This window comes from Sparus aurata, chromosome 21, assembly GCF_900880675.1.
Source record: "Sparus aurata chromosome 21, fSpaAur1.1, whole genome shotgun sequence".
NCBI classification, from domain to species: domain Eukaryota; kingdom Metazoa; phylum Chordata; class Actinopteri; order Spariformes; family Sparidae; genus Sparus; species Sparus aurata.
Window position 1 is genome coordinate 4,042,629 of NC_044207.1, and position 245,527 is coordinate 4,288,155.

Genomic DNA, 245,527 nt, shown 5'->3' on the forward strand with positions numbered 1-245,527 from the left:
AGCAGAGGTTAGATGCCCCAGACTATGTGCTGAGACTCCATTTGTACTGTTGCTGAAGTTTGGTGCTGTTCTGAGCATTATTTGTGGCTTTTTGGTGGCGGTTTATATTTGGATCCATTTACTGTAGTGTATTGTTGTCGTGCGGTCGTTTCTGAGGTTGATAAAACTCCGTAAATTAGCGGTCTGCTAACTTGATCTCTCGAGAGGGAGTCTAACACAGTTTAACGGTGTGTTAGACCATGGATTAAATTTACACCGGAATATCCCTTTAATGCTTTGAAAATCATGACTTTGAATGTCATGCAGGATATTATTAATTATGTGTTAGTTTATGACCAAATTACCTGAAAGCCAATGCATTGACATTAAACTAAGATGAAATTCTGACCTGATGATGCTGTGCTGTATCATCCACATGCCTTACCTTGACCTCTGTTCCTATACTGCCCCTGCCTCCTTTGGTTTTTATGCCCATGTCCATTCATGCCAAATCCTTCAGCCTTACCACCATTTGCCCTCTTCGTATCTATGAGAGAGATAACAGTTACAGCACAACACAATTTTTCTCAAGAGACAAAGACGACAGCAAGCGTTCATCACTGTAAATTATAAATCAGATCACCTGGATTTTTAAAAGGAGGTCTCGTGTCTGGTTCCTTGTGGCATTCAGGCTGCTTACATGTCTTACAGTCCTGTAAGTTAGTACACTGGACGCCAGATTCCACCAAATGTCCCTTTGACAGAGACACTTGGGTCATTGTTTGATCAATCGGGACACATAGTTGCTCATTTCTCAGCTGGCCGACTTCATTCCCACATGTTCCATTCTCCACCTCCATGTCCACTCCATTTTGGAGCATCAGCTGATCTGAAGGTGAAATTCTCTCTCCTGCCACTGGGTTCAAGAGGAGTGCATGTTCCTGCTCAGGAGAGCAAGGGCTTTTCTCCTGCTGCTCAATTACAGATTCCTGGTTTGGGCTTCGATTAGCCTCAGGTTCAGAAGACCCATTTTCATCCATGTCCTCTTCAGTGGGGATGGATACAATTACTTTACTCCGCAGGGCAGTTGGAGAAACTAAGGGATCCTTTTCTGAAGGAGCTGCACTCAGGCATTGCTGTGGTCCCCCATCTTCAGAGACATCAATTTCACACTGCATTTCTGGCTTCTTTGACGAACTCAGTTTCTCAGTTGGGGTACTATAAATGAGCCAACTGTCCGACATTGGACCAGCTTCAGAAAAGGAAAACCTTTGAGACAGCCTCCTTCTACAAGACTTGACAATAAGGTTGTCACTTGGAGTCGACAGTCCACCATTTTCAGCTTCCTCTGTCATCTCAATTATTATTTCAGGCTCAAATGTGCCTTTCTGCAGCATCCACTCCTTAGGGGGGATAAAGGGCATGAGAGACTCCACAGACCAAACGGACTCATTCATTCTTCTCTTCATCGGATTACTGTTTGAAGACATTTGATAAGGATTGATCTCTGTAGTGTCTTCATGTGGATTTGACCCCTTGCCATTTTCTTGCTCATTGTCAGGGAGCATATTGGATGTGTTTGGGGAATGCAGCATTTCATCTTTGTAGGTTAGGCACTGCCTTACAGAGCCAACAGTTCCCACAAGCTCACCTTCTCTTCTGGATGAGGGAAGATCATGGAGAGCAAAAGGCAGTTTAACATTCTTGGAAAGTGTTTCACTGTCCTTACAACTTAAGACATTGTCAGCATCATCACCAACTTCAGTGCCATCAGCCACAACAGGACCACTCTTGGACTCAGTTGGACTGTGGTAAAGTGACTTTTCAGTCTCAACTTCGGTTTCATAAGAAGGCAGCTGCTGGTCATTCCTATGTAGTCCCTTGTCAGCAATTTTCAGCACCACTGCCTGTGGCGTGCTGCCTCCCCAACTCATCAGAATGTCAGGAACAGAGGCACGCCTCTCTTTAACAAGCTCATCCTCTTGCTGCGAAGAGCTGCACACAGGGACTATACTATCTGGAGAACTCACTGACCACATGTTGCAGTGACCCTTTCTGAAAGGGGGAATATTCTCCTGACCAACACTGTCCATATGGCACTTCTGTGGTTCTCCAGGTGCTCTGATACATGACTGAACAGCCTTTGTTCCTTTAGGATGAGGGTTGTTCGAGTCATGTCTGACTGTGCCATTTGTGCTGGTCCCATACACCTGTTCATCTTTTGCATTACAGGTGGGTAGGCCATAGTTCTCAACCTCGACAGAGCCTTGTTTTTGGGAGCTGCAGCTTGAGGAGGATGGAGAAAGCGAGGCAGTTCCATGACCAGAATCTGATCTGGTATGTGGGTTCCCATCACTATAACCACCCACACCTCTATGTGTGGGTTCCGTTTGGACCGCAGAGTTGACAGTTTCTCGGGGGACAGTACAGGGCTGGCGAATTCGCCGTGGCTGGTTTGGGTTATGGTAGGGTGCGCTGGGAACCTGGACCTGGGGGTGAAGCAAGCGTCTGTAGTCGACTGGTTGGATGTGAGGGTGGGGCAAAATGTAAGCTGGAGTCTCCATGTAAGGGGGAGGAGGGAGTGGGGGCATGACCATACCATAGCCTGGGAGGCAGAAATTAAGATGTTAGATGAGGTTTTTAAATATTTGCAATGAAGCCAAGTATTAGTTTAGAATGTAAGAACAGGGGTTGTAATGGATTAGTCATACAAGCGTACGACTACAAATTTCACATGTACACATTTTATTCCACTTCAGTCAGAGCATGTGCTATTGCCATTAATTTAGCAGTTAGAGTGAAGAATCTTTTTAAAACAATTCTTGTTCCTTTACACCCGCCGCCCAATAATTAGTAAAACTACTTTCAACTTTGAGTATCCAATTACATTTCTCCAAATAATAATAAAAAAAAATTCCACAACACTCACCCATGCCTGGGAAGCCAGCAAAGGGATTATAGGGAAAGGGTACGGGCCATTGGTACTGGAGGAAAGGGGCTGGAGGTGGAGCAGGGACGTAGAAGACAGGCTGGGTAGAGACGTGGTGTTGGGGATGGAAGGGAGGTCCGGGGTCCTGGCTGGTGCCATTCAGTCCTGGATGTTGCTGTCCAGCATTTGGCAAGCCACTGTAAGAGGGGAGGTTTCCAACATTTGGTCCTGGATGAGCTGGTGGAGGTCTGTTTGCAGAGGCTGTTGCTGCCATATTCAACCTATACAGAGTTGGAGAAACAAGGAGTGTCATTTGAGCAACCACACTGTAGTGATTGGAGCAGCTTATGTCTTATTAAAGGGCAACTCCTCCAATTTTACACATTCAAGTGTGTTTAGAGGTCTTGGGGTATATTATTGCATGAAAAAAGTACCGTACAGCCCTTTCCTCCTCCAGAGGAGGCTGCATGTAATATGATAAATTGTCTATAGTGACATCACTGTCTCATTTACATTGTGGTTAATGTAGCCACCAGGTGTTTGAAAACAGTCCACTGGTTTAGCATTGCACTCATTATGGATATTTCAGATTGATTCTGATCATTTGTTTTTAATATGTAAAATTGTTGCAGTTATCCTATAATGAAATAAAACATTTATAGAATTTCTGCATCACTAAAGTTCTTAACGCGTTTGACTTTTGACAGGAAGCTTCATCCACCAAGGGCGTTCACACCAAGGACGGAAATACTGGTAAACTCCTACACACCAAGATCTACATTCCATATTCAACACATGCTAGAGGAAATGCATTACATACCATATACATTTTGACTGCAAAATATATTTAGCCATTTGAATCAACTTTGGACTCCACTGGCTCTACTCTCTGGCTCTGTTCATTTGTTTGGCAGAAGGCTGGTGTATGTGGGATTGAGCCACAGCTACCGGTCATAACAGCCTATACAACTTTTCAGAGCAGACATGCAGGAAATCTACAGGGGGACTATAAACAATAGCTGCAGATGACTAGCAGATAATTCAACTGATTTAGATTGTCAAGTGTGACATTACTCAGCCTTGCATGAAAAAAAGAGAACATTTTTTAAATTTAATTGGCTTTGCTTCCAGAAGCTGTTGGAATGTTTACACACCAAGCATGAGTTTAGTCATTGATGTACTTAGTGTTGATTAATGGTTGATCAGCATTTCAAGAATGCAACTTTCTGACTCCTTTGTTTCCTTGACATGTCAAACTGTGCTATGCTGTATAGAAAATTAAAAAGCGATATGAATGCCAATATAGATATGAGGAGCAGTTAATGACATTAAATCAACTGCAATATGAAAATTAAAGCGAGAGACAAACTTCAATACAAATCCTGAGCTGAGTCACTAAAGGGGGAATTATTTTAAACACTGCACTTCATCTCAAAAATCATGCATCCAAATCTTCTGTCTGCATTTCCCCTGCTTCATATTGTATTAAGAACAAAGTAGGGTCTCCTTACCTTGTTGAGAACTGCAATAAATAGAAACCAGAGCAACACTCAAAGTGATTCAAACTGAGGAGCAGGCACACCTGGGTTTAAGTAGCTGCTGATCAGACAAGTGTGTGCACCATCAGCTGATATGGAGTTTAGGGGCCCCCTGCAGGACTGAATGTGAGTGTGCCATCAGAACTCTAGATGGAGACAGACTCCAGTCAGACAATGAAGTTTTCAGCTGGCTGTTCTAAAACTTCAATCTTCTCACAGTTTCCTTTATGGGCTTTGTGCTTCCATCTATTCAACAGTGCTCAGGGCCAGCTTCACAGGACAATATTAGGATCAAGTCTAACATACTTTGCATGGAATCGGTTCCACTGAAGTGATTAAACAATTTAGCAGTAATGTAATTGCACCAAAACTAAAACTAAGCAAAAAATAATTTAAAAACATCATATGTAAGAATTCTGGATGAAAATTTCTTAAAATAAAAATTACATTTGTTACATATGGTTATATATTAACATTATCCCAAATGTTTCTAACAATGTACAAACCCAGAGAACCCAGAGTTTACTCAAGCAAACGGGACCTTTTTATTTGGTTGCCGTTGCTACTTTTTGGATAAGGAAGTTGGCAGTCTAGACTACATTTAAGGTGTATAAAACTTTACATTACATGACCTCATCTGCGAACATTTGTGTCTGAATCACGTTAGACAGATTTTCATCAGCAGTGTTGGTTGTTTGATGGTGTAAACATCAACAATGTGTCAAGTTTGACAGCAGGATCATTTATTTATTTGTGTTCAATCAGTGTTTATCTGCCTAACAGCCAATTACTTTACTGTACCCTAGCCATACGATAACGTTAGTGAGCAATGGCAGACAGACAGTGTGTGTGTCTGTGCAATTCAGACAACTCCCAGTGATTTCAGTAGCCTACTCACTAGAGACTGGTACTCTTGCTCCTCTTCCCGCCTCCCCCAGCTCTGGCCAGCACTCAAAATAAAGACCCAAAAATCCATCTGTCCGTATACAAAGTGACCCCAGCACTCTGTAAAAATCCTTAGTTTGGTTTTAATAAAGACCCCCTGGCTGCAGAAGTTACATATTGTACCTTTTACCATAATTACATGTGCATTCTATTTACCTATTCAAATTCTGAATTTAATATAACAATTTTAAAATAGTTCATTTCAAAAAGCCTTAAAAAAAAGCCACAGACAGAAGCTGTAGCCCTGCAGCCTCATGTTCTTGTGCAAATTTAGTCTGAAAGCAAATAAAACATATTTTTAATACTATCTTTCTTTTTAAACTGATAATTGACAGGATCTTTCATGTTTAAAATTGAATTTATGAATCTAACTTACAGACTTTGGGTTCTCACGCGTTAACATCCTTTGAATAGTTTACTAATGCAACAGAAACTGTATTTTATATTGTTCAGAGGAAAAAGAAAAACTTATAGTTAGTTAGTTAGTCAGTTTGTTTGTTAGTTTGGTAATTCTTTGTAGATACAGTTTCCCCTGGCCTTTGAGAGCCTGCATATCTACTGGGTAAATCTTTTTTTTTCCTGAAGAGATTTACAGTACAGTCTAGGAGTCTTGTGATGTCTGGTATGTTTGTGTTGTTATATTATCTAAGTGTCAATATTGGCACTGTAAACATATTCAGAAGGACAAAGATTGTGTCTTTAGTTTAAACTTTTGGAATGTGCCTGAGCCAAGACAGAAACCGCATCAAAGAGTTCTACATCATGGAAAAGTGTAACACAGCAGTTTTCAGCACTTTAAATAGAGTTACTGTATTTAGATCACGTTGTTAATAGAAATGTGTCCAGGCATCTTAAATAACAGCTGTGTACATTATAGATTGTCTCTTTTTTGGAACAGTAGAAGTAACTGTTGCTATGGATAACGTCAATTTATAAGGATGCACTTAGAAGCGGTGACAACGGTGATTGGTTGTTGAGTGACAGGGCAGCCCATTGAAAAGTCATTTATGCTACGCAATGCATGAAGTGAAAATAAGGAAGTTGCCTACAAGCCCATGACAAAGCCTATGAAAAGATATTGGATAAAGAAATGTATTTATGAAGAGAATTAACTTCAGAATTAACTTAGCTCGATTATCTAAAGGAAACCGGATAAACTGATGGATTATATAGGGTCTACAGGGCGCGTTGATGGTTTGGTAGATAGAGCGGCTTACTGTTAGCGGTGATATCCCTAAATTATCCACGTTGCAGAACTGCATTTTCTCCGTAGCCATATACCGGAGTGTTGCCAAACATTTTAACTCCTGCGTTATTGGATTGTTTCGGTTGGTTGGGGACGTTATTGTGTCCCTCACCAACTCAACCACAACTTCAATCCCTTCGCAGTCCATCCGACATTGTTTTAATAATTCCCTGTCATTCAGCGTCTCCAAAACATTCGGCTGTAACTAGGTGAGTTAGGAGTCCTCTGGACTACTTCTAAGGTCTCCCAGACTTAGGTGCTACTTTTAGGCCTAAAATGTTTTGTGAATAACTCTTATTTTCAAAAATTAGGAGTCGTAAAGTTTCGACTGACACGGCCATTATTTTTTGGAGTTGCTCCTAAATTCGCCTGTTAGGAGCTACTTTTAGCCTTAAGATTCTTTGTGAATACGGGCCCAGGTCTATTTGTATGATGTTCTAAAAAACTGTGGCTTGGTGAGATAGCAGTATTGTGGCTGTACCAGGGCCTTAATTACATGTGTGGTGAGTTACAAATTAGTATTTCAAGGCTACAATCGCTTCTAGTGTCATGCTGTATTGCAGTTCTGTGCGTGGTTTGTCCAGTTAGTGTTGCCATACCCCAGCAGAATTGCTTAACTGCTGTTGGAATCCTGAGGCTGAGAAGAACAAATATACTCCACTTTCCCCTGTATTGACATTTGCCTCCTGTCCCACTTTGCCTCCTGTCCCACTTGCTCGTCCCCTTGCCTCCTCTCTGCAAACTGTAGTCCTGCATCATACACATTCTCAGAATATTCGCACTGAAAGATCATTTTTGGGATATAATTTTGAGGGTTTTGACTTTCGTGAAGTAGGTGAATTGCAAACAGCCTGACATCGTTACAAACTCAGATGACCAGCCAGATAGTCTCTGTGGAAGTGGGGTGCAAGAAAAATGGTCAAAAAAAAAATGGCATAAAATTATGCAAACAAAGGTCATACATAGGGCTTTATTACACCTGGCATGGTTGTGACGGGATTGGTATTGTCATACATTTGCTGTGGTCCTGTCCAATGGTAGAACATTTTTGGACTGAAATAATTCATGTTAATGAATGTTAATATTCCTTAATGTCCTGATGTTTGTATACTTAGTATGATGGAAGATATATAGGAAAAAATTACACAATGAGGCATTTCTAAATCAGATTAGATACATAATCTGTCCAGCCTGTTCTGGGTCTTTCCCACTACCTCCAAGAAGGAGGCCCCCAGAAAGGATCCTAATCAGATGCTCAAACCACTTCAACTGCATTCAGTGCAAAGGCACAGCAGCTCTACTCTAAGCTCCATTCACATGTCTGTGTTCCTATCAATAATGGTGAACCCAGCCATCGAAAGGACGAAACTCAATGTTTCCTTTAAAGTACAGATTTTGTTTTCAAGTTTTCTAATCTTGTAAACTTCAGGGGAAACTTTAGTCCTTTTCAATTGAGATGCATTAAAAGATTGTTCAAGGTTATTATTATTATTATTATCATTATTATTATTATTATTATTAACATTATTATTAGGGCTGGGACGACGTGTCGACATAGTCGACGTAATCAACAACATAAATTCGTCGACATGAATAAATTGCGTTGACGCGTCATCCCAAACAGCATGTGGTAGTACCTGCGGAGGCTGAGAAAAGTCCCTCTCACCCCTAATTTCCACTGGATACGTCTCCGCTGCGTTGCGTCTCCGCCACTCCAGCGGAGCAGATATGTTTCACTTTAGTCAATGTGTACACGTACGGTACACGTCATGATGATGACGTCGGGGTGTTTCCCAGGTGTCCCCCCTGTCAATCTAAACCCGCGGACCATTTATAATGTGTAGTGATTGAGATCCCAGCCCCTTAAACATCCTGGAAGGTGAAAGAGTTACGTTTTTCGCGCTAAACTACATTATTACATAATTGCCATCAGTAAACAGGTTGCTGCGTGACTGGGGGAAAGTTCACTGAAGTCTCGGTCGGGAGGGCTGACCATCTCGGTGATTTCTATCAACACAACCACTTGAGTGAGTTAAAGGTTTTTGCTGGTGACAGACGCTGTTTTTCGGGCAGAAATGTGACAAAGAGTTGATAGGACAGGCGGGAGGACAGACCCTGCTCCGCCTACAACTGCGGTATTTTTTTCCTCATATAAGTTACCAACGACAGTTACTGTTACTACGTTACTTTTGTTTGGTCATTTAACGTTAAATTAATCGCTAGATTAGTCGACTAATCGAAAAAATAATTGCTAGATTAATCTTTTGAAAAATAATCCTTTGGGACAGCTCTAATTATTATCATTATTATTATTATTATTATTATTATTATTATTATTATTATTATTGTTTTATTAGACAGGTTGATTTTTTTTTTATTCCATTGTTCTCTTCTCATCTGATGCACCTTCCTCAGAACAGGTCAGCCACAGTGCCAAACTGATTAAAGGTCAGCATCCTACATAGACACATCTTACAAAGGCCAGCAGATACATAATAGATCAACCCATTTTTACCTCCCGGTAAAATCATTTATGAATGTGCATTTACATATTCCACACATTAAAAAATGACACCAATGGCTTTCACAGTAGCAGATAGAACTATGAATCAAGCTGAGGGGATACAAAATGACTGCACTGTTTACAATTTGAGGAGAGGCTGCAGAATTGCCGGAAAATGGTTAGTCAGAGTCATTGGCTGTAGACTGTGGGTATATGCCTGCCATGCACGTGTTGTTGCTGTTATCAACAACAACCTACAAGATAACAACCTACATGCTGAAAATGGCAATTTACCTTAACCCTAACGTGGTAGCTGACGGTACAAATGTAACAAAAGTTACCTTTTTGAGTGAAGGGAGGCAGGAAGGCTATAATTGAGCGGGACTCTTTTTGCCCTTTGACTCTGATGGATTTGTTTCTCTGATGGGAGGTGACAAGAAAGTGCCAGTGAAAATACTGCATGATACTGCTGCTTCTGACTCCTTCATCCAGTTATTAGTGTTGCCATTTTTAAAAGAAAGTGATACAGGTTGTTTGGTTCCTCTGTTGGGTATGGGCATGAAGATTTTGCAGGTGCACACAAGTGGCTGTTGGCGTGCGTCCAACATTGCCAATTGAGGCCATTACATTTGTGTTGGGAAATGGCTTTGCAGGAGGTCACGTCTGGGCTGAAGTTCTGCTGCCGGCCCAGCAGCCCACCCAAAGAATAGTCAGTTAAAAGTGCTGGTGGGTTTTGTGTTTCCCTGTGATTCTAGGAGCTATGTTGTCAGGAGCAATTGCTCCTTGTAGGGTCTCCCAAGGCAAACTGGTCTCAGGGAGAGACCAGACCAAGAGCAATTCAAAGATCTCATGACTCAGCAACATAAGGGAAAATTGACTTCAGCCAGTTAGGGGGGCTCCTCCTGGAGCTGGCTGAGCACCATAGTTTTAGAGTTCTCCCAGAGGACTGAGAGGGTTGCCTCTGTGTGACTGAAAGTCACTGGGGGGAAGGCTCTGACTGTTGTTTGTGCTTACACACGGAATGACAGTTGGAAAACCTAGCCTTCTTGGAGTCCTCTGGTGGTGTCCTGGAAATGGCGCCATCTAGGAACTCCCATTTCTTCTTGTGGACTTCAATGTCCGTATGGGCAGGAGAGACCTGGGGGGGACATTAACTGGTGCTTTGTTATTGGAGTCTGTGCTAGTCATTGATTGGCCATAAAGAACACCATGTTTGGTCCATAGGCAAACTTGGTACCAGGCCACTGTAGGTTGACGATTGACTTTGTTGTGATATCATCTGATTTATAGCCATATGTTTCGGACATTCAGGTGAAGAAAGAAGCAGAGCGTTCAACTGATCACCACCTGCTGGTCAGTAGGATCAGATGGCTGGGGAAGCTGCCAGACTGACCAACCCTGACCAACCAGTCTACATGCATTTGGACTTTGAGAAGGCCTACAACCATGTCCCCTTGAGTCCTGTGGTGAGTCCTGCAGGAGTATGGGTCACTGGGCCCACTGCTACGGGCTATCCGGTCCCTGTACAACCAAAGTGAGAGCTATGCCCATATACTCTGCACAGGAAAGTCAAGCACGTTTCTGGTAGATATTGCACCAGGGTTGTCCCTTGTCTCTAATCCTGTTTTTGATATTCATGGACAGGATCTCAAGGTCTTGCCATGGGGGAGGAAAGCGTCTAGTTTGGGAACCTCAAAATTACATCTCTGCTCTTTGAAGATGATGTGGTTCTGCTGGCTGATTTGCAGCCGAGTGTGAAGCAGTCGAGGTGAGGGTCAATACCTTTAAGTTTGAGGCCATGGATCTCTGCCTGCAGTTAGGGAGTGAGCTCCTGCCCCAAGCAAAGAAGTTAAATTTCTCTGGGCCTGATGGCAAAAATTAATGTTGGAGGGACAGGCGGTTTGGTATGGTGTCAGCAGCACTGAGGGTGCTGTGCCAGACTGTCGTGGAGAAGAGGGAGCTCAGCCAGAAGGTGAAGCTCTTGACTTACCAGTCCATCTACATTCCGACCTTCACCCCTCATGGCCACGAGCTGTGGGTAGTGACTGGAAGAACAAGATCTTGGATACAAGCAGCCAAAATGAGTTTCTTCAATGTCTGGACTCAGCCTTATAGAGACGGTAAGGTGTAGAGCCACTGCTCCTACGTGTTGAAAGGAGCCAGCCGAGGTGGTTAGGGCATCTGGTTAGGATGCCTCCTGGACACCTCCACTTGGGGCAATCTTGTGTAATTCCCCAGTTTTGGCAACCCCATGGTTTGACTGTCCGACCTCTCTGCAGGTGGATGCTGGTCACTGTCTTTATGAATGTTTGATTTACAACAGCCTTCTAAATTTAGGTGACTGTTATATATCAAACATTCACAAAAAAATAATATATTTAGATGAACCTGCTGCAAGTGAGAGAATTTTCTCCACTGCTGGTGATAATATTAATGTAAACTGCTCTCGACTTGCTGCAGACAATGTTGACAAGCTGATCTTTTTACAGAGGAAACCTCACAATACAGGAATAGATATATAACAAACTACCATACACATTTTTATTTTAAATAAGGTCCCATGGAGCAAACCAGTCGGGGCGTGACTTCGGCTCTCTATTGAGTCTGGTACTGCTCCAAGGTTTTGGCATTTTAAAAAGCTGATTCTTCTTGCCACTGTCACCAAGAGTTTTCTCTTTGGGGAAATGTTTGGTCTCTGTAAATAAATTAATCAATGAGTATGGTTTAGACCTGCTCAAACAGGAAAGTGTCATTAGATGACTTTTGTTGTGAATTTGCTCTATACACATGAAGATTGATTGATTGAAAGCAGTTAGATGGTTTAAAATATATTGAATACAGTATTTCTTCAGTTTATCATTGTTGTCATTAATCCCATGTGGTTTTACATGGTCAAAATACATATCTAGCTATAATATTTGCCATTTAAATCTTATGTAGGCTATATCGACAGTAATTAGCTCTTTTAATTGTGCACGGCCATTTTGGACTCATCATTGAATTCACCGAGTGATTTGGAAACACCACCCTTGCTGCAAGCAAAGCTCTTCAACGATTTGACAAGACTGCAGAAAGAATCATCCGCGCTGACCTCCCCTCCATGGAAACACTGTAGACACGGTGCTGCTCAGGGAAAGCACAGAGCATCCTCAGGGACAAACACCACCCAGCTCACTCTGTGTTCAGGTGAAAGAACTCAGGATACAGTCTTAGACACCACAGACAAGAGAGCATCTTCAAAACACAGTCTCACAACAGCTTCTTTCCAGCCACTTCAGACTTGTAACAACGGACATTAAGGCTGGAAGAAATTGCCACATCCCCCACCTTATTCACACGATATTTTTATATAACTCTTAGTATGTACTTCATGAAGTGAATATCTTTCTAGTTTTGTGTGTTAGGGGTGGGTAAAAAAGGTGATTCACACACTAAAAGGTAATTCAGGGGACATCTTACCACCACTTAATTAAATGCATGGTTGCAAAGTACAAGTATCAATCTGTTGATTTTGATACAGCTTTTAATAGAAAACATAATGTTGATGAGTTGTGAGAACTTATTAATGTTGATGATAACATTGACCTAATATTGTATGTGATGTAAACTTACATTTCTGTGTTAATTGGTTTCAAACAAAATTCAAATTGTAGTAACTCATTCAAATTGGCTCAGTAACTTAATTCTTCTCCACCTCCAAGACAAGATTTCCCCTAGCTATTAATCATGCCTGGGCAAATTCAGACAGTTAACATCTAACCGTGCGTTCGATGGCCTGGCTGAACAGATACAATACCAAGGACGTGTTGATGATTGTTCTCAGTCATCCAGGTCATGTTAATTCCAAGGCGTGAGGGCCAATGGTGAGTCGTTGACCCAACCAGCCTTCATAATGACTCTGTAACTCAGAGTTTACACGTGTAAGAATCAGAATCAGAAATCCTTTAATGTTCAGTGTCAAACGGGGAAATTTGTTTTTCCCAGCAGCCAAAGGACAGAATATTACACAAGACAAAACCAATAGCAAAAATAAACAATATAATTAAAAAGGTAAGAAATAGAGGAGATGTATACATATAAACATGATATTGTACAAAATTAACAGCAGTACTTACCAACCCTGTAAGGACATACCAACATAAGGTTTAAAGCCTACAAACTCGCTTCCAGTAAGTTAGAACTGAAGAAGCTTCTTTAAAGAAAGGTGAAACGTCTTAAAGTGAAACTCCCGCCAAAATGCAACCTAGGGTCTTTTTGTCAATGGAAAGTAAGTTGGAACGCTACTGTCGTCCGGCAGCAACTATCCACATGAGATCTCACATGACTTTTCCAGCTTTTGATTTTAGTATTGTTTCTTATATGAGGCTCCTTTTGCAACTTCAAGGTCAATACAGTTTTTTGCTAACGACAGCGACAGTTACATTGTCTTGAGAGCAGTCCCAGATGTGGTGTGGCACTTCAATCTAGCTATGCATTTTTTCTAGCAAGCCAATGGTTCCCATCTCAGCTTTGTTATGCACTGATTCACACAGAATTATTTCTAAGGCTATGTACCCCTGTACCCCCATGTGCGGCCCATGAGCCGCCACAGTTCATTTACAGATCAACACACTGCTCAAGTCAGCCTGCAAACTGTTTCATTGAAAAACTGTTTCTATAAATCCTTTTCTATATTTTATGATATGAACGTGCAGCTGCCATGGTTACTGTTGTCACTCAGCCGTGGAGAGAGTATGTTACTGTGGGACGGGGGAGGGGTGGTTGTAGTGCCAGGAAGTTGGTGGCTGAACCCTTTCATTATGTAATATTTGGAGTTAACACAGGATTAGTCATGCATCTATCCATCAAAGCAGAGCAGAATCTGTAGGGCAGCAGATTAACAAAAATAATGTTTGCAATCACAACACAGCCTTTATATTCATAAATCTCAAACCATCTTCAGTGATGATTCCATTTCTCTCTCCCCTCTCTCTATGTTTTTGGCTCTCTCTACAAAACAGTGACCTAGTCTATGGAGCAGAGAGCCCATTCAGATTCATCAAAGCCCCTTTCATAACCTGACAGCCACGATGCACATGCATAAACGCAAACACACACACACACACACGCACAAACACACACACACACACACACACACACACACGCACGCACACACACACACACACCCCCCTCCAGTTTGTCTTTGAGGGGGACATAGCTTTGTAAGCTATTTTTCGTAGCTCTGTGGTGCTTTTGCCAAGTCAGGGTCATCTGCCCTCTCATTAATACCCTTCCCAGATTTCATAGGAGGCAGTGGACAAAGACATGAAAGACTGGAGGGATGATGGGCCATAAACGGGACCAGACCAACACTATTGCAAGTTTAAGTATAATCTGTGTTTAAATAAATTTTGTCGTTTTGCCCAACAGTTTTATCATAGAGGCGAGTCGGGGCCAATTTGGGGAAAAAAAAAAATCTGAGAAATTAGAGTGAAGACAAAGTCATAATAACACCCTTGTAATAATACTGTATATACAAATCAGAAAGATGCAATCATTTGCAGTTAAACAGTTTATTGACAACAACGTCTTGAAATTTTCCTGGGCCATGTAGTATTCTCCTGTATACAATTATGTATTTGACAAGGTAGTTAATCTTGTCCCACCCTTGCTTGTGAACAACTGAGCCTTTCGAGGATGCCTCTTCATACCCAGTCATGATACTGTTGGGACCTAACCACATGGTTCTAACAAAAGACCGACCTGCATATAGACCAAAGCCTAACAAAATCCCTTCTCCCATTGGTTTGTCCATCGTAACATGTTGCTGGAACTATAAGCTTTCACCTGCACAGCTGTTACTACAACGGAGCAACCAAACGTTTGGATTTTACCTTTGCCTAGGCCACATTCTTTAACCTCCCTGGACGTTGTGTTTGTGTGGAATGTGTTTACCAATCCTGTTCCAGATCCAGAGGATGCTACTCAACCCAGCCTTTCTCATCCCTGCAGAAGGAGGATTTCCCCTCAGAAAGCAGCCCGCTTTGTCCTGTTTTCTTCGCACACGACGACTCAGCTGTTTCCTCCACTACAACGCTCAGAACAGCCACCATCAGCTGGGTCACAGGACGCTGTAGCCGGTCAACTCCATATATTCACGCCAAGGAAATGAGCTGAATTAAGGAGGCGGACAGACACAATACAGGCACGAGTGTGGAAACAAGTGAGGCTATTTAGTGTCTGGGCAGATATTAGAAATTGGTGTGTATTGTTTCCTTTTTTTGTATTTGTGAGTGTTTGTGGACCTGCTTAAGACCTTTTACACTGTAAAGCACTGTGCTTGTTGCTTGTTTTCTTTGTGCTCATCACAAGCTGATTCGAGCCTCCCCACTACATGAAGCTAAATGTTAGCTTTGGCGCTGTGTGAGCGTACAATAAGCCACGCTTTAATCAAGGAGTTTGCTCAACGGCTCCTGAGTGACTGGAAGGTGAGTATTATCTCTCCACGACTGTTCATCCTCCTTTTCTCTTTCTTTTCCTCTACTAACCCACACGTACACACACACACTCATACGTTCGGGTAAACGCACACAGATAGTCTCATGAGCAGCTTGACGACCCCGCTATATCATCAGACACGTGTGTCGCAGTACAGCCTGCACCAAAGTCAGATCATCAGAGTCTAGATCTGTCCAAACCACACTGTGATTAGAGGCACATGTTAGAGGCCAGCGGACACTGTTCCACCATTGTTTGTTCAAGCATTGCACGGTCACCTCCACTGAGGTGAGTATTCCACATCTTCCCCAGTGTTTTGTTGTCCCCATCCCAATTTGTTTGAGACGCGCTGTTGCCATCATTTTGAGAATAAGCATATATTTACAAAAAATAATGAACCTGATGATGTGAAACATTCAATACATTGTCTTTGCACTGATATCAATTGAGTATATGTCAAAAAGGATGATGTACAATTAACGTGTACTGGAGTGTTTCTTTAATAGCAGATTGAGACTACAATACATGCATTCAACCGTGAGGATACAAACAACAACTGCAAAGATCTTGATCAAATATGCTGAACTGCTTTAAGTGCTACGTTCAGAAACGGTAAGGTAACAAAACGGTAATGGTTTTGTATTTGTTTCGGTTCGATCAGCTTTGCACCTCCAACACTATTACAGTAATATTACAGTCATGTACTGGTAGACAGTTTGTATTTCTTACTGCTGGCATAACTTTATGATTATTTTAAGACAACATGGAGCATAAAGAATCAGTAATCTGTTATCTACAGGATCCGGGTTGCCTTATTTAGTCAGTGAGTTGAGTGAGTACAATATGTTAACAGTAATCATTGGACTAGTTTTTTAGAAGGAATGCTGGACAGCATGCAATATATCCTTTTTTATTGCAGTTTTTTTTGCACTAATGAAAAAAAACACTGTTGCACTTATTTATATTGATACATTATGCTGTATCCATTGTATCTAGAAATATATATATTGCCCGGGGGACACTGGGCAATATATATATTTCTAGATACAATGGAGAGTGTTGAGAGACCAAAGGTAGGGCAGGTGTGTTTATTAGAAATTGATGATTAATAATACTAATAGTAATTACTAATAGTAAAAGGGGGTTTTAAGTTTTCTACCTTTTGAGCAAAACAAAATACAACAGCCCCTTCTCTCTGTTTTCTCTGGTCATGAAGTGCTCATTTCAAAACTATTACTGCTGCATAGACAGCCCAGTTATTGCAAAGGCCATCTCTCCAGCAAGGAAATACTTCTTTAACTGTAGTTCACTTTGTTTAGCCTTGATCCTCCAGGCTTGCAGTAGTGCCAAAACTATGCTGCTTTGTTTGGGCTCAGATGCAGCACTTCCTCTTATCAATGCTTCATTAACAAAGACTACTGTGTACCAGTGATCTTCACTTCTCCTGCTATTTTTTTCAGTTATTATGCTTGTCTTCATCTCAAATAACTTCAGAACTTGAGTGTACTCGAACAGTTTCAATGTATCGTCACATTACTCTAAAAGCTGTAAATCAGAAAAATAAAAATCTTGTGCTTTTTTTATCGCTGTAATTCAGTTTTTTTCTAAAGCTCCGATATCATCTCCCCCTCCTGTCCATCACTTCAGCTGAGATACTGAAAGAGACAGACACAAAGTGACTGTTTAATGGCCAACTGTCCAACAAAGAGCATCAAGCTAATGGTTTGTGATGATGACAACGCTAACAAAGAGGGCATGGAGAAATGAGCCAAACAGTGTTACGTAAGGCCATCACTCACCCATTCTCTGTCAAATCCAGGGGATGACTTTATGGTTTGGTCATATAGTTATAACATTGTGTTGTATGTATTTTAAAGTCTGCATTATGTTAAGTCTTACTTTGAACTGTGTTAATTATTACCCCAAATCACAGCACAGCATCAAAACTCCCTCATTCAGTGTTTGTAATACAAACACTGAATGAGGCAAAACTCTGCTTTCATTTGTAAACACTGGCAAAAATATTATAATCCAAGGAAGAGATGACAGTAAACCCTAAAAGGCATCTTCAGAAAGTAAACTAATGTATACTGCATGTTAAATTACAACTAAGCAACTTGCAAAGCAAGTTCACAGTGACAGTATTAACATGCTGATTTTTTTGTTAAGCAAATGTTTAATGTATTAACACACAATATGGTATTTCTGTTGCTAGGGGACTCTATCATAACAAACCAAAAACTTTTCCGAAGTAAAGTATGGGGAGAGAGGGGGGTAGAGTGGATGCTCAGAGCTGTGAGCTAACTTTTGGAATAAAAAAATGGATTCATCTTCACTCCTGTTTATCAACCTGACTGCAGCAGTGATCGATGTCAGGTGCTAAATGTTCTGTTATGTTGAAAGCAAACGGGAGCTGGCGGGGTAGATATTTGCAGACAATAGAGGGGAAATAGAAAAGAAAGAACCACAGTCTTTGGTGAGTGCTGAGTTTAATTAGAGGTTGACCTGAATGTTTACAATGTGGCGATTTCAGGTGAATAAACATAAACGTAATTTAACACAAATGATCCCCTGTTCAAACTAGCTTCACTGGTGGTGAATACATCATTAAACACCACTGTGGATAAACATCTATCTGAGGTAATGTTTTAGTCGTATTCATATTTTGTTTAGTCTCATTTGCCAACATCCTTCCACACACTCTGACTCTCCCCTGGAAGTAATAACAACAGTTGAACCAAATGCATTGGCAGCATGATGGGGCAGTGGTAGCAATGGTCCTGGCTTTGAATCCCTCGGGGGCAGGGCTTTTCTGTGTGGAGTTTGCATGTTCTCCCCTGTGCTTGTGTAAGTTTCCTCTAGGTATTCCAGTTTGCCCCACCATTAAAACATGAATATTTGGTTGATTTTCCAGTCAGTTCCTTTGACCAAGGCACTGGCTAAAATCTGGAGTTGGTCCCCAGACAGGTATGTTGCCAACAGCTCCCCCCAGATGGGTTAAATGCGGAGTATCAGTTTTATTATGTTGTACATTGTATAATATGTGATCAGATAAAGATTAATCTTCTTCTGATACCTTGTGTAAACTTGTGGATATCTCTGGTTTAAATCACTGTTGGAAAGATTAGGGATAATCAAAGTAAACAGCTCAACAAAATAATTAACTAGTTGTCCAGTAGTCTAGTTGTTTATAGACATTTAAATGCTGAATTCTTATAAATTATATCCATATCTAAATGTAGCATGTTTGCATGCTTATTTAATATTGAACACTAAACACACTAAACAATAGCAGCTGAGGCTGTTAAGTATATTTTTAGTTTTGCAGGTTTTTCATCGTAAACATATATTAAAACATTTAAAAAACCTGCTCTGGTAAAGGACCAGAAGAAGAGTCAGACGATCACCAACGGTACTACAATGCATCATCAGATACTACAAACTACGTGGCAAATTCATCAGTTAAGACATTTCACTCAAAGCTGTAAATGTCAACCTCATGGTGGCACTGGAGAAGCAGTAGGGAAATTGCCTTACGTCAAGTTTTTGTGCCAATATTTATGATCCTGAAGTTAAATGGCAACATCTTTAGTAGTTGTTGAAATGTTTCATTATGGGCCAAATTGGTGGAATAGGAGAGCCACTGAAATCACAGTTGACAACATCACTAGCATGCAAAATGTGTAACCAAAAAAACACTCTTTGTTGAGTTATTCTGAAGTCTGACTATCAAATCAATGCTAAATAGTGAGAAAAGAGGGATGTTGGAGACATTTGTGAATTAGATTTTTTATTGATACAAATCTTTCAATGACATGACAGATTCACACAATGCGTTTCCATTCGTAATTTGACAGCAGTTTTAGATGAAACACATTAAAGGCTTACATTTGTTTCACAATAACCACACAGGGATTTTTTTAATAACATTTAATTTTGTATTACATTGATATAAAAGCTAAAAAGTCACATTGCGCTGGTCTCTTCTGAATACCTGCCATTGATTTCGGTTAATGACTGTAGACATTGCAGACAAAGTACACTGATTTAATAAAAACTTAAATGACCTATGTTAATACATTAGCTTGTGTTAATGTTTAGTCATAAATAACAGCTCTTTATAAAACTAGTCTCGAGGACAATGTATAATGCACTGTGGTGATAGGTAGTTCAGTTGTTATAGTTGTATTATGAAGGGATTGACACTTGTAGAGAGTCACTGGTGGTATGGGCTGGCTAGATGCAGATGTGTCAGTTGGCTTCTGATTTTGCTGATTTTTATGGAGGCTTAATTTACCCAGAATGGATTGAAACCCAGCAAAGAGAAAAATACTACACATGAACATGGACATGGCATCATGCTGCGCTATCAGCCAAAACTGGGTAAGACTGTCCTTCACAATATACTGGATCCATAACATAACTTTCATGAGTCCATCATATGTCTAAAAATCTACTTGCATAGAAGTGCTCATCGACGGGATGAGCTGTGGCCACAGTATGCCCTGAAAAATGTCAAGTCCAAGCTTAGTATGAGCATTTTGTCTAAAACTGACCAAATCCGGCATCCATTAAAACATTGGCTTTCACAATCTAATCAGTTGTCTACAGCACAATTCACAAGTCAATGAAATGCACTGAAAGGAGCATTATTTTTTAATATATTAGGATAAGAAAAAAAAAATAGAATTTAGGCCTACATTTACCCTGAGATGGGCTAGGTGTGCTTGTCAAGTGCAGTTTATGACAGAAGGATAACTTCTACTTTTACAATATTTAAAGTTCTATTTTCAGTTCATTTTGTCTATGATGAAGCAGTCTTGGCAGAGTAGCCGAAAAACATGGAATATGTAACATGTTATGGCCAAAATGAAAAATGAGGGGCCAGAAGTTTTACCAGATTTTAGCAGGAGTAACAATTTTGCTCCATGATTTGTCTCTTTTTACATGTGTGAGCACAGATCACATTTTTTAGGCAACCTTTGTCTATGAGTGGAAAATGTATACGCCATATAGGCATTTTATGCTTGCACACCCTATGGACAATTGAAATGACAAGAATAAACAGGGCCTATGTCAAAGCGTAAAAAGTTATTTTATTCAAGATACATCCAGTTAGTCTATGTGGTAAAACGTGTAAGACGATGGGCTTTTATTCAACTTTTCAAGTTAATGTCAACAGGGCTAATATATGCTGAATAAGAACTGCATTTGGAGAACAACGGGGGTTAGTAGGTAAGTGGGAAAGCAGGCAAGAACAAGCCAAGGGGAAAGAAAGCTATGAAAATGAAGGGGGTTTATTTGAAGGAGGCGCGGACCTGGCGGCCCTTCAGAGGCTGAGGAGGCCGGTAGTTGTCCACCATGCAGCATGGAGATTCTCCCTCTCCAGTGAACAGGAGGCTGCGGAACTTATCCATCTAACGAGTAAAGAGAGACAGGGAAAAACGGTGAAAGATAATCAAGATCTGACTTATATCGACTGAGTAACTAAAAATACCATGGGTTGTTTCCAACATATACTGTATAAATCCATTATGACCTCTGCAAGCACAGCAGTATTACCAAATGAGACAATGCTATTTCAATGATCTATTTAATTATGCTAACAGACATAGTTAGGGAAGACAGGCTGGTCTGTGTAAATGGCTCTAGCCACCCAAGTGGCCCGCATAAAATGTTGGCAGTTAAGATTCCTGCAAACTTCTGATACATTCGTATGTCATGATCCCTTGTAAAAATGTCCAGTGGTTTTACACTTACAAATGTTGAAATAGTCTTGAACTTTGGTCGGCAAAATTGCAGCCTTCTCGTCTGCAACTCCATCACTATCCCCTTTACTTCCAAATATGAATGTGTAATGTGAACATAATATGACATATGTCACCTTGCCAATGACATATACAGTACATAAGTGAAATAATCAGTGGTTTGCAGAAACGTTTAACTGACATTATTTAATCCTGGCAACTGGGCTGATTTAAAGGCAACTCGCATCCAAATCTAATCTAAATCTAAAATGTGCTACACATCACCACTAAAATTCGAGCCACATGATTGCTCTTATGTGGCTGTGCCTCTCTGAACCAACTGTGTTCAGTTTGAATTTTTTAAGAGTGAGGGTATTTCCACAAACTATTAACAGTAGGGCTGCACAACATGATAAAATGCTGTTTGTCATATAGTTCAACTTCATAAAAAAATTGCTTGACCATATTTTGATTTTGATTATATTTCGTTATATTTGCCTCAAGGGTCTTGTGTACACGACAACATGTAGTATGTTTTTGAGGAGGCAAGGCAGTGTGGGCCCATAAGGGACGCTGTTTGACCACCACAAAGAAAAACATAGACAACAAAATGCATTTCTTGATTGTTGGCAGCCAGAACCCAGCTGCCAGAGTCAGACTCTCTGTCAGTAAGTTTCCATGCACACTTAAGTCGAGCGATGGTCATAGCTCGACAAGGCCATTTAATTGGTCTACTGCCATTGTCCCAGTATACAAGCACCAGGGGAGAATCGATTTATTGATGGGAATATGTCTGATTCCATGAGTGATATGCACCGTTTCAGCTAGTTGCTACTGAACCTTCATCCAGTTGACCTATCATGTCACACACCTAAGGAGTGAAGCAGTAGCAAAGGTTGGGTCAGCTGCTCTCCCGGTGAGAGTGTGTCTTTGAGGAAAGGCCAGTGCACAGTTGTAGCCCTGCTGTTTATCATGGCGAACATTCAGCATAGCTATCAGAAGGGCCATGTGTAGGGAGGGGCTGGAAAATTCACTAGAACTGACTTTTCAAATCCAGAGATACACCCAGGAGAATCACATCTATCATCTACTGTAAAATAATAGGCTATATCTTCAAGAATCTATGATTATGCGCTATCAACATGTACATCTTTCCATTTATCCAACTTGCCTTCAAATCAAAAAAACATTTTCTCTGGTTATAAATCCATTTCTCAAATGCAAATGGAACACAGAGTGTGTGTTGCTTGGGAACCACAATGACGAAACCTACCTATGAGCTCTTGCATCCTCAGTTGGCAAAATCAAAATGCGCTTTGATTTGCATAAGACAAAACAGGTCCTGAGACTAGAGTAAAACGGTGACTACCTGGGTGAAGTTAAAAAATTAGCCCCCAGCAGATATGTGATATTTAACAGAATCAGCTGCTTCACTTGCTTCTGCCACATCACACCCTCCTGCTGCGTCAATTATCTTGCCTGTGCACGAGGTGATACAAAACACAGCCCTCCCAACAGTAGCATTGAGCTGGATGGAGAGTTCTACAATTGTGACAGCCTTCAATTACCTCTGCAGAACAGGCCACATCTGAGCTACTGGAACCTAGAGCACATGTTAGGGGCAAAGATCTGTCTCTCTCTCTGTGTGCATGTGTTTCTGTGTGTGTATGTGTGCGCACACACGCGAAACGACTAAAGCGGCAGTGTGGCATAAACAACAGCTCCTCTGGGAGCCATTTAGCCTTTAGCTAGCTGATGAGCTTGGATTTAATTTTCCTCAGCAGGCTCACTCAGCAGTGCCAGAGAACAAAGCTGTCCTTGAGTGCATTAGTGTATTTATTTCTACATCAAGCTAATGTGTACATCTCAGCTTTACTCAAGGAGGAGTGAAGTCTGTTGCCTACTGTACTATGTGGGTCATATGTCACATGAAGATACATTGAGGCAGCATGAATTATGTAAAGAGATAGTGTGCAAACTGCACAGTGGAGATACCAGCAGCCAGTGCAATCTCGGTGAAACACAAGGCACCCATGGCGCAGACCCACCCTGCTCTAAATTATGGTATGACTGCCTACACTCATGACCTTGACAATGTTAGGTCCAACAGACCTTGCAGCTCCTTGGACCATGCATGAGAAGTTTGCCAAGGGTTAGGGTTAGTGCCTATGAGGCGATTTGAAAATACTGTAAACAGCCAGTTCTTTTCTTCTAAAAAATGTAATTTCAAGACATTATCTACTGATGGGAAGTTGGGTGAAGATTTATAGTCCACAAAATGTTTCTGGAGCTTCACAGCAAAAAAGTGTTGCATTCTTCTAAAACCGAAGTAGCTGGAGACATAAAAAATCAAAAACCAAAAACCAAAAATCAGCATAAAAGCTCAATACAGCTCATCAGGTGTAACCCGAGATCCCAAATTGATTTGAAAAGGCATTTTTTTACACCCATTTTAAGGCTGAAATCTTAACTGTAGCTGCTAAAAGCTAAAGCATGGGTGCCATTGACATATAATGAGAACTGGAAACAGTGTCAGAGGCAGAGCCCTGTTCAGTCCAATGAAAGCTGCACAGTGGCATATGAAACCATAAAAGTTCGATTTTGTGTGTATAAAATGACTACTGGCCAGGATTTATCCCCTGGCTAACTTGAATTGGAATAAAACAGGTTAATTGAATCACCTGGGTCCTCAAGACTTTCCAAATTGATCAAATTATGAGACAAGTCATTTCACAGGGGGTAGGGCCTATGAAGCTCAAAAAAATGTCTCCACCATTTTACAGCTGCTTCTTTCACAATTTAAGCTTATGAAAAGAAATGTGTGTGGGGCCAATTGCAACATGGGACAATGTATTTACACATTATGCCAAATTGGCTTCAAAGCCTAATGTCTTTTAAGCTCACTTTAAGTTGAATACTTGAGCTGAACCAGCTTCAACTGGAGAATCCAGAAGCCGTCACACCAGACTACATGATTGGACCCACAAACCACTAGTTGGACTGCCAAGAGAAATGTCTGTATTTATCACAGCCACAACTACACACAGGCTCTTGGAGCATGTTATTGCACATAGACACACTTGCACTGAAACACCCATACCCATATGACCTTTCAGCTATATTTGAATTATATCTAGTGTGTAATCGAGCTGTGGCTTCGGTTCAGTTGATTGGCTCTTGAACTTAAGTACTTTTAGTATTACATTTATTTGTACATGTATTTCGTTGTACGGATCAGACCAACCTTCCTATCTAAATACAGTGATAGCTAAAACAAATGTCATTGTGTCCTCAAGTAGTTCAAGGGCTTTTGTCCTTATCCTTCTACAGGTAAAATGTACTGTTCCAGACACAGGGCTTTAATGTTTCCTTGCTCTGTTTCGTTGTCATCAATCTTTATGATATAACCAATAAACAGAGATGACAATATTTTTGACAGTGAGCAAATCCTTCAGATATGTAACTGACACATTTATATCTCACACAATGAAGCTCCACAGCCCTGCTTTCACTTCAGCTGCTTGTGCTTTGCCAAATGTTTGTGTGTTTTTTCTTACTCAGTTTGATTTTATTTAGGTAAAGCAAGTCATTATATGTGAAGCAAGTTAAGTACCTGTGCAGGGTTGACACTGATTGGCTCCTTGAGGACGATCCAGGTGACACTCTCCAAGAGGGGAGGTGTGGTCAGAGAGCCATCATAGGTCCAATAATCCAGAGAAGCAGGAAGGAGAGTCATTGGGTCAAAGTTATCAAAGGTGGTCTGTTTTCCCTGGGACAACCGAATAAAGGAAAGACAGAAGGAAAGCAGTTGTTTCTCATTGTAAACCATGACGATGGAGTTGGTAGTTTCCCAAGTTTCTAAATTGTATTAAGCAGAGAAAAAAAATCCACTTCTAAAGAACACTTATAAAGACTGAATTCATGTGTCATGTGTCAACATTTACAGAGGAGCAATGGAGAGTATGCTGACTATAAACATGAATAACTGGCATGAACATCATTGGTGCCCATCCACAGAGCATCGGTGATGTCGGTGAAGTGACATGTTCACCCTGCTATCATCTGGCTATTGATACAGAAGTATCTGCTGCCTACTCCAGAGCAGCTTCATTCCTCAGGCTGTGAGACTCCCTGATTCCTCCTCAACACTCCGCCATGAGGACTTCATTTTTCAGACTTGATAATTATTCATGAATTAGTCTGTATAGTTTTTTTTTTTTTAATAGTTTGTGTGTATGTAGTTTATGAGATTGCAACAAGGAATGTATGATACAATCTTGTACTGCATAATGATAAATTATTCTTAAATCTACTTTGATATATTCAGTCATTGTTGAATTTTGAGAATTCTGGGACAGATGTTACCTTAGTCTTGATGGCATCAAAGGAATCCAAAACTTTCTGAATCCTGGGGTTGGCAGCACCAATCTAAAGCACAATACAGATGCACATACTATTTAATTTGTAACACTTTTTTTTTTCCAAATACAGTTTTCATTATTTGGCTTTTCTTTTAACCTCACACAGTTCCGTGCAGGGCATGAAAACTTAAAGCACCTTCCCACGTCTAGTGCAGTCACAGACAGATGGATTGTTCGTGATCTGTCACTAATGACTCACCTTGAGAAAGACTCCAACCACAGCGAGTCCATCAGGCTGACTGGCCGCCTCTCCAAAGCTCGGGTACTTAGTGTTCCAGTGCACCAGGTGAAGCTAACAAGGAAGAGAGGTCAAATTTTTACATCTTATCCAAAACCTAACATGAGAAACAGTGTGGATATATTACACATAATGACACTGGATCTAAAGAGCCAGTCAATAGCAGGTGTTTAAGTAGGGCTTTATCTTTCCTGCTGTTTTAATCACTCCATGACAAGGCGAAAAATCGAATTGTCGTGGAGGGGCGGGGATCCTCCTTGTCCAAAGATCCCCTCCTCTAAAGAAAATCTTGAACTTTTTCTCATACCGTATTTTCAATTCACAGTTTCAGCTGTTTATCTGTAAATTCAATTTCCATATGACACTGCAATGAATCAAATTGTAGTTGGGGGGGTAACTATATTATTATTTTTTTTTTTTTTCCACGCTACTGGGATTTAAAAAATGTTGTAAATTAAAAATCAAAAGAACCATTGGTAACCATTAGTAAAAAAGAACATCAGCAATAAATGGTACATTTATAGTTAATTAAATTTGACAAACAATGAAGTGCTTTAAAAAATCATATATTAAGCAATTCTGAGGGTTTATCAGATTTAACTGTAATGACCATCCAAATAATGTTAATAGATCAACTACACAGTATTTATTATCCATTTAGTGTTATAAACATCAGTTGACACTTGATTTTTGTTTAATAAATGGTTTATTAAGCATTTCATTGTCTGTTAACAGTTACATAACTATTAACAGATGTCTAATTCACTATAAAGTTACCATTTATTAATGACTGTTATTAGAAAGTGCCATTAAGAACAGATTGGTCACTTTTAGAATTGTTTTTTTTTTTTAATCAAAAGTCTATTGTCAAAGACATGGCAGAGCCAACATTAACACCATAACATGTATTGAGGATCTGTATGTGGTAGCTGTAAGCATCTTTAAATCTACATTCAGGTAACTATAGCAGCTTCAGTACCTCACAGGGGAACTTGATGCCGTTGACAGTGTGCTCAGAGCCTCTGTCATCACTGGCTCCCCAGTGGAAATGAAACTGCCTCAAACGGTATGTTCCAGAAATAGGGCCTCCGGTCAGGGCTGGTTAAGGCACAACAACAGAATCATTACAGATACACTCAGGAATTAATGCTTTTCAACAAGCCTTACAATATTCAACATCTTTCATACATGATTGGTACAATTCATCTTTCAAAATCAGCAATGCAGTTTAGCGTCCACGTTTCAACAGCCAGCAATGACAATTGCATGCACATTATCATAGACAGTAATGGCATGTTGGGATTTGTGTGTATATGTTCCTATTAACTCCACTGGTTTATTTTTCATTGTAATGCCTTTACTGTTTAAATTTAATTCAAAATGTTATCCTTTTGTTGCTGTGGACCGGTTCCTTCAAATAAATCGGAATGCCTTCACAAGTTTTCTTAGTTGCAGAATACAAAGAACCATGTTCTGTCTAGACTTTAGATTTTAAGGTTAAAAGGAGGGCTAGTACTATGTATGTGTCATATCACACATTACACATACTGCATATAATTGTTTTGATAAATACATCTAAAGTTTCAACATATTTATGCTACATTGATTTATTGGGCTTAGTGTTAATATGATAATGTACTACATGTGTGATTTATTACAGGAGACATAATAACCTATTTGAAATCAATTACTTTTATAAGCACATCAAGAATAATAAGCACTTAAATAACACATAATGTTTATGTAGAAGTACCCTTTAGTAGAACTTTATATGTAATAATTGACTTAACACATAAAGTTTATGTAGACATCCTCATTCATCTAATTTATTCAGATGAAGTCATGTTATGTATTCACACTTACTCAACATGACAGACAAACCTTGCATTAAATGTGACACTTTGGCAACATTGAATTTATGTAATAAAATAAGATTGATATCTTTTAAATCACTCACTTTAATTTGATTGTAACTTGATAGTTACTCTGTTGCAGCTTTCATTGTCTGTCCTGTCATCATACTTATTCATTGTAACTGGCTGTTCATGCTAACTTCTGGTTTCCTAAATCATAAGGGTTGGGCCAGTATTTGGAGCCCTAATTAACTTAGAGAGTGTACATTTTATAAATTGATTCTTCATAAATAAAGGCTATTTTCAGATGTATTTATTTAATCCAGACTAATATGCTTTTGATCAATTGCACTGCTGGAGTAATGTTGAATAAACAGTGTCAGCGCAGCAGAGTGAGGCGGTGCAGATGTCCTGTTGACCTCCAGATAACGATGAGGCTTATCAGGGTGGACTGACATCATCAGAGGCTCTTATCTGCTACAGTCAGTGAATACAGCAGGGTGGAGGCATAAACAAGACAGCCAGATAAACTTTACTAAAAGTAATACTGAAACATGAATTATATTCTATTAATATTTGCTTTTGAATAAAAAAAACATGCTTACTGGAACTGTCTGTGTCGTCCACAAAGTCCACCTGGAAGGAGTGTCCATTGTTGAGAATGCCCTTGGAGTTGGAGGGGTCATAACTCAGCTTGAGAGCCTTCAGAGAGGAGTCATATACGGCCTCATTTGGGACAATGTCGATAGGAGACTGCCTGGGCCCATTGGCTACAGGATACTCATCTCCCCATTTGTCAGGTCCTACAAATACATATTCAAGTGATAAAAAGTGTTAATACCACTCTTGGTGTTCCGTCCCATTCTATTATTTTCTATGCATGGAGCACTTCCACAGTAACCTAAAAGTTTTGTGACTAAAACTTCTAATTTCCCTTTTTCATCCCCTCGCTTATGTTGTGTTGCTTGCTGTCATATCAAGTGTAAAGAAGTATTCAGATACTTCACATGATACCATAACAGAAAAATAATAAGGTAACCCTTTTTAACCATCATTAATGAACATTTATACTATACTTCATATTTGACCGTTAAACCATGAAATACTTAATAAAAAATGTATTAAGCAATTGCTTATTGTAAAGTTGCAAGAGGCTTTAGCAACCTTTACAATTGCTTAAAAACTGGATTCCATATCTACTCAGCTTTACTTAGCAGCAGTGTGATATTCAGATTAGATACTTGAAATGCAAAAACAATAACAACAACAACAACAACAAAAGAACTCACTAGAAGTAAGTAAAAGTACAGAAATATGATCAGAAACATATACTGAAAGTATGAAAAGTTCATGCCATCAATATGCAGATTATCCTTTTTAGTATGACGGTCTCCTATTAAATTAGTTTTTACTGCAGTAATGCGTAGGCAACCTTATTAAAAAACCTAACAATATGAAGTAAAATAGAAGTATAGAAGTACTAGTAAAGTGCAAGTATCTCACATTTTACCAAAGATTATAATCTGTTCAGTTGACTTCTTAGAAGCTATTTTCAGATCATTCACATGATGCTTCAATTAAATATTTATAATGCATATAATCCATTAATACTGAAGGGACACATTAACAAACGCCTACACTGATGCATTAATGTAAAGCATCTTAATGCTGGAGCCAGTCCAGAAGTTTGCCATGTGTTTCAGATGTAGCTTCGGACCGGGCTGCAGCCAACAGAACACTCTGCTGTAATTTAAAAGATGCAATGTTTCCTGTATAATGCAGTGGAGTCCATCAGAAACTGAGTGGATCTGTTAAATTATCCTTAAGTTAAGTAGCAGCCTGCAGTAGTGAAGATTATTTAATGACAGTGTTATTGAGGAATGGTCAACCAGTGACTACAGCAGCCCATACTGACTGCACAGTGTGGCAGCTTGCTCTTGACCTGTTACATAGAAACCGGGCTGGATGCTGTGAGATCCTCACCGTTTGTCGGTCCGTATCCCCATCCGTGAGACATATCTGCTGCTTCTGTATGCTATCCTGAAAACACAAAGGAACGGTTAATCCAGGTCAGTTTGCAGATCGAAAAGCTGCAGGAGAGGCAGATGAGGATGGTGTGATGACAGACAGCCGCTGGTCGGCGTTATATAGGCTGTGTCGGTCCTCACAGCGGTGGGTTTGGCTTGCCGGTCCTTCAGCGGGCCGGTCAGTCAGGAGGACAGTGCAGACTGCCATCCAGAGATGCGATAGTATCGTCCACCTCTCCTCCCCTCCACTGCCTCCCTGCCCTCCAGTTCCCCTTCGGAATATTCAGAGATTTTTGAAGAGATGCGGGGGTGACTTCGAGCCCGGAGTCTATCCTCTCCTAGCAGAGATGGATTAGTCCCTGCTGCGTGCACATTACCTTCACACATCCATCCTATCCATCCTCACACGCTGCTCTCAGGTCTGTTCCAGGATCAGAGCGGTTTCAGGGTCTGAAGCTTCATCGCTGCGAGGATTTCTAGCGCAATATACTGAAAGCCACATTTTCTTTTCACCTCTTGCCAGCCTTCATTCATCGCGGCTCTGCATACGGCACGGTATGTGCATGCCTGTGGCTCACTGCAGGGCCGTACCAAGCCTTTCTGGGGTCTGAAGCAGAGCCCTCAAACGCACCCCCAGCCCTGACTCTCAGTGTCACACGCGCGCGCGCACACACACACACACACACACACTACTACATCATTAGCAGGGCCAGTGTAAAAAATCAGGACCCTTCTTTTCAGTAAGCTAGCCTCTGTCATAACTCAAACCGTCAAACCAGAAAGCACAGATAATAACACAAAATACTGGTGGATTCAGTAGGACTCACTCGTTCAAATGATGTTTCTGCTGATGTCTGTCGTGGGTAATTTCTCTAGATAATCTAATCTGTTGCCTCAGAGTAAACAAAATAAGACACTTTCTTCACTATTCCGGTATCCAGTTGATTGTATCCATGGTAACAGAACAGTAACCGTTAGCGGCTCACACTCTCCTTGACCCATTCAAGTACAAATATTTATCACTTGAAAAACAATTGAATACAGTTTTGTTGGGACCGTCAACATGGTTCTGACATCGGTGCGGTCCCATCTCCCATTCTCTGAGAGCGCACCTGAATGCATCGGCAGTTCCGCAAAGATCGGATGAACGGAGAAAATACAGAGTAACTGCTCGCACGTTCAACGCCTGTCCCAGAGCTACGTGCTGCTGGAAGCGTCAGCGCAACCGTTACTCAAAGGGGGCAACCAGACGTTTGGATTTCAACCGCCAACGGCCAACGGCCGCAGTGTTCCACCTCGCTGGACGAGTCAAACTTGACCGTGTTAGCAAACACACTCCGGATCCAGAATAGTAGCCGTCCAACCAGCCTCTTTCACCGCCTGCAGAGGGAGGATTTTCCCCAGAAAACGCCGCTTTGCCCGTTTTCTTAATGCCCATGTCGACCCCACTGTTCTAACAGCCAACGCAGGATGCTGCAACCGCCTTTAATCCACATCTCTCTCTCTCTCAAGAGCCAGGCAGGGCTAGCTGGTTAGCATGCTAACCTCATTAGACTTGTCTGCATAGTTTTTTCTTTACTTTCCTCACTGACTGTAGGTTAATTTAAATGTTTTACACTTAATTATTGCCATTTAATTCAATTAGCCCCTTTGAATATGCTGTTGATGAATTGTTATATTGTGTATGTGAGCAAGAATTAATTGCTAATCAACAACATTTTCAAGGCAAGGAATCATCAGTTTCATGTTCTCTTTTCACCAAACATTACGTTACAGTTGTTCAAAGCCACTCTCAACAAACTCATGCAATCACAATATTCAGATAGAAAACATTATGTGTGATCTCTTGTTCATTAGCAGGGCCAGTGTAAAAAATCAGGACCCTTCTTTTCAGTAAGCTAGCCTCTGTCATAACTTAAACCGTCAAACCAGAAAGCACAGATAATAACACAAAATACTGGTGGATTCAGTAGGACTCACTCGTTCAAATGATGTTTCTGCTGATGTCTGTCGTGGGTAATTTCTCTAGATAATCTAATCTGTTGCCTCAGAGTAAACAAAATAAGACACTTTCTTCACTATTCCGGTATCCAGTTGATTGTATCCATGGTAACAGAACAGTAACCGTTAGCGGCTCATACTCTCCTTGACCCATTCAAGTACAAATATTTTTCACTGGAAAAACAATTGAATACAGTTTTGTTGGGACCGTCAACATGGTTCTGACATCGGAGCGGCCTGTGTGTAGCCCACAGCTCATATGCGGGCACATCTGCACTAACAAAGCCTGACAGACATTGGAAAGTGCATCGACCCTAACGTCCAGTAGGTTGCGCCCTCCTGTACACAGTCAGCCCCTGGTTTTGCAAATCCCATCTCCCATTGTGTGAGAGCGCACCTGAATGCTTCGTCAGTTCAGCAAAGATCGGATGAACGGAGAAAATACAGAGTAACTGCTCGCACGTTCAACGCCTGTCCCAGAGCTACGTGCTGCTGGAAGCGTCAGCGCAACCGTTACTCAAAGGGGGCAACCAGACGTTTGGATTTCAACCGCCAACGGCCAACGGCCGCAGTGTTCCACCTCGCTGGACGAGTCAAACTTGACCGTGTTAGCAAACACACTCCGGATCCAGAATAGTAGCCATCCAACCAGCCTCTTTCACCGCCTGCAGAGGGAGGATTTTCCCCAGAAAACGCCACTTTGCCCGTTTTCTTAATGCCCATGTCGACCCCACTGTCCTAACAGCCAACGCAGGATGCTGCAACCGCCTTTAATCCACATCTTTCTCTCTCAACACACATTTTATGAGGACTCCTTGGAGACTTATAATAATAATAATGATAATAATAATAACATAATTAAGGTTAATAACCTAGCTATAACATTTGATATTGTGTACCTTGTGGGAACCCCCTTTCATATGATATATATGCCTCTTTTAGTACTTCTATGCAAATGAAAATTGCGGAAGAAGAATTAAAGGCATGGTAATTGTTAGCACTCCCAGATTTCAAGATTTGCGCCCAATTTCTGAGGCCTTGAAACTCCACACTGCACAGGTGGTTCCCAGTAAACCAACTGACATTTAATTAATTGTGTTAATTTATTACACTGAAAGTAACATTTTCTTTCTTTCTTTCTTTTTTTTTTTTTTTTTTTTTTTATAAAAAAGCTTGTCAAATGCAATGAATTTGCTGCTGTAATAGAAGACTGTTACCCATCTGAAACTATGGGCTTTCTACTATTGGACTACAACTTACAAAGTGGTACTGCAGGACAGAACAGGCAGGGCTAGCTGGTTAGCATGCTAACCTCATTAGACTTGTCTGCATAGTTTTTTCTTTACTTTCCTCACTGACTGTAGGTTAATTTAAATGTTTTACACTTAATTATTGCCATTTCATTCAAAAAGCCTCATTGAAGATGCTGTTGATGACTTGTTATAACGTGTATTTGAGTAAGAATTAGGCTAATTGCTAATCAACAAAATGTTCAAGGCAAGGAATCATCAGTTTCATGTTCTCTTTTCACCAAACATTACATTTGTTCAAAGCCACTCTCAACAAACTCATGCCATCACAATATTCAGATAGAAAACATTATGTGTGATCTCTTGTTCATTAGCAGGGCCAGTGTAAAAAATCAGGACCCTTCTTTTCAGTAAGCTAGCCTCTGTCATAACTTAAACCGTCAAACCAGAAAGCACAGATAATAACACAAAATACTGGTGGATTCAGTAGGACTCACTCGTTCAAATGATGTTTCTGCTGATGTCTGTCGTGGGTAATTTCTCTAGATAATCTAATCTGTTGCCTCAGAGTAAACAAAATAAGACACTTTCTTCACTATTCCGGTATCCAGTTGATTGTATCCATGGTAACAGAACAGTAACCGTTAGCGGCTCATACTCTCCTTGACCCATTCAAGTACAAATATTTATCACTTGAAAAACAATTGAATACAGTTTTGTTGGGACCGTCAACATGGTTCTGACATCGATGCGGTCCCATCTCCCATTGTCTGAGAGCGCACCTGAATGCATCGGCAGTTCAGCAAAGATCGGATGAACGGAGAAAATACAGAGTAACTGCTCGCACGTTCAACGCCTGTCCCAGAGCTACGTGCTGCTGGAAGCGTCAGCGCAACCGTTACTCAAAGGGGGCAACCAGACGTTTGGATTTCAACCGCCAACGGCCAACGGCCGCAGTGTTCCACCTCGCTGGACGAGTCAAACTTGACCGTGTTAGCAACACACTCCGGATCCAGAATAGTAGCAGCCAACCAGCCTCTTTCACCGCCTGCAGAGGGAGGATTTTCCCTCAGAAAACGCCGCTTTGCCCGTTTTCTTAATGCCCATGTCGACCCCACTGTTCTAACAGCCAAGGCAGGATGCTGCAACCGCCTTTAATCCACATCTCTCTCTCTCAACACACATTTTATGAGGACTCCTTGGAGACTTATAACAATAATAATAATAATGATAATAATGATAATTAAGGTTAATAACCTAGCTATAACATTTGATATTGTGTACCTTGTGGGAACCCCCTTTCATATGATATATATGCCTCTTTTAGTACTTCTATGCAAATGAAAATAGTGGAAGAAGAATTAAAGGCATGGTAATTGTTAGCACTCCCAGATTTCAAGATTTGCGCCCAATTTCTGAGGCCTTGAAACTCCACACTGCACAGGTGGTTCCCAGTAAACCAACTGACATTTAATTAATTTTGTTCATTTATTACACTGAAAGTAACATTTTCTTTTTTTCTTTTTATAAAAAAGCTTGTCAAATGCAATGAATTTGCTGCTGTAATAGAAGACTGTTACCCATCTGAAACTATGGGCTTTCTACTATTGGACTACAACTTACAAAGTGGTACTGCAGGACAGAACAGGCAGGGCTAGCTGGTTAGCATGCTAACCTCATTAGACTTGTCTGCATAGTTTTTTCTTTACTTTCCTCACTGACTGTAGGTTAATTTAAATGTTTTACACTTAATTATTGCCATTTCATCCAATAAGCCCCTTTGAAGATGCTGTTGATGAATTGTTATAACGTGTATTTGAGTAAGAATTAATTGCTAATCAACAAAATGTTCAAAGTAAGGAATCATCAGTTTCATGTTCTCTTTTCACCAAACATTACATTTGTTCAAAGCCACTCTCAACAAACTCATGCCATCACAATATTCAGATAGAAAACATTATGTGTGATCTCTTGTTCATTAGCAGGGTCAGTGTAAAAAATCAGGACCCTTCTTTTCAGTAAGCTAGCCTCTGTCATAACTTAAGCCGTCAAACCAGAAAGCACAGATAATAACACAAAATACTGGTGGATTCAGTAGGACTCACTCGTTCAAATGATGTTTCTGCTGATGTCTGTCGTGGGTAATTTCTCTAGATAATCTAATCTGTTGCCTCAGAGTAAACAAAATAAGACACTTTCTTCACTATTCCGGTATCCAGTTGATTGTATCCATGGTAACAGAACAGTAACCGTTAGCGGCTCATACTCTCCTTGACCCATTCAAGTACAAATATTTTTCACTGGAAAAACAATTGAATACAGTTTTGTTGGGACCGTCAACATGGTTCTGACATCGGTGCGGTCCCATCTCCCATTCTCTGAGAGCGCACCTGAATGCATCGGCAGTTCCGCAAAGATCGGATGAACGGAGAAAATACAGAGTAACTGCTCGCACGTTCAACGCCTGTCCCAGAGCTACGTGCTGCTGGAAGCGTCAGCGCAACCGTTACTCAAAGGGGGCAACCAGACGTTTGGATTTCAACCGCCAACGGCCAACGGCCGCAGTGTTCCACCTCGCTGGACGAGTCAAACTTGACCGTGTTAGCAAACACACTCCGGATCCAGAATAGTAGCCGTCCAACCAGCCTCTTTCACCGCCTGCAGAGGGAGGATTTTCCCCAGAAAACGCCGCTTAGCCCGTTTTCTTAATGCCCATGTCGACCCCACTGTTCTAACAGCCAACGCAGGATGCTGCAACCGCCTTTAATCCACATCTCTCAGTTTTCAATTTCAATTTCAGTGTGCTTTATTGGCATGAATGTCCAAAGCTTCAAGGATTATACAATTCATTGAAGTAGAATAACATAGATACATAAATAAAAAGAAAAAAATGGCAGAATGGCATAGAAGTAATTAACGTTTGTTTAGAATCAATAAAGAAAGAAACAATTAACAACAATATATTAATACAATATGGTAGAAGTCAAATGTAAAAAAAAAGAAAAACAACAAAGAAACAGATCAAGAACAAAAACCCCAAACAAACAAACAAACAAACAAAAAGCCCACATGGAGTAGAGTAACAGTAGAGGAGGTGATTGGTGAGTGAGGAGACAAACTGCTGTCATGTGTTGTTGTGCTGCTCGTCTCTCAGGCTGTGACAGCCTCTCACATATCCAGCTGCTTCTATGGCGCTGACACTGTTTTCTCCAAGTACATGTTGCATTTTTATCTGGTCAGAGAGTGAATCAAAATCATTCAATTTGTGTAAAGAACTTTGTTCTAATGTCTTGATATGCGCTACACTGTAGCAGGAAATGTGTCTCAGTCTCCAGCTGTCTGTGTGGACAGAACCGACACAGCCGGTCCTCTCTGGGCAGCCAGGTCTGCCGGTGTCGGCCCGTCTCTATGGCCAGGCTGTGGTCACTGAGTCTGTACATGGTTAAAGTCTTTCTCAGTTTCCCATCAGTCACGGTGGTCAGGTACTCTGCCAGCGTGTACTGTCTGTTTAGATCTGAATATTATTGAAGTTTGCTTTGTTTTTGTGGTGGATGTCCAATAGTTAATGTAATTTTCTTTTTCTTTAGCTATAATTTGGTTGGTCCAGATTGTGTGGGGGCGGTCCTGAGGCCTGGTGCTGTTAGAGGAGGTGAGCCTCAGGACCAGCTGGCTGAGGGGACTCCTCTCTATCTGCTCCTCTTGGAGATGGAGAGCTTTGTAGTGGTAGGAGTTTGGGTCACTTGCTTTTAGGTGTTTGTAGAATTTGATTGCTCTTTTTTTTATCGTAAATAGAAGAGGAAATTGGCCGAGTTCAGCTCTGCATCCATAGTTGGGGGTGTTCCTGTGGACTCTGAGGATGCTCTTACAGATCTCAGTGTGCAGGGTTTCCATTGGGTTTTTGTCCCACAAGTCTTGGTTTACAAGAGGACCCCACACTTCCCTACCATAAAGTAGGATTGGTTCAATTATAGATTTAAATATTTTCAGCCAGATTCTAACAGGTATATCAATGTTTGAAGACTTCTTTATAGCGTAAAAAGCCCTTCTTCCTTTGTCTCTGAGATCATTAACGGCCAGATTGAAATTCCCTGTTGAAGTAATTTTTAGTCCTAAATATGTGTAGCTGTGTGTGTGTTCTATGTCAGTGGAGCCCAAACCTGTCTGGGTTTCTCTCTCTCTCAACACAGATGTACACATACACACACATTATATGCAGACACATATAAATCTTATGAGTGACCCCTTGGAGTCATGGGTAACAGCCTAGCTATAACATTTGATACGTATGCCTTGTGGGAACCCATTTTCATATCATCTATGCCTTGTGGTAGCACAGTCTACCTTTTTTGGAACAATATCTTTTGTGTGTATTCAAATGTGCACATGAAGCCAACGGTGTTGTAACCATCGCCGCTGTTCAAATCCCGCGCGTTCGTTCCATAGGTGACGTACTCATGTCCGCCATTTTTGAATTCGAGATTCACGATTAAGCAAAACCAGAATCATAACTTCCAAATGTGTGTTCGTGCGTGACTTCTCCAAACCACGTCCAGCCATTCTTGTAGTCTTTAGAACACAACTTCCCCAAGTCATGGTTTTTCGTAGTCCTTTCACAGAACACTGCGTGACATTTCCTTCCAAGAGTTTGTGACCGCCAGTTTGGTTCTCCGCCATCATCCTTTGACTACGTCTGCCATTTTGGCTTTTTCTTTGTCCCGCCGACAGAAAAATAGAATTCATGGAAAATAAAAACAAATAAGATAAATGTAGAGAACTGTATATAGGATGAATATATATAAATAAAGATACATTTATTGGACTGTATATGGCATTGTGTTGTTATACAGTGGATAAATGACAGTAGCAGAAATTAGCAGTTAAATTAAATTAAATTATTGCATTTAAGTGGTGGATCAAATAGTAGATGATTAATGCACAGTGCTACCACTCCTTCCCTTCTGTCCTCTTTATCCTATTTCCTATGTTTCCCCTACCCCCGAGTGAGGAGGACAAAGGAGTTCTTGAGTCTGTTGGTCCTACTCTTTGGAAGGAGCATCCTTTCACTGAACGACTCCTCTGGTGCTGATGAAGGTGTGCAGGGGCAGGCTGGCTGGCATTGTCAGTAATGTCCAGCAGTCTGTCCAGTGTCCTCCTCTCTGCCACCGTCACCAGTGAGTCCAGCTTCATCCCGACCACAGAGCTAGTCAAGTGATCGATTTTGTTTATTGAAAATATTATTGATTCCATGTGTGCTTATTTCAATAAATTCTGTTATATTGTACATGACAGTTTTCAGTGTTCTGTGATTATTTTGTGCGTGTGTTTTGTGATAATTCCTGGTTGTGATGGTCAGTGCTCGGAGTCATTTACTTCACTGTTGCTTTAATTGTTAACTTACAAATGTGTGGTTGAGGGAAGTAGTTCCACAGCAAAGGGCTGTCTGATGTTTTAGGTGCACCTTTATTAAGGTGTCTAAAATACATCTTGCTGTACCCTTTAGCAGAAGCTCTGCTTCTCTGTTGGTGCTGTGCGCTGCTTCTGTATGCAGGGGAGAGCTGACCGGATGAGAACCTCATATAACCCTTTAATCCTAACCGTTCAATAGACAGTACAGTAAATGCCATGGTGGCTGAAGCTCCTGGCAAGCAATCTTTATCATCATCACCACCAGACTCTCGTGGCAGAAAGCACACCAAAGAAAAGACTATGTGTATGTGTGGACCAAATCATTTATTGAATACACCAGGTATTTGCTGCCATCTTGTGGCTCGATAGGAGACAGTATTGACACTCACTGCTACTAATTTCTATTAATCTGGCATAGATAATTGCATAATTCTGCACATCTGGTATTCCAGATATTTTTTTTTTTTTTTTTTTCTTTTTTTTTTTTTTTACAGTCACTGATATACAAGTCCATTGGTTGTCAGGCATTTATTGACATACATCTTCATTAATCCTTGCTCCGGGGGCCGGTTCTTCTCGATGTTGGCATGGTGAGCAGAGGAATTGAATCCATTTATCGGTATCTGATTATGTTTCACTCCTCCTTGAACCGGCACCTTATCGTGGTGGAGGGGTTTGAGCACCCGAATGATCCTAGGAGCTATGTTGTCCGGGGCTTAATGCCCCTGGTAGGGTCTCCCAAGGCAAACAGGTCCTAGGTGACAGGTCAGACTAAGATCGGTTCACTCGCCCCTGATGAATATAACAAGACCAAGGACGTGCACGTCGCCCGGATCGGCGTCACCGGGGCCCCACCCTGGAGCCAGGCCTGGGGTTGGGGCTCGCAGGCGAGCGCCTGGTGGCCGGGTCTCTGCCCACGGGACCCGGCCGGGCGCAGCCCGAACGAGCAACGTGGGCCCGCCCTCCCGTGGGCTCACCACTCGCGGGAGGGTTCAGAAGGGGCCGGTGCAGAGGGATATGGGTGGCGGTCGTGGGCGGGGGCCCCGGCGGCCCAATCCCCGGATGGTGACTCTAGCCATGGGGACATGGAATGTCACCTCACTGGGGGGGAAAGAGCCTGAGCTGGTGCGGGAGGTTGAGCGGTACCGGCTAGAAATAGTTGGGCTCGCCTCCACGCACAGCCTGGGCTCTGGAACCCAACTCCTTGAGAGAGGCTGGACTCTCTTCTACTCTGGAGTTGCCCGCGGCGAGAGGCGGCGAGCTGGTGTGGGCTTGCTTATAGCCCCCCAGCTCAGCCGCCATGTGTTGGAGTTCTCCCCGGTGAACGAGAGGGTCGTTTCCCTGCGCCTTCGGGTCGGGGATAGGACTCTCACCGTTGTCTCGGCTTATGGGCCGAACAGCGGTGCAGAGTACCCGGCCTTCTTGGAGTCCCTGGGAGGGGTACTGGAGAGTGCTCCAACCGGGGACTCCGTCGTTCTCCTGGGGGACTTCAACGCCCACGTGGGCGATGACAGTGTTACCTGGAGGGGTGTGATTGGGAGGAACGGCCTCCCCGATCTGAACCCGAGTGGTGTTTTGTTACTGGACTTCTGTGCTAGTCACAGTTTGTCCATAACAAACACCATGTTCAAGCATAAGGGTGTCCATATGTGCACGTGGCACCAGGACACCCTAGGCCGGAGATCAATGATCGACTTTGTGGTCGTGTCATCTGACCTCCGGCCGTATGTCTTGGACACTCGGGTGAAGAGAGGGGCTGAGCTGTCAACTGATCACCACCTGGTGGTGAGTTGGATCCGCTGGCGGGGGAGTAAGCTGGACAGACCTGGCAGACCCAAACGTATCGTGAGGGTCTGCTGGGAACGTCTGGCAGAACCCTCTGCCAGGGAGATCTTTAACTCCCACCTCCGGGAGAGCTTTGACCAGATCCCGAGGGAGGCTGGGGACATTGAGTCCGAATGGACCATGTTCTCCACCTCCATTGTTGACGCGGCTGTCCGGAGCTGTGGCCGTAAGGTCTCCGGTGCCTGTCGCGGCGGCAATCCCCGAACCCGGTGGTGGACCCCGGAAGTAAGGGTTGCTGTCAAGCTGAAGAAGGAGTCCTACCGGGCCTGGCTGGCCCGGGGGACTCCTGAGGCAGCTGACGGGTACCGGCAGGCCAAGCGTGCGGCAGCACGGGCAGTCTCGGAAGCAAAAACTCGGGTCTGGGAAGAGTTCGGGGAGGCCATGGAGGAGGACTACCGGTCGGCCTCGAAGAAATTCTGGCAAACCATCCGGCGCCTCAGGAGGGGGAAGCAGTCCTCCACCAACACTGTTTACAGTGGAGGTGGGGAGCTGTTGACCTCGACTGGGGACATCGTCGGGCGGTGGAAGGAATACTTCGAGGATCTCCTCAATCCCGCTGACACGCCTTCCATAGAGGAAGCAGAGGCTGGGGACTCAGAGGTTGACCCATCCATCACCCAAGCCGAAGTCACTGAGGTAGTCCGTAAGCTCCTCAGTGGCAAAGCACCGGGGGTGGATGAGATCCGCCCTGAGTACCTCAAGTCTCTGGATGTTGTGGGGCTGTCTTGGCTGACACGTCTCTGCAGCATCGCATGGCAGTCGGGGACAGTGCCTCTGGACTGGCAGACCGGGGTGGTGGTCCCCCTATTTAAAAAGGGGGACCGGAGGGTGTGTTCCAACTATCGGGGGATCACACTCCTCAGCCTCCCCGGGAAAGTCTATTCCAGGGTACTGGAGAGGAGAATTCGGCCGATAGTCGAACCTCGGATCCAGGAGGAACAATGCGGTTTTCGTCCTGGCCGTGGAACACTGGACCAGCTCTATACCCTCCGCAGGGTGCTCGAGGGTTCATGGGAGTTTGCCCAACCAGTCCACATGTGTTTTGTGGACTTGGAGAAGGCATTCGACCGTGTCCCTCGTGGCATACTGTGGGGGGTGCTCCGGGAGTACGGGGTCGGGGGCCCTCTGTTAAGGGCCGTACGGTCCCTGTACTGCCGGAGCAGGAGCTTGGTTCGCATTGCCGGCAGTAAGTCAGACCTGTTCCCAGTACATGTTGGACTCCGGCAGGGCTGCCCTTTGTCACCGGTTCTGTTCATTACTTTTATGGACAGAATTTCTAGGCGCAGCCACGGGCCGGAGGGGATCTGGTTCGGGAGCCAATGGATCTCATCTCTGCTTTTCGCGGATGATGTGGTCTTGTTGGCTCCTTCGAGCCGGGACCTCCAGCATGTCCTGGGGCGGTTTGCAGCCGAGTGCGAAGCGGCTGGGATGAGAATCAGCACCTCCAAATCCGAGGCCATGGTTCTCGACCGGAAAAAGGTGGCCTGCTCCCTCCAGGTGGGAGGAGAGTTCCTGCCTCAAGTGGAGGAGTTTAAGTATCTTGGGGTCTTGTTCACGAGTGAGGGAAGGATGGAGCGTGAGATTGACAGACGGATCGGTGCAGCGGCCGCAGTAATGCGGTCTTTGTATCGGTCCGTCGTGGTGAAGAGAGAGCTGAGCCGAAAGGCGAAGCTCTCGATTTACCAGTCAATCTACGTTCCGACCCTCACCTATGGCCATGAACTTTGGGTCATGACCGAAAGAATAAGATCCCGGATACAAGCGGCCGAAATGAGTTTCCTCCGCAGGGTGGCAGGGCGCTCCCTTAGAGATAGGGTGAAGAGCTCTGTCACCCGGGAGGAGCTCAGAGTAGAGCCGCTGCTCCTCCACATCGAGAGGAGCCAGCTGAGGTGGCTCGGGCATCTGTTTCGGATGCCCCCGGGACGCCTCCCTCGGGAGGTGTTCCTGGCATGTCCCTCCGGGAGGAGACCCCGAGGAAGACCCAGGACACGCTGGTGTGACTATGTCGCCCAGCTGGCCTGGGAACGCCTTGGGGTCCTCCCGGAAGAGCTGGAGGCAGTATCCGGGGAGAGGGAAGTCTGGGTGTCCCTGCTCAGGCAGCTGCCCCCGCGACCCGGCCCCGGATAAGCGGATGAAAATGGATGGATGGATGGATGATTATGTTTCAATTTAACACCATCTACACTGTGCATATTAAGGAGGACAAACAATTTATCTTTCAAACATCACTTTCAAAATATGAGTTTTAAAATATATAGGCCAGCAAATCCTACATGTCGTGGTAGAATTTTAGTAAATATGATCAAATGCCAGCTAGTATGCATATCATATCTGTCTGCATATACAGGAATGCAAATACATGCCATTTTACATACGAGAGAATATGTTAAGTTATATGCATGCAGATTGTAGACAGAGGGTCAGGAAGTTATTAAAGCTCCACTGATGCACCGATGATATAAGAAACGCTGCTGAAATATTTTCATCCAAAACAACAACAACAAAAAAACTTAACCTACAATCCACCTACTGTCTGTTTCCTGACTTTTCATCCACAACTCACAGCTTTCTTGACTGTCGCTTCTGTCTCTACTAAAAGACACTCTTGTCAGGTTGGTTGATGACCTCTGACCTCTTCAGAAGGTGTACTCCTTGCGGTCCCTGTCTGTGGACTTAATCGCCCTGGTTGCCCTTCAGACCTGCTGCGCCTTCCTCTTTCTGTCTTCTCCCTCACTGACAAGATGTTGTGCTCTGCGAAGGAAGCTCGTCACCACTGAACTGAAAAAGTGGTGGTAAGAGGTCAGGTTCAGATATTGGACTCTGTGTGAGTGTTCTTTACACACTAGTTGTCTTGCTCCTGTCAGCCTTGACATAACACAGGTGTGTTGGCCTGGCAGTTTACCCTTTTCTGTCTGCTCACAAGAGAAGTTGATGTGTAGGTTGATGTTCTGAGAAAGGACAGAAATATGGTTAAAAATCAGAAATAAAAATGCAGTCATTATCTACTTACCCTCATGCTGGTTGACAGTCAGGGGAAGTTTTGTAGTCTACAAAACAGTTTTTGGAGTTTTGCGACAAAACAGTGTCAAAGCCTTCTCCTGAACAACTGAAGTAGCTGGGGACTTTTAAAGATAAATAAAAACAACACTGATTGTTCCAGATGAGCTGTATGGAACTGTCGCATGTCGCTAAAATGTCGCATCTGCATCCACAAACTAGTTTAAATGTCAGAAACCTTCCTGCACTCACACATCTTAGTGCTTTAGTCTAAAAGGTTTCCAGTGATGGTCATCTCTGTTCATTTACTTTCTGTTGACCTTTTGACCATCTGAACAAAAAACATTTCAAATCAGAGATATCACATAGCTTTTGTTTTGTACGCCATGCACATAGTTTATTTACCTTTTTTGATAGTGTGTCAGGATCTATGTGTCTCACACATTTAGTTTGTATACAATTTGTGTGATTTGGCGCCCCCCACAGTTTTTGAGTGAAGTACCACTTTTTCAAATACAAATCCCAGGTCTGTAATAACTTGTCAGACATAACCTATGTGCTAAATACATATAAAACTCATCACGTCATAACAGTGTGATAGGATGTCTTTAGAACTTCTATCTTGAAGTGAACATGTGTACGTGAAATCCTACCCTCTCATGAAGTTACATTGCAGAAAACAAGTGACAAAGACACCGTTCAGCCTGTAGCAAGACACTGTTCCATCAAAATGATTTTCAAGCTGTTATCATAAGGTTAAAATGTTTTACATAATGTCACTTTGACTTCTATACAACTCATTCATTATTCTGAGTCAGGTTTATCTTAAGGTGTTCTACTTTCTATTTCTCCAGGTACCGATGCTGAGAGTGCCTCTGACTCGTAAGTATCTCATTCTGCAATTCAATAATGGACGCCAGACATTTAGGATCGGCATCGGAGCCTCCAGGGCTGTGTGCTCCACCCAATCCTGGTCACACTGTACACCAATGACTGTAGTCCCAGACATCAAGACAACTCTACTGTGAAGCATGCAGAGGGCACCACCATCATTGGCCACATCATAAACCATGATGAGAGTTCATATTTGGAGGAAATCCACAATAATGCAGAGTGGTGCACAGAAAACATCATACACACGCACACACACACACACACACACACACACACACAGTGAAGCTGAGCTGGAGCCTAATTTTTTCTGGCAAAGTTCTTGTTACCTTTTTATATGGAAGCAATAGAAGGTATTCTTATGTCTGATCAACCATTATATGTATATCCCTTTTCATTCTGTAAGTTCTGCTGCGTTGACCGTTTTCATGGGCCTAGAACTTGTGTTGCTTATTTTGTACATTTTTTTGTTTTTCATTTTGTGGTGTAAAAAAAACTTTCTGAACTTGTGTTTTTGAAATACAACCTGCGACTCCTCATGCCTGCCAGCTTGGTACCCTGTGTGCTGAAAAAGGAAAACAAAGAGATTTCACCCACCTGCCTTACTCAGATGGTACACGGCTTGTGCAGCAAATACTGCAAAGATCTCAGTAAAACCCCTCTGAGCCCTCACTAGATGAGCGGAATTTGGAACATGATGGGAAAAGCTTTTGACAAGCATGTAACAAACTTCATCTGCATACACTGCTTTGACGTGCTGTCAACTGAAGGAGCTTATGCAACAGATGGATGGACTCATTTCATGAGGAGTTGAGGATGAAGACATTTGATTCCTGATTGGCTATGCCATGTAATGTACAATATGACATGTAGGAATTTAGTGTGCTTTGGAAAGATATCTCGATTAGCATGATCCAACTGCTTTGAATCTAAATGTATACTAGTGCAGGTACATCTGTAATATAACTAGAGCTTTAAATGTAAGCTTTTTGCGGGGTTCCCTTTTAATGACAAAAAAGGTTTGTTTTGTTGTCCTTCAAACACATATAACACTCCATTTGCTGTCGAAGAGAATAAATTGGCTGAAAGCTCTGAAAAAGCAGGTAGGTGGACCTTGATTTGAGATCATTTTGCCACATACTGACCCCAAGGTCAAGAATGACTTTTAAGCCCACAAATGGAAATGTGTTATATTTATCAACACACAAATTTAGAGAAAGATAATTTCAGAACCTTCATGATACAATAATCAATAAAATCAGACCATAGTGTTGAGATTTGAGGAGAATAAATCCTGAATTCCAATGAGAATAGAGATTTATGGAATATTTCTAGGCAACATACAGTATAAAGGAAAATCAAAGTGACCTTTAAGAATGTTTGGACTACTAAGTTCTCCCTTTGGAGAGCAAAAAGGATGCTAAGAAAGCCAATCTGCCCCTTGATGCAAAGTGCGGATGTTTATGATGTAATTACTGTGCCATAAATACTTATTATTGGGAATTTCCCCTTTTGCAGTAGACACGCACATGAATACAACACATTACAAAAATTAATAACTTATTCCATTTCTGGTCTTACAAGCAACATGTCAAAGAAACGTCCTTCTCTCTCTCCATCTCTCTCTTAGTTGTAAGAATGCAAGAGTGAAGTCTATTGTAGTAACAATATTTCTAGTTCCGTGGTTTCTTCAAAATAAAGTTCTTAATTGCAGCTGAAACGTGAAGCACCAGAGTTGCTGAAATGAGTGATACATTTTTTAGATCTAGGCTGCATTACCAATTGTGCTAGTGCCCTAGACTATCAGGCCTCCTAGAGGCCCAAGGAAATTGATTTATTTTGAAACGTGTTCTGTGATATAGGACAATACAATATAAACTGTGGGGCCTCCTACATGGATGATCAGTTATGTATATTGGTCCTGTGTCAAACGTTATTGATGTACACATGTAGTATTTTACTTAATGTTGAGTTCACATTGAGTCTTTTACCAAATGGATGTTTTACCAAATGAGTCTAAATGGTCACAGTTAACCTGTTTAACCTGCGACTCGCAATGTGTCGCTTTATCATCCTCCTGAGGCGCACAGAGACATTAAGTTGGGTGACAACTTCGGCTTCTTGCATTTTTGTTACTTTCCATACGCCTTCATGTCGTACAGGAAACGGTTCTGTGCTTTTATTTTTTTGCGCAAAAATCCTTTTTTCCGGTGGCATTCCGTCTTATTTTGGTCAACTTGCCGCAATTCACGGACCGCAGGCTTGCGCCACTTGATGCCCCCGCATTCACACTCACGCGCGCGCGCGCGCACACACACACACACACACACACACACACACATTCCACCAGTGACTCTCTGTTGTGATCGCCTTGCTTCCAGAAAGGAAGGACGTGCTTTTGGATTTAGCAGCCGGTGCCTCCGTTCAGCGATGGTGTGAGGAGCTGCTACAGGTAAGCTGAGCTTTAAATCATGTATTGAGAGATTTTAGGTTCGAGCGGACTCAGGATTCAACAGCTTATCAGAACCACCGCTGCTTCTTCGCGAATGACTCACACCGGTAAGAAGGGCCACCGGTGCTGTCCAGTGTCTCTGTGCCGGTGCGCTGTTGTACCGTTCCAGCCGTCGTGCAGCGGCAGCCGTCCCTCCGCTGAGCCCGGGCTGCACCGGCGTTCATGGCAGCAGCCTGATAACCTGCGCTTCTCGCGCGTGGGGAGATTGACGCTGCTGTCGCTTTGCTAATTTAACCATTCAGCTGTAACGTCACGTCTTTTTTCATAAAATATGGCGGAAAATCTGCGAGTTAATCCTGATACATTTGTCAAAGATGAAGCTAATGCACAACGCGCCGTCCATTTCATGTCGGGGGAAAGTTTGTGGATTGATTGACGCGGTGGCACTTCACTGTCGCGCTGTTTGTGGGAGAAAACAGCGTTGACAGGAAGCCACAGCGTCACCTGGTCTTTGTATTGAGGTAAGAGGGTTTCTTGACGGAGGTCTTTAACTACCCCTTCTAACACAGGGCTTGGGTCGGGCGCTGTAAAAGCCTCACCGTATATGTTCGGAATTGTGAGGAGACATGTCACAGAGACAGCATAACAGGGGGGGTCCCCGACACAAGGCTGATCCGTCGAAGGGGATGTGGATGTGAAGACGGCGCTTGCACAGCTGGATGGATGTATGGTTGCTATGGAAGAAAGACACAGACGCTCACACGGTTGCTAAACTGCCTTGCACTGAGCCCCAGCCCGAGATGAAACATAAAAGGCTCGTGATTTCAGGAGAGCTGTGTGGTGCAGTGATGTTCGGCGGGGATGTGCGCCCTGTATCTTCCGCCTCACTGAGGGGCTGTGAGCGCAGAGGAGCTAGCTGTCGCCTGCGGTTGCTGAGGATGAGAGGATGAGAGGACGAGCAGATCCCAGTGTTTCTAATTCAAGAAGACCAACTGGTAATGATAACAGTGTGGGCAGAGTGTCAGCTCGGAAATTAGACTTTTTTTTTTAGTCCATTCCCACTCAACTTGGAAAGGTGAATCAGTGATACAGTATCACGTTTGATTTAGTTTTTCACGCAGGGTGGTGAAGTGGGTGCCACATATTCTTATCTTTATCTTCTGTGTTTATGTTTTCAACGTTAGAATAAAATGTCGCCTTCTTTTAATGCATTTTCTATAAAAAGAAAATGATATAAATAATAATAATGACTGTACATGGCAGCACTAAACTGGAAACAAGGACATGCTACGTAAAGGGAGGCAAGAAAAACCCACACTGTTAGGTCCAATGAAACCTGTCACAGTGAGGTCCGTCGATTATTCAAAGTAAGTGGAACATTTCCAGCGAAAGGCAAGCAGCTTTACAGTGTGTAAGTGCCTTTTTAGTGCTGCTGAGACAATGGCTGGATTGACAGCAATGTAATCACTTTTAATTTGATAATTTATACCGAGCAAATAGCCTTCAGTGGTTTCAGCTTCTCAAATCCAAGGACTGACGCTTCTCTCTATTGTATCGATGTAAATTGAATATATATGGGTTTATAAATATTGTACGGAAGAAATGTGTAATTTGAATGATTATCCAGTAGGCCCTGGGTAATACACTGCTTTACTTCACTTTTTTTTTAGAAATTAAGATTATTTTAAAGATGCTCAGATGTGTAAACAGTAAAAAAAAAAAAAGTGTCTCATGCCGACAACAGCAAGTGATAAAATCATAGGTAATCTGCGGTGGCACACTCACTTATGTTTGTCGTGCAGCCGAGAAATCCGATGATGGAACCACCACCATTCCAATTATTGGACGACAAAATCTACCTTCTTAGACACAGCTGCTTGAAGAAAATAAGGACCCAGTATTCTTATACCGTTGTGTAAAGTTTTTGATCTGCAACATTAATTAGTAGTTTATACATTTTAGTTAGTCCATTGTCAGTTTGTATAATTTCAAACATATGTATGTATGCCGATATATGTATATACACTGATAAGGCATATCATTATGACCACCTGCCTAATATTGTGTTGGTCCCCATTTTGCTGCCAAAACAGCCCTGACCCGTCGAGGCATGGACTCCACTAGAGCCCTGAAGGTGTGCTGTGGTATCTGGCACCAAGATGTTAGCAGCAGGTCCTTTAAGTCCTGTAAGTTACGAGGTTGGGCCTCCATGGATCAGACTTGTTTGTCCAGCACATCCCACAGATGCATGATTGGACTGAGATCTAGGGAATTTGGAGGCCAAGTCAACACCTCAAACTCGTTGTTGTGCTCCTCAAACCATTCCTGAACCATATTTGCTCTGTGACACGGCACATTATACTGCTAAAAGATCATCAGGGAATACCAATTCCATGAAGGGGTGTACATGGTCTTCAACAATGCTGAGGAAGGTGGTATGTGTCAGAGCAACATCCATATGAATGGCAGGACCCAAGGTTTCCCAGCAGAACATTGCCCAAAGCATCACACTGCCTCCGCCGCCTTTTCTTCTTCCCATAGTGCATCCTGGTGCCATGTGTTCCCCAGGTAAGCTACGTACACGCACCTGGCCATCCACGTGATGTAAAAGAAAACGTGATTCATCAAACCAGACCACCTTCTTCTATTGCTCCTTGGTCCAATTCCGATGCTCAGGTGCCCCTTGTTGGTGCTTTCGGCAGTGGACAGGGGTCAGCATGGGAACCCTGACTGGTCTGCGGCTTTGCTGTCCCATACGCAACAAACTGTGATGCACTGTGTATTCTGACACCTTTCTATCAGAAATAACAGTAGCTTGTCTGTTGGATTGGACTACATGGGCCAGCCTTCGCTCCCCATGTGCATCAATGAGCCTTGGCCACCCTTGACCCTGTTGCCGGTTCACCACTGTTCGTTCTTTGGATGACTTTTGATAGATACTGACCACTGCAGACCGGGAACACCCCATAAGAGCTGCAGTTGTGGAGATGCTCTAACCCAGTCATCTAGCCATCACAATTTGGCCCCTTGTCAAAATTGCTCGAATCCTTACGCTTGCCCATTTTTCCTGCTCTAACACATCAACTTTGAGGAAAGCATGTTCATTTGCTGCCTAATATATCCCACCCACTAACAGATGCCATGATGAAGAGATAATCAGTGTTACTCACTTCACCTGTCAGTGGTCATAATGTTATGCTTGATGGTGTATGTATATGAAGTCTAGAGCTAAAAATTATTAGCTGATTAGTTTATCAACAGAAAATTAATCTGCTACAGTCATTTTTGAAGCAAGCATTCTAATTTCTCAAATGTAATTTTCTTTTTTCTTTGATAATTGAATATCTCTGGATCTATCCGTTGAAGTATCTCTCCAGTAGTTGCATATCTAGGACAGAAAGCTGGATTTCCAGTGCAAAATAAGCAACACTGCAGAGAGCTTGGTAAAAAACACCATGAGTCGTCCAGCAGAAATGTTGAACTGGACACAGCTCGAAAAATGCTAGTTCCTGGTAGATCACTTTGTATACTAGGTTTCCGTCTGATAAAGCTCAGGCTAGACAAATACGACCAGGAAAAGCTTCTCCTCCATTTCCTTGGTTATCCTGTCGCTGACTACAGAGTCCCGTCTGATTGACTTCCTTAATCAAGTTACACGCCCCCACCAATGCAGCTCCTTGCATCATTTTAATGCAGAGTTGTTTAAGGTCTGACTCCTGCTTTATAAGCTTTGTATTCCTTTATACAAACCATTATTTCCCCCATACAAACATTCCTCTCAGTCGCTCTCGCTCTGGTTACTCCACTTTTTGGTTTCCCATGTCAAAAGTCCTCTCCTGTTCTCCTGTTAGTCAGCATGTCTCTAGTACTCATCTTTGCGGTCACTGCTTTGCAGTGATGATGCAATAGTTATTCCACAAAATGCCCTGAAGGCAGCAAACGTTTGCAGAGAGCTGTCTGAGCCTTTTTAAGCTTTTTCAGGTAGTGATAACACTTCCTGTCACCATTGAGATCCATTTCTTCTTACTGGAAAGAATGAAGGAGAGTGACAGAGATGCTGGGTTTTATTGTTTTATCAAAGTTGATGTGATTGAAATGTTCAAAGTGAAAAACTAAATCAAAAGAAATAGTCATACAAGTCAAAGAGTATCTATAACAGAAACAATTGTAACATGATGAAATTAAAGAGATTCATGATAATTATCACAGGTTGGTTTGCTATCCGCCACTAACATAGAGAAGATGAAGGAGAGAGGTGAAGGGGAGTAGAACGGTTGATGCTAGAATGGATGGTCCTGCTGCAACTGGTTGTTTCCTCATCAGTAGCTTACAGTGAACCAACTAATCACAGCAGCGTTAAAGAGTTTGTGACAGAAATTTCAGCATGAAGGATTACTACTGTATCTGACTGCACGCGCAATAATGAGATATTCTCTGGTTGTGTCTGTGGTTTTGTGGCGGCTGGTGTGTATGACAAACAGCAAGTGATGGAGGTGATACAGTGGACTGCCAGCCGTACTTTCCCCAGAAAACACACTGTCCTCTTTGGCTAGCCGAGCAAGCTCACAGCTGTGTCTTTGGGCTAGGCAGAGCGGACAGTGCTTGGTCGGAGGACGGATGCTAGAATCAAAAACGGAAAGTGGCTGCTCAGCATAGAAGCTGTCGCAGAATCGAAGCACAGAGTAGCGGGAGTCATATTTAACTAATCAAGAGATGAGTAAGGAGAGTTGACTGCAATTTGTTGCCAAAGCAAAAAGCAAATGCACATATTTGGCAATATTTTGGATGCTTACCATGGCTAACTGGGAGTTGGTTGATTCACTAAGAAGTTGGAAGTGTGCAGCCTGCAGCTCTTTGTCAAACAGCTCCATTTTGTTTCATTACTGTCACAAATTGTATAAACTGAAAGTGACTGTTGTCCTATTTTGAATGATAGCGGTAAGTGCTACACTCACTGATAAGCAGTTGCGTCTCCAGTGACTACCTCATAATAAAAGGCAACACATGTTTAACACCTGTTAAATTATTTCACTGAATCATTGCCTATATCTTACATACAGTGAAAATACTTGCGTGCGCTTAAACTAAATTGTAGTTCATGGGGTTAAGCATGCAAATATCAATGACAAAAACATCATGGTTCCAGAAACCATACCTCAAAAACTGTTTCCCACGCTTATATACTCTCACATCATATTGAAACAAAAATTAAACACGCGTCTGGTCACAAAAAAGGATCCATCAATTTTTGAGTGCTAGATATAATGTGCAGTTAGGTCATGTTTCTTATATGTTATCCATATAAATCTGTAATTCGCCTCGGGGATGCCTGTTTTTAGATTTATCAGATGGGAAAGATTCCACTGCTACTGTGAAGGAGAAAGTTCAGAGGAAGTAGCCGTGCTGATTAATGTGCTCTATGTGTAAGCTCTTCCGTTGCTTTTCTTGAGTGCAGTTTGAGAGAACAATTCGTCTCTAACCTTCACCAAACTATTTCAGTACATTAGCTCGTTGATGAGTCACCCATGGAGTGAATTCCTGTGGTACTTTCACAGTTCTTGGTTTTGATGTGCTGCCTAGACAACACATCTCGTGGGAACACAATGAGTGGCTCGACACTTGGAATATGACGTGACAAGTTCTTTCTGAACGGCCTGTTACTCCTCCTTTAGTTCTACTAAATGTGTGATCTGCGCTGCACTTGTGGCATTATCATGTGATGGAGTTTTTAGTTTCAGGCTTGGAGTTTCCTTCAACCTGACATTTTAACTTATTTAACTTCAAGCAAAGTCTTTTCACTACACCTGTAACTTACATCTCCTTCGGACAACTGGGGATGCATAGACAATACAATGCAGGGTTATCATGCACAATAGCACATTTTGAAATATGTGGCAAAGCTCAAAAATAAGAGGTGAAAAGAGAAAGGGTTAAATGTTTAGGAAAAGTATTTAACTTGGAAATTCAGTGTTCAGATCGTGTTGCACCTCTATCAACTTTAGGTGCATTTACACTTCATTTACATTAGTAACATTTCCAAATCAATTATTTATAACATCCAGGTCATATCCAGGTCTCATCTATTGAATATTCTGTTGAGTATTTTTCTTATTTTCAACACATTTGCCAAAAAAGACCAAAATAAAAAATGTGAGTTCATCCCTCAATACTTGCATCAAAATGAATTATATATAAATATATATATATATATATATATATATATATATATATATATATATATATATATATATCTATATATATATATATATATATATATATACATACATACATACATACATACATATATATATATATATATATATATGTGTATATATATATATATATACATACATATATATATATATATATATATATATATATATATATATATATATATATATATAAATATAAAAACAAGGTTGTCAAGCATGGTATTTCTGTAAGGAAACAGGCTGATAAGTTGAGCCTGCAGAGCAGTTACGATGGTTGCCCCTCTTCAAATAGCGTGCTGTTGTTCCAAGTCTTTGGAGATGACGGTTCCATAACTCCTCACAGAAACTTCTCAGGGAATTACAGAAGGACTCATGATTACTCATTACATACTTATGAGTACTCATGACTTCATCTGTGTAGTCTATAATAAGTACAGCAGTGGGCCCTCGCTGTGACTTCAGAGGAGCTTCAGGCTTCCTTGTTCTGATGTCACACTGCATTAGCTGTTCACAGTGAATATCAGAGCTGTCTTCTTGAAGTGCAGGCTATGCAGGGGGAAACTAATGTCTCCCAGTAAGTGAAACTATGTCTTCATACTTCCACCAGCGTGTGAAGCACTTAGTAACTGCCTGTGTAAGTTTTTCTATGGATTTTTATGATATGGTAACATCAGACTCAGAGTCACAAAACATACAATTTGCGATTGTATTGGCATTAACTATTTAATGCTAAATGGATGTTGTGTATAAATGGGGATACCCCACTCAAACACGATTCTACCTCTTTTCACTTTATTGACTATGTATGGGATTAGAAAGATTAAGGTTGAAGACATATGTTTTTATTGGCTTCAAATTGGAGGAAAAGATGAGGCCTTCTCATGTTTTGGGAGGAGTAGCCTGCCTGATAGTGTAGGTTAACCCTAAATATAATATGATTCATTCTCACAGTTAGACAAGCATTGCAAAATCAATGTCCTGGCAGAATGAGACACCGTATGTAAGTATTGGTTCTGATATAAGAGACCATTGTCCATTGTTGGAGAGATGGTAGAATGTAGTTCCTGTTGTTCTTTGATTGTTCCTAAAGCCCTTGCCATCATACAGTGAACTGCTGCCTCTCTGTTCCTCTGCGGCCACCTCGCTCACCTCCCCCAGTGCCACCCATGTCTTTGCTTAAGTGGGAATATTTTAGTGTACTTTAATAAATTATACATAACCTCTCGCTGTGTGGTCCTGCATTTTATATTCCTGTCATACTAAAGATGGACTGTTCTGCCCTCTCTGCCCAGAGCCTTTCTGCCACCCTGCTCTCTGTTACACTGGAGCTTTCACCCACCATTTTCCCCTCCTGTCTTTCATTAGGACAATTAAATCCCTGAAGCTTCAACAATACAGTTCTCATAATTTCTAGCAATTTCAGCTGCTAGCGATGATCTGCTGTCTAGAGAACTATATTTATATATATTTTTTTCCATTTGACTTCAACAATAATATATTTGCCTTGTTTCTGACTTTGTCTTCACACACAGGCCTTCACAATGTTTTTGTTCGTGTTTTTTTGGTAGTGAGATAGAAATAAAGAGCGAGTGGTGGTTACACATCCGGTCTGTCTCCTGATCGCTGTAATCATATGGTATGAATGCCACTGAATTCACCTTATAGAGTAGATGTTCCAAGGTACATATTTTTCTGTTTCTGTGTTAGAACTGAAAAGTCTGGTTTTCCACATGATAGGATGAAAGTTCCCCCTGAATGTTTATAGCAGAGGCACCGTTCATCTCAAGTGAACCATAAATTTGAGACTGTTATACACTCAAGTCATCACAGCTGGACACATGATTCCCCTTGTGGAAACAGTATTGTTCACACACCAATCACAACCCCAGGATGGATGGATTGATGGATGGGTCAATTCACATGTTTTGGCACACTAGATCTGACCTGAAGGCAGAGGTCATAGGAGAGGAGGTTAAAGATGAAAAGAATGATTATTGAAATCTTCCTGGGCATGGTGGTGGAATGAGTATGACCACAAACCTTGAGCAAAACCTCCTGGAGGCAATGGACGATAGGGCTGCCACTTTTTATTTAAATATCAGACATTTGTTTAAATGTGGGATGAGAAGTTCATATCGAGCTGTGATAATCAGTTTAAAATGTAAAGTCTTTCAGTGCATTAGGCTGAATGTTTGTTGTAGTCATTCAAATCCATTAGAACGAATTGCATGTTGTAGAAATTGGGGAAAGTGAGTTATTTAAGTGACGTAAATGGACTTAGTAACATAGTTAAACCCAAAGTATAATCATAATCATAACAAAGTAGTTTGGTGCCTGAACATAACTAAAATGTCACCATTTCAGAACGTTAACAACGGCCCAAAAGTTATATTATATCATAATACGTATAAGCCATTGCATCAGACATTGCATAATGTACAATTGCTAACTTGACTATCCCGCCCTTCTCTCGCAAACAGACAAGAGGGGCAGGTAAAGCTGAAGTCCTCATGGACAGGTCTTGCCACTTTGCAGTTATCTTGGCAAGCCCCTGGGTGGTCATAACTTCACTTTTACTGGTCACCTGAACATAAAAGCTGCATGTATAAAATTGTCACTCAAATCTGACACAAATTGCAAAAAAAAAATCCAAAGACTTTACCCCTGAATACATTTTAAAACACATTTTCCCCACAGTTTACTCTTATACTGTGTCCAAGCATGATTTCAAGACACCAACTTCTTTTACGCTCAATGCGGAGTGCCACAATGCGACAGTGTCAGCTCAACCCATCAACGCAACGCAACGCAACGCAACGCAATGCAACGCAATGCAACAAACTCTTGGGGGAAGGGGTGGTATGTGTGTCATACAATCACCATCTCTACAGTTACAGACTTTGCATTTCAGAATGCTTTAAGTGGGTTGTCTCCTCTATTAAGTCACTAGCATGCTGCCATATTTCAGAAGTTAGGAATGAGAATGGGTTGGAAATATGGCAGAAGTAGTCCTAAAGGACATGATATTATACTACTATACTGTGTTTCTGTCTGTAGTCTGCAGTTCCAGTGTTTTATAGTGTCCTCTATAATACTTGGATGAATGCAGTTGCTAAATTTCCTAATGCATTTTCTCAAATGCTTTGGTGTGATTGTGTGTGTGTGTGCGTGTGTGTGTGTGAGACAGTGTGTGCATATGGCAAACAATGAGCTAATCCTGCTTTGACTGTGTTATTGGAAAAGAGCCTACTACGGAAAGTGGGGCGAGTGAATCGTGGGGATAGCCCAGCCAGATGGAATCACTTTGATGGATGATAGTGCATTCTGTGTGTGTGTGTGTGTGTGTGTGTGTGTGTGTGTGTGTGTGTGTGTGAGTGAGAGGAGAGAGGGAGAGAGGGAGAGGAATCCCCATTTGTCAGCTGGTGCTTGTGTTTCCCACTGACCTTGGGGATAAGAGGAGTATCCCATCTGAAGAGCAGTCTGTCACATTGAGAAACAGTAACCATGCACTGATGATAACATATAAAGACATCCTTTAATACAATAAGCTGAGTTCATATTTACAAGAATGCTCAAGCCAGAACATGAAGCCATGAACAGGAAATAGGTTGATGTTTTCTGTATAGAAATAGCATTCATACATGCATGGGATGAGATGAGTGGGATATTTTTAGGTAAGTGAGAGTAGTGCGGATGTATCATGCTGTTTGTGTTTAAATGAGCTCCACTGCACCTGAGTGAAGAGACTAAGGGACTGCTGGTCCCACAGGGAGGACTGAGCCAGCAGCAGACAAGAGATGCAGGGAGGCTCAAGTTTTTCCTCTGGGATACATTTGTGTGTGTGTGTGTGTGTGTGTGTGTGTGTGTGTGTGTGTGTGCATGCGTGAGACAAATTTTAGACTGAAGACCAATTATTTGGGGATGGCTTGTCCAATTGTGGACAGTTGGAAAAAAGCTGATCTGGTCATGGTTAAATGTGTTAAAAGTAGTTCAGTGTTAAATGATAGTGGCAGTTGATATTGTTAGGGTGAGGTTAAGTCTCACGGAAATATATGCAAGTCTATGTGCATGTAGAGCAGGCCTCCAAATTCCCCAGATCCCAATCTTATCGAACGCAAGACTCTGCGACACTAATATACAAAATGAGACATGAGCTAACATACAACTCTTATCTTTAGTCTAACTATCATTTTGCTCCTGTATGAAAAGCAGGTGTTGTAAAAAATGTATTGTCATGATGGAAAAAGAGAACCTGGCTCCAGCAGGGGAATATCTGTATGTTGAGGTTGCGGATCTTACTGACTACACAGCCAGCAGAATAGGACACAGAGAAAATACTAGTCTCCTAAGGAGCAGTCGGTTGAAAGATTTTGCCTTCTCAGCACACAGCATACTAACACTTCTCGGAGGACATGTTGGATTGACAGTGAGCTCTCTGGATGATTACAGGAACACTCAGAACCTCACAGTTTCTCTCAATAAATAACTATACAAAAACTCCACACAACACTGACTGTTGCATACAAAGTCTTTTAGTATCTGTTTGTGAAGGGGAAGTCAAGAAGACTTGCTTATTTTGTCAGTCAGCAGAATGCAGCTTTAAACAAGCTGGCATGGTGAGCTGCTGTATGAGTGAGTAGGGAGCTTCAAGAAGAATGCTGAGCCTGAGCTTCATGCAAAATGCAAGTTTGTGTATTTTGATTTTTTGATTTTTTGATTTTTTTTAGTATGAAAATGTCATCAGTGACTCCTATAAGAGGAATTCACACAGGATGTTGGGGCTCCCGGCTACCTCTGACCCACTAGCACCGTATTGATAGGTGCCATCTCTGTGGCATTGGGTTTTATGCCCCATCTCAATGTTAAGCCCAAGTTGGTGCCAGGCTTGCTACTACACATAGATGGTTTACCATAGTCTGGCTGATGCTTAGTAGTTACCCTTTGCTTGGTGTTATTCCAGGATTCCACTGTTGTTTTGGGGGTTTTCTGCATTGCCGTCGCCACGGTTTTTTGCAATAAATGGTTAAACCTGTGAGGAGAGAGTTCATCCTTAACCCTCTTTTTTTCTAAACTTGCATCACCACAGTGTTGTGTTATCAACCAGCGCTAATTTACTTGAATATAATGTCGTGTTCAATGATAAAATAACTTACATTATACTTACAATCCAAGTGTTTTTTTTATTTCACAAGTCTGTGTTTCTCCACATATTACTATCAAATGACTGCATTTGCTTACATCACTGTTAGCCATTGCAGGACAGACTTTACCCTGTCAGTTATAAGACGGAGTCCTCTCTGTAACTAGGCTTACTACTGACGTGAAAAAGCTAAATAAGCTATAAGGCGTCCTATCTGTTGATACCCTGTATTCACAGTTGTGTTAATTGACCTAGATATGGAGTGTAAATTCATGTAGGCCTACCATTGGAGATAAAACACAGCCATCGCCTTCTTCTCTTCTCTTCTCTTCTCTTCTCTTCTCTTCTCTTTTAGTGAGGAAAAAAAAGAAGTAAAATACTAATCCAGCAGCGGCGGTCATGTTTCAGCAGCAGAGAAATACTGCAGCGTTTACATTGTTCCCTTCAACCCTGCGCTGTTAGCATTAGCAGTTATAAGCAGTAGTACAGCTTCGACATGGTAGTGATAGTGAACCGTAAACAGTAAGGCTGTTATCAATGATATACATTTTACGGATGTATGGATTACATACTGGGTCATTTCCTGTGAACCCCTCAGGCATGTGAAGGCAACTTAGATCCAATATGGGAATGGACGACTGTTCCACTGCCAATAAAAACTACTCTATATAAAGAAAGGTGCTGCATTAAAATCCATTGAATGACAGAATACTGTATGTAATGGCAGAATTGGATGTTCATTTCTTAAGTCTTAAGAAATAAAACTACTTATAAGTCACAGTTTTCTCCTGACCTTGAGGTTGTTGGAAAAATTCCCTCAATGTCTTTCAATCTCAAACATGTAAATACTCTATGTAATCCAGTATAGTAAAGCAGTCCCACCCATTGTTTGCACCAATGCCTACAATGGTTAAAGGGATCCAAAGATGTCAAATGATAGCTGTTGATGTAAAAGAATGTAATAGAATACATTACATTGAAGCAGATTTCTGCTGTCGTATATTGTACAGTATACTGTCATACTGCCCACTCCTTCATCTGACTGCATAAAATCCCTGCTAGACACCTTTATTAAGCAGTAGACAGATAGGAAATATGGGAGAGAGAGAGGGGGGATGTGACATGCAGCAAAGGACCTCCGGCCGGAATCGAACCGGGGTCGGCTGCGTTTATGGCATGCGCTCTAACCACTCGACCACCTGCGCGACCAGCAAGTCATTTTTAAACTCTTCCGCAAGTCTACATCCATGTTTAGCTGCTGAACTACCTGGGTAATGTATTTCTTGAATGAATGGGATTACGTTGGATGCATGGTGTCAGATAAACATGCAGTTTGGTATCTTGCAGCATGAAGTGAAGGTGATGAAGTTCTCATTTCTTGCACAAATTAGTGGTTGAGCTCAGCACTAGAACATTTTTTGTGTGTAATGTAATGCATCAATTAATGCAATAATAACAACAGTGAAGTAGAAAGGAAGTGTTGCTTAGATTAGTCCTGGTACCCGAGCGATTTTTTCGCCTCCATATGAAGAGCTTTGAGATCTCCCTGGAAACAGACCTTACGTGTCTGAAACAGGAGGTCACTCAGCAAATCAGTATTTACTTGGAAGCAACATTTCTCTGCATCTTATCAAAGGCTGCACAGTGTTGGAAAGAAATTACATTTTCACTGATACTGAGCTCTATAAATAATCAGTAGCTCTATATAAATAATGAGTAATACATTATTTAATTTTAAAATAATAATCAATCTTTCCAGAATGATTTTGGGGGATTTTGAAAGAGGAATGCATTTTATCAAAAAATCAAAGCAGGGCCTTGCATTGTATGGTAAAATAATCAAGGATGATTGTGATTGGTGGTTTTTCTGTATGCAGAGCCAGCATGTAACTCATAACGGTTGGAGGCATGATGAAGGGTGATGACATCCCCAGCAAAATTACCAAACTTCATCATGTACAACGGTCCTTACCTAGTAATGTTTTTTGTATTTGTATTGTATTATGACAGTATTCATTTTAGACTTGACTTCTATCATTATGGGCAGTTTGGAATTACTCAAAATAGTCATTTTGCTTGTCGCCCTTGTTAGCACCATGACTGAAATGCATCCCCTTTGTTACCTGCCATCCCCATTCTACATCCACTAGTAGAGAGAGGGCAGGGACAGAGGGGTTTTTTAAGACAAATATGTTAGTCAAGCCTCCCTGACTCATTCTTTATCTGACTTAAGGATAAACTTGATCTACGATTTAAACATTTTTTTCTCTCTCTTAAAAACAAACTACAAATGACAGAGAAATTATTCAAAGTATTGCTTTTATTCTAATGCTTTTATTGTTAACAAAATTGCCCTGCCATTGAATCTAGTGCACCTTCATACTCACTTGAAAAAATAAATTAAAGTGCCTCCTCTTGAAAAAAGAAATATGTGTCCCTAACCCTAACCCCTTTTGATAAAATGCTTTTGTAAACATAAATTGAACATGTCAGACTGCATGCTATTACAAAATCAGTTTCTCCTTTGGGATTGTGCAAACACAACTTTCATTATTCACATTTGGGAAACCCAATAGTACAGTGTATTGACATCATGTATGGCTACATGGTTCAGCTGGACCATAAGTCTCTGTTGCAGTGGAGTGAAACGATTCCCCCTCCTGCATTGTAGTGATGTTTTGTTTTCATGTGTCTGTTTTATTTGTAAATCCTTGGCAGGTGCTATACTGTATAGTTATGGCCTTACTTGGTTGATTAGTCTGATGCTAATTAAGTTACTTGAGTACCTGCCACACTTTAGGACACCGTGCAACCATGTGATGTCATGTTTGACTCATACCTCTGCATACCCCAACAGCTGGAGAAGATCTTGGGTGAACTAACCTCCTCTGCCAATGTTTGTGTGTGTGTGTGCACGCGCATGCGTGTATGTGTGTGCGCGTGTGTCTGTGTGTATACTTATGAAGAATGTAGCTTGAACTTTGCAAGATCCTCTCATTCAGTGCGTTTACAGGCACAGCTTAGTCGGATTACAGCCATAGTTCGACTATGCTACTCAACCAGACAACTGCAATTGTCCGAGTATACATGCCGGTGAGAAAATCAGATTATTGGCCGAAGCATGTCATACCCCGGTACGATAGGTGACGCTGTACCCATTTCAACTAGTGGTAACAGAAACACCTCCGCTGACCTCTTTACGTCACCAGCAACAACAAACTGCCTCGGCATTCGAGAAAGACGGCGTACAGAGAGCAAGACGAAGCTACATATTTTTACACTTCGTATATGGTGTACATGATAATTAACACAAACTAGATGCACAATGACGCTTTTGCTTGCGGTGATTTCAGAGGAAAGACGCTGCCCTCGCCGCCCTGCTACTTCCGGCTCACGGCCCGGGACAGAAATCTCGTGCCTGCGCAGAACGCAAAATCCGATCCGATCTGATAGAACGTATACATGCAGGAGTAATGCGATTATCAATCGAATAATCTAGGTGTTTTAATCTGACTATGAGAAATCTGATCGATTTTAGTCAGAATAAGGTGTATACATGCATCTTAAAAAACCGATCATAGTCGGATTAACCCAGTAATTCAGTTTTCTTGAGTGTCATGTAAACGCACTGAGTGTTGGCTTTTGATGAATTTCACACACAATATGACCATTAGAGACTAAAGATCATTTAGTTGGGCTATATTATTGTCAACATGAGGCTTTGTCCAAATTGCTTTAAATTGCACAATAAGATTGTGTTGAATAATGTTTAAGGAATTTTTAAGTGCCATTAATTTGGCAATTTCATCCATTTTATTTATAAGGTCTAAGTTGTCTTGGCAGCTGGGGTCATTCTGTGTACATTTACTCAACAAAAATGTGCAGGTCAGGTGGTCAGTTACCAGTAAATGTGTGACTGTGACTCATTTCTAACCTATTGTGTGCTAGGATAGGCTGTTGCCCTGCTTCATGGGAGTGTTTATTTTTTTAAGAGTTTTGTTTAAATATGAGGAAGGCTCTTTATTTGTGAGGTACACTTTATTGCCAAAAGTATTCGCTCATCTGTCTTTACTTGCATATGAACTTAAGAGACATCCCATTCTTAATCCATAGGGTTTAATATGACATCGGTCCACCCTTTTCAGCTATAACAGCTTCAACTCTTCTGGGAAGGCTTTCCACAAGGCTTAGGAGTGTGGTTATGGGAATTTTTGACCATTCTTCGAGAAGCACAATTGTGAGGTCACACAATGATGTTGGACGGGAAGGCCTGGCTCTCAGTCTCTGCTCTCATGCATCCCAAAGGTGTTTTATCAGGTTGAGGTCAGGACTCTGTGCAGGCCAGTCAAGTTCATCCAGACTCGTCCATCAGGTTGCCAGATGGAAAAGCGCGATTCGTCACTCCAGAGAACGCGTCTCCACTGCTCTAGAGTACAGTGGCGCCGTGCTTTACACCACTGCATCCGACGCTTTGCATTGCACTTGCTGATGTATGGCTTAGATGTAGCTGCTCGGCCATGGAAACCCATTCCATGAAGCTCTCTGTGCACTGTTCTTGAGCTAATCTGAAGGCCACATGAAGTTTGGAGGTCTGTAGCGATTGACTCTGCAGAAAGTTGCTGACCTCTGCACGCTATGCGCCTCAGCATCCGCTGACCCCGCTCCATCATTTTACGTGGCCTACCCTTTTGTGGCTGAGTTGCTGTTGTTCCCACTTTGCTTCCACTTTGTTATAATACCACTGACAGTTGACTGTGGAATATTTAGGAGCGAGGAAATTTCACGACTGGACTTGTTGCACAGGTGGCATCCTATCACAGTACCACGCTGGAATTCACTGAGCTCCTGAGAGGGAACCATTCTTTCACAAATGTTTGTAGAAACAGTCTGCATGCCTAGGTGCTGCTTTTATACACCTGTGGCCATGGAAGTGATTGGAACACCTGATTTCAATTATTTGGATGGGTGAGTGAATACTCTTGGCAATAAAGTGTATGTGATTGATTTAATTATGAATCAAAAACTGGCATGCAAAGCTGGTTATTTTATCCAGGAACACTTTCTGAGCTGAGTTTGAAAAAATGTACAATATTATGATATATGTATATATCAGGGTTTCCCACAGTATTACGACCAGGGCCTAGGGGAAACTCTGCCGCAACATGTAAATGAGACTCCCCTCTTCCTGTCCCCCAAGCACCTCCAGCAGCAAGGCAAAGGTTTCATTCAAAAACACAATCTAACATGCTGGCACTCTGGCTGACAGAGGAGAGCCCACAGGAACTGGGAGGAGTTGGCCCCAAAACTCCCGGCTTTAAGGCAGGAAGCAATCAGCTCCCTGGATAACCTGCAATCACTCAAACACACCTGCAACCAATCACACACGCTCACACTCAAGTAACAGAGGGGGTTATTCAAGGAGACAAGCACATACAGCACATACAGAAAACACAGGATCTCGTGAAACTGTAGTGAGTGGACCTTTGTCCCTCTGCAGGGGTCCAGGGGATGTGTTCCTCTGGAAGAAAAGTTTGCACATTTCTAAATGCATCAATCCGGTGCACTTGAGAGAAAAAATTAAGTCCTCTGTTGCTAAGTCGTAAATAAGGTTCATCCTATCCTATCCTGAGTAGTGATTTCCATTGCACTAGAATTGTATGTGGTAATGAGTGTTTTAGCTATTAGTCAAACTCTCGGGTGTTGCCAGGGAAACTGAGAGAGTGGCCTGTGAAAATGTTTAGATTTTAGTCACAAGTGCGGGCCTATTCTGGCCATGTTGGTCTGTTCTGGCCTCTGCATCATCCATGAATTCCTGATAATGGACAACTCTTCAGGCATAATCCCTCACTTGATGTGTGTTATCATGGCACAGGTATCACAAGAAAAAATTCTTAGTTTGGTCTTGGCCACTATTCTCAAACTGTGATATATGCACCACTGGAGGTATGCAAGCTCCCTCTATTGGTACTCCGGATGAATCCCAGAAATGCAATTCAGAATAAGTTTTTTTTAATCACAATGTTTTATTTTAGCCTTCTATGTAGTTGTAGCACAAAATAGCTGAATTGAGTGTACCTATGCTACTGTATTTTAACCTCAGTCATAATTTAAAAAGTTGAACGTTTTGAGAAACACTGATCGTGGTGATTTAACTACCACTGAGCCTTAAGTAGCTGTACTATCTACTAACATGCTGCAACATACTAACATGCCGCAACATACCTGAATGCCAGGGTTGTCGGTCAATAAGCTTGGCCAACTCTTTCCTGTCCTTCCACTCTCTCTTCACTGCCAGTTGGGACCAGCCCTTCTCAGGTCAGCTCCACCCGAACTCTTATTGTGTTGACAGCTGTGTGCTGATCTAGGCGACGGCTTCAGTTCATTTAGGTTAACAAATCAAAGCAGACACAAACTAAACCAAAATTATTGAAGGGATGAAGGGATTTATTGTTAAAGGATTCAGGGATTTAAGTCTGATTATTTGTTACATGGAAGGAGATTCAAATTGAAATGTGCAGTAAAATGAAGGAGATGCTCAGTTACTGTGCAAGAACATCCAAGGGATTAACATAAAAACAGTAGATAAAAAAATGAGGTGTGTAGAATGAAGTAAAGTTAAAGTAGATGTAGTTGTAGAGTGCTAAAAAAGATAAAGAATGTATATAAATGTTTAGACAGCTATGTATTGGAGCTTAAACAATAGTTTAATAGATCGACTGGAAATTATTCAGACAGAGACTTCTTCAAAAATGTAAAGTTTGTGACATCCTAGCAAAAAGCTTTCTCTGTTATTTATTTGTTTTGGTATGTTAAATAAAGCTGAAGTATCTTTATTATGATTATTCTCATAACCAATTAATCTTATAATGTTGATGACCTAAGTTTTTTCTGTGTACTATTAGTAAATGTCCGTCGCAATTTCCTTGAAGACCGTATTTAGTTTTTGACTCTGTATAAAACAAAGATAATTAGTTTACAATTTTATAAAAACATGAAGAACCTTCCTCAACTGGTTTCCTGTCATCCAGGTTATGATAGTTGGTAAGTACTGCATCGTAGGCAACTTGACTTGTTATACTTTCTTGAAGATGCTTCAGCTCTCGTCCAAGAGGCTTCTTCAGTTCTAACTAACTGAAGGGGAGTTGCAGGCTTTTAAACACTAGCCGTTTTTAGACAGCCGCCAATTTGCCCATCCTTTTGGCGGCTAGGTCCGCGGTTTTAGACAGAGGCCGGCCAATTGGGGGTCTGTTTTGGTCCACCGATTTGTTGGCTCGGAGGGTACACTTATTTCTGCCTCGCTTGCTATCTAAATCTGAGGTGTTAATGTGCTGGCCTCTGCGTAAGAGGCAGAGGGGTCAATGACCTGCACTGTTGTGCGACCCACAGCTGGGGAGTTTTAAAACCAGGAAACAGCTGATCACAGCAGTCAGTCCATCACTTCATCCGCGGACTTTAAGTTGAGCAACTGGAGCTGGAGATGCTAGCGTCTACTCGGTCTCTGGAGCTTTTTGGTTGTGTCCGCTCGTTAGCTAGCGCCAAGCTAGGAACGGTCACTACTTTCAAATTAAAAGCCTCCCTTTAAGAACCCAGTTCTAAACTCTGATGGGGTGCAATGTAACGCTCTTATTTTGAAGTCAAATTCGTTGTCACTGTTCACAGCCCAACTTCGTGCTTCATGTCACATCACATGTTTACGCCTACCTCAGAGGCGGCTTTTGGAAAAGGAGGAATATTACACCTCTGTTTTAGAAGGACAGGCTGGCACATTGCCGCCCTTACCTTGGAGCAAATGTGCAGCCTTTTCTATCTAAAAAGGGCTTCTGTGTGGGAGTGTCCTTACAGAGTCATTAAGGACACGTGTGAGCTCTGAGTTTCAGAGTTGTTAGGGCCATTTGCGGGTCGTTGGTCAAACTGGCCTTCATGTAAGACCAGGTGGGAATAGTTATTAAGCTGTCTGGGGAGAGAGCTCAGTACTGTATTGTAGGTGGGTGATAAGTAATGTTGTAGGCCACCTCTTATGTTCAAAGACGGTTGTTCCAGTTTGACATAGATGGATTCTTTTCCTCCTCTTTCAAACCATCTGTCTTCTCAAGCAAATCAACTCCTTGTAGAAACTTCACCCAGAGAGTGGTTAGTTACTGCCTTCCATCTCTCCCTGTCCAAGTGAGTCAGTGTCTTGCTTGTCTGATTGCTGGGGAGAAGCTCTGTTTTAAAATGTCATAAACAAATTTGTATTCATTTTAAGGCCATCTTTTATGTATCCTTTATGCCTCACTTACTACTACTAGATACTTGCTATTTTACCTATAGGTTTTAATTTGGCGAAAGTTTTTTTCATATTAAGACCTTTGGATCTTTCGGTTTATGTTATCACTTACACTTGGGTGAGTGATACATTTTTCTTTTATGGTCCAAACAGCAACTGTGATCTGTGTGTGGTTCTGAGTGTGAATCCCACCACCTTACAGTTTTAAAGCTGAAGGATACATCACAGAGTTCAGAGAGAAAGACATACTCTTCCTGGAGTTTTCCATTGTTGCCTCGACACACTGATGACGCCAGGGGTGGGCATAAAAATTGATTCACATAAGAATCTCAATTCAAATCTCTCATGATTCAGAATCGATTCACAATTTAAAAGAAAAAATCAACCACTCAAGAAAAAACACTATTCTAAATGTTAATTTGTTGCATGATTTTGTCAACTAAAAAGGTAGAACTGAACTGCAAAGGGTAGTGCAGCACCCGGACAATTTACAGCCACACAAACTAGAGTTATCTTATACCTTATACCTTTGAGAGGCGACCATTAAACAGGCCACAGATTTGTGGATACTTTTTATGCCACCACAAGTAATGATGTAACATTAACAGATAAAAGCAGCAGTCAGCAGTAACAAACAACACCAGCTGACAACTGCTAACAAGCTAACAAACACACACCAAGGTATTCAACACTTTGATAAACTCTGTGATAAAGAAAATAACTCTGCTCTGTAGGTTTTACAACAAAAACTCTGCTTCTGCTCAGCGTTTTGTACATATATGATAACGCCCATTAACTCATGTTATCAGCAAATTTACTACTGTGACACATGCATGATATCCAGCTGTATGTGTCTTTAAGACTTGATAAGCTGACCATTTTATACAATTGTCTGCTGGCTGTAAACGACTGGGCGGCAAGCTTAACTCAGATAAGACTGAGGTCCTCATCATCACCAAGTTAGCTCAGTGTATTGGGTCCCTGACTTTTACTGTAAATTCTAGTATTAGGAAACATAGTGTGATATTTGACCAGGCCATGCATTTTGAAAACAATATCAGATCATTAAAGCACACATTTTTCATCCATTTGAGAAACATTGCCAAACTCAGGTCCACTGTTTTACAGCCTGAGCTAGAAATGACAATTCATGCTTTTATTTCCTCCCAGTTAGACTATTGCAGTTCTCTTTTTACCTGCCTCAACAAGTCATCCCTGGACTGTATTCAATCAGTTCAGAATGATACTGCAAGGCTATGGACCAGGTCCAGTGGAGGCCTCATATCACGCCGATATTATTTTCTTTACATTGGAAAAATGTAAGTTTGGTCTTGTCTTCTCATACAGAGCCATACATGGTCAGGCACCTGTGTATATTCAATTGCTCCACCCTTTTATCACCAGTAGGTCATATTGGTCCTCTGACCAGGGTTTCTTGGTTGTCCCCTGCACTAGACTGAGAACAAAAGGTGATCATGCCTTTGAAGTAGTGGCTCCGACACTGTGGAATGCCCTTCTTATTGGCCTACGTAATGCGGCCTCTGTTGATACCTTTAAAAGGTAACTGAAGACTTTTTTTTTCAAACTGTCATTTGTTTCACCTGCTGCCATCTAATGTTGGAATCTATATGAGCGTTTTTTTTTTTTATGATCTGCTGTTGCTGGTTTATTGTTTTGCTCATCTTTTTCTGTTTTTATGGTCTGGTACTTTTAAGTTCACCTGTTAAGCACTTTGTGCACTTTTGCACTTTATTTTATTATTCCTTTTTATATTATTAAATCAATGACTAGTAGTTGATTTAGTGACCAGTAATTTCAGCACTACACTGAAGAAAATATGTTTTGTCTCAGAAAGACAGAGGTGTATTCAGTGAATATGGTTTTATTTATGTATGATTTATGAGGGAACACTGCCTCATCGCCAGAACTGGCATCATTTAGCGCTAGTGATCATTTGAAAACCAAGGTTATCTATACCAACATTTTCTGATACCTTTTTAAATTTAACAAAATTAGCCAAATCTCTCAAATGTCTTAAACTGCCCCAAACATGTCAAAGAATAAGTGGAGTATGAATCTAAGCATTTAATGCCAGCTTCTACGACTCAACTGTTTTTTTTGAGTCTGTGACCAACAGACACTAAGGTTGGTACGAGGGAAATACTGAGATACATTACCCAGCCCTGACTCAATGGATGTAGGCTGTGGGCATTCTTCTCCCTGTTGCTATATGTTTTTTTTTATAACCGTATTGCTTAGCAAATGACAGTCTTGAGCTGGTATTACTATCACTGTCTAGCTACACATACGAGACATACGAGAAATATTATGCTTTAAAATCTGAAAGTCTCAGTATACTCACTATAGTTTTATTTCCCTGACACTACATAGCTATTGTGATAATACAAAAGATAACATAGCCCAAAAAAGCATTTTTATTCCTAGACTGCCATTATAAAAGACACTTCTGTAAAACTGATGACACCAAGAACTACAAACAGTCTCAATTTTGACTCTTTCTATCTTGAATTTTCATTTCATGGAGGTTTTATATTTGCAAAACTGCAAGTTGAGAAAAGCTATTTAAAAATCAGTGACATCACCCCGATGTTAGGTCTATGGGCCTTGCAGAGATTTAGACATGTTAATGCTATGCTCACCTCCTAATGTGCAAAGCAATTTCCTCGTTTTGAATCCTGGGTTCAGCACCGCCCAAGAACATTGCGATTAGTTTAGAAATACAAACAAGGCAGAGGATTTTTATTTATTCAGTCTCTACAAGAGTGAGAGCTGGTGTGGCACTATGGACACTGCAGGCTGTGGACTACACACTACAGCAATTGACCACCGGAATCTGCTGTAATATGATTTTTGTCATTTGTGTTTGTTCTAGTGTGCATCTCTCAGCCAAGATTTTATCAAAGCCTCAAATTAGAAGCATGACAGAAAATAAATGCAGGATCTTGCATATCCTGCAGGATAATAAAGTTCTTCATATGCTGTTCTTGTAGCTTTCAGACGACCTTGTTTAAGTCAAGTTGGCAGTGTTTTGCCTGTTTTGTGTTTCAGGCAGTTGAGCTCAATCTTTTTTGTGACATATTTTGTGTTGAGATGTTTTGGCTGAGGGCAGGGATTTAAATGGTTTAATGGATTATCATATTAAACCACTGAGATGATTAGCTCCCAAAAGCGCAGCAGTCCCCTACCTACTCATAAATAACACAAAACCCCCTGTTCACTGTCTGAAGCATATTCCTCTCTGCTACACCATAAACAAGCCTCTGACACCAAACACAAAAACAACTTCATCTGGAGCAAGGTCACAATTACTGAAAAACTGAGTGTCTATGTATAATGGTGTGTGTGTCATGTGGACTGCATTTAAGGCTTAACACTACTAGTACAGTGCACTGATTCGGGACCACCACACCATTATAAATAGGGCCTAGTTTTCTTTCATTTCTTTTCTCTCATTTTGTCTCAGCCAGGCAATACAAGGATATAATGAGTTGATATGAAATTGTCAGCCATCAGAGACTTTGCCTTTCTGTTCATGTCATGGTATCTCTCCCTAATATCTTCTATTATTCCCTTGTCTGCTGTGTTAAAAGTCACTGAGCAGGACTGTTGGATTTTTGTATTTGCATTCATTTGAAGAAGTTTGTTGATGTATCATAGAGCAGAGCAATTACTTGTTGATAAAAATGAAATTGTGATACAAATGGGTAACATTTTTAGATCATCAGTGCCACATTTTATTCTAACGACCTGAGAATAAGACTCAAAAGTCACCTACCTTGCTTCAGATTCACTTTAATGTTTTATAGTATTGCTTTCATTATCCAACTTGAAGCTGCTGTCCTTCCTTCCTGTCTGTTGTGCAGTTAGCAATCCCCTCTCTGCTCTCTACATCAACACACTTGCACAACTCCTTTCTCTTGTTTTGTCCAAAATGTAAATTGTCCACAAAATGAAATAAAAAAATGTTAAAACTCAAACTCACTCAAAGAACTTTTGACTTATCGCCTCACAGATAATGGTAGTATGGGTACCATTAGGGTCGGATGCCATTCACATTTGAACTGATACAAGTTCTGATACTGTTACCTAAAATTCATTGGTACCTTTTTTGTTACTTTAATCTCTCTGTCATTTCAGTTCTAACCAGTCAAATCATTAACTTCTAGAGACAATAAATCATGAGTCATATTCCCAGTCACAATACACATAACAGTCTTTCTACATTTTATTCTGCTAGCATCTTGCTATTTCTATAAAATGAAATACTTTATGAAGTAAACTGCTACATTACATCAATCTAGTGCTATAGGAATAAATATAATAGGTAACATGAAGATTTATATGTGCTGCCCTCTCCTGGCATGCAACGTCTCCACTATGGGGTGCTGTATTTTAAACCTATTAGGAATTTTTAGTTTGCGTTTTGACCCCTTGAGCTTGCTGTAGTGGCTCAGTGTTACAGTGCTACCGCAGCAGATTGAGCTGCTATTGTGAAGAAAGCAGTCATAAATTAATCTCAAGATCATATTTAAGATAGTGTATGCCTGTAAATATGAGCACACATATCACTGTATGTGAAGAATGTGAATTGAAGTAGATCACTTGTAAATATAATTTTGCTAACCACTGTTAACCACCATTTCAGGAATCAAAGAAAGCATGCTGTAATATTTTCTTGTAGACAGTATATAGTTCATATACTGTTGGTTTTCAGACATAGTATTAAACACAGTGTTTCAGTAAACTAAACAGAATGTTGGTAAGGTATTTCAGACACAGTCAGTGACTGAGTTTTGGGGAGACGTGTCATTCTGTCTTTTTTTACTATATGCACACGCAGGTACTAAAATTTGGCACTTATTGATTTAATGTGAACTGGTACTCGGTAATATTGATGTTATTCTGTCTGTAGCCTTAAAAGTACCAAGTTTGATACCCAAACCTGTGTACCTACAGTAGGTCTTTGTAAGTCTTATCTATGTTCTTGTTGGCTTGTGAGATGTTGTCAGTCATGGCCAAAATATCCTCCAAATTCAATGTCCACATTCAGTCAAGATCAGTATGAAGGCCCAGGGGCCTCATTTATAAAACGCTGCAGAGAATCCACACTAAACCTTTGCATATTTACAAATGAGGAAATGTACACCTACCAGTGTGAAATTTCCTTTGATAAATCTCTCATCAACTTTGACATGTGTGCATGTGGATCAACCCCTTGTCCTGCCCTCTCCAAACCCACATATAACCATAGATGGTCAATGCGCGTTATGAATGGTAATGCATGGAAAATTAGCTGATCGAGAAAACATGGCCACAACCAAGAGCAAGACAAGGAAAGTGATTTTTTTGACACAGAAAATGAGGTGTTTGTTGGTGAGGTGGAGGTTATAAAAGCCATGTTATTCATCTTCTCATTCACTCGTACTCTCGCAGTGCAAAGAAAGTAAAAGACTTAACACACAACTGGCACTGCAGTATTTAAAATTTTTTACTACAGATTTTTTCTTAATGGCTTTATTTCCAGGTTTCGCAAATGTTTATAATCCATATGTGCACCTGTATCTGCCTGACAGCACAGTCGTGCTCACTGCAGCGATTTTACACAAAGCAAACAATATGGAAAATATAAGTAGTATAAAATAATACTTGGTGATATATGTATAGTATTCATTCTTTAAACCTTATGAACACTTTGCCATCATTGTTGCCAATGCCACCCATGCCTCCAAAATTGTACGTACATTTGTATGGAGGACCAAACCTGACATAAGTATAAATAAATAAATAAATAAATAAATAGATAAATAAATGCATGAATAAATACATAAATAAATACATAAATGTATAAATAAATAAATGCATGAATAAATAAATGCTGAAATAAATGAATAAATAAATAAATGCTGAAATAAATATATAAATAAATAAACAAAAGTATAAATAAAAGAATAAATGCTTTTTATTTATTTCTACATTTTTGTTCACCTACATTTATTTATTTCTGTATTTCTGTTCACCCACATTTATTATTTCTTTATTTCTGTATTTCTGTTCACCTACATTTATTTATTTCTGTATTTCTGTGTCCATATGTAAATGAGGAGGTAGGAGGTCCTAACCTCAGTCAAGAGCATGATTGGTCAAATCGGAGAGCCAGACAAAAGCAAACGATTCCTGATCCCAAGCCTCGCTCTCTGTAACGTTGTAAAACAGCTCCAGTTAGCTTAATGGCCTCGACTAATGTGACAGGCTAACTGATGTTCATTTTAACTTGCGAGGGTCCCAGATGTGCTGGTGGTGTGGTTTGAGAATCCCGTCTGGAGAGAGAGGGGTCCTCAGCCATGTCCGCTAACCAGGAAAAACATTCTGCTCATCGCTCCAAGTCATGTATATGTGTATTTGTTTTGACGTGGCTTGAACACTTCTATCCACACGGAGATGCCGGGGCTGCTATTTGCAAACCATTGCTAGACGAGCGCTACAGAACACAATCGTCCAAAAGTGCATGTTGTCGGTCTCATATCTTTGTCGTGAATCTCTGTACTCTCAAACAACTCGTGTGGAACAGTATCAAGCATTTGTTCACACCGAGAGGCGTCGAGATCTGGGTGGGACAACACTGTTAATTTTTTTATGTTAGGTGTTAGCAGTTAGATGTTAGCTTTTAGCTGTGGCCTGCTCGCTGTAGCGCTGAGAGTGTAGCGTCCAGGTTAACTGTTGACACATGTTACCATCGAGAGTGAGATACATGTCTGGGCTTTCCTATGAAACATTGTCGCTACTGGTGTTTGTATCACAGGTTGATCTGGACGTCTCACGATTTGCCACAGCGGACTGACCACACGCTGAGCTCGGGCTGGATGTCAACATACTCTGCAGACTGTTTGACCAGCAGGCTGTATGACAGTGTACAGTTTTCACACTGACTTAACTTCAGCTTAATAACCATGTATGCGGCTCGGAACGATGGCTTTAAGTAACCATTTGAACGCAGTGCGGAATGAAAATACCCGATGGTAACCGGTGTCACAAGGTAACCTGGACGCTGCGCTACAGCGAGCAGCTAACAGCTAAGAGCTAACGGGGGTCTCCACGCCGCTCTCGAGCCGCTCGGCATGAACAAATGCCTCAGCCTGTTCCACTCATGAGTTATTTGAGAGTACAGACATTCACGACAAAGATATGAGACCGACAACATGCACTTTTGGACGATTTGTGCTCTGTAGCGCTCGTCTAGAACACACATATACATGACTTGGAGCGATGAGCAGAATGTCTTTCCCACTTAGCGGACATGGCTGAGGACCCCTCTCTCTCCAGACGGGATTCTCAAACCACACCACCAGCACACCTGGGATCCTCGCAAGTTAAAATGAACGCCAGTCAAATTCAACTAAACCAGAGCTCATGAACAAATGTCAACAACTGCAGCTAACAGTTAGCTGAGCGGGCTTGCTGGTAGCCAGCAACATTCCTTTACAGTGTACAGGAATCAGCTAGTAAGGCAGAAGTAGTAGACCCTCATCGAGCACACTCCTTTAACCAATCATGCTCTTGACTGAGGTTACGACCTCCTACCTCCTCATTTACATATGGACACAGAAATACAGAAATAAATAAATGTAGGTGAACAGAAATACAGAAATACAGAAATAAATAAATGTAGGTGAACAGAAATACAGAAATGAATAAATGTAGGTGAACAGAAATACAGAAATAAATAAATGTAGGTGAACAAAAATGTAGAAATAAATAAAAAGCATTTATTCTTTTATTTATACTTTTATTTATTTATTTATACATTTATTTCAGCATTTATTTCAGCATTTATTTATTTATGCATTTATTTATTTATTTATGCATTTATTTATTTATACATTTATTTATTTCAGCATTTATTTATGTATGTATGTATGTATGTATGTATGTATGTATTTATTTATTTATTTATTTATTTATTTATTTATTTATACTTATGTCAGGTTTGGTCCTCCATGCATTTGGGTCAAATTTTCCGTGAATGCACACACATTTCCAAGTCCAGTAGTTAAAAAAAAAATAAAAATCCCAGTGTATGCTTAGAAAGTGGCATACACAAATTCCAAGCCCTATTTGGTGCATGCAAGCTTCATAAATGAGGCTCCAGAAGAGTTCTTGCTCTGTCCATTTTATCTGGGATGCTTTAGAAGCTGAGTTGGTTCTGAACATGTGGTAGGCAAGTATCCCAACATGCATTTTTCTATCGACCAACGGTGAGGCAGAGGATATGTGCCGCGCTTATTACTGTTTTTGTTGATGTCCAGAGCCAATCTGAATGATCAGTAACCATATCAGGGTCAATTCAGGACTATTTCAAGATTGATAATAGATGATACAAATGTACCTAAATCAGATCTTTTCTCTTCTTTTCTGTGTGTATTTACTGAGCTGTACAGTCAGTTTTGCAGCTCTGCTCTCCTTAAGACAGCTAAGTCCTCACATTCAGCATTTGCTGCATATCCAGTTGAAAATGAGTGTATGTTAATGTGAGAAATGATTTGGCTGCACTGGTCCTTGATTCTGGGCACAGACACTAACGTTGGCAGAATACATGGATTTTTCCATAAGCACCAATATTAACAAATCCAATATCACACCTCTGTGTTTGTCATTAGAACAGAGCAGCGTGCTAAATATTCAGTTAGCGGCTTCTACTTTTCAGATTTTTCAAATTTTTATATCCCCGGTTAAAATCAGATACAACTGTCTCTTTTGCCAAGTGTCTGCACTCTAAGATCACTTGTGATGAAGGAAGCTCCATTCTGTTACTCCACTGGTCAGCCACAAGTTTTTCTGTAGATTAATGAGTCCAATGGAGGGATCTGTCTTCTAAATTTCAGGAGTTACATTCTCCTAGTTCATCTGTCAGTCAAATCATATTCAATTTAAACTTACTGACTTAATATTTTTGAACCAGGACCTTCGCAATGTGGCTCAAGATAAAAGTGTGTCAGATTTATTTTTTACAGATGTTGTTTTAATCCTTCAGATTTTGTACACATTACGTTACAGATAGATAAAGATCTCAGATCACATCAGTGCCCAATAAACTTGAACATCAAATTACAAATCTTATGAACCTAACTGTGTCTGGCTGCAACTCAAATTTATTTTAATTGTATATTAATCAGTCATTCGTTTTCTCCAATAGTTTTTTGGTCTACTAAATATGAGAAAATTGTGAAAATGTAGATCAGATGACGTCGCCAACTGTGTTTTGCTGTCTGCTACCCGAAGATTTTCAGTTTACTGTTAGGGAGAAAGAAATTAACCAGAAAATGTTCACATCATAAGATGCTGGAATTGGAGAATTTGCACTTTTCTTCTCCGAAAATCATAGTTGATAATTAATTTAACAGACAAGAGTTAATCAATAAACCTTTGAAGCTCTTAAATGTAGTTTCAAATGTTTAAGCACATGTATACATGTCTGTAAATGTTGGGCTATATCTGCAAGCAGAGCACCTGGTAAATAACTGGTAACTCTGCATGAGGGAATAAACCGTTTTTATCAAAGTATTTAAATAGAGCCTAGGTTGATATAAGAGCTTCAGTTCCTTCTTGGTAAATCCCACATTTACAGTATAGCAGTGTGTCTCTGCAGGGAGCAATTGAGGTTACTCATCCCAAGCCACCTTTGTCACATTGTCTGGATATTAGATAAATAATATGTAATTTGTAACAGAATATTGACAAGAATAAACATGAGGTCAACAGGGCAGCCATTGTCAAGACGTCCATCTCACACAACATAATGGGTTGATGCCTTAAGCCGTGGTGTGAATGCTCAGAAAAATCTAACTTATTCTGTGTGAAAGTACTCATGACCAAACCAGGTAACGAAAAAAAAGATATTGACGTGCAACTGTATCAATTAATTAGTGTGTAAAGGCCTTCAGAGTAGAAATACATTATAGCCAACTTGTCTGAAAGTAGTGTTTATGTTTTAATTACACTGCTGTGTTGTATATCAGTGCTGTGGACTTTTAGGTCCTTACAGATCTTTACAGATTACAGTAAACATTAATAAAAATATATAAATGAAACTGCGAGACAACCAAACAGTGACAGTGTGGTCTGTGATATTAGATGTTGTTTTATTGTAAATAATTATTACAGTGAGGTCATCGTGTGCATCTATTCCTGCTTCTCACAATCAATGCTGTTAAAGTGTGTTCTCCAGAGCCCAGCTGAGCTGCTGAGAACAATGCTGTCCCCAAAACAGACTGCATCATGTTCTCAACTCCTTACACCGGTTCAAATTTTCACTGAGGAAGGCCTCATGTTTCACATTGTAATGTTCTAACACCAGATCACAGGTCATACTTAAACCCTACTTGCAATAGATAAAAGCTCAAGAAAACCACTATGTATTTTTAAAATTGCAAAGCATGGCTTTAATGAGTAAATAAGCTGTTTAGGATGGAGCTAGCTTACAGTCGGCTGTTTGAAGTGTAGTAGCTCTGATCCTTTTTATCACACAGGATATGTGCCTATATACGTTTCCTGAACACATGTCTGCCATTCAAACAGCAAAAGCTGCCATTTTTAATGAGCCTGTTTCCAGGCAACAACTTCATCAGGTTTCCACCAGAGGAAAAAAGCTTTATAGGACCCCTGGGTGTCATTTCACATCATCAGCTGTGGGACAAATCTTAGACAGTTAACAAATTAATCTATGAAACACAGGAGCTAGGAATTGCTAATTTTTAGACAATTAAGCACCTGCTGTTTTCTTGTGTGTCTGTGTGCACATCTGTATGTTAACACTAAGGGGCTATGACTATGGCGCATGGTGAATGGAGGAGAGCCTTAGCCAGCACAGCCTCCTTAAAATTACTCAAATTAATCTATTCAAAAAGTTCTGACTGCTGACAGGTTCCCACTGCATTCCCAACTTTGCAGGTGCTGCTTAAATTGATTTAAATTGAAGGCAAGGTAAGCAAAATATGGAAGAAAAGGAACCAAGAGAGACTAAAATCCAAATTGAAAGATAATTGTTCAAACATGAATTAAAAGGCTTTAGTACTGAATGCAGAGTATTATAAAGGTACACAGTAAATGTATTATCATTTTTTAAATGGCGTGGGTAAAGAAGCTGCTCTGTAGTCTGGTGGTATGGCAGCAGATACTTCTGTATGTTTTCGGGTGGGTGTTGTCATTTAGTATCCTTTGGGCTTTGTTTAGACATCTCACTCAACTGATATCAGTATTGTAGGTCTGCGTTTCAGTCTTGTGTCACCCTTTTCTGCTGGATTTCCAGCTTTAGCTTCTTTAGCTAAATCCTGTGAAGTTTCTAGAGAGCTTGGTGATAAATAGAGTAGAGGACAGTAATACAGCCATGAACCCTGCGCAGGGCTCCAACTACCAATCATTGTCATTTATGTCGAAACTTTCTTTTAGAGGACCAGTCAAAGCATTGTCACAACATTGTGTACCTGAGATTTATATTTATATGAATGCTAACTTTATCTAAGATTTTTGGCTATATTGACAGAATAGTTGAAGATATGACAGTAAACAGGTTGAGAGAGAGGCTGAGTGACACACAGCAAAGGGCCCCAGGCCGGGACTCCAACCCAGGGCTGCTGCAGCGAGGACAGAGCCTCTGTGTATGGGATGCCTGCTCTACCCACTGAGCTAAATGCCCCATGCATACAAGTTCACAGGCAGCATTACAAATATTTTTTGTTATTTTCAGTAAATGGCTTAATCAGTAAGATGTAACAAACACTCATCATAATGTCCCAAAGTGTAAGGTCATGTCCAAATAGCAAATCCAAAATCCAGTGACATCAATTGTATGTCATTTGTAGTATAGAACACTGAAAAAACTAATTCCTAACATTCTGGATTTTTTGCTAACATTCTGCAACTTTTTCAATAGCCTCTTAGGCCCTGCATAACTGGGTAAGGAGGAAGTATTAACCACAGAATGTCATTAAGGATGCTAGTGGCAGGATGAGGTCAGTCAATGATTTTAATCTTCATTCAAATAAAATACAGCCTAGTATGACTGATTCATCACACTTCATCCACCTTGAAGGAGCACTATGTAGCTTTGGAGAAGAAATTCAAACTCAGATTTTTATTTGAACACAATTAGGTAATAATACAAACTCATGAATCTGTATTTTTTCTTCAAGTAAAACAAGCTGTTCTTGGGGGAAATTAAGGTCCCAGAACACTGTTTGAACAGGTGGCAGGGTCCGCCAAATATCAACAAAGTGAAACAGCGTAAATTGTGTTGTCCTTTAAGGTCAGTTTGTTTATTCAATCATGAAAGCAAAGAGAGTTTGATTATTAAGTTTATTTAAGCAGAAAAGTCAGTCAGTGAAGAGTGAATGAGTGACTATGGGTGTGGGGTATATAAAAATATTCTCCACTATACCTTATCATATAGTAATTCTTCATAAACTTGAATCTAGGCACTCCACAAGCTAGCTTAACACATTACCATTACATTGACACTAATTATCAAGAATGAGCTCAAGCTGGGTGATATGCACTCAATTTGTTTGGAATGAGAAACACAAAAAGGCAGAACAGGTACTGGAAGATCATGAACTGACCGAGTCCGTTCACCTTGACTGCCTGCCTGCCCCCTCTCAAGCAAACTGGCTAATTCATTATGGTAATTAGGGGTGCTGTGAACTGTCACATTTCGTAAGCACCGCATCATCCGCTTCTTGGTCCTGTCACTTTAGTACACAGCTGTTTTTGACAGTGTTTGACAAGGTGTAATTTCGGCCAACTGGCTTCTTATCCTCTGTAGCCCAGTGGTAATCTTTAAAGTGAATCAGACTTTGGTGATCCACCATGAGGTTGACATTTGTGGTTTTCAGTGAAGTGTGTTGCCATTCCATTTGGTTCACATATAAATGTTTCCCTTAAAATGAATTGTAAAAGCTTTTATGATCCTCTTACTTTTCTTCTAGCTAAGGGCTAAATAAGTCAATATATTTAGGCCATATTGTGATAAACATTGACTGTTGGTACTTTCACTAAATATTAACACAATGAGATTTTTGATGAATAATCATCAGTAATGTGGACACACAGTTATTAAGTGGGACAATTCAACTAGTAGAACAGTCAGAATATGAAATCACTTTACTGTAATGAGCCTTTAAAGATAGGAAAAGACAACATTTTTGACATGTCACCACAAACTTAAACCAAAATCTAATACCATATTGTCTAACATCATTATGATTATATAGCATTGATATACACCGATCAAGCATAACTTTATGACCACTGACAGGTGAAGTGAATAACACTGATTACCTCTTCATCATGGCGCCTGTTAGTGGGTGGGATTAGGTAGCAATTGAACATCGAGTGAACAAGTGTCAGGATTTGAGCGAGTTTGACAAGAGCCAAATTGTGATGGCTCGATGAATGGGTCAGAGCATCTCCAAAACTGCAGCTCTTGTGGGGTGTTCCCAGTCTGCAGTGGTCAGTAGTGGCCAGCGTCTTTGTCTACTTGGACAATATCCTCATCGCCAACACATCCAGAGTGGAACACATGTCCCACCTCCAGACTCGAATGGCTCAGCCGGCACTGTGCCAGTTTGGGCTGTCCACCATCGACTTCCTTGGACACCATGTCACTAATGACGGGGCTGTCCCCCTACTGGTAAAGGTGGACACCATCATGAACTCTCCACATACTCCCTCTCCTGGTCTATTGCAGGGGCCGTCCACTTAGGGATTGACTACACCAGCATGGCAACAGACCAAGCTGCTGAACAGGACATGCATGCCTTCAGGACATGCAGGCCTTCAGGACGTGCAGGCCTACAAGATGTGCAGGCCTTCAGGACGGCAGTCACCGGGCTGCAATTGGAGGACGTAGCCTGTGACGGAGCCAACACCACACTACTGTGTGACATTTTTACAGGTCAGCCACGGCCTGTCTTCCCCACTGGAAATTTATGAAGCTGTGTATAGCCTCTCTCACCCAGGCAAGCAACCTTCTCAAAGACTGGTGGCGGCTTTGTCTGGCATGACCTCAAGAAATGCGTAAGGGCCTTGGCTGACTCCTGCATGGACTGCCAATGCACTAAATTGAACCGCCACACCAAGGCCCACTTGGTTCTCCATGCCCGCGAGGAGGTTCACCCACATTAAGATAGACCTGGTGGGACCCCTGCCACCCTCCCATGGTTTCACACACCTCCTCATTATAGTGGACAGGACCACACGGTGGCTCAGAGCTGTCCCGCTGTCCTCAATGATGTCCTCTGAGGTAGCGTGGGCTTTTATTGCCACCCTGGTCGCCGGTTTGGCGCCCCATCTGACCTCTCTGACAGGGGCCCCAGTTCAAATCGGAGCTCTGGAACGCAGTCACAGGGGGCCTAGCAGTCAAACTCCACCTCACCACCACCTACCACCCACACCCCAATGGGCTGTGTGGGTTGTCGTACTTCTCCAGGTCACAGGGGATTTCGTCCCCAACACCACGACTCCTTAGTTGGCAGCACTACTTCACACAGCTGTAAGACCCCCACGGGTTCCCCAAAACCTGTTCTACAGAGCTGTTATGGAGCTGCCCTCGAACATGTTGATGTTATCACTTTATTCCTGTTAGGTGAATTCTGGGGAAGTATGTAGAGGACTTGACAGACATAATTCACCACAATCTGGGTAGTTTCCCTCTCTCTGACAACTCTCGACTGTTGGGCATGGACCCCTAGTTAGAGTCAATGTGTAACCATGACAACGGAGGGTTGGGAGGGGTGAGGTGTGTTAGCAGTTTTTCCACAGTTATAGTTCTTGTGTGTAAATAAATGGCTGAGAAGTGCCGTCAAAGAGAGAAGTTGTTCTGTAATCTCCTGTTATCCACAACTTCTACATATGTACTTTAATAAAACCTCTGTAAACGTTATTTTCATTGGTTAAACTCCTTTGGTTTATGGTGAGCATCTCATACTCTATAGGAGTGGTTCCCAACCTTTTTTCCTCGAAGCCCCCCTTGCCTGTGTCCAAGTTTTGACCAGAATAGGCCTACCTCATAAGGGTGTTGGTTTGGATTATACAGAGTTTTGATTATCCAGTTGGGTGTGTTATTGGGAATTTATACATTTAATGTGCACAAATATGATTTTGGTAACCTCACAACCTCAGAGCAGACAAAGTTGTGCGCACCACGTGCGATCTCCTGCACCCCCTAGGAGGGGCCTGGACCCCAGGCTGGGAGCCAATCAATATTTTGCGTATCAGACACAACATTAGGATGGCTGAAATGTAAAAGTATATAAAATTCAAGTTACAGGAACGGTCACCTTTCCAACTTCTCCTGCCCCGACAATCTTGTCTGTGGTAATATTGTTGGCACTGCTGTTGCAATGAGTGTTAGCAACATTGTTATTGTTAGCAGTGTGGCTACTGTCAAATGCAAAATCTAACTATAAGAATACAAATTTGACCTAGAAACACCGATCTCGAAGGCAGAGTAAAACACCCTCAACTCATCTTCTTCTGCTTTTCCGTGGGATGTTACCACATTTTACCCTTTTTCAAGGCGTCGCTGGGATTACTGGAGCCAATCCCAGTTTCTCTATGGGCGAAGGCAGGGTAGACAGGGGTTCAGTATCTTGCTCAAGGATACTTTGACATGTAGCTCAGTTCCGCCCTAGGGGAGCCGGGATTTGAACCAGCAACCTTCCGATCATTAGTCAACCAGCTTTAGCAATCGCACAACTGCAATTATCCGAGAATACATGCCGGTGAGAAAATCGAATTACTGCCGAAAGCATGTCATACCCCGGTACGCTAGGTGGCGCTGTGCCCATTTCAACTAGTGTTAACGGGGCTACCTCCAGCTGACCTCTTTATGTCACCAGCTGCCTCGGCATTCAAGAAAGATGGCGTACGAAGAGCGAGACGAAGCTACATCTTTGTACACTTCGTATATGGTGTACATGATAATTACACAAACTAGATGCACAATGGCGCTCTTTCTTGCGGTGATTTCGGAGGAAAGACGCCGCCACCGCCGTCCATCTACTTCTGGCTCACGGCCCCCGGGAAAAATCTCGCGCCTGCGCAGAACGCAAAATCCGATCTGATCCGCTGGAAACATATACATGCAGGAGTTAATGCGACTTTCAATCGAATAATCTACGTGGTGTAATTCGACTATGAGAAATCCGATCCGGTCCGATTTTAGTCAGACTAAGGTGTATACATGCATCTTAAAAATCCGATCATAGTCAGACTAACGCAGTAATTCGGTTTTCTTGAGTGTCATGTAAACGCACTGAATGAGGAACCAGACTTAAACACCAGAGCGCTCCCTATCGAGTGAATGCCTGTCCATACCTCAATTTTTTTCATTCTCCTTCTTTACCTTCTTTGCCTCCTCCTTCAGCAGGATTCTTTTATTTTTGAAGTGTAGAAATTCCACAGTTATGCCAGTTGTTCCACCCTAACCTGGGGATAGTGACAGGGTAAAACAATGCCTCTTAATGTTTTGGTTAAGCCAGTCTATATGTGGAAGGTGTTCTTTATGTACAGTATCTATCAGTAATTACTTCACAATGATAACTTAAACCAAAAAAGTTGCCTGTTGCCAGTTTAAGTGTTTAAAACCTATGGCAATCAACGTACCCCAGTTTTCTTCCCAGAGACTGCAATGTTCCTAATATTTCCAGAACAATGACCCAATTGGTCAGTCATTCAATGAACATGTTGACCTTGAGTGACAGTCTTCAAATGGAGGACTTTGTTGTTACCCTCAAATAAATCTTTGCAAAACCTTAACCATTACCATAATCGTTCCCAACCCTAGCAAAGTAGTTTTAGTCACATAAACTTAACTTCACCTCAGTCAAATCAGAGTACATGCCTACTATTTTTTGAATAACAGTAACACAGGTTAATGGACAACTAACTTTGTCTATTACCATTGTGTTTAAAGGACACTTTATCCGTATGGGTGGATGACAAGTCCTAACTAATTAAATAGCTGTAAGAGAAAACTTGTAGGATTTGATGTCCTTTTATTTTCTTTACACCTTACCTGTGCCTGACCAGACAGTGACAGATAGCAAAATTGTAGACACAAAAAAAACGTCCAAGTCAGGGCCACAGCTGATTCTATCCTAGTTGACTGGATCTGGACCAGACTTAGGCCAGTTCTGGTTTATTTGGTTTACTCTTGGCTGACCTCCGGCCATGCTTTGGCAGCTTGGGGGTGGCCATAGCATGGCCTGGAGTGGACTGCCCAAGTGCCATCATTCTATAAGGTAAATTTTGCTATCTGGGATGTGGTTGTGAGACTGTAAGAGGACAGCTCTGATCTGAAAAAACAGTAATTCATATATGTAACTGTCGTAACTGTGTGTCTGTGTGTTTCTGTGTTTGTGTGCACATTTTGTCTTTTCCTAGACAACTGGAGTTAATGTGAGACCAGTTTTACAGAGATGTCAATCCCTTCCAGTTAGCGACAACTCTGCAATGATGGGGATTTAAAGGAGGTGAGTGAGCATGGACTGTAACTCACTATCTAACTCTAAACTTGATTTCATTTCCACTACTTTCATGACATTTTTCTATTTAATCCATAGAAAAAACACTCCACTCTTGTTTTTCGTAATTTCCAATCCCTCTACATAATGTTTGATAGGAAGGGAAACAGCAGTATATGTCAAACAGCACATGGTACCAAAACCAACAATATATTATGTATTATGCCACAACTGTCCTTTGGTGATACAGAAATAAATATGCTATCTTTATGCTGGGTAAAGTTTTGGCTTCTCCTGGTTCAAGCAAAAGATACACTCTCATCTCTGATCTACACCAGGTCCTGCAGTCTTGCCTCCAAGCTCCATTTCAATTTTGCAACCAAGGTGGAGCACCGTGTGCTACTGATGGTATTGCCACAGACTCTCCCTTCACTTTTGACCTGCAGCTTGGACACAAGACATTGGAACTTTTTACCCCCAAATTCCACCTGATCTGTGTTCTGTCCATCCGTCTCAGATGTGGAGCTCAATATGTGTGTACTGCTGCATCACATATCTACTGCAGCTCTGGCACTCTAGACCCTTCCGCAGCAGATGCGCAAGACTTTTATTTTTGCCGGATACCAGAGCATGACGCATCAATTGAACCAGATTCGGCACATAGCAGACAGGAAGTAAGACACCAAAACAACATCAAAACACCACCCTTTTTTTAATGCTTTGGTTGGGAACACTAATCTTTTGTCTGTTTGTTTTTGTGTTTATAACATGTACATGCATAATTGCGATCGTGCGTGATTCTGTAATTATCACAGGAACTCCTCGGTCTAGCCACTCCAGCTGTCTGGCAGTGCTGCGCCGTGCTACACTCAAAACGGAGCCGGTGGGTGTTGATGGACGAGGCAGCACTGAGCCGTTCTATAACGCACATGCAGACATTGGAATTCTGGAGTTAGGGAGGAGCTGCAGACTTTATGAATGGTCAAACTTTAACCTGCACTGTACATATACTGCCACTAGACAACTTCACTACTAAACATTCCCTCTGCTCTAACACAATCATATGTGTAAGTGTTAACACAGAAGTTAACACATATCTAAACGCAAACTGAACACTGCACAGAAAGATTGGCTGCTGCTTGATGCTTTAAAAATCACAAACAAGAAGGATAAGGCTTCAGTGTCTTCCCTCCTTGCCCACAGGCTGTATCCACTTTCTTAGGTTGAACAAACTGTCACTTACACTGCTATCAGTTAAATAAAAAGCTAGCCATGTACATTTCTCATTTTTGTTTCTTATTTCCCACTGTTAGAACCTCGACACCCCTAATCAGGAGTCTGTCTGACTAGAGCCACTGACTGACCAAGCCACAGTCAAGGTTGGTTGACAGACTCATGATGATTAACACAATGTGTACTGGTATACTTTAGTGTGCCAGCACTGGGCAAGAGCTGAAGCTTCTGACTGAGTCTGTTAAGCACCCCCATCCAAATCCAAGTATACTAGTCATGAAAGTAACAGCCAGCATGCAGTGTTTTAGGAAGGTGTTGTTCCTCCACAATCCTCCAGAACAGCCTCAGTTCTGTTTGTTGGTGATTCTGTGTTCTTTTTGTTTCTACAATCAGTTATTTGGCTTTTTTCTGTAATTTGTTTCTGTAAATGAGTCTTTGTGGCCAGTTCTGGCTTACATTTAAACTGTGGATGTATTCTTAAGTCTTTTATTAACCCCTTAATTCATCTGAGATACATAAATGGCTCTAATATGAATGATTAGTTGATGCAGAAATACGGTAAAAATAACCCGGAAACATGCAGTCCAAAGTAATCTGTCTGTCATGTATTGTGAGGAATATGACAGGGGAAGATAGGCGTTAAAGATATGATTCATGCTTCTTTCACAGTCAGCTGGTCGTTTCGGTCCCCACCCCCTTCACACATCCCACCACTGAGCTGTTCCTTTCTATCTGTCTCTTTATTGCAGGCTTCACAGGCATGCACAAACCCAGGATTTAATTTCTGACTAAGATTGAGCAGCTCTGCGAGCTCTGCAGAAACGAAGCAGGTACCGAGATAGAGAGAGAGAGAGACACAGGGAGAAGCAGGTTAAGCCCACGCTCTTCTCTTCTCAAGCCTGCTCGAAAGGCTGAGTTGAATCATAACAGTCAGTGGGCGAAAAGAAAGAGAAAAAAAAAATCCTCTCCACGCAGATTCTGACGTACATCTCTAGTCGATTGGGGGTCGTATGGATGGGATGATGGGAGAAAAGGGAAGGAGTGAAAGATGGAGAGGGAGTTGTTGTTCGCCTCCAGCAGTGCTTAGTCTGTCCCTCTCCCTCTCTCTATGGGATTTTAATGGTTGTTTTGTTTCCTCATAAAATCTATCCAGCTGGATGAAATCCTCACGCCTTTCTTCAGTACAGAAGTACACACACAAGCTCAGATAGAAAGACTTACGTCAACGAATTGACGGTTTATAGCAATTTGCTCTCTAGTTAGATTTGTCGGTAAAGGAGAGAGCTTTCAAATAATCCAAGCAGCAAGATGGACAAACTAATCCCTCCAGCATTAGCTGGATAGCTGAAAACATACAGGACAGTACATGGACATTAAGTCAAAGTTGTCATTTAATAACACCATGGAATTCTGCAAAGCATCCTTGACTTTTCCTCCACACTTTGTCTGATGATCTTTTTACATGTGACAAGAGCAGTTCACTTAAGTAACTTTAATATCTGTTGCATTTAATTTCAGTAATCTTCCCCAGTTTGGAGTTTGTATGAGGATCTGTTAAAGAGAACCTTTCCTGTGATCTGCTATCGTGGTTGGTCACATGTCACGTACTTCACTAAGGATATGCTTGTGAAGATTCTCAGTCATCCAGGTCATGATATATCTAAGTGCTATATGGAGGCAACTGGACCAGCCATAGGTCCTTGGGGTGCATGGATGGCACCAGGATTTTTATCTCTTTCTAAAGTGGTGCTTGACCAATATGTGTGTGTGCAGTTGCTTTATCAAGAAGTATTCATCGTTTCAGTCAGAGCAAATATGGCACGCAACACATTCAAAATCAGTGTAGTTTATAATTAAATTTGACAAAAGGATATACAACAGAATATCTATAAGCCTAATATAAGTGTCCCCAAAGCGATGACAAAAACATCTTTAACGCACTGTAGTGAGAAAGGACTGGACAGTGCTCGTGCTGCTGCTATTTATAACAATTTATCTATTCAAATTAAAACAATAAAAAGTGCATTAATTCCATGTGTAAAATAAGACAACAATGCATTTGCAGTTATGTTTTAGATGTCGGATATCACAACGCCAGAAACAAAATCATTAATACCAATAGTGCAGCCACAACAAGAAATGGGTGCAATACTACTAATCTTTAATAAGGAAAGTCCAGCTTCTTCCATATAGCACTTCATTTAACCAGGGATGTTATAATCCTTGGTGACTTGAACACAACTTTCAAATTGTCATATCACAGTTATTGTAATTTTAACTTTCTATTATGTCAACATCTAAATTGTAATTAATTTCAATTAATGATACAACCATGAATTACTTGTGTCAGAGATGCTTGTTTACTAAAACAGAATCAGAATCAGCTGTATTGACACAAACAAGGAATTTGAATCCAGTTAAGATTGCTCTCAATGTACAGGGAATAGTACAGTATAATAAACATTACATCTAAAACAAAAACAAATAATTGAAAAATGTAGACTAATATGTACTAATAATTACAATATGTACAATTGTAAAGAGTGCACAATCTCCAACAGTATTTACAGGGGTTATTGCACAGTGGTTTGCTGACATGGACTGTTAAGTGTTCATCAGAGTGACAGCCTGGGGGAAGAAACTGTCTCTGTGTCTGGATGCTCTGTAATGCCTATCAGCGGGGAGGAGCTTGAACAGTTTATGAGGGGTCTGCAGAGATGTTACTTGCTAGGCTCCTGAACCTGGACCGGTACAAGTCCCGTATGGAGGGCAAGCCGGCTTTAACATTTGTTTCTGCAGACCTGATTGTCGGTTACAGTCTGTTCCTGTCCTGTTTGGTTGCAGATCCAAACCAGACAGTGATAGTAGCGCAGAGAACAGACTGAATGGTCTCAGTGTAGAACTGAATCAGCTCCTGAGGCAACTTGAACTTCCTGAGCTGTTGCAGAGTGGACAACCTCTGCTGGACAGAAAAAGATACAATTGTGATGTTGGTGTTAATCAAACTGCAATTGTTAAATGTCACTGGAATGACACCACCAATTGGAACCTTTCCAAGCTGTGAATAAGTCCTGTATTTCCTTTGAGCCTCTATAGAAGATAGTTTACATCAATAGCAAATTCGACTGTTATTTTTGACTACATGCTGGTTTGAGCCTACTTGATTTTGTCTTTTTTTTTTTTTTAACAGAGTAGATATTAAAAACCTGCTCAGAACCAGTTTGTAGTTTGGACACAGTGTTATGTGCTGGTTAGCAAATGTTAGTATGTTAACTGTTTTTCCAACTTTTTCTGTCAAAGTTTACTCCTCCCACAACACAATTTCTAAAATAAATACATATACATGTCAAAAAGATATACTGTATATAAACAATAATGGCAAACAACTAATATAAACAAGATCCATGTTGGATTTAAGTCAGGGGTCTGAAAGTCAATTTAGCTTGGGGCAACTGCTGGTATTGTCATCATATAGGAGGGCCACTACAGCTCTCAAGTACTACAAGAAAGTGCAATATTTTTGAAAATTTATTTTTTTTCCCCCCAATTATTAACACAATTATACAAAACTGCAAACAGCATTTTCTAAACATTTTCATATGATCAGTTTTTAAGTAAGTGCAGATGTTTTTTTCACAACTCTTAAATTGAGACTCTCGCCAAAAAGCAACCGAGGCTTTATTTGTGGTTGAATATGAGTCAAACCTTCCTGTAAAAGCATAATTACGATGAAAAAGGCACTTCAGTGGAGTGCTACGGGCACTTTTACGCTAGCATCAAAATATTTTTTGAACTATTTTTAAAACACTAAGAAGGCTCAACACAACATGAAACTTGACAACAACATGAAAAACACAGAGTTTACTAAAAAGAAGGTTTTTGGTCAACTCACGTTAGCAGTAGCATCTCTGGCGCACTGCCGTCATGGCAGAAAAAAAGTGTCGATCCCCGAGTGTGACCTAACAGGCAGGAGAGTAATGGTGGACCACTCCTCAAGCCTTCCTGTTTGGTCGCACTCGGGGAACGACACTTTTTGTCTGCCATGACAGCGGTGCGGTGGAGATACAGCTGCTAACGTGGAGAGTTAGCACCTATTTGGCAACATTTAAACTCAGTCATAATAGGGAAATCTGAGAAAATGAATGAGGGACGGGTCATTTACTGTGACGAATACTGCTTCTACGTTTAGTTTTTTAATGGAATCGCGTTTTTATTTCAATTGTATATGAAAGTGTAGTATAAATTAGTGTGAAACAACAAATATTATTTTGTTATAATATACATTGATTAATTTTCAGCTTGTCAGATCTTAAGTAAAGATTTCTTTCCAACTGACTCACAATTAAATTTAATTTAGGCAACCAGGGAAAATCCACATGTTCCCAGTTGGGGCTGGTTTTGTCCGCGTTGGTCAAATTTGTAATTCCATCCTTGTTTAATATTCCTGGAGGTTAATTAACTGCAGTGAAGATAAAGCAGTCCCTTAGCAGACTAGATTGACCAGTAGGGCATTGGGACCTGAAGATTTACATTGAAAGTTACGGAATGAGGCTTAGTATATTTTAGTAGATATGTTGCATAATGCAGCTGTAAGCCATCTCCTCTTCTTCATGTAAGCTGAATCTGACAAGTGAAGTACTAAGCAACCATGGCTCCTCCGTGGATCCACTTCACCTTGGCTTTCCTTTTTCATGTAAAGTGTCAGCATTCATAATGTTGTACACACTCTAAGTTCAGACCTTGTGAGAGATGTAGTGTTATAAATATCTGAGAGCAGATGTAGAGGATTCAGACAGCACCAACCGTCCTCCAATACAGCTGGTTACAATAGATATAGAGGCATTGATTCTGTCCTCCATTCAGTCAAACTCAAGTCACATTCAAAAGACCAATATTTGATATAGTACTTCATACTACTTCCACATACATAACTATAGTTAACACTTGATCTTCTTCAGAAGCCCATTTAAAGGGCATATACAGAAAAAGTGAACGGCACAAAAGCTTAGATCAAGTAAAGTAACTATCAGACACACCTGGTCTATCTTAGTGGAGCATTAAGTGGGTTTGTCAAAGGTTATACAGCAAAATAACTATTTGTTATCCAAAGATATAGCATCCTAAACAGAAAATGACTATCAGATCAGCAGATTAAGTGTTGGCAATGTAAGCAAACCACTTATAAGTTGAAACACTTAGCTTATAGTCTGGTTAGTTTTAGTCTCATAAACCACTTGGTTAGGGTTAAGAGAAGATCATGTTGTGGCTTAATATACCAGTCTTTGTCTCCACAAGCCTGGCTGAAATTTGTCCCGAGGTCTCCTTAAAAATATCCTGTGGTTTCTGGCTTACAGATGATAATAATGCCATTTGCGGTCACTGGTGTGAAAGTCTACTCACATGTCAGCATGTTTGCACTTCCTAATTTTCTTTTGTATATCAGCGCCTCCCTGGACACGAAAAGTACAGAAGTTCATCTAGAGAGAGTGCCCCTCTCTCCCTCTAACTAAGACCAAACTCAGATACAATTGTTAAACCAAGTGCTGATCAAATATGCATCAAGAATCTGTTCCAGATTGCATGTTTGTGTCCTAAAGTTCTTTCAAAAACATATTTCTGTGTACTGTTCACTGGTAATACAAGTAATATGTTACCAGCCAGCTACCATATAGTTTCCTGTTTCAAAAATGGATGGGCCAAAACCAATCACCGCCTAACTTGCATTATGTCAGCAGTCAGCAGGAGTGTGTGTTGGTCCAGTCTAGTGCATGTTTTGTAGGGAAAAGGGAAAGGGAATACTCCAGCCCTTTATCTCGATTTTCTCTGGTCATTTAGCACTGATTTCAAAATAATTTTCTTTCTCTACTTAAAAGACAGACAAGTTTTATGCAAGGGTCATCTTTCCAGTGATGAAACAGGTATTTGAACAGGATTTGAAGTTGGATCAACTCTTTTCTTCTGCATCAGTATCATGGCACATATTCAGACATCAAGTGTTTGTTAGGAAAAGCCACCTGCCTGTTCTGTTTAAAGACGGAGATTTCTGTGGTGCTGACTGAAAATACATTTTTAGCTTCCAAAGGACAATTCGTTCAGTGTGTGCATGTGAGTGTGTTTGTGTGTGCGTGTGTGTGTCTACGTAGGTGTAACTGGAAGGACAGCGCTAAATGATGCAGGAGGTATAATGAGTGTTCTCCATTTAACATTTCTGTTCTGTCATGTCTGTTTCACATACTGCTGTGGTTACCATGGCGATACATCCCTCTTCTTTTTGGCAATGTGTATGGCAAAGAGAGACAGAGAGAAAGAATTGAAAGGAAGAGAAAATGTACAGATCCAAGAAACATGTACACGCATGCACGAATACACACACACACACACACACACACACACACACACGCACACACACACACACACACGTAGTGCGTTTTAGTGGTCTTCATTCCCAGTCAGTTGTCATATGATGACCCATTTGCCTTATGATGCAATTAAGTGGGAATGATAAAAAAAAATAAAAAATAGATAAGACTAAACATTTGAATTATTGAGACAAAGTTTTATCCAATGTAAAATTATTAGATAGACTGGGCATATGAGCTTGAAGAGCTCTACACTCCAGCAGGATTGTATTGGTAGGTTCATTTACAGCATGTTTTACTATTGTGTTTACATTGCAATCTGCAGGGCCTGAAGAATGCAGGTCATTCCTTCTGTCCAGCCATCAAACACCAGATTAATGGTTCTCCAGATGACTTCAGGTGTTTTTGCTGACCCCTGACCTTTCCTGTAGTGCTGACCTGAGCTGCCACATTCTGATCTGAATCGTCATTGTGCAGCTCCACAATAGCAGTTAAGGTTAAGGGCCTTGCTCAAGGGCACATCATGGGTGGTAATGAGGTAGGGGCGGAAGCGCTGCCTTTCATTTCATTTTCTCCACCCAGTCTCAGGATTGAACCTTCAACCTTCTTGTCACAAGTTCAGTTCTCTAACCTTTATCCCAATACCACTGCCTAAGATTGTTAGTGAGCGAGTTGGATCAGCTACTTGTCACTTACACGAGAATAGCTGGTCCACCTTAAGGGTCATTCCACCTTAAGTGAGCCAGGGTCAAAGTTGTGCCTTACCCCCTTCACTTTCATCATTTGCAAATGAGACAAAGGAACTTGGCTTGAGCTTGAAGATTTTGAGTAGCATTATTCAATGACAAACAGCCTACCACATTACTGCAAACTTATTTCTACTTTTTCTTTTTCTTTCTTCTTTCTTTCTTTCATTATCTCAATGCGTCAACTCCACTTCTGGGGGTAATGTGTGATAAAGTAATTCATTACTGTAATTATATTACATTAGTTTGTAATGCAGTAATATGTAGTGCCTAAGTGTTACAAAATTCTGTAACATCAAAGTTTTTCAGCAATTTTGACTGCATATCTGCATATCGGATAGATAGACAATATCATCAAACATGCCGTTTCATGTAAGCTTGGCAACTACTGTTCCTTTTCTGATATCCATGAAATCCAACGCATTGTTAGACTCCTCCTCATTACGTATTAGCACTGCATTAGTGATAAACATGTCAAACAAGCTGAATTAGTGTATCATTGTCACCATACTGCTGTAGTGACTATTGTCTGGTGAGTCACTTGGTCGATTTTGTTTGAGTGTGTTTGGCCCTTTCCAAGCACTTCATATGCCATTCAAACATGTTTGTCCTGTCATCATCATTTTCCTCTCATCATTATCTATATATAGATATATTTCGCTGAGGCAAGTAATATTTGTAAGTAAGTAGTGTCATGCATTATTTCACAGGTTGTAAATAAATAAAGTGTATTGAGTTGATTTTTCTAAACAAGTAACAAGTGATCTGCAATATATTACTTGTTTGAGTAACTACTAAGAGAGAGCGATTAAATCGCAGTTTACCTGTTTATCAATACTGCAGAAAATTACTATTCAAACAGTTTCAAATATTCGGAATCGATGTTGATTGAAAAATCGTTGGACCGAAAGCAGGCCCATAGAGTTCCAGGCCATGAGTATAACAGAGGTGTTGTTGATGGTACTCTTTGATTTGATTGTCTTGCATCCTAGGACATAAACCTTTTCAAATATGTAACAAAACAAACCATTTAGCAAAACAACAAAACAAATATAGCGTATAGACATTACATCGGACAGTATGATTGGCTGCAGTATGTGACCGCAGAAACAGCAGCAGCAGTTTTGCAAAGCCAGTGTTAATGAGACCATAGTGCTGCAGCTAATTGAAAATACTGATGTGTGTGGGTTGTCACTCTATCAGTCACCTCAGCTACTGATATCATGTAACTCATCACAGTTTAACAAAAAATAATTTGTAACATTTCGGTTTATTGTCAGCCTCCACTCAAACAAATTACCTGAGGTCATCTGAGGAGACTATGACTAAAAACTTGTTTGTCCCACCAAAGTCCCTTGTTGTCAACCAATTCCATATCTTCGTGTGTAGTTGTGTACAAAAAACACAGCATCCATGTTGAATTCTTAATTGATCATAATATATGATATCTCTGTTATTACAGCAGTGGGGGCTGTGTTATCATATAGTGGGACCACATGCTACTACTTAATTTAGTTTATCAATTCACTATTTTGTAATCTTATATCCCTACAGTCAGTGCGTTTACATGCACAGCTTAGTCAGATTACAGCCATAGTTCGACTATGCTACTCAACCAGAAAACTGCAATTATCCAAGTATACATGCCAGTGAGAAAATAGGATTATTGGGCCGAAGCATGTCATACCCAGGTACGCTAGGTGGCGCTGTACCCATTTCAACTAGTGGTAACAGAAACTCCTCCGGCTGACCTCTTCACGTCACCAGCTGCCTCGGCATTCAAGAAAGATGGCGTACGAAGAGCAAGATGAAGCTACATCTTTGTACATTTCGTATATGGTGTACATGATAATTACACAAACTAGATGCACATTGGCGCTCTTTCTTGCGGTGATTTCGGAGGAAAGACGCCACCACCGTCCGTCTACTTCTGGCTCACAGCCCTGGGGAAAAAATCTCGCTCCTGCGCAGAGCGCAAAATCCGATCCGATCTAATGGAACGTATACATGCAGGAGTAATGCGACTATGAATCGAATAATCTGGGTGTGTTAATCCGACTATGAGAAATCTGATCCGGTCCGATTTTAGTCAGACTAAGGTGTATACATGCATCTTAAAGATCCGATCATAGTCAGACTAACCCAGTAATTCGGTTTTCTTGAGTGTCATGTAAACGCACTGATTGACACAGGACCTATCTAGTAGTTTCAGCAACTTTACACACTAAATATTCTTTTAACCCTAGAATTTCACCGGTTTTATGTGTGTTGCGGAATAGCTCTGCTGTGTATCTATTCTGTGCCTCCTCGTCCGTCCGACTGCTGGAATGGCGGACCGAAGAATTCCGGCGGTAATTACAGAATCAAGCATGATCTCAATTATACATGTGTGTGTTATAATCAGAACAACAAACAGACAAAAAGGTTAGTTTTCCCGACCAAAGGATTAGAAGAAGAGCTTGGATTTGTCTCTTTCTTTTAGATTTTTGTGTCAACACAGAGTGTTTTATTCAGAAAATTACCAGATGTTTTGATGTTGTTTTGGTGTCTGACTTCTGGTTTGCTATGTGTTAAATTAGGCTGAATTGCTTCGCAGTGCTCCGGCATCCAGCAAAAATAGAAGCCTTAGTGTATCAGCTGCGGAAGGGTTCAGACTGCCGGAGCTGCAGTAGATATGCAACGCAGCAGAGCCAGTGGAAGTACACACATAGACTAGAGTGAAACCATTCTAGTTCTGCTGCCATGGTGGATCAGAGATGGACTGAACACGGATCTGGTGGAATTTGGGGGTTCATCACTATAATCCCATGGAGAAATTGTTGTCTCAATATTGTATTTATATCTCATTACTTAATTCAAATTAATCTTAATTTTCTGTCTATAGCTACCGACAAGGGAGTTTATGATGTTTTTAATTTAAAAGTCATTGCCAGTAAATTATCAGTGAGAGCAGTAAATAGATTTGTTTGTAGTGAGCTGTTAGATTTGGCCATGCACTAAAACTGACACTGTAGGCAGATCATTCATAACAACCCCACTTCTAGACCCCTTTACCACACATGGCTGTGTGTAGCTGGGGAGTGTTTTAGTATAAACAGGTACAAGTGTCCGCACTCTTGGTTTGCCCTGGTCCAGTCTGTCCACCCTGCTGCCATCTGGTAAAATATACAGAGGTATTGCCTGCTATACCAGCAGCCCATGGAGCAGCATCTTTCCTCAGGCTGTGAGACTCCTGAACTGATCCTGTACACTACACCGTAAAAAGTAGTTTTTTTCTTTGGAGCATAAAGGGACTACAACTTGCATTTCGATGTACAACCCTGTGTTGTAGATGGACATATTAATGAACCTTGAACCTTGATCTGGCTTACTGAAGTGAAACTAGAGCCCTCTGTCTTGTTAGGTTCTGTTTGTATTTCCTTTTCTATCTTTGCTGATGGCTTGAATAATCAAATATGGCTCCAACGCAGGAAAGGCATAACTTCCCAGAGGGTAAACTGTTACCCACCCTGGCTATCCCTGGCTAATGACAAGGACATCCACACAAGACAATGATATAACACAAGACAAAAGCCATCAGGGTAAGGTTTGGGGGAAAATAGATTAAATCAGCAAAGAGAGATCAGAGGGAGAAAAATGTCCTCTTAGTGTTGTCCATGACTAGAGACTATTACACCATCCATTAAGTCCCATCCTGCTCAATTATAGCCTGAATCACACTGAGATGTGTCCTAATCTGGCCTGTGTGTGTGTGTGTGTGTGTGTGTGTGTGTGTGTGTGTGTGTGTGTGTGTGTGTTGCCCCCATAGGCTACTTTTTGGGACAAATTTGAGATTTTAGACCAGTAATTGGGGACAGCTTACTTGTGTCCATTTGTACCTCCAAAAAACGAAGAGAAGTGTAATATTGTTCATTTGCATATATAGTACAACCACTATTATAGTGTACAAAATAAGTTGTTAATTGGCAAGTTTAAGATACTTTTATTTATTGACTAACTATAACCATCAACCTGACCATTTATAGACATGGCTACCTCTTTAAAAATGAAATGGCAACATTTCTGATGGTTAACGAATACAGTATGTTATGGTATGTGTCTTCGAATCACCTGACCCTTCAGACCCCTTTTTTCTCTGCATGTAGTCATTTGATCATTTTTGCCTAGGACATGCTGAATTAGTTATTTACTGGATTCGTTATTGAGGTATCTCCCTTGTGCATGTGTGCCCTGCAATGGAAGAAAATGCCCGTCGGGCTACATTAAATGAGTATCCTGTCTGCCTCCGGTGCTGGTATCCACCCTCAGAGGGTGACTCAAAGGCTTTTTGTTCGCCTGCTTCCATTTAGCCCAAAATAACTTGATCTCAGCCCTATTTTCATTTCTCCTTCCGCCTACACACACAGCATCAACCCAGCCTGCCTGGCACATATGGCTCTTTGAAAAATGCAGCAGGAGGTGGTGGTAAAAGACTGGTGGGGGGGGTTCAGCTGTCAGTCTCTCATCGTTTTTTTTATTTCTTCTATATAACTTGTAGAGTTTGTTTCCATCTGCTGTGTTTCCTCCGTTGCTCTCCTCCCTTTCTCACAGAACTTCTCTTCTATTCTCCTCTCCTCCTAAAAAATGAACATCCAGTTGTGTCAGTTGTAGAAATAGCTATTCTCCAGTGCAGAGAATGATATGTTCTTGCATGTCCTGATTTACTTTGATTGTAGGTAAGCTTATTTAGAGCCTGCTGTGGAGCTGATAAGTAAATATTAGCCTAGGAAAAAACAATCATCACAATAACAGTCCGTTTTTTATGACAGCATAATCTTGTCTCGTTCTGATTAGAAGCTTCTTCCTGTTTGATTTTTTCAAATACTATGATCCCTCACCAGGTTTTCCACTTGAGAACGCTGCCAATTATGCTGAGAACTGAACATGAGTTCAATGGCCAACACCACAATAAGGCCTTTCTTTTATTGCTATCACAGAAGTCTGTGCATGACCGACTGGACCAAGTCATTTCTATGGTAGATGGTTGGTGTTGACAGTCTATAATGGAATTATAAGGTGTGTAGTTTCTAAAGATTCCAACTTTTGGCCAATGATCCAGTTCCAGTTTTGGGGAAAAAAGCTTTTTTTATTTGCCTGTCTAATGAGAGGTTCAGTATCAGATAACATTTCAAGATCAAGATTGCTAAAGATGAGTCTCAGTCCGGAAACTGACTGCTCATATCAGATTTTAAACCATCTATTGTGCCATTCACAATAAAACACACAACGACAACATCTACTCCTGAGCAAACGAAGTGCATCAGAGCAGCTGAGCAGAATCATGCCGCTCATAGCCGAGCGGCTAAAATAAACGGCTCCGTGACCTGACAGCGCGCTTGTTTGAAGGGCGAGATAACGCGTCTGTGCTGGAAAGCTGCGTCACCAGCATACAAAGTTACTGGCGCCCACTTCATTTGCAGGGTAACTGATGCAGATAAATTGGTGATGTCCACAAAAATCTCATCTGATCACTTGCAAATAACAGTGTTGATAGTTTGTCTTAAAGATCTGAATTAAGAAACAAATCTGATTTGCAGGCAGTGTGAGTTTTTGTGTTTGTGGCAGCTTTCAGACAAATAAACCTCAAAGACAAATATTTGATGACAGCATGCTCCACAACAACATCACCAACAATAAATATTTTAGTAAAACGAAATGCAAGCCACAACTCATATCACAAGCCATTCATTTAGTGGAATTATTCTGGAAGACATAAAGGATCTCTGGAAAGTCCACAAAGATGGTAGCCTGCACTGTACCTCCATCCTGGTAACAACTCATTCTCTGTATAAAGGTGATTAGTCACTTAGGATTCCCTGCCCTTTCTCTTCCATTTGGGACTCACAAAGCAGCATCATACCATGATGTTGTTGACCCCCAATCTTGCTTGACAGTTGACATAATTGATTTAATGTGATGTAATTTTAAGCAATAGCCTCACCAAGATGTCTGAAGCTCACTAATTTGGTTGTATATATATATATATATATATAGACCAAAAGATATATTTAAGAAAAGTTTTCATTGTCTTAAGGAAAGATGGACCTGCATGACTTCCTGAGATGTTATATGCCAATGTTGTCAGTAGTGGCCAGTGCCATCAAAGTAGGGGAAACATGTGGCCAAAGATCACCTTTCATTCAGAGGGAATACTTCCATTCAGAATCCTCCAGTTAGCTCAGATGATTTAATGAAATTGTATTTGATGTATGCTGCTATTAGAGAAAAAATAAATTCTGCTTCTATTCAAGCCCCTGTTATCTGAGTCCTTGAACAGTAATGTCTGACTTTCACTTGCATATCATTTGAATGAATCTCTTCCTCCTTTGATTCACTTCATTTTATTTTTAGACACAGTGCTGCGAGTACAATGCCTTTCCAGTGAGACATACTAATTTAGGACTTCCTCCTCATAATTGTCCATAGACAGCAAGTGTCCAATCCAGGAGGAATTAGACATTTCCAAAGCCTGTGGCCTCTATTTCCACAGTCTGTTTTTAAAAAGAGCTTACGGAGAAACAACAGCATTTTAAGAACTGTAGAATGCAAATTGCATGTTATCAATAATGACAAGGTTGAGGTATAGACTAAAAAAATGGGTCATTTACACACACACACACACACACACACACATACACATATAGAATACAATATATTTATGTAATGTTTTATGTTATGTCACACACTTCATTTTTTTAATTCAGACTGCTTTTGAATGTCTGCCTGACCATAAAAATCCTCTCAGAGTTTTGATTTACATGAATACATTTATATATGTTGTATACACAACAGCTCAATGCAAAAGATGATGTATTAGTAGTTTAGCTATTGAATTGATGATACATTTTCATGTCTATCAAAAAAAAATCCATGGTTGTGGTTTATTACCTCTGCCAAAGTGGTTATGTTTTCAGCCGTGTCAATTTGTCTGTTTGTTTGTTGGCCCAGAATAGACCTCATTAGCTTTTGGTTTTGATCCGGATAAGGGACGCATCCACTAATTTTTCACACTTTCTTTACCATTGCTAGTTAGGGTGTTTTTCTCCATTTTTGTTAATTTCTAAAGGAATAATTCACATATCTTTATTTTTTAATGTTTTAAATTAGGTTTATGGTATCTATGACTGAGTACAATTTCATGTGGGTCCTGATGAAAATCTGAATGGAGAGTATTTATTTATGTTTTCATAGAGGGTAGTCTTTTTCAGCAGCTTTACGCTAACAAGTAGTGATCAAAACCTGTAACTACCACAGATGTGCATCGGAGATTTGTAGTGTAAATTTGTTTCACTTTTTATCAACCTACTATACCGTCACAACACAGTTGTTTTGCTGTCTGAGTGTTGGCTGTCACAGATCTGGTGAGCTAAATTTAGAGTGCTACAGGGTTATAAAGTCTGATATTGGATTAGGCTTGATTGAATTAAAGGGGACTGTTTGGCCTTACCAGAGATATGTCCTCTTCTGAGTACCATTTTCATTTTTCCTATTTTCGGTACAATATCACATTGCAACCATATCATGTTTGAGGACAGGGACAAACCATGGTCCAAAAATGTTTCTTTAATATTAAATGTTGTAAATGGTCTGTGTCGAAATGAATAGAAGAAATAGAGCAGGAGGTTTAAACTGTCAAAGTACTCTCACTTATTAACATGGATATGATATCTGTGAGATTTATTTTCATTGAACTCTGAAAGGAGAATGGTGGTTCTACTCATCTGTGTGTGTGTGTGTGTGTGTGTGTGTGTGTGTGTGTGTGTGCCTTATCCCAGTTCCTTGCTTGTTAGCAGCCCCTCTACCAGTGGAGCTGTCAGGTTGTGTTAAGTAGTTGTGTCGCAGACCAAGTTGGACAGAGGAAACTCAAACGCACACACACACACGCACACGCACGCACACACACACACACGCACACCTATCCCACAACTGCAAGAGCAATTGCAAGTACACACACAGACCTGCATGTAGTATACACATCAACACTGTGGCCCTGCATGGCTGTTCATCGGTAATAAAACTGTCTTGCAAGGGGTCTGATCCTGGAGCCTTTTCCCATAGTCACCGGGGATGTAAACTCACTGTTATATAAGGTCAGAGAGAAGGGACTTCTTACAGAACTTTTACCTGCACTAAAAAGTTCAGGCTAAACGGATGTGTTTGAAAAAAGGAAAAGACAGGCCTTGAACTGGAGAAAATATACATACACTTTTAATGGCTATCATCCCTCTGCTGCCTGTGTTTATTATTTTATTTATTGGACTGAAATCAAAACAGTTTAGATAAATTGCTCCACAAATTTCTTGAATTTGGTCCAATCATTCAGAGGTTTGGTGTTTCCCAAAGCAACTTTTCAGCCTTTTTTGGACTGCCTCTGAGAGAATAAAGTTCATGATAATCAGACTTGCATTACAGAGTTAACGTATATTCAACTTTGTCCAATAGATAAACTGATGGAACTGATGAAAAATGGAGAAGTCAGTCTTCTGCCATCACCAAAATTAAAATGTTAAGCTGGTAGACTACACTCTGCAGTACTTATGAAAGAGTAATTTACAGTACCCTTAAGCCTCTAAGCAGTCACTCTTAACAATTGAGCTAATTCGAACATTTATGGGTAGGAGTAAGCTGTTAAGCAACAACTTTTTAGTTGGAGTAGGGTCCGAGGGACCAATCAGAGAGAATAAGCCAACAGGACCATTAACTCCACGGCTAACTGAGCTAGTTAACAGCAGCTATTGATACAGTTAGCAGATAGAGAACTTTGTAAATCAGCAAAGGTTCAGGCAGAACAGCTGGAGTACAACAGAGGGACAGCCACAAAATATTTTTTCATAAAATATGATCCATATCAGAGTCCTTGTCAGAGCTGCTATAAATTACGTCTTTACAAATAGAGAGGTGGAGAGTGTAGGTGGGCTCTTCGCAGTACATCTCAGGGTCATGTGTCTGGAGCGGATGACCAATAAAAGTGCTGACGACAAAATGCTGTAGTAGTATTTAAAGTAGTCTGAAACCAGAACTTTTTCGTCCCAGGGTTTACCTTTACATATGTTGACCTCATTATTTGAAACTTAAACCATGTTTAACGGTGTTGTTCATGTTGTTCAGTTGTACCCAGAGGAATGTTGTTGAGACTTTATTTGGGCCCTATCATTCCCATGATATAACTTGTTGTTACTGGACTTGGTTGCCTTTTATTAACTGCTTGTCTTCTTGCCCCTCTCTCTTCCCTGTTTTCCAGAGTCTGCAGCTCTCCTCTCAGGGACAGTCTTCTGCAGCCGTTCTCTGGTCACGGGCCTGCCTGGCATCTCTCATCCATATCATTACTCTTTCCATCCACCCATCCTTACCCCTGTCATGAAAGGCCTGTCCAGTAGTCGGAGTCACCATCATGTGGTCTCCTATGAGCCATCATATGATCCACTGGGTCACCATGTTGACCGCAAGCCATATTTGATCAGTCAGAATGACATACCTGTACCCATTCCCATGCCGCATCCAGCTGAGCTGTCCTACTACAATGCTCAGCGTACCTCGTACCCCTCTGACAGCAACAGCATCGTCCCATATGGAACCTTCCCAAGGAGGTGCCACTCCACCTCCTCATCTCACCATCCTGAGGTAAAGGATGAGTGTATGGCCATGGTACCATATGTAGGAGGAGGAGGGGGAGGAGGAGGTGGAGGAGGCTATGGAGGTAAAACGCCCACCCGGGTACCAGCAAACTTTGCGGACCCGTTTGAGCGTCAGCCGTCATTTTCCAGAGATGGCTACCACACACTGCAATACAAACGAGGAGTGTTGGCCCACAGTGGGGGGATGGGGGCCAACAACAACAACAATGACAGCCCAGGGAGAATTCGCCACCTGGTCCACTCAGTCCAGAAACTCTTTACCAAGTCACATTCATTGGAGGGCCCACACCACACACAGTCCTCCAAGGGGGCCAATGGGAGCGTTAATGGTGGTGGTGGTGGTGGTGGAGGAGGTGGTGGTGGTGGTTCAAGGGCCAGCCCAGAAGGTGAAACTCCACCAGTGGGAGTGCGCCACAGGAAGCGCAGCAAGAGCCGTGAGCGTTGTCGATCAGCAGAGCCCAAGCATCGAAGCCACCACCACCACCACCACCAGCTCCACGGCTCAGCATCTGCTCCGGGCTCCGGATATTGGAGCTCAGATGACAACCTGGAACGGGAGCTGTGTCTCTACCACCCTCACCACCACCAACCTCCACCCTCACCCTCACCCTCCATTTCCCCCTCACCCATCGCCATGACAATGGGCCGGTACCCCGGCAATAACCCTGACAAGTTCCCCCAGACTCCCCTTCCCAGTCTCTCCTCCTCGCAGTCCCAGCAGTACTTCATGATGGACCCTTACTCCACACTCAACGAACACACACACACCCACGCACACCATGGCCACACACACCACCATCCTGCACTCAAAGCCTCCCGGAGCAACAACGATGTGAAGTATGCGGCGTCGTCGGCATGTGTGCCAGTTAGTGGTAGCAGCAATAACAGCGGTGGCGGTATCGGTGGAGGAAGTGGCCCCTTGCTGCCACTGGGTCTTGTGGACGGGCCTCTTGTGAAGAAAGGGGCATGGTCGTCGAGCCTAACGGTGAGCAGGGCCCGAGAGGTCTACACCAACAACAGCAGCCACAACCAGCTACGAGCCAGCGCAGGATCCGGTAACCTAAACCTAGATAGAGCTCTAGTCAAATCTAAGGGCAGTCAGCAACAGGAGCGCTCTTGCCATTTCTTACAGGTAAATAATTCCTCCCCCGACTCCCATCCAAAACCAGTCGATTCACCCCTCTCCCCTCTGTTGCCTTCCTTTTCTCCACGACTTACTTTTCTCGCCCAATGTTTCCTCTAAGTCAGTGGTGTCCAGTCCTGTCAGACTTCTGGTTTTCATTCCTACTAAACACTACACTCTGGTTTCTCAATGAATGAGGAGAGTGGAAAGGTCAAGAAGTTAGAGATTTGTTCGAGATCTGTTTAGGATGAGCAGGGAAATGTAGGCCGTACGCACTACAATTAGTATCCACCCGTGACCGAAGGTTGTATTGAAGGCTGCAGTTGATAGGGTGGGGGAAATGGCATTCGTTTGGATTACCGGACACTCTAGGGAAACTGAATACCTCCAAATCTAGAGATAACACCTATCAAGTTATGTTGAGAGCTTAAGGGGGCCCTTATTATAAGTTTGCTGAAAAAGTCAGTATGGAGTAGGGCAGAAAACAATTAAGTCATATTACAAGTGAAATATATTATCTCCATTTGCCAAAACTTAGCAGTATTGTCTTTTGCATGACACTTGAAAAGAAGACTGTCGTAGTTAAAAAACAACAGGTTTGCAGAGGTCGGGGCTGTATGCAGGGCTGCTTAGAGGAAGCCATGCTTTTCTACATCAGCAGTCTCAGTCGATGCAGCTCTATATGACAGCTCTGCCAGGGGTCACTGGATCTACATCCCAGTTTTGTGAGCTCTCGGTCAAAGTCCAGGGTCCTGCATTGCTTAAGTGTTTGGTTGGAATGACAACTGCAGATTTATGCGGCTAGAAAAACTGACTGGATATAACTGTCTAAGGCTGTGGAAACACTAGAGCTGATTAGATTAGATTAATCAGTATTTCTATACATATTCAGGGTCCAATCACTCTCAGTGGTGTGGTCTAGGGTCATAGACTGCCAATGTACCCTTGTATCTCAGAAATTTTTCATGAAAGTGATTTTATAATTTTATGTATATGAATAATATATTTTATTATTTGTTCTAAAGTTATCTTGTGTGGATAGTGTATCATATTTGTGAGCATCAGGGGTGCATCGGACAATTATTTTGATTAAAGATTAATTGTTATGTTTATAAAATGTCAGAACACACAAAAAATTGCCCTTTACAATTTCTTTGTGGCCAAGTGATGTCATCAAATTGTGTCTTTGAATTTACGATCAAGTAATATCAGGAAAGCAACACATTTGGACACATGTTGCACAGGCTGGAAAAAGATGAGTGATGTAAAATATGTGGTATTCACATTTTATGTTGGTCCATTTCCAATTTTGTCTTTTTTCTGGTTGCTATTGCTGGTTCTCTAGAAAATACAGTCCAGACGTCAAAGTTAACTTTGGCATTAACTAACTGACAACTAGCTCAAGTGTCTTGTTTTGTGTTGCAGATTCTATGAGCACTGAAGCCAGTTTATCAGTATTATGATTTAGGTTAAACATTTTTTATTAATTTGATTTACATTTTTCATAAACAATCACTTAACCAGACTTTTTCATTTGGTTGGTCTGGTCCGATGTGCCAATAGAAATTACAACACCTTTGTCTCCCAAAGAATGTCATATATATATATTTTATCCATGTAATAATTTGGATTAAAAATAACTTGTAATAATAAGCCAACATTATGGAGAACTGGACATAATGCAACTAATTAGATGATTGTTTTGGATGAAGAAATATTTTAGTAACACCAGTAGTGGACAAAGTACACAACTCCATTACTAGAGTCAGTATAGATACTCCTGGTCAGTGGTGGAATTCAACCAAAGACATTTACTCGAGTACTGTATTTAAGTACAGTTTTGAGGTACTTGTACTTTAATTGAGTATATACATTTTTTGCTACAATGCACTTGTACCAAATGTTGCACTTTTTACTCCACTACATTTATTTGATTACCTTAGTTACTACTAACTTTTCAGATGCCACATCAAAACCAAAGTAGTGTATTTTTTTTAATAATGTATTTTTTCAGCATCATATTAAAAAGCACTGACTCTTTTAAAAAGAAAATGCTGAATATTTAAGCTAATTATCACAGAGGCAACTTCCCTATGCTATGGCCTCAAAAAAAGGAAGAAAAATTAGACCATTACTTTATATTTAGGTGGTTTTCAATCAAAATGTTTTTTTATGAGGAAAGAAGAGTTTGACTAATAGCTGGAACAATCATTCCATAAGGTTCTTATCCAATGGAAAAGTTGTCCACTTCCATACAAAAGCAGATGATAGTGCGTCTGGTTATTTTAGCAATCCTGACATTTCATACAGTCTTGGGTTTACTTACTTTTGGACTTAATAGTCAATCTGAATATAATCAGCAGTGGTGTAAGACAGTGCGATAATACAACAGGCAAACTCTCCAAACATCCCAGAATTCCCCTCTAACAAGGGTTAAATTACACTCTACAGTAGTCTAATGTTATAGATGAATTGTTAAATGTGTATTCAATGTCAGCTCATATCAATCGTTATAGTGCATCCACAGTCTTAGAGGGAACATTGCTCCCTACCACCAGTCTATTGCTCTGACCTCCCAAGAACCCCACTGCCACCTCCCCCCCTCCTCCCACCACTACTCCCCTCCTGCTGTTCCTCCACTCACCCAACTCACCCCCACAATTCTTCTCCACCCTACCCCCTTGCCACCCACCACCACCTCCTTTACTTCCTCTTGGTTTGGAGAGCCTTCCTCTTCCTTCTCCTCTTCCTCCTCTTTCCTCCTTTTGAGTTGAAGAGAGAAGTAAGTGCAGAGCCAGTAGCAGCCTTACTCTCTGAATGCTAGGTAATGACATGAACTCATGAGGAACAACATCCTTTCCTGTTTGTAGAATTCATTTTTAATTTAGTAGTGCTACCCTTTTTGCCTCGCTACCAGTTATCTCGCCTTTCCTCACTGTTGTTGTCTTGGTGGCTTGTTGTTGTGTCGTACTTTTCTTTGAAGTACTGTGTTAAACTGTGTTGGGGAGGCATCTAACTTCATGAAGGAAGTGGAAGAGTTTGATATCCTTGGCTGGTTCAGAGTAATCAAGTTTAAATCAATAAAACCTTTGAATGTGGTTTAAGTTTTCGATTTTCACTTTCTGGCGAGCCCAAATATGAAATCTGAGAAAAAAGTTCAAGACTGAGTCAACTTGGATGACATGACTTTCATCAAAACTTGTGAAGGACCCAAGCAGTTGTTTTGTATAAAGATCCCCTGTGGGGTTGTTGAACTTCAGTAGTGCAATAGATCTGTTTGTGTGGGTGGGTCCATGTGTTGTTTATCTCATGCACATGCACAAGGGCGCACATGCGTGCGGGTAATGCAATACATATTCCTACCAATAGAGTGCCTCAGAAATGAGTCCTAAAATTCGGATATAAGTTAGCTTTGTTGCACTTCTGTTTCCCTCATCTTTTGGGTTTTGGGTTAAATGCCTGAAATAAGGTCTTCGGTTACCACAGGCTGCAGAGATTTTCACATTTTGTTTTACAAAATAAAATACGTCATTAAAGTGAAACTCTCACCAAAATGCAACCTAGGCTTTCTTTGTGAATGTATATGAGTCAAACCTTCGTATAAAAGCATAATTATGATTAAAGAGGCACTTTTAAGATTTACAGTATTTTCGCTTTCGAGTCAAACTCATTTAAAATGGGAGTGCTTTGGGCAAATTAGTGATAGCATTGAAATCGCTATTTTTAAAGCACTAAGAAGGCTCGACACAACATAAAACTTTGCTCGTAGTATCATCAGACCAGGGTCTCTACACATGAACACGAGCATTGAGAACATTGTTTGTGTACACAGAGTTTACTAAAAAGAACGTTTTTGAACAACTCACCTTAGCAGTAGCTTGTTCAGCTAGCTGCCGTCATGGCAGCCGAGAATTATCGATCTCCAAATGCGACATAACCTGGAGGAGAGTTAAGGTGGACCGCTACTGTCTTTCGGCAACAACTATTTATGCGATATCTCACGTGACTTTTACGGCTTTTGATTTTAGCATTGTTTCTTATATGAGGCTCCTTTTTCAACTTCAAGGTCAATATTGTTTTTGATAAGGACAAAACAATGAATTATCTGTGCATTTATATGGAACTAAGTTTTAGGAGCGCCTTAACTGTCCTCCATGTTACGTCACATTCGGAGATTGACACTTCTCACTGGCAGGACGGAGGCGAGCGGAGGAAACATCTGCTAACGTGAGTTGTCCAAAAACTTTCTTTTTAGCAAACTCTGTGTACACAAACAATGTTCTCAATGCTCATGTTCATGTGTAGAGACCCTGGTGATACTACGAGCAAAGTTTCATGTTGTGTCGAGCCTTCTTAGTCTTTTATAAATAGCAATTTTGATGCTATCGCTAATTTGCCCCAAGCACTCCCATTTAAAATTAGTTTGACCCGAAAATGAAAATGGGGTAAATCTTAAAAGTGTCTCTTTTGTCGTAATTATGCTTTTACACGAAGGTTTGTCTCAAATACATTCACAAAAAAAAGCATTTTTCACTTTAAGTACCCCACTTGTGAATTTGGTGTGCTAAAAAGTGGAACGCCAAGACTCAGACAAGATCTACTCAGTCGTTTGTCTTTACAGTAGCTTAGTGGTGGCATTGAAGTCATGGTTTATAGTCAAATGTTAGCTTATTACTTCTGGTGATTGCTTTTCCACTTCAGAAGCCAAATGGGTGAAATTCATATATGAAGATTATCTATCTATACAGTTACTTTGCAAAAGGTTCCATTCTGTTTTTATTTAATTTTTGCACAGCCCCACCTTTTTTGGGATCAGGGTGCATGAGGAAGGAAATACATTCAATATGTTTGTTAGACCACAATCATACACTTAATCAATTCGTCAAGAAACATTGAATGTAGACATACGTTTTGTTTGTTGAAAAGAAAAACTCCACAGGGGACCTTTAAGCTAAATAGCTGCCTTGTAATTACTTGAATAACTCGCCTAACAGCCAAAAGATAGTAAGTCTAGTTAATGTGTGAAATATATATGGTGTCTATAATCGCACAAATTATGATTATTGCCAATATTTGGATTATGTAATAATATATGGAATGGACATTTAATATCTTATGTGTCACTTAATTTTCAGGTTATGAACAATTACTAGGCTGCTAGACCGTAATGTTAACTAAAATGTTAATATGCTCAACTGAACTTTAAGTTTTTTTAAACTGAATTTAAAAATGAACTATGAACCAAAATGGATTCCACCTGAAATTTTAAAGGGTTTGGATTGAACAAATGGATTCAATATTTGGTTCAGATCTGATAAATTGCTATTAAATCCCAAACATCAATTTGAACGAACTGGAAAAAAACAAAATCAACAGGACTACAGCTATCTGACAGTCCACAAGTCATTATTTAGCCAAATTTATTCACAGACAATCAACAATAAAAACAAAATGTGTTTTGTTATTCACCTTAAATAATTTATATATGTCTTATATACTGAGAAGCCAAGTGACTGAGGTAAGTCTCAATGTGTAATAACATGTAGCTGGAAAAGTTAAATGGCCTCCCCACCAGCTGCTGGTATTGGTTATTTGTGACATGTATTGTGGTGTATTGGATAATGTTGTGTTTGAATGTGAGTGAATGGTTAATAATTAATGTGCACAAGTGAGGTTGCATTGCAAAATTCATAATAATGACATACTTAAAAATTATAAACAATACTGAACATTCAAAAGACCAAAAATTAAACCAGGCCTTTATCTGTAGCATGTTTACAAGAGACACCCCAACAATTTCCTCTAATGTCCTCCTGATCTGCTCGAAATTAATTTAAGTTTTGACGCTGTTTGCTGTCAATGCACATTCAATGCTGTCCACCATAAATAGCTGTCGTATTGGATAATGTAAAGTATAATCAGTAAAAGTTATGCAATACCCATGCTGCAGCAATGTCTTTAGCCAACAGCATGGTGAGAAATCAGATTTCATTCTTCATATGCATTCCCCCATCACAGACAGAAATAAGCAACAAGTTAAAATTTACAGCACATTATACAGTCTTACTGTGTTCATCGCACAAACCAAAGCAGAGAAAGTAGGGGTGAATGACATAAACTTCCAAACTAATTTTATCTCCTTCTCCCACAGAACAGTCTGGGCTGAGGAAAATGCATGATATCAAAGTTGCCACAAGACACAGAAACCCTGTCCTTGGATGGGAATGTAGCATGGTTCATTTGAGGACAAAAACTAGTACTAGTACATTGTAAGATGTAAGTCACAATTGTAAAAATGAAATTTGATGTATTCACTCTAAACTACATTTTTCCAAAACGCCCATTACTTTGCAGTTCACACTTATTTCCGCTTACTTTGCCACCTTATCGGCATTAAGTTCCTGTCAATAAATGTGAACACGCATTGCACAGATATTCCACATAACAAACCTTCCAGCACCTCAATGGACATGGATAAACTGTTAGGGACACAGTGCATGTGCCAACACTGGTGTGCTGCAGCTTGATATTCCTGTCCTCAGAAATAATTGGTGACCAACTTTGATGAAGAACTAACCGTCCACAGCATTTCTAATACAACTGTTAAAGACTTGATTTCACTCTCACCAGAACATACATAAAGAACAACATATCAGTGATGATAATATGGCATCTTCATATTGAAAGCTCGACATCAGGCACACACTGTACTTTGTGGTTAAGCTCCAAGCTGCAATGATGTAAACAGTTTCCCTCTTCTCATCTTGCTGCTGTCAGTTCAGAACACGACAGTTTGATATGAGATGCTATGGTGGAGACAGGCCTCTGTAAAGATGTGGTTCAGTCACAGCAGTCTCTGATTTCCGGTTGTTTTGCCATTTCTTCTTCCTGCGACCAGATATTAGCCAGGAGCAGCCTTAAACCAAGATGGAATAGCATGGCTCTTATCCCACCTCTGTTCTGTCTCCCCACTGGGGCGGTCCGGCTGTTCAGGTCCAATCTTTAAAAAAATGCTATGGGCGGCAGCTGTCTCAAAGCCTTTCATTCCTTTCCAAAGCTGATGAATGGGTCACAGAGATGAGCTATTTAATAACAGTTAAAAGGCAAAAATGTTGGGAAATTTGAAGGAGCGACTATCTGTTGCATCTGAATGTGCCACTGTTGCCATTGTAAACAAAAATAAATACATATTTTTAAGTATATTGTACATACAATACAAATGCTTGCTGCTGTTCTGACTGTATTTCCACTACACGATAAAAAATGCTTTCAACCCCTTTGAGGTTTTTCAAACATGGCTGGCTGATTACCTTTTAGAGAAACCCTTGGCTACTTCTGTTAACCAGATGTATGCTGATATGTGAGAGGCACAGACTGATGGAGTGGATCAACAAAAGTGCTGTATATTTCAGGATCCAGTGGACCTGAGTGGGCAGGAGACAAAGAGATCATTTAGTGGCTCAGACTGTTGTTTCACATCCACTCTGCAATATCTCTCTATTTGCCTTCTATCAGTCTCAACAAGCAGCAGTGTGACTCATTTATGAACTGTGATACAGACATTTATTCAAAAATACTGACAGAAAGTGAAAACACAATTTCTGTTCAGTTTTAGTTTCTTCAGTTATTCTACAAAGAGTCATTGTGTTATAAAAGTGACCATATTCCACCTTTGTAAGGCGTTGATTGGGCAGTTTGACTCCTACCATTTGCCTCATGCAGTGTAGCACACAAATATATATCCTCACACAGCAAAAAAAGCAAACTTTTACGATATATCAATTTGATTAATGGAAGTGCATGCTTTACATACACATTATTTTATGAGAGTGATTGTATTAGTAAAATAAATCAATACCACAAAGTCATAATGCCTCAAGTAAAAAAGTGGTCAGAATAAGTCTAATTTCAGTCAGTTACAAAGCACCCCATATGAGCATTTTCTTGTGTGACCTCTGTCATTAAAGCCAGACTATAACTTTTTAAGGATGAAACATATTTCTTCTTACAAATGAAAGGTTAAGTAATTAAAGACACATATTACTTAATTCAATACACTCAATTCAGTATACAACACACTTGTTGTTAGAGTCTTATTTGGTCCAAATGACCTTCAGATACAAATTTTTGATAGATATTGCTGTATGATTGTTATTACTGAACCAGTTTGTAGACTTTACAGCTCCTCTCAAATTGTGAGATTAGCTGTTCAAAAACTGTTCATCTGTGTTTGATTGTAACATTATGTCATAGTTTTTATTGGTTGCCACAGTGACTGCTGTCCAGGGAAGACGGTCTCTATTTTGGAAGGTTAGGCAACAGTACTACACGGGTAAGAAAAGGGAAAGTTGGTGATCATGGTTTTAAGAAAGCAACACACCACTGTGTGGATTACATAGACACCTGCAGTCATTTGCTGGTGGATTAGAAAGTGGGAAAATCCTCCTTGAGTTCAAATACAAAACAAATCAAGATTTTGTAGTGATTGTCGCCAGAACTGCAGATTAGACAGCTCGTGAATTTGATTTTGTAAACATGAGAACAGCAATACAGTACAAACTCAAAGCTGAGCATGAAGAGAAAAAAAACCAAAAGAAAACACCTTTTCTCAAATAATAAAGTCTTCTTTGATTGTGGCAAATATGAGCTGCATGGAGCACATCAGAGCTGCTGTGTGAGTCATGTTAAGAGAAGCTGTCCCCATTCCCCTGGGCTATATATGTTCAATCTGCAAATTATTATCTTCAGCATCTCAACAGCACGGCTGCTGGCTGGACTGTTACAGTACCTGTTATTTCTAATGCTGCTGCCTCCAGCCATCTAAAGCCAAGTGTTGCCAAGGAAACCATCTACGGGCTCTAATATAGAATACACAGTAAATGCTCAGGACATATACTAACTGAGTCACTGTGCATGTAACATGGACAGACAGATCGAGTATTGATGGTATTGTTGAACCTAAAAATGCATCAAATCTTCCACAAACAGCATCTGCACTAATGACAGCGTAGTCCATAGAAAGCAGTGTTCCTCAGTAGAATGAGTGTTGAGCTGCAGTGGAAGTGAGGCCTGTGCGTGGGTGAGAGGCGCTGCTGATGCAACTGCAGCTGGTCCTTTCCCCGCATTCTCTTTTTATAGCCAAACTGCTCATTTGTGTCTCTTTGACGTCACACACACACACACACACACACACACACATATATATATATATACAGAGAGAGAGAGAGAGGCATCGAGCCCAGCAGATCTGTTCAGCCTCTTTTCCTCTGTGATTCATATGTAATTAGTCAGAGTAGCGGTGCAATTCTCCTGCTGTCTGTCTCAGTTATTGTCTGTCATATTCTCACATCCTGGCCTCGAGTCTGAAGGCAGTAAACTTTCACAGGTTGGACACATGATGCTGGAATCACAGTTGGCTTAAACACAAAAAGATGTGTCTTATTAAAAGTAATGATCTGTTGTCAGTTGTATATATATACCAACTATAGACTATAAGATGGACTTGCATCAAGGTTTAACATACTATTATCTGTAAAGTTTAACTTCAGCAGCCTTGTGTTATTTAGCAGTCTCCAGACAAAAACGCATGTACTGAAGCCAGGGACGCTGAGAGCAGGGGCACACCAGGTCTGTGATCCCGGGCCCTGGGTCATTGGAGGGCACAAAAGGTCCTTAAAATGATCTCTAACCATTGAAATAATCTGATGGAGGGGCTTTTGGGAATCATCCTCTCTTGGCTATCAGTGGCCCTGACTGTCAAAAATAGTGGATAAAAGGGGTGGGTAATGTGGGTGGTACCAGCCGTCGTCATGTTGGCAGTACCTGACTCCATCTAATGGGTTAATCCAGAAACGGGCAAAGAGGTGGAATGGGGATGTAGCTGAGGTGAGCCATATGAAGCCTCCCACGCTAACTAAGGCTAACGAGCTAGCTGTTTTCACACAGAAAGAGAAGCTCATTTGGTCTTGCTTTGTTCCTTTGAGATGGTTATTGGGTCATTTTATTATACTGCAGGTTTATGCACCCCAAACAGTAAGAACAAGTTACTGTACATTAGCTGTAAATTAATGAGCAACAGCAGGCACCGATGGAGCATGTTTCTTTGTCAGCCCTACAATTAACCACACACAAACCATATTATTTGCATTAAAAATCCTCTGAAAGGCTTCTAAACCACAGACACGGCCAAAAAATCAAGTTCAGTGACTGGCATTAGCTGAGGTGTAGCCCAGCAGACAGCTCATGGCTACCTGTCACTGAAGCGGTTACACCTAATTATGCATAACTTTAAGCCGTAATACTGTATAATTTAAAGAGTGGGTTTTATAAAAATTATCACCCATACTACAACTACTACTACTACTCTGAAACTACAGAAACCAAAAGCATGTTTAATTCTGCTGTAAAGCCATTCAAGTTTTTTTTTAACGCTGCAGTGGCAATAAATGATAATACCAGCAGTGCCACCAAGCTAATATGAGTTTAAGACCTCTGACTGAAATTGATGGCCTTACAGTTTCCCTTATATAATGGCAGCACAAAGGGGTTCAGTCAGAAATAACCATAGACCAAAATAATAAAATCAACATTTTTGGAAGAGGAAATTGAAGCCATGCAATGCACATCATTCAGGAGACTTAATGGCAAACAAATACAAACAGTCAACTAGGGACTGTGTTTGCTCTGTACATAAAAGTGAGTATGACTTCTGATTAAAGTGACATGAAGTGTTTATGAAAGTCTTGTGTATGGAGCCAGAACAGTCTCATAATGGATAAATGCACACATAAATGAATAAATGCATGAAAAAGGACTCACAAATGTATTTGGGGATTTGTATATATATATGACTCGATACATAAATACATTTTCAATGCACACACAAATATGCTTCAATCCATATATAAGTAAAAAAACAAAATTCACATATAAAGATAAGATTCGTAAACGTATTTGTGATGCGCACACAAATATTTCTTGTTTTAAATATGTGCAATAAAAATTCACAATTGTACAAATCGTCAGTTATTTGCAATTTTCAGCAAATACATATTTGGAAGTTGTTACATTAATATATGAATTGTCAAACGCGCATTTGTCTCAGTGCTTTTAATTTGTAAACCTCCCTGCATTTGTGTGCGGATTTTTGAGACTCATCTAGCGCGACTCCGATTCACTCCGGGGGTCGTCTGCAGCCAATCAGATGTCTCACTCCTTTACAGCCAATCTCATGAGTGCCTCCCCACGAGGGATTTTTAACTGATGTCATTACAGCGCGCAACGGATCTAGCCTATTGGGGCTGCTATGACAGATAACTACTTCCGCTGGCGGTGTTCTGTGTCCGCTTGCCTTGCAACTGCATGACTGACTGCTGCCGCTAAGCTAACCCTAAACAACTAGTGTTATGTCATAAATGCTAAATTGTTTTTAAAATGAGCTCAGGTACAACATGTGCTGTTGTTGGTTGACACAGCAATTCATGAAAATTGAAGGTTTTTTCAGAAACGTCTTGTGTAGAACATCAACAACTTCAACAAACATTTCCTGCGTCCTACACGCCATGCTGAGGAAGGAGGAACGGAGACTAGCGCGGCTCGCGGCTTTGACACTAAAATAAATATTTGGGTTTATGAATATCTTCCACAGAATAGCTGCTACATGACTACATGACTTCCCTAACCCGGCAATGCAAGAGCAGCCGCCTGTCTCCACGACTCTTCTTTCCTTTAGCATTATCCACGCTGTATGTTTAGCTTGATTGACGCTGTGGCTGGGCTCTACTGCTGCATTCAGAAATATAAACTTGCTGTGTTTCTTCAACAGTACTTTACCTATGTTGTTACTGTGCAGGTAGTTGTATGCTTCGGTGCTTTTGTAACTACGTAATTCTCCGCCGTCAACACCTTCAGAAAATATAAGATAATTAACTATGTCGATGTAGCTAACGTCGTGCCATTGCTTCATGTCATCTGCCCACTCCGTGAGAACTGATGGGTGAGAACTGTCCTCACGACTTTTTAAAACATCCGTACTGTGTATCCACCTCCGATTTTTGTCCATTTTGTCGCTTTCTTTGTGTTAAAAGCCGGTTTTTAGAGCAAGCATGACAGCTACGCTAGTGTAAACACTGAGTTCAACCAAAAGAGCAAAGCCGACTACCGCTATGAACCATGGGTAAACTCCTAGATCCACTGCGCGCTGTACTGACGTCAGTTAAAAATTCCTCATGGGGAGGCACTCATGTGATTGGCTGTAAAGGAGTGAGACATCTGATTGGCTGCAGACGACCCCCTTGTAGAAAAAAAGCATTTGTGAATCGGAGTCGCGCTAGATGAGTCTCAAAAATCTGCACACAAATGCAGGGAGGTTTACAAATTAAAAGCACACATGTGTGTTTGACAATTGGAACAACTTCCAAATATGTTTTTGATGAAAATTGCAAATAACTGACGATTTGTACATTTTGTGAATTTGTATTGCACATATTTAAAACAAGAAATACTTGTGTGCGCATCACAAATATGTTTACAATTTTTTTTTACTTATATATGGATTGAAGCATATTTGTGTGTGCATTGAAAATGCATTTGTGTATCAAGTCATATATATGCATATACAACTCCCCAAATACATTTATGAGTCCTTTTTCGTGCATTTATTCCTTTATGTGTGCATTTATCCATTATGAGACTGTTCTTGCTCCATACTTGTGAGCCCTCTGATGATTATAAATGACCTTTAACAGCAAACAAGACCATCAGCGAGGAGACTGCTATTTTTATACAGTTATTATCAATGCCTGTGCTCAGGTTTTGATATAGAAATATATATGTATATACACATATATCACATATAATATCACATATAGATTCATTACCTCATCGCAATCCATCCTGCTGTCTCTGTGTCATTCACTTCCAAAACAAATGCACGCTGCCAGCACCTGCTAACAACAGAAGTCTTTACAACAGAAGGTGCTGGTGTCATACTGCTTTTGTCAAAAGGGGTCGCTAGAATCAACAGAAAGTGAAAATTCCTCATAGTCAGTTTAAAGCTCAAGCAAAATGTACAGAATGCTTGGACACATACTGCTTGGACCAGCAGGAAAATCACTGATGTTAAGTTGAGACTGCTTAGGGATAAGGACATTTCATCATGCCAAAGTAAGGTTTATACATGGCTGCCTATTTGTGGCTTTCTGCTCAAGTTATACTTAAGATCAAAATGGATCCATAATCTGTTAAATAATACATATTATGATAAATCTATGTATGTATGTATGTATGTATAATAAATAAGGCCCCTGATATTAGCACAGCTAAGAGGAGTGGAGCATCATTACTGTTATTAGATCCACCTGTGCTTCTCCTTCTATGAGTCAACTTGTCCTCTGTGAGGGAGGGCTATGTAACTACAATAAATTATTCATGATGGTCTTTTTGAGTATCAGGAAGATTGTAGGGGGCGGGTGGTAATATTCTTTTCTTATTATAATCATGTTTTTTTACTCATATCTATCTCATGTTTGTGGTGCTTCTAACAGGACATTTCGTTGATACCCATGTCAAACTCAGAGAAAACAGTTAAAAGGGAGTCATCAGTCAATTGCACCAATTTAGCCATCCTAAAACTACACACGCCCCTGCTGGTGCTCTTTATTCATTCCTTGTACTTGTTGTATTCTCTGTCTTGTCTTCTGAGATATGGCCTTTTTTTATGTTTATTTAAAACATTCAACAAATGAAAAACTGTGTGAAGAAACATCAGTGTTGACAATATGTCCATGATGTCTATGTACTGAGTTGCAGAGATGTCTACGGAAGTCAGCATGCTAACCACAGAGCATGCTCACCTCTGCCACTTCATGCCCGTCCCTGCCTGCTGTGTCCTCTTGTCTCAAAAGTCATAGTCATGATCAGAGCGATACGGTATGCCCTGTATACAGACCTACATCTCTCTCTGAGACTGTGTTCAGTCTGAGGTCCAGCTGTGTTAACTTAAAACTGCTAAACCCGGTGGATCTGAGCCCCATTGCCTCTGGTGACTCCCCCTGTGATCCAGTGTCCAAGCTGTGAACTGTAGGCCCACTGGCTCCACAGCTATGAGCTATGAGCTAATTAGCTAACGGTAGTTGGCTAGAACTAAGGATAGCCACAAAAGAGCCGCAGTGTTGCTTACTCTGGTCATATGCTGGCTCTCTTGGTTTTTTTTTTTGAGCTACCTTTAAATTCTGGCCATATTTTACAATAACACCTTTAGTTTTCTTTGTGGTGTTATTACCAGTAAACAGGTCTTGCTCTAGTAACAAACAGACCCTCTGGTAAGATGAGTGCAGATGCATACTGTACACAGACAAACACACACTTCTTCTGTATTGACACAGTTTGTGAACCGAGCTGACTTCTGGGAACAGATGTATGAATTAGCCAGAGAGAAACTTCAGACCCTTGCACATACTGTTCATGCTAATTAGCCGACACAATGCACCACCATAGTGTAGGAGCTGTGTATGGATGCATGTGCTTGAGAGAGTGATGGATTAAGAAAAATGCCAGCCATCAGTTTAGTCCAGTCTGTGCATTTGGATGCTAGGTCTCTCTCTGTATTGTAATTATTGTTGTTCTGCATGTTAGCTCTTTGTTTATAGCTTCCATGTACCATCAGGACAGTTTAGTTAGCCAGTTTGGTGGCTGGGACTCAGACAGCAGCAGAGTGGATCCTCCTGACAGTGTTTCTCTATTCTTCCCACTGGATGGTCAGGTACCTCAGGACGAGTGGAGCGGCTTCTCTCCTTTGGGGAAGGAGGATGACATCCCATGTCGAAGGATGAGGAGCGGCAGCTACGTCAAAGCCATGGCTGAGGACGACAGTGGAGACTCAGACGGGAGTCCAAAACCTTCACCGAAGATTCAGGCACGCCGGGCCAGTTACCTGAAAGCCACACAGCCATCGCTCACTGAGATGACCACTCTACAGTAAGATTTCCTTGTGACTGTCTTTTTTCTAACATTATATATAGCCATGAACTTTTTATTTTTCCTTATCAGTTTGTTCTTACCCTTCATTAAAAAAATTTAATTGTAGACATTGTTAGAATAGCTTTTGGTATGGTGACTTAGGAAACAGAAGCTTTATACATTGTAACCTGCTTTTAATAAATGTAATAGAATCAGTTGATTTCATTATGTGATCCTCCACATTTGGTGTCTTTGTCACTGAATCTGTGTTACAATCATACAAAGCCTGGAGCAGGATGCAGTGTTCGCCTAAACAGTGCACTGATTAGCTAATTAAGAAACAGATGGGGATGGTTGGGATGAACTTAGATCAGTAAGAACCAGAGGTGGAACAGAAAGTTGCTGCTCATTATGATCATGAATCAGCTTTTATTTCTTTTTATTTGCATTACCTCGGCAGTGTATTGCATGGGAGGAGGGTTCACCAGGTTCACCAATGTACATTTCTGCCAACCACAGATAGGTTGAACTTCACGATTCTTCAGCTTGCATTGGTAGGTTTAGGCACAAAAAACACTTGGTGAGGGTAAGATAAACAGTGGTCATCCTGTCCCGTCCCCCAAAAATTGGACAGAATTATTTATGATAAGTAATCGTTGGACATTTGGAACCACACACATAGTAACAGCTACAATAAAGCATATATGCAATCATAATATAGATAAGTACAAACAATCAAAAGAACTAGTATAATAGAATAAAATATAAATAAAATAGATAATCAAATTTCTGAATTGCACAAGTCAGATGGTACCTGACTTGCTCCCCTGGAAACCAGTTGTGTTCGAATTCTCACAGTCAGAACTGAAGGCCAGTTAGCAGGTCAGTGGACAGTAGGCAGAGATTCTGCTCCAGGCATTTCTAAAGGAGAGCACAAGGGCATTAGTATACACACATTATTCACAGCGTTTATGGTGGTGGAACATCACACATACCTAGTAATAACAACATTAAAACTGTCTGCATAATGCTTTGCAGGGATACACACACACACACACACACACACACACACACACACATACAAACACAAACAAACGCGTGTACCCACGCACAAACACACACAGACATATCTGCACACAAACTCACCTGAAGAGTCTTGCTGGGGAGAAGTAGAGGTAAATGTGTCTTCATCCTCAGGATCAGACAGCATTTGTGGAGACATGTGTGGCTGAGGAGGTAGATGGCTCCTCAACCTGGCTAGTGCCAGAGGGTGCTCCAAAATATTAAAAAGTGCCCCTGGATTTGCATTAAAGTACAACATATATGATCAATGCATGAATAGCACAATTAAATAAACATGTTATTAAGCATAATTTATCCAACTTTTAGAATAGGAAACAAATAAATAACACAACCTCCTTGGTTAATGGCTAGTTATGTACGTGACACGCTCCAAATGACTCAGAAAGCTATATCACGAAATATCAGTGCAATATATGTCTTTTAAATTAGCTTACAGAATTGATAATTCACTTTACTGAGCAGCACAGGACCTAACGCAACGTTAAACTAACAGTATGTGAGCTAGTCATCGTTGAGTTACATACACATTATTAGGGTGAAATTAATTAGATATAATGTTTGCTAGTCAGTTGGACTGAAAACGGATGCTGTTGTCATCTACTATTATAGCTAGCAGTATAGCAAGAGACTAACAAACATACGAGTTAGCCTGTGCTAATGAACAAAGAGTAGATGACATGGCTCCATACCTTTATCTTTTGCTCATTACTCCTCTCCTTCTTTTCTCTTTTTCCTGAACTGGGCACCGGATGACTTTGACCTCTTCTTATCCATTTGTTTATTTGACACTCGAAAATCAACACATTACCCATCCCCCAACATTGTCACCCAAAAGTTAAGACTAAACCAATTCACCTCGTTTTGTAATATATTTCACTATTTAACCAAACCCCGAAAAATAGCATATGTGAAACAATGGGCTTTTATTCACAATATTATTATGACTGAAATGTGCTTTATGTGGAAGGAATTTGTGATGTGATTGACTTTATCCTTCTAATCGCCCCCCTTCTTCTACAAACTCTGTGTGAGACTCTCAGAAGCAGCAGACACGCCTTTATAAAACACGACAACATGACATCATTGACGCTGCATGTAAATGAGCAATACAAAAACCAGAGGAAATGAATGCAAACAAATAAAAAAAAAGAATTATATATATATATATATATATATATTTTTTTTTTATTTATTTATTTTTTTTTGCGGGCGCTCATGCCGCCCCTTCACAAATGACGCCCTAAGCGGCTGCCCATACTGCCCATATAAGAAACCGCCCCTGAAGATAAAGATCATCTTTTAGCGTAAAATACCTGTTTTGGTTGCTTTAAACACAGCTGGAAATGATCTAGAGGTCTTGTTAAAAACATACACAGATACACAAATTTCCCACTTACAAATGTTGAAACACAGTCGGGCGCTGCAGTCAGTGTCTTGACAGCCTTTGTGCCATAACTTCTGATCCCAATATAAAAGTCAGGTCATCAACACAGATGATGAGATAAGATATAACTTTAATAAGCCCACAGGAAATGAGTTTTCTACAATCACTGATATGAAAAGTGTTACAGATGAAGCATGAACAAAAGCTTTTATCTATAAACACAGATTGGTACCACCTTGGAGAACGTAAGTTGTAAAAGTGAATCCCAAACAGTTTTTTTATTAAGTATCCATGATTTCTTTCTCCTTTTAATGACACATTTGCTTTAATTGCAAAAATGTCACATTCCTGTATCTGTAAAAGCTCAGCTAGACTGGGTGTTTCTGTTCTCACTCTCAACAAAGGGATAACACTCACAGCAACAGAATGTAATCCCCTCATAACTCCTACATAAGAGATGTTTTCAATTTCTTTCTTTCCATTTGACTAAAACTGCACTTTGACCTGACTTTTTTTATGTACTGTATTATGTGGTTATTTTTATTTGGAAAAGGAACATCTGGCAAAAACAAAAGCCAACAAAGAAATGTGTGGGGAAAAAAATAATACTCAAACTATAACTCTGTAGAACAGATACAGGCGGCTTGAATAACTGGCTGTCATAATACATCATCATTAGTGATAAAAGCTAAATAATGACACACTGTAAACCTTACAGTAAGTAATAGGAAAGGCGTGTCATTTACAAAGCAAGATGAAGACAAATCTGACAGTGACCTGTTGCCCAACTGTCTTAACAATAGTGATATGTGTCCCAGCAACCCACAGTCAAACCGACCTGAAGAGTAAGGCAGTTCTGTTCCGCTCAAGTCAGATGTTCAGACAGCATACAGGCAGTGACGGTTTTAATGGAGCAACCCTGCCATCCCAAGAGGGAGGAGCTAAGCTTGCAGTGTATGTCAGAGAGTGCTGCCACTAGAGACCGAGAGAGCATCTGTTGTGGCCAGTTACCCCCGCCAGTTAGTGGATCAGGCTATAGCAGCTTTGATTTCAGCTCCAGACTGGGTGTACCAGACACTGAATGCTGCCATGTTGTCTTAGATGCACAGGGCCATGGCTTTTCAGGTGCACCTGGAAAACACAGGGACCATTCTTACTGTATCAGCGTAGGCTGATGAAGGAGCAGACAGAGGCAGCTAAGAAGGATATGGCTGCACTTTCTGGTTGTTCCAATCCAGGCTGCAGCAGAAGGATGGAGTGTATTTGGGGAAGCTTCCTGTAGAGCCATCAGCCATATTAGACCAGGAGGCTATGGCATTGCTCCAGTGTGCTAAAAAGACCCACCATTGTGCATAATAGGTTTCTGTTACTTCCGACTGCCACCGGGGTGGACACATATCAGCATCCCTCAGGCTGGAAGCCCTCAGTCAGAGACAGGCAGACTGCCTTCCTCCTGGTACCAGAGGGAGTACAGCCTCTGCATCTGCTTAACCTGTCACAGGGCCTGGGAAGCTTTGGGCGCACACCCCTGGTTGATTTCAGGCGGTTTCTGAGTTTTACTTGTGACAAAGTTTACACATTTCATGTCCTCTCCTTGGGATCTTGATGGCCCCACACACCCTCACAAAAAAGACAGGTGCATTGATGCTGTCCTTGGGCCTCTGCTAGAAGTATTGGGATTCTAAACTGCCAGGATGGTTGGCTGGTATGTACCTGAAGTTTCTGCCACACCTGCAAGGTCACCATATTCAGCTGAAGTCAGACACCATGGTTGCAACATCTTACATCCACAGACAGGGAGGCCTTGGCTCCCCTTGCCTTTGCAAACTGACACATGTACCGGGGGTGGGAACGTCTGTACACCTCATGTCCCTGAAGCTATAAAAGAAAACCATTGCTCCTATCTCAGGAGTAGGCACAGCCTGTGGTCCCCCAACAGCCAGCCCTGCTTTGGTAGCCTGTTTTGGGAGGTCACTTGAATCAGTCAGTTAGCATTGCATTTGGCAGGCTAGCTTGAGTGGCCCATTCACCCATGTAGTCATTAACCATGGAGTCTTGCAGGGCCAGTAAGGTGTTAGGTAGTGTCTCACATCTAAGCATACAGTGGCAGCATCAGGCTGTTATACCAACATAGGGCTTTGCACATCTTGGACATAGTTTGACTGTTGCATGGGTCTAAGCCCGTTGGGGTGTGTGAGGCGAAAGCACCCTTGATGGGTTTGTGTTTATCTCTGATGATCCATGGAGATCTGTGGTGGTCTGTATTGATCTGTGGAAATCTGTAGTGATTTCAAGTAATCTGTAGGGATCTGTGGTGATCCGTCAGATTTACTCGGTATGGCTCTACTAACCACAGTTGCTAATCTGCAGTGATCTGCGATGATCTGAAGTCAGTTATGGTTTTCTTTCTCTTGTGACATGTGGTGATCTGTATTGATCTGTGGTAATCTATCATGATTTGAAGTAATCTGCGATGACCTTTAGTGATCTGCAGTGATCTCTGATCATCTTTACTGCTCTGGGGTGACCTGAAGTGATGGAGATATAAAACAATGCAGTGGTGAGAAAACAGAGGAATGTATCAGAGTATTAGGACTAAATTTGAGATCAATAATTAATTTAAAATAACTCAGTTCTACTCTTATACCTAAGTGACAAGCATTATTACCAGAGCCGTTTCTTTCTATATGCAGACTATGCGGGTGCATAGGGCCCCTGCACCATTAGGGGACCCCCTCAAGTTGCAAGTCCGGCCTCAGTGTCTGAGGAGTGACCCGAGAGAAAAGGTGTGAAAAGTACCTGGCACTTTTATTTGTAGCACCTCCACTGAGGTTCAAGCGAGCCAAGGCGATACGTGTGCCCACTGATTGGTCAGATCTCGTCTCTACTGACTGGTCAGATCTGGTCTCTACTGCGCCACATTGCTATGATGACGAGTAATACAAAACGAGGAGAGGCGAGGCGAGTTGTGCTGAGCCGCCGGTACCAGTCATTCGCAGCATGAAAATAGAAAAAAGGAGAAACTAGATGAATAAAAACGCTCACAGGATAAAGGTAAGGCGTGTTTTCATGATGTGGGTGAAGTGGGAGCTTTGATGCCAAATTTTTAGCTATTTTAGCTTTGCTTTAGGAAAGGGTTAAAATAAAATGTACAGTTGAAACCAGAAGTTTACGTACACTATATAAAAAGACACATATGCTTTTTTTTCTCACTGTCTGACATGAAATCAGACATCACTTTTCCTGTTTTAGGTCCGTTAGGATTACCAAAATTATTTCTTTTTGCAAAATAGCAGAATAATGAGAGAAGGATTTTTTTAGACAATTTTTTATTACTTTCTTCAAAGTCAGAAGTTTACATACAGTAAGATTACTATGCCTTTAAACAATTTTGGAAAGCCCAGATGATGATGTCATGTCTTTTGAAGATTCTGATTTTATTGTTTATTGACAACATTTGAGTTAATTAGAGACACACCTGTGGATTTTAAGGCACACATGAAACACACTGCTTCTTTGTGTAACATCATGGGAAAGTCAAAAGAAATCAGCCAAGATATCAGGAAGAGAATTGTGGACTTGCACAAGTCTGGTTCATCCTTGGGTGCAATTTCCAGATGCCTGAAGGTGCCACGTTCATCTGTTCAAAAAATTATATGCAAGTATAAACACCGCTATACTCAGCTGGAGCTGCGGACCAGGAAGCAGCACGGCCGCATTCAGCACCAGCGGACCAGGATGTTTAAGTTTAAAAATGTTTTACGATTTCAAATAAACATTTTTGAGGAACACTGCATCAGTTTCAGTTATTGACCTATAGAGGATCCCAGTTGTTTACCTTTTATTATCATTTTCTATCAGTTGTTTGGGTGGGTCAACTTAAGATGTTTGATTTTAATTTGAGAGAGGTTCTCACGACTCTAGCCTGTTTTCCTCTTAAAATGTAATAGATTGTTGCATCTTTATGGATCACCTAAAAGGGTTAGGAATCTATCCATCGTAGTTTGACAAAATAGGGCCTCCAAACAGCATCTTGCATAGGGCCCCCAAAAAGACAGAGATGGCCCTGAGTATTACAGTAGCGTTTATACTAACTTATCTGTTGTTAGCCTGAATCTGGGTCAGATGTGTTCACAGCTATTAAAAACATTAGTTAAGAAATGTTTAGTGCACTATTCATTATCATCATTTTATCTTTCTTTTTTTTTTTTTCATTTTTGACACTGCCACAAGGAAACCATACATTAGACTGACACTTTTTGTTTTATAGAAAGATGCTTTTTAGTTGGTGCATGACTTGCTTGATCCGATACCTGGACATATTGACAAAACCATATACTAGAAACACACTGACTGAACCATCATACTACAACTGAAGACAAGGAGTTGCAAACCAATCTCTGAGAAAGGGCTTCACAGTCAGTTGAAACCTTATTGAAATTTCAATGTGGCAAAGTGCAATATTCAAATCACTGAAGCTGCAGATTTTTGATAAAGGTAGAATGCATGACAAAACGGCTTTATAATGAAGTACTGTTGTAGTGCAGAGATGTCCTGGCCTACAGATCTTGTTTGTCTTACAGATGTAAGAAAACACGTTTATGTAGTACATATACCAGCAAATGTCACATCATGATGATATAAATAGTTTTATTTTGTTTGTTTCAGTTAGTTTTGTGATGTAAAAATGATAATTGTCATTATGAGTCATACTGCAATTGTAATATCTGTCAAAATAATTGCCATATGATTTTCTGACCATAGATTAATCACATACCATGTATGATTTTTGCCCTAGCCTGAGTTGGTTGTATGTCATAGATTTACCACAGCAGAGATTCTGGCTGGCTCAGAAGCTGCTGTGGTTGATAGACCATTATCTTCATGTTTAAGGAATTCAGTAGCTGCATTACTGAACCACCATGTGCCTATGGTTGAATATTATGGTTTTCCATGTAACGTGGATGGTAACCACAATGTACACCGTGTGTATAACACTGCATCTCTGTTGTCTCTGTGTCAGGATTTCAACGGAGCATTCCCCCAAACTGCAGATCAGGAGCCACAGTTACCTGCGTGCGGTGAGTGAGGTTTCAATCAATAGAAGCCTGGATACCCTGGACCCCAAAACCCTCCTCGACCCCAAATCGCTGCTGTCCTCACCCCAATACCGCTCACGAAATGAAAGCTACATGAGAGCCATGAGCACCATCAGTCAGGTTGGTTGCCAACACTGCTGCCTTTATCTTTACAGTATGTCACACCTGATCATTTCCCCATGGATACAGATAGACTTGGATCGATATAATAGTATTTGACCTGTGAAAATTAAATATGTGGGGAGTGGTCTTTTTCAGACTGAAAAAATCCTCCCCTTTTTAACTCAATGACATTACTCTTTGGTATGACTTGTGCATCTGGGGGATCTGAGAGATAATACACAGTATGACAAGTTGTATTGCTCTCACGGTCTTGAAAGGACAGGTTCACAATTTTCCAACACAGACCTTATGTAAAATATGTACCATCATTTATAATTAGACACCACTCAATTTCACCATACCATCAGTTTTAAGACATTTCTACTGCATTTCCACGTAATCATTTGCTCTAGAGCTTTTGACCACATCACATGGCTATGTTATAAGGTTTTAACCCTTATGTTGTGTTCCGGTCAAATCTGTCCGATTTAAAAGTTTTATCTATGAAAAATGTATTTAATTTGATCAGACTGACCTAAGAGTCCATGACTTTGTCCACAAAGAGGATTTCAACACACAAAATAAATAGTATTTATTTGCATACAATTTTGTGTATTTTATTCAACTTTTGTACACTCTTGTGTTCCCGGTCAAAAATGACCAGTCATTAGAAATGAATGGGGGAGACTACAATTAGTGTAAAAAACTGATCTCAGGTACATCCTCATTTGTCATATGGACACACACACACACACACACACACACACACACACCACACACACACACATGCACACACACACACACACACACACACACACACACACACACACACACACACACACCTTGGTTCCCAGGCAACCACCACGGGAACCTTAGCCCAGTAGAGCCTCTCTCCCGCGGGAACAACACCTGTTCTCAGAAAGTTGTTGGAACATTGTTTCAATAACATTGAACTTTTCTCGCAGCTTTGGTAGCCTATATAAATGCTTTTTTCAGGCCTTGCTCACAGTTCATTGGGTGGCAGCACCATGGCACGTCGATAGACCATAAGTGAGGCTATTGATTACATATGTGATCACCACACTGGTGAGGAGGAGAGAGGCCAGGAAACTGACAGTGAGGATGGATTAGAGGAGGAAGTGTCAGAAGATGAAGACGACACAGAATATAATCCAGGCCAAGAATTAACTGATGGGAAGTAATCTAGTGATGAAGAGGATGGCCATGCTGAGGCTGCTGTCACATTCAGGTCAAAGAATGGGAACTTATCCTGGTCTTCATCCCCACCTGAGACCCACCTAACCCTCTGACCGGGAACACGACTAGTGTTACTTTATGTGACTGTATAAAAAAATTAAATGGTTTCAAAACAAATGTCCTTGGTAACTTTGACCCTAAGTAGTCTATGATAAATAATATACTATGTTTCATCTGATTATTTTTTATAGTCAAAATAATCCAGAAATGATGCTTTTTAGAACTCGAATTCAAGATGTATACGCTCAGATCAGTGAGGTATACAGGCCATAAATAACAAATAGAAGTTCAAAACTTGTAATGTTCACAAGAACTGAAGTTGATAAAAAGATCTAACACAACAAGTGGTGATAATATATGTATTATACAGTTTTTATGATGAGTTTAAATGGAACGGTCATTTTTGACCGGGAACACAAAATTGTTTAACATGAAACGAACACAACATGAGGGTTAAGGATTAAACTGCTTCAGAAGGCTATGTTTTAGAATCTGAACATATCAGTGAGGCTCTGTTATGTCCAGAAGAGCAGTGGTGAGAAGTTTGAAAGTATGGAGACAAAAACATTTTTGGAATATTTATCTAACTTAATGTTGGTTATGTTGGAAATAATTCATGAATGACAGCATTTTCATGACTACTTGACCATTAACAAAATGTAAGTATTGCTCAGTTATATTTGGAGGTAACATGCACTTAAAATGACAACATATTACTAAAGAATCCCACTGCAGCAGCTGTGAATGGCTCCCTCCTACTGCACATAGGATGAATGTATGTTACACCTTCTCCTGATAGTCTACTGTTTGAGCTTTACTTTAAAGCTACATCACACAAAATGATGCTGTTCCCAAGAAGCCTTCATTTGTCCCACCTTAACCTTACCTCGAACCTCCACTTGTATTACTCATCCAATTTCACACTGAATTGCCTTTAGTAACAATTTTAATTTCATCCTCTGCATGCATCTGCATGTGGCTAATGTCACCCCACCCTGCACAATATGCTTTTGTGTTGTAGTCGAGATCCATTCAGTTACAATTTATCTGCAATTTAAGCTTAGTGATTGGAGAAAAGAAAGATTAGGGGAATAAAAATGACAAATAGAATCCCAGTATGGGATGTTTCAGTGAGTATGCTATTGTTTCTCTGTTGCAGCGTTTTTTCAAAATATATGCTTCCACTCATTTAAAGGAGCAATTTGTAAGTTAAGGCCAGAATTTCAGTTTAAAACATAAAAAAACGATTTTAAAATGTCATTATTTTAAGATATTATTGTCACACCCACATGCCCCTGCAGCAAGGGTTTAGGAAAAATGGGGCTTGAGCTGAAGGTATTGTCTTAATGCAGCATGAAATGAGCCACGTTCAGTTAAGGGCAAATTCATATTTTTCTGAGCCAAAAAGCGTGCTGGTTGTGTTAGGTTGAACTGTTACCCTGGCCCAAAGCTTTTCCAATAAGCTTACATTATGAAGATGTGGCTGTAAAATGGTGGATATATTTTTTTTAGCATCACAGCCCCAGAATCAGAATTTGATCCATTCAGTCCAATAACATTTGGACAGTCTAGAAGAGCCACTGCATGAAGTTATTTCATTCCCATTCAAGTTAGTGGCACGCTTATAATGAAATTATCCACTCGGCCAGTGTAAAGCTCTAGTGACATGCTCTATGCGCCACGCCATCCACAACTGGATTGTCTGGAAGATCCAACACCACAACACGAAACCCAAAACTGGTACACTGATCCCACCTACTGTGATAAGAGCAACTTTTGCCATTTGTAGCAGATAAAGGCCAGACTCAAATGGAACAGCAGGATCTAGCCCCTATAGCAATGGAAGGCCCTGCCCACTTTGACAGCATCAAGCCTTCCAGGTGCATTTGATCTGCTCCATGTTGTGGCAGCAGGCTCCACCCCCCTACTGCAACCTTGTGTGCTGCTATCTAGATTCAGAGAGCTAAGAGCTAAGTTTCACCATACATGCTGATGACAGTGCCAAAAAAGAATAATGCAGTTGCCAACCCTCAATATCTTTTTGACCTGCACATCTAAAGTGTGCCATGCTGCAGGTTTTTCCTCACTCGAATCGAGGACTTAAGGACAGAGAATGTTGTTCACTTTACAGTTTGTTAAACCCATTGAAGCATGTTATTGTGATTTTGGCCTATATGAATAAACTTGATTTGATATGATTTAAAGAATGTATGATATTTTGGATAACAATGGTCTAGGAATTTCCCTAATGTGTCGTCCCTCTCCCTCTTTCTCTCCTCTCCTCTCCTCCTCCAGCTGAGTGAGGTGGAGGTGAATGGTCAGATTGAGCAAGTGTGTGAGCAGGTCTACAGTGAGATGCAGGCCCAGGCCATGGAGGCTGCCATGGACAGCATGGACACCATGGACACCCTGCCTATGCCAGGATGCTTCAGGATGCGAAGCCACAGCTACGTTAGGGCGATCGACCAGGGCTGTGCTGGGGAGGAGGAAGGAGAAGGGGGGAGGCCTCTGCTTCTGCTGCCATCCTCCCCACCACGCACATCTGCCACCACCGTCAGAACCATCCAGAGCAGCACAGGTATGGCGCTCTTTGGCAGGAATGGATGATAAGATGTTCCTTTATTGATACCCCTTTGGAGATTTTCACAGAGGCTATACGTGTTTGTATCTATCTTCTTTAACATTTAACACAGGTGTGGGCCTCATGGAGACAAAAAGTATAGTTCTGAACCACTGTTTTTTTAATTTAACCGACTGATCCGAGTCTGAGCACTTTTTACTTGTATTTTGTCATGATCAACCTTGAGTCGTCAGGCAGTGATTTTGCGGAGCAAGGAGAGTTTCATCTGCTGATAAAGGAGGTGTGGAATTATCCTCATCGCTTACAGGTGGTATTTTTAAATATCAGTTATCCAGTTTGATATGCTGTTAGGTACAGTGCTGTGAAAAAGTGTTTGCCCCCTTACAGATTTCTTTTGTTTTTGTTTTTTTTGTCACACGTAAATATTTAAGATCATCAAACTAATTTTAATATCAGGGAAATGAGCTATCCAAACCAAAGCACTGCAGGCTTCACTTGCCTCAGTTAAAGTTGTAGTCTGTAACAATTTTTTGTTATATATGCTAAAATTGTCATTATGATCTGACAGTAGAATAAGATACAGGTCAGCTGTGTAAAAACCCAATGTCTGTGGCTCCACCCAGTGGCTGTAATTTAATTTGCAGGAGTACGCTGCTCAGTACAACCAATCAGAGCCAAGGGGAGTGTCTGAGAAGTGTCAATCACTCTTGTGTATACCCTGCTGGCAGCCCCCCTCCCTTGAGCAGCGCACTGGGCAGTGCCCCTCCCCCGCACAGGCGCAGTATCTGTTCTCACCTGGTCAGATACTTTCAAGCCAAAATTGTAAACAATGGTGGAAACCAGACAACAACAACAACAGAGCCGAAAAATGCCCCACCATTGCCCACGTCAAAGAGAAGAAATACGAAGACTGAAGAATAAAAGCAGTGTAAAAAGAAAGAATTGGACAGAGCCTGAGATAAAACAAGGATAAATATCGGCGCATGATTTCAGAGGTGGAGGGAGCTGTGGGATTTGTAAGGACTCAAGAGCGACGCAGAGTTAGCGGCTTTTCATTCTACAGTATGTTTTAACCACAAGGCTATGGTAGAAGTGGTTACAGTAATACTTGCAATAGCGCATATGGCTGTACGATGTTGCAGTCGAGCTACGTAGCTTGTAGGTTGTATGCTAACTGTGGTGTTAAGCTCTGTCTTTATGGCTACTGGTTAGCAAAAGAGTCTTTAGAGTGACCGGGCAGTTATAATGTTAGTTTGTGTTCAGTACACTCTGAAGTGGTTGAATTGGTTTAGCGAAATAACGTTACTCTTGCTTCAGAAAGGCAGCATGGCATTGCACCAGGTATTGATTACTTGGTAACTTTGTCTACCACGATGTGAGGAATATTGTTTGTTACTCGGGATATCAACAGTGACTCGGCATGAGGCACTCGTCATTGTAATTTAGTTGTAATGGTCGGAAAGAGAACAATTGGGACTCAAAAAACAGTTACAGACCACAACTTTAAGGTCAGTGTTCATGATTCAACAATAAGAAAGAGACTGGGTAAAATGGCATCCATGGGAGAGTTTTTGTGCAGGAATTTAAGACAAAAGTTTTCAGAATTTTCATTTTACATGGCTGTCATCTTTGGCTTCCTTCTGAAAGTTATAAATCACCCATTTTACACAGGAATGTTGGCATTTGGGAAAATGGGGATTATTTCTCACAGGAAGTCACAGCATGTATGCCTGCAGTTGCGGCTCAACATGCCCAGTGAGATCAGCTTCAGGTCTAAGAGGTCTACCAACCACTCAGGCTTGCTCAGTTCAACAAGACTGTGACCTCTTTTCAACAAATGCCTTGCAACAGTCACACTGCTAAGCCAGAGCACATCAGAGTGGTATGTCCCCATAGTGTGTATCAATTTCTGTGTGGCTCAAAAGGATGAAGTGGAAAGGAAGTGTGGAAGGAGGTCAGCCAAAACACTAAATATAATGTGAATAAAACTTGAATTCAATCATGGGATGTTCATTAGTTACTCACACAAGTGTTTATCTTCCCTAATCAACCAAATTAATTTACTGTACGTTAGCTGTAAGTTAATGAGCAATGGCACACATCAAAGGTGTTAGTGTCTGTTTGTCTGAGCTGAGGTCAACCTCTCACCAGATTCTCTGTTTTTTCAACTGTGGCTCTGCCCTTGTGTGCCGCCTAGCATCTCTTGATTTGTTTTGACTGAGAGACACATTTTTTTTTTTTTACATCAGCCCAACCACAGGATTTCAGTTGTACAAAAGCATCAGGCACAGCTCCACCATTTTGAAAACAGTGATAATGTCATAAGACTCATCATTCATTATTTTCTAAATAAGCGTCATGTTTTCTTGGATTCCATATGCCTGACATCACTGTGAAACTCAGAGCTGATGCTGAGAAGGTCACTACTGGGGACGTCTAAGTTCACAAGATTCAGAGACGAACTTGCTGTTTATTAAATTCCAAATATCATTTGATTGGTTTGACAGGAGTCAAGTAGAATAACAGTCTTGCAAAACAGACACCTTCAATCAGTATATGAAATAAATACATTTCTTTTATGTTCTATTACTTCAACCTTCAAGGCTAATTTTTTTTCGCTACCCATTCCCTCTGTCCTTTTCTCCCTGACTAATCATTGTAACATGCACACTTGCTGCTGTAGTCCTGGAATAGTATTCAGATCTGTGATAATATGCAGAGCCAAATTAATCAGCTCCACAGTTCTCTCAAGAGAGCTGACAATTATCTGGCCTCCATTTTCTAAGTGACTTCTTTTGGTAGAGTCTCATGAGATAGACTGTTAGTTACATTTATCACCTGCATAATTACAAACATGGTAGTTCTGATATTTTTTTTTCTTTTTCAAAAAGATCTTTTCACTGGCCTTTGGATGTCAGTCAATAGTCGGTAGTCGGTACTCCCCACCCTCACTCTGCTCAGATTACAACACATAATAAAAAGGAAAGGGGAAAAAAAGAAAGGAAAACAGGGCAGTAGCAGTAGGGACAAAAGAGGACTTTAGAGCAAGACAAAATCGTGGTTAGCTTTAATGTTGAATCCTCTTCTGTGTCTAGTGAAATATAGGTTGGTGTACTCCAAGAATGAGTTTTAAGGTCTCTTGGAATGATTTCTTTGAATCTATCAAGGAGAATGAGGTTTCTCCAATTTGATATAATATAGGATGTCCTTAATCCATTGGTCATGTAAATGGAGCAAATGTGATTAAGTAAGATCAAACATCTGGCCAAGTTGAGAAGGCTAGGGCCTGCTGTATAAAAACAGAGAGGCCGGTGTCTCGTGGAGCACCTAAAAACAGCAGATAAAAACTTATGGGAGATGACCACATCGTCAAATCGTATAATGGATTCGATATAAAATGTTGTATTGAATTATCCCATGGTGGGCACAAATGAAAGAGAGCCCATGGTTTGACAAATTAATTGAGATGCCCTTCTTTTGTTTACAGTCCATATTCAGGAGAGAGTTGACCAAGGTTTGAGGGGTTTCAGCTGTATGTTGTCAAATTCTATAATTTGATTTAAATAAAACATGAGGGCTTATGTAAGGGATTGTAATAATAGTCACAATGCTATTGTTGAACCAAGTCTGTGCTTGAGGGTTTAAAAAGCTTGTTGTTGAGTACTGAAGCAAAGGAAATGGGCCTTTACTGGCCAAATTGCTTTCTAAATTGGATCCATATTTTCAGTGAGTTAGTCAGAACCGAGTCAGTGTTAATGAAAGTGATTGGAAGAGGAAGCTGAGACTATACAATGGAGTGAAAGGAGATTTGTGATGCCAGCAGGTAGACTGTCTGTATCACTGCCTATCGATAATGAATTTCTGAATGTTGGCATTTTTTTTCTGAAACTTTTTTTTTTCTTTATTAAATACTACATATTCCTAGATCATTGAGCTGATGGGAAGTTTCTCCACAAATTTGTTAAATAGTTAATATCTGGCTTACAGAGAATGTTTGTATCCAGTACTGTGTACTGAATGTTGTTTGACAAGCTTGTAGATACACATTGAGAGTAAAAGCTTTCAAAAACTGGTCTGACCTTGCAGTCAGTGGTTAAAGGTGTCATTTGGAAATATGGTCCAAATTAAAGGTAGGTCCACAAATATATGGGGCAGCATAACACCAGAGGTACTGACAACTGCTGCTATGATGATTGCATACATATTAACCCCCTTTAATGACTGACCTTATTCAAAAGAGGATATATATACTGATCAGGGGTGTACATGGTCTGCAACAATGCTGAGGTAGGTGGTACGTGTCAGAGTAACATCCACATGGATGGCAGGACCCAAGGTTTCCCTGCAGAACATTGGCCAAAGCATCACACTGCCTCTGCTGGCTTGCCTTCTTCCCATAGTGCATCCTGGTAACATGTGTCCCAGATAAGACATAAGACACACATGCACCCAGCCATCCATGTGATGTAAAAAAAAACGTGATTCATCAGACCAGGCCACCTTCTTCCATTGCTCCGTGGTCCAGTTCTGATGCTCACATGCCCATTGTTGGCGCTTTAGGCAGTGGACAGGGGTCAGCATGGGCACGCTGACTGGTCTGCGGCTCTGCAGCCCCATACACAACAAACTGTGATGCACTGTGTATTCTGACACCTTTCTGTCAGAACCAGCATCAACTTTGAGCAACAGTAGCCCTTCCGTTGGATTGGACCACTTGGGCCAGCCTTGGCTCCCCATGTGCATCAATGAGCCTTGGCCGCCCATGACCCTGTCGCCGGTTCACCAGAGCTCCTTCCTTGGACCACTTTTGATAGATACTGACTACTGCAGACCAGGAACACCCCACAAGAGCTGCAGTTTTGGAGAAGCTCTGACCCGGTCATCCAGCCATCGCAATTTGGTCCTTGTCAAATTTGCTTGAATCCTTACGCTTGTCCATTTTTCATATTTATACAGCATATTGAAGACAGTTGTTACAGTCAGGAGGTGATTTACAGCTAATCTGACTGCTGAGACGAGAACCCATGGCAGGCAGGGACAGAAGAGGCATGATGCATAAGAGGAGGGAGAGAGAGCAAGAGTGGGAATTTGGCATCAGCAGCTGTTCCCACATATTACCCATCTGCAAAACAAAGCATTATTTTATAGAAAACATGAACAAACAGGGTTCAACTTGAAACAATGTAGGCCACTAGTTTAACAGGGATCAAACCTCATTTTGGTAGTGTCTTCATTTTAATCTGAACTGCAGTTTTGTAGATTACATAAGTAGAAAACTGTTTGCTGCAGAGACCCCTTTGTGGAAAAGGCCACTCAGTTTTCTTCTTTCTTTCTTTTTTTTTTTTGTTGCTTGTTTGTGTCTAACGGCTATTGCAAATGGGCAGATGGAACTGGAAGATTATTGGAATATGAAAATATTGCGCAGCTTTGTGCTCTTTAAATGCCTAAACTGTATCATTTCAGGACATCACAGTGTAAACATGCACATTTTTAAATGTCTTTAAATGGTTTTGTTCAGTGATAAACTACATGTATACACTGGATCAGCCACAGTGCTGCTATGTGCTAAGAGGCAATTTGATGTAACTCACACTCTTATACAACACCATGTGATTACACACCTAACAGGAGAAAGGATTACACTGTAATCTGGCCTCAGGTTGCAGTTACATGCACAACTGCACTCTGCTGGACAGTCTTACAAAAAAGCAGAAATCTCATAGAGATAATCTTGTAAAAGCAAAAAAAGGCTGTCTTCATGCGTGATATTCAGATGAGAATATGCCAGAGTGGATGCCACAGGGGACTTAGCATAGTGTCGGCTGTTTGGTATTAGGATAGTCTTTATTTTCAAAGTGCTCAACTGGAGATGACCTACATTTGCAGCTCCTCTGGGAATTCTTATATAGTTACCCAAGAGGATACATGGACACACATGCAGATAAGCACAAATGTGTATGTATATATTATTCAGTCATGCACTCGCTCACACAGTGTCACACAACAGTACAGTAGATGGATGGCTCCACTTCCACATGACTGCACATTGTGCTGATAAATACTGGTCCAATGCCCACTGAACTGAATTATCCACCCAGGCTCATTGTACAACTGAATTATCAACACAGGACTTGAACAGCTTCATTGGCATGGCATTTAATTTAGTAGATTTGATGAACATGAGTTCTACTCCCCAACACAACAGGAATCATCCAGTCTGTGTGAACAGACAACCCACCAGATGACAGAACGTCCAGGTGTTTTTTTAATTTCTTTATTAGTTCTTCTTGGTGCTAAGAGTAAATGTCATCAACCAAGCAGCATTTAGTCTGCTGCAACACCATATACTGGTACTGTCAGTATACACACATGTAGTTGTTTTTCTAAAAAAACTTGTTTGGTGAGAGTCTGAAGTTTGATTCTATTAGATTTATTTTTAACAATAAGTTAGAAAAGTTAGCTTTTTCATGACTTTTAAAGGGAGTTTGGTACAGTGGCTTTGGAAATTCAATTAAAGCTGGGGTTGGTAAGACTGGAGAAACCAGCAAGATCCAGTTAAAATTTTGAAAGAATCTTACCAAAAAGATCCCATCACCTCCCATCAGGCATCACTCCAGAGCCACTCTTCCAAAATACACAAATATGTACTGCCTAAAGACACCAACACTAATTGTCCCATAGCTCTCACTGGCCAGCTGGGAGATGTGTGTTAGCTGGTAGTTAGCTACTTTCTTCAATCTTTTAGCTTCTTTAGTCAAATTAATACATAAATAAATCACTATGTTGAATATCAAAATCATATAAACCCAAGTAGTATAAGTATAATTATAACTAAAGTAATTTGGAAAATGTGCTTTCTTGCTCAAAGCTAATGCTCAGACTTGTACTACGCTCTTGTCTATACACTCTGACACTGTAGCCAGTAGCTGGTTATTTTAGCTCTCTAAAGCTCAATAATGTGTAAAAATAATTTGCCATTTATGCGCTGAACTGTTTATTTGCTGGCAGCATTAAGTTCTTGCAAAAAAAATTAAAACATTTTAATAATACATATTCTTCATCAGTGCAAAGAAGTCTCAACTTTTTGTACAGACAGACAGATGGATCAGAATCACAATGCCTTTATTTTCATTGTAAGGTCAGCATACAACAAAATGAAAAATACAGGTGAAAAACTGAGAAAGCAGAGTCAGAGGTTTAAATAGTAAAATACAACTTAAATGAGGTCAGTGTGAGTTAAGAAGCAGAGCAGGCTGATGAGCCATGTAAGCCCAGCTAATCACCTCCTGTCTTTTTGCTTCCTCACAGATCCAACTTTCCCACCAGCCCTCTCTGTGTTCTTCATTCAGTTGCTGAGGGCACACTTGACATTAGCCATATAACTGTCTCCATATCCACACAAAGAAAAGATACTGAGAGATTAGCATTCATGTAATACACTCGGAAGAGCCTTGGAATGCCTGCTCAGTGTGATCTCTGATCTGTGTTGTAGTCTCTCCAGTTTCTCTGAATTGTGCGCTGTCAGACGATGCCAAAAAAGTCAGAGAGAAACAAACACAGCAACACAAAATGCAGGCAGGTTTAGGGTGTGTCTATAATGACACAGACTGTAGAGATTAAAAAGGCTAATTTTTTACAGCAGTAGACCATATTGCACGTTGTCCCTCCAGGTTTTGCTGTTCAATCAGAAGGCAGTGAAATTATAACAATATGTCAGAGTCTCTAAGTTAATACAACTTTCAACCTGGAACCCAGCAGCATAACTTTATCCCAGAATCTGAGTTTCCCATCCTGAGCATAGCATGGCAGGAATATGGCTGCCATGTAAATCTGGTCTGGTCTGGCTTGTACTATGGCTCAGCAAACGCTGTAAGCTCTCCAGAACCTTCTTCTTCCACAAGGCTTAGTGGGAGCAGATCTACAGTCACCATTTTTTTGTGTGATTCTAGTGAATGAGGTCATACAAGATTGGATGTTAATTCGTCTCCACTGTTTTCTCCTTGAACGTGGTGAAAGGTGAAAATGGTTAATCGTCATGGCATTTGTTCATAACAATGATAAACAAGTTTAAAATCACATAGCAGGAAAATGTAGCCTATTGTGTAGTATGACCTAAGCCTGAGCTAGCCTTGCACAGAGCCATGGTTCCTGACATCCACCCATGCTTCAAGTCCCGTTTGATTGATTTTCAAATGTGTTGGAGGTGATTTCAGTGTTTCTGACACGAGAAAGATGAATATGTATACAGTGTATTGTATACTGTTGAAAAGGCTGTCATTTAAAACATCCTTGGTTCATCTCCAATCAGCTACAAGTAATTGAGCCTCAAAACCTTTACCAGGATCTACACAAAGCTGCATTTCAAGTGTTAATAGCGTGCATCAAATTAAACATCAGGCTGGTGATGGATACTTACCCGCAGATGGAAGTGGCAAAGTAGCCGACTTTGACCTGACATTGATGCTGGTGGTCATGCAGACCAGTTGAGCTGATGGCTTTTTGCCAAGTCTGAGATAAATGTATCTGATCAGTGAAGAGGCCAGGAAGTGGATCTTTTACAGATGGCATTATACAAGGTCATGACTCATACTGGGAGACTGGTGCAAATTAGAGAAGGAAAGGAGTTTTGCATAGTTTGATACAAAAATTCTAATTTAAGTAGATGCCCCATACAGGTATAGCCTGTACATATATATATATATATATGATATGTGAAGACAACAAGCTCACTCTCTTGTGTGGGAGCCGGGCAGAAGTTTTCACGGACTCCTGAAGGCTTATGAGGAAAGATGCAATGTGAAGTGATACTTTAAGTATCCAGGCTTAAGGAAATCAGGAGGTGGGGAGAAGCACTGCTGCAACTGAGAGCTGAGAATACTCCATGTAGTTCAGAGACCTGAGGCCTGTGCCACTAAGCAAGCTCAACATCCAATCACAATAAGCACACTAAGCAGTAACACAAAGGTAGTCCAATGCAAGCCATCAATGTGATCATATAATTGATAACAAATCATTAACTGTGTGAATACTTGAATTAATAGACTTAGAATATCACTGTGCCATCTTATGGGTACAGTTAGATCTAACTATACTTATATTTGTGGGTAGCACTTATAATTACAGCACTGTAATAACATGCTAATAGTGTGGTAATAATGAGGTAATAGGTAAGTAACACCATGTAATTACCTAATGTATTATAATTATGTATTATTATTATATAATGTTATAACCAGATAATAGCTCATGTTCCAAACAGGTATACCCATTGTTAATACCAAGCTATTATCTGATTATTACTTTGGTAATTACATGGTGTTACCTAACTATTGCCACACTACTAGCATGTTATTGTCATGTGCTGTAATGTAAAGTGTTCTTTTTATGACATGCGTATGGCAGTATTAGCTTTTTCTCCCACTTTGTGCTACCTCACCTGACTTTCTAATTTTGCTTATTACAACTTACAGTAGAGGTCTCTGCCTAACAAGTAATGTAAATATGGGTCCTGATAAGTTCCTTTTGCAGTTGACCTATATGGTTGTTTTTCTGATGAGGACAGGCTTCCTTTGACATACAAGCAGCCAAGCAGTTTCTCAACACTTAACATGTCAGTCAAAGGAGCTGACTGCTGAGAGTAAGAGCAAAAGATCCCCCTCTCAAAAGAAGCCCCAGTGAATGTTTAGCATTGTGTTGATGCATCAAAAACCAAGTGATGAGCTGCCCTGACCCTGTCCAAAAGCAACCCGCATATTGTGCTGAAACACTTGAATTACGACAAGCCAGCTCTGTCTGGAGACAAGCAAAGAGAGAAGCAATGGGTTCACCACTGAGGAAGACTGATTCAACAGATGGGAGGGACTCCACTCTCTCCTCCCTGTAACTTTAAAGGTTAAAAACCACCTTCTATGAGGATAATCCTCATATTTCTTGTTTAGCCCTTAGGCACCCTCACAGCCAACACTCAACGTTTGTTTTTAAGTTTCAGAATTACAGAAAGATGGAGGAGGCTCACAACAGATGTGAAATGCCAAGTTTGATGTATCTACAGAGAGGGGCTCTTGGTAATTACGGCACACTAACCCTGTCAACTACAAATTATGATATATATTGACAACTTGAAGAACAATTCACATTGAGACTAGATCATGCAACGCATTGTGGAAACAATTTAGTACTGTGTGAAAATAATCGTTCGAAGGCATGGTCCAGTTCACAGACAGTTCAGTCAGGAGAGACTCGTAGTTTTTTGAGTGAACATGAAGATTTATCGCCATGTGTGCAAAAGAGAAGGAGAAAGTCTTTGGCGGTTAGACTCCATTGCGATGAGGTAACGGGAGGTGATGAAGCGATGTGTACAATAGGAAACCCCGATGGAGTCTAGACACTGGTGGTGGGGGTGATGGAGGAGGAAAGATCCTGGAGATGATGATGATGATGGGGGAATCTGGCGAGTAGAACCTGGCTACTGGATGAAGAGCTAGAGGTGGATGTGGTGGAGGAGGCTACACGAATGCCTGTAATGACAGCTGACAGCAGAGAGAAGAGTGGTTTTAAGTTTGATAGCGGAGACATGATTGGCTGGTTGAACTTAAGCTGAGCTGTTACAGTTGACTGTCTTGTTTTCACTCCCATTTTTCATGAGTATCAGTATCAGTACAAATATCTCAATCTGAGAGACTCTAACTTTCAAATACACGCCTGTGGGGGCAGTGTTATGATCTGAGGTGGATTCAGTTGGTCGGGTCTAGGTTCAGCAACATTATGAACCCAAAAATGATCATTAATGAAATTAAGCTTATTAATGAGGAACACATTAAACTACCTGCACTGTAAGAAACAATAAAAGTGTGTCTTTTAAGTGTCTATTAAGAGAACTGTGTGCAATTACACTCGGGCACATCAATTTATATGATTATTTAAATCTCTCAGTGACTCTGTGTTGTAACTAAAAGAATATATAGATTATGGCATGTTTGGGGGCAATGTGCATACACAAATTAATCTGACCTCTCCACAGCTGTTAAAGCTGGCTGACAGCTGATCCAGCTGTGATCAGCTGCAGCCGTCATCAGAAACGATCACTTCACTTGAAACTGCAGAGGAATCCTCGGTGAGAGAGACTGAGACACGAGGAAAAGACACAAGTGAGGGAACTGTGGATGCAATTTAGGTTAAATTGGATGCACCCCCTGAGATGGCAGCTGTTTGACAGCTCATTGGAGCACATAGGAGCATCTATACCCTACCACAGCCAATGTGTGATCATGTAGACAAGTGATCTTTCTCCCCTCTCCGAGCAGGGTTTTGCCAGCCTCCAGATGATTGATGCATTCTGTAGCCAGTTACATTTCCAATCCAGCAAAATATAGTTTATATGAGCTTTTAAAGACCTAAATTTAAAAATATAGAAGTGTATGTAGTTTTATGCATTTTAATGACTGCAGAGTAAATTACAACCAACCACTGAACTGAGCTCTGTCTTATTATTCTATGCTGGATGTTGTTATTGAAGTTGTTATTTTCAGGATATTGCTCATGCTCACAGCTCTGCTGAAAATCCCAACTGAGACCGTCTTATTATTGTTGATATTTTGAGGTCTGAGGTTGAGTGCTGTACACACTCTTTCAACTCTTCAGTTAAAGGAGTAGCACAGGTTTACGGACACACAGCTGCAGTTTGAATATTTATATTGACTCTGGATTTAGTTTTTTAATGGTTGAGTTCAACACATTCCTACTTCACCAAAGACAGGGGCCAGAGACATTATCATCAGTACATTAAATTGCAGACTGTCATGTACTGATCAGCAAAAACAATTAGCTGGCTAGCTAGTTAGCTACCGAGGTGGTCCTTTTCGCGCCTAAAGTTGTGAAAAGGACGGTAATACATTGAAATTAAGTGTTCCTCTGTTTGGAAAATGTTCAACTTTTCAATCTGGTGTTAGATGTGAGTGGGAGACACTGCAGCAGTTGATTCAATGTATCAAAAAATATGCTTCAAATTTCTTTATTGACATTTGCCTTTGCTGTCTCACTTGCCCTCCCCCCTGCCTCCACTCTGCAGACTGTAGTTCTGCGTCATTATATCTTTCTTTTTGAAAGTCTACCTGACAATGATGTCTGCTCAACACACACACACACACACACACACACAGTGTTTGCTCTTGAATTTCAGGTGTAGCTTCTTCTTCTTCTTCTTCTTCTTCTAGTCAGGTATGCCTCAACACTCACCATAAACAATACTTTTTGTTTGGGTGTAGCTTAACGGGACCACAGCTTACAGTTTCTCTGACCATGTGTTGTTGAATGGTAAATAAGTTAATAATAACAAACAAATAAACCTTACACCTTGAGCTCTTTGGTCCTCTCAGTGTGCTGTGCACAGTGCTGTAGAGAACTAGTTTACTATATGAAACTTGGTTTCAGAGTCAGAGAGTTTTTACATTTGTTCTCTTCAGTGGTGACAGTTACGAGGTTAATATGTGTGTGTGATAGTGAGAGCCAGAGACAGTGTGTTGCAGCTGTATGTGGCTATGTACACCGCTCAAAAAAATTAAAGGAACACTTTGAAAACACATCAGATCTCAATGTGAACAAAAAAATACGTTGGATATCTATACAGATATGGACAAGGCAATGTCTTAGGAACGAAAGGATGCCACATCTTTTAATGGAAGTTTTCAGAGGGCTTGATTGTATAGACACCCTGAAGTGAAATAATGATGTGGCAGGATAGTCCATTTTGCCATGTAATTTCTGCAACTCAAAATGCTTCTCAATATCTTGTGTGGCCCCCATGTGCTTGTATGCATGCTTGACAACGTCGCGGCATGCTCCTAATGAGACGACGGATGGTGTCTTGTGGGATGTCCTCCCAGATATGTGTAAGGGCATCCCTGAGCTCCTGTAAAGTCTGAAGAGCAACCTGGTGGCGCCTGATGGACCGAAACATGATGTCCCAGAAGTGTTCTATCGGGTTTAAGTCAGGTGATCGTGAGGGCCATTCAATTGTATAATTTCCTTCATCCTGCTGGAGGTCAATCTATAGGGCACGGGCAGTGCTCAACCTGTTCCTCCTCACACAAAGGAGCAGATATCGGTCCTGCTGATGGGTTGAGGACCTTCTATGGACCTGTCCAGCTCTCCCAGGGTAACTGCCTGTCTCCTGAAATCTCCTCCATGTTCTGGACATTGTGCTGGGAGACACATTGAATCTCCTTGCTACGGCACGTGTGGATGTGCCATCCTGGAGGAGTTGGACAACCTGTGCAACTTCTGTAGGGTTAAGGAATTGCCTCATACTGCCAGTAGTGATAATGACTCTGGCCAAAACCAGCATTAGTGGAAAACCAGCCAAAAAAGATCTAGAGGGAGAAACTTCAAATGACCTCCACATTCAAAACTAGCCCTGTTTTGGGGGGTTTTCTCACTGTTGCCACTCTAGTGCCCCTGTTGTTAATTCCATCAACACCAATACAGCTAAAACTGATTAACAACGCCCTCTGCTATTTGACCGACCAGATCATTATCAGACAGGTTCAGTTGACCTCATGCCATACCCAATGAAAAAAAGCGTTCCTTTAATTTTTTTGAGCAGTGTATGTTTTTCTTCCTAGCTGGGCATTGATATTCAGATATTTATCAGCAGCTAGATGCAAAGCTAACAAGCAGGTTTGTTCCCCCCTCAGGGTGCATGTTATTTATGAACACACAAGCATGAATGAATGTCATTTCATGTCTATTTTTGAATTTTCTGGAGCCACCGGCTAAATAAGAATGCACATATGGATAAAATGAAATTTCTTGTTTACCCTGCAGTATGGAATAAGAAAGAAATGAATGTTAGTCTTAGTGAAAGCTCCACCAATGGACCTGCAAAGGACAGATTCCAGTTCAAAGCAACAAAGGCTTTGAGGTTTTTCACACTACAGAATACAGCCAACTATAGTTCAATTGAACCAGAGTAAAAAATCGTGAATCAACCTTTTAATACACTACTGTGTTTTAATAAAGTTATTTTATTTTATTTTATTTTACTTTATAATGCCAATTCTACAAAAGTTTTCTCAATAAACTTTTCAATTGGACCAGGTCTAGACCATATTGAGGTTTTAAAATGTAAAGTATCAGTTCTCCCAAAGTGTATTTAATTGAAACAGCAATGGCATGAAACATTCCTAACTAAATCAGTATTGAATTGAATCAAGTCAAATTGAATCAGACACAAACCTTGTGATTTGGAATGGAAATGATTTAGGAAGTCAGCTGCAATAAGCAGGTAATTCAACTCATATGGTTTAAATTTTTTATCAAAAACGTTCTTTTCTCCTTCTTATGTTTTCTTTCTTCATAGTTTCATCTTGCATCACCACCTATAAGAAAACTCCTCCACCAGTGCCACCCCGGACCTCTACCTGCTCAACAGCCTCCAAGCCCTACATCTCGATCACAGCACAGAGCAGCACAGAGTCAGCACAGGTACTGCACAAAGACTAATCTGCCCCTCATGTAGTTTTAGATCATGAGTACATCTATTGGTTAAATTATGTATCCAAAGAGTAAGGCCAAAACTACCTTTAGGACGTATAACTCAGCGCTGGAGGTTCAGACACCTGCTCCAAGATGCGTGTCCATTTCCAAAAATACAAAGACGAGAAAATTCTAAGTGCTGTATTGAGAACAAATGGAAGTGTTTCAGTATTTTTTTTTAAGATGTTTCACCTCTCATCCAAGGGGCTTCTTCAGTTCCAACTAACTAGAGGGGAGTTGCAGGCTTTTAAACTCTGTGTGGGAGTGTCCTTACAGTTCAATGATGGTCGTTCCAGTTTGAGATAGATGGATCACAAGATGTTCACATTGTTGTCCTTTAATGAAAGATTTTTCTCCTTCTCCTGTAAGTAGACAGCAGAGTCGTGACCTGAGGAGTTGGCCCTCCTGTGTTGGCCATTCATTTATGGAGAGGCAAGCTAGCGCTTAAAAAAAATCAAACAAGCTAGCTCTTAAAAAATTGTCTCTTATGAATGTAAAGTCTCCAGTTTTCAAAGTGCAATTCATTCTCACAGGGTTAAATACACAGCTATGTAGCAAATAATAAGATTGTGTCTTGAAAGCAATGTTCCATTTCCGAAACTGACCAGGATGCATACATGGAAGAGGAAGGACCGAGAGGTGACATGACCATCCAATCAGGGCTCAGTAACTCAACAGAAAGCATTGACAGCATGAAGGCATTGACAGCTGCCATAGAAGCTGCTAATGCACAGGTGAATGCTTTTCTTATTCCTTTTTTTAAATTGTGAAGTGTATTGTCAATGGACAGATCAACATTTGCTTTCTGCCACCCAAAATGTTTCTTTGTATATAAACATGTTTCATTGTTTTTCTGAATATTGTAATTATAATGGACTTAATATTTGGATTTGTGTAGGTCCATGGGCCTGCCAGCCAACATGTCAGTAACAGCACCATGACAGTCAGCACCCCTACCCCAATTTTGACAAGGAGGCCAGTTGTTGAGGACCACCGGGATGATTACAGGAAAGAAGCACTCAGGAAGGGCAAATGTCTCTCCATAGGCATCCAGGTAATTATGAGACAGCAGTGGAGATCAAGAGAAACAGAAGAAACGATGGGTTTCTTTTACAGTTTAATTTACATTTAACCCCAATTTGCTCCTGCTGACCGCCAGAGAAGAAATCTGGGCAGAGATCTTGGTCAGTCCCGAAGGTCCAACCAGATTATCTGGTAATGTGAGCAGTGTACTGATCTAGTCTTAAACCTCCAAAGTGCCCCAGATATCAGGGCCTAAGATTGCTCACCAATAAATATCAAATGTGTTTGATATCAAGGATTCAAAATCTGGGTGGCCGCGATTGTCATCATGTCAGTACTTTCACAATAACCAGTGAGAGAGATATCCTTCATATTCAGACCAATATTAGCTAGCATACTACTGTCGACAGATAATAAAACCAACAGCACCTCCTGTTCTCACTGAACGATAAACAGCCCATACTGGCAGTGTTCGACTGACCATTTTATCATCCGGACTCGTTTCATATGCTTTTCGTTTTTTCTCACTGAAAACTTTTAACGTTACTAGAGCAAGTTGTCCGTTTATTCACATTTGAGATCACATTAGAGAAATGGCATGATAATCTTAATAATATCCTGTAGTGTGTAATTCGCCATTATTTTTACATCTTGCAGTGTGTGCAGGTTCGAGATTAGAGAGAAGATTATCTGTGAAGATTCTCTTTATTTGCTAAGCAACCCAATTTCACTGTCCTATAGTATGAGCCCAGCTTTAGACATTATGTAGTCCCTGTGTATATGTTCCTGCATATTCACTTCTACTTACAAGTCACTATTCCCTCCGCAAATCAAGAATACTTTGAAAAAGCAAGACCTGGTGTTCACATTCACTCACCATCGAAAAACTCAATCCTCAAAAAATTAAAACCACTGACCATGAAATGAATGACATTGATCAATGATGAGTCCAAATGGACCAGGAAATGGGCCAGATGGATCCTGTTACTTGGTCCAACACTTCATGAAATATTAGTCTTCAGTGTAAACCTGAAGCGAGAAATGAGCTCAAAGAAGACCAGAAGAAGAGAGGTGCAGAGTCTGGTTCCTAAAAATTATGTAAAGGTGTGGTCAGAATCGTATGAAACTCTTTGCCCCCCCAAAGAAGTGCACTTATGGCTAGTGTGATCCTTCGACTATATGATTGATGGAAATCGATCAGTGCTGCCCTTCATATGATGTATCTGATTTAATCATGTAGTTGCAATTGGCACTCGCATTTCCACTTTAGACAAAAAGAAGCCAAACACAGTTTTTGATATTCAATACTTTGATTGTATTATTTGTCATAATTATGACAGATTTATACTGTCTCTTGTAGGTGGATGGACCAGAGGAGATTCCAGATCCAGAGGACCCATCCAAGTTCACCTCTGTAGGGGTGCAAGTGGAGGATGACAGAGGGTGAGGCACACTTGTGTCTTTATTTATCATCTTTTCTTTTTCTTTTGTGACCTTTAGTCCTGTATATACTTTAGCATTTGATATATAGAACACACGAACAAGGCTGGACATTTGGTTTCAGAGCAAGCAAGAAAAACACATATCTGTGAATGTAGCTACTGTAGCACATCTAAAGAATTACCATCCCTGCAGTGAATGGGCGTTCAGTTTGAATATTGACCCTCCTGTTCGGCTGTAGGACTGTTTGTATCTAAGCGCATTTCATCCATGCAAGACTTTGCCCAGTAGAAATTGGATGGAGTGAAAGACATCAATGTGTCTGCACTTCACTGCTAACCTGTTCTTCGGTAGCCTTGTTGCATTGGCAGCATGCTAAACAAAGTAGTCCAAATATCCCTCTTCTCAACAACATCTTCCAGCTCCTCCTGGGAGATCTGAAGAAATCCACAAGCTAAATGAGATATATAGTGTCTCCAGCTTGTTTTATCTCTCTTACTACTTGGCCTAGAAAACCTCCAATAAGATGCACCAAGGTGTCAAGCCGCTTGTATCCACTTTTTTTTCAGTCACTACTCAGATCTCAGGGACCATAGGTAAGTGTTGGAATGTAGATTGCTAAATCAAGAGCTTCATCTTTACACTCAGCTCTCCTTTCACCACAATGGTCCAGTACAACATGATGCTCCACCAATCTGCCTTTCAAACTCATGCTCTGTTGTACCCTCACTTATAAACAAGACCTTGAAATATTTCAAGGTATAACTAATTGGGTAACAACTCTCTCCCAACCTAGTGGGAGCAGTACTCATGGTGGACCTTTAGATGCAGATCACAAACAAATTCAGTAACAAAGGATGATCCTGCAACATTGGAAATCGTGTTTGACTTCGTGCCAAGGATATGGACACTCACTCAATTTCTATGCGGAATGAATGATTCATAGAAAAACCATACTCCTACAGCTCCCTGGACAGGGGTATAGTCGGAAAGATGGACTTTATTAACTTTATTTAACTTTATTAATCCATCCATTGTCTGTAACCGTCCGTAATTGTCTGTCCCTTTTATGGGCTCACTGGGTTTTTTGCTGGAGCCAATCCCGGCTGTCTTTGGGCGAGGGCAGGGTACATCCTGGACAACTCACCAGCTCATCACAGGGCCCTCACATATGGCAGAGACCGCATATCAGGAGCAATTTGGGGTTCAGTATCTTGCTCATGGATACTTCAACATGCAAGCCAAACTGCTCTACCCGCTGAGCTATAGCCTAATCCCAAAGGGGAAATAATGTTATCAAAGCAGTGAGTACATTAAGTACAAATACAATCAAAATACAAGGGCACATATCGAAACAATAAAGTACGATATACAATAAACTGTTTAACATTTAACCATACCTCATTTAATAAAATGCTGAGGTATGGTTGAGTAGAGATAAGATGGTTTAGGTGTTAACTCTGCATCCTCCACACAGTACATGCTGGTTGGATTCAGCACTTCTTCAAAGTGTTCTTTCCACTTCACCATAGTATCGCCAGTCAGGGTCTACAGTTCTCTGCTAGGATGTTTGGAGGACCCCAAACAGAGACTTGGAGAGGGTCATCATCACTGAAATATGAGTGTGCTACTAACAAATCCTTCAATCCTCATCTTGAAATTGTTGCATGAAAGCAAAGGAAAAAAATCTTGGTGTTAAGTATTTACTGTGAGTCTTCTCCTTCAGGTATCGTCGGTTCCAGCGCTCCAACAGTGTGACAGCAGCTGTACAGGTAAGCTCCACTGATGCTGTTTTGTTATCAAGTGACTCATCTAAAATCATTGCCTCTTCCAAGTGTTTTCCAAGTCTGTTTAATGTTAATTAATGGACAAAAGATTGGAAAGGAGATTTTTATACATCCAGTGTGGAACATTTAGGGACAGAATTGGAATGTCATATTCATTCATTCATTCAAATTTCCATTAATGTATAATCACCTAAAACTAAGAATTATATTTGTTTTGGTTAGAATCAACCTTTATCTACAGAGTGTGTCCTCTTTCACAGTGTCTGCCATGTTGCACTACCATGTTTCCATAGTAGCCCAGAACGGACAAACCACAAACAAAAAGTCACCTACTCTACAGAGCGTCTTAAGCCTTTTTTGTATTTTTTAGGGAAATTGAGATGAGGAGTGTTACGGCCCAGCTCGATAGGGGAAAAGGCAGCAACATAAAACCAGATGTAATTGGTAATTTAGAGTTATTTATTCGACAGAAGCGGGATCGTCAAAAAAAACACAACCAATAAGTGAAGGACAGAGGGCCTGCGAGTGCTGTTAAGTCAAAGAAACAAATATAACCAAAAGAGGACCTGTAAAACTGAGCTACTGTTTTAAAACAAAATGAAAATAAAACCTCTCTGTCTACTTCCTGATTACTCCAAACAAAAACACAGTCAAGACAGCACCCCTCTTCCTAGTGGATCTAACAAAGAAAACTACACGTGTGTATGATCAGTACTCTAATGTGGCTAAACCTGGCCCAGTCCGCAGACAATTAACAAGTGTCTCAATCACAGGGAATTCAAATGTCCGTAAAATTTCGGGAGACACAGTGGCGTGCTGCTCAATAGAAATCACAGCCGCCCCGACTGCCATGCTGGCCAGAAATGTATAGCCACTTCCGCGAATTGCTCCGTCCCGATTGGTGCGTCGTCCAGGTGCCGGTCCACTCAGAGTCCCTCAGGCCAAGAAGGGGGAGGAGCACCCACATTCTGAAACAACACCAAGAGACAGGCAAACACACACACACACACACACACACACACACAGAAAAACGGAGGCAGTGCTCGGCGTTGGCCGTAACAAGGAGTCGTCAGTTGTTTTCAATCTGCAACCACATTGTTAGATGTCACTAAATCCTACAAAATGGCCTCAGATTCTGTGGCAATTAGGCCTTGGGCCTTGGTTTAGTTTTACTGTGGATCCAGATCCAAGGTCAGTTTTTTAAGGGATTTATTAACATTGTGTAACAATTAAGAAATCCATTATCTCTTGACCTACTGCTTTGACTTTCATGGAAATATTTGGCGCATGTATCACATGATTGTACCTATATGTATTTTGAACTAAATCCAAAACCAGTAGCCAATAATAATAAAATAATTGATAATATTTTCTGTTGATAAATCATACTTGTTGATATCATTGTGCAACCTTGGTAGAAGTGTGCATGCCCAGATTTTTCTCTTGTATAAAATATATTTTCTTTGCAATATTAATTTTCTATTTTGGGTGTCTTTTGAGAGTTAACCACTGTGAGGGTCCCATCATATTAATGACTGAACCCAGCGGTGGAAATATTTTCCTTGTAAAGAGTTCAGACAATGTTTATGAAGCTGTGGTCAGTAAGGGAGCAACATTTGTATACAAAAGCCACAGAAAACTTAACAACAAGATTATTGGCTATCAGTCTCTGGATATCACGGAGTGGTCAAGTATTACTAATCAAATTTGTGTCCGTGCCTGTAGAAAGTAATTCCTTACACTGCATGTTACATTACTTTTGCATTACTCCGTAACGTCGCCTGAGAGACATTGGCACATTCATTTCCAGTTAATAATATCATTAAACCTTTCATATGTCTACATATCAGCACTAATCCCTATCCCTATAAGAAGGACATACACAAGATTTTTTGATTATCCTTTCTCATTATATATGATGGTGACAGGCTTAAAATGAAGAAAACACATTTAAATATCACAGGCGCTGCATGTGAGGGGCTGCACACGCTCAAGTTGCTCCCTTACCAAAGTGGCTATATAGAAGACTAATCGGGTTCAGCAGTGGTTATAACTCATGTAGAGGTGTCCCTCAAATTTTTGATCAGACTACCACTCAGACTACCTGTTATGAGCATCATCAGAGTAAGATTAAGATGTTAATATACGTCTGCATGATAAAACAAATAAAATAAAAATAAAATCCCTGAAGCATTGTCACTGCTTTTGTTCCTCTCCTGCTGCTCAGCAGGTGGCTATAATAAACCTACAGTTTTGTCAGTGTGCACGCCTAGCTAGCTAATTCAATGTAGCGAGGTGGCAGAGAGGACAGCATTAACTTGGTGAAGTTATTCACATTGTTTTGAATTTTTGGGCCAAAAGAACAAGAACAACATTACAGTGAAATTCAATTTGTGCCTGGAGGAGAAGTGCTTGTTGTCTTGTTTCCATTGAAACAGCTGTACCTAAAACTGTCTGCCTCTTCCCAGTTCACTGACAGATTGTTAGCAGAATAAAGATGTAAATGTTATATAGCATATGTCATTCCTATTATTAGGTTGCACACTTACCAACTGTGGGCTGTAAAGACTACACAATGACAGTAGAGTCAATACATTGGAAGGTACATGTACAGTCTGCTACACACCATATAACCAATATAACCCACATGCACAACAAGTTGCAAAGAGGTTTTGCTTTAATTTTTGTTAACTCCAAACTACTCTAACATGATACTCTTCTAAGCAGTAACATAACAAATTACTTTTTCATTGCAGTTGTCTTGTAATGTAATGAGTTACTTTTAAAAGCAATGGTACCTAACAGCAGCCATCAGAGCCACTTTTAATGCACTGCAATGCATCTGATCAGAATAGATAGTCTGCTTGGACGATTTGACTATAAAAACACAATGACCCACAGCCATGCAATGGAATTCTACCCGATCTAATTAAACTGAATATAATTCAGAGACGATGTAAACTTTTCAAAAACTCATCTGCTCATTCAGTCAGTTATTGACAATTATTTATTAATCCTTTCAGGCAGATCTGGACATGCCGGACATGCTGGACACCCCTCTAGACTCCCCGGACACTGACATGGAAGTCCTGTCATCTGGTGCCATCTCTCGGCAATATTCTCGCGATGCCACCACCTCCACCGTCAGCATCCAGGGCTCAGGGAACCACTACCACGCCTGTGCCTCTGATGAATATGAGGATGTAGGCTTTGACCCGTCCATCCTCCCCCCTCCAGACCCCTGGATAGACAGTGTATCAGATGACCCACTTGATGTCAACTTCAACAGCTCTTCTATTTTGGAGGTATGTGGGAGCTGATTCATTGACAGGTCTAAAGACTGTCAACAGCGTTCATTTCTTACAAATACAGTCATCATGCCAGAAATACTCACTTATTAATGGCACTCAGTTTCTGCTTTTTCATAATGCTAAGTTCTTGTTAAAGCTGCATTAATGAATATTCTTATGTTATAAGTGTAAGTTACAACACTGTTTAATGTGAAAGGGGTTGCTTGGAGACAGAACACTCATAAATCTGCAGTTCATCTCTATGGAGCCTTTTAAGCCTCTTTCAACACAATCAACCCAATTCTTACAAGATGTGGATCATCTACAATCAAAGCCTTAACATTTTATTTTAATCATCAAATCAAATGTGAAAAGTGTGCTTTGTAGCACAAGTGCAAACAAAAAGCTGAAGTTACAAAGCAGTTACGCTGCATGTTGCATCTTTCTAGTGGTTTTAAAGGTTGAAAAATGTTCAGCTCTACAGCACAAGGCATAGGAGTTGCACCTTGTTTCCCATTGATTACATATGATGGCTGGGTGCGCATGCAGCCACACTACACAGGCACTCAATGCTGTTTTTTTCAAAACAAGCCTTTCAGAGGGCTTTTTAAAGCGACCACACCTGCAGTGACTAGTCTCTGTGTGAATAGTCCCTAAAGCAACATGAAAAGTGGCTCCAGTGGTTTCAGTACTTACAATCATACAGTTGGTGCACTGAGCTGCTCCAGAGCGCTACAAGAATGAGAAATCCGGAAACAAGTTAGCATTTAGCTAAATCACAAGTCAATGGGTTTTCTACATGAGCTTTGTCAGATGCCCAAAATAAGGTCTGTGGTTAACACAGGCTTAGGAAAATTTCACATTAACATCAGAACAGGTTTTAGCTAGCAAGTTGCTAAATGAGACAACAGAAGTTGGGAAATCAAACGTCATCCTGACAAACATTAAGATTTATCTATTCATTAGCTGTCTTTACTTTAATGAGAGCCTCTGGAGACAGTAAAACTGTTGTCTTGACTCAGTCATGTGTTTGCGATAGCCTCTAAATGTAGGCTAATGCTATCTTAACTGTCAATTCTATGACTAAACTGCTAAAGTGAAGAATTACTTCTTCTTGCCTGTGTGTCAGTTACCTAACAGCTTCAGGTGCATTACCACCTCCTTCTGTAATGGAAGAGGCCAAACCTGATTTGCATGCAGTGGAGAAAACAAAGATGGTTTGCAATCAGATTTGTGAGCAGGCCAAGATGCATCTTCAGTACCTGCCTGAGTTTAAATCAAAGTGTCCATAATCTTATCTGGATTTTATGCCAATATGAGAACATGCAAAGGATCTGTTAACCTCTCATGATCACTTGTCATTTTTGGATACAATTTTTACTGTAACTGAGTAATCAAATTATGAAAAAGATTAATAATGGATCACACTTAATGATGATAAAATAATCTTTGTTGGTCTCTACTGTTGAGTTTGATGTGTTTTCAGGGATGTCATTTCTGTTAGAAATGTAGCTTATTCTCATCATTAACCCAATATGGTGTTGAAGATAAGGACTTAAATATTCCATTGCTCTTTTAATCACAGCATTATGAAAAAAAACAACCTGTGACCAGTATATCAATAGTGGGTTTTTATCTATGATGTATATACAAACATGTCTGAGGAATTAACAGAAATTAAATTCTTCATCAAAATAAAAAAAAAAATGAATATTGCTGAATTTTTTGTACATATAAGAGTTTTTTTTTTTTCTTGTGGAGTGGACACAGAGGCAAGCACATACATCACAGACTTGTTTGGCCATAGAATACACTGTATGTGTATTCTAAACCTCAACAACTGCTCATTTTTCACTGGATTGGGAGAGGCCCAAAGAAAATTTGGCAACATGTTTTAATTTAAATAGCTGTGATGTAAATAGTTACTAAATGGTTATAGTCATCAAATCATTTTTATTTTTTTATTTCTAATCAATAATAAGTCTTTTTATTTTTTTCCGGAACATAGAATCTGTCAATTTACCTCCACTAATTTTTACTTTCTTGCAACAAACTATGGATTCGGTCTAGTATTGAAATAGTTCTATCACATCTAGAAGTTATTTGGTCCTGTGAGTGCCACACATCCCGCAAAATATAGGTTCAGAGCAGAATAATCCACTTTATAAATATATTTTGACTTAGATTTTTCTAAAGTAAATGTTTATTCCGTTGAAACTTTTTTATGTGAATGTGTTAATATTTATTGCATTCATAAAAAAGATATTATATTTCTCATATACTCGTGCTGGCTTCCTCGGTATACAGTCTGTCTTTGTGTGATACCTACTGAGCCTGTTCATTGGGTTAGTTCCACAGCTTAATACACATAAACTACAGTATTGCATGGTTTCATACTTTCTGGACAAGTTTCTGACATCAACAACTCAATCAAACCTAAAATAAATAAATGAGAAAGTTTGCTTCTTCTTTTGGAATTTTTCATACTATCTCATCAAATTGCCTAATGATGAAATAAATAAATTACTTTACTTATAAAATTTATTTTCATTTTGCAGCGATTCATCCAAACCTGTTTCAAATGGGATTAGCCACATGGAATAGTGTCAGTCAGCCTTTTTGTTCTACTGACTCTCGTCACATTTCTGCCCGAAAAACGGCATCTGTCCCCTGCAGCAGAGCCAGGCAGCTTCCACAGTTGAATGGCGGTGATTATGTGATGGGATTCAGAGCAAAATGCTTTAACTCACCATGTCTTTGTTGCCTTCCACTATTGTGGATTACTGTTTCTGGCATCTCAATCAATGCAATAAACGCAATCACTGCAACGGTCAGCCTTCCCAACAGATACTTTAGTGAACTTTCCCCCAGAAAACAGCATCCCTCCCCGTGGTAAAACCTCTAGTCAAGTGTAGGCTTTTAAGAAGCGGTTTGATTGCAGCTACTTAAAAGGACTGTGGTACATGTCCTGTAAATGGGGACAGACTGATCATGTCGAGTATAGACGTGCAAAGTAAAGGTAGAGCTTCTTTAGTTGGGATCGGGTCTAACAGACACATTGATGGTTAAAGAGATAAAGAGATTATTGAAGGAAGTTGGTGAAGGTCAATGGTACAAAGAATTATAGATATATAAATTGGGTTTTACAGCTGATTTAAAGTATACATAAGTGTATACTGTAATAAAAGGCCAGATTTCTTGGAAAATTAAAAATGTACATAATTGTATTCTTTAAATGAAATAGTATAAATCTTAATTTCAGGAATTTTGATCTTGTAAATTGATATAACATTAATCACTACAGGTGACGTAGCATTAACTTTCAAGGCATATATGATGTTTAAGTTTTATCCACATAATTGGCTTTGTCATTGTAGTGTTTGTAGACAAACTACCTCTGCAGGTGTGTCTCTACATGTTGTGAACATCTGATTGTTTGAATGGCAGGTGGTGCAGCGGTCAGTGTGTCAGAGAGATGGACGCTGGTTTCTGAAGCTGCTGCAGGCAGAGACTGACCGACTGGAGGGATGGTGTCGACAGATGGAGCTCGACCAGCGAGAGAATGCCTTGCCTGAAGATAGTATGTATTTGTGTGTGTGTCTGTATTTGTCATGTGTAGGTTTGTGTATTGCGATGTAGGAAAGATATCATTTAATTACCTCTACAAATCTAAAGTTATAAGTCCTATTAAAATGTGTTGTGTCTTTAGCTGCTTCGTCACGTCAAGTAAACTTCTGGGGAAGAGGATGAGGGCCACTATGAAAAATGCATTCAAGTCCTTCTGTCAGAATTCTGTTTTGTGTGACAGGAATTCAAGCCAGCTGTATATCTACACTCATTAGGAAGCTGAAAAAACTTGGGGTTCCTGGGCTCTTCAGAAAAACTTTTGTCAGTTACCAAACAATTATGTTGTCACGTAAATCATGCATCAAGACCAACCGTAGATCATGGATTATACATCAACATAATATTTAGATGCTGTGTCCTTGGTAAGCAGGAAAACAAAATGTGCTGTAACAGTTGTGTGCACTTTCTCAAGAACTGTGTCTGTGCTTATAGTCCTCGGAAAGATGAGGAGTGCTATAGGAAGTGCTCAGCTCCTGATATCCCAGAAGTTCCAACAGTTCAGGGAGCTGTGTGAGGAGAATCTGGTGAGTCTGAAACACCCTCACTCATTTCTTTTTACCAGATGCCTATTTATATTTTTGATAATCATTTTTTTGACCGTCTAAATATCAAACACAAAGGCCCAATCCTACTACACCCTCACCCCTACCACTGGCAGCTTTAATCAAATTGTGGGTGACAGTGGTTGTTCAGTATGCTTGCTTACACAGACCTGTGTTTGCTACATCAATAGAATGAACTGGTCACAGAAATTTATATCAAAGTATACCTAAAAAGAGTTTTATTTCACACTTATTTGAAACAAAAGAATGCAATAATGCAACTGAGGGATAGTGAATATATGGGCAAATAAATACAAACATTAGAAATTATTTCCGTCTTTACTTGAATGAATGAATGAATTTGCATAGAAACAAATGAAACAGGTGGCTGGAAATTACAAATAGCTCCTCTGTTATCAGTGCAGAATGGCAGGTAAGGAGCACGGGTTGCAAATGTAAGCCTACAAAGCACCACTAGTTGCCAGGTAATGAAGCAGTGTTCTCTTTTATTTGATGACTTGATATGTACTATAATTGGCATGGTAACACAAGGGAAATCACCACAGCAGAAGATGGCATATTAGAAATGTCTTGTTGCATCATAAGCACAATCAACAATTGATGACGTATGAGGGTCCTGAACAGTTGTCCCATTTCATAGGGACATAAAAGATTTTATCGACTCTGTACTGAGGGGCAAGGGGGCACTAAATCTTTCTAAATATCTCAGCCATGCTAGCTGAAGGCTTTGTTGGACTGTTGGTAGGTCAGCCCAGACTGTCATATCTCCGTGACTGCTGGATGGTTGGATGGAATTTGTTACAGATATTCATGATCCCCAGAGGATACTGGTTTATCATGTTTCCCCGATTGCATATTGTGTGAAAAGCTATCTGAAGACATTAAAACATACTGAGTAGCAATATGAAATATACCCTTCAGGGGGGTAAGATAAAGTTGACACTTTTGAATCACCAGTAATTAAATATACATATTGTGTTTTGTATTCTATATTATTTTGCTAACATGTTTTTAACTGCTCTACAAACAAAGCTGAAGATGACCGAATATATAAAAATAATGTCATTCATTCTTCTGCTACCTGGCTTTTTTTCTTTCTCCACCTGTCTCTACTGTAATAGAACCCCAACGCCCACCCTCGACCTGTTTCCTCAGACCTGGCTGGATTCTGGGATATGCTTCAGCTTTCAATCGAGAACATAAGCCTCAAATTTGATGAGCTTCACCAGCTCAGAGCCAACAACTGGAGACCCTTGGATCCACCCGAGAGAAAGGTACAAACACAAGCATCCAGTATGATGTCTGGCTGACTGCATGACCATGATCTGAAAGGAACTTAGGCCAGAGGATACTCGATTTTGAGGGATGATGCCAGCTCAACAAGAATGTATTTTTCCTGACCGAACATTTTCTAACAATAAAGTGTCACAAAATTAGGATTCATTTCTCACAGTGTGCTTTGATTGCTGCTACATCCAGAAAGCAGATCAGAGAGTTGCAAAATCTGTGTGCCTTTCTGTTTTTAATCTGATGGTATTTCTGGTCCTCAGGCTTTCTTTCAGATCAACAACCATACTCAGAGACAGGTACTGATATTTTATATAGGTCCCACCCTATTGACATGTGTGATGGTGTTCAGACAATAATCTTCCACCACTAGGGTCAGAACAATCATGATGCCATGAGTGACTTCAAACTTTGAAAAAAAGACAAGATACAGCTAATGAAATTACTTCAAAAGTGAAAAGAAACACTGATTCTCACCACATGTTAAGATTCAAATGTAACAAATATTTTTGTAAATGCCCTCCCACATCTAATACAGTCAAAATACAGCATAACATGACAGAATAACTATGCCATATAATAATCAGCAAAAGACATATATTGTACAGTTCATGTATGTGGATACCACACTGGTTTCTATATGCCTGCTTGATGTCCATAGCTGGCTTTTTGCTGTATTTTCAAAGAATAATTTAGCTGGATGAAGCAAGTCATTTTATATTAACTGTTGATGACTGGTGACCCGTTTGACATGCCTCTAATTATAGTCTGACACAAATTGCGATCCCGCATTTTTACCTTTTTAAAAGTCGCATTTCCCCCTTTTTGATGGCATTTGTCACCGTAAATCCAAGTAAAGTCCAGCAGTGAAGTTGCTGCACTTGGTAACACTCCAGTGCAGACTGGAAGGGTAGGAGCATGGGTTGCTAATGTTAGTCTTTAAAGCAGTGGTAGTGGCCCAGTATTGAAGCAGTGTACTTTTTTACTTGATGACTTGATTAATAGTGTGAAATTGTCAATGAATTAGACTTGTGTCCATGCCTTAGCATCTCCATTGGATACATTTTAAGGATTTATTTATGTTGGATGTTGTGGGGTGACCTCCAGCAGGAAAGTGAGGAGAGATGGTCTAAAGAGTTAAAAGTCTGTAAGGGAGGAGGCCGGAGATGAACATTCAGGACAGTTGGGAAAGACTATGATATAAAAGACCACTTTCAGGTCCAATGTGAAACCATATGTCAACAGTGAGTCCTTTAAACTTACTAATGTAGTGAAGTCAAGTCATAAACATAATGTAATGTAAATTGCTTAGGTAATGTAGGTATGCTGTAGGTAAGTTACAAAGATAGCAACGCATTTTAACCCAAACTACAATGTTTTCCAAAGGCAAAAACAAGTAGTTTTGTTGCCTAAAGCTTACCAAACTGTGACTGAAGATGAAGGTCCAGTACGTTTGTCGCTGTTACGCAGGAATAGTTTCTGACACTCTACATATTCAGTTGTTTAGGTATGAGGATGTGTTGGATAAATGGCAAATGGCATTGTAATAATACCAAGGTTGCCACGGTAACTCAAGAGAAATTATCACAACTGAAAATGCCCAGTCGCATCTGTTTACATAAACACCATTGATGACAGCTGGTGATGTATGATGGATAGGGCAAAAATTGGAATGCACCATCTGACACAGTTTGGCTTTACATGAACTTGTAAGACTGGTATTATAAGGTAATGTGTGGGGGCCTTTACAGACCATGTTGTTGCTGAAGAATTCATATAAACTATTTCTTCTCCCTAAGAACAATTGTTTAACTTCAACACATGTCTTTTGCACTCTAAAGTTCTTTCTTAGCTAATAATTAGATTGTAGTTGTATCTGCTGTTACTGGAAGGAAGCCGTTCTTGTTTGACGTGCAATAGTGACAGCAGACAGTCTGACAGATCCGATCTGTACACAGTTTCCTTCAACTGCTTTTAAGTGGGGGTTTGGTGGTGAATTAATGTTGTAAGGAAACAAAAATAGACACACTCAATTTATACATGACCATGACGGAAGCAAAAAGCCTTTTTTTTTTATCCTACATTATCACTTCCTCTCATGGTAGAGTTCATGCATGCTTGTCTGGCTTGGTCTCTATGGTGTTACAGATACTCTTGCTTCTGCATATCTATAAGTGTATCTGTCAATCTCTTTCAGATGTCTTCTGCCTGCTCTCTTTCGGCAGTATGTGTTGTGGCTTTGCATCATTGTGAATACTGACTCTGCTGGCCTCCTCATTTGCTCTCATTGTTGTCTTTGTTCTTTCTTGTGCTTTTTTTTGTGTTGACAGTGAAGGCGCTTGCAAAAAGCCACGCATCAATCAGCATAACTGCAATGCCAACAACACCACAGGGCCTTGACACCTCTGGGCCTCCATGGATCCATCATGTCTGTCTTTCCATCCATCACTCCATGCTTCCTTCTGGCCTTCCTTCCTTCCTTCCTTCTTTCTGACGCCTGCAGCCGCCTTAATATGTGTGGCTTTTTGTTGTGTGTGTTGTAGCCACCAGTGTAAAGATAGAGAATGTTTCTTCTCTACAAATACATTTTTCAGCATGGAGCAGTTCACACAGAGCAGAGGAGATACAATCAGAGAGACATACATTAACACTGAAACAAACAGATTGGAAGGAAAATAAAACCAAATATGTCCAAAACAGTGATTTAAAAAAGTTATTGATGCATTTGAAAGCTTCAGATTGTTTAAGGTCATGTCACACACAAACACATTTGACAGTAATGTACAGTAGATTGCATATTAGCATACACTGATGTTGTTAAGCAGAGAAAATGGAAACAATCCTGTAGAACAACAATGTATGAATCAACACTTGAAGGGAAAGTTTCCAAAATCAGAGCATATGAAGTAGCTTCAGTATCATTGAAACAGTGTGTGATTCAGTATGTTAAGAAATCTAAAGATGATCAAAAATATTTATGTCAATTATGTCAAATTCAGCTTACCTCTTCTTTACTTAGAGTATTCATGGTCATGTACAAGTGCACAGGCATACATTGAAGCAAAAGCTTTCTGGGTAACACTTTGTAATAACCATCAGTAATAAATGGTGCGACTAAGTTTACTATGAAATGCTTTATAAACTAATTATCAGCTGTTGAAAATGTTTGTTAAAATATCAGCTGCAACTTCCCATTAAACAATGTATTTAGAAATGGTGTATAAAGCACTGCATTGTTTCAGTCAAATAACTATGAACTAAAGTTTAATCAACATTATATTTACTGTTTATTAATGATGGTTATTGTATGTTACCATCTACTGCATTAAAGGTGGCAGTACTAATGGGCATCACAGACATATGCACACACACACACACTCACAGAAATATAGGTCTGTCTTTTTCCTGAAATGTTCTCCCCTACTCCCCCCCACCGTCCTCTCCCACCAGGAGAGGCGTCTTCCACCTCCAGTGCCAAAAAAGCCACCCAAGGGCCCCCACCACCACCCGCCTCTGGCCAGAGATCGTTCACTGGAGAGCTCAGAGAAACAGCGGCAGGAGGCCAGGAAGCGCCTGATGGCTGCCAAAAGAGCTGCGTCCGTACGGCAAAACTCAGCCACGGAGAGCGCTGACAGCATTGAGATCTACATACCTGAGGCTCAGACACGGCTATGAGGACATTACCAGGGGCACACACAGGGCTGACAAGCAGTACTACACTAAACACAACACAACAAAAATGTATGGTTGTCCACACCAATGCACAGTAGGGGTGTAATTTAATTAAATTCCATATTTTCTCAGAACTTGAGTCTGAGCATGCTCATGATCATGATCAGAAGAGTTAAAGCAGCAACCTTGTTGCATCCTACTTGGTTAATGTTAGAGAAAGACTGCACTGGTTAGTGTTAAAGGGGCAATTTGTAAGATATGGACAGAATTTATCATTTATATATTAAAACATGTGAGTGTGAAACAGCAGTGTAGATGTTATGTCAAAAACATCTATGTACAATGATGTCTACTGAGGAGATGTCTGCAGGGATGTCTGCTGAAGTTAGCATGCTAACCAGCTAGCCCAATCCTCTCCTGTCTCCTAATACCATTTTGTTCCACAATTGGTGCCAGTCTGATGGCCCCTGTAGCACCAGCCGGGAGATGTAGGCGAGCGATGAGTTTGCTACTTATTCAAATAAGTAAACAAAATAATCTGTAAGATCTATGGCCTGAGCGGGAGAAACACTACTGCGCATATTCAGTGAGCCACATAACCACAAAGTAAACCCAGAATTTAAAACGTTTTTGGCAAGCATTTCTTATTGGACTGAATTGGCTATTTTTGGGTTCACTATCCAATAGTATTATGTCAGACTGCCATCAGCTAATAGGACCACTTAGCTCCATGGCTAACTGAGCTACTTTCTAAGAGCAGCTAGTCGCTACAGCCAAAATATAGCAACGGCAAAGAATATAGTGAGCATCAGGAAACGGTTATGCTCTCCCCTACAGTGTTTTAACTAGCTTCAGTTTCTGGCTATTTCTTACCAATTACCCCTTTACGGTATCAGTATGCTTAAAAGAAGGTCCTTGCTGGATCATCTATGAGTGTCTGAATACAAGATCAGGGGGGCAATGGGATGCACTAAGGAGAAAACTATTATGAACAGCGTGGAACAGTTAGAAGCACTTCAACATTAGACATGGTCACATAAGCTAGTTTGTTTAAAGATTTGAATGCTGGCAGTAGAGTAGATGTCATCCAGCAAGCCTCTGCTGTCCAAGATGTTTTGTGCATCTAAGAGTACGCAACAGTTTACATGTTGATATGCTGCAGAGAGGTGGAGGATTGTTATCAGGTTTGACTTTTGTAGATGCTGAAGGTTTTGTCTGTGGGTCTTGTAATTTTACACAAACATGTACATGTACAGGCGTGATGGACAACCTTACACACAAACAGACACACACACACACAGTAGTAGACACACAATCATTACCCTGTGTCATATGAAAACCCTCACATAAGTGTACTGCACACATCAGCACTCACAGGTAATTCTTTCAGGTCTTGTGGCTGTATGAACACTGCAGGCTGTTGTAATATAAAAACAGTGTTTCTCTCTTCCCTCTGGAGAAGAGAATGCCATGATCACTGTTTATCTTTCGTCCTCCTGTCCATCTCCACACTACATCAGCTCTTTATTGAACATATGAGCCCCCCCTGATCATTGTTATTATGATCACTTTTATGTTTCACAGCTCTATTATTGGCTCACAAAAACTCTTAAGGGACACCAAAAGGAGCCATCAGACAGGTTTTAACAGTGTTTTCTATTCTTGTTCCAAATCAAAATGGAGATTTGTTTTAAAACTGTCTGATGGCTCACGCCCTGTTTTTATTTTAACAATTCAGTATTCAATTACCAAAACTACAAAAATTACAGTTGTAAATAAACAGAATTGTAACCCTGCTTTTGTCACACAGAAAGCCATCAAGTGAATTATTAAGTGCTGATACTGTCAGAGACACTGTGTTATTGGGGAAACAATACCTGTCATGCTGGGAAATGGTCTGCTTTGGGTGTTTTGATGAACACCGTGCATAGGTCACACACTGGTTCTCCTCTTTGTTTTGATCCTAACGTCCCTTCTCCCTCTTAGATATCAAGATAATTCGTTTTACAGGGTACATTTACACTTAAGCAATACTTAGTTGAGATAGTGACTTTTAAATTAATGCTCAAAGATTTATTATATAACACAAGACCCAATGATTAATTGGATGGAATGAGACATCTCATGTCATCTCTGAAGTAGCTTCTCTAGTTGTATGATGAAAATATTTTTAATTTAATGATGTTTAAATGCAGTGTTTTTTCAATGGATAAACACACAGATAATAAGACAAGCCTTGTCTGTGAAGGACTGAAACTGCCTGAGACTCAAAATGAATAAATGGCTCAATAAATACATTTTATGCCAATAAATGCACCAAAGATTATATCAAAAATAAATGAAGGCATTACTTTATGAAATGTGACATTATAATTCTGTTTGAATTTGCTTGTGTATTTATTTATTTTTACTTTATTAGTATTATTTTGTTGTTATTGTTTTTTTTTAAACAAATGGGAAAATAAACATATATGGAATTTAATAAATAGATGAATAAATATGGCAGCAAATTGAAAAAGAAATATACATTTTTGGCTTTTTTGAATTAAGTAATCCCTACATTTATTGTTAGTAATATTTGTGGTGCAACTTATTAATTAAGACATTTTTTTTTATTTTCTTATTTGGGCAGTATCAGTCCTCCATGCTTTTATATTTAAAAAGATTGTAATTTGAAACTGGTGATAAGACAGATATGATCTTATGGCTGTTAAAAAAGAAATAAATATCAAAGCTGTTTGTCTCTTGTTGTTATAAAGCCATCAGACAAAAAGGGCTATAAATCTAGCCGTTAGTAGTAATCCAGTAGATGACAAACAAGAGCATAAAGGGACCTGGGGTTAATCCAAAGGTTTCTGAACAAAATGGCAAATTGAATGATTTTCAGAAGTGTTGTTTCAGTATTACCAATTACACAACAGACTACAGTGCATCTTTTGACCAGTTTTTAAATCTTACAGTAAAGTTGGGATGATATCATGATGTCTGAAACAGCCTGACATTTTTATCTGCTGTATGATATTTCAAACTTTTTTACACTGATGTAATGGTTTTTGCTGCAGGAGGCAGGTTTGAGTACAACATTCTGCTCCAAATGTTAATGAGAGGTAACTGTATTCTATTGATTAAGGGCCTGGTCACAACAAACACTGCTAAGATCACATTCCTTCACATTCCAATGTGATGCAGGCAGTGGCACAGGTTCACCATTAGTAACAAGCTAGCTGTATCATCAACACAAATGCCAACCATGAAATATGAAAAATCTACTGAGCTAAAAAGATGGCTCCATTCATTTTGGAATCTGTATCTGAATGCAGTATCCTCATCAGAGGTCAGGAGAGTCAGAGCATCTTTGCCACTCAGTTACAGAGCTCTTTCATAAGAATTCCACAGCAATTTAAATGTGAAAACAGTCAGCTATTCAGTATGATGAAACACAAAAAAGCAAGAGGGGTTGGCCTAGCCTAAAAACTTAAAAACAAAACATGCTGATTTGTAAAGAATTGTACCTTGATTTTTTTAAATTAGTGTGGCCAGGCTCTTAGTTACATAGAAATCCTGTGAAGGGTGACTTAAGTCAACTGCTCAGAGTGTATTGACGGTTTGCCATAACTGGTCTCTTTGAACTCATTTTGACCCCATACCCTTAAGGAGTTGTTGTCAAGGGAAAATGTTTTCTTTTTTCCTTTTTTTTTTTTTTTTTACTAAATCTTAGATTTGTTCCTGTGTATGAAAGAATTGAAAGAATGGAAACCATTGCACCGTTCCATAAAGTAAAGGTTTACTGACCTCCAAAAATGAGAGGTTTATCATTGGAATTAAGTAGCAGTTGATAATTAAGTTTTTGTCTGTGAGTGTGTCATTTTCATGAATCACAGTGTTTGTCTGGACTGGATGACGTAACTTTCCTTCGCCATCAATCTTGTGCATTAGTCACTTGAAAAGACAGTATGGCTGGATGACAGAAATACGATTTGAAATAGTCTTGTTTCAGATATCGTCACAAAACTAAAATATATCTTTGGTGTTTTTATTTTCTTTTAAAGACATGCGTTTAGCAGTCCAAAGTAGATAAAAAGACATTCCGTTTTTTGATTCAGGTATCTGGTATGTGAATTTTCCGCAACATTATTGACTTTTGTCTCTCCTCTGCATAAATCACAGAAAGGAGAAATAATTTCTAGAACACTATGCAAGCAAAGATACCACTGCTCTATATATTTCTCTAAAATATGGTATTTAACTTCCTGACCAGACAGACCTGTAAGGTACAGCCTGTTCTCACCCCAGTGCATAAAGTTGGAGCAGCATGGTCAATGGCCTCACACATTTAGGTCTGACAGTGTAGTTACTCCTCTAGTCCCACTTGTGACTTAGAGTCAAGAGTGATTAGTTTTTTCGTAAATAAGTTATTTAACATTCGTAATTGATGTAACTTACGTTATGTAAGACATGTACTTAAGTCACTTCGATTACTATTAATTAGTACAGTATAAAAGTCATAGTAAGGTCATAATAAGTAAACTATGTTAAAAATCTAACCAGATGCAGTATATGAAACTGTATTGCTTACGTGACGTCCAAGACTGACACTAGAGTAGGGTAGCAAGAGCATCATAGCACAAGGCCAATGACCAAGCTGCTATATTTGATGAGGTGGGGAATAAGAACGTGTTGTAATATATGCCTCTACCGCTTCAAATGATCACGATTGCACACATAATGGTTTATTTAAATATCATTCTTACAATGAATATTAATGTAGTTTAATATCTGAGCATTTTAAGTCCAACACAATTATAAATCATACACTGAATAAATCATACTCTTCATCTTTTTAAATGAAATCTAGCTGTCATCTCTGCTACTGACACTTTTAAGAAGCACCCCAGTGACTTTAAACATGGAAGTCAGCTTGCTCATAGTTTTGATTATCACTCATCCTATGAAAAACCATAGTGCAATGTCTTCTGTGTCTTTGAAGGGTGTCACAGTGATTTCATCAGGGTTATCTCAGTTTGAGCTCAAAGACTACAGGTTACAAAAAAAGCCTTTGTAACTAACTGGTGATGTAGAGTTTGAAAGATGTGTGTGTTTGCCAGGCAGTATGAGTCTCACAAGTTGCAAATTATGGGAAATGTAGGATCCATAGTCTCTAGTCAGGTTATCTCAGCCTCTGCCACTCCAGATTTTTATGTTTATTTTTTAATTTGTCCCCCCACTTTTATGCAAATGAAACACTAAATGGCTGGAGTACCCCTTTAATCCAAAGAAGAATGAAAACATCACTGATTAAGCAAAGAAAAAACAAGAAGCAACTAAAAAACACACCAAACCTGTATTTAACTTGGAATTATCACTATCTGTATGTTCATACAGTAAACACACCAACCGAGGACTGGCTTTGGTTACAGAGGTGAATCAACATGCAGTACAGATGAGAAACTGCTGTCAGTTACTGCTACACTTTAATGGACTCTCTGACCAGAGTAATAAAGTACCATAAGAAGACATTACAAGTCCATCTGGAATTCATATTCCATATTTCAACTCCACACCTGGTTTCAACGATGTCAAAGAAAACATCTTTGCGGCCTAGATGATTTTCTTTGAGCCACTAAATGTTGTTTATCTGTGATAATACCATTTATACTATACTACTACTACTACTTCTACTACTTATGACAACATTTTATTGTGATGACCTCTTATATAACTGCCATTCATTTCTCCAGAGCAAGACTCTGGAAATCAAGAGTAGAATTTACAGGATTCTGTAGACTATTCTAATATGATGATGATGATGATGATGATGATGTGTTGTTGATGAAAGTATTCTGTATTTATTTTCCTCTTTTGTAAAGATTAATTATGCGTGTGTGTGTATGGGGAGGGCATGTAATTTTGTACAGGAGCAGATTACCTCTGTGTTTAAATGATGATGACAGTGACAATGACAGTGAGCCATATTCAATGTGAAGTACCCTTCTTATCAAGAGGAAAGGGCCATACAGATGCTGAAAGTTTTGTTTTTACATTTACCATTTATTGAATCATTTTTTTAGTGTTATAGTAGCAAGCTTACTGTCTGTGTGTTTGGGAGGAACAGTAGAGCAGAAACAACACAACATGAATGAGAACCAGGGGAAACAGGAAGATAAGCACATAGGGAATCTTAAGTCTCTATATTAGGATCTTGAATTGTTTAAAATGAAAACATTCAGACACGATGACTCTCATTAGAGTAGAACACCATGGCTTCCTTGTCTCAGTTACAAAATGGTTGCCAGTCATTGGCCAAACTTTACATCTGTGGTGTCAAAATAGACAAATGTGACTAAAAACTGTGGAGGATCAGGGTTGCCAATGCTGAAACATTTTTTTTAACAAAGTGACATTTTTTTTATGTTATGTTAATTTGTGAATGTGTTATTAATTAAATTAATATATGAATATATAAAATGACTGCCAAAAATGTTTTTAAAAAATAACTCCTTTGACAGATGATTTCACAGATAACTGGAAAAAATGCACAACTCTAATGAAAATTAAATCAAATGTGATGGAAAATGGAGGTTATGTTTCCAAATTGGCCAAAACTTTGCCACCTAAATTAGAAAAGGAAATTGCAGACTAGAACTTACAATTAGAAACTGTTTAAGAATGAGCTATTTAAAAATAGGCATGCTCTTTGGACTATTAAAATGTCTTTATTGTCACAACATAGTCACGTCAGTCATGTGAGCCTAGTTGTGTTTTTCACATTCTTGAACACCTTTCCAAAGGCTCCTCAGACAAACTGAATTTGAGTGCACCTACCTAAATTTGGCTTATTCTGCAAATTGTAATAAGATACAACTTTTTACAGAAGAAAAAAGTCATTTCATTTAGAAAATAAAATGAAAAAGTATTTACTTACGGTAATTAGCCAAAGGGCCAAATTGTATATGTTTGTTCCAATTTGAAAATATTAAGTCAATTTTTACAGTCGTTATCAGCTGCTCCTGGTATGCCTGACAATTATTCATCAATATAATTATCAAAACATTCTAGCACTGATTAGAGATTTTATAACATGAAAGTTAAACACAATTTTGAAATTGAGCTTTTAATTTAGTCATACATAATAAGCGCACTAATGGAAAATACAATTGAATTTTTTGTAATGATTTAAAAAATTTTCAAGTTGGCAGTCCTGGACTTCCATAGTACCGCCTTGGATGTAATGCTGCTGTAATTTCAACCAATGGTATGCTTGAGCTAGCATTGTGTGCTTTCTTTTCCTCAGGAAGAGAGGGGAAACATAGTCTATAAAATCAGGGTCTCCCAGACATGGTTGTCTGTTACTCAAATGTGTGTGTGTGCGAGAGTCTATTTGTTATCAAGTTTGTATGCGTTTCATATGTATATATGACCATAACTGAAAATGCACTGTGGGTGTGTGAGGTCTCTATAAAGTGCTTCCTGAGTCCCTTGTTTTCTATGTCAGGCCTTTCCTCAGTACGGTCTAGTAGCCTCATAGAATCATTCTGTATATGAACTCTCCGCTCATACATGCGACAGATCTCCTGTGTTTGTACAGAAAATAGTTGAGGATGTTTCATGACGCATGCAGACACAATATTAGTACTTACGAATCTATATCTCAGTTGAAAACATGTATTTGGTTTATTTATGCCCTTATTTATTGATTTTTTTTAAAACTATGAGATTCTGTTGAAGTGGTCTGTCATGCTCTTCTGATCTTATGTTGTATTGTAAAGAGATGATTATATGTCCATAACTATTGATAAATCCATAATAAAATTAACTATCAACTCCTTTACCATGACAGATGTCTGTACCTATTTGTATCACTGGAAGAGGAGGAAGAGAATGAAGTCAGTTTAATAGGGGGGGGGGGGGGAATCTGAATTCTAAGAAAAATAAGAATTCTGGGGGAAAATAAACTCAGTGTTTTTTCTGTGGATTTAATCCTCTTCCATATATTTACAACATATCACATTAAGTAAGTCTTATGGTTTGCATAGATTAGATTAGTTTCCAAGGTGGAGAAGATAATTCCTGGAGACGTTAACTGGATAGAAACGTCATGGAGGGGCAGCTTTATTTCTAAACTACCTTCCAATCTTCTTTACATATGGCAAGAAAAGCACCTTCAAACACATCAAACCTATCAAAAGGGTTGGATGAATAATTTAAAGCAAGAAGTTATTCAATATAATCGGATGTTTAAATAATCTGCAGAATCTGTTTGTGCAGTAACAAGCTGTCCCATACTAAAGAAGAAAACAGCTACAAAAATGTTCAAATCTGCCTCATATTTTTACAGTGTGCCATTATATCTTGGAAAAAGACATTATGGCACTCATTCTGCATTCAAAACATTCACTTCATCAGTATATAAAACAAATGTTCACATACTATATGTATGTTCATATATCACAAGCACAAGGACCTATACACAGTGATCAAGAGAGTAGCTCTATGTACTGATTCCACAACGGTTTGAATATGAGAAAATGTGTACAAGATATTTATCGAAGATGTTATGGATGTCAAACAATTGTACCAAACATAAGGAATAGAGCAATTCAATCTTTACTATTTTTTTTTTCTTCTAAAGATGGCACTGTCTATTGGTCAGTCAGTCCCGCACTCCAAAATAAGGTATCACAACAGTTTGTCCTCAGATTTGCTTTGGACATGTCCTTAAGGAATCTCCCTGCTTTAAGAGTCGGTCCTCAACAACTAGGTGGAACAGTAAGAGCTCTAAACATTCCAAAGTTCAGTTTTCTCATGTCAGGGATTTTTGGGCAGTTTATTGAGTTATTTACAGTCACCTGGTTGCTGGTTAGTCCTGTTTCAACATGTCTATTCTATCTTTGTGCTTCCTCTCTGATTAATAATTGATAGACAGAAACATGAAACATAATGAAATATGGGCTGTCTGTAATCACACAGGACAACAAACCAACAAGAGTATCTCATTATATTTTTAAAACTTTACTAAACTTAATAAACATTTTACATGCAATATTTTGTTTTTCTTGTTTTTATCTTTTATTCTTTATCTTTTATTATTCTAACTTTTCATTTTTATTGCAGTTGGTGTGCATGCTTTTTCTTTTTAAATCACTTGTACAGCACTTTGGATTACCTTTGGATTTGTTTGAATAAAATGTGTAAAAGTAGTATGTATAAAAAGACACACACCTTTTTTTTCTCAATGTCTGACATTAAATCAGACTAAACTCTTCCTGTTTTAGATCAGTTAGAATTACCACAATTATTTATATTTTCTGAATGCCAGAATAATCATATTGGGGTTTTTTTTATGACATTTTATAATTAATGTTTCATTTTATTTTGCAGTTAAGAAATTCTAAATCATTCTTACAGCAGCCCCCCAAAAGCTTTAATTATCATGACACCCTGAAGTGTTGGCAGGAAGCAACAATATTTTGATATTCCCACAGCTAAAGTGAAAACTTTCTACTGACATTGGTAGTAGAGGAAAGGTCGACACTTGTCTTTCTGATGGATTATGTGGTAACTTTGCTCTTATTTAAATGATATGTTAGTGGTCAGTTTCTGGAATGAGAAAGTTCTCCTTATTACACTACTAAAATGCGACTGTCTAAATGTCAGTATGGAGATGGTCGGTTAAGAGTGCTGAAACGAGATGCAAACGTCAGCATGCATCCTAAATCTGAACATGTTCTCCCCTGTAACCACATGATGGCGGTAATGCACTGAAGAGTAAATAACTCACTGCAGGATTAAACAGATTGTCCTCCAGAGGGACCCCAGCACCACAAAAGAGACAGATGGATCCAGTATTTGGCTCTTCATTTTGGCCATGTGTTAGAAAAACTATGCATTTATAAAATGTATTCAGAATTGTATTTCTCTCTCATGTCAGTCTCTGATCTTTTTAATTTGTTGTGTTGTTGTTGTTGTTGCTTTTTACATTAGATGGCATTGTCCTTTAGCGGCCTACTTTTTGGAATACCATATCAGTTATCTTTACAACAGCAACAATTAACAGATAATTAGTAGGAATCTTACCTTCAAACTAGAAGTTGCTGTCTTTTCAATCACACACACATTGATGGCATTAAGTGCAGCATCCATGAAGTTATATTAAACCTCATTAGGGTGGGATTAATATTCCTTGAGGATGTGAGTGATTAATGCTTCTCTGTAACAGAGCTCATCTTTTGGGGGAAATGTAAGCATTTATTTGCATACTGCCCAATATTCTATCTATGTGTGTTTGTGTGTGTGTGTGTGTGTGTGTGTGTCTGCATTGTTGCATGAATACAGCTTTTAATTATGTGTTGTACTGAGACGTCAGAGCAGCCCATTGGAAACGCTTTTTTTTTTTCTTCACTTCGTGGTTGTCCACTTTGACGTGTTTGCTGCTGTAAACCTTCAAATACAAATATTAGAGGATAAATTCACCCAAAATGTTTAATTCAGTCAGTATCCACTCACCCCCGTGTGGATGAAAAGTCCAGTGAAATCTTCCTGATGCTTCACAGCAAAACAAAGCGAAACCAAAAAAATGTGATGAAAGAAAAACAGCTTGACTGGTGTAATCTTAGTCTTCGGAAGCTCAGATATCCAGAATTGATCTGGAAAGACGTTATTTACATCATCCGTGTGGGGTTGAGATGGGATGAACGCTATCACTGTGGTTTAACAGCTAAGGTGAAGATTTCGATAAAAAGTGTTTAAAATTGAAATTCAAATTGTGAATTTATGCAAACTTAAACTTAAAATGGCCTCACAGTGGGTGTGGTTCAGAAGTGGTGCAACACAATAACTTAGAAAAGAAAAGAAAGTTAATTCTAGCACTTGTGGGGACTATATGAGTTAAAAAAAATCACAAAATACACATTAAATTATTTTTCATCTGAAAAACATAGGTAGCATAATGGGCAAACTCCAGTGTAAAAAAAGTCAAAGTCATCGCCACAGTATCACTAGAACATTAAAGAACAGTGTGCAGAGAGGTTGTAGCAAGGAAAGTAACCTGAAACAATATCAGTGAGGGGGACATGCTCCTCCATCCCCACAGAAATGAAGCCATTGTTGGTTAGAAGTGTTCATATTCTAGTGGATCGTGGATATCTGAGGATTTGTTAGAAACACAATCATCCAGGAAGAGGCTGATGTTAAGATGACCTCTTCAACTTCATAAACTTGTTTAGTGGCTACTCATCTGAACCCCCCTCAGCAATGAGCCCTGCAGTGAAAGCTGTCATCCTGAGGTTATCTTAGGCCTACAGTATATCTACTGGAAATGTGTGGTTTGTCCCTGTGTTCTCCAAGTTCAATGGAACCATGTGATTACCCTGTTGCCTCTGGTATTGCATGATCACTTTATACGTACTTTGGCAAATTGTGATGATGGATCTTTGAAGGAGGCTCATCAGTTTGGATAACAGGTCACACTGCTCAGTCTGATTTTTAAATGACAGTGGACACTGTGTGATGAGTCAGCACAGTCCTATCTGTACTCATTATGCTTTCTATGCATTGTGTTTGAATAAAACAGCTATTGCCATGTTGATGCGTTCTTTCATCTGTGCCTATTGTTCTCTACGTTCATTTACCGTGTGGATTGAGATCTTTGTGTGGATGTATGCCTCTTCAATGAGAGATCATTGAGCTACAAATAGCTGGTTTAGTAAAGCTTTAAAAAGTTCCCCCTTTTAAAAAAAACAAAAAACATGATCTTCAGCTCCTCCCACAAATGTTCTCTTGGAGTTGTCTGCTGGCCATTTCAATGTCTTTATTTTCTTCCTCTGGCTCTCCTTTCATGTATGTTTTGGATCTTGACCTACAGGAAGGTCCACCCACATCTCATCTTCATCATCCAAGTGGATTTCAACAGAATTTTCTCAAGAATGTCTGGGTTCTAACTCCATTCATCTTCCTTTCAATAATTTTGATTCTGGTGGATCCTGCATGGACACTGTGGCAGTGAAGTGCACTGCCGGTTGTTTTCTCTGTGATGACACATGCTGCCTCCAAGTCCTTTTGGAGCTATGTTTGAATGGTCCTTGCAAAATCAACATTTGAAGCGAAGGTCTAGACACTGTGGCAAACATCAGTGCACACCTGTGATGAAAGGACTGAAAGCAGCACATGGGACCATCTCAAATCAGCTTGGGGGCACTGCTGGTATTGTCATCATATAGGAGGGCCACTAAAGCATTCAAGTACTACAAGATAGCCCATTATTACTCAGAAAAACTGCTGGAGGATCAAGTCCGTGCAGCAGCGGGGCCAGCAGCAGAGTAACAGGAATCAACAAAATATAAATGAATAATGTGGGGAGCGCTAGGACTGCTAACTGACTGTACAGTGGCAGATTTGAGACAAAGTGAAAAACAAAAGCTTCTTTTATCCTGTGGGCCAGCAGTTTGAGACCCCTGACATAGACTGGAATAGTTTCCTCTGTGATTGATTCCAGCCAGATGCTCAGGTATCGCTCTTAAACTTACAGTGAAATAGTGGACTGCTATTTGCTCTGGCATTATTGTTTTTCCTGTAAAGACAGGCAGCTAGGGAGAGATTTGTCATAGATGGTGATTGGTGTACTGTACTTTACTGTAGCCAAGAGCCCTAAATGTGCATTACATCCCCCATCACTGAGTGAACAGTCCTCTAACTATGCTCAGACGGGGAGCTTGGCCAGACTGGGATGAAACAACACATCCTCCAAGAAGATGGAGTCTAGGTTGACAACAAGGAATACAGTACCAATGGGGTTTTTTTTAGAGGATTCAAACCCATAGCTGAGTTAGCAACTAGGCCAATGGCAGTTTCAATTAGTAACATTTAGGAATCACTATCAGTATCTGTCCATCGGGAAATGTCATAAATCGCCTTAGTACTTCACAGAGTCTTCCATTGTCCACTCATGAAAATTGGCATACAGTCAAGGACCCTAGATCCCAGTTGAGGACCATAGACCCCAGTCAATGACCTGTACAGTCCTGTCAAGGACTTTTAGATCCCCATTGTACTCCACGATCTGTAGCACCTCTTAAAATTCAGTAAAAGACCCTTATGGAATCAAGTGAAGGACCCCAGAACCTCCTCACTGACACCTGGGAGCACTTCAAGGGCCTAAGAAGTTTCCTTGAAGGATACAGTTTTCCCCTAAAACCTGTCAACAACCTTCTCTTTAATGTAATTATATCCACATTTGCATGCAGGACTTTCCCCAGACTCTGACCCTGCCTTGTTGCTTCAAGAGAAGAGCAGACAGAAACAGTTGAGCTGAGTTGTTCCTGCAGGACGCTCAGAAATCTCTGTTAATCTTCTTCAATCCTCCCTGCAGCCGACAACAGCCCCCGGGCAGAGCTGGACTCTCTCCAGTCTCCTGACATATTAGCCTGGCTCTAAGTCTGGAGCCACCAGATTAATGCCCAAATCAATTAGAGCCAGTAGTAGATGAGTCAATTAACCCCCCCCCCCCCCATACTGATCCCAGTCCTCCCACCCAACTGCAATCTCAAGGACTTTTAAGGATTATAATACAGATTTCAGTAATGTTTATGCTTGACATCTTGTAGGGGAAAGGAAATTGGAGGGGTGTTTTGGGCTCTTTGTGAGGGTGGTGTTTGTTTAAAGAGACATAGTAGTGACACTAAATGGAGTGTCTGGGTGGGGGAGGAAGGCGAAATGACCCCCTGTCCTCCAACAGTTACTGTCAAGGTGTCCTTGAACAAGCATTGAGCCTCCAACTGGGAAAGCGAAGCTGTTTACTGTTTAGAAATATAATGTGAAGCAAAAAGCCTTATCAAGATATTTTGATGTCTTAGCTTGGTGTTTTGGAGTCTTTCAATCACATTATTTAGGTTATGTTTAGTCTTGTTCACAGACTTTGCTCCTCCCCCTCTGACTTTCTCTCAGAACTTATAGCACCAGGTGACTAAATGAAACACACTGTCACCTTGATTAAAAACTTTTAAACTGATTTGGAAACTTGTAGGATAATGTAAGTACACAACTTAGTAAAATATATATAAATATATTTGTATTCAACAAAACATATCTGGAACATCAAAACAGCATTGCAGAATTCTCCTAAACAGATGAAGCAGCTGTGGACTTTTCAAATGTATAACAAACAAACAAACAAGCAAACAAACAGACATAAATGTCACCTCTAGAGCTTGTAAAGTAAGTCAGCAGGAAACCCCAAGATCCTAAAATTGATTTGAGAAGATTTCACAAACTCATGCAACCACAATTTTAGCTTAGCAGCTGCAGTGAAGATTTAGGCTTAAAAAGGATAAAAACATCTTCTTAAAATCTATTTGGGATCTCGGGGTTTCCATTTTGTCTCGTTTATTGTTTTTTTGGTCCCCAGCTGCTGAAGTTGTTTAGCTGTGAAGCTCCAGAAATGTTTTGTGGACTATAAAACTTCGACTGACTTTCATCAGGGGGTGAGTAACTTTTCATTTTTTGGGTGAACTGTCCCTTTAATGTCGAAATGTAAGGATGTAAGGAAATCTTTAAGTTCAGCCTACACATTGTATTGACTTCTTCGGATGCAATGAAAAATAATTATCTGTGAGACCTTAAAAGTTGAGTATATAACGATCCTGCTAGTGCTATACTGCTACTGCTACTACTACGACAATGACAATGACCATTAATGATAATAATTTATTAATTGATTTAGTTGAGCCACTGAATTGTAAATGAGAAGGCCTTTTATACAATAAAATGGAATTCCTGAGGACATTCACTGTGTTGACAGCTCCCTCTTAACTGGTTTACAAATCAGTAAAGGCGAATCCACAACACTCAAAGTGTTTGAATGAACAAACAAAAAAAATTGAAAAACAGCACATTAAGAACCTTCAAGAGAGGAGGATTAATTGCATAATTGCAGACTGTATTAGTTTAAACTACATATATTAAAAAAGGACACTGACAATAAAGTGATGGAACTGTCATTATCAATGTGTCTGTGTGTGCGATTTGTGTCATGTTTACTGCTTCTTTTTACTTACATGTGTTCCTTTGTTGCTGTTCCTGGGATATGACAACTTGTATCCCTTGATAAAGTGTTCTTCGGATATTTATTCATTTAACTGACTTGTCTCAGTTTTTAACACCTTATAACAGCCATCATTAAGAAATGGTACATTTATACTAAATTCAACTTTAGTTAATAGTCATTTAACTATTAACAAACTATACATTATAGACATTTAAGCTGCTGTAAAGATTCATAAACATCAAACACATAATAATGTTTATAGATGAAATACACAGTTTTTATTAACCATATACAAAGTGTTATAAACATCAGCTTTACATTTACAGTGAACAAATGCGTAATAAATGGTTTATAAAGAATATCATAGTTAACAGTCAGATCACTATTAACTTACATTTAATGAACTATAAACTTACTCTTTATTAATAATGACTGATAATATAGTGTTACTAAGTTTTGTGGGTTGTACACCATATATATTATTCTTGGTTACAATGTTTTTGATTAAGGATTTTGCGTTAAAAATAAACTTTACTTGAGTCTACTATTATGGTATGCTCTGTACATAAGTGTCAGTATGTGCATACATCATGATGTGTGCTATAGAAGTCTACCTCACTGGCCTGATGTCTTTAGTCAAGTTGACCAGCAGCACTGATATCAAGTCCTCAACGTGAACCAACAGTGCACAGTCGTTATTCTCCACAGAAAGCTCTTTAATTTGTCTGTCAGTCTGCAGAGTGGCAGCCCACCTGACGTCTGTCCATGCGCTGTCCGCGTCCAGCCTGCATGTGGTAAGATTCCCAGGCCTCTCCAGTGCTAACATGGCAGCTTGCATGCTGACACCCTGTGACCTGCTTTCAGCAGTGTTTGGATTTGTATGTTTGAGTGTAGGACAGAAACACAGAGAGAGTGGAGCTTAATGCCAGTGCACCAGTGTTCAGTTAACAGGTGTAAGAATGATGATGATGGTGGCTGTGTGGGACAGTGTTTGTGGTTGAGTGCAGTTTGCTTTTCTTGTCAAAGTCCAACAGCTATCAATTCAAGACTGAAGGCAGCCCCCCTTTATCTCTGTCATTAGGCTTCACAGCAGCTCACAGGAGCCTGTCCTCTTTGGAACAATGACAGTCATTTGGTCAAACACATTAACCTGTTGAGCCTGAGCAGAGCCTGATTGGGCTACTTTTTGAGCACCTGTGGTAACATATTAGTGAAATATATAGTTTGGTACTTGAGAAATTTGAAATGGCACAGGTGCCAAAATGTGCAAAACTTTTTCTGAAATTCTGCCGGAGTGCTCCGTACCAACACCTCTCTAATTTTGCTCTGATCTCCTTTATTAGCATGAAGGTAGGCAGAGGTAATGTTCACATGCTGTGCTATGGTTCGCTAGCGATTTGGAGATGCAGCTGCATCATTCCTCAGAAATATTCATTCTAAGACTGTAATATTTTATCAAAATATTTCATTTATGCTGTGCGCCAACTTAATTTACTTGGACCCAGTGACATTTATACTTATACTTACACATATGACCAAATATGATGCCTTGATATTTCAAATAGACTTAATAGTTGCGGAGATACACTCTGTTGATTATCGGGCAGAGACACAAAATAGAGACTAGTTCTTAGTAGGTTAAAGCAACCAAAAAAACAATGAATGGAAAAAGGAAAACATAAAAAAAAACCAAAAAAAACCAAAAAACGTATTTTGGTTGTGACTCTTTTTTTCAGTAATCTGACTTTAAACTAAGAAAAAGGTTAGAATGCTGAGAAAAAGTGAAATGGTTGTCAGCTGCAATAGAGACTGGGGGAAGAGACAGTTGTCCAGTCTGCTGTCAGCATTAAACACTGCTCTTCTTGTTAAATACGTCATACCTATTAAAAAAGCAATTAGACTTAAATGTTAGAAACATTATCCATTCACGTAGCAAGATAATTTCACTTGGCAAGAAATCTCCAAATAAGTTGCTTCAGTCTACAGTTGAGTAGGCTCTGATCAAAGATTTGAAACAGTCACAAAGTTGTTTTGTTCATATTTCTTTGACATCTAGGCACTGAGTATAAGCAACCACGGTTTCTGTTTTGCTTAAGAAAGGCAAAGGCCAAAGGACAGGAACATTTAAAGTATACTAGTACTTGAAACATGGTTGTGAAAGAGGACGATATGTGGCTTCACTCTATCTAATGTAGCTTATTTTACCAGTAAATTACTCATTTTCAAGATTTCCAAGGTGAGGCAAAAAACATATAATCATGATAAATTTAAGAATAAATGATGAATTCATAGATAAAAATGACTTTTGAAACAAGAAAATGGAGCTCCTTCTTCCACATCTAAAGTTTAAATCATGGCAAACCTAAGCTAATAAAGCTATCACCAGATAGGACATTCTCAAGACCCCAGGTTGTTTTTAATGACAATGACTTTAAAGTCACTTCTGTCTTTACAGTATCTGCTCATAACAACTATGGTTAGGTTGGAGGTTAAAATTATCAGGGTTTTTAATTTTTTTTTTCTTTCTAAAGTTACTATCACTGCACTCTTGATCAGTACTTCCTTTACTGATGCAGTACATCTACATGTTAATGGGGAAATTCAGATTTGTCCAATATGAAATTAATTCCTGGGGATACTGAACTGGCCACCTAACAGGACCCCAAACATGAGGACAGCTAAACACAACATGCTTAAAGGAACAGTTCAACCAAAAATGAATAAAGAAAAATAAAACCCAGTCATTATCTACTCCTGCATGCTGATGGAAAGTGGAGTGAAGTTTGATGGTCCACAAAACATTTCTGGAGCTTCACAGTTAAACAGTGTTGCAGCATTCTTTTAAACATCTGAAGAAGCTGCAGACTTGTTTTAAAACATAAAAAAAAAAATCCCTACAAAAAAAAAGCCTACGGCCCTGCTTACATTTCTAAAAAGTGTGAAGTATCAGAATACTACATGTGATGTATTTGCACAAAAGGGTAGAATACAATCTTAAAAAGCTTGTTGATTCATTTGCTACAAATGACCTCTTCTAAAGCATTTCATCCACGAATTAGCTCCCTTCAAGTGGCCAGCAATCAAAGGTTACGGAGAGGATCGAAGATGCATCAGTCAAGTTGTTAAATTACTGCTCATTAAATCCCTTTAATTTGTTTTAGTCATCCAGATGGATAATCCCCTGTAGCCAGAGATTAGGGATTACCATTGAATCGGTGTGGGAGGATTAGCTCCAGCTCTAATTCCACACATTTGTCTCATGTAGTTCACTTTCTGGATTTCCTTGTCTAGTTCATGCCAGAAAGGTTGCCCATAGGCACTGCAGAAGCGCTATAAGGAGAAATTACAAACCCATACTACAGAAGGGAGAATTTATTACAATATTACTTCTTCTAAAATTCACGGCTACTTGACTAACTGGGACAAAGACCTCCTCATGGTGCTGTGCCCTGGGAACAGAAATGCCTCATTTTTAGAGGCCATAGTGTCACTGCCTGTCTGAAATTAAAATGTGATTCTCATACAGAAAATAGTGGTCAAATAAATTATTTCTGCACTACCAGATTACATTTCTGTGTTGACAAATAAAGCAACAAATACTGTATGTAATGTAAGAAGTCAAGCTTAAGTTTGAAATGATATGTGAATAATTATTGGATATTTAAATTAAGCCTTATTTCAAGGATATTACTTTTTACCATACTTACTACCAAATGAAATGCCTCCTTCATTGAAAGTAAAAATGAATTACTAGAAAATGATTTGGAAATTAAAGACTTACAACAACACATAGCATACAATAGCATAGAGAAAAGGAAAGTCATGAATGATACACACTTAGAAACCATAATTAATAATAATAATCATAATCATCGTTAATTAAGCTTTAGTGAATAGTTATTTGACTGTAAACAAACAATGAAATGCTTTATAAACCATTTATCGAGCAATCGTTTATGTTAAGTTTCAACCGATGTTTAGAATGCTGTAAATGTCCATGTATACTGAGTACTTCATCTATGACTATTAATTTGATAGCCATTATAAATTACAAGTGATGTTTGTAAACCTTTAGAATTGCTTCATTAATGCTTTATAAAATATGTATTGTTTACTTACAGTTTAATTGACTTTATATTTATCACTAATTAATAATGGTTCATTATGAAGACCTTTTTCCATTTTGTATAGTATTTGAAGCGTTGCCTATTTGTTCATTTATTTATGTTGAAAATAGTGTTAGCAAGAAAAGTACTTTTTATTTGTCTTTGTCTGAATGTAGGTTGTCTTAAAGGCAGCAGAAGATGAGGTTAGGTGTGCTGATGAGGACTTCACAGTACAGATGGTCAGAATGATTCCTGTGCGCCAACATATCTCCTTGATATTACAATCTCATGGTTAGTAATTATTTTACTCTAATTAGCCGTGTCTTAATGAGGCCTTCAAGATCAGTTTCAACCAGTGGTATTATAGGGGAAATGTAGGCTACTACTATTTGCAAATAATTTCTTTCATTGTATTTATTAGTAGAATGTTATCATATCCATTAATAATTGATACATCTATAGTTTATCAAACTGTAGTTAATAGTTATTTGGCTGTTAACAAACAATGAAATGCTTCATAAACCATTTATGAAGCGGTTCTAAAGATTCATAAACAAACATCAGTCGCAACTTTACAATAAACAGTTGCTTCACTGATGCTTTGTAAAGCATTTCATCGTTTGTTTACAGTCAAATAATTATGAACTCAAGCTTAATTAACTCTGTATTCCGTCTACACACCCGCCACCACCACCACCCCTTGCGTGCACCGTGACCGGTGCGGCTGGTTTAATGCAGCGTCCAGCCTGCTGCATGCTGCAGACCGAGGGACGGCATGGGAACCGAAACACTTGCTCCGCTCGCGCAGGTCGGCCCGTTCAGAAAGACAGCACGTTCATCAATGAGGTGGCGTGGAGCGCGCGGTCACGGCGCGTTAAAAACCTGCACGGTTCGAATTATCATCTGGTTTCAGCGAAAGGGAGGGGTGGGACACACACACGTTTCTAACATGTCAACACACACACACACACACACACACACACACGCACGCACACAAGCACAGACTCATAGTCACGGTCTTTGGACCTACTTATACTTGGACGGCAATTTTTAATGTAGCCTATCCTACTTAATACGAAGCTTCCATAACGACACAACAGAGACGGTGGACCATGTTTGGTCCAGATCCGGAGCTGTTTTGAATGTGGAGAATTGATGTTGATGCGCGTCGTTCGCGTCCGTGCAGTCTGAAACCCTGAAGACTGCGCTCCTCTGAAGGCTGTGGAAATGAACATTATGATGTGTTTAAATGGACACGATGGAAATCTACAGCGGTGTACAATACTCATGGGGAAGACATGTTCTGAGAGAAAAATACCAAATAATACAATATATGCCACCTACCAGCATGGCAGGTCGACTTAAGGCCAGCTCCTTACATCTCAGTGGGAAAACGGTTACAAAATGAACACAAATGATCAAAACAAACAGCAATTATTTGTATAGCCTGTGCCAAATGGCTGAATAATTTTCCACAGTCTCCGCCATTGGTGCCACACTAAAAACGCTGCAGTGTATGTGGAGCAGCTCCGCCTGTCACTCATCAGGATTTACAGCTACTGTCACAGGTGGATGTAAACACAAAGGAAAAAGCATATCCAGGAAGCTGATGGGGATAGAATGCTTATGGAAGATGCATGTTTAAAGGGGCACTACGTAGTTTTTGGAGAAGAAAGTCAGATCTTCAGTATTTACAATATTTATAGTTACATTAATTCAGCAATATTAATTTGTTCCATAAGTGAATAAACACGAGGAAACTAAGGTTCCCGGAACACTGAAACCAGAAAGGTGGCAGGGTCCGCCACATAAGCAAAGTAAAACAATATAAATTGTGGCGTACATCTTTCTCTTCTCATTAACATATCTGCCCCGAAACTACAGAGTGCTCCTTTAAAGTGCGGTTCTGTCGGTCCTGTCAGTGTTTGGTGTTGTGTTCAGCACCTGGTTGGTGCGGGGACGTGCGTGTATTGTGTGTGTTGTTTGAGACATGCGGGCTTCCAGCTACAGCTTCATTATGTGGACAGTTACACAAGCCTCATTTATTACACGACATGTTGCATTGACTGGCTATAGGGACGCAAATGGCCTTCTTCCCACGGCCGCGGCCCGTGTTGCAGCTTTCTGGTGCACCACCAATATCCACACACACACACACACATACACACACACACGCACACACACTTGCGCGCGCATCCAGCCTGCCCCTGCGAAAGGTCCGTTGTGTGCAGAACAAAGTGAGCCCTTTCAATGAAGTGATTTAATAGATGCGTACTTACAGACCTCAGACCGGTGGGCAGTCTCTTTTCGGTATACCGAGGAGTGTTAATATGCCGCGTGAGGTGTCAAAGAGGCGCGCGCTCCAGGGCCCACCACTGTGCTTTTATTTGTCGACCAGTTCTCCCAATCAAAACCTCTCAGGCTGGCACAAGTGGCGCATCGACCGCTCTACTGGTGCATGTATTTATGGCAGCAGCGCTGCCCACTTACTGCTTAATAAATGAGGGAGCTGCGAGCAGCAGGCGGACTGTTCTATATGTCCTTCAGGGTGGAGAGGAGAGCACTCACAGCAACACGCTGACTGCCCTCTCTACACTCTGCACTGCCGTCTGATGACATTTAAGAAAACTCTATTACAATACAACCTGTCTTTTCCTTTACGTCTCTGTTCACTCTTTATCTGATGGACAGCTGAGGACCACAGCTGCTCTGTCAACAGCTCCTCATTTCAAAATATTTTCACTCATGACTTTTCCTGTCCGTTCGATAGATTTCTGGAACGGTTGATTCGACTTGACAATTAAAAATAAATAGGTAACAATATCTATTTATTTATAAATAGATATGGTTTATTGTTTATAATCATAATAATAATAATAATAATAATAATAATAATAATAATGACAATAATAATAACAATAATAATATTAACGACAATAATAAAAATAAGAAGAAGAAAGAGAAGAAGAAGAAGAATGGAAATGATAATAATGAAAAATAATAACACGATTATCATTATTAGTAGTATTATTATAATGATAATAATAATTGCTATTATTATTATGATTATTATTAATACTACTACTACTACTTATACTAATGATAATAATGATCAAAAGGGTTTTAACCACCTCGTCCTCGATGTTAATATTTACACATGAAAGTGTGTGTGTTTGTGTTTGTGTGTGTGTGTGTGTGTGTGTGTGTGTGTGTGTGTGTTTGCTTGACCTCAGGGCCGCAGGGTAATATCAAAATATCCTGGGTTATTATTCTTGATTAAGATATAGTATCTCTGATGAATAAGTCTGAGACTACATTCAAATAACCAGGGAAACACTCATTCGATTTGTTGCTACTAAACGCCGTGAGCATTTAATTAAACAGGCCCTGCAACGTTTTATCCTACCTAGAAACTGTGCAGCCTTCAGGTTTGAACTGCAGAAAAAACCTGTAATACGCATACAACTGCGGATTCAATGTGGTTCAAGTTTTGCAGAGTGTCCACCGCATACAACTGCGGATTCAATGTGGTTCAAGTTTTGTGTGCGTGTGTGTGTGTGTGTGTGTGTGTGTGTGTGTGTGTGTGTGTGTGTGTGTGTGAGACTACAGTGAAAAGGAGCCGGAGTCAGGGCGATCTGACGGACAGAGTCTGCTCCGTATCTCCCCCTCATCTTCACACATGGAGTGAGTCATCCCTTCAGAGACTTTTCGGTTCCTGCTCAACAAAGAAATCTTATTTGACAGATTTGTGAGCGGGGTCTGGTGCAGAGAGCAGCCGGTGTCAGTGCGGAGTTGAGATGTAAATTAAACCCGGACACTGTAGGACAGGAGGCGTGGCGTTCTGGGGATTATCTCGAGGTGCGCCTCGCGGACCGAGCTGTGATTGGTTGGCGCTCCTGGCAAACGGCACGCGACTATGGATGTCGCTATAAAGAGGTCTCGCGTGCCGGTTCTTCAACTAAAACTAACTGTGTTGACCGCGAGCCGCGAGCACAGAGCAACGAGTTGATAAAGGAAGAAAGAAAAAAAGTGTCATTGTCTCCGCAACAGCAGGACACAAAGATGGACACCGTGCTGGACCCTTTCTCCGGACTCGACTCTTTCTCTTCCCCTCCTTATTTCGACGATGATGAGTTTTTCACCGACAACTCCTCCAGAGACGGACACTTGGACACTGATGACTTTCTGGATGACGACGTGGACTTCCTCACCAGTCATTTCCAAGACTATTACGGCAAAGACTGCGGCGGCAGAGCAGCGCCTCACGATGGAGACTACGACATCGGCAACCTGTCCTTCTCCTCCTCGTCCTCCACCTTCTCCTACGGCTGCGCCGACAGCACCGCGGACATGTCTCCTCCAATGGGCCACCATGGCGGGCCGCTACTGAAGCGGAGGAGGCGGATGAGGTCTGAGATGGAGATGCAGCAGCTGAGGCAGGCGGCCAACGTCCGGGAGCGGCGGAGGATGCAGTCCATCAATGACGCGTTCGAGGGGCTCCGCTCCCACATCCCGACCCTGCCCTACGAGAAGAGGCTGTCGAAGGTGGACACTCTGCGGCTCGCTATTGGCTACATTAACTTTCTCGCCGAGCTCGTGCAGTCTGATCTGCCCATCAGAAACTCCAACAGCGAGACGCACGCGCAGCCAAAGAAGGTCATCATCTGCCACAGAGGAACAAGTAGGTCCATTTAAAGCTTACGTTTTATACACAAGTGATGCGGTAGTGATGATGCGGCTCCATGAGAAAGATACACATGTTTTACACAAACAGTCACCTGAACAGTCCTGCTGTGTGGGTGAGAACCGGATATTAACCTTGTCTCCTCTTGTTTTCTCTCCCCAGGGTCTCCCTCTCCCAGCGACCCGGACTACGGCCTGCCTCCTCTTGCCGGTCACTCTCTGTCCTGGTCGGATGAAAAGCAGCTCCGAGAGCAGAACATTATCCGCACCGCCAAGGTCTGGACGCCGGAAGACCCCCGAAAACTGCACAACAGATCGGGCCTCACAGACATTGAAAACGAGCCTCCTTTCGGCCTTGTGGCCTGAACAAAGACACCTCCGACTCGACCTGTGACACACACATTGTAAATGTGAAGACTTCAGTGGATTATGTTAATGTCTGTTAATGTGCACTTGAAAGCGCGTTGTGAAACTGTGAACACCATGTGAGCTCACTGTATAGTTTGTATTTAATGCTGTAAATAGTTTTTATCACGTTGATAATTTTATTTTTGTAATTCAGGCAACTGGCAATCATGTATTTATTTTTTTCCCCCACAGGCGATAATATATGTTTTAATTTAATTGTAATGAATGAGATACAAACAATATATTGTTGTACAATGATTTATATTTATATTCACTCGGCAAATAAAAGCACTTATTGATTAAAACAACATGCGTATTTATTCTTATTATTTAGGCTATATTTGTGTTCTTGTATTGATTGCAGCCCTTCATTGCGTGAGTCTGCAGTAACTGTTGAGCATGAAGCGTTATCATCAGCCCAGCCGCCTGACTGACCGACAACATGTGACATTTTAACATTTCTGCAAACCGCTGTTCAGATGAGTACATGTCATCGGTAACATACCACACTGACATTTCCATCACATCACTTTGACATCACATGTTTGTTACCTGACTTTCATGTTGGAAGGTGCGAGCCTGATGAGCCAGTGACTGCAGTTCGAGTCTGTGTTTCAACATGTTGGATACTTGAGGGCGAACAGGGGGCAAAATGATCTTTTCAGAACTTAACTGAGTGTTGTGTTTAAACCTCATCAGACAATAAGCACAGCTTTGTGACAAGAGAAAAACAAAAAAATGTAACCTAAACAAACGAAATGTTGCAACATACAGGAAAGTTTTAACCAATCTGTTTTGCAGAAATATGCTTTTATCTTGATGATTGGGTTTTTCGTTTCTGACTTTGGAAATAAAGGTTTGACAGAAATGAATAGAACAAGGCTCACTAATGATTTCACTGAGAAGGTTTACGATAAACTTGGACTCCGTGGATCTGCTCTTTTGGTAGCCTACGTGTGCAATCTGCTTTTGGAGAATGGAAACATAAGAAAAACGTCGTAATGTCGAATTGTAAAGAACAGGCCTTTGGTGAAACCAGGGTTACCTGGAAATCTGGCAATACTTTTCGAGGAGACAGAAGCAAACGTTTTTTATTCTGAAGCTAAACATGATATTAACTTGTAGACATTGCATGTCTATGTGTATATTGTCATCAGCCTGTTTAATCACCAATATTATCAAGAGATCAGATTCAAACCTGACGTTGTTTTACGGTGTAAATGTTGGTCCTTCAAATGATTAATGTTCATTAAACACACATATATAATTGCTGGCAGAGGAAGAGATGAAGGGTCTGTCACATCATATCAGTATGACTCGTGCTCACGTGGTGCTGTAAGACGTCAGCCATTAAAGAGGTCACTTTGAACTACAAGTCTAGAGGGGAAGCTAACAGTTAACCCAAACTACAGCCCAATATTGTGACATAAATATGCTAATGAGATGCTAATGAGAGGACACAGTATACCCACAACAGCTGAAGGTGTTTAAGGCGCAGGCGGGCGTGCAGCAGGGTGGGAGGCTGGCTGCTGAATGCTGCTCTGTGCTGCCAGGTGCTGCCGGGACAGATTTTCCCGTGGTAGCGGCATCCCTCCAACATGTGCCCCCGCGGCCTCCTCTGCGCTGCGGCCGCCCCCACACCGTCCACACTCCGCGTTTATATCCACCATGTTGGCCCAAAGGCTGCAAACACACGGCTGAGGCGACATGCGCAGCACTGCTGCAGGGCCGCTGCGAGCAGTGTGAGAGCTTGGAATTTAAAACCCTTCAGCATACAACAGGTGGGTCTGCTCATAATTCTTCTGATCAGAATTATCATTTGATTATTCTCATGGGTTTTTGACTTTTTTTCTCTACAGCAGAAGGGTCTTTCCAGGTCTTTCCTTTTCTTAGAATGCCCTATACGTTCGAACCTCATTTATTTGCAAGTTGGGGGAGATCCTGTTTGTTTCTCTCTCTCCTCAGCAGACTGCGGCTCCTGTGAGTCAACCGCTCCTCATTACCAGCGCGACAGGAGCATGTAATCCCATTACAGCCATTAGAAAGTCAAATGTTAGCGAGTCAATGCCGGGCCGCCCCGTCTCTGTGGCGCAGGGGCCGGTTCTGCCCTGATATGCGGCAGCAGGAGCGGGGGTTAAAACAGTGGTAGCATTGTAGCTGCTCGCACCTTAACGCCTTTGTGCCGGTGACGGTTGTTAGTGAGCGGAGCGCAGAGCGCCTCTCCACATCCTTTGGTGCGCTCGCAGCCAAGCGGAAGGGACAGCCTGAAATACTCTCGGCTATCTTGTCACTCCGGCTACGGGCTTGGCAAGGCTTAAAAGGACACGAGCATTTCACTGTGTGACAGGTTTTATTTCCTTTAGTTCTCGGCGGGCCTGAACATTAGACCGCCTCGCCAAGCTGTAATTTGTTGGAGAAAGACTCGGCGCTGAACTCAAAGGCCGCTATTTCACCGTGCAGACACGCAGCGCTTTACATCAGAGAGCCGAGCACCGAGCGCAGCGCTGTGACAGGGCCGCGGAGGACACACACACTCTTATCTGGTGGCCGATTATTGCTGAGATTAATCTCTGAATTAATTCTGAAAACTAATTCTGATTTTTGAAAAAAGGAATCAGATTATATTATATATAGAATTCTGAACATTGACAGTACACTTCGGTAATTTAAAGACGCATGATTTAAATTCGAAAATTCAAATTCACAGAGGAAAAAAAACAGGGTTAAAGCTTCTTCCACAGAGGTGACACATTCATGTATGTTACAGATCAGTCAAACTAACTTTTAAGTGTCTGAATGTGCATAACCACAGCCAGTCTCCGCTCAACAGAGAGCGATTTAACTTCATACTTTATTAGATATCACAGAGAAATATCCTCAACATGTATCTGATGGCTGCTGTTACTCAGCCGGTCATTATCTATAAATCAGTTATTAGAGATTAAAAACCCCAAACAGCTTTATAATAACAAGTGCACATGTACAGCAGTCTTTAAAACTGGGTCCTTGACTTTATAGTTTTATACATTATATTACATATTAGCGTATGATCACAGGACGTGTACTTTAACTCCTTTGTGTCACATAATAAATAATGTTAACATAACCTAAAGCACTTTAGGGGCGTACGGAAGAGAATGAAGGCCACTTTGTAAACTGTTGTTAAGTTCTGGCTTTTATTCTCTCTGAGAATTCTGAGAAAAATTCAGACCTCGGGGGAAAAAAAGTCAGAATTTTGAAGAAGAAGAAAGAAAGTCCTAACTCAGATCAAGCTTTCAGTGTGGCCCTAATGCTCTTCCGTACATCTTAAACCCCAGCAGCTGTTGTTGTAACCCTTGCCTCCGTTCCCTTCAGCTCGGAGGCTACTTAATACACCGTTAAGATGAAGTAGTACAACATATAACTGCAGGATCAAACCAGGCTTTAACCCCGACACAATTTTACGAGCGAATTTTAATGAGCTTTATAATCAATAATTCAAATTAAGTTGCAGGTGTTACGTGTACTAACTACATACGATATACAGGCTGCCTTTGAATAGCGAATACCAACCTTTCATCCCCAGCTCACAATCAAATGTGGGTTATTAATGGGCACAAAGCCAAGAAATATATATATATATTCATATATATATCTTTCATGTAAAGACACGTGTTGCTTGGTGCCTTTAAATGACAGAGCTGTGCAGCGGTCCAGTCATTCTCTCGAGGGTCTTTTGAGCAGGAAGTTGCCGGTGATTTGCACTTTTACGCACCGGTCCGGCAGTGTGAGTATTATAGTTAGCGCACATGGCTAAAGAACGAGTACGACCACCGACAAAGATACGAGGCAGTCTGGTGTAATACTTCTGCAGTGAGTAAGCGGCACCAGCGAAGGTGTGAAGCTTTAGATAAACAGCTTTGGCTGATAGAAGAATCAGCGGGAAGAAAGAGTGTGTATCGCCTCTAATGCTTTCAAATCCTCTTTAAGCTCGTGTGTCAGCGCGCTGGGAGAGACGCCGAACAACAGCCACAAATCGGCTTGATTTGCAGATTATCTCGCCGCTTTACTCATCTCTGATAGCTCTGACTGCTGTTTCTTTTCTGATCAACTTGGCAACAGTGTGCCAGCTGTGAGGCTGACGTGCTCAGACTCTCAGGTCTCGGCCGGATGCTCAGTTTCGCTTTGCAGGGAGTGTGATGCGTGTTGCTCGGTGAGCCGCTGGTAGTCAACAGGTGTCTGCTGGGTTCACTGACGGAGGAGGAAGCAGAGGGAGGTGTGTGTCAGGGAGGGGAGGTAGCCGGGACCACTCTCCCCTCCCGTGCGCTCTTTCCTTTCAGACGTGACCTTCCGATCTAAATTACATCTTTATGAGCGCTTCCTTGTCCCGCTGGAACAGATCGGTCTCCGCCGTGTTCTCCGGGGATGCACCTGGTAGTTCAAACTTTGTCTCTTTTCATGTCCTTGCGCCTGAGTCCCTGGACAGCAGCTGCCTAAAAGCAAGCAAAGAGAGAGGCCCTTGCAGTGTCTTCGAGATGGGTTGGCACCGTTTTCCACGTCTTTAATGTTCCATCAGCCTTTGTGCAGGACACAATATGGCAACTGTAAAGCATGACGTTTTGCAATAATAAAACACATTTTCAATGATGTGACACCAGACTGAAAGCGCAGCGCGGGCCAGCCAGGCTGAACATGTCCCTGCGTTTGTTTTGTGCGCCCGCAGCTAATTAACAGCGAGGGCTTTTCGCCGCGCCTTGATAAGCCAATTAAATTTATGTCTCCTGTTTTTTTTTTTCTTCAGGAGAGAAAGGAGGTGGATCTGGTGTGTTCTCCTTCTCGGAACGGCCATTTTATCTTGCCATCACCTGGCGCTTTCTCCACAAGAGAGCAAACTGTCCCCGGTGCCCCCGGAGCCATACGGCTCTCACCGCCCTGCACCATTGTTTCCCGTGTTGATCAGTCATTACCGGGATTTAACAAATCCTCTATTTGCTATGTTTTGTGTCATATTTTCATCAGCAAGATTAAGCAGATGCTTCGATTGTACAATCCAAACTGTAGGGCTACTCAAGGCTGAAAGAGAGACGGCCACTCCGTTGCGAGCGAGGGAGAGAAAAAAAGCTTTGGGCACATCTTCAGAGGAATAAAACATTTAGGAGCCATAAACAGACTTCAACCTGCTCTATTTCAGCCTTTGTGTTGTTTGTGAATAATTAATGTTAATAGGGACAGGTTTGTATACTTTGAATGCGGGACCACAGGTGCGGAGTGACAGGATGAATAACCGGCCCTGATTTTTGCCAAAAGCTCGAGGGCTCTTGTCCAGGGTCTCCAAGCTGATGGAAAATATTGTCATCTCTTTGATTCGCAGCATTACTTTCACCGAGAACAAAGCCGGGTGATGAAAAGCTTATGTTGGAGTGAAACAGGCGATGACGGTGGCCGCTTCAGACTCGTGAAAGAAAGAGAAAGGGGGCGAGTCAATGGCAATGCGCGCTTTTGGTTTTGTGCGCAAGTGCTCCATCTAACTCAAATAAAGGAGCCTTTCCAACTTTTAAAGGACCACTTTTTGCCTTTAATAAAGGCTGGACGGCTGTAGCCATTAAGCATATGGTGCTAAGGCGCTGGTCTTTTGTTCCCATGAAGCCCTTGAGATACTAACTTGTGTTCTTTCCGGGATATTTAACTTCTCAAAAGCTCCAACTTTATGCGCCGGCAACAAGTGGCTCCGGGGCGCACGAGCAGCTTTGCCCATTGAGAGAAGCAGGGTGGCTAAGACAGAAGAGTTAGTGAGTAAATAATTAGAGGAGTGTTTCATTTCTTTATCACACACACGCTGTCGTACATTTTAGGGACATTTGTATTTCTGAGCACGGAGAGAGATGCGTTAGCTTGGATCTGTTCCAAAGGACTGTTGTTGTTGCGCATGGATATCCATGGCAACTCATAGACCGACCGGGGCTGGAGTGAGTGCACATGGAGTCAGTTTGAACTCCTTTAGAATGAGAAAATAAAAAAAAAAGACTCAGCTACTCATAAAATTCCCTGTTGGAGCCCCCCTCAGGGTACACCGTGTCTGCCGATAAAATATCCGCTGGTGCTGTAGGCAACAAATTAATTGGGAATCCACGTGAGAGAGGATGACTGAGAGTGTGTCATTAGTACATTTTTGCCTTTGAACCTCCTATAAAAATTACATCCTCCGCATAAACTCTGATTTCGGCTGCAGTGCATTCATGCGTAAAAGCTGTCTGCCTGTTTCCACTGTCGCCTTATTGCGTAATGATGCGTCTGCTGAGCGCGGGGATAATTCAACGATAGTTGGCTGTATCTTACTCCCCCATGAAAGCACCACAGATAGGACACATTCTATGGTCGGTGTGATGGCCCGTCCGGTGTCACCCATCCACTGACACGTTGAACGGATAAATCCAACATCATTAAACCATCAATTCAACGAGTAGGGTGTGTATAGAAACGTCCTCGCGTGGAAGCTGTAAATATACAAGTGTGCCGAAATGACACATAAAACAGCACAGTAAAATAAACCGGGTCTCGATCTGCTACATTGACGTATTGAAACACAATTTGTTTAAGGCAAAAATGTCGCTGCCTGCTGCTTAAAAATAACACTTATATCACAGCCTAACAACATTTCAATAATAGCCCACCATTTATATTATTTTCCAAAAAGACCTATTCTTAAAGTAGACTTAGGTCTAATACGAAAAACATATATTTTTTTAACATTTTCCTTCAGTGAAATTTAGATCTTCAACCTCCCTCTACGAACAAAGTCGGAGCATAAAACCGTCCTGTTTAGAAAAATAAGTGAATGGACACACCGGTAACAGGGTATGTGTGAGTGTTTGTGTGTGGTGTAGTGTGACGGAGCCAGTTGGCCGCCTCTGGCCTCTGAAAACCCCCCTGGTGGACGGAACACGGCGGGCTGACCTCCGCGCCAGAGGACGGGGGATGCGCCTTTGACTGAATTAGCCATAAAGACGTCTTGCTATGATCTTTGTTGCGGCTGAAAGCAGGGTGGATATGAGAGGCATTGTGCACAGCTTTTGCGTGCCCCATCATGAAATATTACAGTCTATTCACGAGGAAACCGCTTTGAAAAGATATGGAAATGAAGCAGACGGGGCTGATACCAGAGCGGATTTTTAGGACAGGAGACAACAAGTAATAAATAATGTAATAAATAAATAAGTGGGTAAACACTTCTTACACATTCCAGGGAGCAGAAATGATCTCAGGCTCTCAGCGGCCATTCATGACTGCTGAGGAGAAAAGCTCTACCTCAGCGAGCAACCTGCACGCCTTGACAAATGATCCATTTTCTCTTTTAACTCTTTAAAAAAAATCCCTGAATAACTCAACAAAAAAGTGATAAATTACAAATATGCAAATTTCAGTCACGGCCGTTTGTACGTGTGCGTCTCCATCCATCTCCGACATTCTGCGCTGCTGATCCCCGTCGTGCGCTTGAGGACACTCAGCTCTTTTGTTCCCTCCAACACTGACTTCAGCCTCCAGGGACGGGAAAGTTTCTTTTTTTTTTTTTTTTTTTTTTAGTTTAGTTTTTAGTTTTTATACCCCCACCCCCCACGCCCATCCCTTGCCCTGTCAGTTGCCAGGCTTCAGAGGTGTAAAAGCATGCATCATTTTTCACCAGCTTTCCGTTTTGATATCGACAAAGGCGGCTGCTATGGAACAGCCTCTCCGCTTGTTCGCTGGCTTGAACTTCACTGATGTCCGACTGCTCTCTTTTCCTCGTCTGAACGCGGCGCAGCGGGGATGGATTTGCAAGACAAATGCAGCTGTGTGTGTGTGAGTGAGTCGAGTGGCACAAAAAGGCCGTTTCAGTCAGCCGATGGGATGGAGAAAGTCAGCATTATGCAGACGTCAAATCAATCAAAAACAAAAGCCCGCATGCAGAACATACTGACTTTATGGAGCTGAAATTGTGGCTGATTTTTCTGTCACACTGGGAACACTGCAGATAGAACCGGGCCGGTGCTGAGGATCAGACGGTTTAAGATGATGGATAAAATATGTTGTAGATTCTGTCTTTTATAAAGGAGAACATTTCTCAGCCTTAACAAGTGGCAGCTCCTCAGTGACACTTCCCTTCATGAAGCTGAGCAGGGCTTTATCTCGCGTATGAATGTGTTTTCAAGAGCACGAGGAATATTAAGACAAGAAAACGTATCGAGGATTAAACCAGAATCTGTCTAAACGTATTTAAAATCGCTATTTACAAATTATTTCCTAAAAGCAGGAAAAAATATCTTGCATTCACATTGTTGATCTTTTTCATCTTTAAAGCATGAAAATAAAAGTACCTATGAGTGTGACATCGTGTCATTTGTCTTGTAACGACTTTCAAAGCAGTCAGTAACTGAGTAATGATCAGATCCTAAAAAGATATTCGATTCAAAGGATGTGGTGCTGACATTCAGCATAGTGAGTGAAGCAGAACAAACCGTGTGTGCCAAGTATGAGTACAAAAAAAAAAATCTTAAAGGAACAGTTCATCCAAAAATAAAAAAAACTCAGTCATTATCTCCTTTTAAAAAGTATGGAGTCATTTCATGTTTTTTTTATTTTTCTTCTCTTGGTTCTTTACGTTTTAGCTACTTCAGTAGCTCTAGAAACATTTTGTGGACTACAAAACTTCACCCGACTGTCCATCACCATGACAAAATGTTTCATTATGTGTGAGCTTTTCCTTTAACTTTCTTCTTTTAGAAATTATATTTGTGCAGACTGGAAGAATCAGGCTCAAACCTCAGGACGACCTGCACAAATACCAAAGAGAACATGACCATGTTTACAGCCAACTTCACGTGCACACTGAGCGAGTTGTGTTACCATAGTTGAAGAGTGAGAACATTGAATCAGGCTTCCCAATGCTACAATATAAATATAAATTCACACAATATAAATTCACACAAACTTCTAATAGGTAGATTTCAGTGAGATTTCTAAATATATTTCCTTCACTGCCAGCATAATTAAATCCAGATAAACATCAGCACCAGACTTCATGAATAAATACATCATATCAGACTGCCAAATGCACACTGGGTGAACATTTCTCTATGAAATATAACGGTGCTCTAGAGGTAAAACATTGAAATAGTCAAGTAACGCATTCATTTTAACACAGTTTACCTGTCAGATCATAATACGCTTTGTCATTAGCACTATGTTAAATAACCCTGTCTAACTGTTCCTTCTTCTCTCTCTGCAGCTGAGACCCAGCCGGCTGTGCTGTAAGGCAGAGCTCTCAGTGGCTGGTGGCCAGTGCTGACTGGGAAGACTTCCAGCCTCAGAGGGACTGTGATTAACCCAGGAGCGGTCAAACTCGGCAGGACGCCCCCCACAACCAGCCACTGCCATTTATCCACTTTCCAATGAAACCAATTACTTTTACAGCAAGCCTCGGTGCCGACACTATATGTGTTGTTCTAGCAGACCAATAGAGTATAGCTGTGAAAGGAGAGGCAGACATGAAGTAGGAAACCCTCCTGAGCTGCTTCAACAGGCTGTAAAATATACCTAAAGTCAGTTCCCATGGTGACTAACTGATGTGTGGGAGAAGCTCGCAGGACACACAAAACCTTTTCTAAAACTTACATATGTTATTATTTGTGTTTGTAGTGCTCATCTTCTGAAATGAGTGCAGTTGTAACTGTAGGAATTGTAGCCGAGGATGAATACACATTTAAACTTTTATCTTGCATTGTTAAAAAACTGCAGGGCATTAAAGTGAACCCACTCTTTATTATATGTATGAGTGTTTTTATTGAGTTGAAGTATCTTAACACTATTAATGCATATTTTAGTGTAATAAGTCATATATCAATGAACATCTTCCAAAGCATGCCATAATTTAGACTTTTCCAAGTCTGTCAGGCATCTATTGGTTTTCATCATTTTCCTTTCCAATTCGGTTCCTGAGTATGAAATAAAGATAAATACGAATAACTTATTTTTTATAGGCTAACCTAGAAGTGAGCATCGCCCTAGGTTCCTCAACCCAGGGTTTCAGGGTTCCAGGGTTCCATGGTTCCAGGGTTCCAGCCCTGGGTTCCTGTGTTTGTGGCAACACAAGTTTATGATGCTTACATATTTTGTTCATCAAGACAACCTCCACAGATGAACACCACTATGTGATGTTTGAAGCGTAAGTTGAATGTGTAGCAGTAAGAAGCTAATGTTAGGATATTATGAATGATTAACAAATGATCCTCTGTGATTTTTATACATTTCATGACTTTATTTCTTCCTCTGATCACTGGAGCAGCAGCCTGCCTCCGTAGAATTCTTACTCTATTACTCAGAATTCTGATCTTAAAGTCAAAATTTCAGTTAATCTCAGAATTTCTACCTTAAAGGAGCAGTCTGTAGTTTTGGGGAAGAAATGTTAATGAGAAGAGAAAAATCTTTACTGCCTTTTTTCAAACTTTCTAGGACAACACAATTTATACTGTTTCACTTGGTTATATGTGGTGGACCCTGCCACCTCTCTAGTTTCAAGCAGTGTTCTGGGATTACTTATTTTGCTCTTAGAACAGCTTGTTTATTCATTTATGGAAAAAAATACACATTTCTGAGTTTGTATTATTACCTTAAAATTATTGTAATATTTAATTAATATTGTAAATATTACAATTCTGAGTTTAAATTTCTTCTCCAAACCTACATAGTGCCCCTGTAATCATGGTCTCAGAATTCTGAGGTTAAAGTCAAAAGTCTGTACTTGTACTTGTCATGTATATTATGAGAATATTATAACACAGGAAGTCGCAAGAGTGTACTTCATAAGCCGCAATTTCCCTTTACTGGTGTAGGATTCTCCAGACTGCGTTGACATTGCCACCTCAAATAAGATCAAGGAAAAAGCAGATTTGAGTGCTGACCAAACAAATGAGAGGCGGAAGGTGTTTCTCTGCATCAGAATCCATGTCAGGAGTCAGCTGAGTGCTGGTTATATTGTGGCGGCATCATGTTGTGCTGAGGGTTAGGCGGGAGGCGTCTGTCTAATAAATGTCATGTAAAAGTGTTATTAGGTTACTAGTTGTTAGTAATGTAGTAAGCAGAGGAGAAGGGCAGCTGGCACAGCTAATAAAGCAGTCATATCCCCAATCACTGGCCAGCCTAATTGACAGCCACATGAAGTGAGAACAGCTAATTGATTATAGGCTTGTCCTATTGACTGATGGGAAATGAACTGTGTGTGTGAGTGAGTGTGTTCTAGGATTTCTCTTTCAAGGAAACACTTTAGTCTATATTTCTATAGTTATTGAAAGTGTTAGTCCTAGCGACATAGAGGGGGCCCCTCAGACCTCCAAATACAGCTCCTCGATGGCGGTGTCCAATTAAAGTATTGCAGGGTTTCTTAGTTATTGCTTCTCCTGCTCTGAACTGGGTTCACTGTAAAGAAAGGTCTGCGTCATGCTCTCATCCCTGCCCCTCTTTGTTAGTCTGTGAGTTGCTACTGTCAGAGGAAATTCCTTTAAAGAGCCTTGTTGGCATTCCTCTGTGTGTTGTGAACCACAAAGGCATGGAAGCTGCAGATTACTCCTCATTCTCCTCAGTCAGACACTGGCTGCAGTAGCACAGGAGGACTGTAGAAAGTTCTCCATTCAGTACAGTGATTGTCTGTTACAGCTTTGGGGTAATGAATTGTAATTCATTTAATACAGTTAATGAACAGTACTTGGCAAGCTTTTGACATAGCAATGCAGATGTGTTGCTGCAACAGACTAGCATTCTGGCTCAATATATTTGGAAGGTAAGACTCTAAAACAACAGTGAGTGAACAGACGAAGCTGGACAGTATTTTCTAGTTTTAACCATACAGGGCTACTATGTCCTTATAGGAATGAAGGACATGCACAATAATTTATAATTGCAACAAGACTATTTCAAAGCCCTGTTAATGGCAGCATTTTTTTATATAGCACACAAACAATTATTGCTGGAAAATAATAATAATAACAATAATCAATAATAATAACATTTATATAATACTCTTTAAAAGCAAGAGTTGCACAGACATGAAAACAGAACATAGACATTGCAGTCAGGAGGAAATAAAAACAAGCAAAAAACAATAAACAGAATCCAAAAAATAAATATATGAATAAGAGTATAAACAAAAGACACTCTAATTAAAAGCCATTTCATAAAAATGTGTTTTTAGAGATATCTAAAGGAGGGCACAGAGGTGGCTTCCTGATTATTCCACATGGTGCATGCCCTCCCACCTTCTGTCTCAGGCCTTGGCCTGGGAACCAAGAGCAGCAGCTGCTCTGCAGGACTAAAAGTTCGAGTGTAAGGGGTTGAAGGGTCAATATTGTAAAAAGGAGCAAGGCCGATCAATGATTCAAAAAGGAGCAATGTGATTTTGAGATCAATTCCAAAAACCACGGGTAACCAGTGCGATGAGGTAAGAAGTGGGAAAATGTGATCATATTTGGCAATATAAGGCCAATTGTGTGATTTGTGAGAAAACGTTTAGAGAAAATTAGGAGGGTCCATTACAACCTTTAAATTACATAACATAATTTTGTTGCATAAACTGCATTAGCACTGAGCACTGGCACTGGATGTACATAATTGAGTGGTACAGATACAAACTACAGATCCCAGGCTGTTCGTGTGCAGAGTTCAAATGTTGTACCTGACAAAATTCTAATGTTCTATTTCTCAGCTAATTCTCTGTGGAGCATGAATGTACTCAGTATAACTGTTGCAATAGCCAGGGGTTACCAAAACAGGGCTGATCCTCCAAGTTCCCATAGTTGACTAACCTCCTGTGCAAAGCATCAATCTGCCCGTAATGGTCAGATATGAGAAATGATTAATACTTCAGAATTCTTCTTCTTAAATTAGATTTTTTTTTTTCCACTAGAAACATCAAACCTTACACTTGGCCAACTTTGGTGCATGGGCCTCACATCGGGCTTAATCTATTAAGATATTTTCACATGGGTATGTCAGGGAGTTCTTATAAACAATGTAAGAAGCATACTTTATGTCTAACTACCAAAAGTATGATTTTTGTTCAAACACTTTATAATCACCGTTACCACCAACAAATGTCAAATTAATAGTTATTTAAACTTTAGTAAATAGTTATTTGACTGTTAACAAACAATGAAATGCTTTATAAACAATTTATTAAGCAAAAGTGTACTGTGAAGTTACAAATGATATTCGTAATAATTTCAAAATAGTTAATAAATACTGTGTAGTTCATTTCTAAAAATGTTTTGGATGACCATTATAACATTTATAAACCTGTGCAAGTGCTTAATATGTGAATTGAAAAGCATTTCATAGGCCATTTTGAAATAGCTTGGAACTCTGCGGTGAATTCCAGAATTTACAGAGTTTTGCAAATTCTTATTGGAGGTCAGAAGATATAAATTTGTCCAGCAAGTTGTATGTTAATTGCCAGAAGTGCAGCAGAATGTGGTTTCACATATTCATTGCATTAGATGTTTTCAGCTCAACTGAAGCAGAACAACAATGTCAATCAACCAGGAAGTCTATTAAAGTCAGGGAAAAGTTAGCTCAGGACCTGGGAGAGATGGTTCATTTAGACCTTATGAAGATCATGGTGCAAAAAACGTTTGTGAACTGATTTTGCTTTACTCTGTCGTCTCAATGCTGCATATAGGTTGAATTGTTACTTACACTGCAGAAGTCAAATGTCTTTTCTCACTACATGGGAATGACTTGTTTCTAATATGTATTGTATTGACTGTAATGAATTAAGTATTTTTATTCTTAAAAAAAGTTTTGAAAATGTCCTCCTTAATAAGGAGTGCTATAAAGGTCTTCTTTATTAAAGGAATGTTTAACTCTCTGGCCCATGCCCCATCAATGTTCATACCCTCGTCTGTGAATCACCGCATCCTCCACTTCAAAGACTTCCATCACCGTTATGTTCCACCATAGATTGGTAATTCATTGTGGTTAAAAAAGAGCCACTGGTTTGATCCCATCCCAAGTCATTTTTTTGTTACCTATCAAAATGAATGTCAGGTCCGGCCCATGGGAGGGGCGACATGACATTTCCACGGCAGCTTCTAAACAGGTCAGCCAAGGAAACCATGGAGTCCAAAGCGGTGGGAGGGGGACACTTTCAACCAAAACCGTGTAACTGAATCTAAACCAGTGGTTAAACCCATTCAGCAGTGCAGGAATGGGGAGAGCCCTAACAATACAATACCATTCATAGGCTAACACAGCCCCAGTGGAATGACCAGGGAGGGGTTTTAATCAGGCAGAAAGGCACTCAGCCAGCCAGTCAGTCAGTCAGTGAGACTACAGAGGCCATTGCTTCACATAAAGCCCACATCCCCACACCTACATCTATCTCTCTGTGTTTGTTTTGCAGTGTGTGCTGCTTGACTTTCTCATTCTTTCAGAGAGCTCGAGGAATAAGAAAAATGTAAAGACGCTTCAGTTGGCAGTGGCTGAGAGATGTGATAAAGTGAAGGGGGAGTGAGAGGATGGAAATGGGGAACTGAGAGTCAGTCTGCCCTCAGCCTGACCTGCAGCTTTCAGGGGGCTTGAGCACATCAGAAATCCCATTGTGGAAGGTGATTAATTGAGAGTGATAACTTACCATGAACAGAGATTGTTATAGGCTTTAATGTGGTAGGCCTGGCTTTTTAAACGCTGCTTTCACGTAGCTTTGTAGTCCAGCATATGGGCCCAGACGTATTCACTGACAAAAGACGAACGGAAATTTATCACGCTTGTATGTCCTGCTAACAACGTGTTCTCTCTCTCTATTTAAACACTGATTCTCTTTTAGCCTTACTGCCTTTTGAACCTCAAACACTGATGGGGAAACCACGTTCATACAGTGGCACTAACATGTTTTGGTTAAAAGTATAAATGCAACTAATGATTATTTTCATAACTGATTAGTCTGTTGATTAATGTTTCAATTAATTGTTCAGCTCACAAAATGTCAGTCTTTTCTCAAGAGGCTTTTAAAAGCCGTCAAAACCCAGACATATTCAAGTTAGACTTTACATTATCTTAAGCGGAAATAAACATTTCACGACACTGGAGAAACTTGAAGCAGCAAATATTTTGTATTCTCATTTCATTAGAGATTTGAGTCATTTTCTGTCAATTGAACATAAATACCAGTAAAGTTAGCTCATCTATTTGTCCTTGAGAAGCAAAAAGTGATACATGAACAACCCAACATGCAAAACAAATGTTGGCAATGTAGGTTCCTTCAGACCATGGATGTGTTGATACTTTACATTTCTTTATGTTACATCTTATGATTCTCCAATGTTCATTTTTAGATATTATGTTGTGGTATAGCTGTGCTTGTGGTCTGTTTAGGTTTAGGCACAAAGAAAAGATCATGTTTGCCTTAAATACTTGCTTTGTTTTAATGGAGGTTGTTTACAACAAACAACAAGTATTTCCCTAATTATGAAGATTAGCTTACTTATTTGTAATTGTGAGGATGTTACTTGTTTCTTTCTTTTGTCACAGTTCTTTTTTTTTATTTAATGTTTTAGCTTTTGCTCTCAAGCACAGACTGACAAGCTTCATAATGTTGGGTGTTATACTGTACTTCATGAATGTACAGAGCAGAAGGGAAAAGAAGAGGGAGAAGCAGAGTCCATGATGACTGCTGAGTTTAGTCAGAGCTTAAACTGAATTAAAACACACAGATACACATCCTTGGTGCCTACTGTTGCTTGTTATCTTACAGCTAATGTACAGTAAGGTGTTCTATTTGTGTGGGGGTATGGGGGTTAACACATTCAGGTAACACAGAAAAACGCATATCATCCTGAGGTCAAACCTTAATGAGTAACATGAGGTGAAAATTCACGCCTCCTGTGTGAACACACTAATGATGATGACCAATAAAGCTTTGATTAAAGAACATACAAATCAAATATGAAAGACACTTGAATATATCTGACAGAGATTTGTCTTTACCTTCTTTTTTACCCAAGCAAACAATGCATCAATCAAAAGACAAGAATGTGACTTGGAAGAACTGATTGAGACTGAAACAAAATCAAACATCACATGTAAAAATGAACACACAATTTATTGATTCTTAATGATTAGTGAATAACTAGACTAGAAGTATTTTGCGCTTCACTCTTATCTGTTTCACTGCAGATATGATGTCTCACTGGAATACCACCACTGAAGAAATGTGTTGATCTCGACAGCAGCTCAGACCAAAGTGCTGTCATGGTTTAAACAGATGGGACGAGCCGGAGAAAAATAGGGAAACGGGAGGCCACAGAGCCGGACAGGTCTTATGTGGTCACACAAAGTGTTTGCTCTCAGCTTTTCAGCAGTGTCAAGACCTCGGGGCCCTGTCCACAGACCCTTATCTATCCCAGCTCAATTACTGATGTGTCAGCAGTGATGTATGAGCTGAGAGGGGCAGGGGTGGGGAAGAAAAGGTTGGGACCTGGCTGGAGGTGGCCTGAGACCACATGGTCATGTCATGGTGGGTGAGTGTGTGATTGTGTGCATAAATATGAGGATACCCAAAACTGGTGGTGGTAGTGGTATGTATAGAAGGGTGGGGGAGGGTAAAGCTGTGGGCGGCCGGCTCATTGGGTCACATCTTTCAGGGTGTTAGCGGTTGAAGTCCAGTTGCTTTTGTCAAGGGCGATTGCCCTCCAGCACACTCCTTGTCAACCTTATTGACTACTTGACTGGACAGAGCAGACAGTAGTGGAGGAAGAGTCGCAGATTCTAAACCACATTTCAGGATGGAAACAAAGCCAAACACTTTTCAAAGATTCACTTGAGGTGGCCTAAAAAATTGGAAGGAAGGAAATAAGATCCACTGTCATGGACTTTCCTCCACAGTCACAGGACCTCAGTCCCATTGAAGATTTATGGGGGGACTTGAAGACTGGGAAGCCAAATATTCTGTGACAGCACAAGATGCTTTGTGGAACACTGTCAAATCATGCCTGGGTAACATGGGTCATCAGAGTGCATGCTCGCTGAAGGGAAAGGGGTACACAACAAATAGTAATATAGTCTGTAACTCGTGGTCATTTTTCAAAGATTAACTTTTTTTACTCAACCTGATAATGTGATCATTTGTAATAAAAAAAGAATAGTATTACATCCAAAACAAAGGAACACGTGTAAAAATACTTGTGAGTGTGTATTGCCTAAGAATGGACTGTGATCAAGACAACTCAAACTGACTGTAAAGGAATAAGGATTAACTATCACAGGGGAAATTTCTCTCAGCTGAGTCAGAATAAAAAAAGTCCTGATGTTTCCTGATGCTGATTATTAAAACATATTCCTTCAAAAAGATTTTTTTTTGTTGATTGCAGTTCTGCACTGCCACATAAACTTCATTTCAGCATTCATGAGGTGGGCTGATTGAGTTTTATAAACTTCATTAGTTGCTGTATAATCCCCTGTGTAGCCACTCCAATGATTCACAATAGTGTACACACTACATCTGACACAAACAGCTTTCCCCCTTAGCTTCCCTTGAGGTCTAATCATCACATGGGATGTTGACATATTTGAGAGCCTATTTTTAACGACAATGGTATAATCTGCTAAAACGAACAGGCTGGCTTCTGTGCATCTGATAGCTCAGTCTGTAGTGTAAGCTTCCATATTGACAGGGGGTGGGGGGTACTTGAACACCCCATTCAGACTTATCTATGCTAGTCATGGAGGCTAAGCTCATTAAGCCCACAGACCAATTATCACTAAGTCAATACAAGGCCTGCAGATTATTGCGGTTAACTCAGCTGTGTAGGTCAGTGTGAGTCTCAGCATCCTCATCAGGAGCTTGAGGAGGAAACACAGCCGTGACCTTTGCTCTTTTCTCACTTCATCACGACCCCAAGGAAAACACTGCCAGGTGTCAATGGAGACAGTCTTATATGAGGTATATTTTAGGTATATTTAAACTTAGAGAATAGGAGTGGCTTTTGAAAATTGATTTTGTCTATGATGTCCCTTTGATTTATTAGAGGCTGCCAAGCAAGTATCAGGCTCCTTGACACACATTTTAAGCTTATTTAAAGACGATAAGTGCATCTGCTTAGAGTTTGGATTGAAGTGGTGCATAAGATTTGAGATCCGAAAGATACACAGTTTTTACTGACAATAGAGCCTTTTTTGGCATGTAATTGCAGTTAAAGCATAGATCAAGCTAACAACACAGATGATGTTGGATTACATTTAAGAGTCCTAGAGCCCTGTGCAATGGGTTGACATCCAAAGAGAGACATCATGAAAACATTAATGTTGAACCACAAGAAGCTGCCCTTTGGACATCTGTAAATCAAAGTGAATGTGAAAAAGATTTCTAAAAAAAGTGATGTTCGCTTCAACATCGCATTCTGACATTTGCCCTGCAATTTTACCATCGATTTGAGAATTCCACTGCCTAGTTTCTAATGTTCAAGTAAGGATATAATCTCACATTTATTCATATGCTGCACAGAAAAATTTTTTCTTTACTAGATATTCATATTGTCATCGACGCATGTGACACGGATTTTCTGAAATGAGACAAATAATGGCAAATAAGGAGTTGATTCTGATACAATTCTCAAAATTTGATTAATGTAGTCATCCATTTTCCATGATAAATGATCAGTCCTTCATGAAGACCAGGGAATCTCAAGTATTATTGTTACTTTATGGCATTAGAGATAAATTTATTATGTCAAAATAACATGTCATTGTGTTGGTTACTTTGGCAAAAGACACAAAACACATGACTGATTACCTGTGCAGAGTTGTGGCTGAAAAAGTGGTATATCTTCTTGATATCTTGCTTGTGCTATTCATACTAGCACCTACTCCTTGTTGTCCACACTGGTTCCACAATGTGGTCTCAGCAGTTGAGATTTGTCATGTACCTGGTGAACTTTAAGGCTATTCTACTGACTTTACAAATGGCCATTTTTTTTCTATTTTCCCTTCTGTCTTATGAAATTGAAATGCCTTCCAAACTTCAGATTTTAGATGTGATGGCATACTATAAAGTGTGTTGTGATAATTGGACATGTGGTTCTTGTTTTTCCTTCACAAGCAACAGAGCAGTTACACAACTCATGTAAAAGTAATGCGTGAGTCGTGCATCAACATGAGTGTCTGGCTTTCACCTTTCACCTCGAAGAAAGTAGAGATACTGTGCAGAAGCAGAAGTTAAGAAGTGAACATATTATTGACTTTAATTAAGGGCCATCAATTGTTTCATAGTAAATTAAGATTGATCCAGGGTCCTGCATATTGCATCTTCGATGTTAAAATTTGTGATTCAGATTGGTGAATATTTACATCCCTATTAAGCCTGAATAAATCAAATCTATCTGTATGGGTGGGAGCCAGTAAGACTAAAGGATTTTTGGGCATTTTCCATGTTTTATTCAGTTCTATTTCTTGAGGCAAATCCTGCTAAGAGCAGAAGAAGAAACTGCAGTGCATGTGCGTTTATGTGGCTGCATGTGTGTGTGTGTGTGTGTGTGTGTGTGTGTGTGTGTGTGTGTGTGTGTGTGTGTGTGTAGTGAATGCATTTTTGTTTTCCCCATGGCCGAGAAGACAAATTATAGTCTCAGTAGTATGAATATTCATCGACTGAGTGAAAAGCACGATGAGATGAGTAGGGCTTAACAGAACCTGCACCTGGTGAACCTTGATCTGTTTGTATCAAAATGTCCTGCAGTGAAAAACAAGTGGAAGAAACCAATTTAGAATAATGTGTGTGTAAGTGTGCGGGACCACAGATCTGTAATGAAGAAGAATGAACACACGTTCAGGGAAGAGATTAATGAATATTTATGCTTTAATTTGATGTGTGTTCACGTACAGCACTATTAATAATGGTGACTTCCAGTGTTTGTGTATATGTGATTTTATCTGATTAATTTATTAAATATTCAAAATTAACTTGTCATTGCACAGCATAACATTGTATACTGACATTTGTCTTTGTAATTCCCCCAGCACACAATAAAACAAACAAAAACAAACAAACTATACAGACTAATTCATGAATATCTATCAAGTCAGAAAACTCAACTATTAATGACAAAGTGTTGATGATTTCAGGAGTCTCACAGTCTGAGGAGTGAAGCTGCTGTGTAGTCTGGTAGTACAGCAGCAGGTACTTCTGTATCTGTTGTCAGATGGCAGCAGGGTAAACAGACTGTGGCTGGGTGGCTGTTGTCTTTAGTATCTTTGGGCTCTGTGCAGACATCTCACTTCACTGATGTCCCTGATGCTCTGTAGATGGTAGCAGGGATGTTCTGGTGGTTTTAATGACCCGCTGTAGAGCCTTCCTGTCCTGGGCCCCGATGAACCTGACAGTTTGTGATGTTTCCAGTCAGGATGCTTTCTATTTCCGATGTGTAAAAGTTGAAAAGAATTTGGCAGTGGAATTTAACCTTCTTAAGTTTACTTTGATCAGGTTAGGGTACAGGTTATGTACGGGTTTTACAGGGTACTTAAAGTACCTGAAGTTAGCTCAGTTCCTAGCCTTTTTTGAAACAAGCCTTTAAATTAAGCCATGTCTTCTTGTTGCGTTTTTCTAATCTTTCATACATTAAATAAAAAATACAAAAGACATCATGTGTTTTAAAGTATGTTTTATTTAATCTCTGTCCATATTTCCTTTTAATCATATTGTGGCCCTGATGCTCATTTTAGAACCAGTGGGTTATGCATAACATTCAATGTGTTTTCTTGCGTGTAGGTTTTCTGTTGATATTGTCTGACATGAAATCAGCCAACATCACTGCAGTCTGATGTCTGATTTTTCATTTGATTAAGTGTAACTGTGTTTTGTCATGTTTTTCTCCAGTTACCCAGAACACAGAAAAAGTTCAAATTTGATGATGTACCAAACCTAATGATCCCTGTGTATTTGACAAGTCAATATATTGTATGTGACTGAGTAAAGACGTCATTCAAAACATGTTAAGTCTACATCCTGATTAAGGAGGCGTTGCTTTCTATGTTTCTTAAAATCCATTGTGTGTTTTTCTGCCATTCTCAGGCTCCACCCAGTGAATGGCAGCATTTGTGCCTTTAGTGTTTGCTGTGCCAATAGCTCAAGCTCCTACAAAGAGCCTAGGTTGACCTGGCTAGCGCTGTCCTTTCTCATGGCCCATAGTTCTGCATTGTGAATGGGTATGCTGGCCTTTCTTCAAGACCTTCGGCCACTGTTGTGAATGGGGTGGAGTGGCTGATTTAAAGCTTGTGGTCAGAGAAGTAGGTGAAGGTCAGGGCAGCAGAGGTCAGCCCCAGAACATCTGATTTTCTTCAATATGCCTGCAGTCACATAGATGGAGCTGTAATGACCATTAGGACTGAAGCGGTCTGCCAGGGCAGCCAGGCCACTGTCACACAGACATGATGTAGAGCTTTCATAGGCAGTCATGCTATTTTGTACACTCAAAATAGTCAGGTCATTTAAAGGGTCAATTCACCCTTTGTAAGACACATATTTTCTCCCTTCCCTTCCTTCCTTCTGGGATTTACCGAAGCTAATCATTTTCATTGTATCCTTGCACGGTTTTAGATATTTGACTATCCAGAGATGAAGTGTTGTTATTCTGACAGTAGTGAACATCAAGTTCTGACCACTACTCAACATGATCTGCCTTAATTGAAACACCAATTGCATTGTGGTGTCTAAAATTCCTACTTTCTAAATCAACATGACCACGGAGTCCATACCCATTCTAGCAGACACAGTGAAAGCCAACTGAGATGAACCCAGTGAATACTACCTCTCTCCACCTGTCAGCAAGCTAGTCAGTGCTGCAGAGGCCCCCACAGCTCTCTTGGAGCTATGCCAGTTGCTGCCCTGCTTGGTCCGTCATAAGTATAATTTTAATGTGATAATATGCCTGTGTTGCAAATGTGCTAATTGGAGCATACATTTCAATTTCATCACTGCAGATACAAATACTTTTGATGGATAATATTCACAGGCAACTGTTTTGCATTTTCCTGCAGAAAAGTGGTATGTTGTACTGAGTAAGTTGTTATGTGACAATAAAGAAGCTCCTTCTTTCTCTAAACAAGAATTCTTTGGAACGATGCTTGGGTTCTTATTTTAAAACTTCTGCTATTGTTGACCATCTTGACTTTTAAAAACTCCTTTCAAGTGAAAATCACTGCACTGGCAGCTAAATGGGCTTTGTTCAAGTAAAAATAATGTTCACATCTAAAATGTTCAGTTTTATGAGACATTTTTGCAGTGTTTGTTTCACAATGTTTACCCTTACAATAGATATTATTGTAACATATACCACATGCACTGGGTTACATGCAAAAAAAAATCATAGTAAGTAAATGCAGTTGAAGAAACAGCTTAAAACAGCTAGCATATTCAGAGTGTGGGCTAACTTTTTCCAGAGTTCCAGTCAACAATGAGGCTGTAATGTGGGAGGGACTCCCTTCACCTCTTGTCACATTATCAACTGGAGTGAAAGCATGTGTTAAAAAGGCTTTGGGTGTTGACTGACTGTGTGAGGGTGATTGTGACTCCATTTGTGTATGCTTATGTGTGCATGGAAGTGTGCTTGTGTGTGTGTGTGTGTGTGTGTTTGTGTTAGTGAGTGAATGAATAGCAGCCTGGGCTGTCACATTAGCCATGGTTGGGAGTGTAAGTGGGCGTTTTTCTGTCACTCTGTGTTTTGGTCTGGCTGAGACGAGCCTGTCAGAGTGAAACCCTTAGTTCTCTTTCTCAGTCTGGGAGGACAGAGAAGAAAGGGGAGAGGAGTTCAAATGGAGGAAGAAAGAAGAGACAGACCTCCTGCTCGTCCAGTTCCTGATGCGCTTTGTGCATTGAGACAAGACAGTAAATGTGTAGGAGTTTGTCACTGACAATAGACAGCAAATAACATCATCTGCCTCCTTAGTCACATACCTACAGCTTCTACAAAGTCAAATCACTGGCTGAATAACATTAACTGGTCCTTCAATTAAGAAAATGTGTAGATGTGTAGTGTAAAGTGTAAAACTGGGGTTGGTAAAGTATTCTAAAAGTCTAAAGTACACAACCCCTAAGCCAAAGAACACGTGAATCGCTGTGGCAGCATCTAATTTGTTCAGCAGCTGACCCAGTTAGCACAGTGCACACGCATACAGCGGTAAAGAGCATGGTATCCTTTTCAGACTGAGGGAAGTTTGTTGCAGCTATTTTACTTTACTTATTTACTAGAGTTGTTCATTAATGTATTCATTAGACTAATAAACCAAGAGAGCTTATGGAACATAGCTGCTAACACATCTCCCTGTTGGCCAGCTAGAGTTACGGGGCATTTGGGGGTTGGTGTAGCCCTGCAGAGTGGGTCCATGTTCTTTGGAGAGTGGCTCTGAAAGGAAAAACCCCAGTCTTACCAGCCCCGGCTTTAAAGGCACACTCTGTGATTCAAATGTCCGAAATAAGAGAGTCACCCAGCCACCGCATTATTTGGAGCCTCACTTTATTTCATAATAAGGTTTGGAACAAACATTACTTCTTCACCTCACACAACACAGAAGTTAGTCAAGTTCACCAATGACAGCATTAGAACATCCTTCCACTGCATGAGTGGACTAATGGTTTGTTTGTCCTGACTTGTGGGGTGGTCACTGGCTTTTATCTTATGTGCTTGCTGTAAAGTTCATCCTGTGATTAATTTCATTATTATAACTCTCACTTTCTAAATGACTGCCTTAGACCCCTACTCCTGTGACTATAATCACATGCATAAAGCAAGGATATAATAATAGTGATTATATTAGGAAATAAAAAAGTAAAAGATAGTTTTCCCCCAAACAGGGTTCAGGGTTTAAGGCATTTTGGGACATTGGGATTGGGCCACAGTTTTACCTTCAGACATGATGCTTCATATGAACCAGTTTGTCATGCTGTGGCACATGCATCATATTAAACAAGATGACATATTTGCATCGACAGCTCTTTCTCATACTGTAAATTTGTCAGAGCGCTAAATTCAAAGCTGACTGTGAAAGTGACTTTTGCATTGCTGATGTTTTAAAGCACTGCACTGAGGCCTTAAGTACCACCAGAGGTAATCCACATTCCTGATGTTGGTAAAAGGTGTTGGGTTGGACACCTTGATGAATGCACTTCACTGTTGACTCTGTGGTGAACCAGCAGTTGAACATTAGCTAAAAATCCATAGCAACAGGAGCCATGTGTGTGAGCAGCCCGTGTCTGTTTACTCGTTGTCTGATAGCACTAATGCTGTGATCAGAAGCTGTGAGGTATTGTTGATTAACCATTTAAGAGACGGACAGACTTTAACCTTCCTGCCACTTGGTGCCAAAGGTGACATGTTAACACTGGACTGTGGCATGTTTCACTGCCTCTAACTGAAATCACCTGTCCAATGTCAGATGAACAGTCATGTGCATGCATGCATTTTTGTGTCCGAACCAAACCAAGCGAGTTTGATCGCGGGGTTATACATATCTAATTGTGTCTAGTTATAAATAAAAATCGCCATGAACAAAATCAGTATGAATCCAATCGAATAATTTCTCTTTGATATGACTGCAATAAATGGATAAGAAGGATGCCTGAAATAACAAAATTATATTGCCGACTTGTAAATAGCCTGAATTTATGCTCTGCTAGGTCTGTCGGCCAACTTTTATAATGCTTGTTCCCTGGATGGAGTACAGATGGATCAGAGCTTTGTCATGCCGAGACATAAACCCTTAACTTAACAGGTAGTCTGACTTACTCACTCACTTCCTTCCACGGCAGCTCCTTGTTTGTCCTGTCTCAGTACAAGCAGATCTGTTATTGTACAGCTCTGGGTGTCCAAAAACGGCCACAATAAGTGATTAACATCCTCTATCTTGTTAAAAAATGTCCAGACACAGTATTGGGAGTAACGCGTTACAAAAGTCATGCAATTACTGTAATGCATTACTTCTTTCTGTAATGCAGTAATGTAAGGCATTACAAAAAAAATAAACGGTAATATTTTACTCGGTACAAATCTCAGTAACGCGTGTTACAGTGCATTTTAAACCCAAAATTAAGTGGTGTGTTGTTTTTATACAAATTTGCCAACACCGCGAGATTCAGCAGAGGGGAAAAAAATCTGTGCACATGTTTACCTTCTGTTGGTGCTAGAGAACTATTGATTGAGGAGAAGATGACTGCAGCGGCAGACAAGTTGGACTCTACATTCACAAGATGGACATACAATCATTATTTTTTAAGCTAGTAACCAAAAGAAAGCAAACTGAGGATGAGAGCGGAGAAAAACATTCTCCCGTTCTTCCCATCTCTGCAATGCTTGAACCTCGAGAAGTGAGGAGACTGGTAGCAGAGTATGTTGTCGAAGATTTGCTGCCCTTTTTTTTTTTTAAGAAAAAGTGTGAGCAAGATCCCCGTCTAGGCTAGCAACGACAAGGTAAGCCATCATTGCCTCAACAGGTTATTGCTACTGGGCTACTGACTATAATATAAAATAGCCAACAGATTTAACGTTTGTTTAACGTCAGTCTGTATCCAGATAAAACATACACAAACTTCTGTTAAACACAATAAACATTAGCTAAAGGGCTTTACAATGTAGGCAACCCCCCCAACAGACACACACACACACACACACACAACTAACTGTTTTTGAAAGGTCTGCCTATCACACCACGAGGATCAACGAATAGAGACAGTGGACATACAGTACAGATAACAACAGAAAAGAACATTATGAGTTATGATGATATGTATATAGGTAGTATAGGTGTGTGTGTGTGTGCGTGTGTGCGTGAGTGTGTGTGTTTGAGTGAGTGTGTGTGCATGCGTGCAAGTGGCTGAGAGGCAGATAGTAGAGTATTATAAACAGATGTATGACATAGATAGATGATACAATGAAAATAAATTAGTAAATAAAGTAAAAAGTATATATAAGAAGAGAGAAGGAGGAGGAAAAAAAAGTGAAAGAAAATAAATAAATAAATAAACAAGTTAAATAAGTAGTAATAGTATGCAACATCATATGAGATATATTAACATAGTACAGTGTCATATAATTTAACCTAATATAATGTAATTAGATAATTTGAGATAAGGTAAGACAGTATAGTGTAATACGAGATATTACAGTAAGAAATGCAGTATGATTTAACCTAATATAGTCTGAAGAGATAATGTGAGGTATGATAATGTAATACAGGGCAAAATTATAATGTAATATATCATGATGTAATATAGCACAGGATATTAACATAATATATATGTGAACATAATATATGTGAATATAACCTAATGCAAGCAATATATCGTGACAATGACTATCATAGGATTAATTGTTGGGATTATAATTAATATAATAATAATTTATATTACGTTGAAGATAATATATTGCAGTGAGGTGTGAGTTCGGACCGGGGGATCAGGAAGGCAAGCGAGGGGGCCCCCCAGCCGGTCCCAAGTAGCCCAGTCGGTAGCCCCAGCGGGAAACAGGCAAGGCGGCTGTGAAAGGCCCCCCCCCCCCCCTCTTTTGTATTGGTTTTTTGTTGTTGTTGTTGTTTTTTATTTTTATTTTTTTTAGATTGTACCTTGGGCCTCAGCCGAGCCCGAAGGTAGCTGCTTGCCCGTTGCAAATCTAACCTCCTGTGCCACTTCCTGGTCTGGGCAACTTCCAGACCCTTGGGAGGAGGTCTGCCCGCTGAGGAGTGGGTTGTTTGTTCCTTTTGTTTGTTTGTTTGTTTTGAAAGAGAAGGGGTGTGAGGTAGGGCCCAACCACTCAGCCCTGCCCCCCCCTACCGAGGCCCCGCCCTGCCCACCTCCACCTTGAACCAATCCAGTCCGGCCCCACCCTCTGCCTTTTTTTTTATTATACAATTGTCATTATCATGATTATTGTTAGAAAAATAAATAAATCATAAAATAATAATAATAATAATAATAATAATAATAATAAAACTGATAAAAAAGTGAAGAGATATATGACAAGGTAATAATAGCAATGATAGTAATTCCAGTAATAACAATCACAATCATAATATTCAGTCATACTAATAATATTAATAAACACAATCAACAAAATGAGCATAATAATAGTAATAATTAGTACAGTCTTATTCATGGTAATAATGAAAATATTGATAATATAGTAATAGTAATAGTATCAATAATAGAGGAAGAGCAAAAGAGATTTATGGCACACGGATAAATGGATAAATATGAGTGTATGTGTGTGTGTGTGTGTGTGTGTGCATGTGTGTTAACTTGTGATGTGTTTTGGGGTGTCAGGAATGTGTGGTACCGGTGCAGCTAAAGGGCCATCGAGGAGAGGAATGGGGACCATCTTTCAGTAAAAGCTATTATTTTGTTGTCATTGTAAGCAGTGATTTTTTTCCATAGAGATGTGTTCCAAGAGAAGATTGATCCAGTGATTGATGTTTATTGAGTTTTTTGATTTCCAGTTTAGGAGAATTGTTTTCTTAGCGACAGTGAGAGATGAGCAAGCTGTTCTTGTATTTGTTTGGTATGGTGATTGTTGAAGTGTCTCCTAGTAGGCAGAGCTGTGGGGATGAAGGGATTCTGCAGTCCAGTATGGTGGAGAGGTCTTTTGTGACAGAGTTCCAGAAAGAGTGAACCAGTTGGCAAGCCCAAAGTGCGTGAAAGTAATTATCTATTGTTCCTGTTGTGCATTGTGAGCAGATGTCTGTGGTTGCTAGTCCTATTTTGTGCATTTTATATTGTGTAATATGTGTTCGGTGGATGGTTTTGTATTGGATTAACTGAAGGTTTGTATTGGTTGTCATAGAAAATGTGTTTTTATTCATATCAGTCCAAAAATCTGATGAGGGAGAGATGTTCAAGTCGGCGTTCCAGTGAGCTATTGGGAGTGTTATTGAATCATCTGATGCTAATATTAGTTTTTAGAGTTTGGAGGTTAGTTTATTCAAATTCCTAAATAGAATTATGTTGTCAAGTTGATCAACAATTAAGTTGTTCAAGTTGGTTGTCATTTATATTAATTTTTGATTTGAGTATGGATTTGAGTTGTGAGTAATTCAAAAATGTATGTCTGTCAATCCCGTAGTTCTCTATGAGGTCCTTGAAATCTATAAGCTGATTATTATTAAAAAGATGGTGGAGATGTGTGATACCTTTTTGTGCCCATGTGTGATAATGAAAAGGATTGTTGAGGAGTTGAAAATCAGGGTTATGCCATATTGGTGTGTATTTACATGGTGCTGGAGTGGATTTGAAGATCTTGATGACTCTCTACCAGGCTGTCAGAGTTGTGGAGATTACTGTGTTTTTGAAGCAGGGGTGTCGTTTGATGGTTGTATTTAGAAATGGCAGATCTGAGAGTGCAATGTTTTGGCAATAGTGCTGTTCTAGGTCTGACCATAAGGTATTGTGGTTGGTTTGGTGGATCTATTTTGCAATATATTGTGTTTGATTTGGGAGGTAGTAAAAGTAAAAGTTTGGTGCATCCAGCCCGCCTTGGGATTTGTTTTTTTGTAAAGTGGATAGTTGAATTTTTGCTTTTTTATTTTTCCAGTAGAAATGAGTGGTGATAGAGTCGATAGATTTGAACCAATTGTCTGTTGGTATGATGGGTAGCATTGAGAAGAAGTAATTGATGTGGGGGGATTATTTTCATTTCGACTGTGGCTATTCGTCCTAATAGAGATAGTTGTAGATTCATCCAGTGCTGAAGATCATCTTCTATTGTTTTTAATAATAGATTGTAGTTGAGATGAAACAACTCTGACAGCCTGGGGGAAATGTCAATACCTAAATATCTAATATTCCCAGTGTGAAGAAGAAGTGATAAGTTTGGTCCTGCAAACTCCCAAGCATCTTCTGATAGTGGTAGTATAGTGGATTTGCTCCAGTGTATTGTGTAGTTGGAGATTTTTGAAAATATGTTAAAGGAGTCATATTATACCCTAATTTTACAAGTTAATCTAGTTCCATGGTGTCCTAATGAAATGTCTGTGACATGCTTTGGTCAAAATACCATAAGGATGAAGCACAATAGCAGTTCATAACAGTTCGATAACCCTGCCAAAACAGCCCTGTTCAGAACAGTCGGTTTTGAGTGCCTGTCTCTTTAAATGCAAATGAGACACAGGTAATCCACCCACTTCTTCCGGGAGGTGTGACAACGCCAGCATGCTCATGCTACCATGACAACAATTGAGCGTGAACCCTGGGAGAAACATGGCTGCAAGAGGAAACTTTGCTGTCCAACCTTACATGTTTGAGCCAGAGTCAGACTCTGAACAAGAAGGAGCTAGCGAAGAAGTTGTTCAAAGTAGACTGCAACAAGACGTTTCTGAATGGTGAGTTATGAGCTTTATTTTACTTTTTTCTTAAAAATGTGTATGTTTGTACGTCGGTAAATACGGTCGCTGACTAAATACGGTCGACCGCTGACCGCTCTTTATGTAACTCACTGCTTATAAAAATCTAGATTTGTGTTGGGTAAACATAAGTAGCATGCTATTCCCCTTACGAGTCCGCAATGTTTTTTCGGCAGCTACGAGTGGGAATGTAGCACTCGTTTTTTTATTCTCAGCTACGCCGTAATAACGTTAACTGTTACGTCATTATTTTGTCCGACATCTAACTTACTATCCACAGCTATACACTTTTCACGCGTGTGCTAATTTTTCAACCAAGGTGTGAAACGGGGGATGTAGTGCGGGCTGCGGGCTGCCAGCTCCGTATCCCCCATAGTAATGTCTGTTTCCGTTTGTACTGCGTTTCAACATAATGCACTAATTCCAATTAATAACGTTACATCGTTGCACAAGCTGACCAGTCGTTATTGCTAACAACATATTCAAATAAAAAAAACTAAAACTGATATGTTCCCTTTTTTCCCTCTGGTTTAAGTGTACTTATGTTTAGATGCATAACAATGCCTATTCAGTCATATTATCTGTCATCAAACGTCACTTAACCTCTCAGATTAAAGGTTTCTGTTAGTGACAGTAATGAGGCCTGTAAGTACAATAAAACATCATCTGCATAAAGGCTTATTTTGTGGTGGTGGTTTGTGGTGTCAACTCCTTTGATGATGTTGTTTTGACGTATAGCGGCAGCAAGTGGTTCTATGAAGATAGCGAATAAAAATGGAGAGAGTGGGCATCCTTGTCTGGTGCCCCGGTGGAGTGTGAAGCTGTGTAATGTGATCCCGTTTGCGGTGACAGTAGCTTTTGGTGAGGTGTATAGTGTTTTGATCCAATGGATAAACGACTCCCCAAAACCAAATTGATGTAATGTAAGTAATAAAAAAGTCCAGTTTACCTGATCGAATGCTTTTTCTGCATCTAGTGAAACAATTATTGTTTTGGTTTGAGTTTGTTGTGCAAGATTGATGATGTTGAATATTCTTCGTAAATTGTCTGAACCATGTCTTGTTTTGATAAATCCTGTCTGGTCGGGGTGTATTAGGGTGGAGATAACTGTTCCTAACCTAATAGCTATAGCTTTGGTGATAATTTTTAAGTCTGTGTTTATAAGTGATAACGGGCGGTAGCTAGAAGGTCGTGTTGGGTCTTTATTGGGTTTGAGTAGAACTGATATAACAGATGTGTTCTTATGTGGAGGAATTTGTGATGTTTTTTGAATTTCTAATGTTAGTTTGTAAAAAAGGGATAATGTATGCCAAAAGTGTTTATAGAATTCGGGGGGAAAGCCGCCGGGTCCGGGTGATTTATTATTGGGCATCTGAAGTAGGGCTTTGTGAAGTTCGTCTGAAGTTAATGGTTTGTCAAGTGTTTCTGCATCTTGTTTGGGTATTTTGGGTAAGTCCAGGTTATTAAAGAACGATTGTATCTCTAATGGGTCAGGGTCTGAATTTGAAGAATATAAGTTAGTGTAAAAAGTTTTAAAGATGTTATTTATTTCTTGTGGGTTTTGGGTAGTTTCACCTGCTGAGTTTTTTATAGTTGAAATTATTGCTTTCTCTTTTTTACGTTGTAGTTGGCTAGCTAAATATTTGCTTGGTTATTGTTATTTTCGAAGTTGTTGTATTTGAGTTGTTGTATCAGAAATTGTTTTTGCATGCTTATAATTTCATCTAATTGGAATTTAGTATTATGTAGCTCCTTTTCTATTTGTTCGTTGGGGTTGTTTGAATAGATATCTGTATCTTCAATTTTTGTTTCAGATGTTTTTCTAGTTCCTGTTCTTTTTTTTGTTTTTGTTTGTTGAGTATGATATTATTTGTCCTCTAATTACCACCGGTTTCCCATAGAACTGAAGATGAAATTTCTGGGGAGTCGTTCAGTTCCAAGAAGGATGCCAACTCTCTCTGTATAAGAGCAGTGAAATCGGAGTCTTTGAGTAATGAGGTGTTAAAGCTCCAGCGGGAAGAGTATTTTACATCTGATTCAATTCTCATAGATAGGGATACTGGAGCGTGGTCACTAATTATGATTCAATGTATGGTGGTCTTGGGTGCCTTACTTAGAAATGTATTACTGATCAGAAAGAAGTCTAGACGAGAGAATGATTGATGTAGTGGAGAAAAATAGGTGTATTCTCTTGATGATGGGTTGCTCAATCTCCAACTGTCGCCAAGTCCAAAATCTGTCATGTATTGTTTTAATAGTTCGGTAGAGTGCCAGGATCGTAGGCCTGGCGGTGCTTGATCGGTCGATTATGGGGTTAATTACTGTATTGAAATCGTCACCGATTATGATATCTGTAGATTCTTGTAATGTGGAGAAAAATGTGTTGAAGAAGGATGGATTGTCGGAATTTGGACCATATATGATGGCATTGTAATTTTTTTGTTGTAGATGGATGCAGTAATTATGATGTATCGTCCTTCTGAATCAGTTATTGTGGAATGGTGGATTAGAGGGATTCTTTTATTTACTAAAATACAGACACCTCTTCGTCTACTGTTGTAAGTGGCTGAGAAAACTTGATTAAATTGTTGAGATTGGAGCATATGTGATTCAGAGTTAGATAGATGGGTTTCTTGTAGTCAACATATATCTGCCTTTAGTTTGATAAGATGGTTTATGATTCCTATCCTCTTGGGCCGGGCACGGATACCGCGCACATTCCATGTTATTAAGTTAAGTGTCTGAGTTATGTTGATGTAGGTGGGATTCTGTCATGATTGGGTCTGTGAGTATGGCTGGTGTGTGTGTGTGTGTGTGTGTGTGTGTGTGTGTGTGTGTACACCATGTAGTATAGACAAATACAGTAAATACAATGACAAAAGACAGACTTGACATAGAGGTGAAATGTGAGGACATATAGTTAAGGAGTGAGCAAAGGTGTGAGAGAGAGAGAGAGAGAGAGAGAGAGTGAGATAGAGAGAGAGAGAGAGAGAGAGAGAGTGAGATAGAGAGAGAGAGATTAATCAAGGGTGAGCAAGAAAGGCGAAGTTCGTTTGTTATTTAAAGGGGGGGTGCGTGTAACTTGGAGTGAGATTTTTATGTATGCATCTTCAGTGGGTAGAGTTTGAGTAATAACGGTGAAGTCCGCTTGTTAAATGAGCCAGGGTGTGATGGAGGAGTCTCGGAATAACTATCCTTCTATGTACAGTCTGTCCACAACCAGGGCGGCCCGTTCGCCCTTCTGCCTGCGCTGCTTGAGGATGGGGTACAGTGCTTTGCGTCTTTCCGTTATTTCCTTTGGGAACTGATCGTTCATTCCGAACGCGGTTCCTTTCAGTCTGCCCATACTTAATTTGAGTGTTAACATCGAACATTTTGGGATGCACGACCGCTTTCTGCCCCATGAACAGATTTAGGCTACATTGAAAATCAATGTGTGTGTTTCAGAAACGTTCAATACAATGTAGACGCATTATAAGAATATGTACTGTCCCTGATAGATAGAGGAAGGTGGGACATGTCCATGCATCATGCATGTTTAATCACATCTAGAGGACATAAGCTTTAAGAAAATGTATGGTGCAATCAGCTTTCCCTTATATTAATACCAAGGTGTTGGCATACAAAAAGTTCTGACACATATGATTTTTCAATGTAGATCTTCTGATGGGACTGAAACAGGTAGTGCACCCCAAATGTTTCAATTTTAACATTGCAATTCATGTTCAGCATGGCCAGCCCTTTCAAAAACTGTTGTTATCAGTGTGATTTGAGGGTAGCCTACATTTTAAGGCCCTTTAGCTAATTGTTTATTGCATTTGGGCCTCTAGCTTAAAAGTAATGCAATAGTAGTGTAATGCCTTACAATTCAAAGACAGTAATATTATAATGTAACTAATTACGTTGAAATGACAGTAACAAGTAATAGATAATGCATTACGTGTTTGGAGTAACTTGCCCAACACTGTCCAGACATCAGCGACATCAACACCATAACGTCAGTGTGAACGTCACAACGATAACATTTCATGTAAGTTCAGATTTTTGGCATCATCACTTCAATCACATCGTGTAATTTGCGTCTAATTGAGTCTTGTCATTGACTTTGTATGTAATCTTGTTCCACATTGCATTTGGTCTGAACGTTCCATTACAACTTCATGTTGTTACACAACATTCATTACAAACATTTAGGGTCTACTCATACTAGGCAATCCATACAGTGCCCAAGCACCATTGACCCCAAAAAGTCCAGTTTGTCTGACTAGCATGAGCGCTAGTACACTGTACACTTCCTTGGCCCTGGGACGATTGGAAAAGGTGTATTTTGGCACGGTACGCCTACTCATGCATGAGCACAAGCACAGGTTATCTATGCGGACATGCAGTATAATCATGGTTAATGTGCTACCTTGCATAATCAAGAAATCCAAGAATGTGAGAGGGCCGTCTAGGATTGCACAGCTTCCTTAGTGCTTTTTAAATGGTTTCCTATCTGACTATTCTGTAAATCTAAATCAGTAACTTTAAAGTGCAAACTTTTTTGTGGCTTCAAGCTTCTAGAACCAGTGTCAGGTCAACGCAAGAATTATTTGCAGATGGTGTCATTTTACCACAGCCATTACACTGCAATTATTATTCACTTCAGAATGATCAGTTACAACAGAAATGTTGTCTATTGACAGTCAATTTTTATTTGTTATTTACATTTATTACCTGTTTGTATGTGAAGTCAGTTATTGTGTTATGGTTTAAGAGAAGCATTTACATCCAGTTATGGGCTCTAGTTGCCACTAAGCCTTGTGTTGAGGCCCTGTGGAGACTGACCACTTCTTTGAATATAGCTCCTAATACTAAAGCTTATATTGTCTTCCAGGGGATGATTAGTGACCACAGAAATCTTGAAAGATGTGCAGGTTTACTCTTAACACTTAAAGACGAGCCACTTGAGCCACCTCAAAGAGCAGGTTTCTATTTAAACACAAGGGATGGAAGGCAGTGATTACTGAATATGCCTTTAAGTGCTGTTGTTGTAATAGTAATATAATGGTTAGCTTGAAGACGTATGTATCTGTTTGTGCACAGGAGCTGGGAGGCCCATCATTAAGACACAAAGGTCTGGCACAATACTGTGTGGAAACAACCAGAGTTAAAAGACTGCACCTGCTTGTCTTTTTTCACCTTGCAGAGCAAAAACCTATCAAAAAAAAAAAACAAAACACCCCAACAGACCCTCTGAAAAATGTTGCATCAGCAGTAATCGCCACTACATTTGTTAGGCCTGGTGTTGCTTCCAGTATCACAAAACACACATTTTCAATGACAGCATAGATCACCCTCTAACCTTAGACCCTGAAAAAGGAAAAAAAAACACAAAACCCTTCAATGGGGACAAAATGGAAGAACCTCAGGAAAAACAACAAAGACGACATCCTTCTTACAGGATAGACTGACAGACATGCAATAGATGTTGTGTATACAGAATAGACCAACCTTATAAATGCTAACAGGATCTACAATCAGAATGTAAACATTTTTGAAAATGTAAAAACTAAAGGACACCGTTGACATCAGTAAGAGAAAATAAACAAGCACTGATTACCTTGAAGTAAAATGAAATAAGCAGCTTCATGGAAGTTAAAGATGCAATTTGAAAGAAAGGTTGCTCCTATAGGGGGCTATAGGGGGCAGTATAACGACTCACTGCTCACTATAATATTTGCTATGAACAAGTAGCTCAGTTAGTCATGGAGATGGCAGCCCCATTAGCTTTGTTAAAATTACTCTTTTAAAGGTACAATTTAAAATCGTTGTTGTTGAGTCTCATTTGCAGGTTGTCAAATACTGAAGCTTTAGGTTGGTGGCAAGCCCAATCTACTTATTCCACAGCCCAACAACATTCATGTCATGTGGATGAATCCAACTGACTTAAGGTGATTCCATCTTTTTATTTACCTTCACTAGTACCTTATCCACTGAAAAGTCTCCACATCTACAAAAGGGATGTATTTTCCTAGATAATGGATTACAAGGATGAGTTTGTATTTTTAGTTGAGATATTTCAGAATGACATAAACATTGCAAAATGTTGCACGGACATTTATATTTCTCCCAAGATGAACTGCAATAACTATGGTGACCCTTTGAATTTTCATCAGCCACTTTGGTCCAACTGAACTGAGTTTCTTTGGTGTTTAAGTGTGAGTGAAGCTTGGGCTGAATTTTTCTTCCAAACCTGATCAAATCTTAGAAGAGGCGTGTTTTATTTTACGCCCAAACCCCACTTGAGCCTGATACAGTAACTGGAGCCAGTTTTTTGTGTCACAAAGTTACCATAGTAGCAGTTTGCCTGGTTACACTTCTTACAGATATGATACAAATCTGTATGATACAGATACAAAACAAACCCATGAAAAAAGAAGAAGCACTATATTTGAAATGGTGTGTTGATGGGGGGGAGGGGGGTTCGTGCAACATAACATGGCAGGCGATTGAACTGACCTGAAGGGGAAGGTCTTTATTAACAAGATGTCAACAGCAAGGGGGCCACCACCAACACAGGCTGCAGCCCACATCTGCTTCTATACCATTACCTCCACTAACATTTATCCTACCATTAGCCCATTTGTCTGATGGTCCATCCATCTCTCCTTCCATCTGACCCCCGCGCATGCATCACTTTGTAATAAGTAGAGAGTTTCTATCAGTGAGAAAGCACTATTGATCTAAGATCAGTCTATCTTTTATCATGTTCACTGCTTGCCCATTTGAATGCTTATTAGTATTGTGTTGGTTGCTGTTGTATGACAACTCCTGAATTCCACTTCTGACCACGAGCTGTAAAGGTAAAGTGCTCTCTTTCATTCTTGATATTTTCTCTTTATTCAACTGCCCAATACCTCTCTTTTCTCTTTAGAAAGACTATTATTGTCTCCTAAAAGACTTGTCAAATGGTTAGGGTTTTCTGACAGGTGCCTCTGAAGAGGTGTTCTAAAACAGCGTTTCTACAAGTGGGGTTAAGGAACACCCAAGTAAGGCCCAGGAGGACTTCTGATTTTACTGTAAGACCATCTTCTCCTCACATGACCTTTTGAATTTAAAAGTCCAATATAAGTTAAGCAACATTTCTCCATCTTGGTATATTGCACTAATCTTATCCCTGTGGTCTTATGGTAATGTCTCTGGACTAAACTGGACAAATAAGTGTTTATTAGACTATTGAAAATCCTTATAGTAATAGTTCTATACGTGTTCTAAATATGCTTATTTGCATTATGGTCAAATTAAATAATCATAATTTCTTGCAGTCCCAACTAGTTGCAAGGCAGCCAAATCAAAGAAATTGTTTGCACACAACCCCCTGTAAAACTGCAAAATGTCATTGTTACACTTTGGTTTTCATATAAATTAAAGAAAATAGATACGATGTATCATATTTGTCAGCTTTAAAGGTGCTGGTAGACTGGTTTTATTCTAACAATCTTCATGCTAAGGTAAGCAAACCAGCTGTATGTGAGTATGTGACTTTGGTCAACACATTTTTGTTTATTTCTTTTTGTTTTGGCCTTCAATGCTAAAATGTTCAACACTGAAAATTCAACTTAATTTTTTTTTACTCCAAGCTAAGTATGTGTATAGGCAACTGTTGGGATAAGAACCATCCTAGATAATGAATTAGGACTTATCGATAACCAATATGTCGCTATTATATTGTTATCGTGGTATGGGACTATGTATTTTCTTAGATTTTCATTATCTTTTTATAGTTATATGGCATGAGTGTCTTTTTCTGGTTTTAAAGGCTGCATCACAGTAAAGTAACATAACTCTAACATTTGGAAAATTTTGGCATTTATCATGTTTTACAGAGATATGTCCAGGATATGTTAAGCCTAGCTTAGCGCAAACACTAGAGGCTAGGAGAAGCACTAAGCCTAATCAAAACTGAAAAACTGGCAATTCATTCATCCTTCTGTATTCATTGTAAATCTCAGAAATAATTTTACATCACTATGTTATTAATGTTTCTTTTAGTAATCAATAATACGGCAGTTTTAACTGGTGCAGAGGATGTCCTCCATATAGTCTCCTGGCAAGAGATGGGGGTCAGGTCAGGACACTTCAGTGGTGAAGTGGCCTCTTTTAGTCTTTCAACAGCGTCTTTGTGTGTTTGCAAATGGGGGAAGTGTCGACAAGTGACAACTCTGCTCAAACACCGGACACATAGCTGAAAGGATTATAAATGATGTAAGAATAATAATATGATAATAAGCAACCCCAATCAATATTTGGCAGATAATGTTTTAGACATACTTCACTATCCTTCCATGAACACTAACTTCAACACACCTATGCTCCTTAACTGTATAATTTTTAAATACATCTGGGTATTTAAATTTTATACCAAGATGGAACAAAAAGATGAAAAATAAAGATTGTGACAAATGTTTAGCCTTTTGGTTAACACTGGCGCATTTACAGTAAAATAGTTTATATTATGTGCATTGTCTCAGAAGATAAATGAAACTGAGGGAATCAACATAAAATGCAAAAAAAAACCCTCTTTCTGTGCACATTTCTCTATTCTGATAAAAATGTCTAACAAGATACTTCCAGTCTAGTGTGTCTTGGGGTGGTCCAGCCACAGCCAACCTGCAGCACACACCTAGTGTAAATCTTTCACTTGGTTTGTTCTCTTTCAGGGCCTGAGACCTTACTTCTTCTTTAGAAGCTGCAGCATTTATTAACTGACAAACTGTAACCTATAGAAGCCCTGCAGTCACATGACTTCTGACAATGTCTGTTGTTGTAGCTTCCATGTTGGGTACCGTACAGTGGCGACATAATTCTAGAACTATTCAGTAGTAACTGACAGTTTTTTGGAGGTGTATCGCTGATGTTAGCTATTTATCTATATACTCAAGGGACAACTTTGGTAAACCTGGGCCTATGTTTACATATTTTGGTTATGGAACGACTAATGCAAACAGTTTTGGAATTGGTTAGCCTGCAGCTGCAGAAAGGCTGTAATGACCATGATGTCCTTTTGGGCATCTGCGCCCCTCAAAGTAACTTAAGTCCACTCAAAGGGCTTTTTTTGCCACTGACAGGTATATATATATATATATATATATATATATATATATACATATATATATACATATACATATATATACATATGTATATATATATATATATATATATATATATATATATATATATATATATATATATATATATATATATATATATATGTATAGGGGCCCTGGTATCCTTTAAGCTATCTAGCTTTCATTACAATCACACATTTGTTTGCCTCATGAATAGTGGCAATGAATCGCTTACCTTGATCTTGTGAATGTGTCATGTCATTCCCCCTTTGGCTCCAATGCCACACTTGATTGCTGCCTTTGAGTTACGTAGTCAGGGAAAACCTGACAATTCTCTTTTCTTATATTAGATTTGCCTCTTATTATTTCCTCAGATCTCTGGCAGTTGGTGACTGTTACGATTATAGCGATTCGTGATTTTTTTCTATAGAATCTAAATTTGGGTTTTATGGAACATTAATGAAAAAAATAAAAACAAACACGATCAGCACAGTTTTAAGCAGATCACAATCTTGCAACTCTTAACCCTTGAATGGCATTCGGCTCAAATTGACCTGTTTCAAATTTTTACAAGAAGCAAAAATGGTATACATTTTTTCTACCCGAAACTCAATGGCCATAGCTTATTTTCTGTGATAAACAGCGACAAACAAACAAAATAACTGAGCACACATACAACTATACCCCACAAATTTACATCCTTCATATGGTCTTCTGGCCACTTTGACCCGCATACACAGAGTCACACAGAAACATGCCAAAACACACACACACACACACAGCCACAGATAATGTTACTTTATTATCATCTAAGCACAGAGAAGCTGTTTGCTAACACTTTTCAGCACTCTTTACTCTCTGTCCTCTGGGGTGGGACAAAAGAGATAAATACCTCTACATCATCCACCCTCATTATGGCCTCAGATTCAGCTGTGAGAGGGCTTTAAGCTCATATTTGAAGAGAGTCAGGCACACAGCGTTGTGGAAGAGGAAGATGTCGAATATGAGGATAATTTAGTTATCAATTCAGAGTATTGTGATTCTGAAATTGAATTTGAAGATGATCTTAACTAGAAATATGCACCACAAGGAGCAACTTATGCGGCTGCTGGAGCAGCCCAAGAGCCAGCCACTGGAAGAACCATATTTGTGCATCTGGGATGCCTGTGATGCCATTTCATCTTATGCATGGAACATGCAAATTACAGGGAAGCCAGAAGGAGGAGCTGCTGAAAGAAACCAGGGGACACGAGCCGTGCTAGATATGTCACAAGGCCTCAGTGGCCACAACATTACCTACGAAAAAAAATGTTCATGTCGTACAATCTGGGACAAGAGCTTTTCAAAAGAAAGATGACAATGGTTGGAACAATCCGGAAAACTGGGTGGAGCTCCAACGTGAGGTTCTAACCGTGAAGAAAAGGCCCTTCCGTTCCTCCAACTTTATGTTCACAGGCAACACTGCCCTAGTATCTTACATACCAAAATAAAAAAACATGTGGTGCTCATGAGCACTCTACTCAGAGATGGAACAACAAGTCAGCCAGAGGTCAGACTTGACTCCACCCAAGTCTTGAGTTAAAGTGGATTTTTAACATCAATTATAACTTTATGAGAAAAAAAAAAATCACATTTCCATTGTTAATTTTGTTCTAGCAGAGACTGATTGCAATCATTAAACAAATATGTTATCTCTTTTGTTTGAAATTAAGATAAAGACATATTTGTGAATGGCTTATGAAAAAACATTTTATACAGGAATTGTTTTTAAAACCCCAAATATGTCCCGGGTCAATTTGAGGGTCCCAAAAGTGAAGACAATACTGGAGTTGTGAACCTGAAAAGGCTAGAGACCCTTAATACACATCTGTCCTGTAGATCCAGTTGCCACCATCAAAAGACAGCATTTCCTAATATTCAACTTTTTAAAAGGGAAAAATTGTGAGATTTTCAACAACAACAACAAAAAAAATAAATCATAAAAACAATAGAAGCAGTACATCAGGGCTGTGGCAGAATGCCAGTATACTTTTAAGTCCTTATCAGTATTTGCTGTTGGTTTGCCGGGAACCTACAACACCTCATCATAAAGGTTCAAAGCTACAACTCAACTTCACCCATTCACCATGTGTTTCTGCAAGCATGTTAATCATTAACTGGCTCCGTATTACCTTGGACAGAGCTGATAACACCCAATAAAGCCATTTAGTGTGTCTCCATCAATGGCCTGTTGGTTTACAGCAACACACAGGGTCAAATCTATTGGCATCTATTGTATTTGATGGACAGTTGAACAAATACACAGAGAGACATGAAGTGCGGTTAAACTTTCACTGATCTGAAGTATAGTACTTGTTTTAAAACCCTGCCATTTCTCTGGAATGGTTTCCCACAATTAAGTAGGTAAGGCATGCAAACCAACATAAGATATCTATGATGGAAGCACTTTTTTATGTCTGTGGTTTGTAATAAGTATATAGAATCTGTGGCAGAGCTCACCGGTAATGGAAATTACTCTGATTGCCTCTTGAAGAGAAAAATAAAGGGATAGCCCATTGAGGCTGTCGCTGCAGTGTCAATGATTTTACCCATTTAGTGCAGTTTTTCCTTATTTTTTGCCTCCTCCTCTTTGCTGGTGGAACATTTCGTCAACCACAATTTCAATAGAAATGGCTATATTAGTAACAAAGGTTGGTATATCTGCTGTTCTGATTCTTCCAGTTTCCCATTTTGAACATAAAAATGGGATAAAGCCAACATAAGGCCAACAATCCCTGCTTGTTCTATATTGGCTAGTTGTAGAACGGTTGTCTTGGCCCTCAGATCCTCTGGCAGTTTGTTCCAAAAGTAGACAGCATAGTAACTATATGTCATTTCACCATGTTTTGTTCTGACACTAGAAACAGTTATGCTACCAGTTCCAGATGAACTAAAAAGGCCTATAGTATTGATATCGAAGAAGTTAGTCGGAAATGTATTTACTCCTTGACCCATGAAATAATTTATGGACAAACAGCAGTAGCTTCATACAAATTAATTGTAATTCTGACTGGTAGCCAGATCGGAGAATTGGTGTAATGTATTCAGCTTTCTTACTCTTTGTAAGAACTCTTGCAGTGGCATTCTGAATGAGCTTTCAAGGTTCAAGGTTCCCTGACTTGTAATTGTTCAACAACACATAGGATTGAATAACAGTTTTTATGATGGAGTGTTGAGGATGAGTTCAGGAGTCTGAAAACCTGTTGAAAAAAACCTCTCACATAGGTGTGTTGTAGTCTGGTGTTACATCAGTGGATACTGATGCTCCATAGATGGGCACCAGTGATGTTCTGGATAGTTTTAATCATCTGCTTAATTAGACTATTCACTTGCATGATACTAATAGCTGGATAATTTCATCACGCATTGATTCTGACCTGAATGCTAACATTTACATTTGGGTTCCTAATTTTCAACTATACTGACTAGATAATAACTTGCTCTTTTTCAGAATGAATGCACTACAGAGAGAGGAAGGCAATGATCAACAAGTAAGTTTAACAAGGAGATAGAACTCTGCACTGTCACTCCACTCTCTATCCAGAAAAGAACTAAGCTCTTAAGAACCTAATCAAAACGCTTTAATTGCATGTGTGTGTGTGTGTGTGTGTGTGTGTGTGCGCGCGCATCTATGTGTGTGTTTTTTCAAAGCTCGATTGTCTCTGGTCACTTGCTTTTTTCTATGATCCACTTCAGTCCAGACGGCTCCTCTTCATCCTAACAACATTGTGACCAGGTTCTGACCTCCAAACCACTGAGTTCAAAGTTCTAAAGTTTTAGTTTGTGTTTGTTAGTCACACTAGTATGGACATAAAGGGGTTTAAAAGGTGGCTATTTGCTTTCCTTTTCACTCTATATTTTCTTAGGTTAACTCAGAGCACACTGAGCTGGTAATGTGAAGTCAATACTTCTCAGGTCAGATCCATTATTGATCACTGGGCGTAAGTGCCGGCAGCGGCAATGATGAGGTTTCATCAAGTATAATCTGCTAATATGTGCTTTAAATGATAAATAAAGTGCTTTAATGGAATGCAACCCCCTAACCTTGAAATCTATTATTTTCTGATAAATACATCCAATACCCAATGAACCACACATTTTTAATTTAACTGTCATTATTCAATACAAGACTGTATCATGAAATTCTGCCTTTATTCCCAACGCAATAAAATCTACACACACACATTTTGAAGTAATCATTGTGGAATATTGAGAGTTCACGAGTCTCACAGCCTTAGGAAATAGATTGCTGTGTAGTCTGGTGGTACAGCAGCAGGTACTTCTGTGTCTGTTGTCAGATGGCAGCAGGGTGAACAGACTGTGTCTGGGTGGGTGTTGTTTTTTCGTATTTTATGCTCTGTGCAGACATCTCAGTTCACTGATGTCACTGATGCTCTGTAGATGGTTCCAGTGATGTTCTGGTGGTTTTAACGACCCGCTGTAGAGCCTTCCTGTGTCCAGTCAGGATGCTTTCTATTGCTCCTCTGTAAAGGTTGACAAGAACTTGGCAAAGGAATTTGACCTTCTTAAGTTCCCTCAAGAAAGAAGAGCTTTTACTGTGCTTTTAAAAAAAAAAAAAAATTTAATCGGGGTTGTGATGTGCGATGACCATGACAGGTCATTTGTGAAGTTGGCCTGTTAACCTAGAAGTGTTCACCTGCTCCATCTCAGCGCCACTAAATCGAAGACGTTGTTTTTGGAGTTTGACCCATACAAGACACTACAGGTTAGGATAGTTGATGACCCCTTAAGTTTGTCTTTTGTCAGTGACAGTTCAACAGTGAATTGTTGCATTTTAGAAATGCACAGATGGAAAAACGTACTGCGAATGCATATATTTTCCTCAAGTGCTTCAAGTAGATAGTTCAGATTGAAAGTACAGTTTGTGTAAATGCTGAAAGTCAGGCCTCGAAACACAACCCATGACATGTTGCTGTCATTTCCAGTTTCAAAAAAGGCAATAGTTCCAAAAATAAATGATGGTTTTATTATGGAAAAAAAAGCTTAAGATGCTGACAAATCGACTGATATTTCTGAATATGAATATGTTCTATTTCTAAAACAAAATGAAATATAATGCTGTAAGTTATTTGTTACTGTGTAACGACTGTAAAAAATTAGCTTTTGGTTAAAGTCACATTTAAGGTCTCCGGAGTGACAGTCTCACTCTAACAGAGTATAAAGCTCTTTTCTTAGATTAAATTTGCCCTAAAAGTGTGGACAAACAATAGAGGCTGTAATGACTGTCCCTGGTCTAAGCAACTCATCAATCACTGACAGATATGGTGTATATTAGTCTTGTTAGCATACTCCATACTGGAGCCTTTGAGTTGGCTCGCCAAGTTACATAAGCGTGCTGAATGGCAGTCAAACATTTGTGCTAGATAAAGAAGCCCTTGAAAGCTGTGAATCCACCTGTATGCTGTTTGTCTTGACTCAGAGAGCTCCCACACATTGTCCGACAGTGGTCAAATATACAAGTGTTGTCAAACACTGCAGGGTGTTGGCAATCTGTAATGAGTGCCCAGTCTCTCTTTATTATACATACATGAACAAGCAGACAAGTGCTCAGTGGCTCCCTGCGAGTGTGATGTGACTGTAGTATTAAGGGGCCTGTAAGTTTCCTCAGAACTGCATGTCCGATGGTCAAATAGCTTTTGAAACACCCTCTCCACATTGCTGCCAATTTGATTATAGGGGCAGCCAAGCCAAACACTATGACTCAAGCCTATTTCCAATTGTGACCCCTACCTCTCATTTTTGAGTGCCCTCTTGCCCCTAAGAACAGAGTTACAAGGACTAATGGTTGAAACCTTTCCCTTTGAAATGGGTCAACCCTCCAAGACCCTTACATCAACAGCAGTCATTGACGGTGTTAATGTAAACAGACATTTTCAATGTGTAGTCCTCAGCTGTGGTGATATCTCTTGCATTACCATGGCATTTCTGATATTATCAACAGAGGTTGACCAAACTTTTTTTTTTCAGAACCACTTCTGATACCAATTATTAGTAATTAAGGAGTTTTGATAACCGATATTTTGAACTGATATGCCTTTACAGTGAAATTAAAAATCTTGCTTTTAAAAATTTTTATTTGATAAACTACTTCCAACACAAAGCCTAGATGAAATGCTTTTGAGCATATGTTCCGTTCCATTTTCTTTTTCCGCTTGTTTCTGCGAGGGTTGCAGAGATGTTTTATCCCCCCTGTTTCAGGCAGGCTGCCACACAGGTGCCAGCTGCATATCAGGAGCAATTTTGGTGTTCCGTATCTTGCTCAAGGATACTTCGACATGTAGCTCAGTTCCACCCCAGGGGAGCTGGGATTCGAACCAGCGACCTTCCGATCACTAGTCTAACAGCTCTACCCACACCCACTCTACCCACTCTACCCAGCCACCCCATTTGAGCATATGTTGAAATAAATTTATCGTTATAGAATTTATGGTTTCTTTTCTAGTTTTCCAAAACATAACACACAAATAAGTGCACTACACAGAATAATATACGTCTGGAATATAATTACTAATGCATTAATGTGTTCATCAGTATAACTGGTTAATGTAGAGCTCATATTCATTGCTTTTGCTGCTGGGTGGTTTAATCTGTAACAGGAAATCAATGTCTTCTATGATTTTGATAAATAATGTGAATTGGCAATGTAACTAGTAAAGTCATCAAATCAATTTAGATAAGTAAAAAGTATGATTTTGTTGAAGATAGAAGTATAAAATATCAGGAATTGCAAAATTCTCGGCTAAAGTACCAGTCAAGTACCTCAAAATTGTATTTGATCAACACTGGGATTAACAGAGACCGTAGATGCACCGTCCATTATGCCTGAAGTGTCTAACAACAATATCCTGCAGAACTGCACCTCTCAAACTTTACAAGACAGAGTCATACAAACAGCTTCAGGACACATGTCAGTGGTGTTGCTACAGTTAACTTGTGGACACCGGGAGTATAACCGGGCCTGGTGAGCGCAAGAAATAATATGTCAGTTGTACTGTTATATCCTGTAAATATTTTGCTGTCCTTACATGTATCATGTAAAGTCACCAACTCATATGGGCGAGTTCTCATAACCCTTAATTTGTAACACTTCTCTGCTAGTTTGATTAGGATTTAGCATAGGAAATAATGGAAAGTGACAGAACAGGTTATGTCAGAGGTATTTCTTATCTGTACCTGTCTGGTTTTCTGAAAAGAAAATGATTAAACAGTTGTTATTATTATAATAATGATATTAGTTATCGTTCAAGAATAAGAATTAAATAATTAATCATTCATGCATGAAATGTTTAACTTTTCTAAAACTTATACTTCTGCAACCTATAGCATTAAGACACATTTTTAGATCTAGTGCCATACACATGTTAACACTGCATACATACATAAGATTAAAGCTGTGAGCGGCATGCTGACATGCACTTCATACACACAAAGACACACACTCTGTCTTTTCAACTTTTCTTTTAATATGCAACACAAAAGGCACAGCACTCCAGCTGTGAAGCAAATATAAGTTCCACTCTTGGACAAAGCAACAGAACAACTTTCTGCCTTTGACTCCATCCAATGAATAATAAAAAGCTCTCTCTCTCTTTATCTTTCTTTCCTTCTCTCTGTCTCTTTCTCTCTCTCTGTGTCTCTTGCTCTTCCTTTGAAATGAGCCCAGTACATTAGATACAAAGAGTATAATTCAGGGGGTCTGTTTGTTGAGGTGGATAATGTGCCTCATACTGGTGCTGCATGTCACTCAGGTCAGTGCTTTGTAGAGGGCCAACATTGGCAGCTGGGTCTGTCTTCCCACCCACCCACACACACACACACACACACACACACACACGCACACACACACACACACACACACACACACACACAGTCATACTTTGTGTGTTTGGGTGCGTGTGTGTGTTGTGTTATTTGTTGAGAGAGATAAGGGGGCTCCTGTAAAGTGAGGTTGCAATAGCAGAGTTTCCTTGTGACAATTTACTTGGAAATAATGTTGTACTGACTGTGTGCAGTTGAACAAAAACAGTTTCATAATGTCACAACCATTCAATTAAGCAGTCACCATTCATTTCAGTGTCATTTCCAGTTTGAAATGTTCATTTCACTTGAAACAGGGATTAATTGAGAAGAATTAGTGTTGTGGACAATTTTCTGCTGTTTGGAGCTTGAATTCAATAATGATTGACATTGAAGTTAAACTTTAGTTCTCTTTAGTTCTCTATTTCTATATCTATTTAACAGTGATGTTGTGAATGAAGGGATGTTTTCCATGACAACAAAGGAGTCCCCAACCAGGCTTATGTCATAATTTTCCAAAAGACATAGGGCAAAACTGATGTATCATGATTTATTAGATATATTTTCAAATTTTATCAAAAAGGATAAATGGATATTCATATGAACACTCACTGTCAACTCACTGTAATAATTCTGTCTCTGTATACTGGAAATTTAAAATGATTTAGTTCTATCTGAGATAACTATCTCAGACAGAAACAAATTAAAGGCTTTACCAACTGGTAAAGCTAAGTTCTAAACTAAACTAAGTTCTGGCCCTTTATATATGCCAGCTAACTCCTCTACAGTTAGTTAGAACTAAAGAAGCCTCTTGGATGAGAGATAAAACGTCTTCAAAAAATGAAACAGGCCCAGTTGCCTACGATACAGCACTTAGGCTCTTTATATGCAAACTAGGTAATTTGGGGCATGTTTAGAGACAGCTCATGCAAGTGCGTAAAATTTGAGGATGACTGACATGTATGAGGAAAAGATATGTGGGAACAGACGTAGGTTTTATAAATGTGATGAAAAAATTGTGTACTCATGTTTCCTGTTTTGTGTGTACACAGATTTCTACACCTGAATATACACAGAGTTTTATAGATTTGGCCCCAGGTGTTTATTCTCCAGAGGGTTTGGCTCTAATCAAGAATCTCTGGCACACCTGACAGTGTGTGTCCCTTCTGCCTGACAGTCTGTGCTGACCAACTGTCCCCCATCTCAACCCACCATCATCCCAGTCCCCCCAAAACCCTCCATCACAAGATTAAATGACTACAGGCCTGTCGCCCTGACATCTGTGGTCATGAAATCCTTTGAGAGACTGGTGTTGAGCCACCTGAAGGACATCAGAGTCTCCCTGCTGGACCCCCTGCAGTCTGCCTACTGTGAAAACAGCTCTGTGGATGATGCAGTCAACATGGGACTGCATTACATCCTGCATCACCTCGACTCCTCAGGGACCTACGCAAGTATTTGTGGACTTCTGTGCAAGCCTCCATCTGTGAGAAGAAAAAGGTGAGGCTCTGTAGCATCACATCCAGCACCCACCTTTCACACTGGTGCCCCCCAGGGGTGTGTTCTCTCACTATGTTCTTCTTCCTCTACACGAATGACTGCACCTCTGGGAACCCTTTTGTGAAACTCCTCAAGTTTGCAGACCACACCACATTCATCGCTGTCATCTGGGACGTTGATGAGTCTGCATAAAGACAGGAGGTGGAACAGCTGGCCCTCTGGTGTGATCAGAATCACCTGGAGCTGATCCCCTCTTAAGACCGTGGAGATGACAGTGAACTTGTGGAGACAGTGGAAAAGCCCCCACAAGACAATCAGGTCTGCAGAAACAATAATTGAGGCCAACTCGCCCTCCATACAGGACTTGTACCGGTCCAGAGTCTGGAAACAGGCAGGTAACATCTCTGCAGACCCCTCACACCCCGTGCACAAACTGTTCAAGCCCCTCCCTGCTGGTAGGCCAAAACAAGCAGACACAGAGACAGGCAATCACACATATTCTTTATATGACTGTATGCACTGAACCATGATGGTTCATGCTGAATACCCCCCAAGTTCATATAAGTATAATACGTATGTCCAGCCACTTAACTAGCTTAAGAATTAATTCTGCTACACAGCAAACAACCATATTTTCCTTAGTGTTGGGGCCCCCTGCTCTGAGACTGATTATAATCCTGGAAACATAACTGTCTGATGAACTGTTTATTTCAAGCAGAACCAACTGAAAATAAAAACAAGTGTTTTTTGTGTTTGTAAGTGCACTTGTGCGTGCCCTCCTCTACCCTCTTTTCCCTCTTTCCTTCCACTCTCTCTCTGTCTCTCAGTTTGGTTTCATGCAGTGTGAAACATTTCAGCACTGTTTAGCTCACAGAGATCATATCTGAGTAAAGAAAAACTTCACTTCATTCTAAACTGAAAGGGAGCTTTTCTGCCTCCACTGGAGGGAGTCCAGAACTGTTTCAAAACAGCAGAGGCAACAAAGGCCTCCATAACAGCCACTTTCATTCAGATTGGCAGAACGACACAGTGAAACGCAAATTAATGGAAATAAAAAGGTGGTAAAAAATCAATGCAGTTAGTGTCAGAAGTCACGCTTCCTGAGGCTGAGTGTGTGAATGCTAACTTTATGCAGTCAATGGCATGACAGAGCGTCATAAACAGACTCAACAAAAGACATAACGCAACAACACTCAGGGATTACAGTCTAGCATCTGGGCTTCAGTGAGTGAGTGAGTGAGTGTGAGCGTGTGTGCGTGTGTGTGTGTGTGTGTGTGTGTGAGTGTGTGCGTGTGTGTGTGTGTGTGGGTGCGTGCGTGTGCATGTGTGTTCATTGCTGTGCTTGGTTGGCCAGTTGTAGCTGTTGTTGTCCATTTGTTGCTGTCTTGCTGGCTGACTGGCCCTGGCTAATTGCTGGCCTGCTTAATCTGTGTGGGCACTGAGCCATTCACCTTGGCATCGACAGATGACCACTCCTATCAGGCCTGTTTGTGCCCTAGCTGCAGTGTGGGCCTACTGGAGCACCACAGACATGGAAAAAATAATAATACTGTTTTCTTTTGTTCATAAGTGATCATTAATAGCCTCAGGAATGGTAATAATTGATTTATTTAAACTTGATTCACTGATTTGATTGATTATAGAAAGAATGTCAGGTTTTTAAGTCACTCAAGTCATCCTCCCACTCAGTTTTCAAGGAACAAGCAAACCAGAGACTTGTGCCATCCTCCACTAGCTTGAATAGAATTAAATAATGTAATACTAAAGCTTTTCTAGACTTTTCAAATGTTATCAGACTGTATGCATTGAAGAGACCACTACCACTAATTGCCTGCCTCTGCACCACCCGTCTCACCTGATTCCTGGTAAAAGCTCTGTGGTGCAGAGACTTTCACTATGTTCACATTTCACATATCACATTTTCCATTGTGTGTGCATCCTGTGAAGACCCATCTGCTGGCTTTGCGATCCTCTGCCATCATGACTAGGTAGAACATTATAATGAAGTACTGTAATGCTGCAGAGATATCCAGCCTTCAAATCATTAGATATTAATTTCCCTAGATGTAAGAAACGGGTATGTTTTATACAGAACCCAACAAATGTCAGCTGCATGATTTTAATAGTCTCCGGTAAAAATATGATTATTTTTCAACCATATCATGTCATATGCCTAGCTGTCCTTTACATTGCAAGTGGGGCCATACTGTTCTCTAGCCCAAACCACTGGCTAAGCTATAAAAGACAGCACTCACCATTAGTCATTGCTGGATGAAGCTTATTCATTGCAAATATGGAGTCTCATTACTGGCTAAGTTACTCAGGTCGCTATTGATACATTGTCGAACTACAGATTTTATTGACTTATAGATTAATGCACATAATGTCAAAGTAGTGGGTAACAGTGACTTTATACCTAAAGTTAAACTTTTCCTTGGCCAGCAATAGCCAGCAATGGTAACCTAGCCATTGCTGCCTATGTATAGCACACACCTGATCTCTAGGCCAAGTTGATTATTTTCAGAATTTCAGGTCGATGTAAGTTTTGACTTGTTGTACATGCTGATACTCATTGGCAAACCACAAGCATCACTCATTGCTTTGGGGTTCTTTTTTTGGTTTGGCAACTGGAACTTAATTTTCTTTTAATTGTCATGGCTGACCCTGATTTTTGTTTGGCCTTTACTTTGAAACTTTACTTCAGTTTGGTCCTGACAGACTTTTTTATTATGTTGTAAATTCTGCTTTACGTAGTCTCATGCATCACTCATGGTATTTTTCAATTTGTTTGACCATCTTAATTTCGGTTTGCCATTGCTGGCTTAAGCCTACACATCAAGAGCAGGGCATCCTCTAGCAGTTGCTGGCTAAGCTATTCAGGACATTGCAAACCATTAACATTGCTGGCCAACTGGAGAAGAAAAAAGAAGAGAGAGAAGAAGAATGTTGCTGTTCAGTCAGTGCTTTTCATTCATGATTCACTCTTATATTAATCTCTTTACCACAACTTTTCATGTTATAGTCTGTTTCATTTCTTTGTGGCCATTTAATTCCTGAATGGTAAGGAAGATTTCTTTTGGGGGTAACTGTGGGCTGTGTTTTGGGGGCTTGAACCCCTTATTTTGGGGCATTGTGTTGCTGCTTCTCTGTAAATATTGGATCCTTCCAGGACTCCCCCCACCCTTCAAAAAAAACCTCTGTATTTGTAGTGTATTTAATTCAATACTTTCTATCCTTTTCCTTTTAATTTGAAATGCTGAACCATGCACTGAAGAAGCATAGTTAACCGTGTTTCATTTCATAGTGCCCTGTAAGGATACATGAAAGACTAGCATGCAATACCAAAGTTTGAGTAGAAAATCTGAATTTTCTAAATCACACAGGTAAAAATATACGCTTGGACAATAGAAAGGTAAAAAAAAATGTAAGATGAACATATTTGATGTCACATATTAAATGTAACCATAAGCCATATGAGGGATGCGTCATACTATTATGGGCATGTGAGTAATGAGAGCCTTACTCTTTCTTGACACTGCAACAGCATTCTCTGACAAAAAAATAAAAAATAAATTGAAAAATACACCTCCTGATTTCATAGCACCCAACAATGTCACATCTGCTCCCAGCTACGTGCTGATGTACATAGTTGAAGTCCAAAGATCCACTTTAAATTAAGACTCAATTTTAGGACATGAAGGTGTAACAAAATGTGGAAGTGTATGTTTAAAGAATAAGATAGTCCCCTTTTAGGAGCCCTCTGAGTCTGCCTCAGGCCAGGCTTTTCAGCTGGTTCACTGCAGAGCTTTCTGTGCTCTGAGCATTGATGAATAGGGTGCACAGTGTCTGGAACTGGCCGCCACTAGCCTGCCAATCAATTTGTTTAACTCCCCAGGCGAGGGCAGTGATTGGTGGACCCTGCACACACACTCCCTTCCTGCCAACAAAGCAGCCCATATGCCCTCCCAGCAGGGGCCGGCCCTGATATGGGGGCCCATGCATTTAGAGACCCGGTTATAGGAATTTGGAGCTAATAGGATGAAAGGACTACCATCAGTGAATTGAAGCACTGAGCAAATCAAGTGGAATGCACATTCAGGGTGTCACTCATCATCCAGCCTGTACCTCCATTCCACACTCCCCACAGCCACACTGCACCATTGACAGGGACTAAATACTTTGAATAGCATGGAGGTTAATTTAATTTCATCATAATAACTTGAATTAAAGAAGCCTAATGAGAGAATCATTGTTGTGCAACAGCTTTTAAAAATGACATAAGAAGAGATTTATAAAATATGTGATTGTGGGGTTCTGTGTGTTTATTTGTGATTTGTTACCGTTTATGTCAGTATGTGTCTTTATCAGTTTTGAACATATTAAAAGTAGGATAGAAATATATATATATTTCTGTCCTACTTATATATGTCTGTTAGACCCTCTCTTTCTCTCTCTCTTCTCTTTTTGTGAATCTCACAGGTGCTTTATTATATCATTCCAATTTTCATTCCAATCGATTTGATTCTATTGACTTCATACTATGATTTCCTTTCTTCTTCTTTTAAAATTAATGCTTTTTACAATACCAATGTTATTGGGGTCCTCTGACTCCAGTGAACAGCTCTCAAGATTCAAGATTTAAGATTAAAAATGTATTTAACTGCATTATGCAATACAAGATTACAGACAGAAATTCCTGTTTTAATTCCCAGAGCTAGATAAACACAACAAAACAAAAAAAACAAACAAAACAAAAATTATGCAGACCAATTCAGAGAAAAAAAAATGTCATGGTGGAGTGTTGATGATGAGTTGAAGGGATGAATCTCACAGCCTGGGGAATGAAGCTGCTCTGTCGTCTGGTCGTACGGCAGCAGATACTTCCGTATATATATTTTTCCAGACGGCAGGAGGGTAAGCAGCATGTGGGAATGTTACTAAAATATGTAACTTTACAGAAACTGGAAAAGTTGTATCCAAAGAAAGATCAGGCTGACCCAAAGTGACCAAATCATCAGAAGATAATCACATCATTCTTAATTCCCCGAGAGTAGAAAAGCAACTTAATCTAAGATACAGGATTTTTTTTTTTTTTGTAGAACATATAATGAAATGTGTCTCTAAAAGTGTATGCATGAATTTAAAGTGTAATCCTGGTTAAAGAGATTATTGTCAGGATCCAGGGATGCAGCAACAAACAACTGAAAGTAGTCTTATTAGCTAATCATTAACTGCTTATAATACCTGAGTCAGCTTTGGTCAGGTGCTTCAGACAGTCTAGGTTAACTGGCTGCATCCTGATTGTCAGATTGTGTGCCTGCTCATGTGACTGTGCTTCTGGGTTTCAGCTGACGAATACAATATTATCATCACTGACACAACAACTCAAATAAATCCAATTTTAATACGTGAATTTCAAATATTAATTCCATTCACTGGAATTTGCACTGTCATGTTTATTGGTCTTGGAGATCCCCTATGCTACAGTTCTGGGACACATGAAGAACAACGCTGCAGTATCACAATAAACTCCAGCATGCTTAGAAATCCAGCCAATTTATTATTAATTCAATCAAATGTTTCATCAGTGTATTAATAATTAATCCATACGTTTTATCCATTTAACTTGGATTAGTGTTCATGACACTCAGGATTTCTAATTATACCCAACAGAGACATATTTACGATGCTTCTAATTGGGCTTCGGTAGCTCTCTGCTAATAGTTTTTGGATTAGTAAAATCAAGCCAATTACAATCTAACCACCCAAACATATTGAACACAGTGGATCTGAAAGGATTTGCCTGACAGATTTATCTTCCAAAACCATCGCTTTTACATCTGTGGGCCATTTGATGCCTGAAGCTGATTGTTTTCACCCAACAAACTATTTGGAAATAGTTGTTAATCTCCTTCCCCAGTGGAGTCTGTTTTGGTCAGACATAATCTGCCAGAGTCTGATTGAGCTGCATAATCCCTGGATGAGGAAATGTACGGCCCCCGCCCCTGGCCCCTCCAGCTTCTATTGGATATCTCTGTTGGTGGCTGGAGATGTGACCCCACCCCCGTCTCCTCTGGCGTAGCTTCTCTACTGTATGAGTCTGCCCTGGGGGCTAAACAATATGCTCCTATATTTTTAATTAATTCTAATCAAAACCTAAATCTGTGTCTCTAAGAGCAGTTCTGCACTGTCTGATTAATGATGTTGGTCTGAGAGGATAAGGTTTCTTCTCTATCCATATTCTTATTTTTTCTCTCTCTCTGTCTATCCGACCATACATCCTTCCCCTTTCTATCCTTTTTACTCCTTCCTTCTTCTCTCCTGCTCCCCCAATGTGTCACGTCAGGGACTGGTTCAGGGTCAGTATTGTCTGTCCCATTATAACTTGTAGTTGTGAGAAGGCAAATTGCATAACTGAGCCCAGAACAAGGTCTGGAGCTTCACTGAGACACTGTGCAGCCGTTGGTGATGCAGTGACGTGGAAGTGACTGACAGCTGGGCCGGTCGAGGAATGAATGGAGGATCAATGACACATATCAACAGACAACTCTGAGCTTTGTGAGGGGGAGGAGGGTGTGTGTGTGTGTGTGTGTGAGTTTTCATATGGGTGTGCTAGCCCTACCCCAAGTTAAAGGTTTGTGTTTGTTTTTTTTTCTTTCTGTGCCATATATGCATAAGTCAATTCCATAATTATAACAGAACAGTTTTTCTTAATAATGAAAAGTTTCATTGTGTGTGCTTGTTAACTGATCTAGAGCTGCAACAAATAATTGTAACATCATTAACCATCCTTAATAAATGGTATATTTATAGTTGGCTTGATACTTTGCAAATAGTTAATAAATACTGTGTAGGTCATCCATAAAGATTATCTGGATGACCATTATAAAGTTATAACTAATATTAACATTTTATTGTATACGGTCAAAAAACTATTAACAGAAGTTTAATTAACTATAAATCTATCATTTATTAATGGTGGTTATTACAAAGTGTTAAATGATGAGTTGTTGACTATTAAATTACTCAAAAAACTATGAATTGCTTTGAGTATATGAAATTACTCTGGCTTCTTAGATGTGAATATCTTCTGGTTTCATTACTTTTCCATTAGAGTGTATTTAAAATCTTTGGGTTGAAATTTGAGGATGTCATCTCAGGCTTTGGTAGGAAAACAGTGAAACACCTTTTTTATTATTTAACAAACAACTAATCATATAATTGAGAAAATAATCTAAAAAATAATCAAAAATGTAACTAATTGTTAGTTGCAGTCCTAACGTGATTTGTCCTATTAGATGAGAACTTCCAGTTGTATATACAAGCCATGCTAGCAGCAACTTCTACAACTTTCCCTGCACTGACGACAACTTTTCTCCATAAGCAGAAAAGTAATCCCCCAGTACTTCGGTGGTCAGACGTGGGGATTCTGTGTCAGTCTCCTGTTGGTTACAATTTATTGAGCATTTCCTGCACTTTGAGCGCCCTCTGCTGGCAACACTAGAGCTGAGTTTCCTTCCCCTGTTAGAACCTTTTATTTAAGAGGTATACTAGCTACGCTCAGCGTGGGTAAAAAAATTATCCATATTAGAATCAATGCGTTTTTGTGCCATTTTTGTCTTTTTTCTTAAGAATAATCAGTTATGTTATGTTTTGTATTGTACACACAAGAATGATTTCATGTTTGAGTTATTTTTATTTTTCACTTTTTAACATTTTGAACATTAATAATTGAAAGCAAAGGCAATTGATTGCACAGAACACAGCAATAGAAAAATGTCAACATTCATTTTGTGTGTGTGTGTGTGTGTGTGTGTGAGAGAGAGAGAGAGAGAGAGAGAGAGAGAGCGAGAGAGTGCTTGTGTGTGACTGTCCAGTCATTGCCGATTCATCTCTATTTGTAGAGCGTTTGATGTCATAGAGGTAACTCGCTCCAGTAAGAGCCCTTACCACTCATTCTGTTGGAGGTGATTTGAACATCACTTTCTTCCACAGAGGACTCACAGGATGAATCTTCTGTGTCTGATCGATCCTGTTCACTTAGAGTTGGATTTCCAGGTGGCTAACACCTCCTGAACAATAGTCTGGGTCCTCATCTTCTGAGATTGCAGATATTGAGTCCAACTCCGTAACCTGCCCTCCATTGTCCAGCATCTGTAGCACCATTTCCTTTATGTATCTAGCTGCCAGGACACCTTGGATGAAATAACATAAAATGGAATGGTGTGAATGACAAGCAAACTTATCAATCAATATGTAGCTATATGAATAAATGTAAACACACATGTGACACATATGATGTAAACAGACACACACACTGACATAAAACATATGGTAATGTTATCGATTAGTTAGCTCATTTGTGTTAGAATAAAACAATAAATAAAAACTAAAAATAAAGTTGATACATTACATGTTCTTTCACATAATACCATCAGTGACACACAGACACATACAGTACATACAGTAATGTTAGCCAGCTTAGTTGGCTAACTGATGTTAACTAACTGTAATTAGGTTGATACATTAATACATGATAATAACACATACTCTTCCACAAATGCACACACACATGAATGTGCAAGTATGTTGAAAATTAAATCACTGTTGAAATATGAAGATAACATTTACATGTAAAGTGTGTGATCCAAAACAAATAGATTCTTCACAGCCACAGTTGATAAGAATCAAAGGTTCTCATGAGATGCATGTGGGTCATTTTTGACCCACTTATTGAAGCTTGGGGTAGTAATACAAAAACTTCATTTGTTTTTTAAATGTATGAAAGGTCAATTAAAACTTTCAAAGGCATCATATCAAAAACATGTTTTTTGATGAATACCTGGAATATGAAATGATAACAATTTTTCATTACAAAGATATTGCAAGAAAACAACGTCACCTAGTCATTTTTGACCCACTTATGCATCTTAGGGTTAAGCTTGGAATTAAACTGTCTTTTCACCAAAAAGGAGTTCATTTGACAGTTTTAGTGTTTTGTTTTAGTCTGGATCTCAGTGTTTCACTGTTTAAAAATGATGAGGAGGGGATATTTTTTTTTATATATTTTTTAGATATCATATCAAATATGTATTAGAAATTGAATCAATAGTCATATTTTACAGGTTAAAGTAACTGGTCAACATTATCAGACAGGTTCTTATACCCTGTCTTCCAACAGCCATTGGCAGGTAGTGGCACTGCGGTGGCAGTCCGTGTCATTTCCACTTAACACATTCTAATGTACAACGTGTTTCACAATTTCTCTTTCTTTTGATCTTAATATTAATATTATCTAAATATATATTAATATCTGTTCCATAGCATAAATGTGAATGTAAAATGTTGTACATATTGTACTATTCTTATTCTTATATTTAAATATTAATATTTATAAATATTATATATATATATATATATATATATATATATATATATATACACATAATATTAATGACTTAATTATATTTATTATATTTCCCTGTGTTTCTATTATTCTTGCATTTCTAAACTGCCGAGCCGGTGCCAGGAGATGCCACAGACATACCACAGTTTCCACTGCGGTGCCACTACCGGCCAATGCCACAACTTGACTTAACTAAACCTGTGAGATGACCTGCTGAAGAAAAACATAACAAAATGACTTGGGTCACTTGTCTGTCACTTTCCAAAACTAAAAGAACGGTGGCCTGGCAACAGTTTAAAGAGTTCACTCCTACAATACAACTTCCCTGTGCTGAACAGAAGACAGCTGGCTTATTATATATTTAATTATATACTGTTCATGTAATCTTTTGTAATACTGACAGCTAAGATTTTCTTAAGATAGTTTCGTTTTCGGGTCAAACTCATTTTCAATGGGAGTGCTAGGGGCGAATTAGCGATAGCATCAAAATCGCTATCTACAGTGGTGGAAAAAAGTTTTCGGACACCCTTAAAATTTTACACAATCTCAAATATTATCATGAAATATTTGTGGAAAAATCTTTTTTGTGTTTCAAAAGGTGCAGCTGCATTAGACAGACACAAACAAATACAAATGATATTTTTAATGTTTATCATTTACAAGAAAATTATCAAAGAAAATTAACGTGGGCACGTTAATTTTTTGCCTGCCATGATGGCAACGCGCAGGAGGTGCAGCAGCTAACGTGAGTAGTTCAAAAACCTTCTTTTTCATAAACTCTGTGTACACAAACAATGTTCTCAATGCTCTTGTTCATGAGTAGAGACCCTGGTGATGCTACGAGCAAAGTTTCATGTTGTGTCCAGCCTTCTTAGTGTTCTAAAAATAGCGATTTTGATGCTAGCATGTCTTGCCCCATGCACTCCCGTTCAAAATTAACGTGCCCAAAACTGAAACTACGGTAAATCTTAAAAGTGCCTCTTTCGTCATAATTATGCTTTTACACAAAGGTTTGACTCATATTCAATCCCAAATATAGCCTTGGTTGCTTTTTGGCAAGAGTTTCGCTTTAATATGTCAGTTCCTCAACATTGTCGGTATCAAAGTCAACAACAGAGAATGGGTTCAAAACTGAACAAAAAATAAATAAACCATCACATTATCAAATGAATATTTAGTAGCCTTGCCATTAGCACGCAGTAGAGCTAATAATCCTAATCCTGGCTGGCATGTTCCCCACGAGCCTTTCACACTGTTGAGGGGTAATCTTGTCCCATTCTTCTTGAATTAGTGCCTTTCATTCATCTAAACTCTTCGGTTTACGCTTTGAAACAGACCTTTTGATAATCTACCACAGATTTTCAATGGGGCTCATGTCCGGGGATTGAGCTGGCCAATCTAAGACCTGGATACTGTGCTCCTGCAGCCAAGTTCTACTGGTCCTGGATGCATGGCAAGGGGCATTATATATCATTTATCTCTCGACGGAACAGTGCATGTGCAGATGGGAGCATGTGGGTTTCGAGAATGGCACAATACTTGGCAGAGTTCAGTGTGCCATCACAGACAGTGAGATGACAAACACCAGCAGCACTCATGCATCCCCAAACCATGATACTGCCCCCACCATGCTTGACAGTAGGTACTGTACATGCTTGACATAATGCTTCGCCTGGCCTTCTGTGTATCCTCACATTAGCAGGAGGAAGATAAAGCTGGAAACTGGACTCATCTGACCACAGAATCTTCTTCCAATTCCTGGCTGTCCAGTTCTTGTGTGCTTGGGCCCAACGACGCCGGGCTAACCTTTGTCTCTCATTGATCAGGGGCTTCTTGACAGCCTTGTAGGACCTTAAGCCATGATCTAAAAGTCGGCCACGTACAGTGCGGGTGGAACACTGGACACCGGTTTGGTTTGACCACTGCTGCTGAAACTCCTGTGATGTCATTCGGCGGTTTTCCCTGCACATTCTTGCTGAAGAAACCCTTGGACACCCAGATCTTGGTCTGTCTTCCAAGCTGTTGGTTTGTCTGTATTTCTGCAGAGTGTATCCAACTGCTGAAGGACTGCATCTGCACTTACTGGCTATCTGGCGGCAGCTGCACCCTTCCTGGCTGAGAATCTGAATCTTCAGGCGTGTTTCCTGCCTTAGGTTCCTTGTCTTAGCCATCTTTGTCTATGGAGAACTTTCAAATGTGCTGGCTTTATATAGACACTATGCACGGCAAAAAAAAAATGTGTCTTTTAATAAAAAGCATGACTTTCATTAGTGGATCACTGGTACCAAAATTACTCAAAACTCAAAACTTCTTATGTATTTTTATGGAACCAATCACTTTTAAGTTTCCAATGGCTTTTTTAGGATTTGTTTAGTATTTTAGTTGTGACTGTACTGAAAGAAATCGCACTTGAAGACCTAAAAGTGATTCTTAATCCAATATTTCACAAATGCGTTCGGTGTCTGAAAACTTATACACATTATACACCACTGTATAAAACACTAGGAAGGCTGGACACAACATGAAACTTTGCTCGTGGTATCACCAGGGACTCTACACATGAACACGAGCATTGAGAACATTGTTTGTGTACACAGAGTTTACTAAAAAGAAGGTTTTTGGACAATTCACGTTAGCAGATGTTTCCTCTGCTCGCTGTCGTCCTGCCAGTGAGAAATTTCGATTTCTGAATGTGACGTAACCTGGAGGACAGTTAAGGTGGACCGCTCCTAAAGCTTAGTTCCATATAAATGCACCGATAATTCATTGTTTTGTCGTTAATGAAAAACAATATTGACCTTGAAGATGAAAAAGGGCCTTGTATAAGACACAATACTAAAATAAAAAGCTGGAAAAGTCACGTGAGATATCGCATGGATAGTTGTTGACCGAAGACAGTAGCGGTCCACCTTAACTGTCCTCCATGTTACGTCACATTCTGAGATCGATACTTCTCGGGTGCCATGACGACTGCGGGCAGAACGAGCTACTGCTAAGGTGAGTTGTCAGAAAAACTCTCTTTTAAGTAAACTCTGTGTACACAAACAATGTTCTCAATGCTCGTGTTCATGTGTAGAGACCCTGGTGATACTACGAGCAAAGTTTCATGTTGTGTCGAGCCTTCTTAGTGTTTTTAAAACAGCCATTTTGATGCTATCGCTAATTTGCCCCTAGCACTCCCATTGAAAATGAGTTCGACCCGAAAACCAAAATACGGTAAATCTTGAAAGTGCCTCTTTCGTCGTAATTAAGGTTTGACTCATATACATTCACAAAAAAAGCCTAGGTTGCATTTTGGCATGAGTTTCACTTTAATTTCACGTTTATTTT

The 245,527-nt window shown here is 40.2% G+C and overlaps 4 protein-coding genes and 2 long non-coding RNA genes across 17 annotated transcripts in view; 3 read left to right on the forward strand and 3 right to left on the reverse strand.

The window, feature by feature from the left end:
* The window catches only part of buc (bucky ball), a 6,546-nt gene extending 2,027 nt beyond the window's left edge, over positions 1-4,519 (reverse strand). Inside the window, exons 1-4 of the mRNA XM_030401904.1 lie at positions 4,420-4,519; positions 2,909-3,188; positions 623-2,584; positions 425-526 (exon numbers count right to left, since the gene is read on the reverse strand). Of these exons, the coding sequence (XP_030257764.1) occupies positions 425-526; positions 623-2,584; positions 2,909-3,182 (2,338 nt within the window). The 5' untranslated portion in view covers positions 3,183-3,188; positions 4,420-4,519. The remainder of the gene's footprint in view (positions 1-424; positions 527-622; positions 2,585-2,908; positions 3,189-4,419) is intronic.
* Positions 4,520-20,693: 16,174 nt separating this feature from the next.
* On the reverse strand, positions 20,694-32,059 carry cahz (carbonic anhydrase). Of its 2 annotated transcripts, none has more exons than XM_030402788.1 (8): positions 31,884-32,059; positions 29,860-29,916; positions 28,482-28,679; positions 27,003-27,121; positions 25,985-26,077; positions 25,730-25,792; positions 24,978-25,133; positions 20,694-21,034 (listed from the first exon to the last, which is right to left on the reverse strand). In XM_030402788.1, the coding sequence occupies exons 2-8, from the start codon at positions 29,891-29,893 to the stop codon at positions 20,915-20,917; spliced, it is 783 nt and encodes a 260-aa protein (XP_030258648.1). In that variant the 5' UTR covers positions 29,894-29,916; positions 31,884-32,059; the 3' UTR covers positions 20,694-20,914. The 2 variants fall into 2 exon arrangements, with proteins under 2 accessions (XP_030258648.1, XP_030258647.1); XM_030402787.1 differs by lacking the exon at positions 31,884-32,059 and adding an exon at positions 30,731-30,887.
* A 14,491-nt stretch (positions 32,060-46,550) lies between these two features.
* Positions 46,551-168,554, forward strand: LOC115572321 (disks large-associated protein 1-like). Of its 11 annotated transcripts, XM_030402255.1 has the most exons (18): positions 46,551-46,745; positions 83,821-83,909; positions 85,214-85,279; positions 101,519-103,044; positions 117,797-118,011; positions 125,484-125,679; positions 129,214-129,496; positions 143,856-143,980; positions 144,640-144,765; positions 144,930-145,085; positions 146,415-146,497; positions 148,221-148,266; positions 151,305-151,586; positions 155,019-155,151; positions 155,631-155,722; positions 156,883-157,035; positions 157,312-157,347; positions 160,499-168,554. In XM_030402255.1, exons 4-18 carry the CDS (start codon positions 101,635-101,637, stop codon positions 160,721-160,723), a joined length of 3,561 nt encoding a protein of 1,186 aa, XP_030258115.1. In that variant the 5' UTR covers positions 46,551-46,745; positions 83,821-83,909; positions 85,214-85,279; positions 101,519-101,634; the 3' UTR covers positions 160,724-168,554. The 11 variants fall into 11 exon arrangements, 10 of the variants coding, with proteins under 10 accessions (XP_030258115.1, XP_030258117.1, XP_030258114.1 ...); XR_003982074.1 differs by lacking the exons at positions 85,214-85,279; positions 160,499-168,554 and adding an exon at positions 159,379-159,745 and having other exon boundaries at positions 46,552-46,745; positions 157,312-158,776; XM_030402254.1 differs by lacking the exon at positions 85,214-85,279 and having other exon boundaries at positions 46,552-46,745.
* Positions 151,271-158,571, reverse strand: LOC115572322 (uncharacterized). The gene is made up of 4 exons (XR_003982075.1): positions 158,469-158,571; positions 152,705-152,756; positions 152,268-152,303; positions 151,271-151,522 (listed from the first exon to the last, which is right to left on the reverse strand). It is a non-coding gene; the product is annotated as an uncharacterized LOC115572322 (long non-coding RNA).
* Positions 168,555-183,812: 15,258 nt separating the features above from the next.
* On the forward strand, positions 183,813-185,253 carry ptf1a (pancreas associated transcription factor 1a). Its single transcript, XM_030402058.1, has 2 exons — positions 183,813-184,544; positions 184,710-185,253. The coding sequence occupies exons 1-2, from the start codon at positions 183,926-183,928 to the stop codon at positions 184,910-184,912; spliced, it is 822 nt and encodes a 273-aa protein (XP_030257918.1). The 5' UTR covers positions 183,813-183,925; the 3' UTR covers positions 184,913-185,253.
* Positions 185,254-186,418: 1,165 nt separating this feature from the next.
* LOC115572100 (uncharacterized) lies at positions 186,419-194,734 on the forward strand. The gene is made up of 2 exons (XR_003982021.1): positions 186,419-186,735; positions 194,196-194,734. It is a non-coding gene; the product is annotated as an uncharacterized LOC115572100 (long non-coding RNA).
* The last annotated feature ends 50,793 nt before the right edge of the window (positions 194,735-245,527 follow it).

Excerpts from the sequence above, each read along its gene's own strand:
- cahz (XM_030402788.1), bottom strand. The coding sequence starts at position 29,893 with ATGTCTCACGGATGGGGATACGGACCGACAAACG. Across the intron at positions 28,680-29,859 it reads GGGATACGGACCGACAAACG|GACCTGACAAATGGGGAGAT; the intron begins GTGAGGATCTCA and ends ATGTATTTGTAG. Across the intron at positions 25,134-25,729 it reads TTGATGCCATCAAGACTAAG|GGAAAACAGACCACCTTTGA; the intron begins GTAACATCTGTC and ends CGGTTGTCCCAG.
- LOC115572321 (XM_030402255.1), top strand. The coding sequence starts at position 101,635 with ATGAAAGGCCTGTCCAGTAGTCGGAGTCACCATCATGTGGTCTCCTAT. Across the intron at positions 146,498-148,220 it reads CAAGTGGAGGATGACAGAGG|GTATCGTCGGTTCCAGCGCT; the intron begins GTGAGGCACACT and ends CTTCTCCTTCAG. Across the intron at positions 157,036-157,311 it reads TGGATCCACCCGAGAGAAAG|GCTTTCTTTCAGATCAACAA; the intron begins GTACAAACACAA and ends TCTGGTCCTCAG.
- ptf1a (XM_030402058.1), top strand. The coding sequence starts at position 183,926 with ATGGACACCGTGCTGGACCCTTTCTCCGGACTCGACTCTTTCTCTTCC. Across the intron at positions 184,545-184,709 it reads CATCTGCCACAGAGGAACAA|GGTCTCCCTCTCCCAGCGAC; the intron begins GTAGGTCCATTT and ends TTCTCTCCCCAG.